At 43.0% G+C, this 288,358-nt stretch overlaps 1 protein-coding gene across 1 annotated transcript; it reads right to left on the bottom strand.

The window, feature by feature from the left end:
* Positions 1-49,582: 49,582 nt before the first annotated feature.
* On the bottom strand, positions 49,583-265,012 carry COL22A1 (collagen type XXII alpha 1 chain). The gene is made up of 63 exons (XM_050892264.1): positions 264,922-265,012; positions 259,484-260,050; positions 219,764-219,838; positions 202,519-202,630; positions 193,895-194,018; positions 191,559-191,834; positions 190,413-190,493; positions 189,691-189,804; positions 189,054-189,098; positions 183,657-183,710; positions 182,827-182,862; positions 161,965-162,018; positions 160,555-160,608; positions 154,975-155,028; positions 152,025-152,069; positions 147,227-147,280; positions 145,358-145,411; positions 143,573-143,608; positions 140,732-140,761; positions 139,786-139,839; positions 138,801-138,854; positions 127,946-127,999; positions 118,829-118,882; positions 118,409-118,462; positions 117,369-117,422; positions 115,835-115,888; positions 115,389-115,424; positions 107,523-107,585; positions 106,227-106,280; positions 105,112-105,153; positions 103,188-103,220; positions 99,767-99,820; positions 99,195-99,248; positions 98,005-98,058; positions 95,926-95,979; positions 94,282-94,335; positions 93,209-93,313; positions 92,616-92,660; positions 90,445-90,522; positions 86,132-86,167; positions 85,146-85,199; positions 76,292-76,336; positions 75,796-75,843; positions 73,748-73,861; positions 73,516-73,569; positions 71,265-71,318; positions 70,381-70,434; positions 68,791-68,844; positions 67,414-67,467; positions 66,540-66,593; positions 65,418-65,471; positions 64,775-64,819; positions 63,764-63,817; positions 62,677-62,730; positions 60,415-60,468; positions 57,799-57,870; positions 55,988-56,023; positions 55,683-55,727; positions 55,201-55,380; positions 52,884-52,950; positions 51,287-51,469; positions 50,842-50,919; positions 49,583-49,887 (listed from the first exon to the last, which is right to left on the bottom strand). Exons 1-63 carry the CDS (start codon positions 265,010-265,012, stop codon positions 49,700-49,702), a joined length of 4,791 nt encoding a protein of 1,596 aa, XP_050748221.1. The 3' UTR covers positions 49,583-49,699.
* Between the last annotated feature and the right edge of the window lie 23,346 nt (positions 265,013-288,358).

Raw genomic sequence — 288,358 nt, 5'->3', positions numbered from 1 at the left:
CTCTGTATTGCAAGTCTTTGAGAGCAGAGAAAGCCTAACACACAAAACATTTTGCAACGAAATGCATTCAAACTCAGCATTTCCAATATCAGCTGGGGATCTTTCGGTACACGGTACTGAATCTGGAATCATCACAGAGAGAAATAATGCTGCTATTCAGGTTTTATCTTAGACAGCGACTAGATGGTTTTTCTCCAGGCTCCAGGCGGTCAGTGCCACATGACAGAGCAAACAGTAAACCAGGTTTCTGGTGATGGCAGCACAGATTTCTTCCTTCACGAAACTGAAGCCTTTCTGCACACTTTTCTCAGCCTGGTCATAAATCCCTCTTCACACTAATTTATTGCACTGTGCCCTGTGAATTCAAGTGAAGACAGCTTCATAAAAGAACATGCAACCACCCTTACGCTCTGCAATGACATAAAAAAGATTTAGTGTAAACAAGAATGAAGACTGAAGGAATAGCACCAGTGGGAAGTCTAGTCCTGTGACTAAATTAATACAATGACAGCCACTCTGAAATTTGTCTTTTCTAGCAAAATGATGAGGTACCCTGAAAGTCTCCATGACAACACAGCCCAGCCTTGTGTTACAAGATGCTTATGCAAGAAAGCATCTAAAAGTACAGTGCCTGGGGAAAGCCTTCTGACAAAAAAAACCCACAGGGTTTCAGCTGCTTCCCCCACCTTATTCAGATTATTTTCCACGTGTTTGTTTTTTTCTTTTCTGAAACTTCAGATAAAAAAGGAATTTTACATAGTCTTCCAATTATGTCACTGCTTGTTATTTTCAATTTAAAAGACATGCACAGAAATGTCAGATAACATGGAATCTGACACATTTTTTTCATTGGTCAAAGTGCTAAAACCTTGTGGCTTAATAGATTTTTATGTTTCCAGAAGAGCTGTGTTGGTTGTTAGTCACCGTAACAGTGGACAGCAGTGCCAAACATCAAAACCACTGTTCTCCACAGTGTATGCTATCTAAAATATAAGCTATCAAATTTAGATAGAATATGCTTTAATACAAGATTCTTCTATGGCAAAAGAGGACATGCTTTTACATCAGACAGGTTCTCACCCTTGGTGGGATTCAGCTGCCCAAATGGAGATGCCTGATGCCCTTGGAGATGCCCCAGGCTTCCCTGCTAGCATCCAGCTGCTACTCCAGAAGAGACTCCTACAGGTGTTGTGTCACATCTCTCAGCTCTGTGTGAGTAACTCAGACACCAGAGCGGTTAACACCCAGGTGAGGAGCCTGAGAGCAACTGGTATGTAGCACTATCAGAGGCAGTAAATAGTCTTCAGATGGCAGGATTTCATCCAATAAATCTTATCCAGTGCATATCCAGAGTAAAAATACTATAATAAAAAAAATAATCAAGTGCTTAGTTTAGACCTCATCTCTAGGAAGAGCCTAGACCTTTCTAATTTTGGGGTCAATTCCACTGATTTCAGTGTCATTGTGAAGTTGCAGAAGGTCCAAAACAAGTGCAAAAATCAGGGCCTCGAAGCAGCCCCCTTGCCTACAGGCTGGCCGAGTTTCCCAGCAAAGCTTTCCACTAAGATCACAGAAACACAGGTGGAGCAGAATATTAAAAGACGTCTTATTAAGTTAACATGGCTGGAGAATTAGCCTGCAAATAAATAAGCCAGGCAGGGATTATATAAGCTTTAATACAATCTTTTATCAGAGCTGAGGAGTCCCTAATTAAACTATGGAAAATAGTACTTAATGAATCTGTAAGTAAATATCAACAGGAGAGATGGTAGAGTTAAATAATACGTACCAGGGAAGGTCTGATCTCCAGAGGCGAGTTAAAAGGACCAAAGCAAGATTGGAACTGCTAGAGCCCCCCAGCCCACCTCATTAATGGACATTCCAAAGGGGAAAAGCACAAACACCCAAGAGAACACCCACAACCTTCTACCTTCCCTCACTAGCTCTTACCATGCACCTTCATCTCTGGCAATTTCAGTAGAGTGTAACATCACTAAACATTCAAAACATTCATCATTTCAAATGTCCTTTGAAGTCTTTCCTTTCACACACTACATTTCACTGTGTTTAAACCACTGCTAACACTCCAGCAAGTTCAACCTGGCATTGCCTTTGATTAGAAGGGTCTGTGCAATATCTTGCCAACTCTAGGAAACCACAGTGAACCACATCTGTGGAAAAAGTTACCTGAGTTCATGACAGAAAGGAGGTCACCCAGAATGAGTGAGCCACTAAACTCCAGTCGAGCCAGATAAATGGCATGCAAAAGCTCCACGGAAGCCAAGACTTCAGGTGAGTCAAACAGGATATAAAGTTTAGTCATTCTGCTCCAGGGGAGGGTAGGCAGCTGCTTTTCCTGGGAGCATGGTTGGTCGTCTTACTCTTGTGGAACACTCCTCCACAATAAAAACACAGTATTTTAATGGTCTGTTATGGATGCCACCCATCCCTCTGCCCGCATCCTGTTATTTTGTGAGCATTGCTGAGACAACCAGCCTGTACAACAATCAAAGTGGCTGTTCACAACTTCTGTTCCTTCTGAAAATGCTTCTGCCTTTCTTCCAGGACAATGTGCCACATGGTTCTCCCAGCATCACTCCAGGAAATTCAAATAAGCCACAAAAAAAACAACCACAAAAACAAACAACCCACACTTCCACAGACACCCATGCCTGTATGTTTAGTCCTCCTTTAAGTCTTCAGTAGTTCTCCTCAGCATGTTGACAACTAGTACGCTGCTTGGAGGACTTCCCCTCCTTCAGCCCTCCTTGGTGGTGTTCAACGAACAAATAGTTGGTGAACAGCTAATTTCAGTCCATTTGAGCTGGTCCGCAATGCTGTTCCACAAAACTTTCTGCAGTAGGACCATACATCGTAGTTGCACCCTGCAGGAACCACTTAAAAGTACAATGTCCCCTATCACTTACAGCTTTCTGAATAGACTCCTTCACTGCTGACCATCCTTTCCCAAAAGGTTGGAGCTCAACAGTAATTTTATCTTAGATGTTTTATTTCCAGCTTGCTCTCAGTTGGTTTTTTTTTTTCTCTTTTTTTAAAAGAAAACCACGTTGCTGAATTTTCTCATCCCTAACAATGAAACTCACCTGAGCAGCTGAACCTATTAATTGATCCGAACCAGTCAATCCGAAGTGAAGACTGCATCATGTCTTAAGATCAGTATTACTACAACAATCTACCACTACAGCAATTCTCCTTTCTTCTCAGCTACTCTCTGGAATAGCTTCTACTGCTCTAGAAGCAGCAGACATATAGATATTTTACCCAGGAAGAAAAAAGAAAGAAGTCAGAAGAGTCTCATATTAGAAAGCCTAATTTCATTTCTATGATTAGCCTAATACAACTGTGTACAAGTCCATAACTTACAGGAGAACTTTACACAAGCCACTGAGCCGGAAAGTCAAGCTGGGGATCAGCAAATAAATAAACAGATTACTCTTTTCATTTTGTTTGAATAATTTGTTTCAACAAGGTTTTTATTACATCATGCTTCATTATGGATACTAATATACCAAGATCCTCGAGGAAAGCTCGGAGACTAGCATCCCAATTTCCACATGCAGCACAGAAGAAATAGTTTTTTGGAAGCTCCATACAACAAGCATTTCCCTTATTTTATCAGTACATATCTTAAACTGTTACCTTTGCCTCAACCAGATAACTAAAACAGCATGATGGTGAGAACAGAATGCCATCATCATGAGGAAGACAATATCATTAATGAAGTTACAGATTATACGGTATTTCACCTCCTTTACAGTCAGTTTTTGACAGCTGATCTTGACACCTCATTCAAACAGGAGTCTTCAATGCATTTCAATTACAGGAAGAAAATAACGAAAATTTTGCACAACAATGAACTAACTTCAAGACTGACAGAAAGCTAGGAGATTTGAAATGTCTCCTTGCACAGAGAACAATATCGATCTGCAACATCTATTTCCAACCCTTACTTTACCCCTTTGTCATATTCCAATGCAAAATAACTTTTTCTTTCTTTCTAAATCTGCTTTTCTCTATCTTCTGTCTTTCTTAGTTCAAATAACTTACCAGTTGCAGCGAGCTTGCTGTTCTGGGTAGTGTCTTTTAAAAATGAAGATACATGCCTTAGAAGGCAGAGTGTTTATAGGAGAAGCTCCACCACAATCTAGATTATGCTAAGTGGTGGGAAGGACTAAGATCCCAAACATGTGCATACATATTCATCTACACCCACAGCAGCACTGGCAGCATTAGGTGAGCTTGTCTTGCTGCAAGTGGTGGCTCGTGTCAAAGTATGTAGTTCATATGTATAACCTTGAAGCTTGGTTTTGTTTTGTTTCTTCTTCTGAAAGCAAGCATGTTGGCATAAGGAGCAGCAATCCCTTTAGAGACATAGGCATTTAATAGGCTAGTGTTTGCAAAAGCAGAACAATGGAGATAGCAGATGAATAAAATTTTACTTGAGTGATGCAGATAACTACATTTTGTGATAATGAGATTCTGCTATAACATATAGCTGACCATGATGATTGTCAGCCTGAGTTAGACCTGGAAAAATGGCATTCAAGTGGCTTTTTTTTTTCCTCTTTTGTCTGGAACAGAACTATTTTGTTTTCAGTTTATATTTCAGGCCTGATGTTTGACAAACTGAGAGTCTAACAACTGAAGTTGGAGTTAGAAGTGATTAATTCCTCTGGGGAAAAAAAAAAAACAAACCAACAACAAACAACACAGCAGGATTTTTGTGTCTTTTACAGTATTTTGTGCATTTTCACTTGCACCGTGCAGCTGTACTGGGGAATGAAACAAGCATAAGGCTTGCTTGTTGCACCTGAATACAGAGAGCTGCTGTGAGTCCTTCCTAAAATCAAAGGAATGTGCTACTTTTTGCCAGCTGAAGTCCTTTCCAACTCAGAAATCTTCTGTTTATGGATAAAAATAGCAGCGTGGTGACAGGGCTGTGTCCAGCCCTTCTCTCCAGCCCTGAAACAAGACAGCACCTGGCAAGAACCTGCTGGTGTTAATGAGGTGACGTGCAAACATTGATGGTATCAGCTGCTCTGCTCCTGTGCAATGTGACTTCTCCTGATGCACCCTCTTGCCCTCTATGCATATAACCACGCAACCGCCACATGTAAGGACTTGTCATTTGTTGTGTTTCTCCTGCATTTTTCCATCTCAGGTGATGAGTTTTTCCTTTCTGCTCCCTGCTGTGAGGGCAGGTCATATTTCCAAAGAATCACATTTCAAATTTTTTTTTTTTTTTAACCTTTAGCTCTTCTTTCTATTTTTACTCCCGAAACAATTTCCAAGTGTTCCTGTCCCTTCCCCATTATCCCTGTCCTAGCTTTTCAAGTTTAAGTCACATAGAAGCAGATTGGGTTTGCTTTAATTTTTTCAGGACAGACATCCAAGAGGAACCCATTAATTTTTATCTCCCTGCAGCATTTAATTTCTTCCTTAATATCCTCTTCTGGGTCATTTCAGAGGGGTTTACCTATGTGGACTTTCACTGGTTAAAAAAAAAAATAAAAAACCTTCTAACCTCCAACATTTATTTACTAAAGTCTATTATTATTTAGCTTAAATACCTCTGTTCCCTCTGTGGTGCTACCTTTCTTTTCTTCCAGTATATTTATAGGCAGTTATCTCTACCTTAATTTCATTAAGCAAGGTCTCAGACTCCCAATTATCTTAGCGTATCTGTGCATCCTGTCCTTCATATCTACATAACTGAGCGCTGAAGCATGGCTCTTTGGCTTACGTAAGATGCAGAAAGAGCATGGAAAAGCTCTCCTTGTTTTAGGGAGAGCAACCATGCACGTCTCCATCTCATGTTTTTGATCCCTCAGCAGGCATAGCCCAGACACACAACGTCTGCTTTCAAAGGAAAGCACATCACTAATGCTCTGTATCCCATAGCTGCAGGACTGCGGTAATTCCACTGCCCAACAGTCCCAAATTAGCTGGTGACAGCTCACCACTCCAGCAAAGAGCAGTATCTTTTTATTGGGAATACACCTACATAGTTTCAAACTTTCACCTACATAATAGAAGAGTTCGAATGAGGTGATGGATCTTACACTTGCTTTAAAAGTAATTCCTGGGTCATGGGGTTTAGTTAAGGGTTTTCCAGTCATATGGGAGCAGAGTCAGGAAGGAGGGAAACAGTTAAATCATTTGACCTGGTAACTTTTTTTTTGGTTGGTTTTGGGGTTGGTGGGGCACTGCTATGGAACGGAGGTCTGTGTCAGAGATCACCACACACATAAACAAATAACCAGGACACTCACATTTCTGCACTTTAAGAAGTCTGAGGTATAACAAATTGTAGTGAACAGATTAGGCAAGATGAATCGGGCAACGAGAGCCAACATCTAAATTGGGAGAGAATCTCAGCCTCAGTGTTGCTACAAGTCAGCATGCCTATATCGCTTTCAATTAAATGGCCCAGATGAGTGAGAAACATGAAGGTAATAAAGTAAAGTACCATTCAAATAGGTGTAGTAGCTCACTGTTGAATGTAGCAAATCAGGAGTTGCTATTCATGGGAAAATGTTTCCAAGTGCGAGTGATCCATTTTTCAAAGGACATTGTAGACTACTCTAAATTCTAACCTCAGAAAGGCTGTAATTATGTATTTGAGAAAGCAGATGGCTAGGACGGAATGTGGTAAAAGAATATAAGATAATGAATGCTCTGGAGAAGATTCTTTCTTTCTCATGAGTCCAGATAGATGTTCAAAGAAATTAAGAGGTGAGGAACGAAAGGCAGATCAAAGGAATGTCATTTCTAACTCACCATGTGATTAAACTGTAATTAATTGCTATAGGATGGGGATAAGGCCAAAAAATAACAGAATTCTAAATGGGATAGAACATCTACATAGATATCAGGAGTACCCACAGTTATTTTTATTGATGATTAAAATTTTTAATTAAAATAAGTCTCCCTATCAAAATATTAAGAAAGGATGTTAATTCTCATGCTGTAGGGCTTAAGGGAATCTCCAAATATTAAGGGCTCTGGATGAGTCCCAGCTCGCAGAGCTGATTATTCACATTTTCCAATCATTAGTTCTGACATTTCAATCCTACCCTATGGTTTCAAATGGATGGGGTTGGGCCTCTGCTTCTCTCAGGCTAATTGGAATTTCTCAGCCCTGGACCGTACTGTCCTTGTGCCCAGAGTATCCGAGAACTGCAGGTGCTGAAGGACACATTGCTACTCATTACTTCAAAACATATCTCCATGAGCAATTGTATATGACTATTTATCAGCCCAAAATACAGAGTAGAAGATGATAAATTATATCCAATTATCTCCTGTTGTCCTCTCTGATATAATAATTTCTAGCTTCTCTTTAAAACTTATCACCTTCCTGGTTTTCCATTAGCTTGCTACTGACTTGGTAAAAACAAAATAAATTTCAGAGTGGCTTACCATGGAGACACGACTGTATATAGAAATAGAGTATGATGTGTGGGAACCAAGGACTTAAAGCAGAGATATTATCTTTTATTAGATGATTTCATGGGGACTCCAGAAATGGTTTCCATCTCACATGCGTCTTTGACCTGGTGATGCTAACTTAAATGTACTTCTTCATACCCTCAGTTAAATGCTGAGGCTAATGACTTTAACATTCCGATCAATAATCCCTTGAAACAAATTGAAGTGAATTTAGGGCAGGGCAAACGGTAATATACTGAATCCCTGGGGACCCACCTTGTATCTCTTCAAAACAGTTACAGCACAGGCATTGTAAAGCCTACCTTGATCGTGCTGCTCTGCCAGCATGGTCCCATCTTATTCTGGAGAAACTGCTTCCAGGGATGACAGAATAAGCCTCCTCCCTCTTTAATTTGAATGCTTAGGGTGCCAATTAGCACAGGTTGATAGGAACTCCAGTATGATGAGAAATCAATTGCATGCCCAAAGGTAGAGCTAAAAACTCATTTCCTGTTAGGAGGAAAAAAATTCATGCAGCTAGGTTATTGCAAAAATTAGAAACTCAAGTGAAACGCACAAATTTAAACACAGCTAACTTTAGTTCTTAAACTTGAAGCGGATTCCTTTTCTAGCTCCTATTAGATTAAACTTTATAAAGAACAAACTTTATTTTAAAGTTGCATGTTTCATTGGTAGGTCTAGTTGGTTAGCTTTGTCACATTTCAGTCAATTCTCCTGCATATCTAGTGGGTTTGAGCTTACAGCAGAAGCGAGTAAAAGAGAGCTAAAAGCATATATATCACTGATATTGCAGCGTAGGGGAGTGCAGCATGTTACGCTACAGCAATAGAAATGGGAGGCTTGTTCCCCACTCCTGAATGACTTTCAGACCACGCATGGCTTCCTTTTGTTTACTTTTTTCTTTTTTCTTTTTTAAAATGTCCCCTACAGTTGATTCACCCACCATAAGTTAGATAGGATCCATCTTGGCATCTGCTTTGCAGGGTGGGGCTCAGATGTCTTTTGACTTTCTTTTCAGAGGAAAGAAATGCTTCAAATCTACAGTAGGCCAGCATGCCTTCATGTATCCTGCAGTTTTGGTCTATGACCCTCAGAGAAGAGCAGACCCTTCACAGGTATTGACGGCTTTGTGGATCTGGGCTAGAGACCTCAATGGCTGTAGATCAGAGATGCTGATCTGTGATCATCTTTTTGATGGCTAAGGTATGCCTAACCAGACCCATAATTAACTAGAAGCTGTTGTTAGGCTCATCCAGTTGTATTTTCCAATAACTAATTCCCTCCTACGGGAACTCAAGATAACAAAAACATCCCTGATCACTTTCTTTTGCACACAAAGCCTTCAATAGTGCCAAGATACAAGGCACTAGTACCTTTGTTTTGCAGATGCAACCATATGTATTTACACACACATGTATCAGAGCAACTACATATATGCAACAAACCTTCTGTAGGCTTATCTAAAGGCAACATTGATTTGATCTTTCCTGGTGTTCACAGAGTGCTGGGTTGCACTGAATGGCCCAGATGTTTCCTTCCAACTAACTACACATTCCTCTATGTTGTTGGATGTAAGATACATTTAATTCCCATCAGTATGCACAGTGCTTGCCTATGCTCTACTGTGAGTCAACAGGATTTCAGGATAAGAGCCCTCAAAATTAGGAGCTGCAAAATCCTTCTTTAGCTCCTGTTTTATCCATGATGTGCCAGAAATAACAGTAGTCGCTCCAGGCACTTAACTTGCTGCATATAATGTATCCAGTGTACATATTTTTGCTTTGAGAGGTCAGAGTAGCTGAGGGTCTTGATCATATCTAACCCAGGGAGGACCCATAAGATAGTAACTCCTCTTCCAGTATTACCAAAGAGATTTGCATGGCGAAAGCATAAGGGAAACATAAGCACTCCATAACTGTATTTTCTGTACACAGGCTCCTTACAAAACACAGCTAGAGCAGCCACAGCTATGTTTTTCATCCAAAAATTCAATGAATAAACTATTCACAGTCACATGGTAGATTCTCAAGGTCAGTTCCCTTGCCCTGCTTGTGTTGATCTTAATCCACATCTCCTCTCCTCAATCTGCACAAAGGGTTTTGTTCTGTGAAATATTAAAAGCAGTTTTGGAACTAGTGCACCTCATGTTGAAGTTGGACTATTTGGGGATTGAGAGTCTAAAAAAGATTATGTGAACCCAGTGACTACACAGAACTTCCCCCACCTGCCCCCAGCATTTCATTAATTTACATTTCCTCCCTTAGGTGCTCAGTGAAGCAAAGACTGAAAAAGTTTTCCCTTTTTTGTCCCAAGGGGAGATTTACCATTAAGCAAAACAATCACACTTGCTCGCTCTCTCTCTCCTAGCCTAAAGAATATATCACTATTTAAATTAAAGTGAAACCACTTCAGTAAACTAGAGGAGGAGAGCTACTCCCTAGTGCTTTTTTTTCCCCTACTTTGGCTGTGCAGACAGATAAAACCCTCTCCTCTGTTCACCTCCTTTCTGCTCTTTGGCTACCACAGCTTTCCTTTTGCTCATTCATCTGGCTGCAGCTAAGCTGGACACATCGCTCTCAGTGAGCTCCCATTGATCATTTCATCTTCCTTTACACATCAGAAACAAGCTCCTTTAAGCAGTTTTATAATTTATCCCCCATGCCATTTAGCTGACTCATTAGTACCTCAAAACAAAACCAATTTCTGCTGTCCTTCCACCAGCCTTAACACTAAGGGATTAAATGAAACACAGTATTGCTCCCAGCCTTCCATCAAGTGATGACATCCACCTCTTGCTCTGACATGAAGTCAGGATGCTGCCAGAGCAGGGACCCAGCTCTACAAGGTGCTTACTGGGAACACACTGGGACTGTGCTGCTCCTCACTGGTGCTATGCCCAGGTGCCCTCACATTCCTCTGCGACGTCCCATTCAAAATCACCCCACATGCCACTGGTTCTTGACCCGTACAGACATCTGCAGAGTTGTAATAACACAGGGGTTCATCATCATTTCTTGTCTAACAACTCACCTGTTATTACCATGCATCAAGCCCAACAGAGAAAGCAAAAAGTTTTATTTGAAAGATAGCCAATCTCATTACCAAAATTACTGTTTTTTTTCCTTTAGAAGTTGCTCCAGTGGCTCTGTCTGCATTAGGAAACACATGATTTTAAGAATCTGACAATATGTATGCGTCTTATTTGAGCTGCCTGTATACCAAGGCTTGAAATGAACAAACTTCACCTTCTTTATCAGATGCATATTTTCAGTTCACAGCAGATAGCCTTATATCTGGGATTATGATGTGAACTCTGAAAAGCCAATATCCAGAGTAACATTGAGGACCAGAATCAATCTGTCAAGTAGAAAAACGTTTATCCATCCTCTCTCTAAGGAGCCTGTGTGGCCAACGAGGAGAGCCAGAGTCCTCCAGACAGGAACTCAGACCTCAGGATGGATAAATTACTCTGAAGAAGGCTCTCTCTATAGAAGAAATATTTGCCAAACAGACACATGCAGTGGCTTCAGTTACGTATCTGAAATCTAGCAGTATGACTGGACTTTTAAGCAAGTCATTAATTTTTACAGTTGGCAATGAATTTTAAGCATATAAACTTCTGTAAATTCATGAATCCATAACAAAATTCTTTTTTTGTGCATACAACCACTTCTGATTGTTTCTTTTTCTCCACAGCAGTAAGCTTTTACATTGGAATGCCTGCATAACCTTTTTCCTTCCACTCTTTCTTCATTTGTGCATTTCTGTTTCAGGTATCATGAGCAAACTTTGAATTAATTCATTCTTCCAGAGTTTTACTTTAAAATCTGTTTGCTATGTAGTGCACATCCTTTAAAATACACTTCAGGGATAACTTCTTGCTTTTTTGTTATGCCTTTACAATGTTGTATAAATCAATAAGAATTTCCTTGGTTGTTTTTAATGTTAAAATCCCTGCATGATCACAACTAAAAGGGAAAGAAATGCTTCCAGAGCAAGTAATGTGCTATGGCCCCACAAGACTCAGATTTACAGCTGGGGTTTCTTTCTAGGTCTCGTAATTTTTGTTTGTAGGCTGATACTTTTCATGGAAAAAGATGACAGATATAAACAAGTGATGGGAAAAAAAGCACACGGATCATTTTCCTCACTCCAGTGCATCCTACTGAGATAGAAGTTAATGAATGAGTGAGGTCGTGGTTTAAATATGGTTCAGATTAGTCATGAACTAAATCTGTTTCTAATAAAAACTTCCCAGTGGCCTGTGTAAAAGATGTGTGATGCTCACCCACACCTCCTAAATAGGCCTAATTATCTCCTTTCTTGTTTTTTCATAAATGATAGGTAGTGAAAAGGACTCCTGCTCTTCAGCATAAATTCCCTCTGTCGTTACAGCTGACATGCTGTAACTGCCCTATAGCAGAGCAGCACTGGATCTAGGGCTTGTCATCACTTCTCAGGAACATGAACTCATTACAAAATTTAATGCGAAAGACCAACAAATATAGTTGTTAGCTTGGACTAAAACTGAAATAACACCATTTTTCATTGTAGACCCTCTTGAAATATTTTAGTCAGGGTTACCCTCCTAGCTGTGCTGGTTTTGGCTGAGATAGATAGAGTTAATTTTCTTCATGGTAGCTAGTATGGGGCTATGTTTTGGATTTGTGCTGGGAACAGTGTTGATAACACAGGGATGTTTTCATTACTGCTGAGCAGCGCTTACACAGAGTCAAGGCCTTTTCTGTTTCTCACCCCACCCCACCAGCAAGGAGGCTGGGGGTGCACAAGAAGTTGGGAGGGGACACAGCTGGGACAGCTGACCCCAACTGACCAAAGGGATATTCCATACCATAGGACGTCATGCTCAGCATAGAAAGCTGGGGGAAGAAGGAGGAAGGGGGGGACATTCGGAGCGATGGCGTTTGTCTTCCCAAGTAACTGTTACGTGTGATGGAGCCCTGCTTTCCTGGAGATGGCTGAGCACCTGCCTGCCGATGGGAAGTGGTGAATGAATTCCTTGTTTTGTTTTGCTTGTGTGTGCGGCTTTTGCTTTGCTTATTAAACTGTCTTTATCCCAACCTGTGAGTTTTCTCACTTTTAATCTTCTGATTCCCTCCCCTATCCTGCTGGGGGGGAGTGAGCGAGGAGCTGTGTGGTGCTTATTTGCCGGCTGGGATTAAACCACAACACTGGCCAAAGCAAAAATCGTTACTTCCTTGGATTGTTATTTTCTCTTTTCTGCTTCTTCTTCCTTATCAACCTCCTTGATCTGTGTGCAGCTTTTGACAGGAGGGTTGGAGCCAGGGAGAGAATAAATGGACATCCATTTTCTCAGGTCCACTCTCTTTCTTTGATACTGCCTTATTCATTGGGCTAGGTAATGTCCTCCACTGAGTCCTACATACTCCAGCATTCTGGTCTTCCATGTTACAGAAAAATTCAAAGCAGAAGAAGTGAAGGCAGTGCAGCTACTCTGATTAGAAGGGTGAGAAAGCCTGCCCTACAAGAGCCAAGCACAGAGGAGGGTAAGCAGAGAGAAGATGGCAGGATTGGGAAAGAGCTCCTTCAACCAAACGACAATCTCAGCTCATAACTTAGTATAAGCAAGCTCTATACAGGGAAAAAAAGTTGAAAATTAGAAGAGGGCTTCCTATTGACAGAGTGGTGAAGTACTAAATCATCCTTTTAATCAAGCAATAGGGGAAACATTTACCATACGGATGCCAACAGCACCGGTTGGATTCTGACACTTAAAAGGTCCTTTCCAGTCCCCTATCTCAGCTTCTTTCTCCAGGAGGTAAGTATATATATGCCACTGCATCAGTAACAACTCTCACTGCCTGAGCAGACCAGGTAGGCTAATGTAGGCTAGGCCCCACCACAATATCTTAAATTGTAGGTAGTGTTAAAAATAAAAAAAGCTAATCCAGAAAGTTGGCTCTAAAATCCAAACTCATGGTGGGTACAGTAAAACTCAGCCAAAAGAAACATGTGTCCCAGAGAATCAGTCTTCCAAACCATCTTAGACTCCTGTGTTACCATGGGATGTTTTATCCCCTGGAGCTACCTCTCTCTCCATGAACTACTGACAGAGTTTAGAAACTAACTTAGACTAGATTCCTAAATTTTAGATGGCTACAGATAAGGGAGTTGAATCTGAGCATGACATACATGCCAGTTTTGAATATGTGCCACATCATTGGCTAATTCTTCTTCCTGTGGTAAGCTAAAGGGACCTTATCTGTGATACCACTTCGCAAGAGCAGCAGAAGACATAGAAGCAAAAAGACCATAAAAAGAAACATGAGTGACACTACACAGGCTGTCATCTCATCAGATCTCATCTTCTAATGGCTGAGTGTGGTCAGCCCTGGAGTAAGTGGCCTCCATGCAATAGTGAAGCATCACAAACTAATTCTAGGAGAACTGTGCTTCCTGGGTACAGCACATATAAGGGGCACATGGAGAGAGTGTGATTGATTGTATTTTAATTTGGTACTATTACTGTGTCTTTTAAAGTCTGTAACAGCCTTAGTGGCAATACCAACGTTCATATTTCAGTAAGTCATCTGGATGCAAGTGGCTGTATTATGGATGTGACTCCTACCACAGCTACTCTGGTTTCAGCTTTGAGATGACAACCAGGCAATCAGGCCCAGTCAGCATGGGTTTATGAAAGGCAGGACCTGCTTGACTAACCTGATCTTCTATGACAAGGTGACCCATTTAGTGGATGAGGGAAAGGCTGCGGATGTTGTCTACCTAGACTTTAGTAAAGCCTTTGACACTGTTTCCCACAGCATTCTCCTGGAGAAACTGGCTGCTCATGGCTTGGATGGGCATATGCTTTGCTGGGTAAAGAACTGGCTGGATGGCTGGGCCCACAGAGTGGTGGTGAATGGAGTTAAATCCAGTTGGTGGCCGGTCACAAGTGGTGTTCCCCAGGGCTCAGTATTGGGGCCAGTTCTGTTTAATAGTTTTGTCAATGATCTGGATGAGGGGATTGAGTGCACCCTCAGTAAGTTTGCAGATGACACCAAGTTGGGCGGGAGTGTTGATCTGCTTGAGGGCAGGAAGGCTCTACAGAGGGATCTGGACAGGCTCGATCAATGGGCTGAGGACAATTGCATGAGATTCAACAAGGCTAAGTGTCAGGTCCTGCACTTGGGTCACAACAACCCCGTGCAATGCTACAGGCTTGGGGAAGAGCGGCTGGAAAGCTGCCTGGCAGAAAAGAACCTGGGGGTCTTGGTCGACAGCCGGCTGAAGATGAGCTGGCAGCGTGCCCAAGTGGCCAAGAAGGCCAATGGCATCCTGGCTTGTATCAGAAAGAGTGTGGCCAGCAGGACTAGGGGAGTGACTGTCCCCCTGTACTTGGTACTGGTGAGGCCGCACCTCAAATACTGTGTGCAGTTTTGGGCCCTCACTACAAGGAAGACATGGAGGTGCTGGAGTGTGTCCAAAGAAGGGCAATGAAGCTGGTGAAGGGTCTAGAGAACGAGCCTTATGAGGAGTGGCTGAGGGAACTGGGGTTGTTTAGTCTGGAGAAAAGGAGGCTGAGGGGAGACCTTATTGCTCTCTACAACTACCTGAAAGGAGGTTGTAGTGAGGTGGGTGTTGGTCTCTTCTCCCAAGTAGCAAGCAATAAAACAAGAGGAAATGGCCTCAAGTTGCACCAGGGGAGGTTTAGACTGGATATTAGGAAAAATTTCTTGACTGAAAGGGTTATCAAGCACCGGAACAGGCTGCCCAGGGAAGTGGTTGAGTCACCATCCCTGGAGGTATTTAAAAGTCGTGTAGATGTGGTGCTTAGGGACATGGTTTAGTGGTGGACTTGGCAGTGCCAGGTTAATGGTTGGACTTGATGATCTTAAAGGTCCTTTCCAACCTAAATGATTCTATGATTCTATGTACATTAGATTCAGTGGAGCTACTCCAGATGGACACAGAGGTTTTAATCAGGTTGCCACTCCGTGTCCTATTCAGTACAGGTTCCCATTTATAGCCAGCTATACACCTGAACTGTTCCGCTGCTGCTGAGAGCTGATGTTTGAGCATGGTCCATCTTCATCTTAATTCTGCTCACAGCTGTCATTAGCATCTCCAGGTTTACCCACAGCATACTTATAGTCCCAGACTCTACTTGTGAAACTAATGATATGCTAATCAATACTGTTCTGTGCAGCTTCATTGTTTAGCATGCCTGGCAGGGCTATATATTTGAAAAAGCAACATGTTAGAGAAAGAAAACCATCTTATATAACTTCCTCTTACGATGTTCAAGTGGTACCTATTTTGAAGAATGTAGGGAACTGAACATTTCTGTCTACAACATCCCCTTATGAAAGGATAGTTTTGATCTAATCTTGCTAATAATGTCCATCATGCCAGTATTTTGCTCAGTCTTATAGAAATTGAAGTCGTGAAGTTTTACAATAGCCTGAAACAAAGCAGCATAGCACAGGTGGTAAAAGGCCTGCAAGGGGTGAAACAGGAAAGAAGCATAAAAAGACTTAGCTTAGCCAGTTTAAATGAAGGGAAGATGAGGTGAAGGGAAAATGAAAACCTGTGACTATTTTTCAAATGAAAATTAGATAAGGGCAAGAACAATCTATTCCAGGCTGCCCTGAAATATATTCCAAAAATCTTTTGCCTTATATTTGAGATTAGGAAAAACTTCGATAGAAAGGATGATTTTCCACTGAAGGCCATTTAATCCTTAAAAAGGCATCCAATGAAATATTGCCGAGCTACTCTTGGTGCTGAGTGAGCTGCTCTTATTGCTGAGTATTCAAAGGGATTTTAGCAAATGTCATCAACAGAATTGTGTAGGATCAAAAATACCCTCAAGGAATTGAGTGCTTATAGTGTGAACGAAAACACAGGGTGATTCTCACTCTCTTAGCCAATACCAGGGATTTCTCTGGTCTTCCACAGCTGGAAGTATGGAAACCTTATCAGCTTGAAGATTAAGGTTTTGGACTACTAATAAACCCATGTCCTCCATTACAAAGACCAAAGCAATACATAAAACATACAAGGAGTCATTTTCAGGCATGATGACCCACATGAGAAGGAGAGCAGGGTGAAAAACCACCTTCAGAGAAGGAAAATGAAGTAGTTTTAGGAGGTTATACTTGGTGAGATGGAAGAGGTACTCTGGTTTTAGCTGCTAACACTGTTGATTGGGATTTCCCTTGGAAACTTATTTACTCACATTTACAGGAAACAGTGAGCTGAAATGGTTTAACAAGGCCTAAAGCTGGCACAGGCAGAAAACTTGCTGCCTCTTGCCCGTTGAGACACATCAAAGGGAAAGGCTCAGCACCTGGCAATAGGAGTGGCTGAGAGATGCCAATCTCCTGTTCTCAGATTTCTTATGTTTCTGTTCTCCCAAAACATGATTGTCTGTGCAGCAGAGGCCTAAGTCTCTCCTAAATAATTAGTCAGAAATAGGAAAGAAATAACGATGTGATGCTTGGCTCCTGCATTGATGGATGCAGCTGAGCCATAGCATGGGGAGGAGAGATCTCCGTGTTCCCAGGGAGTGAACAGTACATGCTTCCTCTGTAAATTGTTCTAATTATGCCCTAATTATTGTACCTGGAGGAAATCCTTCAGATGCTCTGCGCTGAAGTCTCACCTTTAAATTTTGACGAACAGCTGCAAATTGCTGTCAAAGTCATTAAACTACTGGTGAGAAGGTCACCAGCTAGCTTGGTACCATAGGATAAGGGGTAGCGGCTTTAAACTGAAAGAGGGTAGATTTAGATTAGATGTAAGGGAGAAGTTCTGCATTGTGAGGGTGGTGAGGCACTGGAACAGGTTGCCCAGAGAAGTGGATGCCCCCTCCCTGGAAGTGTTCAAGGCCAGGTTGGATGGGGCTTTGAGCAACCTGTTCTAGTGGAAGGTGTCCCTGCCCATGGCAGGGGGGTTGGAACTAGATGATCTTTAAGGTCCCTTCCAACCCAAATCATTCTATCATTCTATGTTTCTATGATAGCTTTAACACTCCCTCAGTTTCCTTCATTCACTTTTCTTTGTTCTGCAGCTTACATGCAGCCCAGACACAGGATTCTATTACCATCTCCCTCTGAGAGAGGAGGTTGTGGCTGACCAAGGTGCTTCGTACAGTGGTCTTCAAATCAGGCTCAAAACCCCAAGTCACAGTCTTATAGCAACTTAATATGTTACCATCTATAAAGATCATGAACTGGAGCCCTGTCCTGGTTTCGGCTGGGATAGAGTTAATTTTCTTCCTAGTAGCTGGTACAGCGCTGTGTTTTGGATTTAGTGTGAGAATGATGTTGATAACACTCTGATGTTTTAGTTGTTGCTAACTAGTGTTTATACTAAGTCAAGGATTTTTCAGCTTCTCATGCCCAGCCAGCAAGAAGGCTGGAGGGGCACAAGATGTTGGGAGGGGACACAGCCAGGACAGCTGACCCAAACTGGCCAAAGGGATATTCCATACCATATGACATCATGCCCAGTATATAAACTGGGGGGAGTTGGCCAGGGGGTGCAGATCGCTGCTCAGGAACTAATTGGGCATTGGTCAGCGAGTGGTGAGCAATTGCATTGTGCCTCACTTGTTTTGTATATTCTAATTCTTTTAGTGTTATCATTTTATTATCATTACCATTATTTTCCTTCCTTTCTGTCCTATTAAACTGTCTTTATCTCAGCCCACGAGGGTTTTTTTTTTCAATTCTCTCCCCCATTCCACTGGGTGGGAGGTATGAGCGAGAGGCTGCGTGGTGCTTAGTTGCCTGCTGGGGTTAAACCACGACAAGCCCTCAGGTGTCATAGTTCATAGATTGGAGAATAAACTTAAGTGGATGACAGCTTAATTTAGTGAGCGCGGCTAGGACGTTGCCTGCTCTGTCACCTTTTCCACAGAGGTGGTCATTTGGGTTAAGATGCAGAGCAGACAAGTAGAAACTGTAAAGTTAAAGTGTCCAGCATGAATCCTGAGTCCTCTGGTCCTCTGCCATGCAAGCTTTGTTGTTCCATTTTTACTCTCATTAACGCAGCTACAAGATACTGCATATGCGAAGCACACTTCTGTTCTAGGTAGGACATCCTCTTGAGAAGTCTTAATGATTGATGACAAAACCAAAATCAGGCAGTTCCTCACCCGTTTTGCTGCCATGCATACAAAAGACATGAAGTCACAGCAGGTCTTATTGCATCAGTGCACTATATGATATACTGCTTTTATCTAGGAAAAGGAGGAGCTAAAATGAAGACATATCCTTGAGGTCATGCCGTAGTGCTGATGATACTTAGTACCAGTTCTAAAACAAGCCTCCAATCCTTTATCTAACCACTGGATATTATTTGAGAAAATCATTTGGCTGTGAAAAAAATTATAATACGTTTTCAGAAGTGTCAAATGCTAGTTCTCATGCTGCTGTGAGATCTGTGTCTGGTGTGAGCCCTCGGTTTGCTATTTGTATGGCAAAGAGACATAGCACATGTGTAGGTGGAATATTCATGCATGTTCTGGTTTTTCAGGAAGATATTTGTGCTGTTTTTTCTGGAGGACCTGGTGTGGCTCATGTTAAAACACAGGGATTCATCAATGCTAAAACACTCTGTTCAGCTGTACCTAGGAAGCTATAGATCGTTGCGTTGGAGAGCTGGAGGAGTAACCTCCTTGGTCTTCCCAGATAAATGCACCTACAAACATGACTGGATCTATTTGCTGAAGGCCTTAAGACATCAGATCTGTGGAGCACTGGAAAATGCATTAATACACTCTAGTTCAGCTACAGGTTGTGTAACTGAATGCTTATAGAACAGATGCCTTGAAGATATGAAATGAAGATACAGTGGAATACTGGAACTTTTTTGTATAAACTGGTTATGCACAATCCAGTGCAAAAATCTTCATCCATCCAGTAAAAGCAAAGCACACTCCTGGGGTCCTTATTGTTCTTTTATTTGTAAAAGAAACAGGGCCCCAGTACATTCAGTGGAAGTTACCATACAAGGCAGATATTTTTTCAAGCTTCAGAACACTTCTGCCAACTTTGGTTTTGTTCAGATATTAGTATTTAAACCAGCTATAAATGTTACATAAAAGATCATACATCAAATAATTCAGCCACCACATGATTTTCTGCATTTCCATCTTAGGACACAGGGAAATTATCCCAGCGACATCTGATCATAGTCTTAAGACAAGTTTATATTCATTAGAATTCCTCTTTTGCCAAACTATTTAGCAAAGCCAAGAATCTGACCATATTAAAGAGAAAAAAAATAACCCTGTTCATTAAACTTAGTAGATCTGGTTGGATCTGACATTCTGTGTATCTTAAAAACAAAAAACAACATCAACAACACTCTATAATGGAGCGCAGTTATTGCACAGTGGGTAAAGGATGCAATAGGTGGAAAAACAGGAGTCATACAAGACCAACAACAAAGGTGAAAACTAATATTTTTATTGATTTACTGCCTGACTTTTGTACATTATTCTCTGAAAGGTAGGGCAGGCAATGACTACACATGAAGGAAAAGGAAAAGGAAAAGGAAAAGGAAAAGGAGGAGAAGGAGAAGGAGAAGGGGAAGGGGAAGGGGAGGGGAGGGGAGGGGAGGAGAGGAGAGGAGAGGAGAGGAGAGGAGAGGAGAGGAGAGGAGAGGAGAGGAGAGGAGAGGAGAGGAGAGGAGAGGAGAGGAGAGGAGAGGAGAGGAGAGGAGAGGAGAGGAGAGGAGAGGAGAGGAGAGGAGAGGAGAGGAGAGGAGAGGAGAGGAGAGGAGAGGAGAGGAGAGGAGAGGAGGGAAGGGAGCTGCAATAGCTGTCTGCAATTTCTCTGGAGGTCTCTGAGCACAGCATGGTATGTCAAGAGAAACAGAAATGTGATATTCACAGTAGTAACAGAATAAATATATTGCCAAGGTATGGGGGGCAGGGAGAAAAGCCTGTCCCATTTGGGTCTGAGACAACAAAACTCTATCACATTCTTATAAAATCACATATGAAATCAGAAAGACCTGGGAAGTCAGAGAAGACCACAAAGCAGAAAAAGAACATTAATAATTGGTTTAATCCACCCAAGGAACAGGCTGCCAGTCGGCACTGCTGGCATTTAGTGTATTAACTGTCAGCGCCTGACGGATTAAGCGGCAGAGCTCAGTGATATGTTTCTGCTGTAGGAGGCAATGCTACACTGGTGAAGGGCATTTAGTTTGAAGGAAAAAACCTTGCTCTGTACTCTGCTCTCGGTTTATGTTGAAATAACAACAAAGTGGCTTTAGATGTACACCAGGGTAGCTGACAACAGAATTTGACCTGACTTCAACAAAACTACATTCTATTAGAGGGGAAGGGATGCTATCCACAAAGATGGAGGGCTCATTGTGTCTGTGTTTGTACAGCTGCTAATGCAAGAGGGTTCTTGATCCATGACCAGGGCTCCTGGGCATTACGAAATAGTAATTATAAAATCCATCTATGTGACAACACAAGTCTAAAAACACAAGCTGAAGCACTTCTCAGTGACTTTCTTACATTTAGGATGAAACATAGACAGTCTGAAACACTGAAAAGTAAAGATCCTGCAAAGCTATCAAAAGTTAAAGTTTGGGTAAGGGCTACAGGGCTTCCAGAAATGCTAGATGAGATTTGCTGTAATTCAGCAAAATATTTGCTTATACCTTGCAGTGTTGGAACAGTTAGCTAGTAATCTGACTACTAGCTAATCAAATTAATTGGTTTCTTTTCAAAAGATTTAGAAAGAAATGTAGGATTTACTACATTTACTAATTACAAAGATTTACTCTGGGTATAAACATGATGGAGAGATAGGTGGATGAGTTGCTCAGTGCTGTGTCTTTTCCCAGCCTCTGACCCAAACTTCAGCCATAGATGTGAGCAAGCACAGGTTCAGTAAAATGACCCCTGCACAAGATCATTGCCAGCTGGGAGCACCATGTGTTGGGTGACTATGGAGAGTGTGCAACGGGTTTTGTCAAGATATTTTAATGTTTTGTTGTTGTTGTTGATGGTGGGTTTTTGTTTTGTTTTTAATGAAAACCACAACAATTCTAAAAGTTATTTTCTTCCCCATCTGTCCCTCATTTTCTGAAGAAATGAGGTTATGACATAGATATTCTCTAGCCTAGGAGTTTGATTATGCTGCATGTTATACAAGGGCACACTTTGAGCCTTATTTTGCTTTTCTTGTGGAACAAAGCTGCTCACATCCTCCTATCCAGGAAATAGTTTCCTGCAATCAAGCAAAATCCTCTCCTACTGGCTCTATTTTAATCTGCTTTGTCCCCTGTCCACTCTAGCTGACTTTCCACCCCTCTTTCCCCAGGTCGTTGTACCTAGTCCAGTCTCATATCTCCTTGTATCTGGGCTCCTTGGACTTTGCTCTCAGGTTTGTTGGCTTGCAACCCCTCACTGTGGGCTTTAGCCAGAATCTCTTCTCCTCCATCATGGTGCCTGCGCAAGAAACAATTGTGAACACAAATGATAGGCTTCCTGCTGTCAACACTCATTCTCTGTCAACACCCTCTGCTGTCAACACCCTTTATCTCCAGTTTGCCAGAGGTGGGAGGGATGGGATTCAACTCCAAATTCATGTACCTACATATAGATGTCTACATGTAGGTGTCCAAGCTCCCATTAAGTCAACAGAGATTTGGTCAATCCGACAATAAATCCTAGAGAACAGTTCATCTCTCCTCACTGTTGGATAGCTCTACTCTCCTCTAGGTTTCTCTAGAGCCTATTGTGCATGTTAACAATTATATGACCATTCACATAACTAACGTGCATGTTGACACTTGGAAAGACCTTAGGTCTTCTGATAATCTAGAGTCAATGAAGAGAAGGTCCTGCCCAATCTATGGAAGGTGCAGGTGTTACCACTGCTTATGGGGATGCTGTGAGGTGCTGGAGCATGCGCAAGAGCGCCCATATCTTGAGAGCTTTTTGCTTCTACCATATTTTCCAGAAGATTTACAGACTTGGATATCTGTGAGCCAGCAGCAAAAGACACATCTCTAACATTAAGTTTATCAACAGCTGGACTTTGAGCTACTCTGTGCACTAGAGCCTCTTGAGGAAAAAAAAAAAAAAGGCCAGTGTCTTTTCTTTTACGTGGAAAAAAGATTTCTTTCTTCAGTTCTCAGTCTTCGGAATGACTGAAATAGTGCAACACACAGAGACACATACACACCCTTCAGTCTTAGGCACACACCCAGCAAGAAAAAATTCAGCCAGGATAATTAAAGTTTGGCAAAGTTGCAAGTAACAGAAATGAGGGCAAGTCTTGCATAATCTTAACCCTATCTGTCTCTGCTAGCTCAGCTTACGATAATAAAACCTTTTCTTCAACCAACACCACACAGATCTTTCTCCTCCTCTCTGTTTTCACTGACTTCTCGAGGAGAGAGAGTCCTATTCTCTGTTATTATCTCTTATTGGTAAAAGCACAAAAATTGTTTTTCTTGCCTAAATAAATGAAAATTCAGTCTTCTCTCAGGTCTACCAGTGTACTTCCACTCATTTCATCTGACCTCCTCTCAGGTTACCCTTGTGTGATCTAAATGACTGCTTCTCAAATCCTTGCCTCTTTCAGAGATTTCCATGTGATCTGCATTGTCTTCTTTTCCCCTTGTACTTCCCCATCACCTGTACACACCTAGATTTTTTTCATGCTCTACACTGATAGTATCTTTTTAGGTCAGACACCACTGTTCTGTGTTTTCACAGCTTTCCAAGGCAAACCTGGCACAAGACTCATCTTCTTAATACTAGTGCACAGACACAAATAAAAGACATGAAAGACATGTACAGCTAATGGCTACAAGCAGATGTTAGTAAATGTTTCAGCTAAGACCTTCCACTCAACAAAAATGTGTTGTTTTCCTTATTAATCGCTAGGTCAAAACACAGTTTTCTAACCTTTTCAATTAAAATGCAGCAAGACTTGATAATGAATCACTGAATCTCTCTACAGAAACTAATCACCTCTCACAGTGCATCTCTTCTTATTGACATTCCCCTTGGCTCAGGAGTGACTCACCAGCTGCTGAGCTATGAACTTTGAAATGTTTACTTTCACACTATACAGTTTGGCCTCCATTGCTAATGAAAAGTGAGGACAAGGCAGGGAGACCAACCACTCCGTGCCAGAAATGTCTCACCCTCAATCATCACAACAATCTGATAGTTAAACAAATTCTGAAGTTTTTACACAATACATTGAAAACCATTATTAATTAATTATTTTCAAGACTCCCATAGATGGAAATAACAAACGAAAGAGATGCTACGGTGCCCTGCCTACAGCAGCTTATAGTCAAAGTCCAAATCAGCAAAGATTTCTGCTTTTGTCCTGGTTCTCTGCCCTCCAAGTGTGTGTGCAACAGGACCTCCTCTGGGCTCAACCTCCCAGCAACGAATGCGTTATGGATGGTCAGAGACCTCAGCTCTGCAGCTGAAAACACAGCTGCGTTGGGCAAAACAGTAGCTGTCATAATTTGTCTCTCCAACAACTAAAATGAGAAAAAGGGAGAAAAAGATGCTAGAGATGAGAAGAGTAAGGGCTGTTTGCTTTTGAATGATCTCTGATGGGCTTATGAAAGTATCAATTTAAGCAGTTTTCAGGATGAAAGGAGAGAAGTGGGGGCACTTCATTATGAAGCCATAGACAGAAATTTCAAAAATAGCGTCACCTGACTCTAGTGATGCTTTCTGGAGACAACTACTTAGGACTGCTTAAAGATCCTGAATGACAACACTTCTCATCTAGTGATCCATACATTTTTTTCAGATTATAAACCTGTCGTAGGCAAAAAACCAGCTTAAATTTCAAAAGCCAACAGACGGCAGATAATTGGGTGCATGTGTGTTTGTAGGAAATGTCTGAAATTGAACTTCTGAACTCTCAAGCAGAAGCCTGCTACTTGCTAGCTGCAACTGGTAGAGGCTGGCTGTAAATGTTGATAACTTCTGGCCTAAACAGAAATGACACATCCTGAATCCTCCTATCAGTAAAGAGACATGAAAAAGGCCCACCAGCTAAGAGGCTGATCACTTACTGTGCTTCTGTACCTAGACCATTCAGACTGGGAAAACCACGGGCTCTCAGTCTGGAAAGAAGAGGACATATACTTGAAAAGAAGAAGTGATTTTGAGAAGAAACAGGGGGCCTGGAAAGAAGAAGGTGAAGATCCTGGCTGGAGAAAAGATTCTGAAAGTGAGGGGAGGTCCTGGAGATGGGGCAGATGCATGGAGACAAGTCCAGGGGGACATCCAGGGACCTCACCAGTAATGCCCAAGAGTTGTAACTGTGAGTAGCAGCACAGTGCAGACTGACACGACTTTTTTCCCAAATGTCCCAGGCCATCAGCGACCTCCCTGCAGGGAAGGGAAGATGAATCCTGATGAATGCTAACACTGTGTGGCAAAGCACGTGAGCGAGTCTGAGATAATCAAGGAGGGTAAAAACTACTGTCTCCTTGGTTCTTAAATAAACCCCAGTATCCAGATACACTACAGGTTGTCGTACGCTTTGTCTTGCCCTTGGCAAACTCCCACAACCTTTACATATCTGCCACTAAAAAAGTTTCCTCCAGTTATTGATGTGCCTCTATATTTTGGTTTTATTTCAACATGAATAAATAGCCCCATGTTTCCCAAAGAAGTGGGCATGTTAGAGTGCAAGGCATGTGCAAGACATACAGTTCAAATACTGCCATGATTCTCCTTATTTTCCCTTATCATCTCTGCTTGGAAAGGATCTTGTAATCCATCTCAGACAGACACAGACTCCCATGGGATGTCAGTGACACTCTCTGTAGTCGATTGTTCAAATTCCCTCCTGCATGTACTGAACACTCCCAGCGTGTTCTTGCCTGGGGTACAAGGGATAAGTCTGCAGGGAACATGTCCAAGACCTAACCTGACAGTTCACATGTAGTAAATGATGGACTGATCTCAATGACAGAAGATGCTGGGGCAGCTTAACCTCTTTGGGGAAAGAAGAGCAGATATTCACTGCACTATTAAGGATAGCATGCTGTTACGACCCAGACCGGACAGACCAGAGGGTCGTAGAGGTTCTGGGATCCCCCCGGGCTAAATTAAGGTGAAACGACACCAAACGATCACTTTGAATGCTTTATTTGAACAACCCAAACTGTGGAAGGAGTAAGGGTGGGCAGCGTGGGTTGCAGCAAAACGTTCACAAGAAGAGAGAAAAGAGAGGAAGAAGAAAAAAAAGAAAGAGGGGGAAAAGAAAAGAGATAGTCACCGCCCTTGGGTCCCGCGGCATCGGCGACAAGCGCGGCAATCCTCCGGTGATGGGCGCATGCAACGTGGCTCTTTGCAGTTGTGTCTTCTATAGTCTAAATCTCCGTCCACAGTCACGCCTCTTGAAGACTTATATGGGTTCATTCTAGACAGTTCTCAACATATATGGTAGTGTTCCAGAGGGTTCTTCACCTACTGAGCATGTGCGGCTTATTGGGGTGGTGGTCTTAGGGACTTGCCAAGGAGCTACAGCCCCCTCCTCAGATAAGCTTTGTGTGGCCTCTGGCCATATGGGGTGGGTTCCCAGGCTGGGTCTGCCACAACAGGGGACTGCACACCCTCCGGCACCCCCCCTGTGTCCATGCCAGCCAGCTTCTTGCTAATGGCCCTCCCTCTTTGTTATGCAGACCATACCTTGGTTGCTACAATGTTTGAGACATTGACAGACATTAACTCTTTCAGTCCCTCACACATGCAAACCCCTGCAATTCTGAGTGACAGATCTTGAAAGCTCACATTCTTGTTCTTGTCCGGGCTTTGAAAAAGATCTCTTCCACATTGCCTAAGTTTTAGGGGTCACTCCCCCCCCCCCCCCCCCCCCCCCCCGAAATGTTTGACTGGCACACAAGTGTAGCATTGCTTTGCATCCAAGGAAGAACACAATGTTGTAGTGTCATTGTTCTCCAGATCTGTTCAACAATATTTTGGTACTCTGAGTAAGGCATCCCACAGGACAGAGCACAAAGATAGCTGCATCTTCAGCAGTGATTATAGTCAGCAAGTACACACAGTTTGAGATGCAGACTGTTGACTTTCTGCTTGGGATCTGTTTCCTCATCATTATCATTGAATATATTGAAGCAAAGGGACTCGCAGCTTTTGGGTACCTTACCTCTCTATTTTTTTTTATTCATTGAAAAACCAAATTATTAAGCTTGGCTTTTTAAGGCATTACACATTTTTTTCTTCATTTCTTCATTATTGCACCTTGTGGCTGGCAGCTCTGTTCTTGAGATGAATGTAACTGCTGCATCCTCTATTGCTTTTCCCAGTAAAAAGCGTCACGTACAACCTGCTGCATGGCTATAACTAGCTTAAGCTTGAGTCACGACACCAAAGCCTACAGAGTGCTCATAAACCTGCACTGTGGAAATATTTGCCGACTATAAATAGAAGACTGTCAACCAGATAAAAGCAATCTTTTCTGAAAACACTTTGTGGTGCTCCTGGACAACTTCCACAGCTGTTATATAAAAAATGGATAGAAACTACTGCTGCTAACCCTAAGGATTTAAGGTTCTTCAATAACTTGCACACAATCTTATTGACTTTGCTCTTTTTTTGGTTGTTCTAGAGATCTTGATAAAAATAGTCAGCAGCTAGAAAAATCTATATACAATGAGATGCTACTGTGGGCCAGCGTACAGAATCTAGTCTAGCCTGAGATACCTTTGATAGGTGAGTGAGCAGCGGCTAAATCAAGCAGCCTATGTAATATCAGCCTTGTCTTCCTCTGTATCTAATTCAGGACGTCACTCCTCTCCCTTAGTAAAGACAAGCATCCTGTGACACTTGCTGTGCCGGACTTGTTCTTCACCACATTACCCGATGACTTTTCAAGCCTTGGTCCAGTAAGCAGAGACTTAATAGCAATCCCACCTGTACAACTTGACGTCTTTTCTCGACTTACTGTTTTCTCAAATCCCTTAGCATTAGCCCAGGCAGACAAGTGTGAACATGAATGCTCATTGACCATAGTCTTGTACTAAGCTGATTTTAATTTCTGGAGGCAAGGGTGTGCTTATCTCTTCAGCTATTGAAGCAGATACGTAATGGCCCAGAATACTTACCGTTGTGATAATTCTAGCTTGGTTCTTAACAACTTCAGCATAAAGGCAGCAAAAAGCACTTTGGTAGGCAATTTGTTTTCCACATGTGAATGAATGAATGAAGTCTGGACCAAAGGAGTTTATCAGTCACTATACTCTATGTCTTCCTTCTGTTCTGTTAACATGGCATGGAGAAAGCATGTGACTGAAGTAATTACGCTTACTGAGCCCTTAGACAGCTCTGAAAGCTGAGGAGGCCATAATGTATTCATGCTTTGCATTTTCATGGCAGTTTTTTCATTTATAGAATTTCTCCACACAAAAATACCGTAGCTCTTGATCCCTGCTGCTGTCTCTAGCACTGTTATCTGTAGCGAGTTTATGCATCAACAATATACTATGTACTGAACGCTGCATAAAATTCACTTGCATCATGAAAAAAAAAAACCAGCAATACAGAGGCACAAGGATGCCTGCTCTTATGAAATCTCATTTTCATTTTGGACACCATTTTGGAAAAGTTATTCATGTACAAAAGTTAGCATGCTTCAACAGATGCTACAAAATTCAGTCTGAAACTCTGCTGCCTAGGTTAGTATTGGTTTCACTTTGCCTCATGGACCAGCTTAGTAGGAAAGTAGGCAAGGAATGAAAGACAAGACCCAAAGTAATCATGAAAAAAAAAAAAAGCACTTGTGATTTACTCAGTAAATATCACTCAACAGCAAGTGAGTGGGAGGATTAAAGAGAAAGCCTGTGTTCTTCATTAATAATGAGAGATGTTATTCTGTAGGAAAGATCAGTACTGGATGCTAGCCTTGAGATGCTCCTTCCTGAAAACTGGTCCTTTTCCCCCAGTGTTCATCATCATACCCTAGTTCTGAAACATTGCCTAAGACGTTGTATGTGCAGCTCAGCAGCACTCTCTTAGTGCAGTTTCCAGCATGGGTGCTTCATCTGATGGTTTATGGATAGATATTGTGTAGATATTTTATAGTACTTTAATATAGTGATGGTCCTGCAAAGCTCAGGGCTTAAAGGTCTCAGAAATGCAATTCCCATTCTGTCTTTAAAAAAGGCAGAAATAATGCTGGAAGGCTGTATGCAGATATCTGGGTATGCATATTGAAATTCTAGAGTAAAATTAACATGGCAAGAATCAAATTAATGTTCTTCTTATCCATTATTGAAAGAATTCTGGGTTCCAGAATTACCAGTAGAAACTACTCTATAGCCAGCACCACTCGCCAGTGAACACTGCAGAAAAGATCCATTTCTCTGCTGCAGACTATGTAGTGCATTTATGATGGGACTTTTGTAGAGGTAATTTCATGTGAAATGAAATTAGAGCTGATTCCCAAGTCATACAAAGTGCTGGAGGAAACAAAGCCAGAATGCTAACCTCCAGGATAGGCAGATTTCCACCTGTTTTAACAAGCTTCATAGATTTTTCCCTAAAAAATAGATTTGTGCTGATTCTCAGTATAATTCTTGAAGAATGTTAAGGAAGAATTTGAAAACAGGAGTGTATGGGCTTGTGATGTCAAGATGTAGTGTGTTCGATGGCAGGCGCTCTCTTCCTAAGAGATAGTTGAGCAAGAAATCAACATCTCTGAATTCCGACTGTGTATCAAAAATTATTCAGGGAACAATCTGGAAAAGAAGGCAGTATTACTTATCTGCCTCGTAGGTTTCTTGCAAATAGGGTAGAATATCAAACGTTTCCTTTCTAAATCTCATGCTAAAGGTCAAGTGCAGTAAATTGCTGCAGTTGTACAGAAGTGAGTGGAACTAAAGCAGCCTTTACTATAGATCTAGCTTGCACTTTCATACTAGATGACTCTGCATCTTTTCTTTTTAGTATTACTGGAATGTCCTTTATCCCACAGAGACCTTGTAATTCAGCCCCAAACATGTTTAGTTTTAATTAACATATTTGCTCAAAAACGGTCCTTGTTCTATTTTAATTGAAAAAGAAGTGCCATTTTTTGAGCAAAGAAAAACTGCTGGAGTGGAGGGGGCTGGAAAAAAAAAAGAAGAGATTCCTTAAACCGCAATAAAAAACTCAGTGAGACCAGTCATATGTGTTTCACACGTTGTTTGTGTGTTTTCCTTTCAAAGGCTGTGGTTGAGCAGTAAGAAGGCAGGCCATCTGTTTTCCTTTTACTGGTGATGCAACAACCTGGCCAGGTAAAAGCATCAAGAAGGGAGAAGCTTGTGCCTTCCTTGGAATAACTAAACATGCCCAGAAGAGAAAAGCTTTCAAGATGATATATGGAATGGGCAGAGAAGAAACATGTCCAGGAGGGATGTTGCAGCATGGGCAGGAGGTAGAGGGTGTCTGTATTTCACAAGCAGCAAAAAGAGGGTGGATGGGGACTGACTGTTCACAGTACCGTGAAGTGAGGCCAGTGGAGACCTCAAAAGGAGGTGATTCTTAATGAAATGGACTGTAGACCTAGGAAGCTGCTTGCCAAAGATGGTGTGGATGCAAGAAGTTTGTGTGGGCTCAAAGCAGACTGGACTGGTACTTGGAAGAGAGATCCTGGGATTATCTGTTAAGCAGACAAGCTACATCACGTTAAGGTCTCTCCTGAACCGTAAATACTCAGAAACTGGCAAAGCATTGGAGGGTAGGTTTAGATGTTTTTTCCTTGTTCTTATTTTTCCTTAGGCTACTTTTTATGGCCCTAATTAGAGAGCGAATATTGCACAGATGGTCCAAGATAACCCTTGATCTGAACCAGCACGGCTCTTCTTCCGGAGACAGGCAGCCAGGACTAACAAGGGATGAAAAGAAACTACTCCAGAGGGTACCATGTGCAGTATGTTGCGACCCAGAAGCTACTGAAAGATTACTGGAGAGACAACAAACCTCTAATAAAGGACTGCATTGCCAGTACAGAGCTGTGTTTATAAACCAATTTTCATTTGTTCTCTCCCACTCTGAGCTTTCTTGGGTTTAAAATTATTAGCACCATAGTTCCTGTTGTAATACAACCCAGCTTTTGAGGCTCTAAGCTCTGTTGGGAATTTTGGGGGTGAGGGAGTCTCACTTTCAGGAAAACGTATAGGCAAATCCATCTGTAAGCTCCGACCTTCATGCTCAGGGTGCATACAACAGACTAGTGCTACAAGAATGGTGCTTCCAGGCACCATTTCCAGCAGGTTAAACCCTCTGGATCTTTTTCCAGGTGTGTAGCCAGGAGACACCAACTAGTTCAGCCGTATTCACTGACCAGAGGATCACAGGCATAGACTATCATATACCGAAATGGCCAGTGAGCACCCCAGTGTGCAATTAATACCGCCATATCACCTCCAAAACTTTGTTTGGCCTCAATGTTTGAAGACTTGTTTTAGACCTCTCCGGCTGCAGATTCAAGTGAAGGGCAGGGATCCATAGCTGAGATGGTTGATTTCTCTGTGGTAGATATTAAATTTGAGAGTTTACTGCAGCTTATGGCTGTAACAGTTCCCCAGCTGTGGGGTCAAGCCAGGACCCATTTGTTAGGGGGTCCCATTTGTTAGGAGATGCCTGCAGAAGACTGCTGACAAGTGTTTTCAGAAAATATATAAGCAACCCTACCCAGGGAGCAGTTTGTACCTTAGAGCATCCTATTCAAGGAAACACTCGTCAGCTCTAGAAAGCTGGGCCTGCAGGGAATCCCTCTGGAGAAGAGCTTTGCTCTAGGGTCCCTCTGGTCCTCGTTTCTTCTCCAAGAAGCACCAACAAGGCTGGCAATATGGAGGTGTCCTCAGTGGGAATCAGTTGGAGATTGTTTGCTTAAGGAGCTCTTTGCAATCAGTGCCAGAGACTAATGACTGCAATCCATCCTGGAGATAAGAGAGAATCAGTCTTTGCAGAATCCTGAATGATCCTGCAGCTCAACAGCTCCAGCTCTGAAAACATCAACTTAACTTTATGCCTCTAGCCACCCTCTTTTTATCCAGGGGATTAGATTAAAAAATCTTCAAGTTTTTCTCCAACAACATCTATATTTTGCCAACATATGATGCATGCAGTGCTCACAGAAAGAAAAAGAATATAAGATGCACATTTGTTACTATTGTCTGCAGTAAGAAAAGTTAAAGGCAAACTTACAATAATTCTGAAATAAAACACTGTTCGTATTTAATTTTTGGGAGGAGGCAGGGGAGGACTTGTGCAACTAAAAAGCACATTTCATTTTGAAAAATAATTGTAAAATATCCTATGTGCCATTCTCTAGAGAGGAGGAAGATCATTTTGGCTTAGGCTCTTTCTACCAGTCTGAAATGCAAGCTGTTTCCAGTGACAATCTACCTAGTTCAAATAAAGCAAGTGCTACTTTTCCTGTATAATGTCAGTCCATTATTATCCTTTCTTTCTGAAGAAACATCTGAAGGTCTGGCATGAACACAATGACATCCAGAATAGTCTGTAAAGTGCTTTGAATATTAAAACAGGGCGAGGAACTGGGATCCGTACAGGGCATTGCCTAATGGCTCTGCAAAATGAGGATGCAGAATCCACATGCACTCATACCCATGGCATCATATAACTTCTTTCATTTTCATTTCTAGTTTCATTCAGTCAGATCGTCAAAAGTTTTCTAGGAAACAAAAAAATATCCCATTCTATGTGACTGTGCAGAATGTGTCAGAACTGTGCAGAACTGGTGTCAGCCTGTACAGTACAAACAACAGTACAAAAAGCTAAAGAAATATCACCTTAACATTTCAAACAGAAACAGTCTAGATATACATAGCATCAGTTTCGCATGTTCCCAACAAGCAACACTGCCTAATAAGCAAAGAGACAACTGAGAGCACAAAACTGGAAGGAACAAGCCGGGTCATCAAGTCTAACTTCTTGGAAGGGCAGGTAGCCTTTTGATAGACATTAGCTCAAAAGGGGTCTACAGAGAAGCTCTGCCTCTCAGTCCCATATACCATAGGCCATGCAACTCTTCCCAGTTGTGCAAACCCTGACACCACTAAACACTAGAAAAGGGAATTGAGGGCATGACCAAAGTGCTTGAACCTCACAGTTGCAAAAAAAATTAGGAATAAGGGATACGTTAGGTTTATTAGTGCTCTAGGAACAAATCACAGTCATTCAGTGTGGGTAAGGCCTGCTTTACATCTGAAAAGGAAACTTTGCAAACAGTAACCAGACACAGAACCATGCTTTTATTGCTGTGTGGATGTTTAGAAATAGCTGAAGTGCAACAGTATTTTATGTGTGAAAACTATGCAGAAGCAATCAGTCTGGCAGATATTTAGCCTATGTGAGCTAACTTTTTTTTCCTATTCTTTCTGTGAATGTACAGACCCAACGCAAAAGGCCGACCTCCTAACAGTCAGCGGTAGTGTTGAGAACAAAGAGGAATCCTCCTTTCATCTAGATCAAAAGATGATGTCTGGGCTGATCTGAAACACCCTTTTTACAAGTCGAAGGGTGCAGATATCCTCTAGTTGACATAGCTGCCCAGGGAACACACACAGACGCACACTATGAGCTACTGAAGCTAGTTATTGCAGGATCAAAACTGTCAGATTCCTGCTGCCTTCTTAGAAATTGCATGCTGCTCAGGCTCATTCTGAGTCTAAGAAATAGGATTAACGACATCTATTCGAAAATAGGACACAGAAAGAAAAGCCAAGGAGAGCTCCCATCTGACAAGACAGGACCAAAATGGGTTAGGTACCTCGAGACTTGTGTCATTTCCCCTCCCAGTGACTGCCTTTTCCCTGAACCGTGACAAAGCTGAAGTCCTCTGCACAGCAACCAAGTTGGTGTTCCAAACACCAACGCTTCCAAATGGAAGTTAATGTTTTCCCACAGGTTTCCGAGCTGCATTTCCCAAACTGCAAGAGGAACTGTAGCCTTCCACTACCACCATGGGGCCACCCAGAGCACATCAGGACTGGCCATGACATGGTACAGACCCTACCAAATCCTTCCAGCCTGGATGTGCTTGTGCTCTAATGAGCTCTGCTGGAGTCCTGGTCCCTGACCAGCCCTGAATCTTTCTCCTGAGGCTGAAGCAGCAAGTGGCTGTTGCATTAAAGATAGCTGTTTCACACAGCACCAGGTCTGCGCAAGGCCAAAAAGTCATGGTAGTTATAAGGAATATATATAGTTTAAGCTAAAAGGGGTTTTTTGTTTGTTTGTTTTTGTTTTTGTTTTTGTTTTTGTTGGGGGAGAGGGATGGGGAACGATCCTCACCTGCCTTCAAGCCTTGCAAAAATTCTGGAACAAATGCACATTTCATAAGCACCTGGAAGATAACAAGTCACAGCAGCAGCTGCTTCATGTAGCAGCAAGGACAAGTAGCCTGTGTGGATTTGTCAAGAATAAATTGTGTTGAACTGATCTAATCTCCACTTTTAGCAATGTAACAGGCTTTAAGAATAAAGGAAAAGTAGCTGTCACAAATCTTACCATTACTAAGGTTTTCAAAATGGTTGCATGTGACATTCTCATAAGCAAGCCACAGCAGCATGGTCTAGATGAGACAATGATCGATTGGGTGCAAAGCTGGTTTGATAACGTATCAGAAAGGTTATCGGTGGTGCTTTGTCAGAGTGGAAGGATATAGAAAGTGGAGTTGAGCCAGGTCTGTTCTGGATCCAATCCTGGCATGTGTTTTCATTAATGAATTAGACGATAGAAAAGAGAGTATGGTTATTAAATTTTCAGATGGCATAAAGCTCGGAGGCATTGTAAACACAGGAGGACAGGATTTGAATTCAGAATGATTTTGAAGAATTGTATAACCTGTCTGGGATGAGAGAGGGAAAGCTGAAATTCAGCAGGGACAAGTGCAAGGTTACAAACTTCAGCTTGTACAAATACACCAATACCAAAATTTGCCAATAGCAGCTCTGTAGCAAAGTGTGGTATCACAGTAGATGACAAGCTGAAATGCCTGTGAAAAAAGAGAAATCACCACCATACAAGAGTGAACAAGCAGGGTTATAACTTTCAAGATGTGCAGTAGTCCTTCCTTTGGCACTAGAAAGACTTCAGGTGCCATATTGTATTCAGTTTTGAATGTGACTGCTCAGTACAGATGTGTAGCAATAGTCCAGAGGAGAAGAGCACTACCAGAGATGTGGAAAACGTGGCCAGAGCAGAAAGTCTGACAGGCTCGGTGCTTGTTTAACTTTAATAAGTCTCATAAGAATCTCTTCAACAAGCTTCATGTATGTAAAAGGCTTGTTGCAAACAGGAATATAATAATCTTTCTAAGTCTCCGGGGAACGGAACAAAAAAAAAAAGCTTTCATTACAGGAAGAAGTTTCAGTTTGAACTTTTCAACAGTGAGACTTGCAAAGTACTGGAAAGATTTCTTTTTAGACATAACTTTATGTTAATGGCCTGACCCCAGCTGAACCAATACCTTTGATGTGAGAGTCACTGCATTCTACTGAATGCAAGTCCTCATAAAGTTCATGCACCAAATGACTGGATGTGGGATCACTTTGGGAGTCTTGGCAGCAACGAGCTTCAGGCTGGCTCTGTCAGACACTTAAGCCTGGCAAAACCCAGTAAGTTTCAGTACAAAGACCCATGCGGGCTATTCCGTCTGGGCTTTGCTTGTGGCATCAGTATCTCCCTCTCTTGCTATTTTCTTGCTGCCTGAACGGTTCAAGGAAAGTTTTTTTGCATGGCAGTGAGAATGGCAACACATTTTATAGTTTCCCTAAGGTGGCAGAAAAATAAAAAGCTTCTTAACGACTACTGAGATCTTTAACAAACATAAAAAATCCATGGCTTGAATGTAGTATTTATTTAAGTACCATTTACTACCTGTCTCGGTTCATGGGCAGAACACTCTGGGGAGTTAAAAACCTTTCTTTGTATGGCTTAGAGTGATCTTCATTAGATATGCTACTTAGGCTTTCATTGCAATTTGATGTGCTGAACGATATCGCATTTGCTCATGATAGATTGCTTTTTTTCTCCTATGGTACCATTGCCCAAGTGTAGGGAAGCATGTTCCATTGAATCTGGTGCCTCTGACAGTGACTGATCATATGCAATCAATGATAATTAAACCTATTGATCCCATGGATTCATGTCATACCTGAGCCTCTTGCACTGACTCAGTGTTGCATCATCAGAAAATTGTCATTTCTGAAGTCGGACTGTCAAGTTCTGAGATGAGGCCACAGAGTGCAGAGGAAGACAGAAAGGCAGGTGGCATTGGGGTCCATTCAGCTAGCAGGAACAGTGGCCTCTCTCAGTGATGATGGCCTTTTGGATGTGCACCCTCCTGGACTATGGAACCCATAGAAAACCTCTGGGGACAGATCCCCAACAACTGCACGTTCACAAGCTAGCACTTTCCTTTCAGATATCAAATATGTTTGTATCATATGTAGGACACGACCTGCAGTGTCTTTTGTTTTCTGGGGGTCTGCAAAGTTGTGTTTCCTTTGATGTCTGCTAATATGCAATATATTTGATTGATCAACCACAAGACTTTTCAAAGACTTGGAAAACTGGTTGGTGCTAAACTCCACTCAAAGTGAATTCAGGACGAGTCTTCTGTTTGTGAGCCTGGAAATCTGCTACTGACTCCAAAAGGCATGAGGAGAACAGCAACTGCCACTTCATTTTTGTTTTGCCAACTCAGAGACACCACCACTGAACACAAGAGCACTCTGATCAGCGCTCCTGGTTTGGTGACCTTCAATTCCTTAACCATTGCTCGTAGCCATTGAAAACTAAAAAGCTGAAGTTCATGCAGAGGCAAGTTGAGGGAGAAGTAAGTAAATTCTGGGATCTAATCTTTTAGATTTATGGTAGCCATAGACTGTAGCCATATACTTTAAAGACAGAAGGATCCTTTGTAACTTTCACTTTGCATAAAAGAAGGTGGAGTGTTACAGTCATACCTTCAGGTGAGCTAAACCGTGGGTTTTACAGACTTCAGGTGGCGGAGAGTCTGCTATATCCTCAGGTGAACTCTCCAACATTAAAAATATGCAGCTTATCTGTAGTCAGAACTTGTCTGGCTTGAGCTACCAGTCTGTGAAGTGTTATGCATTTGTAAGTTAAATTAAAGAACCCTCTGCCCTTATATATATTATTCTCCTGAATTTCTACTTGGAGCTTTTTTCACTCACTGCTTTTACATTTCATTACTGTTCTGCTGCAAGAGTTCAAAGTTTTCAAATGAAAGTCCTATGCAATTCCAGGGGACAATGCTGTTCTCCTACACCAGTCTGTTTGCAGTACAGTACAGAGTGAAGGGAAAGGTATGCACAACTCCCATCAATGCTGAATGTCGGCTTTAACAATTCCCCCCTCTCCCTCCACACCCTCACCCCCCGAGTATGGATTATATCTAGGTCTTTTCACCAGAGGCCTATATCCTAGCAGTTTGCCATTCTCTGATATTAATGCTTGAAGTTTTAATGACCACAGGGAAAGGAGGGTGCTTAGCAACAATACAGATAGTACAATAAATACAAGATAAGCAGTTTGAGATTAGATTTTAATGCCATCTTAATGACAACACCAAGATCTAGTTATTGCTCTGCATAACTATGCCACTAACACAGATGCCAGAACACTGAAGCACATATGCACTATTGGGGTTTCCACTTTGGGAAGTGGGATTTTGGAAGCAACAAGGACAAAAGGAGAGGAAGAGGTGACACACAGCATGCTGTTAGGACAGAATTTCTTCCAGCTGAATAACATATTCAGTCTGCTCAAGCAGCTTGATGGTATGGTCAAAGTGCCTTCACTTGCATTAATTTCTCAGAATTTCTCTTGATCCCAACAGACCGGAGAATTACAGCAAAGGTATCGACACTATTTATTAAAGATTACATTTTCTTGCAGGCTTTAACCCCCTTTTTAGCTCCATTCATTCCCAGGAATGACAGGTGTATTATTAACAGATACAATCAGGCTTCAGAAATTATGTCTGTGGTTTTTTGAAAGAGGACTAGTTAAACTAAGCATGTGAAACCTGATCGGCCAAAACCAAAAGTGAAAACTGTGAGATGCTATAAATTCCCCAAACAAGCTAAAGTCAGCTTACCTTTTGGGAATCACTGGCCAAGAAGCAAAAGGGAAAGGTAACCAAAATTGGAAATGGATCCTCAAGCCCAAACCCTGTGCAACGTAGAAGAAAAACAGCGAAATAGGATCTGAAGAGTTTGACATGGGACATGAGAAATTGTCCCTCTTACCACTTCTCTAAGATGATGCCCTGGAAGGATTCGGTGTGTTAGACACAAGCCTCTAAAAAAGACCACAGTTACTAGAATTTCATTGCCACATGTGTCCCAAAACAGGGGAATAACCTTGTCTTTACTTGTGCCCCACTGCTAGTACTGCCTTTATACTTACGTCCTATACTACACAAGCTTTAGAAAGGCAGGATGGCTGCACATATTGAATGGGGTGGGAGGAATGGGGAAATAAGACAGCAGACCTGTTTGAGTCCAGAGAATGGATCAATGGCAGAAACAGGAACAAACCCCGAGTCCTTCAACGTCTTTAATGTTGCCACCTTGATACCCCCTCTGTCTGACCTAGCACTAGCTTCAGGAGCTACTTCACACACAGTCCCTTATCATGCCGCAAATCTCCTCTGAAAAACAACCAAGTGCAAAGGACGTGCAGTTCATTGTCCTGCTCCTTCATCTCTGATTCTCCATGCTGCCACAGAAAGAGCCAAGTGAGCAAGGCACCACGGTCCCTTTACTCCTTTCTTTCCTATGTCACACATCTTAGAAATAATGAGCTGCAGGGAAACCGAACAAACTGGTGTGACGTTATTGCACGCCCATTATTGCCATGCATTGATTTATCACCGTGTGATACACTACTTCTGTACTGAATCTGGTTACTGTACCACCAAAAAGTGACAGCTGGCTTGAAAGCTTCACAGAGATCGGGGCAAACTCAGGGGCAGAGCAGTGTAAAAATCAGTTCATGCTAAGACTATCTGGAGCTGTGCTTTTGTCACCCAGTAAAATTTCAGCATTGATTCAGATCTCTCATTCTCTTTGCGCTGATCTTTGCTACGAGGAGAAGAAAATGACAGAACAAGAGACTTAATGGTCCGTGTATCAATGTCTCAAGCCTTTTCTCTCTCCTTTTCCCTGTGAACCCTGGAAGAACATGTTCAGCTCCCAGCAGGCCTGACTCAGCCCTTGCTCTTTCCAGAAAAGACACAAAGTTGCAGCTTTCTGTATGTTGGCCAAAGGAGAAATAGGAAACAAAGGAGACAGAAGGCGAAGAAAAGCATTTATAAGGAAATGAGAGGCTTTTGATGAGAAAATAATGAAACACAAAGATAATGTCAGAGGGAGTAGCCACAGAGAAAACACCCACAAAAATCAAAGCTAAGGAGAGGTGGGAGGAAAATGCTGATGAAAGGCTAAGGGGAAGAGAGAGCAAAATGAAACAGAAAGGAGTCTCAACAAATTTCCATAATGTAACACTGATGAAACCTTTTATGATTATAGACAGGGATTCTCATAAATGTTCCCTTGCATGAAGTTTACGTACTCATATTTTAATATCTCTGAACACTTTCCCAGTCTCGGTAGAATTGGAAACTTTTTTTGCTAGTGCTGCATGCTCTAAATCTGGGCTACCCCATGCATCACCAAGCTCCATGGAGGAATATCACCGAGGTCTGCTCTGAACAGATTGGCACATCATCAACTCCAGGTCCACGCTGCCTCCAGAGAGTGTGACAGCCCTGCACTGAAACTGCTCTTCAGAAGAAGCTGGATAAGAAATACGCTATGGAGACATTGCTTGCATGATACCTTGTGGGACCTGGACACAGGTTGGTTCTTATCCAGAGCCAGACAGAAGCCTGAGATGATTCAACCTGTGTGTTGGATGTAAAATACCATGGAAAGTAATGAGATTCTGGGCTACCTGAAGCAAAGTCAAACCCACAAGTCAGTATGCCCTTAAACGCTTCCAGAAATCTCAGCTTGTACTTACTTCAAGTTCAGACTCAAGCACCGACCCAGCGTGCAAACAAACAGTACGGATTATTGCTCTTTACATACCACCAGTTGTTTACCTGACTCTATCCTCTCAGACTAGCTGTTGTTCATTTTCTCAGACTGGATGTTTGGCTGCAACATTTCCTGAGATAGGTCTACGCAACTATAAATAACAAAAAGATTATAGTTGTCCCTGAATTAATTTTTTGAAAGGTAGACACCACCGTTCAATACCAGTGTCAAAAAAAAGACTGCCAGAGAAATCACCTTACAGCAGAAAGGTGATTTGAGCTCCACAGAACGATTTCACCAGACTTTTCTGTCTGAAACACATTTTGCTTGTGCAGTTGATTTGCACAGAATAAATCCATCTCAGTCACTTCAAGAGGACTGACACCAGTTGTCTAGTCTCTCTGAGTCCTATGAAATGACAAGAAATAGTCTCTGATCTCTTCAGGGCCTCTGCTGCAGACTTCAGGGGGAGGACTTTCCAATGGATTCCCCTCAAAATTGCATGAACAGTAGTTGTATCCCCAGTCCAGGTTCACCAGCTCCCCAAAGGTTGCTGGAAGGGACCGTAGGTGGTTGTTTCCCAACCAAAGCGTGCGCAGATTCCTTAGAAGACAGACCTCCTCAGGCAGACTCTCCAGAGAGTTGAAGAGCAATAGTAACGTTTCCAGTTTCTCCAGATGCCGAATGCTGGAGGGGATTGTGCCTATTTTGTTGTCACTCACATCCAGAAAGGTGAGGCTCCTCAGCTGGCAGAGGGGTGCAGGCAGCTCGGTGAGGCTGTTGTTGGCCAGGTGGAGGCTGTGCAGCTTTTGAAGTGCCCCCATTTCTGGGGGCAGCGAGCTCAGGCTGTTGTTGCTCAGAGTGAGCCTCTCCAAGTGACTCAAAGTGCCAATTTGGGCAGGGATTTTCTTCAAGTTGTTGGAGTCCACGTAGAGGCAGGTTAGGTTCCTCAGGCGGCTGATCTCTTGGGGGAGCAGCTGCATCCGATACCTCAGGCAACTCTCTCGTTCTGGGCTCATCTCCAGGACCTGCAGCTGGTCCAAGCCGAAGACCTGCGCAGGAACCGATGCCAGCTCTCTGCCTGAGATCTTGAGTTTCTTCTTCCCTTCATACTTTGGATCGTGCTCTGTAAGGTACCTCCAGAGTGGATCAGGGCCTGTAGAGGCACATCTGAAAGAGGTGGCTGCATCCATTGTCCCACCAGAACCGTGGCTGGTTGAACCGAGACGGTCTCTGACGATTTGTTGCATGCTCCACAGGCAACCTCTGAGGTTTTTGGTGGACCAACCTCCGTCAGCTTTCCTCTCTGCCAGGCACGTTACCAACACACATGCAGAGTGTTTGGGTTGCTCAGATACATCCCACTAAGTAAACACTTGGCATTCTCACTTGACCAGGTGTTTTCCTTCCCGCTCTGCAGCGTACACAAAACCCAGCTCCCGGGCTACAATGTTGCCTCTCTTGGTTGCAGCCAGTGAGCTGGTGGCAAATATCTGTCAGTGTTCAGAAAGTAAAACAGCAGCGCTGTGCCTCTGCTTTCCAGCAGATTGGTTCAAATCTTTGTGTGTAGCTCTCTCCTCCTGGGAGCAGCAAGGGTGCCGTTGTCTGAGGAATTCACATTGCTCAGCCCCAAGGGATTGCAATGGAAGCAGCAAGGCTGGGTGGATAAAGCACATGGTGAATGGGACAAGATAAACCACATGGCAAACGGGGCAAGAAGAAGACAGACTCATAGCTGGTGGTTTGGGAGCTGGGAACCATGAACGCATCCTGTCCTCAGGTCAGTTTGTGCCTTTAATATTCACCAAACACAATAAAGAATCTGTTTTGAAATCTGGAAGTCCTTCTCTCTCCTGCTGAGTGTATGAACCCCTGCGTCACAGAGATATCATCTTTCTTGTGCTGCACTTACTGTGGCATATTTAAAAGCAAATTTTTATTCCTTGCTGGCATAGCTTTTGTAGGAGACATGTAAAATGCCAGGTTTATCCCAAGCCACTCAGCACAGCATGCAATGTAGAGAGCAAGGCATTTTCCTGGAAGGAGCAAATTGTGGGTTTGAAGCCTCAGGCTGAGAAAGCCCGCCTCTTTTACTTCATCCTCTAATCCTTAAGGCTTTCAGCTAAAAAGTGCTTAGGACAACCATTTCAAATGCTTTTCCAGGAGAGAGGTCTCCACAGCATCTCACAGGCTATTAAAGGTAGAAGACAATGTGTTAGGGGTATGGTCTAAGCATGTCTACTAGTTCAGGTCTTGTGAAGGTGGAGCATGTCAGCTTTGCTTTCCCACCCTGCTGAGTTCCCATCTCCTCAGCCCAGGATGGTCCTGAGTTTGCTGGAGCCTGTGTCCCAGCACCAGGGGAGTGCGTGGCCACATAGATGGGTGGTCAGTGCTGGGAGCTCTCTATCCAGACAATGCTGACAAGATTTTGGGATCATTATTCAACCCTCTGAACTTCCACTTTAGGCTCTGCTGTTTTTTAATTGGGTTTCACCCTGAAATACAGATTTTCAGGGCTGTTACATACTGACTGTTACCCTTGACTGGGATTCAGAGTGCAAATATCATAACCTGATTGAAATCAAGCCCTGATTTCCTCCAGATTCATTTTCAGCATCTGTAAGAGAAAACTGTATCACTTGCCTAGTATCCAGCAGCGTTGTGAGGCTGCTTTGGCATTGTAAGCTCCTGGGATGCCGGTGGCTGGAGACAGGCCTGCTGAGTTTTCCTATAGGGACTGCGCAAGCTATTGAGCTGGGGCTGTCGCAGCTGAGTATGTAATGGCATGAGCAGATCCTGGGGGCACTGAAAGTGGTTACTCCTGTTCTTTAGGGTCATCGTTAATGTCAACGGGGTCTGAAGGCTGTGCTAGCTTCATCAAGAAAGGGTGGACATTTGTTGTAGTTTAAGCCCAGCCGGCCACAAAGCACCACGAAGCCGCTCGCTCACTCCTCCCCCCCGGCAGCATGGGGAAGAGAAAATACAGCAAAAAAGCTCGTGGGTCGAGACAAGGACAGGGAGGGATCACTCGCCACTTATGGTCACAGGCAAAACAGACTCAATTTGGGGGAAAAATAAACCAATTCAATTTGGTAACAACCAAATCGGAGTAGGTTGATGAGAAATAGAACCTTATCTTAGAAACACACCTTCCCCCCACCCCTCCTTGTCTTCCCGGGCTCAGCTTTGCTCCCGATACCTCTACCTCCTCCCCTCCAGCGGCACAGGGGACAGGGAATGGGGGTTTGGGTCAGTTCATCCCACATTGTCTCTGCCGCTCCTTCCATAGGGGGAGGGCTCCTCACACTCTTCCCCTGCTCCAGCGTGGGGTCCCTCTCACAGGGGTCAGCCCTCCATGATTTTCTCCAACTCAAGTCCTTTCCACGCACTGCAGTCCACTGCAAACTGCTCCAGCGTGGGCTCTCCCACAGAGTCACGGCCTTCTCCGGGCCCAGCCACCTGATCTGGCATGGGGTCCTCCACAGGCTGCAGGGGAACCTCTGCTCCACCGTTAACCTCCATGGGCTGCAGAGGGACTGCCTGCCATCTCACCACAGGCTGCAGGGGAATCTCTGCTCCGGTGCCTGGAGCACCTCCTCCCTCTCCTTCACCTACCTCTGTGTCTGCATAGTTGTTTCTCTCACATCCCACTCCTCTCGTCACTGGAGCTCCTCTTCTTCTGCCATCTTCTTCTTCCTCTCCTGCTTTCTTTACTGTAGCTGCTGCTGCTGCTTCTCCTCCTCCTCTTCTTCTTCTTCTTCCTCCTCCATCTTACTCTCACACCACCTCTGGAGTCTTTTTTTTTTTTTTTCCCCCTTCTTAAATATGCTATCACAGAGGCGCTACCGCCATTGCTGATGGGCTCGGCCTTGGCCAGAGGCGGGTCCAGGTTGGAGCCAGAGAAGCTTCTAGTAGCTTCTCACAGGAGCCACCCCTGTAGCCTCTCCCTCACTACACAAACCCAGCACAACATTTTACACGAAAAAGATTCAGCAGAACTCAAGAAAGTCTAATAGTTGTTTATAAGTAAGAATGGGTACAATAACTTGGAAATAAATGTACATCAGAGATGAATACAGCAGCCAAGGAAAAGTGAGATTTTCAATTGCAGGGGAAAGTTGCTTACCAGAAATGACAGTCTTCACAATTAACCATAAAAGTAAGACTCAAATTTAAACTCAACTCTCATGAAGGAAGTGTTGAAGAAGTTGTTGCAATGACAGTTATTTCAGACTTGAATGAAAACCATCCCCCACATTACTAAGGGGAAAAATGTGTTTCCAAGAAAACATTGTCAAATACGTCCGTCCTGTGAAATAAGCGGAATTGCTGTGTGTGCTGCCTTCTGCTTAAACATGCTTATCTCTTGAAATCAAAACCTGAGTCTTTCAGACAGCATGCCATGCAGAGCCAAAGCTGTGGTCAGAGAGAGGTTTTTGTGATGTTGGGCACTGTTCTCCTGTTGCACTTTTTCGCAACCAGTGTTTGACCCTGGGTTTTCCTTTACCAAGGTGGCAGGTTCTTTTCTTCTCCATCTTGCAGGACATCCTTCTTCCTGGTGCTGATCGCCGGCTCATCAGGAATGTCAGAGTATGATTAATGTCCCTCTGTCAAATTGCTCCCTTGTGCTTTCTACATAAGGTTCATGATCCAAAATGTAAAAGACCAAGAAAGAGCCCATATTTTCAACACATGATCCCCCTAGAGACCCAGCAGGTATTCTCATTCTCAGTTCAGACAAACTCCGACAAGAATATTGCCAGCATCAATATTCTTGAGTCAAGCTACACAAGGTATTCCGAAGTTAGCCCTTACAGCGAAAATCTGCTTTGTAAAGCAACTCTGAAAACCAGTCTCCTGTTCATCATGTCTTCATGCTTTTCTAATCAGTTGTTTCCATTTCACAAGTCAGAAGACAAAAATCTATGTCTGTGACTTCCAGTTTTAAACCAAATCGATGAAGCTAAGCAGGCTGTCTTTTCTTAATTCAACACCACCATTTATAAAGGTGTTGAAAGAAAAGTCCAGACTCCGATGGACCCTTATTACCCTAAGGACCTCAGGTGCCAAAATTGGGACGTAGGAGGCAATTGGGTGGCTGATGCAGAGTCTCTTCCCCCAAGCAGCAGTGGCTCTGCGGAGACAGCAGCAAGGAGGACTCCTCGTGGTCTCTGCTGGATGCTCACCCCTGTACAGGGCTGCAGACTGGGGCAGGAGCCTGCCTTCACCCCCAGACTGGCTCTGTCCCTGTGCAGCTCTTCCTCCCCATGCCATGGAGCAGCAACCTTAACCCTCATCAGCGCTGGACTCCAGCTCACAGAGGCTGAAAGAGGTGGTAGTGGATTTTTTTCAGTCTATGTTGTTACTGTTGAGTTACTGCAGTCATTTTAAGAAAATGTTCTTGTTATTCCCTGGCACAAGGACAGTACAGGTTCATGCCGTAACCTTGTCCCTCTGAGCTGCGTGGCTGCTCATCACGTAGCACCCAACATCTCACCACCTGTAACACATATATCCCCACACCAACTCAGTGGGAACGTGAGTCAGTAATGGTGGAAGATAAAGACAGCTACCAGAAGATCTTTTTTCCATGAAGACCTAGTTAATGTAGGCAACACAGCCCAGAGCGCGTCAGCTGAGTACCTTAGGATGAGCTGACTCGCTCTCCAGGCTCCACAGCTCACATCATTGGAGCCACCAAAATGAAGGTGCCATGGTTTGACTCTGAATCCTACTGTGAGAGACTGAGCATGGGATTCAAGTACCTAGACATGAGCATCCTACATCATTTGATGTGATACATAATCTCCCCTAGGGTCACCCACTGCAGATCTGGAACTACATCGTATCTGCCAGTCCCCTGTCGGTGTCTCTGGCACCCAAGACATTGTCGGATGGTGATACCCAGCCATGCCTAGGCATCAAGCATAGCAGGGCAGAGCTTGGCCAGTTTCCACATTAAAAGACTGAGCCATCAGTAAACTATTTTCTTTTTTTTTTTTTAATAATTTTAATTATTTTTTTTTTTTTAAATTGCCCAGAATGTAAAAAGTGTGCTCATCTCCTAGCCAGTTTTGTGGTCAGAGCACAGAGCTTGGGCTTAGCTGCTACAGCATTTTTATTGTCTCTCTGGAAAAAACCACACACATTTGGTTTAGTCCTGAACAGGGTAGTCTTGCTTTGATTACACATCTCCAAATAAACATGTAGAACAGAGTTCAGCCTTACACAGTTTAATTATCCCATATTAACAACAAGAGGTGGGAAAAGGACAGCTCAGGAAAACAGCATCACAAGGCTGTACTGAGAAGAGCCACTCACAAGTGACAGAGAAGGGAAACAATCCATTCCCTGCTACAGCGTCCAAGAAGCAGCTAATTCAAACCTGTTTAGAAAACAAGTATAAATTGTTAAATAATTTAACACACAAAAATATTTTCCCCAAATGATGCTGTTGTTTTGGATTGGCTTGGTTTGATTTTTAATTTATTTATTTGACAGGCAAAAATTTTAATGGAATAATGGTCTGTTTGCTATAATTGCAATAATTTACACACTTGATTTAAAAACAAAACAAAAAACAACCCACAGTGATGCCTTGAAACCCATGTGTCATTAGCACCTTTTTAATATGTAAATAATACATTGTCTGGCTCTCTAATGCAATTTTAATAGTATAACCTTTCTTACCACAGGATCAGCCAAAAAAAAAAAAAAATCCAACAAAAATATCAGTATATTCCTGGGTTTAAACCTCAGACTCAGTGAACAGACTTTATGGTGATACACCAACCGCTTTGTTGCAGAGACAGGAACATTGAGACGCAAAAGCCGCAGCCCTTCCGTATTCAAGAGCGGTCAGAGGAGAGGCCATCAGCACTGTCCCTGCCCTATCTGCCACCTCCTGCCTGCATGGTCACCTTGCAAGGTGCTGGACAGACAATACACGTCTGCTTGTCACCTTCCAGTCACCTGCTCAGGCACAAAGGCATCTGCATTTTCTGGAGGGCAGCTTCTGACCATGCCCAGGGCTGTACTTGTAGGTTGACCATCTGCCCAGATGGCAGATCTGATTTGGAAAGTAATCTCAGGCCACCTTTCCAAAGACTGGAAATACTCATGAGCAGACTGAGGCAAAAAATGTTGCAGCTTTTGGTGTTTGAGCTTGCAGAGCAGAAATCCTGCCAATACACCCTCCTTTCTTACCTTTTATTGCAGGTGACTTTTTAGGTACATGCACATAGGGCTTGCTTCCGTAAGAGGTGGCAGCTATAGAAGCCTCCCTTTGATGACTATACCTATAGAAACTGGGTGGCTATAAACATAGGTCTTGATCTGGGTCTGCAGCATGTGTCTCGTACTCCTCTCACTAGAGACAAATTATGCTTGGTAAATGCCATTTAACTGGCTGGAGAGAAAATGAGATTTAAGAACAGGCAGGGAAATGGCACCCATTGAATTCAGGGCACAGAGACAGTCTGGGGTGTCTCCAGGAACAGACTGAACAGACAACCATATGCTAAGGAATATGCTGGAGCAAAGGGAATTAGGCTGCATCCCCTTTTCCGGGTGGAGAAGTTGCAGAGCCGTAGTCTGTGCCTAACCCATGCAGATCTTTTAATTGCTATTAAAGATACAGGTGTGTCCCTCATGTTCCTAACACAGACTCTTGGCAATGGCTCCAACAGACATTCAAATGAAAAGGGTTATCCAAAAAAACCCCTACACCTCCTTCAACTGGATACCACTGCACCATCTCACCCATTGGGGGCTGGACTAGATGAGCTTTAAAAGTCCCTTCCAATCCAAACTATTCTATGATTCTATGATCTCACAGGGGCGAAAGACCCTGAAATTTGTTTAACAGAACATTGTTATGTATCTACCCTTCGCATGGTGCACTAGAGTGTATTAAAGTCTATGCCATGCATGGCATATGCAGACACGCATGATGAGAGATAATCTACAGAGGCTGAGGAGTCACCGTCATGACAGGAATTAAATGTCACAATAACATGGCCCAGTTAACATGTTTGGCCTCCATAAAACCTGCTCGTTGCCATCACATTTATTCAAAACAATGTCTCATGCCATGTTGGGAGGTATCTATCTCTTGCGTAGAAAACCTGTTCTGCCTCACCACTGAAGGGATGAAATCTCACTCAGCCTGGACTAGGAAAAATGGTGCTGTTAAATACAGTGTGATCAACATGTTTGCTTAATACTAAAATATAGCAAGCTGACCTAAGATGCAGTACAGTAACAGATATACCATTGAGAGTTACTTAAAAGTGCTAAGCTTTTCGTTTCACGATATTTTCACTTTGATTCATCTTTCCATAGCAAGAAACACAGTAAAATCAAATCAAAGAGTTTATTTGCATAGGAAATAGCAAAAACAGCACACTGAGAGCTACACAGTAAAGACTTTGTTTAACCCTGGCATGTGAACATGTTATTTAATTTAATTTTTCAGTAAAGCAGAGGCAAATTTTATCTGCTACTCAGTGAGAAAAAGACTCCAAGGCTGGCAAATGGTTATCCCTGGACTTTAGCAGTGGGGTCTGATTCTAGGGTGGTTATAGACAGCTGTGGCTTATGCTCAGCTTAGCCAGCTTGGAAGCACCATGCCATATGGTAAATGTGCCAGCAGGGCAGGGTGCATCTTTTCTGTCTCCTGAAGACCTGATGAGATTTCCAAACACGTTCAGCACTTAGTGCCTGTGTCAGGTTCATTACTCCGATCTCTCAATACAAACTGCTTTGTGCAGAAGAGTTTTGAAAATGCAGCTGCTTTGCTGGCTGGCACAGATATCCGAGGCCTGATCACCTCTCAGATCCACACCTTTGTGGTTGGGATTGTCTTGATCAGAGGGTTAAACTCACAAATGGCCTATTGTGAAGGTCTTCTCAGATTCCATCCCCTCTTTACATTCTCAAGTTGATTTTGGCAATTAGCTGATAGAGGAAAAGGGACAGTGTCTGACTTTTTGCTTTCATCCTCAAACAAAATTTCCTCTGGGTTTCTGAAGACCCCTTTGTTCTGACCCTTTCATCAGAGATCAACCTTCTCCTAGACCAGCCTGCGACTTCTCACCTACCCTCTAAAACACGACCCTGCCAAGTTATAATCACAGCGGATCATCCAAAATGGTGAAGTTGGGTCACACTTGGCTTCCTGAGATTCTAATGCCAGGTGGTTTTCTATGCTGCTCTGGCTGATTTTTGGGTGAAGCAGTGGTAGGGAGCTGTGTCTGTGCTGACAATGAAAAGGGGATTTGGCATCCCTGAGCTGATGGAGGACAGCATCGTGGCTTTTTGCAGAGGCGTCTCCCTGACAGAAGGAAGCTAAGCTCCATCCGGTAGGACCAAACCCTCCGAGTACTGAAGTTCTTGGACAGGGAGCAGCAAGGAAGTTTAGATCATCTCTGCAGTCTCTTCTAGGCCTTACTGTGAGATCCCACATGGTCCCATAAAAAGTAGCACCTACAGGATACAGATTCACTTATGGGCAGAAGAAGATTAAATTTAATAGGGAATTTCTGGGAAACACACATTGGCTGTTCATAACTGTCTGTCCATTGTGAGCTGAATGTACTGGAGACCTCTTCCCCAGCTTTGGCATGGCTTTGCCTTCCTCCCCTCCATGTGGATGGCAGATAGCACCAACAATCCTGCGATCAGCCTGTGTGTCTCAGTTAATGCCCTGGGCTGCACAGTGCAGGATTTTATTTCAGTTTCAAGGATGAGGGGTAAAGCTTTGGAAAGAATTAACCAGATAGATAACAGACAAAAATTTTGGCATCAGAATGGTTTTGCATAAAGAGCTACACAATGCATTGATACTGTATGCTCTTCAAAAGAGGAAAAAACCACTTATTTTTAATGTTGTAATATGCCCTGATGTTAGAGAAAACAAAAACAAATTCACATATCACATCAAAGATAATAATAATAATAATAATTATTATAATTCATAAAAATAATCTGACCGACCGGCAGCATTTGTTGGCTTTAGAAGGCCTCCCACGAAAGAAGCACAGTTGAAGACATCTGAGAGCTCTTGGCAGGCATGATGATTTCAAGTTTTAAAAACAAGTCCGGGGATACTCCCTGCATGCTAGGGCCCTTTGACGTTGGCAGGTCTGGCAGCCAGGCTTGCATAGTAAGCGCACTGAGTGGGGTCACACTGTCCGTTGGCTCCCGGAGGTCCCTGTGGACCCATGAGACCAGGCACACCAGCTTTGCCTGGAGGGCCGGGTGGTCCTGGCATCCCATCTTTGGCATAGCCAGGCTCCCCTGGGAGGCCTAAAATAAAAACAAAATGCCCTTGGTGAATGACACCCCCAGGGTGCAGTACTCAACGGCGTAACATCACAGCAGATGGCTTTGCTGCCAAACTGGGATGCAGACATCAGCTTCCACAGATTTGGGTCTGGCTAGCATGAATCTACAAGGATGTGACAAGTGTGTCTCCTCTGAAAGAAAGATTTCCACTCTCTATGGCATCCTTGGGCTGCACAACTCTGCTATGGCTGCTCTTCCTCTATCACCACATTGAAGCTGTGCAGCTGCACAAGCCAACTAATGACATATAGTCCTCATAGAGAGGAGGTGAGGATGGGAAAGCTTGAGGGAAGAGCCAACTTTGGGAGATAACTCATTTGTATGAAGCATAGTGGGTCCATCGTTATTTTACGGCAATGCAGGGCCAGTATGCCAAATGCAGACCATGGAGTTATGAAGGCTTCCCATAGTTTCCTCCCCCAACAAGGCAGGGTGAAGGCAAAACTGATCAATGGCTCTTAATTTCAAATTAGAAACAAAATATATTTGCTGCTTCTTTGTCAGCAAAGGTAAAGCACGAGCTGTATGCCTGAGGCACAGGTGTTGGATACGACCTTTTATAACATCTGAAGCTGCCTGGATCTCTGGGTTCAGCTTGGTCACAAGATTCTGGCAAGGGCAGATAGGACATTTCACAGTGTATCTAGTAATTAAAGCTTCACTTTGGATTTGTCCCAAAGGTCAGTTAACTTAGCTGTTACTGAGATGGATCATTATACCTGTCAATCAGGCTGAGGAAACAAAGGTGGCCAGATATGATGCTAGTCATCTATTTCTTCCCTTTGGGCCACTTTCTACAGAAATTGTGTGTGCCATATTTATGTTATCCTGATCGTCTGTCTAATATGGCAGACACCTGTGTCCTTGTAGCAGTTCTGAGTGACATGTTTTGTGGGATGTTCTGAATAAACACACCTGGAATTCCTGGAGGACCTATTTCCCCTCGTTGGCCAATGCCAGTGTCTCCTTTCTCACCCTTTGCTCCTCTTTCTCCTGTAGAGAGGGAAAGAAAATTAATTAACTTATGAGCATGATCTACGGAACTAAAGAATACTACCATAGGTCTTCCATCCACACTGAAGCCAATATATTTGCTAAAAATAATTCCTAATTGTGGCCAGTCCTCTGAGATGGGATGTTAAGTGGGAATGAAGACTCGCCCCGCTCCAATTCTGGCCAGAGGTGGAACATACCAGCAATTGCTGGTCACATTTACCACCTCTGGCTCAACAGACTGATGCTGCTTCTAACACATGCATTTTGAGGACCACTTAGATGCTACTAGCAGGAGAGGTGAATGCCAAAGTGTGGTGGACACATCCCTTTATCGGACTGCCCAAACACACCAAGTTTCACTCACCTTTGGGACCGATCGGTCCAGGTGGCCCTTCAGACCCAGTCTGTCCAGGCCGGCCAGGCTCTCCTGGAGGGCCAGATCTTCCTGGGAGTCCTTCCTTCCCAGGGGGACCAGGAGGTCCTGGTCTGCCATGGGATGCTTTTACATGTGCAGGTGGTATCTGAGCCAGGAGATAAGCTAACTTTGCTGTGAAGAGAGGGAAATGGGTTTGTTAGACTAGAAGGTCAGTGCTCCAAATGATGGAGAACCAGAACCAGTGGCCCAGTAAAGTCCAAGTATTGTCACAGATCAATTTTTCAGGGCCACCCATTTGTTGTCCCCACACAATCCTTCCCCATAAGCCATGATGGTGCATCCCTGACCCTCTCTAAATTATTTAAACCTCATTTCTCAGTAGCTTTAAACTTCTCCTAAATTTCATACTTAATCCTAAACACTTCTCTCATCCCCTGCTCCTTGTCCACCAAGGATCTGAAAAGTCCCTTCCTTTAGCTGTGCAGCTGGTGGATTTCTGTCAAACTGGAATCATTGCTGCTCTGAAAAGAAGAGCCTATTTCCACTGCTTCTGCTACACAGAGCAAGATGCTACATGGCTGCTCTGTAGGGAGAAAGCTTACTTTTCTTGTTCTGGGCTGTTACACATGTGGAGTTAAAGCTAGTGTACCCATCTCTGGCTGTGAGGTCAGAAACTGTAACTAAGGTAGGTGCCTGCATCAGCATATTCTCCGATTTCCAAGCAGGCACATTGCTTGCCACTTCCATATTAAGACCCTGAACAGCCTAGAGAGCTCATAAGACCTACTCAGCATTACAAAAACATCCTACAGAATGGAGGGAGAAGGCTTTTCTGTCTTCTCTTCATTGATCCAAAAGCTTGAATGCTTTTAGATTGGCATGGAATTTGAAGTCTGAGAGTGTGTAAATAAAATCCTTCAAACAAATCACTCCATTGAACCATGATCGTTAGCACAGAGGAAGACGCCTGCAGCTATGTCTCAGCTGCTCCAAAAGCTGTGTGAGAAGAAGCACTACAGCTCTGCATCTCCCTGTAGTGGGACTGGGTCAGTAGTGGTCTGCAATTCATGTACTTTGAGAGAAGCAGCAGCCCGCATCCACTCCACTCCCTCTTCTCATACTGATGAGTATCAAACATCACAGTCAGTAATCAGGAACATTTCTCCTCCAGCTGGGACCTCAAAAGCAAGTTTATGTCCCACTCTGACTACTTTCTCTTCCAGGGCCCCAAATTAATCTGTTTTAATTTGTATCTTCTCTTGTCCTACCATCTTAGCCCAGGCATCTGCAGGAACGAATCTGCAGCAAAACTGTTTTGGTAGCAAAAAGCCATGAGGTGCTTACCACAGGCCCTGGCCTTGGGTTGAAGAAGGGAGAAAGCCTCTGCGCTATTGCTGGGAACACCAAGCTTGGGGAACGGTAAAGCTTGCTAAGCACATTTCATTTTACACATTCCTCCTTCCAGGCAGGCTTGTTGCAACATTGCCTTCCATAAGCAGGAGAGGTTCAGGTGTCACCACAGCTATGGGAAGTATCTTTCATACTCTCAGATACATCTTTGGGCTTCCCAGAGCTGATTACTTACCATCTAGCTGCTTGGCTAACTCCTCTTGGATGAGCCTTCTCAAAGTCTCTAGAGATGGGGGTTCCCCCTAGAGAATAATAATCACAGCAATAACAAGACATAATAATCACAGCAATAACAAGACATAATAATCACAGCCAGGGGACGTGCAAATTGAACCCTCCACAAAGGGTTTAGTGGGTTGCATTTCATCACCCACAGCATACACAGGGCTGCAGGGACTGCCTGAAAGAAGAATGTAAAGGGACTCAAACCATCCACAATTCCCAACCTGCTGGCAAGCCATGGGCTCAAAGGTGTAAGCAGGGAGCCTGGTCAGAAGGCACAGTTGGGACACTGTCCCCATCTCCTCCCTAGAGAAAATCTCCCTCCTATACACTCATAGGAGAAGTAGTAGAAATCAAATCAGGAGACATCCTCTGCCCTACTAGATCATAGATCATAGCCTGCCTCCTTTTTCAGCGTTGCACGTTTCCTTGCAGAGAGAAGCATGCGTGCCCCCAGGGTAGTTAAAGTGGGTATCTAGACTTGCTATAAACACTCATACTGGATGCATCGCCTGCCAACAGGCCTTATCTCGGGGAACAGAAGCCAGTTTACGCATATGATTGATACCCATTCTTCCAAACGAGTACAAGGTTCTGTCTGATTTCCAGCTGTTGAAGGGAGACAGGGGATGTGGCTGCCTGGCCTTGGTCCCCTACCCAGCCTCCAAGGGACAGTATCTTTCCTCTCCTCTCTCACCTCTTTTGTGCGATGTTGCTGTTGAACAGCTGTAATAGCTGTCAAAACTCAAAGCTACGTGAACAGCATCTCTGGATGATGCAACTAAAAAAATGATGAAAGCATTTTTGGTAGGTGGAAGGAGAATTTTTAGGTTGTGGCTTTCCAAGAAAATAAAAAAAGTGGGTTTAGGGTAACCAGACTCTTGTCTTTGCATAAACTCAAAAGAAAAAATGTAGCTATATGTAAAAAATAAACCGTTTTGAACCAGCAAGATCAAATGTTTTCCTTTGTAAATCATGAAGTGAGATGTTTCACTTGAAATACACTTTCCATTTTTTAGGTAAAATTATTGTTTGAATTTCTGCCAGTTTTGAAAAGACTTCTGGTCAACCTAAAGACTGCATTCTTTTGTGTATGAGCTATTTGCATGAAAGTGTTCCTTTTCCCTCACACCTATGCTTTTAACATACAAGGATGCAGCCTGTGTCCTCTATGTTTATAAAAACCTTGTGAGGTCTTCTGAATCAGAAGTTACTCTTCATTAAGAAATGGAGATTTTATTAAATAGCTAAGACACATTTCAATTTTAGCCAATAACATTGCTGGTAAGTACAGAGTTGGTCTATTTGCTGCCTTCTTCCCAACACAATTTTGCATGAGAAAAAGATGTGTTTGTTGGTGACAAAAGAAACAATTTTGTCATTAAGTACTAACCATTTGTGATGGCTCTTAGTGAATATCCCAGTAAGCAAACATGATTGTGGAACATACTTTGAAGGCTTAAAAATTATCTTGTCAAGTTTTAACCCTATTAGTTGCAGTAGGTCTCCATAATCATCACTGGATTTCATCAAATCTCTGTGTTGTTGAGACACACAAAGAAATGCTGTGTCTAAAATTTACCCAGCTTTTACATCAGAGATTATTTCACTGTTTATTCCCCTCTGAGGTAATCTCAAATTCATTCTCAGAATGGGCATAGCGGCTTCACTACTGTTGGTAGTTTTTCTCATTCTTCTACATACATTACCCTCAGGCACTCTCAGTAAGTAGCAAGATCGTTTCCCGTTAGGGAAAAAAAAAAAAAAGAGAGAATATTAAACAAAAATAGGATTTCATGAATTCTGATGAGCTGACTCCAGGATTTCCAGGAATAGAGCAGTGACCTTTCCACGGCTCAGCATTTTTTCTCTCATAACAACCAGCAGCAGAGGAAGGCATAAGACCTCCGGATTAAATGCTACACATTAATACCCTTATAGAAAGAAGCTTTTTCAGACTCCAGACCCATGGCCATAGTCACGTGACCTCATTTAGGCTTTTAGGGGTATAAGGTGTCAGGGACTGGCTGCCCTGGCTATAGGTCTGGACTGCTCAGCTCTCCTGAAGTTCAATCCAACACCCCCACAACACTTCCCTGAGATATGCTGTAGCTCTCCTTTTTATGCATCAAGAGATAAAAACGCTGCCCCCCCATTATAACACACACTTGCTCCGGTTTCTATCAGCCTTACTGTAATCTTAGGTACTTTTCTGATCACACACTGTGGCAGTAAAACTACTGTACAAAGCCCTTCTCTGGCAATCTTACCCTAGGTCCTGGAAATCCTGGCTGTCCTGGAGGACCGGGAGGTCCAACTTGCCCAGTGTCTCCTGGGGGTCCGTGGGGACCCATCAGTCCTGGATGGCCTTTATGACCAGGTATCCCAGGATCACCTGGAGGGCCCTTTTGTCCTTGAGGGCCTTTTTCACCTTTGATGCCAGGCTCTCCCTAAGTGAAAAAAACGACATTACCACCACAAAATAAGAGGCAAACTTCTGATTTCCAAGCACAGCAAAACACGAACAGCTGAGCTGGCAAAGTTACTGAACACAACATCTGGTGCATTACAGATGATCCACAAAATATTACTGACGGAGAATGATTAAAGAGAGGGCTTGGAGGGTGGGAAGCACGGCAGATCTCTACAAGCCACACTTCACTCTTGAATGACCCCTTCCCCCAGCCCCTAACTCAAAATAGCTCTTTTTATTTCAACATAATGAAATAACTAATAATATTCTCTAACCTACCCTCTCTCCTTTGGAGCCAATTTCACCCGGTTTCCCTGGTGCACCCTGCAACAAAATAAGGGTGAGCATTAAAGAGCTATCCATAATAACAGTAAATAATAAAACACATGCCTTTGCAATGATTCTTGTGACCTGGGGAAAATTTATTTCCCTGTTAGTCCCACAGATTCCTGAGAGCTCCCTGTTTGCTCTCAAATATCAACAATTCAAGAAAAAAATCAATTTGTGGCAACCGAGGTAGCTTCCTTGATGTTTTTTCCCCAAGACACCAGTCCTACTTTGAAACAACTGGGAATTTAACTTACCTCTTTTCCGGGAGGACCTTTCTCTCCTGGTTCTCCCTGAGAGATACAGAGAGTGAATTTAGCACCACACTGCAAGGAGTTGGAAGAAAGACGCTACCTAATAACCACAAGTCTTGCTTTCTGTTTAGAGCCCAAGTTTTCTGCTACACAGCAGCAGGTTTGGATGATTTATCCTTATCCTACTGCTGTAGGTCATTCCTGGAAAGACACATCCTACTATTTAGAAAGCATTTTTTAGTGAAGCTGCATACCACGTAAATGTAAAGAACAGAAAGTCATTTCTAACAAACCAGCTGAGAGCAGGACAGATGTTTCATTGAAAGTGTGTTCCTGCTTTCAATACGTTTTATTCCTTTTTCTTACAGACATTTCACAAAGCTTCATACACTTTACTTGGGCTGGTTTAGCTTAAGCAGCGTCAATGTTATACCCATAACAGCCTAAAGATGTAAGGGAAGTAAATTTTTTAAGTAGAGGTACCATCTTGTATTACACCAGCTGAGATAATGGATACAGAGCCAGTGATAAAGCGAGTTTGAGCCTGAAAGTTTGCCTGTATTTCAGAACTATATTAAATAATCTCAATTTGAACAAGCACCCTATTAGGATTTTTTTCTATACTCTGCATTTACAATGTGATAATTAGGCAATACAATTTTGCATTTTAGCATTTCAGTTAAAAAAATGTCACTGCAGTCCTGAAGTGCACTAATAAAGCAAAACAAACATTAAACTAGTTATTGCTAAAATTCTGCCCGCTTTCCCATATCAAGAATGGAAACATTCATCTTTAGAGTCCATTTACAATCCACACACATGATCATATCTATAATGTGTGCATGCAGGTGGTATTTTTCCCATAACCTGGAAACATAGATAACATCTTCAACAGTGCTAGCATCTATACATGTATGCATGAGTAATGTAACTAATCACGGATGTGTGATCACATCAGCTCCAAATTAGGCAGCATCAGACTCCCTTGAGCATTCCTTAGGGCCACTTCAGTTTTAAATGGCCACCACATTTGCTGCTTGAATTTAATTTCCCAGAGAAATATTTCTTTCTCCTCTTTTCATCATTAAACTCCCTTTCCAACCATAAAAAAAAAAAAAAGAAGAAAAAAAGAATTCTTCTGTGGAAGATTCAGCTCTGCTAGATCCACATGAAAACCTTTTAAATCTCATTTTAAGCCACAACAGAGCTAGAAACAAAAATATTTACCTAACATTCACCTTTTCCATCCTTCCAGTGGAATGTAACATATTTTACTTGTCTTGGAAGGGCTAAAGATAATGGATTTCAAGGCTATGATATTTTCACGTGTATAGGTATTATTTTAGATCACTTTGGGAGATATATGAATGCTTTAATTGCAATGTACCTCTGTTGCTGGTAACAAAGGAATTTTCCTTGGAAGAGCAAATATCAGAAATACCTATATTATTACCAGCACTTAAAATTTCCCTATTTAGCCCTTCAGGGGTTCATGCAGAGATATAGTCTGAGAACTTAAATACCCCATACCCATATTAAGAAGACTATTGAACCAGTCCGATTAATGCACACATTATCAGGGCTGACTGACAGGTACCAGCTCAGTAAATGAGATTATGGATGTCCGTCCATATGAAAAATGCTACTTTTGGGGTCCAATTTCCTTTGGAAGTAAAAGCATATGGCTTCTGGATCTGTCAGATCTCCTGCTTATGTTTTTTTACCTAATTAAAGATGATCGTGTCCCATTTTCATCAGTCCAACATTTAAAAGCAGGTAATTAGTGGGTCTAATCCATCCCCAGACATACTTACAGGTGGTCCCCGGGGTCCTATGAAGCCAGGGAGTCCTGGGCTGCCGTTTTCTCCTTTATTTCCTTTAGGACCCTTAGGACACAAATGAGACAGACACTAGCAGCCCTTTCTCCAACATCTCTTTTCCAGAGCATGCATTTACAGATACATTGGAACTGGGAAATTTCACTGTAGCAGCAGGGCTCCCAAAACTGACAAGGAAAGGAAGAACAAAGTCATTTAGAAAAGCAGATTGCAAACATCATGCTTGCATTGTTAATAAACTATGTGGGGTCCCTGTGAAAAGATGAAAAGGGAGTGACAATTACAGCAGTGACAGGAGGTATGTTCAGCGGCTATTCTGGCGCTGCATGGGTTATAAGGGGTGTTGCAGAGCAGAAATGCTGTGATGGGCGACAACAGGGAAACAGTGCAGGTGGTCATGCTGCTCAAATCTGAGAACACAATCAACAGACAGCGACTGAGTTGCTCATTTGCCTTTATTTCCAGGTTCAATTTAAGAAATGTCTGCCTTTTACTTATCTCTTGTGATATTCTGCCAAACTATCCCTTTTTCTTACAGATCAGGGCAGCTTAAATGACAGTTCATGATACAGAGCCATTTCAGGTATACTTCTGGTATTTTTTTTTTACTCTTATTTTAACCTTTTCTTTCACGACTTTGTCCCCTACCTTCTAACTCAGAACATATCCCTTTTTCTTCTTAGAGTAAAACTTGTCTTCATTTTAAGCCCATCTTGTGTAAAGTGAGCACCAAGGAACCTGACAGGCACAAAGCACGTGGCTTTCGGGTATGCAGTCCGCCCTGGAGATTTGAGGGGCCGGGCTGCATTGCTGTGTGCAGGCTTAAGCATGAGCCCTGTGAATTGGGATGGACACTGTCAAACAGCAGATGCAAAAGGAGAAGGCTCCTGGCAGGTTTTACCTTGTGATTACAAGTCAGCAATGGTGAAGGTGGAAAAGAAACCCTTATTGCCATCTTTCTCGCTTCTCCTTTTTTTCAAAATAGAAATATAATATATTGGCTTGTCACACTACATTGTGAAGGAAATTAGTGCAATTTCCAGACAAGGCTGGAAATAAGTGGATTTGTGTACAGCACAAGGAAATACTTCCCGTAATAACCTTTATGAAAGGGAGAGGATTCTTTTTAATGACGGAGAAGGGTACTGATGAGATGACTGTCTGTTCTGCTGACCAACACTGTCTCACTGTTTCCCCTTTCTCATCCATCTGACTTTTTATCCTTTTTCAATCTCTTATGTTATTTTTGGACTCTAAATCCTCTGGAGCAGAGACTGCTGTAGTTCTGTGTGCAGGAAGCTGCCTGGTGAGTCCCCAGGTCACTAGCTGACTGTCTAGGTAATGTGATAACAAAATGATGATTAAAAAATAACCCTCATTTGACACTCACAGGGCATCCCAAAGACACATCCCTGATCTGGTGAAAAAAAGAAAAGCCAGAAAAAGAAAAAAGAAAGCCAAAAAGCAGTAATAGGAATTGGGAACAGGGGTGGGCATGATGAGAAGAAGAAATGAAGGTTGAAAAGGCGACAGCGGGAATCCCCAGGGTGAGAAGCAATGGCAGTATTCCCAGGAAGGTAAGAAGAAGTTATGTCAAGGAGAAAAAAGCTGTAGCACTTATTCTTGGCTGCAGAAAGGCTGCGAGACTGCACCACCCTTGCCCCACCTGTAATCTGTGAGTTATCACCTCCCCATGCAGAAAGGTGTTGCTTGCTTCTCTGCGACCACTTAGGAGAAGACATCCCTGCAGCAAAGCGACACATGCTCAGGGCACCAGTCTGTGGCGAGGCTGAGGTTGCTTTATGGCATTGCAAGGGCCACAAAGAAGAGTGAAGTCCTGCTGCAATTTGTCAGATTTCTCCTGCTATGCCTTTGTTTCTACCTGAATCTAACAGCCCAGCAAGCTGTAGTGTCTGGGTGGACAAAGAGAGGGAAGAGCCCTGCATTGCAATAGATGCTACTGGACACAAAGGTGCATCTGCATGGATTTGCTGAAACCTGAACAATTTTCAGCAGCAGAACAGAGAAAAAAACCCCAACTCCTCACTGTCCTCCTTACAGCTCTTCATTACCGTGCTGTTCTTCCACACAGGATGGCCCCAGAGGGGTTTCATTCTGCTTCATGATCTTGGTTTACTGCCCACTGTCTGCTCTTTCCCCCAGTGCCTGGGGAGGATTTTTTTGCTGCTGCTATTCCTCAGTGGCAGTCTGCCAACTCCCCGAGGCCCCCTCCTTCCTTGTGACAACTCTCTGCTGGCTGCACAGTCTCTGCTTGGCAAAATTAAATCTACTGGTGAAGATGAGGCATGCCAATCTTTTTTCCATACCAGGTAATCAATCTTTTCCTTTTTCTGTGAACACTTAACTTTTGCTGGGAAAAAATGATGAGCCAGCTAGCAGCTCAATTCCAGGAACGTAGCCAAACCCTCTCTGATGTTGTGGCCAGCCAGTGATTTTCAGATCACCGATCTTCAGACATGGCAGCTTCAGGGGTGGTAAGCAGCTACACATAATTCACTCCATCTATACTTCATCAGTGACCTCTCCTTGACATAACTGCTTGCTGCATGAGTTTCCCTTTGTGGTACTTACTGGGTTACCTGCTGGGCCAGGTTCTCCTGCAGATCCAGGCGATCCATTCTTTCCCTATGTCAAAAGGATAAAAGGTTAGTGAAGTAACGTATAATACAATTAAAAATATCCACCTACTGCTACACCAGCAGGGATTTCTCTAGCATTGTCCAACCTCCTTTCTTGGCAGACTGTAGAGTAAGGATGTCTGATTTCCAATTGGCCCCACAACTTCTGCATCCCTGATTGCACAGCTGACCCCATCTCAGGACAAAAATTGAGAGATGTGGACCCAAATCCCTTTTAGTCTGAAGAGGACCAAACCAGCACTCCTTCTCCTCCTCCTTTTCTTCACCCTTATCCCTATTATATGCAGCATTCTCCTGGACGGGTGGAGCCACCTACTATGGCTGCTCCAAGTCACCGGTGTTCAGACAAGCCCCTTTAGTCCATGTTTGAAGCACCTCTTGGCAACTCACTGATCAATGTTAAAGTGCTCTGCACTAGCTGACAGATATCTCCAGATCCTCCCACACCTGCCTGTGTTAGAAAACTTCCTCTCTCCAATGACTGAGGTAGGTCCTGCAAATTACTTCCTACCATCCTCTTCTCAGGGCTATCATCTAAATCAGGGTCCAGAGGCCAGGCATCTATTTTTTAATCATCTCAGGCTTCCCATTTTTTGGGGAATGGAAAGAAACACTTGTTCTAGAGCCTTGAGGCATTTGATACTTGCCTGACACCAGACAACTCAGAATGAGCCAAATCATCCCTTAAAAGGACCTGTTTCTCACCGTTCCTTATCAAAGTAGCTGAGCTGACCATCCACACTGGCTATAGGTTGGTGAGATGAAATTCTACACCCTGCTCCTCTTTCCTCACCGTGCAGAGATGTTTTTCCCTGCATTGGAGTTGACCATAAAGACCAACTCTTTTACTGGCAATATTGAAAATCATGCCTCCTGCTCCTTGTTAGAGAAGAAACAAAGCAGAGGAAGAACAAGAGAAACTGATACTTTGCTCTCCAACATACAAAACCCCAAGTATCTCTTCTCCAAAGAAGAATATGGCCTGGAGTTATAATAATTTCTGTCTCCTCAAATCTTTTTATTCATTGCTAGTGTTGTGCAGGGGCATGACACATCAGTGAGTGATGCCAGCAGTACAGGAATAATGAGATAAATTACAAGGTAGACACAGGAGCTCTCCATATGTTCCTGCAGTCTAATTTAAACCCCTACCCTCCCAGCTCAGAGGGCCCTGCCGCTCCAGCTCCTGGCATTACTGGCTGAATCAGCATTTTGCCCTGATTATGGAATATGTAGAATCTGTTTCACTAGCAGGTCTCCCGAGAAGGAAAAGAAATCACTCATTGCAACATATTAAAGATGTGCCTAGGTTCAGCATCAGAGACCTGCATTCAAATTTGGAAAGGGTTGATTTTTAAGAGAGAATTGAAAAGCCCATGAAATTAATAAAAGTAATTTCTCAGCCATGCCAAATGACACTTTCTGAAATGTCAACTAAATTGCCATTTCTCCACTGAAGTTGTAATAAAACTCTACAGGTGTTCAATTAAACAAACCTTTTCCTAAAATTATGCACTTTTTTTGCAGAAAAAATTACAGAGACCATGACAAAAATGAATAGTATCACAACTGGACCCCATATATCTCAAACTGGGCACCTGTGATTAGTGTCTACCTTTGAAAATACAACAAAAAAAAAGAAAAAGAAAAGACACATGATGCACAATGCAATTGCTCACCACCCGCTCACTGATGCCAGAGCCACGATCCGCGCCTCCTGGCCAACTCCCCCCTGTTTATATACTGGGCATGATGTTCTATGGTATGGAATACCCCTTTGGCTAGTTCAGGTCAGCTGCCCCGGCTCTGCTCCCTCCCAGCTTCTTGCACACCTGCTTGCTGGCAGAGCATGGGAAACTGAAAAGTCCTTGGCTTAAGATAAGCGCTACTTAGCAACAACTAAAACATCAGAGTGTTATCAACATCATTCTCACACTAAATCCAAAACCCGGCACTGTACCAGCTACTAAGAAGAGAGTTAACTCTGTCCCAGCCGAAACCAGGAGATAAGTCTTCATCAGTTTCTAGCAATATCATTCTGATTTGTCTTTCTCAAAGTAGGCAAAGTGTTTTCATCAAACATCACCTGAATCTTGCTTAGGGCTTTTCTTTCAAACCAAAGTTCTGGACTGCAGGACATTCCCACTATACACAATGTACCTCCAGAAATGGCTTGTCAGGAGAGAAAACTCACCGGCTGCCCTCTAAGTCCTCGAGGGCCCTGTGGTCCTATGGGACCAGTATCACCCTGAAATTAAGAAAAGTATTGTGGTGAGTAAGATCTGACATGGAGGCAAGCAAACAAGCATTTAAAAATGTTCCTACTAAATTACACTGTTCACATATTAGGGGGAAATAGCATTAAAGAAGTCTTACTACTCCCTTTCAATTATGTATGAGGAAGACCAGCCTTTTGAATTTTAAACATCTATCACTAAATGCAGTCTGATTACAGGCAGAAACCATTATTATCAGGTTATCTTAAAGCTGGATTTCTCAGGGACAGAGATTCTCTAGTATTTCTCAAGAATTCACTGCTCTGTTCTCTCTTGAGGGAGGCTTAAGACCTGCTTCTATCTTCTCTGAGGGGTTCCCTTAGGTCTGTCTTCCCTTTTACTTTGTAGGGTACCATTTACAGCACAACAGTTTTCCAGTGATACAAGGGGGTGCAAATGAGAAACCACTTCCCAAAGTCCCATGCCAATGGCACATCAGCTGCTTGGTACATTGCTCAGCAGCCGCTGCAGGATCCCACGTCAGCTGCATTCTTCCAGGACTTTGTTATGTGACTGCATTTGACACTAATAATGTCAGAGGATCCGTTTGTACCATCTCTCTTTCCTCTGAGCCGCATCATCTTATTCCACAGGTATTTCACAGATTTCAGTGGAGCTAGGCACTCAGTAAGGTACAGCTTTTGCAGAGGAAGCGTGACAGAACCTGGCCCAGTGGGACCTGCAGAATGAAGCACTGCTCAGAGAGGGGTGGCAGAAAGCGGGTCCATGGCTATGCAGCACAGCCTGGGATTCAAACAATGCAGCTTTCTCTGCTTTTCCAAAGATATAGCTGACATTTAAGTGTCAGCAGCTTAGCAGTGACAAAGGTCCTCAAATTCTTTGTTACCCTAAAAATCTTTGCACAAATCATTCCCTGTGCACTACTGCAGTAATTCACCCCTTATTGCAGTTTCTGCAGCTGTTTTAGGTCAAGGTCGCTGTGAATTAAAATCTTCATTTGTCAGGGAGAAGGAGATTAGTTTCTGCCCAAAACGGTACACTTACATCCTTCCCTGGTGGCCCCTCACGACCAGCAGGACCTGTCGCACCTGGCTCCCCCTGCAATTCAGCAAAAATGAGAGAGAGATCAGCTCAAGGTCAAAGACAGACCAGTAACACCACTATAAGTGGTACGGGGTTTCTGCAGTATTGGACTGAGCTCAGTGAAAACTTCTTTAAAGCCAACAAGAGCCTCATTCATCATATGTGACACGCAGCTTACAAAAATAACTCAGAAGCATCTTCTGTAAGTGATGCACAAGGCAGTGCGCTGCTTTCCAGCAGAATATTTGCTACTGCTAGTGCAGTCACTGAAAACCACCAACCTATTCATGATACAGAAACCACCGTAATGAGGAACTCCAGCACTGGATTTTTCAGCTAAGCTCCTGCAAGCAGAGCATTTTACTTCCCCCTAAAAAGCCAGAATTAGGCAGAAGGACATGCAGTTTTGTATTCCACTTTCTACACCAAGGACCTTTTTGTACTGTATTGCTCGGAACAGAGAGGAGACCAACTTTTCATGCAGAACTTGAGTTTTGGGTTTTATGATCCATAGGCAACTAAGTCAAAGGGCTAGAGACGTTTCTATTCTATTCTATTCTCATTTCTGTAAGTTTTGTTCCTGCTTTGCACTTCTTAGGCATTTTTGGAGGAGAGCTGATACTTGTCCAACAAGTGCAGTAGGTTTCCTCACCTTGTATGCCAGTATTTGTACCAGAGGGATGTGGTATGGAGGCATCCTTGAAACTTCCTCACAAAGGGCTATCTCAAAGGGAGCATCAGAGGACTCAGCTCTACCAGCTGCCTCACCTTACCTAGAATCAGAACTTCAGCAGAGGGAATGAAGACAGCTGTTGTGATTTTATACCATGGGTGGGGACCATGGAATTGTAGTTGAAAACAGCCATGTTAAACACAGACCTGTCATCATTTTTACCTATCACCTCAGAAAGGTCAATCTCAGTTCACACAATCTTTTTCCAAAGGATCATACATGAGGTACATGTTACTTACCCGGGGACCTGGGGGACCTGTATCTCCTCTCTGTCCTTTGAAACCCTATAAAAGAGAATGAAATCAATAATTATCCGTTACCTTGGTGCATGAAACATTAAGAAAACTCTAGCTTGAATGTTTACTTAATAATCTTCCCAATTTTGCCTAAGATTACTGGGGAGTGGTCAGCATGGAGCTGCCGTGTCCCAGGGAGTGATTAGGAAGGGCCACGTCACAGGAAGAGCTTTCCATAGCTCCCTGGGCTGCAAGACCAAGACCGTAGTGTTCATATTCCTGGTGTGACCAGCCAATAGATTGTTTAACCTTAAATTTCATTGTCCCCATCCTTTCAGAGGACATGTAACAGAACACAAGGGCTACAGCTGTGACTATGCCTTCTGGTAGAAGGGGTGTCATGAGGTTATATGTGCTTTAACTTCTACGTAAGGGACCTACTCTTCTCCAAGTTTGAAGGATTTGGAAATGCCTGTGTTCAATTTTTGTTGATTATTTATTTAGTCACAATGCCATGACCATTCTCAGCCAGGCCAGCTCTTTGGTTATATGTTTGCATCAGTAAAGGACCTCATCTGCCCAACAAGAGCTTCCCAGCTACAGTACAGAAGAGTGACTGGATTGAACCCTTCAGAGCAGCACCTACCGGTAAGCCTCTGGCACCCTCCTGGCCTGGGAGCCCTGGTTCTCCAGGCTTTCCCTATGGGAAACAATCATGTTCATGTTAGTGAGAGTCTCAGGTCCATCTCTCTGCTGTTGAAAACTTCCCACTACTCTCCCTTAGATGTAACAGCACTGAGAACTGTGATTGCCCAGGGTTTCTCCAGCAACGCTGGAGTCTGAGCATGCAGGGAGGACAGTAGTGACCGACATTCCCATACATACGCCCACCTGCACTGTCATGAACGCAGCCTTTGAGGTTCAAAGGCAGCTTACGCCTTTGGACTGGTGCACCTTTACAGTGTTTTAATGTCGGAGGGGTAATGCACAGAACTGCTCCAATAGCTAGTCAGCACGTACAAAATCAGCATCTGCACGTAGAAACCGGGTGTTTTGATGCGAGCCCACAACTGTCTGCAGCTGCTGTGACAAGCACTGCTCCACATACCAGTTGTCCTAATGACTGGGAACTTGGCTCTTCCCAGAACCACTAAGTCCCGTTTGACAAGTCACAGAAAGAGACTGGCAATGCCAGATACTGGAAGCACATTCTTCATATAACACAGTTGCAAGGAATAACATTTGCTGCCCAATTTATTAACTTTTCCTTTTGGCTGACAACTTCATGGCTCACCTTTCTTCCCTCAGTAAATGCAAGTATAGACTAAGTAGAGAAAATCAAATATAAAACCTCTAATCCTGGACAACAGAACTGTCACAGAGCAATCCACAAAAGGCTTCTTTAAAGACACCTCCTCTAAACTTTTTATGTCCCATAATCTTCTACCTAAAAAACGGATCACTAGGTTTAATGTTACAAAGCAACCTTCTTTCTCGGTAATAATTACGGTAGCTGTAAAAGTGGAATCACTAAGTTTTAGTGTATTTATGGTAGCTGTAAAAGTAAAAGAACCCAGTTTCTTTTCAAGATTGCTAGTGTGTGACTCTTATAAATTGCTCAAGACAATATAGTCCTTCTGGTGTTAAAAAAAGACGTGCAAACAGGCTCCCTGCCCCCGCTAAGGAGTCCATAGATAGGCTGCTCCAAAAAACAATAACTGGATGCAGGCTTTGATTGCCCGAGCGAAACAGTTTTAAATTACATTACCGGTTCCCCAAGAGATCCTGGCTTGCCATCTTTGCCGTCATTTCCAGCAATGCCCTGTAAATGAAATGCAAAACAGGGTATAAGGAAGGAGTCCATAGGGAAGATTCATGTGGTTTTTGTCAGTGTGAGTTTCACACTGACAGCTCTGCTTCATCACAGCATACTTAAGTTTGCCTAACCCTCCAAAACCTACCCTATTTCTATAGCTCAACCGTAAACCTCTCCTTGCCACACCACTGTAACAGCATAAACTGTTTCCCTTTCCAATATGGCAAGTCTAAGGGGTTTCCTCCTTTTCAGCAAGGCGAGCACTCCGACAATCTTAAAACAGGATTCTAAAAATAGCTGTTATAAATCATTATAATGCCTTGATCCTCATTCAGCTAGGCTATTTTACACTAGAAATAGCTCTGGCCCTATCCCTATGACAGATTAAAAAAATCCAAGATGTTGTAGTAATACATTTTCCAGGAGAGAAGAGTCTATGCCCAAGATGCATTTGAACTTGAGTCAGTGCAAAGGAATTATTTCAACTGTAGGTTCAGATAAAGACAGTATTCCAGTCTACAAATTTTTGTGCCCTTACACTGGAGCTATTTGATTTTTGTGCTCTGCATAAGAGCATTTCTTCCAATGAGGAGGCAGATAAGGAACAGACCTGATTCACGCTGGTAATTAACACTTAGCTTTAATGTGATCAAACACAGCATTCACACTGTCCTGAACCAAGGACATAGCACCAACATGACAGATACCATTACAGATCATGCATAGCTTTCAAAGAACCTCAAAAATGTCACCTCTTTGTTTTACACCTCTATGTGTTTATGAACAGTTTAATGTATTGAATTAGAAGGAGCTCAGTTCTACTCACTGGAAGTCCAGGCAACCCTGGTGGGCCCTGTGGACCTGGAGGGCCATCTTTACCCTGGAAAGAAAGCAGAAACACTGTGGGTCAGACAAGCTCCTCAGATGCTTCTATATCAGATGAAGATTTATCAAATGTAGAGTTTGACAAGAGACAACTGTGAGAAGCTGGTCTTCTAGCCCATGTCACATAGTGTATGAGGTTTCCTTGAATTCCTTCTAGTTTAAACTGGAGGGCTTTCTTTTCACATAAAACATCTGGTATTAGTTATAAGTTGTTACAGATGGAGAAACCACTGAAATCACTGGTAATTTTTTCCTGAAGTTTAATTATATTTAATATTTAGTCCTTAGCTTCCTGCATGAGGTGTCCAGCCAGGGAGTAGATCTATATTTTATACCTATCAAATGAGTAGTTATGAGAAATGCCTTGCTGACAGTCCCAAGAGATCCCCTTACTCTACAGGACAGGACAATAGCATCCCAGGTCTTTCACAGTGTCTCAGCCTTGATCATCCATTTGAAAGGGAATTTCAGCCAGCCTGTCCTTGTAGTCTCTGGCCTCTCTGCTGAGAGTGCTCACTGATTTCATAACAGCCATCAGAAGGACCATCACTGTTCACTTATGATGAAGTTCAGGTTGAAATGGATCTGCAAAAGGCACCTTGCTCATTAGGAAACCCTGCTTTAAAAATTAATCACAGAATTACACAGCCTTAAACTGTTCCAGCTCAACAGCATGCATTACTCAGGGAAGGTTCATTTTTTCCTTTTCAACCTGAAGTTAGCATCAATCAGATTACCTGTCTCTCCCAGGGTTTTCTGATGCATTACCATAAAGTAGCATCTGAACATCCTTCAAATGAAACAGCAGTAGCAAAATTCTTCATGGACTTCTCTAAGTTTACATCTGTACTAGTATTTTCAGTGGTGCCAGGGAATGGTCTCAGGTCCTGGCATCAGAGCAGTCTGTGCTGTGACATCCTTCAACAGGTTGCTGGTTTCATTTTGACAATCCCCACGCACAGTTCAGGTGTTAGCCTGGGTCATGAAGCATCCTAACAGATTTAGTCATCCTGTTCTAGAGGCTATGAGATGTTAATAGCAAGGACAGACAGACAAGAGGTACAAAAACCTCCTTAGAGGTCCCATGGACTGGATTATGCTCTGGCTAATTTTGAGTTTCATTTGGTGAGCAGACAAAACTGCAAGAACAGAGTAATCTGTGGTTATTTGTAGAGGTCCTACTTGCAGGTGTAGAGTTGATTCAGGCTGAATATTTTGGGGAGCTTTCAAAGAACATTACATGGGTTCCAGCTCAGCTTTACTTCACAGAGCTAAATATAGGTGAAGCTGGAAGTAAAACACACAGCTTAGAGCTTACTACGTCTCCGGGGTTTCCTGCTGGTCCTATTGGTCCCGGTGCCCCATCTGGTCCCTAAACAAAATAAAGCAGAAACAACGTGAGTGATTAACGCATTTTGTACATTTGTCAACACACTCCCTACCACAGCTGGCAACGCTGAAGTTTTCTTCACTCAGTTCAGCATTCATTCCATCATTTCTTCATTCATGACACAAAAGCAGTGCCAACCTCTGCATTCAATCAGCCTCCAAAGCCAGATATAGTCAGATATTTGAGTTTGGTCCTGGCCCTTCCTTCTGAAAATAGAGGACAAATAGGAAAAAGCCAATCTTGTGGCAAAAATAACCCTGAAGAACAGAAATTATGGGAGCAGTTTGAAGCACACTCTGTGGCAGGCAAAATCCTGGAGCCACAAGTCAATGCAGACAGAGGAAGAAGTCAGCAAAAGTTGAAGAAAAATAATGTCTAGGGGAACATCACATTTTGCTCTGCTTTGACAGGCTCAGTTTTACTTTGCACATTTCCTTTGACTGAGAGTCTATTCAGAGGGTCTCATAGGACAATTTTAAGAGTTTTAATCCTACTGGAATAATCCTATAGCTGTGGCAGTATGAGGTTAATACAGACACAGTAAATGTGTCTGTGTTATTAGCTTCTCCTAAAATAATGTTCACGTGAGCGCAAATAACCCGTAAAACAGGTCCACATGTTGTCCCAGTGGCAAAGGATTCAGCATCCTTTAGGCACTGCTACCATCTGAAAACAGAATTTTAATCTAATCTTCTTTTCTGGTACCTCCTGTCATTTAGTCAGTGCAATGCAAATTCAGCTTTGAAGAGACTGTGCTGATCCCCAGAACGGACGAAGGCTGCACACCCTCAGCATGGCAGAGCCAAACTGCACTGTAAGCAGCAATATGAGTAGTGATGACTGTGGGCAAAGAAAGGAGGTTTGGAAAGAAAAGTCCTTCACTCAGGAAAAGTCCCAACTCTTGGAGGGTGTAAGCGGTGATATCACAAGCAGGAGAGCCAAGTTATTTCAGCCCTGCTCCTGCACTGTTACCCCTTTTTAAATACAAAGAAGCATAATTGTATTCGCGGAGAGAGTAGAGCTAAGAATGAGAAGGACTGTGATGGAGACGGACACGTGTAAAAGGCCTTTAAATTCAAAAATAACCCACAGGATATGAAAATTGGAGAAAATCCAGTCTCATAGCACTGTGTAAAATTGAGAACTAAAATACTCTTAGATCTGCTGGTTCTAGACTGACAATGTATTCCACATATAAGAACACACCTATACACATATTACTGAGTAGTCTCTGCGGAAGAGTTTTCATCATCATTGTCTTGTATAAAGAGAGCAACTGAAGCTTAGCATCAATTTACAGAGTGAGTTGAAGCAATCAGTGAAAAGTGGCCAATGTATTAAATAGCAATTATCATGAGTGGGGAACTCTATGACACTCAGGGGACCATTAGGAACCCGCTGGAAAATGCAAATGCAACACACAGACAGATGGGAATGGTTCTTTCTTCCCCATGGAGCTTGCAACAACCTTTATTAGTAAGGAAAACACAGGACCATCTTTGCAACAGAGGAACTTACAGGCGGACCAGGGTTTCCAGGAGCCCCTGAGAAGCCGGGCATTCCAGGGTGGCCCTGCAGAATGAAAAGAGAGACTTTCTTTACACATTATTCACATCTCTAGTTGTATAAAAGTTAACTGGTGATTGAACATTGTGAGGTAACATAAAAATGAGACAATACACAGAGAGCTGGTTATAAGGAAATAAAGAACGATGGCTTTTTAAAGCAAAACCTTGGTTTTCAAAGCATGCACTTCAGAAATAAACATAGTTAAATTTAAGCTGTACTTTTTGTAACATGTACTTCAGTCTATGCTAATGGAAGATGAGAACAGATATTGTGGAATTGTACAAGGCAGGAGATCAGGCAGGAAACCAAACCTGTTTAAAATATCCTACAGATCTCATTGAAAAGGTGCTGATTTACACCTTAAACTATTGACTCAGCCCTTGGCAAAATTAACTATGAAAGTTTGCTCTAATTTAGACCATTCTCCTCTTTCCTGTGGCATCTCAGTCCCTCCTAAAAGAGGTCATCCTTACATTCATCTTCTAGGACAAATAGAAACAACCCAAAGACACCTGACCTCCCAGATCTCATCTAGGCATTATCTGGGGAAATGACTAAAGGTCAGGTAATGTAGAGAATTGAATGCATCCAATCTAGAGGTGAGGAAACAGATCATATGGGAACGTTTTTATTGGAGAAGGGGGTGGAAGCCTGTGGAGGACTGCTACAGTTCCACTTTTCAGCATAGCCCATTTGAGGTTTATCAGTGATAAAGAGCTCCCATCTTTCTCCTCTGCCTCTGAGAATGGTATTCCTCTACAGACTTCATAGGAGTTATTGATGAAGGAACAATCACAGTGATGGCACTGTTGGAAAGCACACTCTGTTTTTACCTGTTCACCTTTTTCTCCTGCATCCCCAGTCATACCACGGTCTCCTTTAGCACCCTGATAATGAAAAAAAAGCCATTGAAAGTCACTTAGATTCAGTATTGTATCAGCTTTTTGACCTATTTCATAAAGCACTTGGACATTTGAGCATAAAACTCATAAATTAGGACTGAGTCCTGATTGCCCTCATCTTTTAAATTCTTCCCTAGACTTTCACTACCAATGTTGGAGCCAGGAATATATGTGAAGAACGGCCTTTGAGCAGACCCAGCATAGCCCTTTTTTTATGTTGTAGTCTCATGGACATGAAGAGGACTTACACATCCTTAGAAAGTAGACAGGTTGTTAGGAACTTCACTAAATCAAATCTTGGTAAGGAATCATCTGGCCCAACAAAGGCATCCACGGTATGAGCTAGTAATCTCATCTCCCTTCAGGGACAGCAGCAATAAAAATGGTATTTCTAAGGTGCAGTCAGAAACTTCACACCCATAAAATGCCCCCCTCTTTCTCTCTCTTTCCAGCCTAGTGACAACAGAACAGAGGCAGCTCACTCAATGTAGATGTCTGTATTATCAACGCTTAACGTAAGGCAAGACGAGTCTCACACAGTGAAAAATACTGAGATGATGCTGAACACATTATGAACAACGCACAGAACACTAATGAATTGCTGGCCATGGAAATAATACTCTGGTTTACTACATGAGAGCTAGGAGACAAGTTGGGGAGGGAGGGCTGCTATTTATTAATTAAGAGAGGCCTAATTCATATTGCCAGAAGGCAGGAAGCTGCTCATGAGCAAAGATCTGCAGTTCTACTGCTCTGTTTCAGAATGGGACCTAGTACTAGTTTGGATGGTGTTGGTAAGGACAATATCCTACATCTTCAAAAGTGCAGAGCTCTTTGGGTCTTTCACTGCGAGGATCCTCCTAATGCATTTAGAAAGGAGTCACAAAGACTGTCTTTGTGTTTACACCTTCTTAGGGGTCTTACAATATTTTCTTTTAACATTTGCAAACTCTGTGAATCTGCCTTTTTACTGAATAAAAGTTAGACTATTTATCAATTACTGGATTTTGTTTTATGCACATTTACAGTTTAAAATTGGTCCTGTTACTTCACCTAAACATTCAATCTTGCTGTCCAAATCTCTGCTTTCTCATAGCATATAAGAAAGCAGCAGATGTGATATGTCTCAGACTGCTTGGTGTTTCTGCCAGTTATTGTCTTTATGGGTTACTAATTCTTTTGCAAATTTTATCCTGGAACGACTTTCATTTTGATCAAGCCTATATTTACTTTTGAGACACTACTCCTCTCCTCACGACACTTTTAATTGCAAGATATAAAATTAATTCATGAATCTCCATTAGCTTGTCCTACACTCTAATAAGTGGAAATACAAAGATGTTAAAATAGCAGAAGCTGTTTTAGACAGTAGGTCAGTAATGCAAAGAAGTCTGGAGGAAACTGTGATCCATCACGAAATCACCTTATCTCTCCCTCCATTGATTTGTTTTGATTTATTTCACATTAGGCAGTTGTAAAGGTTTTGATTGTGATCAGGCACTGGCATTGTGAGCAGACTGATGATAGACCTCTTCATGGGAAATGCTTGAAATGAGACATTATTGGATCCTTCACACACTGGAAGTTTTATGTTACCCTATGTCCCTAGACTGTTAGGCAGAAGCATATAGCTGAAACAAGGAGTTCTTCCTATAGCGTGTTTCAGGAAACATTCAGAGTCTGTGGATAAAACCACCATGGCAGATAGCGTATATGGAGCCCAGCAGCCCATTATATCACCCTTAATTTAAGTGATTCAAGCATGCAGGATTCAAGGAGGAGAGGAACAGGCAGGGTGGCTACTGCTGAGGCTTTAATTACTTCCTCACCCGATTTGGATTGAAACTTATTCTCAAGTCCTTATCTGTCATCAAAACACCAAGGTAATGAAATTCAACATCGAGAATCAGGCCCTTCACTTGTGTGTGTGTCTGTGTCTGTGTCTGCGTCTGTGTGTGGACAAAGGGATGGCAGAAGACACTATTTAAGTGAAACAGCGTTCATGTGGGGAGCCATGCAGTTCTGCCTGCATGTGGCGCTCCAGTGAATTGCCAGTACCAGGTCCACCCAACAGGTCAGTCCTACCTATTCACACAGAGATGGATGCCACCAAGATCCTGCTTCAGCTAGTGTGCTAACTAGTCACAAATAAGTTGTAGACAACTGAAGAAAACCAACCAACCTTTGGGCCATCCAGCCCAGGAGGGCCTGCAGGACCTCTGGGACCAGCATTCCCCTGCAATGCAGAAGAGGTAGAGGTAAACACAAGTTTAGTCCATTGACTCCACAGACATCTAAAAAAGATTGAGTAGGTTGTTGATGGAAAAAAAATAAAAATCAACTATCTAAAAATATTATAAGAAAAACAAGGTTACACCACGGCCAAGGCATGGTCACTTCCCCAGTTCTCTTACCATTTTCCCATCCTGGCCATCTCTACCTGGTGGTCCTTGGAGACCTTTATCACCTTTGAAACCTGGGATGCCTGGCAGTCCTGGTGGGCCAGGAGGGCATTCACTGCACACGTCCTAGGAGAGAACATGGAGAAATAAATTAGCAATAGACTGAAGGCACTTAGAAGACCCTACAGACACTCCTTATGAATGCAGAAGTGTGGTACTAGTGTAATATGTATTGCAGTTTGACCACACTGGGTAGGATCTGGGTTACTTTGCCTCACAAAACTGAAATGAGGGCAGTGTGGAGCAGAGCGAGGGTCAGCAGCTGAGCTCACACATGCTTCCGTGGGGAGTTTCCTATCAGTTCTAGTTGGACAGGTCTTAACTGATCATCCAGGATCAAGAAACCAAGGAAAAGCTCTTCCTAATGGGGAGGTCAGAAAGCCGCAAAGCAAGACTATCAAAAACAACCTTGTTTTGAAGCTACAAGACTACAAGAAAACTGTGTCTACACCAGTCTGAAAGAGCTGGGTTACTGCTCAGAGGGCAGATTGTTAGGGAAAACCCAGGTGTAGCACAATGTCAGAAAGAGTGTTCTGCAAGGGAAACTGTATTCAGCGGCTAGCATGGCCAAAGAGAACTCATCCGATGGAGTTCGTGAAGACCAAGTCAATGTCACAGTGTCCTGGCCAAATTCTGTCATGGAGTATTACTACCTCCCTCCTTCCAAAACTCTCTGAAGCATCATCTCAGTAGTCTTTACATTCCTACTATCCTCAGGAAATGAAATACCATGGGTATGACATTTCCATTTCAAAGGCAGGCTCCGTTCAGCAAAAGGGGAGTGAATCCTGCCTGTAAGAGACAGCGTAGCGCAACAGACAGATCGTCAGGCCGAGAGTTAGGAGACCTTGCTCCAACACCCAACTCTGTCAATGATCCATTGCAAAATTGTGGGGTAAACTGTCTTTCTAAGTCTCAGTCCCTACATGCATATTTATCTACTTACAATATAAGTGCTTGAGAATCGCCTAGAACAACAGAGCCCTAATTTCATCTGGGATTTCAAGGTGCTGCTTTATACAGATCTGTACCAAGTGTGGAGTGAAAAAATACCAAGCAGAAAGACCATGCAAGGCATATGAGTGTGTTTAACCATAACATAATCAAAGGAAGAAAACAAAGGAACATCAAAATGACATCCCATACCCAAGAATCTGTCTCTTGCTATCGTCCTGATCAGAAATCCCAAACAATACCATACAGTGAAATCTCCAGAAAAATACTTGGCTCCATAAGAAAGACAGCTCTTCAATGAAGGCATTTCACAGTAGCAATCTCAAAAGGGTCCTTTTGTTAATGGGGTTGGTAAAAAAAGGTAATTTTTTAGTTTCTTTTAATCAATAAGAAAGGATTTCTTGCCATGTCCCAAGACTGCTTAAAAATCTCCCAACTCAGCCCACGTATATCTGTAAAGATTTTGCAGTCAACACCTATCAAATACTGACTTATTTCCCAGACAACTCTCTACAGGGAGAGTAAAAGCAGAGAGACAGATCATCACTTTTGAAACATGGGTGCATCTGGGGTTAATTACCTGCATCCTTTTAGATGCACTATGCAAACTGACTTTGCACCCACAGTTCAAAACTACTCCAGTCACTGTTGAAGGTATACGTGAAAAATCAGATGTTTTATTAAAATGTTTTCCATTGTCTGGTTTAGGTAATACAACTTGACAATGATTATTTCTACTTGGGAATGCATGCCTCAGAAAGAGCTGAAAAAGTCTCAGAGCTTTTGTAACATACATCATGTTATAAAGATCTTTGTAGGTCATTTCACTGCTGGGGATGGTCAAAAGGCATTGGATTTTGATCTCCAGCATGTGCTCTAGTGTCCCAATACCAGTGCAAGTAGGAGACCTGCAAGTTTCAAGCTTTGACAGAGTGTTTAAAGGCACCTTTTGCACTTGTAGCTCAGACACTTTCCCATCACAGAGTGTTAGTCAGGTCTGAATCAGACATACAGATAAACTCCCACCATCATCAAAGGCTGATTACCTTTACTAAGAGATTTATGTCCTCTGGAGAGAGCAGGGGTGAGGAACCCTGTGGAATGAGAAATTCATTATCTCAGGCAATTTTAAAAGGCATCAAAGTATAAGAAATTTTCCTGAACAAGCCTATGAACTCTCACTGGTTTCCCTTGCCCTGCCTAGGACTCACTGGGCCAAACACGTACTTCTTGCCCTACATTATCAATGCACTTCATCACACCCGAGATGAGTTCTTGTTGAGGGTGCTGCATAGTGGTGCTAAGAAAGTACCTTTAAAATTTTGGCTTTTATTTACATGCAGCATATCCAGTTATTTTCATACTGTTCCAAAGCCATCACAAATATTTCTATCATAACCCCTTAGTGGTTCTTAGTGGTTTTCCAGTTGCTCTGCTGGGAAGAGCAGCAGTGGAAATGCACTGAAGTGCGCTTCTGAGGTGAGGTGTACAGGTGGAAACTGAGTTAAAAGGAAGACGTAATATAGAAGTGAAGCTACATACTGGTTTTCCAGGAGGTCCTCTTTCCCCTGGATTTCCAGGTAGACCCTACAGATCAAGAGAAAGAACAAATTGTGAAATTATCATCCAGTAACCCCCTGGTTGCTCCCACTCTCTGCTGACTGCTCTGGACTAGCACACATTTTACTTTCTGCCACTGAGCACCACTGCTCCTTGCCTGTGACAAACAGTAAACTCCTTTAAATATCTGCAACTTTAGCATTCTCCGAACCCCTCCTAAATCTCACTTATCTACCGTGTGACCTTGTTAAATTCATTTGAGTCGCACAAAGACTGAAATTGCTTTAGCTTATCTTCTGGTCACAGGAAACACTATGAACTGCAATAGTGTGAAGGATGAAGCTTTAAATCCCTGGTGATACCTGTAACATCCAAAATCAAGACCTTGATTTTCACAACCCTTGCAAACAGATCCCTTGCACCTGAAATAGCAATGAGCCTTTTTGTTGGTTTGTTTGTTTGTGGGGTTGTGTTGTTTTGGGGGTGTATCAATTTTCATGAGATGAAGGCATAGAAATGACCAGCATCCTTAGAATTTAAGGTCCAGGAAGTCATGGTTTGGAAAAGGGATTTCCCCCCCCAATAGGCATCTCTTGCCTGTCATTAGCAAGTCATTAGTTTGTTAAAAAAAAAACCAACCACCAAAAAAACAACAAACAAACCAAAACTAAAGATTATTTTTGAATCTTTGCATAAAGTAATGCTCACATGGGAAACTGAATCTTTTGAACAGGGCAGTTGGTCACTGTCCAGATGGTGACAGAAATCTGCATTGCAAGGATCCTTGCAGGGGTGTTTTAAGTTGGACTGGGTGAGATTTCCTCAAACCATTCTCTGCTAAATTCCTGTATCCAGCTGGCCCGTCACCCTGTGTCATCACTCAAGCATATGCATGTTCTATCCATATTGAGTACCTTAAAGAACACACAAAATATCTTCTAACTATCTTAACCACATACAAAAGGCTGTCCCACATGACCATTTTTGCATCTGCAGGAACAGTTTCTACCGACCATTTAAAAGCATCTTATCTGTGTTCAGTTTTGTTGATTCTGCAGCAGGGCCCACCTGGAGATGTCTCTGGGATGGTGCCAGATTCCCCACCCAGGATGTTAATCAACCCACTGAAGATACAAGTAGTGGCTTTCAACCGGTCTAGGCTCAGCAGGGGCTACCTAGGGGACTCCCTAAGACTATCCAAAATTTCCACCTGGAAAGCTCCTTTAAAAATTGGTCAAATGCTTTGCCAGGAAGGGGACTAAGCATTCTGTCAATCACCTTGTCTCAGGTTGGTCTGTTGTCTCCAGTCAGTTCATTGTATTATTTATGCCGACAACCAGATGGGGAGGTACTTGGGTACCTGGGGATTAATGACTTAAGTGCACTGTGTGTGCCCACAGGCAAAATCATGATACCCTGCTACACCATAATGACAGCTGTAGAGCAAACTTGGATTTCATCCTTGTATCTCAATTATAGCTTAAATCCTGTACCTCTTGCTAGAGGAGAGAGAAAATGGGAAAATATATTGATTGTTCTTTTTCTACGTCCACATTAAACACTTCTGGGTGAACAACAACCCTTCAGTTACTTTGACTTTCTAAGAGATGAATATTAAACACAAACTGAAGTGGAGCTAAAGTGGAACCGAAGTAGTACTGAAGTCCATGGATGAAAGCTTGTTTCCCGAGGAGCTAAACTTTCTGCAGGCGAGAACCAAGAGAAGATAAGGTGTGAAGGAGATTCTTAGCTCATAATTCCCCACAAATGTCCTTCTGGGGAATTGAGTAAATATAAGGAAACATTATAACCATTTATAGTTTTGCTTCTTCCACAGAGCAGCAATGTGAATGTAGAAGATTGTGGGATGTTCCCAAAGTCCCTTCTCTTTCACAGATGCTAATTGTCAGGTCAGGCTTTTGGCATCCTCTCCACTGTGGTTCTCAACCATTTCTGCAAGTGGGAAGAGGGTTGCCTAAATAACGATTACATAGATCTTGTGTTCCCAGACCTACTTTGTTCAGGAAGACTCACACAGCACTTGCTTTAAGGAGTGCAATGCAAAGCAGATTTGAGCCATGAGAATCATCCTGGATCAGAAAGCAACAGAGAAAAGACAATTCAGAAATGTCTTTCAAGCTGACTATTAACGTAGCTGTAAATAAACTATTTCTACCATAGGGCTTGCTGACAGCCTTTTGCTTAGGGATCTGAAACATGACATGGTACTAGCGGTGGAATTTGAGCATTTAAAGAAGATTTATTTAAAGAAGAATATAGGAAAAGACTTCTTAGTTATCAGAAAAGACACACAAGAAGGGAGTGACTAAAACTGAGATCGTGGGAAAGATTTAAGCATAGCTGTGATATCCACATGGTATCAGATTGCCTTGAGACAAAAAGGGATGGACCTATTTTCTTGAACACTGTATGATGTGGAGCTGGTGATGTCTTTAACAGGGTGCAAATAAACCAGGGTAAGAAATTAAGCTATGTGCCATGGCTGACAAATCTGAAAACCACTGCATCCCCAGGAAAAGTCAAACAGTTGAAAGGCACAAGACTGCAAAAAGAGAGTGTCCTTTGAAGAATGCTTGTCTGAGCTGAAATGAACAAAGCAGATGTAGGCTGATGGCACTTGAGCATGTTGCATTATCAAAGAACAGGCAACTGGAAGCAGAGTCCAAAGTAGAGGAAAGATTGCTGGACTACAGAGGCCTGGTGTTAGAAAAGGCTGACAACAAGAGCCAAGCTACAAACATTGCTCAGAGCAGAATGAAAATGTGAGAAGAAAGGCACGGAGGGTATAACTGCATCTGACAAACTTACTAACAGGGGAGGAAACTGGAAAAGAGAAAGCCAGACAATAAAAAAACAGAACTTAAAAGAGTCTGCTGAAAAAACTAATGTGATGTGGGAACACACACAGACCCAAATAACAACCAATGTTGGAAAGCTCATAAAGTTGAACACTTTCAGGAGTTTGCAGCCAACAGTGGCTAGCACAAAGTAGAATATCCAATAAGTGGTAGAGCATACCAGTGCAGGAAAAAGTTGTCAGCAACAAGGAGGTATGATGCACAGGATCCAGAGTACTCTATCGGTCTGCAAAATCTGACAGGAATGGTCTCTAACTGGGAACTGATGGAGCTGTGCAGATGACATGCTGAAAAACGATGCTCAGGTAAGTGATGTATGTGAAAATAAAAGAAAATGTATAAGGAAACCAGTCACACAGGTTTATGGTAGGGTAGTTCTATTACAAGACTGAAAATTAAACTTGAGATGTAATAGCTTAAATAGGTTATATGTCCTAGGAATAAAAAGTCAATAGGAGGCTTAATAAGTGTACTCTGGTTTGGGGTGTTGTGGCAGGTACACCCGCCCGATAAAAGACCGAAATTCTTCGACCAAAAAAAACCCCCTAGAAGCCGTGGTTTGGGGGTCGAGCTGCCCAGCCCACGTGGTGACTGTGGTGAAGTACACACTTCAGCCGGTGACAACCATCACATACATACTTCGGTCGAGGGATAGGAAAGGCAAGGCCCTTTGGTCGACAGACAAGGCCCTCAGCCAATGAAACACCTCAGTCAAAAGAAACTTCTCGAAAGAAACTTCTCGACCGTTGACCATATATGACCACAGATCAGATCCAACCTAGGGTATAAACGGAGCCCCGCCAGAGGGCAAATTGAGCCAGTCCTCCTCGGAGCAGCAGGTCTGCAGTCGGGGACTCTCCCCTTGGGTTGGGATGCCACCTAAGGAAACTCCTCGAGGTTGAGAGCCCTCATCTTCTAGGTGAGTGATATGCGCATTTTGGGTCATCGTTTCTGAAGCTTAAGAATTCTTAAGTCAGTTGTGCAGTATTAATTTCCCCTTACATCATTGAACCTGTGGCTTACTAATGTTGTCAGAGTTCTAAAAGATTTTGATTAAAGAATAAATTTCCTTGAGTTTAACACCTGTCTAATTTGATTGTGTGAGCCTCCACGATGGGTGTATGTATCCTAAAACAAACACAAAGGCTCCTTGGAACTGTCCTTCTAACTGGATGGGAAAATCAACCCCAGAACAGAAAACTCTGCTTTTCAGATCCGATGGCAGTAATGTATGCATCCACAAAGTTTTTGTAATTATGAAAATAAATGCAGGGGAAGATTAACTTCTCGGTAATACTGGAACTTAGTTATCATAAATAATTAACATAATTAAAAAGTGATTAATTCAATGTTGATGTTAATTAAAATTATCATAATCAACACACAGAAAGAGCCTATTAAATGAGTGCCCTCACTGCTAATAGTAGGACAAGAGACTGTCTCATTCAGATTGTTTTCTAATCTAAGGGAACTAAGTAGGCTTGTTGAACAGAAACATTTTATCTCCCAGCAGACAGACAGAGAGTGGATGCTTCCCAAAAAACGTGTACTGTATTTGGCCAGAGAGCGCCTGCTCCTTTAGGGGTATCTGGTCAAGGACCTTTTTCAATGCAACAAGGGAAAATAAGGAGGAAGCCATAAATAAGAACATACAGGGACACAAGCCTGACTGACAAATAAGGGAGGCGGTGATGGGAACCAAACCTGGACAGTCACACTAATTGATGAAGGCATGTGGGAGTGTGAGAAGGTTTATTCCAGCAAGGTTATCCGATCCAGGACCTTGTCAATTTGGAAACTAAGGGAAAAGGAGGAAATCAGAAACAAAATATACCAAGACACAGACCTAACAAGAAACATACCTTGCCATTCACACTAATTGATGGGTTATCAAGAAACTACAGGCTGCACTTCCAGGAAGATCAACCTGGACTTTGCAAGTGATAAGATTGTAAACCAGGGGGACCCTGAACTAGGAAGGCGCAGGAATTGATAGAGCTGTGGAGATGCATGAGGGGACGTGCAGGGGAAGGGGAAGCAGAGAGGAACAAACAGGAGGGTAGACAGAAAAGGGTATAAAAGGGGCCGGTCATGCGTAAAATGGGGCTGGTCAGTGCACTTGTCTGGCTGAGCCCTGCACCTGATCACCATGGTTTGTCCTGTCATCTTCTATCTTCTTATTAAACCTTTTCTTAACTATCTCTCTGCATAATGTGTATGTGTGCTGCAAGGACTAGGTACCAGCTACTGGTGAGACCTGTATGTGCGTGTGAGTGAAAACTGGTGCCAGCTACTGGAGTCAGACCAGGGGTGTAGGCTCCCTCATCCTGTGTTATCAGCTACTGGAGTGAGTGCAGGGGTCTTTAACCTCCAGCCACTGGGGCGGGAATGGTGTGTGTTCCCAAAACCACCTATTGGGGGGACCAGCATGAGCAAGGTGAGTGAGGGGCTCCATGCCGGTGGCTGGCGTGGGACCACAAGTCACAGCCTGTGTGCCTGGTGCCAAGCAAGGGATGGGGCGAGTGTCTGTATCTTCCCCAGTCCTGGTGTGTGTGTGTAGGGGGGGGTGTATTCATCAGCAAACTTCAAGCTGGACCAGCTGGCAAGCAGGGGGACTTGGGTCCAAGCTGGGGTATCAGGTGGGTGGGGGGTCCATGCTGGTATGCCCATGGGGAACTGTGAGCGTGGAGTGCACAAGGGGTGAGTGTATGAGCGTTGCATGTTTGCAGCGAGCATCAGGCTGGACCAGCAGGCAAGTAGGGGACCCGTGGGGCGGGTAAGGGGGTCTGGTATCTGGGCAGGGGTGCCAGGACAGAGGGGCTGTGCCAATGCTCAAAGGATCTGCAAATATGTGTGTGCTCGTGAACCTAAAGGGTGGGGGGGTGTGCCACCACTAGCGACCTTCTGTCTCTGCCAGCTGAAGAGAAGGAGAGGACTTGGCTGTCTGTGCTTATGTTGTATGTGAGTCCTGTACGTAGGCGCTGTTGAAGGCAGCGCCTTGTCTGTGGCAATCTGTGTGATCAGCCATGTCAGTGTCCTCTGTATCTGTGTGTCCATGTCTGTATCTCTGGGATTCATGCGCAGCTTCGTTACTGGTTGAACCTGCAAACGGGAAAGCAGGAGCCACATCCCTCCATGTGGGCAGAGACCCCGGGTCCTGGGCACCAGAGGCCACGCAGGACGGACCTGGTCTGGAGCAGCTGGAGGAGGTGGCCATGCACGTAACATCGCTTAACATGTAGAAATATTTTTTGTAACTCTCAGAACATGAGATTGGCCAATTTCTCTGAAGGAAGGTGCTTAAGGCTATGCTTTTTTAATACTTGATATATGAATACTGCCAGCTTAAAATGTGATTTGGATTTTTTTTTCCAAAAGCAAGTGCAAATAATATTTGAAGTAATTGAGGGTGTGAAAGTAGGCATGATATGTGGTAGTCCTGTTACGGAGCAAATTAGTCCTACTATAGGGAAAAACAAAGAACACAAAAAGCCTACAGAAAGCACTTTTCAGGCTTTAAGAATTGGAGTTTTAGTTAAGTGGGAAAAAAATGCAAATTTTAAGTCAAGAAAATAATGTACACGGGACAAAGATAACATGTCTCAGCTTTGTCCCAGAAGAGAATCTGTAGGGATTTATGGACATAGTGAACTCTAGACGGCAGTTCATCCAAATAAACACCAAGCCTTTTGCTAAGAGTAACAGAACAAAGCCAAACCAGCATGACTGTACTGTAAAACTGGACAAGGATTTTCAAAACTTAAATTTTAATAAAACAAGACACTGTCCTGAGAACTCTTGATATTTGAGCAAGCTCTCAACAGATGTTTCAAAAGGTGACCTTGGGCAGTGCTGTTGCAAAAAATATGGCACATGCTTTTACGGCACTACAAAGAAGCTAGAATGTAGTCATGTAAAAAAACCCAATATATTCACCTATGGGAGATAATTCTGGCCAAAGCTATTGCAAAAGCGGTATTGACTCTTCTACCTCCGCAACTATAACTGTAAATCTGATTTGGCAATATCAGGGAATACAACAACTTATAGCAGACACACTTCCAAGAGCATCTGATGAGTCTGCAACTGGAAAAAGTAATGCAGAGAATAACCTAATGTACGTAAACGTGATTTAAAAGAATTATTCCGTCTCAGAAAAAACATGGAATATATTTGCAAAGGCCACAGCAAAAGACAAGACATTGAGGCAAGTCATTAATGCTGTTGCCACTGACTGGCTTGGGAATTGCATGGCAAATTCGTATTAGCAATTCAAATTGGAGCTTACCTAACTGATGACATACTGTTTAAACACAACAGAGTACAAAAATGGGCATGCTTCAAAGAATACAGGAATACTACATTGATATAGAAGAGTGCAAAAGCAGAACAAAAAATCCTTTGTACTACTCATAAATGAAAGTGGAGATCAAGAAACTGCAAATGCATGATCTTGTCAAAATAGGTATCCCTGCTGTTATACCAAGAAATGTTGGAATGTGCCCTGTAGTTACATTTACGCTTCCTGAAACACAGGTAGAATTGCTTAATAGGTGATCAGCCAGAATACAGAGACCTCCTAAAAGACATATGGAGTGCAATTAAAACAGCTAGTGTAATAGAGGATGTATTTTATAAGTACCATAAGGAATGGTTCTGTTTGGGTAATTTTCTGTGGGGAAAAGGAAAGATGTAAAGGCTGTAGTATTGCCTCTCCAAGAGCTGACCAGTCAATGCTGATCTGAGTAGAGCCAGAAAGACTCAGAAAAGCTGGCTTTGACACTCTCCTCACACAGTACAGTTGTAATAAACCCATCTATTGTATCTGCTGTTTAAAACCTCTAGGTTAAAAATCTCAAACTGAGATAGGTGAGCAGCTGTAGGGGCAGCTAGCAGGACACAATCGATTCCAAATCTGTGACTGCTCAAGGACGATGGAGGCAAAGGACCATTTCTACTATCATGGCCTGTGGAGGAATACCCTGGCCATAATTATTTGTCTCGTGACAAAGTAGGTGGGAAGAAAACAAGACCACCTTCTCCAAACGCTGCAGGAGGAAAGGAGTTCCATCCCGTAGGAAAGTATGCCCTTTAGGCCAGCTGATGCATATCCGTAAAGCTATACTAGAGATGAAAATCACTTCCCATGGACTTCACGAAAACAGGTACCCATTTCAGACATGACAGCATCATAAAGCAGCGCTGAGGAGGAGAGTTACAGAAGGCCACTGCCCCCTCCCCACAATGTTTCCTCAACAGGCACAAATCCAAAGATCAAGGCTTTCAAAACCTTTGGAGCCCCCTTGCTGGTTTTCCTCCAGCACTGTTTTCCACATCACAGAGCTGGCTGACCAGCAGAGAAAAAAACCTCTCCCCTTTCTGATTCAACACTGCGACAAAGCCGGGCAGTGACGGGCTCAGCTTTCCAGCTGGGAGTCTGCCACGTTTCGCTCTATCCTTCAGCTCTATGACTCACCCACTGAGACAGCAGGAGTGAGGACAGCACACCAAGAGGTTAAAATGTCATCTCTTATGCACAGCAGCAGCAGCAAAATGAACTCACAAAGAGCTTTTTAATAGCTGTGGCCCTGTTTTCATAGAAATATTACAGGTTACTTATCTGAGCGGCTTCTAAGAAGTTCCTAGACAGCTTAACAATCATCCTTTTCCAGCATGGGATTGTTCCCCAGTGTATGCTGCCAAGTCACTTCTCCAGTGTCATTTTAAACTGGTTCAGTGGTGAGGTCCACTGCTTCCCTTGAGACAACCCTCCTTAGCCTAATTGTTTTCCCCTCTGACATCCTAACATGTAAAAGAGCTCCATTTCTGCAAATCATCTCCCTTGGACCATCCTAGTAACACTCAATGACTGTGGTTGAGTATGAGCACAATTTTTAGGCAAATTAGATTCGAGCATTGGCAAATTTCTTGAACACTTACACTTTTATTTTACTTACATCCTGGCCAGGAGGTCCCTGTGGTCCAGGGATACCAGGTACACCACGGGGACCCTGGTAGGGAGAGAACAGACAAACTCACTAACGTGAACAGCACTTACCAGGTGCTTCTTAGCTGAAGAGAAGAAATTCTCAGCCCAACAGTTATTGGGGAAAAAAATTAACTAGCAGATAAACAACTATGAGAGCGTTTAAGAAAAAAAAATAAATCTCACATTGCATTATCACAGTATCTGTCATTTCTGTGCCTCAAGGGACTTTACATGCATCACTAAAGTCAAGCCTCACATACCTTGATTGGAAAGGTAATGATGACTCTTTATAGGGAGGTAAGTTTATCAATAGGGAGAAAATATGAGTGAGCACAGGACTGTAGAGGAGAAAAGAAGGTCCAGCTCCTCAGTGCCAAGCTAGTACACTAGCTAGGACTGCCTGTAGTGCTGGAAATTCATGCCAGCCTAACGCTGAGACCACAGTACACAGTTATTTGTTTCACCCCAATGGATTGCATCCTTGTAAAACTGCATGTTGAGGAACTAGGTGTGTTTGGTGAATACAGGAATGCAGGGGTTTCTGTAAGACTTAAGTGAGAAAAATGCTTAAAGATCATGCATTTTAAACTTTTGAGGCCTTGCTATAAGGCATAGCAGCGTGCCTTGAATTATGTGCCTTGAAATACTTTTTTTGAATGAAGGGTTAAACAAGTGACTGATTCTTTCTTTTGTAGGACTGTACTGACAGGTAAGGAAAAGTTGTCACCATGCCAACAGTCTCAATCAACTCTTTCTCACAACTCAATAAAGCAGACAAGTAGCTGGTAATGCACAAGTGAAGTCCCCTTTGGAGGGTCAGCCACCCTGTGACCCTACCATCCTTGGGCAAAAAGAAACTAATGAAACACGCCTTCATGAAATCACTGGTAGAAACACAATTATGGTTGTCTCCTCCCCATAAAATCTGGGTGTAGTTAGAAAGACATACTGTACCAATGACCCTTTGTCTCCTGGGGGTCCCACAGGGCCCTGCAAACAGAAAAGACACAGCAATCAAAACACGAGCAGAGCTTAAAATTAACACCCCCCTTGGCTGATCAGGGTGGGTCCTGAAGCACCAAGAGAACAAAAATTAGAGAAGAAAGGGTGAGGAAAAGGAGCAAGTTTGACAGGCTGCTCAAACAGACGTGGGAATGTGCAATACAGTAGGATGTTTAGGGGAAGGATCAAAGGCAGAGTAAGGAAGAAATTGAGGTGGATCATGGAGGAAAAAGTGTGAGAAAAAAAATGAGAGAAAAAGGGACTAAAGAGGCCAGCTGTATGCTAACATGTTGCTTGTCTGACTGAGCCCTGCACTTTATCACCACAGTCCACCCTATATTCTCATTAAATCCTATTTGTAACACTCTTCAGCATGGGTGAGCTCATGAATCTGAGCTCGCGTGGTAGTGAGCTTCAAGCTAGATGAGCTGGTGAGTAGGAGAGGTCTGGGTGCCAGCAACTGGGTTGCGAGGCTGTGAACCCAGGGGGCTTGCAGGTCTGGGTGCCAGCAACTGGAAGACACCGGGGTGCAGAGGCCTGGATACTGGGCAGAGTAGGTGTCCAAGACCAGCTGCTGGGAAGACCCATATTTTATGTGTATATTCCAACAGTGGCCTTCAAACCTGATCAGCTGGAGAAGAAGAGCAGGATTGAGACATCCATGCTTATGTTTCTGAGAGTGCTGTTTAGGTTTATACGCGTGTTGATAAAGGCATTATTCTCTGCATTGGTCTGCGTGGCCACACGCATGTGTGTGTATGTGTGTGCATTGCGTATGCATATGCCCATTGGCCATACGTGCTCAGCATCATTAGTGGATGGACTGGGGGACACAGAACCCCAGCACCCTCGCATCTGTTGGGCTGGGACAGGACAATTCCCACCAGGTCCTGAAGATCACTCTATTCAGCTACCTCTAACACAAGGAAAAGCATCCCACGGGACCTGTGTGCTGTTTAAATGAGGTCAAAGCAGGGAGTTCAGTTGGCTTGCATATGCTATTTGTTTGGGGATGCGACTTAAAAAGGTGCAACTGAGTAGAGTGAGCCACTAGAAGGTATCCACTTCTATAGGAACACCACAGAAGTGATGTGGTACCTGTATCCAGCATGGATCAGTCAATATCTGGCATTCCAAACACATCCAAAACAAGGCTTGACCTCACATCTCTGGGGCTGTGTTTGAATAAATTGGCTCACTCTGTGACTCCTCTCCCTTTGGTTTCTATTTCAGGCACATTAATTCACTAATCCTCATACAGTCCTCCATGCAAGATGCCTTAATGCTCTGCTCAAGCGAAGGCTAAATACGTAATTCTGAACCCACAGTAATACGAACAGGGCAAGGCAGAGCAAGACCCTTCTACTTATGCAGCACACACGTCCATTAGGCAACCTCAGCATGAGCATGTGAATTCACCCCATTTCTCCAAGCAGTCCCCTCTTCTGCTTATGGTTCAGTTGAGGAGAACACACTCTGCTAATACTCAGTTTATGGCTCAGTGTTGTGTAAATAGTAAGTCAATACTTCAGCAGACAAAGTAAAAAAAATCCTAATCTGTGTATACCTTTTATGCAGGGAGCAAAGCCCAAGAGAGGTTAAGGCACAGGAGGAAACAGGGTGAGGGCTCCAATTAAAAAGAGTTGCTGTCTCACAGCTCTGAAGCTAAAAGTATTATACACACAATTTTGTCACATTGCTAAGAAGGGTATAGGCTGACACCTTTAATTCAGTGTGTAATATGCACTGAAGCAGCTTTACTGACTTTATTCTATTTTTTTCTGTGGGACTCAGTCTTTGTGAAAGCCTAATGGATTCAAGGTTATACAGTGCTTTTCAAATTCCAGAGTCTTTGCACTGGAGCTGAGGTTATGATGAATCTACAGTGGAGAAAACCATCATAATAGTCACTAAAAAAAATTATTTAGTGAAGCAGATTAAATAACTAAAAACAAGTCTATCAGGAATAGTGTGCTATGTAGGTGGCTACTCATCCTAACAGTGGTTAAACAATGATGACATAGAAAAAAAGTAATCCCCTGGTGTGAGACAAGTGATGGTCTACATTTGGAGTCAAGTTCTTAGTCACTTGTGTTCATGGATATGTGGATGCTAAAGCCTCAAAGAAGAATAACTTTGTCATCTGGTGTATATCAGATGCAGAAGTGAACTCACCTACCCCTGTACTGAATCTAGAAATCAGTAATTAAAAACTAGCCACAGCCTAGTGACTTTCAAACAAGCCAGATGCTCATTCACTAATTTCATTTTAATTTTAATATTAATGACTGAACATGAAGAAATGCAAGAACATCACTGTTCCTTAGATAAACCACAACAAATAACACCCAGCAAACCTTCAATCATCAGTCACCCTGTGAGGACCGTGAAGGCTATGACAGAGTCACAGTGTGAAACGTGACTGACCCAGTCTGCGTTGCCATATATAGTATTCAGCGAGGTAAAAGCAATATTAAGTGGAGATACACCTCAGAAAGCTAGATTTGTCAACTAGTATTACACAGCAATATGACTTATCATTTCAAGGTAATTTCCTGTACTAATTGGGAAACTTCTATCTAGATAACCAGAGCATGAAAAAAATGACTGATTGGTACAGTATCATGGCATGTACAAGGGGTTGTAAAAGAATGTAAGGTCTCAGATGTGAACCTCATGAGGTTCAACAAGGCCAAGTGCAAGGTCCTGCACCTGGGTCAGGGCAACCCCCAGGATCAATACAGGCTGGGGGATGAAGGGATTGAGAGCAGCCCTGAGGAGAAGGACTTGGGGGTTCTGGTGGATGAAAAGCTGGACATGAGCTGGCAATGTGCGCTCGCAGCCCAGAAAGCCAACTGTATCCTGGGCTGCATCAAAAGAAGCGTGGCCAGCAGGTCGAGGGAGGGGATTCTGCCCTTCTACTCCACTCTCATGAGACCCCCCTGGAGTACTGCATCCAGCTCTGGAGTCCTCAGTACAGGAAAGACACGGACCTGTTGGAGAGGGTCCAGAGGAGGGCCACAAAAATGCTCAGAGAGATGGAACACCTCTTCTATGAAGAAAGGCTGAGACAGTTGGGGTTGTTTAGCCTGGAGAAGAGAAGGCTCCAGGGAGACCTTACTGTGTCCTTTCAATACTTAAAAAGGGGGCTCTAAGAAAGATGGGGACAGACTTTTTAGTAGTGCCTGTAGTGATAGGACAGGGATAATGGTTTTAAACTAAAAGAGAGTAGATTTAGATTAGATATAAGGAAGAAATTTTTTATGATGAAGGTGGTGAAACACTGGAACAGGTTGCCCAGAGAGGTGGTAGATGCCCCATCCCTGGAAACATTCAAGGTCAGGTTGGACGGGGCTCTGAGCAACCTGATCTAGTTGAAGATGTCCCTGCTCATTGCAGGGGGGTTGGACTAGATGACCTTTAAAGGTCCCTTCCAACCCAAACCATTCTATGATTCGATGTCCTCTAGCAACTACAGCTAGGAATAAAGTTTGCTTCCTTCTAAACATATTTCTCTTGCATATTCAGTGCATATCTGGAGGACTCTGAGCAGGGCTTCAGTCAGAGCACTCCCAAATCCCCCTCATCTCAAGAGGTGTTGTACATGCTAAATACTGGAATGATCAAACCCCAGAGATATGAAAATCCAAACTTTCCAGAGCAGACTCCCAAATACACCTCGTGGCCTACTGGTAAGGGTATACCTTCAGCACCGACAGCAGGAGTGAGGGAAGAGCTGGATGAGGTGCAACTAAACCTTTGTGGGAAATTATGGGGACGATGGCTCTCTTGGAATGCAGCAATTTAAGTAATCTGGTTTTGTATTTCCCTATCAGAGCGCTGACTGTGTCACTGATGTGGGCATGTGTGTCACGCTCATCCCTTCTAATGGGGTGACAGCAGTGTTTCATGTCCCCAGCAGACCAGTCCTGCTGGCTTAGCACAGATCTCGACTCACATCCACAGCCAGTATGTCAAGATGATGCAGAAGAGTCACGAGTAACAGCCAGTGATATCAATCACTGCTATAGCACTTCTCTGCCTTTCTCTTTCAACTAAAACCAAATTCATCAAGAACTCTCACAACAGACATGTAGACATCTGAGCCACGAATGGCAGCCTCTGGACTAGTTTGCAGTTTGCATCTTCAGAGGGTAAAATGCCCCACAGGCTCTTGGCACAGCTGAGCGCAGGCAACGCGTTCCCCAGATGGCAATGGGTAAGTTTTCGCCTTGTCACAGGTTGCAGCAGGACCTGCTACTTACAGGGGGTCCAGCCAGCCCAATTCCTGGCACGCCTCTGTCTCCTGGCTGTCCAGGGAGGCCAGGAGCTCCCCTCTCACCCTGAAACAAAGGAAGAAGTTAAAGGCTTTGTGCACTGTTGAGAAAATGTGCTGAAATGCAGTCAGGTTTTACAACAGAACATAACGCTGATACATCCTGACCTGATCCTGCCCACAGAGGAATGGTATCGGGTTGTGGCAGCATGGGGATATGGCACAGTTACTGTCACATCATGCCAAGAAAACGGCCCCCTTCCTTCACACGAGCCCCAGCCCACCTCTGTGAGCACTCACACAATGTCAGTGTGTGCCACATCACATAACCAAGCGGGAACACAGCCTCTACAAGCATTTTAATTTATTTTAGTGCACAGCATCCAATTTCTAGCATTTGCAATTGCCTGCAGGGCACTAGGCACTCTCCTTGGCTTGGAACACTAAGCACCATAATGCGCTTTTCTTTCTCTGTGTTTCTATGGTAGATGGCTAACCTGCAAACATTGCTAAATAGAGATTATTTATCTGGAGAAGATCAAATTAGGAATGTTCGGTTACATCTTAATATTCTCCTTTCCTTCATCAACATAGGCCTGCTCACAGAAGTGTACGAATAATTTTTTGTAGAAAAATAATTCAACAGTTCTACCCTCTCTCTAGAGGACTATACTACAAAAGGAGAGACCTCCTTTCTAGAAAACAGAATTTTCAATAGTAAAACCTGCAGAGCACAGACAACTACTTGACACTGTTTAATGGGCATTGTAGACAGAGGATTAAGAAAGAATTCAGCTGCAATACTTAAATTTAACGTCTGTTCTCTTGTTATAGGGAGAAATCAAATAAGATTTTTATGGATTGTATTGCAGTTGTGAGATTCGATCTCATGTTGGCAGCAGACATAACAATGAATCTTATATATGTTATTTACTATTACACTATTTCCAGCTATATAGAAGCATGACAGAAAAATTGTTACCCATGGATTCTGCCCACCCAAAATTCAGTCTGCAATATCTCCTGACTTTTTTCCCGTTCTTTCTTTCTTCTTAAGCTAATCTTATATTACAAAGAAACAATACTGCAAGGACAGTGAGAGAAAATGTATTCTGATTAGTTCAAACACTCTGGCAGATCCCTTATCTGTTATTTTATTCAAGAACATAATTTCAATACAAAAAGTTCAATACTATTTTCCCATGCACAATTAAGATTCTTACCATCTTGTGTTGATATTGAATAGAATATTTCATGAGATTTCTTTTAGTGTTTTTTTCTGACTTTTATATTCATTCTCAGTCTATTATTGTGTGTGTGTTCTGAACTGTCAAAGATATAGACAACAGAGCACAATGCATTTATACAGAATGCAGCAAAACCAAAAGAAAACACTTCCAGGACCTAGATGGATCTAGGTCCTTATATCATTTACAGAATCTGTTTCAACATCCTAGTCTTCTTCCAATCCAGATCGGGACACGGTAATTTCAAAGAGGAGAATTTCTGACATATCTGATGATTGAAGATTCAAGCACAATCCAGATGCTCCCAGAAGCAAACATTTTTGCCATTTTATTCCTTTCTATATTTGTTGTGTACTCATAAGGGTATAAACAATATTTTCAGCTGAAATTAGTGTCATCAACTCAACCAACTAGGTAGTCTTAGCCTTAACTACAAAATAGGAGGGCAAACCAGGACTATCTGGTCCGATTGGAAAGTAATTCATATCCTCCTTGAGAGAGGTGAAGGAAATGAGTGCTACGGAGGAGTGCTCTTTGAGGGGCTGACAGGCGGTCTCAAGACTAGGTCATCCTTTAGCTACGCAATGTCTCTCTGGCTGTATGGATTAAAGGTACCCAGTCACAGTTTCCCTGAAAAAGTGTGTATTTAGTCCTTGGTATGTGTTGAATTCACATAAAGCTGGAAGAAATTTTAAATATGGAAAGTGAACACAGGTAATTCATATCTTAATATTTACATCCACAGACATATCGGAATAATAAAGAAAGGAATCTCCTAAAAGGCTGCAAGTGCATTTTTGAGTGAAAGCTTCACAAACTATTTTCCAGTGAAAAACAGACCATGTTTTCACCGTAACGTTTTCTCCAGTTCCAGTGATGGAGAGAAGCAGTCCACAATAAAGCCCATGCTCACCTTATGTCCAAAGGGTCCTGGCAAGCCTGGTGGGCCTCTTTGCCCCTAAAGTGACAGAGCCAAAACCAGAAAACAGTCACCATGCAGCCAAATAGGAGCCTGGACTTCGAGACAGTCAAGGCAGCAAGCATCCCCACCACCACCCTCCTTAGAATCCTAGACTAGTTTGGGTTGGAAGGGACCTCTAAAGGTCATCTTTTACTGCTAACGTGTAAGCAAATGAAATAATCTGCTAATTTGGCTAGAATTAAATGCTTTTAGGGAACTTCCATCAAGCTAAGCATTTTTGTACTGGTCACAAGGACAACAGTTACTCCTTGTGGAGGTCTCCATTTTCAATGGACACCATGGCACACTGAAGGGGGTTTAATGTTCAGAAATACAGCTTCAGTTCTCTCTGCCTTTTTGGATGCAGCAGTGTGATCTGCAGCATTTTGCGCAACCAGGCCTTTTGTGTCTTCAGGTAGACAGCCTGCGAGCACTTGTGACAATGCAGCCTAGCTCTACCACAAATCCACCATTCTCCTGCAGAAGTCATGCTCGTCTATCTCACATTGAACTACTCAAGCGCAAAGCTTGCCCATAATACTTACCTGTTCTCCATCTTTACCCTTACCAGGCAAACCTGGCTCTCCAGCAGGCCCTGGCTCCCCAGCTGGCCCAGGTAAACCCACTTTTCCTTCTTTTCCAGGATCACCCTGTAGAAGACAATCCAGCAAGACTCTTAGTAGCATACTAAAGACCATTCCTGTCTCAGGTCTTTCAGTGGGACTGAAAGATATGTGTTTTTTCTAGCCTTCTCATCTGAATTTCTCTTGGTATCATAGGAAACCCTCTTTTACGGGAAGCCTTTTCCTTCAGTAATCTCAAGGCATTTGTAATTTTCCTTAAGGAAAGTAAAAGGAGACTTCAAAATGTTTTGGGAACCAGCTATATGAGAGAGCCCTTGGTCCACACATGACCCTGAGGTAGATCTCAGTAATCTGGAAGGTGATTTGACTGAAGGGGCTGGGATTCATCCCCTTTTAAACCCCATATATATGCATATATGGAGCCATGTTTCTGATTAATCATTCCTACTCCAGCAAACAAAGATTGGGACTCCAGCACGCTGGGCATTGTGCAACGTATGAGTAAATTACAAACCCCTGACCTCAGAAAGCTCACTGCCTAGCTATGAGATGGGACATAACAGTTAGGCAAGGCAGGCAAAAGGTAAGCAAGGATGCACTGGAAAGCTGAACTAATGGTCCAGTTACAATAGCTTATCAGGAAAGCAGAAATCTCAGTTTCCTAACCATGAAGGCCAGTTTTCCGTCCAGCTTTGGATTTACAGTGATGAATAGGAGGTACTTAAAACACCAAATCCCCGCTCTTGTCAGCCGATGAGGACAGCAGAAGATCGTCATTGCAAAATGTGCAGCAGTGACTTCACTGTATCCAGTTGTATCTCAGTGGTTTTACTAGGTAAATTATAAAGCTGCAACAGGGTGAAAACCTTATAGCATGCATAATAGAGGAAGTCAGACAAGATGATCTAATGAGCCCATGTGTCTTAACCGTCCACGAACCTATGAAATAATTTCCCAGTTCAGACTGCTTCTGTCCCAGGTTACTTAAAATGGCCAAGAAAAAAAGAAACAAATCCATGAATGATCAAACTCACCTTTTCCCCCTTTTCTCCCTCCTTTCCTGGTAGTCCAGGGTCTCCAGGCACACCCTGGAGAGAAAAGAACTTTAAAGCTTAAAACTCTCTTTTTAGGCAGTGTTTGATCCTAAAGCAAATGGATAGACCTGTGGGTTCAGTACAATCTATCTCAAGGATTAGTATCAGTTTTACATTTCCCAGTACAGACAACTTGTAATCCAGAGAACACCACAGAAGAGCTGTGTACCAAGTGCTTAAAGGAGTTAATTTTTTTTTCAATATAAAAAAGAGCTGAACAGCAAAAGCAGAAATGGAGCTAATCCCAGATTTGTGCATTCTCCTTCTACCAATAACTATTTTTTTCATTCTGTGAAATCCTCAGCAGTTTCTAATCCATTACCCACAAACCCCCAATCATCACCTCTGTATCAGAGAAGCCAAAAGTCTCACAATATTAATTTTTATGTCTATTGCTCTCCAAAGCTATACATTGGAAAACATAGCTATGTTCATTTTACCCTCGATTTCAGTTTTCAATCCTTTTCACATCTTGGCAGATCTCAAAGGATTCCTTGTCAAAACATAGATGATTTAGAGCTCCAAATTAAATACTGTAACTTCCTAACTCACCGTAACACATTATGGAGTGGTCCTCCATTTTAAGATGTGAAATGATGTCTTGGCACCAGTAAGATTAGATTGACCTCCTCACAGGATGGATGCAATAATTATTTTCCTTTCTGCACCAGTAAAAATTATTTCCAACTATATTAGCTTTTATAGGTAATATATTGGTATTACTGGTATAGAAGTTTGCTTAAAGGAATATGAAATTGGAAAAGGTCTTCACTTTTTGTATCATCTTTCAGTTTGAAATTAAATCACTCTATTAACACAATTAAATCAGATGTATCTTAACAATTAGTAGAAAGGCAATTTAAGATTTCTTGGATTGCCCAGGTAATAAACTCTGCCTTAAAGAGCCCTCTGTGCTAAACCACTGTGCTTGAATACATTATAACATGGGGTCTAACTGCTGTTTTTCACTTACTAGGGTGTAAACCCAGAGAATCCCCAGGCACTAGAAAGAAAATTACACTGGTGGAGCAGGGAGTAGAGTTAGTCCGAAGATTTTTTTGCAAACATGAAAAGTTCCATCATGCAAAACTTAACAATGGTGATGAACATCTACCAAAGTAAGGAGGACACCATATTGATTTCAAGGCTCTGATTGTAGGATCAAATACTTACATGCTTTCATAATAAAAATGGGAGTTTACCATGCAATTTTTATATCAAGAAGTCATGTTTTCAAAAGGAAAGGACAAAAGAAAATAAGGCAAAGGAAACAAAACCAGAGACACAATAAACATTGTAATTTTTCTCTTGAAAAGCTGGCAGCAAAAATCGCTTTTGACAATTTGGTGAGGAATGAAGGAGCTCCATGCCTCCCTCTTGCTACAAATGAATGTGAGAATATGTTTCATGGATACACCAATCCCAGGTGCCTCCAGATCTTTCAATTCAACCTTAAAAAAAGTGTAATGAAACACAGCCTTTTGAACCTGATTGATAGTAAACCCTGTGGAAGGGAAAACTAAACATATTAAATAAAGAAATCAGGGTACAGATGGGAAAACAAATACACTGGTGCATACATACCACATTTCCTGGCAAGCCTCTTGGACCTGGGGGCCCTGCTGGTCCAGTCACACCCTGTTTTAAGAAAATGAAGTGTGTGTGCATATGTAATTCACAACTTGTACCACCATAGGAACAAGATGTTCCAAGTGAGACTGGAGTTCATGTCAGGCAAGGTGTTGTACAAGCACAAAGCAAAAAATAGCATTTTTGCAAAACACTTTGTAGTGTAAAGAAGCATGAAACAATACAAAATGGATGAAGACTCTCTTTGGGAGCTTAAAATTACCTTCCAGCAAAATAAATCCTAAATCTAGCTGAGATACAGGAAGAAAAGTCTGGGCCTGAAACATCAAAAGAACAGAGGAAAGTGTGTTGATTTATCATTAAAATAAAAATCTAGGTCAACAAAATATGTTTTGTTGACAATTCTACCTTTCTCTACTCTGGGGAACAAATCCTGCAAACACTCATTTGCACTAAATAGATGAACAGCATAAACCATTTCAGAGTGTTATAGTTCTGAATTGCAGGTCTTTTCTGTCTGCAAGTGAAAGCTTTTTAGGGTGGGAAAGCCCATGTGTGTCCCCAAAAATGCATGGGGGACATGAAAGGACATATATTTGGGGATTTATGTCCCCATACAGATGCATGTTTGGGGTTACCAGGCTATATTTAGACATTTTCCTCTATACTGGACCATATCAGGCTGAGGTTGCTACCTCTGTAGTTGCTCGTCACCTTGCATTGGCCAGGGTTCACCTGTCGTCACAGCTTTGCAAGGAAAAGGTTTTCTATTAGCAAAGCTAATCCTTTTAGGGCTAAACCAGACAGACTATCTAAAACCATCTGCATCAGCAGACTGAAATAATCTGACTTGGAGTAGAGTACAGAGAAACCGCCTCTACTGGAAGGGCTGGGCAGTAATATCTTGCAGAAGGACAATGCAAACAGTTGGGAGACGATGAAAATCTTCCCACAGCACAGCTCATCACAAAGTGAATGTCTATCTGTTGCCTTTGGCTCACTAGAAGAGAATTGAAGGTCTCATTTCTGTGTTATTTGCAGTCACTGGTCTACAAGCCAATAGAAACATTTGGAGTAGTGGCAGTCTGTGAAAGGATGGCCAAAAAAAAAGGTGCCTGCATATACCTGCATTTCCATATCATTAACGTCCTCTGAGCCACCAGGTTATACAAAGAAATAAAACCAATGGATCCATTTGGTGGAAGGGGGACATTTTTTGCCCCTTTTTTTTTTTTCTCCCTAAAAAGATTAAGGAGTCCTTCCACCAAGAGTGAAAGAGAGCTGGGGACAGGCAGTTCAGAGTTTAGGGACAAAGCACTGCTAAAGACAACATCTAAGCACAAGCCCAAGAAGGAAAACCATGAACACAAAGGTGGAAGAAGAAATTTCAGTGCTCTAGGATGCTTAATTTGGATGTCCTATTCCCTCCTTCTCCCAGACACAAACATCCTCTCTCTCAATCATTATTTCAAATAGTTCTTCAGTCTTCCTTCTCTGCTTGCAAAGAAAGTATGTGGCCTTTTATTCAGCCGCAAAGGGCTTATACACTCTCACAATAATAAAACGGGACTTGAATCCTTTGCTGTTCTTTAGCACACAGTCAGACAATAGCAGCACTCCCTACAACATATGCCTCAAGAAGTGGTATGTGATGGTTCCTCTGGTGGTGAGCCTGTATTAAAGAAAGCAGAACTAAGAAGCCTAAAACCAACCGTGATCAAAAACTAACTCAGGTTGCTGATGAGAAGTGAGCTCCCTGCACAAGCTGGCTGCCTGGGCTTGGTTGATATCGCAGTGCAGTAACAAGCTCTGCTGGCACCTCACCCAGAAAAAAGGGCATTTTGTTAGAGAGGGAGAGACTTGGCCAACAAAATATGCACAATTTAGAGCTGGGCTGATTGGGGCATTGATCTGCTTGGTGCAGCTGTGCAAGCAGCAACTCTACCAGCTGAAGCTTAGGATGTGCCTGTGCCCAAGCAGCCTGGGACTGTGAATCTGCAAGGCATTGACTTCAGTGTCCCTTAAGGTGTGTTACTGTCAGGGAAAAATGCTGCAAGGGAAGCGGTTACTCACAGTCTCTCCAGGGGCTCCGGCTTCTCCTCGGGCTCCTTTCTGCCCCTTTGTACCCTGTGCAGAAAGAAGAGAGATATCGGCTGATTAGAGATGGGACGGGACTGCCTGTCAGACAAAAAGACTTCAAGACGCCTGAACGTGCACTAGGCAATGGCTTTTGTTAATCAATTCACAGAGGAGTTTAATGGCTGAGGAAATGTCTCCCAGTTCTCCGTGCAGTGAGAAAATGAAATATAAAAATAAAACCCTGAGACATAAGAAGAATTACTAATGACTGATCAGCTCAGAGGCTGTTTCTCAGCACAGCATGCTGAAACTCGCAAGCATTCATCTGGGTGAAACTCCTTCCTATCCTCAGGCCTACCAGCTACTTCATTTCCATCTCAACTGTGATGGGTTTACCTGCAGTTCTCAAATACAAACAGCAGCCATTTAGAAATGGTCAAAATAGACCACAGCCCAGAGCGTTTGTCCCAGTCTTACACACCACGTAGCCCTTTCTTAAGGATTTTGGCAGGAGACAGGGTCTACTCACTGAACAGTCCCCCGTTTACCAGATGTTAGTTAAAATTTGCATGGTATTACATTTTTTTCATAATGCGAAGACTGCTGTTAACCTGTTTAAGCTATTGATGCCCAAGTAATAGCTAACATATGGCTTGGGCACAGCACAGATGATGGCTGAGTGAACACCCTCCCATGTTGACATGAAAACATACCTCAGTGATGACTGGAAATAATATGCGTGAGCCAAGAAACTTTCAGAAGATAATTGAGACTATAAAACCATTTCACATGAGCCATAGTGCATTCAAGGTCAAATGGGCTGGGGTTGAACCTGAATGCTCTGCAATGTTTTGGCAATGTACTGCAGTAACTTATCTGTGAGACCGGTGGTTCAGTGGCATCAATACAAGATGCCCTCTTGAAGGATCCTGAAGTTGGAAGGAGTCTCTCAGACAATACTGATAATGCTACAGAAATGCCATGTTTCTGCTTTGATTTTCCTCATGTTGTCCTGATGTCCAGCATAAGTAAATACCTCTACAGAAGTCCCTGAACTTACAACAATGAGGAAGGAGAAATGGGCTGTTGGCATATAGGGGAAGAATTATTTATGGTGATATAGACCTTGAAGGTACCCCTCTCTGGTCATGTCAAAGATTTCCTTCAAGGCTAGGCCCTCTTACCTGTACTCCTGCAGGTCCTGGGACACCTTGTTCACCTGGGACCCCAGGTAATCCCTGCAAAAACAGAGGGAGAGGTGAAGAAAATTGCTCCTTTCTTCTGAGCGGAAGGAGATGTTTCTCCTTCCTCCCACTGAGAGAAGAAAGGGTGATTTTTACAGAGGCTGTGACTGCACAGGACTCTGTCTCTCCTGGGTGCTCCATCCAGAACAAGAGCAGTCCAGAATACAAATGGAGTAGCCAAATACACAATTTAGCTGGGCCACATCACTTCAAAAGCCCTTAATAAATCCTGTGCAACCTTACTGTCAGCCAAGCTCTGTCTAGCAAACCCCATAGTCCTCTTTTCAGCTACTAAGGCCCAGAGCTATAAATTAAGTACTTAAATTCATGTAGTCATGTAGCTTCCTCTACAGTCAGTACAAAGCCAAGCACCGCTGTGGCCACTTCTGATGAGAGAAGCATCCCAACTATGGAAGCAGCGTGTCCTGCCCTCTCCCTCCAAACAGGCAGCTCTCATGTCCTGTCCTTACTAAAGCTCAAAACCAACCAAAGAAACACTTGGCTGTGCTTACAGGTTCTCCGCTCGTTCCTTGATCTCCTTTCTCCCCTTTTGGTCCAGGTTCACCCTGATATAAAACAATAAGACAAAGAGAGAAATAAAAGCTATTTCCATGGCTGGAAGTTACACTAGTCCTGTTTGGTAAGAGGGCTCTTTCAATCAGTTATCCATTTCTGACATAGTAGCTTCTTCAAAGGACTTTGAGGTCAATGAATCAAAACTGATATCACACACTAAGACTTGGAGATCATTGTCTAGACTTCTTGGACTGTTACGATAATAATTGCAGAAATGTTCAATTTAAAAAGAGAGCAGTTTTCCCTCACAGAGAACAGTAGTTAAAGAATTTACTATTCCAAAATTTGATCAATTCAGCTTCAATGTATTAAAAGGCCAGAAGATACGACCAACAGCAAAAGCACCAGCGCCACTGCACTACCTCTCTAGAGGACCACAGACCTAATGTCATCCTACAACTGGGGAAATTATCCCACATACAGACAGTTCCCTATTCCACCTGTAAGGCAGAGGTGTTCAGGGTCACCATCTTCCAGAGATGTGCACTATGCAGCTTTTCCTGATGTCTAGTTCTGTTAACATCTCCATACATTCATGCAACTTCCACTCCCTCCCACAATGTCAGTACATTATTTCATGCACCACCATCACTGACTAATAGGATTAATTTATTCCTGTTCTTCCTCCTTACAGTAAATTGAAGATGCTTTCAGACAGAAGTTCATCAGCTTTGTTCTGAGCTCTAGAACAATAATCATTAAGTCCATATTTCTGCTTTTGATAAATTGAAAAGGAACAGCACACATTATGGAACTAGCCAGAATAAACCAGGCACCACATGAATACTCAGATTTGTATATTTATATGAACATATGTATTCAGGCAACAGTAGTCATTACTTATTCATTATTTATCACACAAAGTGTTTCAATTATGCAATCAAGGAAGAGTAAGAACATCAGTGATTTAAGCTACATACACACGCAAGGAATAGTGATCAGTCAAAATGCAGAGCCCCAGACAAATCAGCTTGAATTTTATTCACGTCAGCTATTTGCCAATCATTTCTGCAACACCTGGGAATTCAAAGTCCATTTGCAAATGATTCTCTAACAGACAAAATAAATGTAATGGCATAAATATTACTTATGCCTGTATTTATTATGCATTATGAATAAATATTATCATCTGTGATAAATAATAGGAGGAATTTTACTCTTCAAGTAGCACCCTGGCTGATCAACTTCTAATCAGGCAGTCCCTGATGCCATCTAGTGGCCTTCAGAAAGATAACGGGGACACCTGAAGTAGTTCCAGCAAAGGCTCCTATGCAACAAACCTGTATGGTTGTACCTAGAAGTTGTTTTGTGTAAGGACATTTCAAGCTCTGAAACCCTTTTGAGAGAGCAGAGCAACAAGGCACAGACATACGACAATAAATTTGTAGGCAGAGATGGTGTTACTGAGTGGGAATAAGGGCACATATTACCAGGGAAAGCAAGACTGCAAAGGGAAGAAGTAACTCAACAGGCAAAGGGAGGAAGTTTTTTTAATATTCTCCTCTCTCCCACTTTTTCCTTGATACTTGACTTGCATGGTAATGCAAAATTGGCAAAATTCCAGTCTAATGTCCTTGCACTGCCACAAACATGGGTAGAGGCAGCATTTCTTAACCCAACCTGCCAGCAAACCTGCCTGCGAGTCCTTCCAAATTAGCCGAACCCACGACTATCTGCTGAGACTGTTAACACTGCCCGCTAGTCCTGCACATTGTGGACACCTCTGCCCCTGGCAGCTGGACGTAATCCACCGCCACCCACTTCTTTCCTACAGCTCAGTGAACAGAAATGCTGCGCTGACAGCTAACAACTGCTACCAACCTGGACCAGATCAGTGCTTACAGCTTCCTTGACCTGCTCCGGCAATATCCTCCTCTAGTCTCAATTAATGTGTTAGTCGTTTCTGTGCCACTTAAAGGAGAGCAAATGCAGTGGGGGCTCAGCTGTACCCAGCTGCAGTGGGAGATAGAAGGCAAAGTGAGGAGCCGTCTCCTGTTTTACTGCTTTTGCCTCTTTCCAGCCATCATACCTGACCACCATTGTGGTTCTCACACACCCCAGCTCCAAGAAATATTTAATGATTTTAACTGACTAGCCTAAATAAACATGAAAAAGTTCCCTGCACCCCGTGGAAGAAACCGACCCCCCTTTACTGCCCTGCTGCATCAGCAAGTTTCTGCAGCGCTCACAGCACAGGCTGCACCCACAACACACAACGGAGCTGCGGTGGTGGGTAAATGGGAGCTCAGACTCACTTGGTCAGAGATTTTCTGTTTCTGACAATTACTAAGGTGTGTTTTAAATGAAATTGATTTTAACTAATAATAAGTAAAGAGAGTAATAGTGCTGCTGCCTTTTATCCAGGCTGTGTTTCCTGTCTCCGCCTGTGTTAAGTTGCTCCCCAGTACTATACACCACATACTCAATGGAAAGCAATGGCAAGCATTGTGTTCTGGAGAGTGACAACTTTCAGCACCCTGTTGGTCCTGTGGCCTCTATAACATAACCCATGACACTCTCCCAAGGCTTATCACCACCTTCTGACACCTTAATTTGTTGAGTTGTAAATCAAAGGTAACTATCCTTACCTCCCCTTCTCCTCCCAAAGCTTGCAACGCTGTGTGCAGACCTGTGCTACAGTAAGTATCATCACATTCATCTTGCACATGGAGAAATCCCAGCGACCTGACCTGCTGACACACTTCAAGCCTGTTATTCTTCAGTGTCTTGCAGCTCATTTACAAGAGTAATGTGCTCAAAGCAAAAGAGGTAACTCCTTCTGTGATTGTAGCACTACAAAGACCACATGAGATGTCATTGTTCTGCATATTTCCTTAGTATATATAAATCAGCAAACTACGAGCCAAGGGGAAAAGTGAACCAAAGAAATCTTGTCTCTATTTGCAGTGCTACTTGACATTCCTATTTCCTTCCTCAGCCTCTGAAGAACCTGGCATACGCACTTTCTTTTCTAATGGCACTCTTACAGCCTACCTCTGCCATTAATACATGCCATAAAGCCTTCTGATCCTTAACAACCTTATTCACATACCAGTGGTGTGATCCTATATAATGCCAGACATTTCCCGCTATGTGCTGCAAGCACTCTTCATTTAAGAGGCTGGGACAGCATACAGCTGTGTCCCGGCCACAGCTGGCTTGGATGCTGCTGTTACCAGGAGAGCCATGGGCTTCTCATCATGGCTGGTTACAATGGTGAAGTTGCCCAGAACCAGACTCAAGCTGAGTTCTTTACTGAAAGCATTTAAATAACATGGAAAATACTAAGGTGCTGTGTGTCTATCACATACAAGAGGTAATAAGCCAGAGGCCATGCTTATAAGAGATGTTACTTACGGGAATCCTAGGGTGTGGGGTAAAGAAGGCTGTCTGGAAGAGAAACCGGATTGTTAAAAGAAGTATTGCCTATTTTCCTTGAAATGCAATAACATGTATTCTCCTTGTCATTACAGATTACACATTCCATATATCCATCAGTATGTTTATAAATGCAACTCATTGTAACATCTGGCTGTTTTGAAAAAAGCCCCCAGATCTCAGACATTTCCTAGAGTATTTGAAATATGAACATAAACTCAAAAACATCCTGTATGTCCCACTGCTATGAAAAACCAAACTATCTTTAACCTTGTTAGCAAGTTTACTGTTAGCAATCTCCAGCTCACTTTTCCACTTGGAGCCATCTTCAGTATTATTAAATTTCCTAACTCCATGGCTGAGCTTGGTGTGTTCTCTCTCTGCTTTGTACCATGTACAAGACATATACATCTCAACAAGGTTGTCTTAGGGATTACGTAGTCATCCTGAAGGACTAGCCACAAAAAAAGGATCAAGTTTTGTAGAAAGAAGCAGTATCTTTTATCACAACTGATAAAATTAGGAAGAAAAATTTAGTCCTTGATGAAACGAGGATATGTCAAAATTATCACCTACTTTTACAGCTGAAATAATAGAAATCATTTCTCCCTACAAACACAGGAAGCTTGCACAGTTGGGCATATCTTCTCTATATCTAGTCATGCTGTACTGTGTTTGTAAGCTGCCTTCTCCACTTTGACGAAGACAGATTTATCCTTGGTGTTGTGACTGGATCATTCATCATCAGTGCGGTACGTATAGTCTTCCTACATCATACCATGAAGCACCCTTTGGCACAGATTAAAGAGGCCCAACTAATGGTGGGGAATAAATTATAACACCTCCTCCATTGCTGCATGAAGCTCTGTAGGCACTTGATTTTCACCAACAAACCTTGATTCAAATCCTCTCCATAATGTGACTATGGCAGCTGCAACCAGTGGCAGTGAGCAAAGCTGAAAAGTGGATATCTGCCGTTTTTTGGAGGATCTGTGACTGGGATCAGCCCTCCTGTTGCAATGACAGGCCTGCTCCTAGCGCTTACTCCAAGCTGCTTACTCAGATTTTGCTGGAGGGAACTGTGAGGTTTCTGTATTTACATTCAGTGGATGCTGGTTTAATTGCCTGTAGTGAACTTCATTGTAATTACGCTCATGCTCCCAAAAGTAATTTTGCAGGCTCATTTTTAAAACAATAAATTGATGTTTTCTTGGTCGTCTTTTTTATTAGCAGAAAGGGTACATGCAATCAGGTATGACTGGTTTGTGTGTTGGATCCAGTGCTGAATCCGAAATGAACTCTGGGATGAGAGGGTCTTTCCGGGCTTACAGCACAGCATGGCACTGTATGCGATGGAGGCTCTGGGAGGCTACAGCATTGCTGAAGCTGAATCCTCCACCCCATAAGTTCATGTCAATAAGAAGTGGAACCCTCTGTTCTTCCTGGAAGAAGGTGAATTGTTCCCCAAAAAGATAAGCTGTTGTTCACTCGTATCTGTTCAGAGCCAGTCTTATCCTGAGGTCTCAGTTGGAAAAATCTAGCTCACCCTGGAAAATCTGTATGAACACACTCCCCATTTTCAGCCACGACCTTCTTCAGACAGCTCCCACAGCTGCTAAACAAATCACAAATTCAATTTAAGTGCTACCACAAGGCAAGGGCATATAAAAATGCTGTTTGCAAAGAGGCAGAGGAGGGCACAACCTCCTCCAAAAATAAAAAGACCAAATACACCTTGATATTTCTTCTCTGAAGTGAAGGGAGATAATCTCAGAGTAAATGGATCCTACAGTTTCTTCAGAGAAGTAGGGATCTTGAAAAGCTTTGTTTCTGAGGAATTCGTGTGGAGGAAGTGTGATGATGCCTTAAATATTGTTACAGCACAGAACACAATCTTACTTACTGTTCCAGGTAAGCCTGGTGGTCCAGGGGAACCCGTGTCACCCTAGAGAGACGAGAAAAATATAACTAAGGATATAAAAAGATGCCCAAATAAAACTCAACATTATCAGCTAGAAGATGCAACATTACCAGATGAGATGTAACCCAACGACAACCTGTCAGCTCAGTGGCACTGAAAATCTCATAGCACTTCTCTGATGGGTGGAATTTACCCCATTGCTCTGGCCCGAATTTCTGCTGTCCTTGCTTTGTTGCATACAGGATTCTCATTTTGCTGTCTTTATCACTTTATGACTTTATCATTGATCTGACTTCATAGGTCAATGAATTTCTAATGTTACCCCATCCAGTGTAGGAGTGATATGGAGTTTAATTTGCATTTAAGTTAAAGTTGATCAAAATTCTTGATTGAAAAACATGATTTAGCCAATATTCTTTTGTGGATGGAAAAAAAAATCCTCTGTTTTTCATCAAAAATGTGAGTTTCTAAATCCAGTTCTCGCCCTCCATAGATGGTGAGAGTCACTGGTAAACTGAGGGCTGATGTATCCTAGGAAGAAGAACAAAGTGGTACCCACTTCCTGATGGCTATTGCCACTATAACGAGGGCAAATTTTTCACTATACAACCACAGGCATCTGCAAGGTCAGTGCTTCACTTCACCTTCATGTTCACAGTGGTTGAATGCAAATTTTGGTGGACATCACCTTTGCCTAGTTCTCTCATTTTCACTAAAATTAATAGTATTGTGACGGCAGAAGCCCAGACCATTCCTTAAATTATTGTTCTAGCACATCACAGGCAGGCACAGAAAAGTTCTTCAGAATTTAATTCCAGGCTCATTTCTATCAGGCAATTTTAAAACAAAGAAAAGTTTCCTTGAACTAAAGAAACTGTCCTTAGATTTCATCAACTGCTTACTATTTCTTGCATTACTCAATAAATGGTTGTCTCTGTCCCACACACAGCTTTCTCTGCTGCTTCTCAGTAAGGCTCAGCTAACAGACTTCTGATGTTTCTAATCTTCCTCAGATATTCTCCTCTATCACTTGTCTCTGTGCCCTTGCCTCTTTTCCTCTCTTGTCTAAGGAGGAGCATGCTCATTTCATGACTCACCTTTTCTCCTCTTTCACCTTTCAATCCTGGGAGACCATCTTTTCCTTTTTCTCCCTAAAAGCAGGGAAAAGAAAGCAGGAAATATGCATGTTTTGATTTGATTGATATGGATATAGATTTGATGTCAAAATATTGACAATATTTTACACTTGAATCAACTAGATACTTTGATTCAAGAGTTGATCTTACTTGTCTCCCAAGATGTAGCGCAAGCAATTAAAAACGTAACATTTTGGAGATGGCTTCATAAAATCCACACTATTTTCAAAAGCCAACAAATAGCAATTAAGTTCATGGAAAGGAAAGCACCAATCCTAAATCAACTTGCATGTAGAAGATCCTACTGCCTGATGCAGTTATAAAAACCAGATTTTTTCTAGTTGGACAAGAGAGGCACCAGAACACGAGTTAAGACCCAAAGTGGACATTCATGCTACTAGTTTTGTTTATGTTAAAGATTTCTGAATCATCCATTCACTGGTGCCTACCTCTCTATTTTGCTCAGGTATCCCAGTCATCTGAATGGGAGATGCTTAACAAGGATGATGTGAATACTCCTCAAAGTACATACACAAAATGTATTTATCTTGCATTCAAATAGGAGCTATCTGATCTACATTTCTATGGTTTTATATATAGACAGAATATATTCTATACCCTATGCTCTACAATACATATACTATAGCAAACTGAACAGTAAGACCTCAGCTGATTTTAGATCCTTCTTGCTCACATTCAAGCATGCAGTCAGTTATCATCAGGAGTATGATCATTTACATGGCTAAGTTTACTGTCAGGCCCCTGATCCAACTATTTCCTGTATGTCAATGACCCTGGAGGTCTGGAGCTAGCCAGGGGAACCAGTAGACACCAGGACTTGCATGGAAGTTAGGCCATCAGAAAATGATCCAACCATCTGGAGCCTTCTCCAGGGCTTAGTGACAAGGGAGATTTGTGATTTTTTTGTTGTTATTAATTTCTTTTAATGTTCTTAAATCAGGCAGGTATTTCTGAAAGTAAGGCCTAAAGACCACTGTACCTCTTCTACTGCCTCACGAGTCATAACCTTCTGCATTTAGGATAGATACTGTTCATTAGCACCTCCACTGCAATTAGGCAGTCACCAGGCAGTAAAGTACCTTTTTGGAAGGGGTACTTGCTGACCTTGCTGGATGCCAATCAGCTGCTCACCACAGCAATCACACCAAGAGAGAACATCATCTAGGGACACTCCAGGTAAGGCCTCCTGGCGCCAAATGGCCAAAAAAATTCAAGGTGTGGCTCAAAGTCGCTCACCTGGTCTCCTTTTTCTCCTCTCAGTCCAGGTAAACCCTGAGAACCAGGAAGACCTGCTTCACCCTGAAAGTAAGACAAAAAGAAGTGTGTGAAACCTAGGAAGGGGCATGAAGCATGGCTTCTATTAATAAACCCCATTACTCTCAAATATAATGAAGAATGAAAAGGCAGAATGGTGAGCCACACTCTTCTCTCACTCATGACAGTTAAAAATGCATCAAGTCTGTTCCTCAGGATAGGCTAATCTAGCCACAGTGCCCTTAGGATGGGCAGGATGAAACCTTGATTTAGCTATTTCTTTGCATGTCTGATATTACACTGAGAATTGTTCAGATCTCGTAATGACTGCAGATGGTTTCTTCTTGATACCTAAGTGACACCATGACACATATGGTCTATGCTGTAGGCCAGAACCTGCTTCAGCTTTTTCATGGGATTGATTATAGATGTAGTTTGCTGATAGAGAAGGGATTAGTTTGATTATCAAATAATTTCTTATTCTTGGAAAATCATTACTTAAAACAGCAGCTAAGACCTCCCTTTTTTTGCTGTTATACTGTTAACTGACACCATGGAATTTAGGACATGTTTTCTTCATGCTGCTCTGTAGCAGGACCAAGCAAGCAAATAAAAGCAGATTAAAAAATTAGATCTTTTATTTTCATTTTTAATGATCTGGTGCATTCTGGAAATGCAAAAACTGCACTGTATTAATCTGAACAGTACAGATGTTGCCTCACAAACAGATCTAGAATTTTCTGGCTGCATTATTGCACATTTGGATTTCTTTCTGTTTGAACCTTACCTTTGAGTTTCTGCTTTACAATACTTGCTATTGGAGTAATTATGATCTCTGTGTCATGTGATTTGTTCTAAATAGATCAAGTATTCTCAAATTTAGCTCCAGGCTAACCCAGTTTGCCATCTGAAAATAACCATGTGGTTTCCTATTTATAATTATTCTGCTATATGCATTTGTAGTGCAGTATCACAAAGGATCTCAGTCATGGACAGGACCCAAATGCACTAAAAGTGCTGTACAAATACTGAATGAAGAAAAGGTGATCCCCGCTTTAAAGATATTATCTCTGAAGTATGGGAAGAGTCAAAACGTTATCATGATATAGGTGCAAGGAGTCTGCAGAAGAAATCAGGTGAGGAACAAGATGCTGTGGTGACTATGTGTCATGGTTTAACCCCAACCAGCAACTAAGCACCACGCAGCCGCTTCCCCCTCCTTCCTCCCAGTGGGGTGGGGAGGAGGAAAAAAAAAGTAAAACTCGTGGATTGAGATAAGAACAGTTTAATAACTGAAGTAAAATAAAATACACTACTAACTAAGAATAATAATAATAATATAATAATAATAATTGTAATGAAAAGGAATATAACAAAAAAAGAAATAACACCCAAGAAAAGACAAGTGATGCACAATGCAGTTGCTCACCACCCGCTGACCGATGCCCGAGCCGCGATCCGCGCCTCCTGGCCAGCTCCCCCCTGTTTATATACTGAGCATGATGTTCCATGGTATGGAATACCCCTTTGGCTAGTTCAGGTCAGCTGCCCCGGCTCTGCTCCCTCCCAGCTCCTTGCACACCTGCTTGCTGGCAGAGCATGGGAAACTGAAAAGTCCTTGCTTAGATAAGCGCTACTTAGCAACAACTAAAACCTCAGAGTGTTATCAACATTCATTCTCACACTAAATCCAAAACCCAGCACTGTACCAGCTGCTAGGAAGAAAATTAACTCTATCCCAGCCAAAACCAGGACAGTATGACTAGGAACATCAGGGTGATGTTTGAGGAATTCTGAAGACAGTGACATTTGGTGACAGAGGGAGTGGTGCTTTATGAGAGCCACTGCAGGAACCTGGCTGATGGGGAGATCCCACAGATCACGAGGCCTAACATTAAAGGGAGAAAAAAGGAGAATTCAGAGGAAAAGTAAAAACATGTGGTGTAACTCTGGCCCCTGGAAAGATACTGAAGCAAAATGTCAATGAATTTATATGAGCTCAAGGACAAAAAAGTAATACGAAACAGCCAATATGGATTTGTTAAAAACCAATCATCTCAAACCCATCCAGTTCCCTCCCTTGACAGGATAACTAAGCAGACAAGAAGGAAGCATTTATGTGATGCCTCTTGACAGTAGTAAGACATCTGACACAGGCCAACATGACTTCCTCATTAGCAAACTACAGAAATACTGCATAGAAGAAGGGTGTCTGGAGGATGGTGTACAACTGATTGAAGAAACTACATTCACACACTTGTTATTAGCTCTTTCCTGTCAAACTCAGAGGATATATGAAGTTCTCTAAGGCTCTGCACCATTCAATATTTTAATTTACAACTGAGGTGACAGAGAACAGAACATTTATGAAATGTGTGGAGAACACCACACTGTGGAGAGAGAGGCAAGTGTTTTGGAAGGTGGTATTAGAATTCAAAACATCCCTGTGTGGAGAGATGATCCAGACCAAGTGGCAGTGCTTTGGTCGGGGGTCTGACCATTTGTTGCACTGGGCCGGAGTTAGCCCGGCAACAGCGAGTCCTGAGCTGGCCCAGCAACTGCAAGCCCGGCAGTTTGTTTGCCCAGTGTGCTGGTTTTGGCTGGGGTAGAGTTCATTTTCTTCATAGTAGCTAGTATAGGGCTAAGTTCTGGATTTGTGCTGGAAACAGTGTTGATTGATAACACAGGGATGTTTTTGTTATTGCTGAGCAGTGCTTACACAGAGTCAAGGCCTTTGCTGCTTCTCACACCACCCCACCAGCGAGGAGGCTGGGGGTGCACAAGAAGTTGGGAGGGGACACAGCTGGGACAGCTGACCCCAACTGACCAAAGGGATATTCCATACCATATGACATCATGCTCAGCATATAAAGCTGGGGGAAGAAGAAGGAAGGGGGGGATGTTTGGAGTGATGGCGTTTGTCTTCCCAAGTAACCATTACGTGTGATGGAGCCCTGCTTTCCTGGAGATGGCTGAACACCTGCCTGCCCATGGGAAGTGGTGAATGAATTTTGTTTTGCTTTGCTTGCGTGCGCGGCTTTTGCTTTACCTATTAAACCATCTTTGTCTCAACCCATGAGTTTTCTCACTTTTACCCTTCTCCCCCATCCCACTGGGGGGGAATGAGCAAGTGGCTGTGTGGCGCTTATTTGCCAGCTGGGGTAAAACCATGACACCCGGCAACAGCGAAATGACACTGCTGGGCAGTGACCACAGAAACCACAGAGGAAGGGGAGGAAGGGTATAGAAATGGCTCCCTGAGAGCGAGGCAAACACTCCTGAGGAACAGCTGGCCCGCGCCGTGGTGATCTCCCCTTACTTGGGATGCTAGGTAAGGATACTTTCCTGGGAACTGAGTGATACCTGTTAGGTAGATTATAAGGAATTTTGGAATAGAAGCCAGAATAGTTCCCACTTGCAGGGGGATGTAATTGTTATCCACTTAATAAGTGCCTTATCCCAATAAACCTCACTTTGTACCTTGGACTCAGAACCTTATTCCTTCAAGGAGTAGACAGCAGCAGATGGTCTGACCGTGACACAAAATGGTGCAGCGAGCAGGGTCCAAGGATAACAGGGTAGAGGCTTATTTGGGTAACCATGGGATTCCCCCCCAGGCCCTGGTTTGACGATGCTTGGGTCTGAGACCAGTGGTCTGAGTGGGACCAGGTGAAGAGCCAAACAGACCTGGCATGGGGAAAACTTAAAGATGGAAAAGGTAAAGGCATTATCTGTAAGAAGATGTTGGGTGCATGTTATCATGACGCTTATAATGAAAATAAGCAATGGGAAGACAAAAAGAGAGAACTGCTTGCTCAAACTGAAAGGTTACAAGAGAAGATGCAAAGGCAAGAGATGCAGCTAATGATGCAAGGTCTAACTTTATAGAAACATAGAGAAAATGAGAAGAGATTAGAAGCCAAAGTAGTACAGATGGTCAGTAGTAACTTGGAGAAACAGGGCGGGACTGTGGATGCCCTTAAAGTGCAGGCCCTAATGTGAGATCCTGAGCACTGGGTATGGGACATCTGGAACGACCTTGATGAGGAGCCAGATGACTGGCCAGACAATGGTGATGATACCATGCAACGAGTATTCCCTGTTATCAAACATGAAATAAGTGAGGCGGCAGACAGGAGACCTGCTCGGGATGTAGTTAAGACTACCACCTTTACCCTCCTTGATCTGGCCAAGTTACAAAGGGAGATTGGTAAACGGCCTGATGAACTCAAACAACTTCAGGAGATGGGAGGTGATCAAATAGTTTTCAACCAAGAGGAAGCTCAGGGGGGAGGCTGGGGAGCTGGCGTCTTTCTCAGTGCAGGTCTGGGAGCACTATGTTCCCTGACCGCCCGAGCCACCTATTGGATGGGGGTTATCCCTAAACTGGAGCAAGGAGAACAACCATGTATTCGTGCTCACTCTGCTCAAGAATTGGCTAACGGACTAGTGCCGTTGGCTGTTGAACTGTTTGTTGATCAAAGGGGACGCAATAACAACAGGGAAGCTTCAGACTCACTGTTGTATCTGATCCCAAACCCCGATAAATTAGGACCGCTCACATGAGGGTCGGGACCCAGCCTTAAATTAATCTTAATTAGTGCCGCCGACGCAATGCAAAACAGGCAGAACAATTGGGGATGGTTCATAAACCAACTAACACAAAAGGCTAGAACGTGCGAAGGGTGCGATGAAGATGTCACCCGACCCAAAAGCCCTGAAAGAGGTTGGAACCCTCAAACAAGGTCCTGCGGGACCTTGGCTTAAATTCTAAAGTGGGATGAAAGATGAGAAAGACCTCAGAACCAGGCTGTGGAGGGAAGGTTTAGACCTAGGTTTGTCATGAGAATTAATGCATGAGAAACCCACAGCAGTTTTAGGGGCCATGGTCCGAGCTGCCCATGAAGCCAGCTGGCATGGCAAGGATGCTAGGCAGGTCCTGCTTGACTAATCTGATCTCCTTCTGTGACAAGGTGACCCACTTAGTGGATGAGGGAAAGGCTGTGAATGTTGTCTACCTAGCCTTCAGTAAAGCCTTTGACACTGTTTCCCACAGCATTCTCCTGGAGAAACTGGCTGCTCATGGCTTCGACGGGTGTACTCTTTGCTGGGTAAAAGACTGGCTGGATGGCTGGACCCCAAGAGCAGTGGTGAATGGAGTTACATTCAGATGGCGGCTGGTCACAAGTGGTGTTCCCCAGGGCTCAGTATTGGGGCCAGTTCTGTTTAATATCTTTATCAATGATCTGGATGAGGGGATTGAGTGCACCCTCAGTAAGTTTGCAGAGGACACCAAGTTGGGTGGGAATGTTGATCTGCTTGAGGGCAGGAAGGCTCTACAGAGGGATCTGGACAGGCTCGATCAATGGGCTGAGGACAATTGCATGAGATTCAACAAGGCTAAGTGCCGGGTCCTGCACTTGGGTCACAACAACCCCGTGGAATGCTACAGGCTTGGGGAAGAGTGGCTGGAAAGCTGCCCGGACAAAAAGGACCTGGGGGTGTTGGTCAGCAGCCGGCTGAATATGAGCCGGCAGTGTGCCCAAGTGGCCAAGAAGGCCAATAGCATCCTGGCTTGTATCAGAAAGAGTGTGGCCAGCAGCACTAGGGAAGTGATTGTCCCCCTGTACTCGGCATTGGTGAGGCCGCACCTCAAATACTGTGTGCAGTTTTGGGCCCCTCACTACAAGAAAGACATGGAGGTGCTGGAGTGTGTCCAAAGAAGGGCAATGAAGCTGGGGAAGGGTCTAGAGAACAAGTCTTATGAGGAGTGGCTGAGGGAACTGGGGTTGTTTAGTCTGGAGAAAAGGAGGCTGAGGGGAGACCTTACCGCTCTCTACAACTACCTGAAAGGAGGTTGTAGTGAGGTGGGTGTTGGTCTCTTCTCCCAAGTAGCAAGCGATAGGACAAGAGGAAATGGCCTCAAGTTGCACCAGGGGAGGTTTAGATTGGATATTAGGAAAAATCTCTTTACCGAAAGGGTTGTCAAGCACTGGAACAGGCTGCCCAGGGAAGTGGTTGAGTCACCATCCCTGGAGGTATTTAAAAGATGTGTAGATGTGGCGCTTAGGGACATGGTTTAGTGATGGACTTGGCAGTGTTAGTTTAATGGTTGGACTCAATGTTCTTAAGGGTCTTTTCCAACCTAAATGATTCTATGATTCTATTCTATTCAAGAATCTGAGGCCTTGTGGAATGTACATCACACCAGTTTAATGTCACGACTGTTATCTCATTTGGGACTCAATCTATCTGGATGGTGGGCCTCTCTGATTCAATCTTTATTACATATCTTAGTTGCAGTTATCATAGTTACCTCAATTTTTGGATGTATTATTAGTCGTATTAAGAATGCATTAGGCATTAATGTTGTACAATATCAAACTCTTCCCAAGACAAATCCTCACAATTACGGAGGCATTAATCCTCCTGTGCCAGCCAAAACAACATTCTGAGTTCATATGTGTGGAGGCAAGAGCCGCTCCCACTGGCACTGCACGGACCTTAAGGTCCCCTCTTTGGTAGTCATTTCTGTGGTCAAGGGGTGGATTGTGGGGAGACGATCCAGACCAAGTGGCAGTGTGTTGGTCGGGGGTCTGACCGTTCGTTGCACTGGGCCCGAGTTAGCCCGGCAACAGCGAGTCCTGAGCTTGCCCAGCAACTGCAAGCCCGGCAGTTTGTTTGCCCGGCAACAGTGAAAGGACACTGCTGGGTGGTGACCACAGAAACCACAGAGGAAGGGTATAGAAATGGCTTCCTTAGAGCTGTTATTATCCCAATAAACCTCACTTTGTACCTTGGACTCGGAACCTTATTCCTTCAAGGAGTAGATAGCAGCAGGGGGTCTGACTGCAACACCCTGACAAATAGGAAAAACGGTCAGCAATTCCTAAAATTTAATGGTCATGGAGAGAGTGCCACAGCTTATGGAAAGCTGCTATATGAGACTCCTCATGGACAGCTTCTTCCCTTACTCCCTCTAAGTCCAGTTTGTGGTGCATGTTCTGCTTTATTGCACAAGACAACATGGGAGCAGAGGTCATGACCATTCTCCCATTTCATCTTTATCGCAGAAGATTGGACTGAGACTGGTAGGAGTGAGAGAAGACTGAGGCTCTGAGACTCTTCCATTGCTGGCATATACTCTGTACCCCAAAATCCTAAGATATATGCCAAAGATACAAGATTCTGTCTTATACAGATTTCTCTTGCTACAGATTTTCATACTAGAGTTGAAAAGTTGGCATGCAGATGACAATGATGTTAACATCTATGGTTAGTGGTCCTGACTGGGCTCTAGACAGCTGTGTGCTTTAGGAAATCGCAGGACATTTCCCTGGTTCTTCACTGAGTTCCACAGTTGTCTGCTGAAACCCAAATCCCAATACAAAAAGACCAAGATAACTGTGTAACTTCTAACAGTCATCTGGGGTTATTTCCTAGCAAGCATTTACAACTTAGAAATGACAGCATCACCCCTTGCATCACATAGTTACAAGTGAGTTCCTCATCTTCTAGAACCGGCACCCTGGGTTAATGTGAGGTGTGAAGGAAAACAAGCACTTTTAAGCCACTCTGCTTTCCTTTTCTTCCCTATCCACCAGGAACAACATGATTGAATTTTCCAGGATACAATGAAAAATTGGATTTAGCATATTTTTGCTGTGGAATTTTTGCATTACTCTGTCCAGCCATGAGTCTCATCCACTCATCTGTTGCATCTTCAATCACAGATGCAAATGATTTGCATGGAACTCATTATTGGCAAATGGCTTTGTTATTGCATGTGGTCACTTCATATTGCTCTGACAGGTAGGCCTTGTTGCTAAGACTATTTTTCCTGCTCACCTGCTCACCAGGTTGGCCACGGCTCCCTGGTTCACCCTGGAAAAACAAAGGCAAAACTTTAACATTGCAAGGACCTGACCCTTTTGTAAGAACACTTTCTCATTAATAAAGTTTGTCCCCTATGGTCCTGGCCCATGTTCTTTTACCTGCTTCTCATAAGGCACTGAAATTGCCTTCTTGATGGCTTGGGAACCCAGACCACAGGGAGCCAATGCAAGGGCCAGGTCAGATGTCCCGACACACGTAGACTTGAGAGAGGAGCATCAAACAGCATTTGGTATTTTGAAACATCATGAACTCTGAAAGGCAATGAGCCACATCTGCTCATCCTCTTATGCCTCCAACTTTAGAGGAATCTTACTCTTCTGACTTCAGTATAAGACCTTCCAAAATCACGCCTTGATTGACTCAATGGCTACAGCAAACCATGAAATAAAATTTCTTACCTTAGGGCCAGCTTTTCCAGGAAAGCCTTCTTCACCCTTTTCCCCTTGTTCTCCCTGCAGGGAACACAAGAAGTTATATACAAACTCCTCTGGTAGTGCAGCATGTTTGCAGGCAATGGCGAGGAATATTTTGACTCAGATCCTCAGTATCAGCCTGAGGATGTAAATGGAGCCATGTGAGAATATGTTTCCTGGAATATTTTTCCATTCTAGTGCTGTTTGCAACCACATCTCCAGCATCGATCACCCTACTGGAATATTTCTGGAATAACACAAAATGAACCACTGTTACATTAAAGATGTTCATAGCGAATTACCTGAAAAACAAAACTTCCATTCAGTTTCTTCAAAATATATGTGGTTAGAAAGTCTACATTATTTCTATTAAGCAAAAGAAATAATTGTGGGATTGGGACCTTGGCCACGGGGCCTCTTAGGTAAATACTTTGAAACTGATCTTTCAATGCGGGTGATGTCAGCACGGAGAGCAGAGACTGCAGTGGATTAAGAGCTGAAACATGCTACATAGCTGGTAAGTGCAGTAGGTACTACACAGGGCTGTGGATAAGACCCAAAGATTTATTTGGCCTCAGAAATTTGTTATAGGCTCCAAATTCCTCACCTTTATTCATCATTAAATGGGAGCTGGGGACTCTGCTAGACCTGGGCTCAAGCACTCAGTGCATTCAGTTAAGAGAGGCAAGTATGAATGTAGTGTGTTACTGGAACAAGTAGGGGTCATAGTGCTCAAGTGTAAGAGACAAGACTGTTGCCAATGCAATCCAAGGCAGTAGATGGTTAAGAGCTGTTGTCCTTATTCCAATATAGTGTGATCATCCCCAAAGCCTAGCTTAGCCTTCATAGTCAAAATATGGCACATTTCTTTGACACTTCTTCACATAGTGATGGCAAGTCAACCAGAGTGTCTCCTACCTCTAAATCTCCTCTCCCCCTTCTCCCACTGCAGAGACAGCAGAGGAGACAACTTTTCCCAATCTGTCATTTGCAGAACCTTTCAAATGGGGCATAAGTAGTAGGAAATAATGCAGAACCACCTTTCTGCCACACAGACCTACAGAAGCCTTAGGGGGATGGTATCTCTTCTTTCCAGCCCTTCAGGGAGGAACGAAAGGAATGTCTTTGGAGCCTGCTACACTTCTTCGTTCTTCTTCTTTGTGCCTTGGACACACGCCTTGACTTGCTAGTGTCACTGGCTTTCCTGGGTGACAGTGGAAGCTTCTCTGTTCGCAATGCTCAGCTGTGTTTGCCAAATCGGATGCAGTAGTTGGAGACTGGAAGAGGATCTCTCATCCCTGCTGTATTTACAACCAGCTCCATCTTCGTAACGACTCAGTACAGTGCAATCACACCAGCTGACTTGGCCCTGGAGCTTCACCGGTGGCTCAGTGATGTGGGATTGGTGAGGTGTGTTTCACTCTGGAGATCTGCTCCCCTTCCCGCTTGCACTTGCTAGCTCACGCAGATAAGGTGCCCGGGTAAGTAGCTTAATACCAGTGTATGTGGTGTCACTTACCTTTTGACCGGGAAGCCCAGGAAGCCCATTTAATCCGTCTTTGCCAGGCAACCCCTAAACAAGAGAAAATCATAAGCTCTAAGTGCCTGTTCTGTAAATCATTAACAGCAAGCTCAGCGTAAGCATGCTCAGTTCATCCCTCTTGCCACTGACCTAAGTTTAAGAAAAGAAGAGCCACCTCATGCATTTTGACTTTTTCCCTACTGTGACTCAAAATATACAAAAGTTCTCACAATGCACGTATCTGCTCGGCCCTTTTTCCAGTATCCCAGTTTTGGTGAATGACCACTGGATGTCAGTGTTGTTACAGAGAAACAACAGTATAGCACTTTTATGCACTGTGGATTCTTAAATAACTTTAAAAATTACATTTTTACTTATCATCCTCTATAAGTCTCTATTATCTGTAGCTATAAAGATTTTTTAAAGTCTATTTCTCCTTTTAAATATTGATAATTTCTTATACAATACATAGACGCCTAAAATTAAATTATACAACACATAGTGACAGAATTGTTCAGCAAGATAAGAAATAAAATTACTTCCTATAATGCATTTAAAATGGTAAGAAAAAGGTTTGTCCCCTTTTTGAGTGTCAGTCAATCCCCAAACACTGCAGGCTGTAGGTGGCACTTCTTAATACTAAGTATTTCATAATTCACCTTTCTTGACTTAACAGCCAACAGAAATTGTTATGCTTTGCTAAATCAAGATTTTAATTTCAGTTCTTTGGCCTAATTCAGGAAACCCCAGCTTTGGAAGAACAATATCTTGCCAAATGCAAAATGACTTTTGAAAGGTATCATACAAAGAAAACATCATGGTCCCAGTGAGTAGGAATAGTGGAGCTGCGTCTGGTAAAATTCTTGTTCATAAAAGGTATCGGAGGCTAACATCTGCATTAAAGGCAACAGTGTTGGAGCCCACATCAAAACCTTGTGTGCAGACAAGCTGTAGGAAAGGAGGCAAAGACTTGAGAATTAAAGTATCTGAAGTCATGGAGAGCCTGGAAGCAAAGGAAGCAGTTCCTCAACACTTACAGCTGGTCCCGGTGGTCCAGTTTTACCAGAAACTCCAATCTCTCCTGGCAGTCCCTGAAAAACGAAATCAGAATTAAAAAAAATAAATCAGTATTTCTGTGCTTTGCAGCAACCTCACTGGAGGTTGCTGCTTTCAATTTAAATGCAATTTTCCCTTCCACAGCACTCCGGTCTCTGCCGTGGGGAGTCCTGTAGACATTGACTTATCCCCAGGTAGCACCGACGTGGTTCCAAAGCTCGGCACAGAGAAGCTGTCCTCTAGGACCAGCTGTGGCTTTTCAGTGAGAAAATATAAGAGAAAACACACATTGCCAGAGGCCCTGACTCAGTTCCCACTGAAACCCATGACCTAAAATTCTCCCCAGCTGTTTTTTCTTCTCCTTGATATAAAACAAAAAAAACCCAAGCTTATTTTCTTACTGGTGCTCCAGGTGGTCCAAGGGGTCCAGCAATGCCTGGGGGCCCTGGAGGTCCCTGTAAGAGAGGAAGCAAAACCAGTTTATCAAACTCTCTGATAGTGGCTGAAAGCCTCAGGTCCTTCGCTGTGCAGTCGGGGCCCTATTCAAAACGGGCAAAAGCACTGAGCTTTATTTCATTAACTTCTACCAAAAAAATGCAAGATGCCAAACTGAGCTCCAAGGGAACCATGCTCATGAGCAGAACAGGATCTCCTGCTTAAGCCACTAATTACTATTGCTACAAGGTGAGCTCCATCCTCCATTCCAGTACAAGAGATGGAGGAGTTGAAGGCCATCAATGGTGATGTACAACACAAAGCTTGTCCAGTGGGATCCCTTGTAGCATGCACCCTAATTTAATCTTGATTAATGTTGTTTCAAAGTCAACAATTTACCTTTGCAAAAAGATCTCTGAAGTAACTAATGAATGGAACAGGCTTGTGGTTTAGGCTTTTTTTGGGGGGAGGTGGGGGTAAAAATATGAATCCAAACGTATGGAGAAACAATGTAGTGAATCAAGTGTCTTAAAACAAATGCATCACCATTTTAGTGCCCTACATTAACCTTGTTGATAGTAAAAGGTCCTCACAAACTCATACTTCAATACACACATTCAGTTGGAAATGTCCTAACAGTCTTTCTTATTCATCTCCCTCCAACAGCTGTTTCTCTTAGGGAAAATATTCTCTCAATAGCCATCCGATTTTCAGAGGGATTTATTTTTGTGTATTGAGCAATTTGTTAAATTTGGCTTCCTAGCTGAGAAATTTGTTTCCATACTCGACAGATCTTAACAGGTTGCCTGAGATGCAGAGGTGTTTGTTACTTCCAGCTTCCACTGTAGACAAGATAGGATTTCTCCTGTGCTCAGAATGAAGCATATGTTCATGTATTTTTTGGATCAGGACCTAAGCAAACAACGTGAGGATGGATGTGAGAAGTGGATATATGACTGAGTTGAAATTTTACCCTGGCTGTCTCTTTCTGTCTTTCTAACACGACGATTTCATTCATTTTCAGTTTTCAGCATAGGGGGAGTTCTGGTGTGTTTGTACTTAAAAAAACAACAAACAATCCCCCCCCCCGGCCCAAACCCTATGTAAAGAATTGAACCTGAGCAACTGATATAAGATAGAAAATGGCCAGTCAGCATTTTCCCTGTCACCATTCAATATCACAAAGCACAGCTTTTGTGATTAAGGTATTACGAGTCATGGATCAATATTAGCATTTCACATTTAAGGAAAAATGTAGCTGAAGAGAAGAAAACGGTGTAAAAAAGTGAGGACAAGGAGTTATTTGTGGCATGGTTTGACAGAGAAGGTAGCAGATAAGCCGTCTTTTTAGAATACACTTGTAAAATTCAGCCAGAAGAGAAGACAGCCTCTCACCAATAGATGGGGCAAAGCAACTAAAAAAGGGACCTGCAGATGCACTTGCTGCCATGATCTGCTTTCATTGCAACTCAGAACAGCCGTGGAGTCATCCCACCAACAACATTAGCATTTGTGGAGTGCCTCAAATGTGAGCACAACTAAAAAATCCCCAGAAAGATGTGCCTTGGGATGCACTGATATTGCTGACACAATTCCTAGGGAGCCCTGCATTGGCTTCTGGGGACGTTGGTTCAGCTGCTGTTGCAGGAGGGTCCTGCAGTTAAGGAGCTCTAGTCCCATCAGGAGACATCTGGTCGAGACCACCCATCACTTAAAAAAGGCTTCGCCATTCAAAGAAAAGAATCAACAGTCCAAATTAGCCCAGCACAAGAGACAATACCACACTGTAGACACAACTGGATGGAATGACCTCAGATGGCAGGGACCTGGAAGTTCTGCTTGGCCCTACTCTACCCCTACAGGGATAGTATTGCTGAGAGGCGCTGCAGAAGATACGGGCTCCATGAAGGGGCTTCCATGAAGAGTGGGTGCAGTACTGGGAAAGAAGGCAAAGGTACGTTTAGAAAAATGACAACAAACTGATTCAGCAGCAGACTGGACTATGCATAAGTGCAGAAAAGAAAGTGCAAAATTTACCTTTGCAGACTTTCCTTGCCAATTCCATTGGTTCGTCCCTAATAGCCTGATTTCATTCTCTCTCTCTCTGCCAATAACTGAACCACCTCCCAGCATGAAACACGTATTCTCCATGGCCCTACAACAGGGAGCTTCTATCAAGAGGTGAAAAACCCCAGCCAGGACCCAGCCTCAGCCCAAGCATCCCCAAGTACGATGCAAGTTACCCCACACAGTACAGACAGGGGTCAATCTGACCTAAAAGCAAAGTCTCACTCAAGCATCTGTCAGCAACCAGCGTAATCCCTGAAACATGAGGTGCTACATCCTCCTCATCCCAACTATTTCTCCTAGTAACTCTTGATATTCTCATTATCCAAGACAATTTCTAATTATTCTCTTAAACTTTCTGTATTCTGGACCACGACAACCTTATGCAACCATAAGTCTTGAAATGGAAGCATGCTGATCCTTACCCTGAATTGCAACTTATAATTCCGTTTCATTGCTCTCTATGAGATCAATCATCCAGGACGTCATGACAAGACTGGTTTACTCAGGTAGCTTCACCACATGTTGCACCAACAAATGTTACACCCACTAATGGAAAGCTCTTCTGATAAAAGCCGCTCCGAGATGGACGTAGAAAGAACAGTTTTATGTAATGACCACCAGTATCCCTGGGAGATGCACAGCATGCTGACAGCCTCCTCCAGCTGACTGCGTGCACCAGTAAATCTACTGTCCTACTGGATTTGTTGCTTTCTGCAGCCTGGGCTACAGCAAGTGACTGGGACACAGAGAAATAAAATGGCATGATCACTTGAAAGTTGCAGAAATACATCATACATGTCCTGTATAGAGCCCTCCCTTTTGCTACTGTCCAGAACAAATCAGTTTCACTTGTATATAAATTTCTGTTATTGTAACCCTTCTCCTGACTTCTGAGTATACTTCAGAGCAAGGACTATTCTTTCTAAGTATTCGGAAAGGACCAAACTGACAGCATTTATTTGTGATTAAAAAACCCCATAAAACAGCAGCAGCAGGACAGCTTGTAATGCTTGACCCCAAAATCTTGTGCCATCTGTTTTCTTTGCTTCCCTTTTTTAACTGAATCCAGATTAAAGTACCTGATTGAAATGATCACCTTTTTCAGAGATCATTTGATGAATTATACAGATGAGAGTCCCAGTCCCAAATGCAGTCCCTAGTGTTGTCCCTTTAAAACTCTGATCTGGAAGAAAATAATCATGGAGTGTTTTTTTTCTGGCTGGTAAAGAGTCTGATGTGTGCTTCCTACACACTGAAGCAAAAACTGATATATGAAAACGTCATTCTAAAACAGGGCTACACAAACTCACTTTGGAAAACAAATGCAAAACATGGACCTTTTATCAAAATGTTTAAACCAAAGTATTTTCAAACTGATGTTTTGAAACAAAAAGATTTCAAATGTTCATTAAAATCCAAACAGTGTGTAGAGGTGTGTGTGTGTGATGGGGTGGGACATCTTTAAAAGCGTTGGGGGGGGGGGGTGGATTTTTACAGGCTTGTGTTTCATCCAGCTCCATTCCTTAGACAATGCAATGCAGGGACAGTTCTCAGGAAAGAAACCTGACACTCTCCATATTGGAGGAACAGCTGTGCCTCTCCTCCGGGATCCACTAAAGGATGCTCTCCTCTTCCAGTGTGTACCTTGCTGAAAGACAGGCTGGGAAAGGCAGAGCTATTAAGATTTAGGTTCTGCACTCCCTAAGGAAGCTCTGAAAAGGAACAAAAACCTTTGTCTGTGACTACATCAGGAGGCTGCTTGGCCTAAATCTCTTTTCCATGAAAGAAGGGATGGCTATGTTTTAGAGGGAGGTGAACAAATGCCATTCCATGACGGAAACTGAAGTCTGATGGCTTTTCCAGATATATATCTCTGGAGGCAAAGCTTGCACAGACATATTTTCCATATATTATTCCATGCCGATGACTGGATTCTCTTACACTATGAGAAAGGCTTAGATAAGCCCTTAGCCCATGTCAAAACAGACTGTGGTCTGGGCTTTTTAGGCAGTGTGCCAGCTTTAGGAACAAGAAGAACCTCTGGGACATGCAGGAGCATCCTGTCTGCTGCCACAATGATAGAAAATGCATAACTACAGTGCTGACAGCCTTTTCCCCTCCAGTGTCTGTGCTTGTCTCCACTTCAAAACCAATTACTCCCTATGATTTTACCTCTCAGAAAGTCCCCACAGACCCTTCCTGTTGGCTTTGCGCTGTCTCCCCTTTATTTCCACTTCTCTCCCATCAGAGACGAGGTGCTGCAGCTAGTTTTGTGGAGCAGTCCATGTGTCTCACTATGTCCCTTGCCACTCCAACTCTCCATTTCTCCTCTGCTGCATCTGAGTGGGTTCTGGGATCAGCTCCTCAAATCTGCTCTTCAGTTCTCACCCCAGGCACTACAGTATCCACCAGCACAACTACTGTGAATTATTTTCAGTAATGCTGCGTTAGAGCACCGTATTGCTCTCTCTGCTTAAATCCTGCCTTACAAACCAAGACAAAGATAAGAGGGTATAGAAAAAGGCTGTTGCTGATGACACTGAAAACCAAAAGCCTAAAGAGCCAACAGATCTGAGCGTTTACCTATGATGCATGCTCTAGAGTCAGCTTCAGTGATAGTGCCACACAATTCATAAGCAGACGAGGTCTCCAGTTATTTCACCAGGTGGCATTGTAATTGGAGTACCAGCATTATTTTTAAAAATAAAGTTTTTTCAACAAAAATTCTCTGAACTGTCTTTCTAGCTCTGTAAAAGTACTGAATAAAGTTGACTTTGTACTTAGTAGTCTCTCCAGGAGAATTTTTTGCTTCCAGTGAAAGGCAGTATTTTTTAAATTTCATCACTTAGTGTAAGATATGGACATGATCTCTTCTGTCTGCAGAGGAAGATTTATTTCCCTATGTGTTCGCTTTGAGTTGGTTTGCTGAGTCAGTGCAGCAAATGAGAAAAACAACAAAAAAACCTCCCTTATGGTCTTTCATTTCAGTACTATTAGCGATCTGCACAGGTAAAGACTTTTTTTTCTTGATTTTTGTTAAAGGTACAGATCTTATTAAAGATAGCTCTGAGCAATATCTTCCAATTTCGAGCAGCACTGGCATAGTTTGAATTCAATCTGAGCTTTGCAGCTGGGGCCTGTATCCTTTTCTTACACTTTGCAATATTAACTTGCATTACAAAAAGGACGTTAAGGACATCATGCACTTCATAGATTATAATTTATTTTCTGAATTAAGAAAAGCTGGGCTTGAGCTCACACCCTACGGACAAGTCTATACTAATTGAATCACTGCCAGCTATGACCATAAAAGGTACAGCTTGGACTGGTCTTCCTTGCAGGTCTTAGTTATACCACCAGGTTATCTAGCATAAGGCAAACCTCAATAACAGCCCAGAGATATTGCAAGTGTGAGGTATGGCATTTTTGTCTAAATGTCAGAGTTTTGGCTTGTTTTGCTATCTCACAGGTGGACAGCATGTACCTGCTCAGCTCGGGGAATCTAGAGAGTGGCTCAGTGGAGGTACGTGCTTTAGGAGAGCATCAGGCTCCACTGATGATATTAACTGGATCTTCATCAACAGGAGCTCAGACACCTGCATCCCCATCCTTCATCCAACAAGTGCTTGCATTTGGAGCTGAATCCCACCAGCCCTGGTAATTCAGTGATATAGCTCAGAGTGTCTGAGCCCTCGGTTAGCACTGGAGCATCAGCTTCCCTCTCTGCTGTGCCTGCAAACACAGCCTTCATGGCTCACTTAGTGTACACTGCCTAACTGCAGATCTTGTTCCTGCTCAGGATACCCCTCACGCCTAGAAACGCATTTGCAAAGGTACCTCAGCAACTGCCTTCAGCCTCTTCTGTGAACTCTTCCTATCAACAGATGATGGGATAGAGAAGGTATACTGAGATCTTGGGCAACCATGCAGAAATGCATAGCCTCGTTGTTTCCCGTGCTTGGTACCCATCCATCTATTTCAACTGAAAGCGCTTTACAGAAATGCTCATTTTTCAGTCTGCATTTGAACAACCTACTGCAGTAGAAGTTTGGCCCATGATTAAGGTTCCTGGAAACTAAAATAGTACAAATAAATAATAACAACATAAACACATTATGAGTTCAGATGTCTATGTCCTTGCTGCAGGAAAATCATTCATATCCAGAGGGGAAATAAGGCCCAGAGTGTCTACTCCATGGCTTAATGATGTTGCAGGGTGCACCATTTCTAAAGGTCACTGGAAAATAAATGCTCATTTTTGGGGATGCTGAATGGACAACATGGATCGAATAAGCACATAGACTGGTTGACCACTACAGCTGATTTAGAAGAAAAAAACATTTAAAAATCTTTTTGGATTAAAATTTAGTTTGAATTGGTGTGTGCAAGGAAAGAGGCAAAACTAGGTTACTCTATTGTCACAAAATATCTCCAGGCTAGCTGAGAAGTTGCCTCCTAGCTGCTGCTTCAGCATTTGACACTTAAATTAACTCTCAAATGTGACCATACCCAGTCAATGGTCCTTGAGAGCTGGACTGGCATCTTCTCAACTGCGGTTCATCACTGAATCTGCTGACCCTGCTCCAGAGTAGCCCTCAGGTTGGTTCCCTTGCACAGCTGCCTTATCCTTCTGTGGCTTCTCAGTTGGACTGAGCATGTCAGCAACTATTTTTCTTGACAAAGCCCAACAATAACTTCAGATGGTCTTTCCTATGTCTTTCAGCAACAATGTGCCTTCTACAGCTCCTATATCCACTCCTTCCTTTTACCCATACAGCTATCAATGGGGGGAATCAGGTCAGAAAACAAAAGTATATTTAAATTTAAAATAGCAGAGGAAAGGGAGGTTATTTTAGTGTCCTAATCTAGTTTATCTATGGCCAACTCAAATCAGTTGGCCCTCAACGCCATGGAGATCGCACAGGAACAGGTGACACAGACTTCCATACACGACTTGGAAGAATATCCATGTGACTACAACATAAGGAAACCACTTTTCTTCTTGGGTATTTTTGGGGCATAGTCTGATTAAGGAAAAAAAAAAAAATGCTGATAAAGTGCTTAAAAAACTTAATGTCACAAAAAGTGCTGTTAAGCTGAAAAGTAGTTTTGTCACAAACTGAATGTAAGCACTTTCTCCAAACAGACATATGGAAATCTGCAGTAATATGTCCAGAACAGAGTGCCACTGCAGGAACAGGAACAATATTTTTTCCGTTCTTACAGTTAGCTTGGAGGAACAGTCAATTTAAGTATCCCTCGGTGGGGCTAGCATTATAGGCGGTTTTAATTAACATAAAATTTGCTAACTTTATTTAGGTTGTGTGGAAAGGAAAATTATTTAATGCTATGTCAGCAATTTTCTCAGATACATTTATAAAATCGCTAACATACGCATATTTTTTTTTTTTTTTAAGTTGCAGGGATCTTGAGCTGAGCAAGTGTGACATTGTTTGGATGGATAGTGTCAGATATCTCAGAAATAATGCATGGAGAAAAATCTTCCCCCAAAAGCAAGGAAAATCCTCTCCCAATGGTTCAGAAGGCTTGGGGGGACCTTTTAATGTTATCCAATGGAAAAAACCAAAAACAACAAAACCTTTTACATCCATTAGAAACACTATCTTCATTCCTCTTGAAGGCTGCTGATGAAATACTTGCAAACCAGATACTGTACCAAAGGAAAAAGTCTTAAAAATATGTAAATCAGTATCAAGTGGTGTTTCGCAGGGCAAGGTTCCCAGCTGGAGACAAGGGCCCTCACCTGCAGAGGGTCGCAAGCCCTTGGATTGCCTCTCTGACATCCTCCACAGACATGTGAACAGCTCATTACAAAACGTCTGCCACAGAAACCATTTCTAGATCGTGTTTCCTGGTTACAAGGGCATGGCTTGCCAGAGGAAATAAATGAAAAATCAGCATCTGCTGTCTAGCAATGTGCTGTTTGTTGCAATACATCACCAACAGCTGTAGTAATGGAGGCTCTTCATTCCTGCCCAAAACTTAACCTATTATTGAAACAAAATCCCAAAGCCAAAGACCCGGTTTGTTAATTTATCATTGAAAAGGGAAGGAATGAAATGCTCGGTTTTATCCTGAGTTGTCAGCTTAAAGTGAGGTTGCACCTTTCCTGCTTGAGAACATTCCCACAGGTATTTTTCTTATTGCAGGGGTGACCCTACAATGACTCAGGTCAGCTGAATTTGGCTACAAAGTTAGCAAGAAACCAAGCCAGAGGCAAGTGTCAGTGTTATTGTAATACAGGGCAGAATGGATTGATCCAAGGTGGAGCCAAATCCTCTCTGATGATTCTTAACGTACACAGCACTGTTTCGCCCTTATGATGTTACAGATGGTGCAATTTTGAGCACTAACTTCCAAAAGCTTTAAAAAAAAGGAGCTAAGGGGTCATTAACTTAAGACATACTTCCTCACAGGGAGAATAAACGTTTAGTTTTAAGCCCCTGTCTCTACCTTCCTCAATAAGCCAACACCTATCCCTCTGTAACAAGTAGAAATGTGAGTATCAAAGCCGCAAAAACAGTCTTGTGCTCAAAGTGTGCTTTCTGAATAGCAAATATCTTTTAAACTGCTTCTTCCCTCAAGCTTGCAGCACAGGAGGTATATCTGCAATTGCCAATTCACACAGACAACAATTAGCTGAGACACTGTCCTAAATATTACAAAACACAAATCATTGCTTTCCCTCCAGAATGATACTGCTCTATGCACAAGCAATGGGGAAATCACATACAAAACACCTCCTGATGTCCCTGTTCAAAGATGCTGAAAAACTGTGGAAGGTAAAAGTAATTGCCACCAGACAAGCAGACTTCTCTCAATCACAACAGGATAAATTAGTTTGGCTCTTAAAGGAGAAACACCATCTTCAAAGACGGCGCAGATGAGAAGAGGACAAGGTCACGGCACGCTGCATTGTGGTTCCAAGTCACCTGTTGCCACAAAACATGTTTTTCCACATATTATATGAAAATGAAGAAATCATCACTTACCTGAGGGCCAATCAGACCATTGATTCCTGGGAGTCCTGGTTCTCCCTTTTTACCCTGCATGTGCAACAGAGGAGCAAATATTAGACACCAGGGCAAAGACTGCTATTGACTTTCCAAAGTCTTTCAGCCCCAAACTGCTAAATCACTGTAATGTGGGTACACAAAACAAAAGCTAGAAAAGAAGGCAGCAGACGCCATTTGGATGTGAAACTTCAGTTGTCTCTGACAAGTCTCTATCTCCCAGATTGTGACAATAGCCCCAAAGATGAGGGTTGGTCTCCTGCACGTCATGGCAAGTCCTACACTCTGCAATCCCACCTGGGTGCTCCCCACAGAGAGTCAGAGAAGTCATAGTGCTGAGATGCAGCCAAGGGAGGTACCAAGGGTAGACACATGCTGAGAGGCACCTTCCTTGCTGCAGTCTAGCCCTTCACCCCTCCCCAACAAAGCCAAGCACTGTCCCTTGTGTTCCTTGCACTGTTTCATGCATTAAGAAAGAAAATAATTAAGAACTCTGGTGCATGGATGAGTATAAAAGATTCACAATCTCTAAGCCAGGAAACAGGAATCCATGAGGCATTTCTAACTACGGTTGGCATTTCTAACTAGGGTTGGCATTACCACCAAGGAACAGAGATCACTGACTCCTCTGCAAGCAAAAAAACATTCCTCCAGAGGAACCAGAGAGCTTCGCTGGTGCAAGGGGAGGATAAGCCAGGACCTGGAGTATACCCTTGAGACAAGTTCACCTATATGGATGCTGCGGCACCTGTGTTCCCCATGGGTTTGACCTCAAATAGTTCACAGGGGAAAAGTCCTACATGACAAAAACGAGGAAGAAAGGATGGAGTAAGGATGCATGAAGCACTGGTGTTAAGGCAGAGGCTGGATTTGTTTCTCAACTCAACAGCTGACACTGTGTTACTTTGGGCAAGTCACATATTTTGTGACTCTGCTTTCTTGTAAAAATAATCTATCCTTCCCTGCTGTGTAATAGACACTGAATCATTAATATTTCTGAGGTTGTTAGTAATATACTAGCAGGGTACAAGAGGAGTCATGTAAATATCTGACAGAGAGAAGTGATTTTTCCCCCTCATTTCTACTTCTTACACAAACTGATTTTCTTTTTAGAAGGATATTATAACTAAGCAAGTTTTGTGTCACTGGTGATGTGATTGGTCATACAGAAGTATGAGTCAGATATATAATTTTCCCTTTATTTTTCTTTGTTAAAATATGTCCAGAAAAAAAACCTGTAGAACTTCTGCTGAGTTAAATGAGTGAAAAAACTAAAAACATCACAAACAAACCAAGTTTTCACCATATTTTCCCTGGTTTTGACTGAGTTTTGTTACCTGGTGTGTCAGAATCTGATCTTTCCCTCACTTTTCTCATAACAAAAAAAAGCAGCTGCCATATACAGAAGAATTTAAGAAGAAAATCGAAGGAATGATTATGAGGTCCTTGGGTATCAGAAGCAGTCTGTAGTCATTTCCAGGAAATGACTTCTTTTTGTTTTCCATTTCCCTAATACCAATAAAAATCTGCATTATATACTCAAGTACATGCATTATTCATGAGTGCTCCTTCTACTTTTTCAAAATCCATCACTTCCTTGCTTGTCAAAGCCAAAAAGAGCCTGTTTTTAACCTGAAGGACTCATGTCACCACATGATTCAATGTCTGTTTTCTAGTTCAAGATGTTAATTTTGCCAACTGCCAAGGTGACCATGCAAGGGACACTGTTAAAATACTCATTTAAATAAATAAATAATTAAGCTTATGAATAGAGCGCACAGGGTGTGGTGGGTGGGCTCAGACTTGGGACATGAGTATGACTGCATGCCACCTCCAGCTTCCTATCAACGTGGGAGCCATGCATTAAGGTGGCTGATTCCACAGCTACAACACTGAGGCCAGCATACAACACGCTATAACCGCTTCCTTCATGTCCCACCAACCTCGTTGGTCACTGGGCGTAATTACCACCCATCTTGTACCTCCCCTTGCAATGTTTGTGCATCTCCTTAGACTCTAATTCAGAGACTGCATTAGAGGCAGGAACCTGATATAAATGCTTTTGATGATAACCCTTTGAAGGAGCATAACGGAATTAGCTTCCTAAGTAGTCACCCTTAATCAGATATCGCAAGTTGGAGAGCATGAACATACCCTGTTGTGTACTCTGTACAAAACCACAATGGGTGATACATACTTTAGTGTTCAGGCCAACAAAATCCTGATGAGCCTTGTAACCTTGCAAGTGAAGAGATGCGAGTAGTACACGTAGATCTTATTTTGGAGGTCCACAAGGGTGTGGCTTTAGCAGCTTTACAGCTTAAGGGCATTATCTAGTTATAGCTTGCTGAACTGCTGCTTTTTAGAAACTTGGTCCACCATTACTTGGGGAACCTGAGGAAGGTTGTAGCAGCACCGCTTTCTCCCCAAACCCATCTCAAAAGCCGAGAAGGCAGAGGAAGGACATATATTGCCTCCTATGACAAGTTTACAACCAATTGTTCTGTTTCCATACTGATGGCCGGGCATGCTAATCTGTGGCAGCAACGAGAGATGTGAAAGGAGCCTATCCTTTCCTTGAGTATAATGCCTTGAAACTTTGGTGCTTTTCAAAACACTGAGAAATCCCTTAAAGCAGCATATAATTATACTGACAGAGAGGCTAGGAATGTTATTTGCCATTGTGAAGGGGACATTTTGGCCGCTCAGAGGTTAGCCAAACTCAGACTACAACAGATTTGCTCCATAACATTACAGCCTGTCTGTAAAGTACAGAAATACTTGCTGGAAGAAATTATACCTATGAGAGCAAAGCTCAGCAAAATGTCACACCGTCTAATAATATGACAGAGAAAACCAGCAATTATGCTCTGTTACTTATAGTAAGAATCAGCTAAGTGTGTAAGAATGTGTATCCTTCGACTATATGAAATATATGTTATTTGCCTTCATCAGCAATTTCAACAATAGCACAGTTAAAAATGCGTGTTTTATTGGAAATGGATATATTTACCGCAGTGACAATTACAATTTCACTCTGGATTTAATCTACGCCATCAATCTCTTTTTCCTTCTTTTTGTTCATTTGCTTACATTTCTATTTCTGCACTGCTGAACTTTGCAAGGGCAGGCAATGTCATCTGAACATTTCAAGCATTCACAAATATATATGGATGCAACCATCCATTGGAAAGATCTCTACCGTACAGAAGACAGGAAACCAAGGGAAAATGTTGGCTCCACTCTGCTAGAGGGAAATTTTGACACGTATCATAGCCCAGGGCTCCTTCTTACCTTGCTGTCCGATAGGCGGAATGGCCATATATTTTCATAGCATGGTTTTCACTGAGGTTTGGCCCCAGGAACAGAGGTGGTTTTGGTACCAAGTACATAGGAAGCATCCTTAATTGTGAATGAATATGACTGCTAGCATAAATGCCAACTATTTTCTCTGTAAGCTAGACGGGATGCTAGGATTACCTCTGTTCTTTTATCTCTACATTACTAGAGGAGCCAGAAGAAATCCAGCGGTGTTCATCAATGCCTGAACTCCCTGAAGGTACCTGTCTTTTACAGTCTCCATATATATTAGACAACGACAGTAAATTAAGAAGTGAGAGCATCTCCCTAGCTTGTAGATGCAAATACCATCAGGGTTGGCCAGCTTATGGATGTTGTGACAAAGAAAAATAAGGGCTATAAGGGGTTTTGGACATTGAGAGAAATTGCATCTTGGGATTGGCTCTTTCAAAAAAGCCTGCCTAGTTTGCTGGACAAACTCATTCTCCTCTCTCTCCTGGATTATTTACACATCTTCCCCTGGGGATACCAATCAACTATCTCCTTCCCCTGGACCCTGCGATTGTAAGGTGGTTCAAATCGAGGGGAGTTCACACACGGAGAAGTAAGAGTTCAAACAAACAGTGTTGACTGCCCATTTCAAGTTGTGACTGGCCAGAACAGGAACATCATATGCAACAACCCACTTAGACAGGAGAGAGATGGGTCAAGAAGGGGAAAGCCAAATACATGTATTTCTGCCCTGCCATCAAACGCACCAAGAAGAGCTCAGCAGCCCTCCAGGGATCTGATAAATTTATCTCCCTCCTGGTAGCGAACAGGGATAAACCTTTCATGTATTGGCAAGTGCTCTTAACACATCTCTTCTGGGTGGAGGTTGTGCCCTGAACCCAGCAGTCCCCAGTTTTAACAGGACCCTTTAGGCTCGGTTGTAAAACAAATATGTAGCACTTACTGAGACTCGTAGCCTTGTTAATCTAGTTGTAAAGAGTCAAGAAAGGTCTGTCAATCTTTTTGTGCTGCTCTGACTTTGGGGATAAATATACAGGGGATGTTGACACATGCACATGAAAACCTGCTGAAACATGACAGCTGAATTAAAGATGCAGAAGACATCCCTTTGTAACTCTTTCTTGGAGCTGCATCCATTCCTCTAGCATCCAACCCGACAGACCGCGACATCGAACTTCACAATTATCTTGCAAAAAAAAAGGGTCTTGCAGTAAAATTTTTCTAAGTTATCTCTGTTTCTACAGTCAACTCACTCTCATCCTGTGCTTCGCATAAATTATTTTGTGCATGAAGTAACTAGAAAAAAGGGGAATTATTATTACTTATCTGCCTGACTCATGTACATTGGATTCTTAATCATAGAGAAGGATATTCATTAAAGGTTACTATTTTAAAAAGATATTTTCCATTAATTTTTTTTTTCCCATAAGACTATTCTTACTATCCTATGAGACTCCTGTATTTTTTTGTTTTGTTTTGTTTTGCACTGATTGTTCTTTGAGCATCGGAAAATTTTGACAATGTAAATTTAGAAAACGAGGCTGCAGTACAGCACATCAAACTCAAAATGGGTCTAGGTAGCTGCTATCTCATGCCTATGTGGAAAGTACCGCTATAGGAGAAATAGATGTTTTCACTTGGTTTCCTTCTGAAATTTCAATCACTTGAATGAACTTGCATCGGTTCAATAAGAGGCAAATTCTTGAAATCCAAGTTATTTGGAGCACACTTCAGAAGAACCCTGTGTTTAGGCTGGATTACCCAATGATCTGCATGCTTTCCAGGAGCATGTCATACATCTGCACCTTTTGTGTCTATCAATCAAGCAAAAAAAGTTGGGTTTATTTCCAACAAATATTTCAGTAGATCAGGTGTCAAAAAACTTAAGAGCAGAAACAAAGCGCTTCAGTTCTCTTCAATTTCACAGAAGAAAGAGGAGGACAGGAAGAGGGAAAAAAACCCAACCCAGCACCCTAAAATGAAACCAGACTCTCAAAGTTCTACTTCTTTTGCAGGCAGTTTTAGTAAAATCAGAGAGACAGTACTATCACTCAAAGGTCTTATGGTACAGATGAGAACAGCATAGCTTCTTTCTTCCCACTGTGTGCTCTTGATATGAGAGTATCGTTGTCAAAATATAGATGTCAGGTGCTGTATTGGGTTTGCGTGGCAAGGTTTTGGTAGTGGGGGGGCTACAGGGGTGGCTTCTGTGAGAAGCTGCTAGAAGCTTCCCCTATGTCTGATAGAGCCAATGCCAGCCGGCTCCAAGACAGACCCGCCACTGGCCAAGGCTGAGCCCATCAGCGATGGTGGTAGCGCCTCTGGGATAACACATTTAAGAAAGGGAAAAAGTTACTGCACGGCAGTAATTGCAGCTGGAGGGAGGAGTGAGAATATGTGAGAGGAACAACTCTGCAGACACCAAGGTCAGGGAAGAAGGAGGGGGAGGAGGTGCTCCAGGTGCCGGAGCAGAGATTCCCCTGCAGCCCGTGGTGAAGACCATGGTGAGGCAGGCTGTCCCCCTGCAGCCCATGGAGGTTAATGGTGGAGCAGATATCCACCTGCAGCCTGTGGAGGACCCCACGCTGGAGCAGGTGGATGAGCCAAAGGAGGCTGTGACCCCATGGGAAGCCTGCCTGGAGCAGATTTGCTGGCAGAGGACCACGCTGGGCAGGTGGCGGACCCGTGACCCTGGAGAGGAGCCCACGCTGAAGCAGGTTTGCTGGCAGGACTTGTGACCCCCGGGGGACCCATGCTGGAGCAGTCCGTTCCTGAAGGACTGCACCCCGTGGATGGGACCCATGCTGGAGCAGTTCGTGAAGAACTGTAGCCCGTGGGAAGGACTCATGTTGGAGAAGTTCATGGAGGACTGTCTCCCATGGGAGGGACCCCATGGTGGAGCAGGGGAGGAGTGTGAGGAGTCCTCCCCCTGAGGAGGAAGGAGCAGCAGAAACAATGTGTGATGAACTGACCGCAACCCCCATTCCCTGTCCCCCTGCTCCGCACGGGGGGAGGAGGTAGAGGAATTTGGGAGTTAAGTTAAGCCTGGGAAGAAGGGAGGGGTGGGGGAAGGTGTTTTTAAGATTTGGTTTTATTTCTCATTATCCTGCTCTGATTTGACTGGTAATAAAATTTTTTTTTTTTCCCCAAGTCGAATCTGTTTTGCCTGTGACGGTAATTGCTGAGTGATCTCCCTGTCCTTGTCTTGACCCAGACCCACAAGCCGTTCATCATATGTTTTCTCCCCCTGTCCAGCTGAGGACGGGGAGTGATAGAGCGGCTTGGTGGGCACCTGGCGTCCAGCCACGGTCAACCCACCATAGGTGCCAGACACTTGGAAGCAGCTGGCTAATAAAATGAACATAACCTAGTTGCCTGGTTCAGGTTGGAATTGTTTTCACCTGCCCCCACACAGGATCAAAGGACAGACGTGAATTGTCAGATTAGCAGTTCAGCAGACGTGCCGAGGAGACTGTGAGTATTCTTTCTGTGCCCATAAAACACTTCAAGACCTGCAACTAAAGCAGGCCAACAGAGAAGTGTTATTAAATGCCTGAAAGATGATCTGTCTTCCCAGCTTATGCTCCTCTTAGTGTGTTGCCACTAGTGGACCACTCCCCAAGATGTACGTAACCCTCCGATTAGCTTTCCACATTAAAGAACTATGTCTAGGAGTGTGCTTTGTTACAATTACATTGAAAATGCACTGTACATAGTGGAGCTTCTGAGAATGGGCTGCAGGAGGGAGAGCTTCTGATAAATTTGGCAATCAAATCTCTACAATACCATCAGCTTTTTTTAGAGCACAACGATCCCTTCAATCTCTGCTCCCAAACACATCTGGTTTCATTTTTTCTAAATAAAACATTAAGAAGATGCTCTATCACATTCTTCAGTCAACTCAGGAGCCTTTTTCTAACACCAACTAGGGTCTGGTAGTGTCTTCTTTAGTCTGTCCCCCACTCCCTCAGACCCCATCCTCCTGCAGAGCAGCGAATCCCAGCCTTCAGGCACACTTTCTGCGACTCACTAGTGACCTTTGTGCTTTCAAGAACAGCTGTGAGTACGCTGTGCTCTTGGCCATGACTTCTGGAAAGTTTGTCCAAGAGTAACATGGTGGTGCTCTAAACTGCTTGGAAGTGACCTGCTGGGTATGGCTGGGCTATATCTAAAGTTCTCAATGCTTGCAGATAGCAAGGCTGGTTTGGTAGCAAGCCTTCAAAAGGCAACAGAGACATGATCTTAATCGATCTGTAATACCAAGACCAGAAGAAGCCTTGGGCCATCAGAAGCCCTGATGACAGGGCTTCTTCACCCCGCCTGCTTATTCAGCCATATTTGTACCACACATTAGCAGAAGACTCTGCAACTGCTCCAAGAAATGTGCAGTCTAAGCAAGAGTGATGTAAAAACTTCTATGCAAGCACAATGAATGCATTGAAATGAAAGATTAAGCTTGTAGTAGCCAAAATTAAACTGACACTTTCTTTACTGTAACACAAATGGTGACTCTGTAAAGAATACACCTTGTTTATTGGCAACCGTACTATCCCATGTACTCTTTTATTTCTTCAGCAATAACAGGAACAGCACCTTCAGGCCAAAAGAATATCATACTTCCTCCTTTCCTAGAAATCTTTCCAAAACATATGACCCTACTCCTGTCAGCCAAACTGTCACTAGGGTATTTAGCACAATATGTCATCTTCTATGAAATCTACACACTGTGTAGGTGGCTCCTGCATCGTATTTCCAACACCAGCCAACATTGCCTCTGTCCTTGCACAGCTCAGGATCCTTCACTTCCAGTGGACTGTGTTACGAGACATGAATTCCTCTATGAAATGGTTCCAAACACATCTTTAGTCCATTAGTAGTTTGTGCCAGTTGCATCACAGCTAACTAAAGTACTGCAGGCTTCTAAGAACTCCAACAAATGGTCCTATCTCCACCCTTGTGTCAGGACAGGGGCTCTGTGCATGTGCCAACTTCATTTACATCTTGGTTGAGGACCACAAAGCAAAACTGAGGTTGAATCGTACTGCAAAACAGTAACTGTTTTACATCAGCCCCTTTGCAGCATGCTACTTGAGAGGGTCCTGAAGTCAATCCTGCATTGTAATCTGCCCCTTATATTACAAGATGTTAGTGCAGAATAGTTATAAAGTACCTCAGGAACCAAATTTTCAGGAGATATAAGTTGGTGTAGCACAATGTATGGAAACCCCCCCTGCATAAAACAGCAGAGGGACCAGCCAAGCAGATAGTTAGTGATTTTCATCTGTTCTGCATAGGTCTGCTAACAATACTGAAAAGTAGTCCCAAATCTGCCTCTAGCCATGTCTGACTTTTCTGGGCCAGGGCCAGGGCTCCATGTGCAAAGAGCTCAGGCACTTGTGTTCATGCAGCTAAACTCTCCTGCTCACAAAAGAAGATGGCCTTTGTCATCCAGCCTGCCAGATACAGTCACCCTGCCCCTCCCACATTTGTGGGAGACTACTACTTGGCATGACCCAAAGGTGTGCTGGGGAACATGCTCAGTGATAAACAAACCCATGCTCGCACCGCTGCTCTGGCTGTTTGGTTTGCTCACATGTATAGCCTTACGCTCCTACCCCTATTGACAGAGGACGCAGAGGTGAAGAGATGTTATGAGTGTCTTACAACAAGTCAGGGCTGCAGCTGCAAATGAAACTGAGGCATTGTGATCCTGTCTACGTCCTCAACATTGGGCTATGCTGCTGGAGAGCTTTCTTGTTTGGGCATACACAAGAGGGTTGACCACAGCTCTGAGCTGTGCCTTCAGAGCCTGCCCACACCTCACATCCAGTCATTTAAAACTAGACTCAAACAAATATATGAGGAGATTTCTACTCTTGGCATTTTAACTTCTAAGCCTGTCTAGAGAAACGCTTTCTGCAGCCAAATTTATATAAGATGGCAATCAATGGCTGGACTTATATTTGTGCTTTGTCAAGAACCGTGCTACTGGTGAATCAGTAGCATCTGCTAATCTGTTCTCTCTCCCACATGTAAGTTTTCCATGTAGATCCACCAAGCCCAGGACTTTGATTCATCTCAGGAATTCAGTCATTGAATAATGGTCTTTAATTAAAAAAATACATCTATCCACCTAAGATGCCTGGTGACTAATAAAGACCCTTAGGAGAAGAAATCTAACTAGCTAGACACAACAGAGTCTAGGGAAATATTCAAAGACAGTGTGGATCAAATGATCTAATCAAACAATCATTAGCAGGAGCATTTTGTGTCCTGTTGCAGATCCTGATGGATCACTGTCCTTTCCCCAGCTAATATGCTCTATTAATCTTATTCAAGAAACAATGTTTCACACCAGGCTTTAAAACCAGGACAATTCAGAACTTGTCGACTCATAAGTAAAGCACAGCACAGTTATTTGCTGAAGTGATAAGGTGATATTTTCTGAAAACTGGAAAAGTACAAGAAAGCAAATAAATGACCTTTTCCACTGTGGCATTATCACAAGACTGCATGCCCCATCTTCCGAAGGAGAAGATTCCTAAAAGCCAAGCTTACAGCTCAGTTTAATATCACGCAATTCAATGGAAAGTCTGTAGAAAACCACGTACCAAGGAATATATTTCTTCCCTATATTGTCCTTTGCCCATAACTCTCCCACGCTCACAAGCAGCTCTTTCGCATCCGCTCTTTAACAGCACTGGTGCTGACTCAAGTGCAAAGCATTACAGGCAACCCCCACAATCTCCACTATGGATTAAGCTATGATCAAGTCTCTGTGCCTATCTAAAAAAGCAACCCATCAAACAGCAGTACTGAGACTGAAGTGACTGCCTCCACAAAGGCTGAACAGGTATCTCACTTCCACCCTTATCTGTTGTCTAGTGACATGTTCTTCATATGAATGGGCTGAAGCAAGGAAAGGCAGGTTCAGAGCATTCATGTGATGTGATCAGGCCCACTGTCAAATTTACTTTATATCAGTACTTGAATATTTCAAGACATAACTCTGAGTCAGAGAAAATCCAATATCTTTTTTTAACAAGAGGAAACTACCTAAGCTCCTGGTGGAGAATGGTACACCAGCTCCCATTTTGTGGGAGCTTCTGTTTGAGTACAGACCAAACAGAAGAGAAAGTAATAAGTATTGCAAGTGTCTTTGCATTTATTTGACTTCCAGGACAATAGCATTTCTCTGAACTTTCAACCTCTCCATATTACTAGTGGTTCTACACACTCAGAGTCATATCAAGAATCCTCTTGGCAGCAAGGAGCAGACAAAGACAGGAGAGCAAATGACAAGAAAGAAACTTTCCTAGGGTCCCACAGGGCACTGCATACAATCTGTGGATTCCAAGAGGTACTGAAAGTTGCTGGACCATAAAGAAGGAATAGAGGAAAGGACCAGGGCCTCCAGGATCCTTAAATAAGTAGAAAAGTATATGTAAAGTGGGTCAATCCTTATTGAGCAAAGCTGTCCCCAGCCTCTTGAGACTTACATTAAATAAAAAGAGCAACTCACCCTTTGACCTGGTAAACCAGGGACTCCAGGCTTGCCTTCCAGACCAGCCTCTCCCTTTAAAAGTGAAAAGTTTTAGAAAGTTAACTGAGTAAGAAAAACTAATGAACTATATAACCACTTCCTAGCTGTTTTGTGCTACCGTTACTGCATGGCTACCTAGACAACTCTTACCTGATAATTATGTTGTCCTGTGAGCAGAAGAGAATAAGAAAACAGGATAGAGAAAAGTGACAATGCCCTAATTAAATACAGAGCACACAACTATATTTAAATCACATAATTACAACCAGATTTACCTAAGTGATGCATCTTCACCATGCCATCAATTTTACAAAACCCAATCAACAGTGAAACACAACAAACAATTCAGAAGTGAGAAAATACAGAGTATTTGCAAATGAGGCAGCAGTGACAGTCTGAACTGAGGTATCCTGCAGAGCTGGGTTATAAAATATAACCAGAAGAAGCTACAATTAAGTCAAAAGTAAGAATGCTGACATGTCTAAATTGTTGCAAAAATTGTGTTAAAGCACGCACACACATACGCAACTCTTATTTTTCATCTACAAAATATCTTAGCTAGGACCTTGTGGCATAAAGCCAACCCCTTTTACAGCAACAGTTCTCTGACCTTCATTACATGATAGCTTCCAAGTTATCAGTGAGTGCCTCTCTGAGACGTCCTGAATGCTCATATAGCCCTTCAGGACATTAGAAATAGAAAACCAATCAGGTTCTGCATGAAACAGCTTGAGGCAAAGTCTGCCTCTGTGCGATGACTGCCCACGTCCTAGGTGCCACCTCCATATGTTCAGAGTGGCCATCCACAGCAGGAGACCTTCTCTCAGCAGTGAAGAAAACAGGAGGCTGGGGGCACTGTTTAAGATCTTAGTGCCTGAATAACGTATAAGATTTTGCACGTATGCCTCACACCAGTCTGAGTTTCAGTTTCTGATAACTGCAAGCAGTGAGAGAAACAACTTACTGGAGGTCCAGGAAGTCCAGGTTGGCCTTGTGGTCCTCGTGGCCCAGGCTCTCCCTACAGAAATGTTTTTTTTTTAAAAAAGTGTTAAAATATCTGCATGAAAAATTATATGGACACATTACTCATGTTGGCCATCTGTGCAGGACCTATACCACCCCTTTCCTCACAGGTCCCAAAGAAACAGTGCAGAGACCAGCTGGTTTTCTCCTTAATCCTTTGGCTACTTGAATTATCAGCATTCATTAGACTGCACACAGACTGATCCACCCACGCTCAGCAGGCATTTATCCATAACTGGCTCTTCGTTTTTCAAAGGTAGTAACTCTACTGAAGACACTGGGCTATCCTGGATATTCCAGTAAAACACTGTGGTTGGGGTTCAGTGGTGGAGAAAAGCAATTCTTGCAAAGACAGCTTCCACAGGCATTTCCCCCAAGCCAGCACAGCTGTGAAGGGCTTTAAAGCGTTATTTATATAATGCATATCATCATATTAAATAACAGTTAAATACAAATTATGCACCTACCAACACAAAATTAAAATTTAAATACATTTTATTTATATGTAGGACTAATAGACTGAAGCAACAGATGTCTCTCCCCTATTTGAGTGCCCAGGTTCAGAGACAAACTCGGCATAAATCTCAAATACAGTTTAACTTTCATATTAACACTTCCCTGGACTTAAAGAATTGCATAGCTGACTCTCCAATTTATACTTCTCATTCATGTTAGATTCACTGTGCCTGAAAAGGACACTGCCCTTTTTCCTTTCTTGCTTTATTTTCTCCACTGTAAATAGGAAAACTTGTTTCTTGATGGCCTGACAATGCTTCTATTCACCTTAATTTTCCAGCATAATTTTAAAGCAAAATCTAATCTAACAGGCAACTGAACTACATAAAAGCATCCTTGCAACGGAAGAACAGATACTGAATTTCTCTTACTTGCTCTCCTTTTAGGCCTTCAGTATGCACCTGCAATAAAAATGCAGAGTCATAAAGGAGAAAAAGAGGAAAGACAACACAGGAGGTGCCAGAAGTATGATGGTCCCCCACAGCGTAATTTTCTCCCCTCACCATTCCCTCAAGATGCACGCTAACTGCTACAGCTCCTCAAACCCTGCTGCAGGCTGGCGGACACTTTCTATTTAAACAGCTCAGACTGACACAAGGTTTGCTCGCTCAGTTACCTAGGAAGTGATTTGTGTGGCTGTTTAAACAGTAAGAACTTAATTCGTTATCTCTTCATTATAAATAAGTTAGTAAATTCCCCGGCTCTTGTCTTATTTTAAATTACAAAGTCGTATTGAATGAAGAAGGCATCATATAAATAGCAGGCTGACTTTCGATACGTGCATGATTCAGACATTCCTTTGGCTCTTCGACGCAAGCCACCGTGGCTGTGACTGACAGCCGTCAGTCTTCTCAGCCTGTTTTCCACCCACCTCCTGGAACTTTAAGCTCATTTTCAGGTTTTATACACATCTTTCAAAATCTCTTGGCAACTACTGTCACATCACTAATTTCACATTTAAGCAGGACAGTACAAGGCTCTTACCCAAACAGGTTTTTTCAGAGCTCTCTCTTTCTCCCTCCTTTGCTTTCTACCACATTCTGGGTAAGGAAATTGCCTTCTGCCTTTCTCGTGATGACCAGGGAGCTTCTCATTCTTGTCTTTAGCACCCAGTCCTTCTTTGGCACAGTGCTACAGTTAATGTTGCTGGTCTCACTGGCCCTTTAATGCTTTCCACCAATAGTCCAAGAGTGATGTTTCCTTATTTTAATCCTTTTTTTTTTTTTAAATGTATTGGGTTACTGTGGCAAGGTTTTGGTAGTGGGGGGGCTACAGGGGTGGCTTCTGTAAGAAGCTGCTAGAAGTTTCCCCCATGTCTGATAGAGCCAATGCCAGCTGGCTCCAAGACGGACCCACTGCTGGCCAAGGCTGAGCCCATCAGCGATGGTGGTAGCGCCTCTGGGATAACGTATTTAAGAAGGGGAAAAAAACTGCTGCACAACAGCAGCCAGGAGAGAGGAGTGAGAAGATGTGAGAGGAACAACTCCACAGACACCAAGGTCAGGGAAGAAGGAGGGGGAGGAGGTCCTCCAGGCGCCGGAGCAGAGATTCCCCTGCAGCCCGTGGTGAAGACCATGGTGAGGCAGGTTGTCCCCCTGCAGCCCATGGAGGTCCACGTTGGAGCAGATATCCACCTGCAGCCCGTGGAGGACCCCACGCTGGAGCAGGTGGATGAGCCTGAAGGAGGCTGTGACCCCATGGGAAGCCTGCACTGGAGCAGGCTCCTGGCAGGACCTGTGGACCCATGGAAAGAGGAGCCCACACTGGAGCAGGTTTGCTGGCAGGACTTGTGACCCCATGGGGCACCCATGCTGGAGCAGTCTGTTCCTGAAGGACTGCACCCTGTGGAGAGGACCGACACTGGAGCAGTTCGTGAAGAACTGTAGCCCGTGGGAAGGACTCATGTTGGAGAAGTTCGTGGAGGACTGTCTCCCGTGGGAAGGACCCCATGCAGGAGCAGGGGAGGAGTGTGAGGAGTCCTCCCCCTGAGGAGGAAGGAGCGGCAGAAACAGCGTGTGATGAGCTGACCCAAACCCCCATTCCCTGTCCCCCTGCGCCACTCGGGGGGAGGAAGTAGAGAAATCGGGAGTAAAGTTAAGCCTGGGAAGAAGGGAGGGGTGGGGGAAAGTTGTTTTAAGATTTGGTTTTATTCCTCATTACCCTACTTTGATTGGTAATAAATCAAATTAATTTCCCCCAGTCGAGTCTGTTTTGCCCGTGACGGTAATTGGTGAGTGATCTCCCTGTCCTTATCTCGACCCACGAGCCTTTCGTTTTATGTTTTCTCCCCCTGTCCAGCTGAGGACGGGGAGCGATAGAGCTGCTTGGTGGGCACCTGGTGTCCAGCCAGGGTCAACCCACCACAGAAAGTAAAAGGGATATTCCCCAACTGCTTTGTTACCAGCCCCTGCAAAACTCATTTCTAGACCTCTCCTCTGCATACTTTGTGGTAAATCTTCTTTCTCCGTTCACTTGGACATGACCTCTTCATACCAACAATACTAACCTCTGGACTTCCTTATGTCCCTGTTAGTGACACCTCTGGGGTCACTGAAGGCATTGATGAAGGCAGAGGGATGCACAAAGGCATGTAAATTTAGAGTCACGGGAAAGATCAATCCTCCTCTCCTATTTTCTCGGTTTGCTTTTTTATCACTGCCTTCCTGATTTCAGCACATCAGCTCCTAGTTGTCTCATATTCCACCAGGACATTTTCCAGACATAATACAAGGAAAGATCATTCCCCCTCATCAAAAATTTCCTTTTTCTTCTCCCCTCCCAACTCTCACATCCAGCCCATGACAAAGGCACTCAGTAATTCAACTCACTTCTGAACTTTCATGTGCTTTTATAACTTTCATAGACTCTACTTTCCAAAGGCCAGTAGGCAACAACTCAACAACTGTCCTGGAAACCACACAGTCCTGTCACAGTATTGTTCTCTCTGACACACCGGAGGCAATGCCTTCATTGCCTCTTCAAGTTTTAATCTTCGCATTTCAAAATCTCCCAAAACTGTGGCAGTGCATCTCCTTGTTGGAACCCATCGCTTGCCTTCTTCAAAAATCTTCACTGCCTTAACCTTCAGGGTTTTTTGAAAAAACATTTAAAAACATCTCTCATTTAATAAAGTCCTCCCACCCCCACCTTCCACCATCTCTTCTTATGCAATAATGCCTACGATGTTTGAGAAAGCTAAAAAAAGTTCTTACTGAAGAGCCAGGCAATCCTGGAAGTCCTGGTTCACCCTGCAGGGAAACATGAAAGAAATGAGAAAACATAACATAACACAGAACACAACATAGCACAATACATAACATAACACAAAACAAAAGCAAACCTCTGAGCATGTTTTCCAACTGCTGTTGTACATTCGTATTTTCAATACCATCCCTTAATGAATAGATATGAACATGCAATCCCAATTAACTCTGTTTTCTCTGCCCTGCAGCTGAATACACGCAGGAACTGGTTGTGTTCTGTGTTACTGTGATGTTATACATTGATTTTAATGACATTTAGTAACTAAAAATGAATGATGCACTGGATGCGCCATAACATTAAATTTAAACTTCAAAAATCTTGGTGTACACATACGACACAAATAAACCCGATTGGTGCTCAGATCCCTAACAGAGTCTGCCGGATGGATATTTAGGGGCCAAAATGCTTTTGTTTGTTAATGAGCAAAAAATCTTTGCAAAAAGAAAAAAAGTGAGAAATGGTACCATTTTCCCCAAGTCATTTTATAAAGCAGGATCACACTATAAGTGTTTGCAAGACACTGAGATGCTACACCCTCTTTATGTGATTTATTGCCATCTAGGCTACCAATTTGTTCCAGCCCATTTTTCTCCAGCAGTGTCCACCGTTTATTATGCTTTAAGACTAAGTGTCCAGAAGGTATATCCTTTACTTTAGGTACAGACTAATGCAAAACTTACCATATAGCTTCCTTTCAAACTTTATTTATTCATTACTCATGTAGGTCTCCGAACGACCCAGCATATCTTTCATGCTCTTTCCTCTTAAGACAAGTTTAATCGCTATTTGTTATTTATTCTAAAGAGAGCCCATACTATGCCAGACAGACTGAAGAGTCACACATCGGCTGCACTGAAAGTAACGGAGCAAGGAGCTCAACGTCTTCTGGAAGCACCAAATGAAGCCACTTCAGATATATGGATGAAGTGTTATGAACTCAAGACTGCTCTCTACTGCACACATGCTGGAGCACAAAGGTCTCGTTGCCGCTTATCACCTCAGTGGATGTGTCCTGCTTGTAGGTGCTTCTGAAACCTCACCTACAGCTGTTGAATCTGAGTGGGAAAGTAAATGGAAATAGAGAGATTTGCTTCTGATCTCTACATTCTTGGATAAGGCTCACCACCTTATCTGGAGGAGAAAAGGAGAAAGAAAATCCAGAATTGGGCATGCCTTTCCACTCATGCCTAAGAACTGGGTAGGAAATACCAAAACCGCAACGTCACCTCTAGCAGAGAGGGAAGCATAAGGCTGCCCTGGAAACTCTAACAACTCTGTAAAATAATGAGGTCAAAATTGCTGCTGAGAGCAGTGAATAATTATTTTGCAGGTAAGAGGGTTGGGCTCGTCTGATCAGCACTTTCTGAGTCAATTCTACATCTCCTGGGTCAGAAAACCAGCATCTACACAAACATATTGACATTTCTACCCACATTTCTTAGGTGAGGAAGATTTCCTGAGCCAAACTACTCTCTACTTCCTTCTACTCCCACTATGAGGGTTAAGCTAAGAGCAGAGGAGCTATAACCAGACATGATTTAACACTCACTTGTACCCATTTCAGACTGAAGCAACATCAGAAGAGTGAAACATTTAAATGCATATAAGCTTCACTTATACACAAATGAGATAAATATTAGGCCAACAGCTCTGGTATTTCCAGCACTGGGGGCCCAAGGAGGAACTGACAAATGTGTGTCCAAACCCCTCCCATGCATCCCATCCCAACTCACCTTTTCTCCTTTGGTCCCACTGGCACCTGGAGGGCCCGGGCTGCCAGCAGGGCCCTATAAACAGGTAAAATGGAGAGAAAAATCTTTGTTTTACGTACTGCAGGTCATCAATTGCCATTCCCTTAAAGTACAGGAGAAACGTGAGGCTGCTGGTTTGGGTATCAGCAGCACAAAGAGTTATGTCCCATTGCACTGGCGTAGGAGCTAATATAACACATGAGGCTGCTTTGGCTCTGCTGCGTAGAGAGGAAGGGGAATAAGGATCGAGATGCCAGTGTAGCTACGATAACAGCAATCCAATTTCAGCTGGTTCAGAAGGATTGCAGTTCAGGGAGTACATCAGTGTCAAACACAAAATTTAGGATAAAATTCAGGCATGAAGATTTGCCCACTGCTAGGTGTCTAGACACGAAAAAGGCAAAAAAGCTTCAGAAAAACCCAACTTCTGTAATAGGGTGTCACTTGGAGAAATTGTTCCTTAGAAGTAGTAAACAATCAGCATCCACCTTCACGTCCCTCTGCAATTTCTCACTTCATCTACATTTGCTGCAAGTATAAACCAGTCCTGTAAACAATGTAATGGGCATAGTAAACACAGTTCACTGTGATTCCAGTGCCGCATCTAGCACCGGAAAACATTTCCATCTATAAGGATAGCGATAAACGCTAACTAGACAAATACTTCTCGGTATAGGGTAAACTGTGGCTGAGGAACAGAGCAGAGAGAAAGCGATGTTTAACTGTCAAATCCCCCATGGAGAAGCAAAAGAACATTTAGTGCAAAAATGTCTATCACCTCACAGAGAGGAAGATGTAGATTTAACAAAGATTAAGACTGCTAATGACACTATACCTTGCCATCTCAATAAAAAAGGACGTCTCTGATACGGAAACAAAAATGCTTCCCAACAAAATCAAGTTGAAACTCCGGGTGCTGAAAGAGCGAGAGCAAGCCACTCAGGCAGCACGTGGCTGCCGTGCTTATAAAGCACGTTCAGGTCAGACCCCAGCAGCCGCTTTGTCTGTGTGAGCTGCAGGATCAACCACCTGAAGACGAACTACCCTGAGGATTCGACGCGCAGCTCCTCCACTTCTGCCACTGCAAAAACGTGCCTCCAAATGATCCTTTCCAGAGAGGGAAACAGCAAGGGCTAGTGAATAGGATGCAGACACAGCAGTCTGGAGGCTTCAAGTTCAAGGGTGGCAATGATTAGCTGCATGGCTTTTGGCAAATCACTTTTTAGCCTCTGCTTCTTACTCTGTCCTTTGCTATTTAGACCAGAAGATCCTTGGGAGTGAAGGATGCCTCTCATTAGGCATCATACCCAGAGTAATGAAAACAGTCTTGTGAGATCTACAGATAGCAGTTTTAGACAAAGCATTACCCGTCCAATCGGCAGAAATGTACTGATCTTTTAGATCATTTTCTGGTTTCATCCTGTCTTAAAAATGTAAATTGTTCCAAGCCTTTCTTATTGAAAACAAACCAAATATATTAAATCCAGTTCTCTCCCTTTCATGTTGTGGGAGGGAAAAAAAAGTTTATAAAAACCAGGCTTAAACAACTGAATTTTTATATGTACTTCCTTATGTCTTTAATGAAAACTAAGACAAACATGTAACCTATCATGTTTAAAGGACTGGCATTTCCTTTAAGTGCATATTGCATTACAATTTAATTCTAAAACCAAACAAACAAAAAAAGAAAACTGTGCCAACAAAGATCCTTAGAATAAGGAGTACAAAAACTGCTGATGCAGCGGGGTCCTGCCATGACTCAGCAGCCACCCAGGATAAGTCTCAGTTTCAGAGTCAACTTCCACTCGTTCCAAATAAAAGCCTCCCAGTTGTTGAGTATTTGACACGTACCTGTTTCCCCTCCACACCTGGCTTTCCAGGGAACCCATCTAGGCCTTGCTCTCCCTGGAAAAAGAAGAGAAAGGACCACTATAGCTGAAATCCGTGGTGTTTAGGTCACCATTCTGCAAGAGATGTCCTTGTTATCTGCTCCAAGAATAAGGACTAAGGAGAGAAATTCAAGCCAGCCCAACAGAGAAAATGACTAAAGTCCCCACATCGATACCATGAAAAGTTGCTGCGACCAGAAGCAGTTGTGTGCTAGCTTTCCACATCAGCATCCTTCCTCTGCCTGCTGAGGTGGGTTCATGTAAACTGGACAAAGTGCACCAGGAGAACATGAGCCCGGAATAGCTCTTACAAAAATAATGACTCTACAATCCAGCAATAGCTCATTTTTACCCCGATTCATTTTTCACCTTTGCTTTCTGTAACCTGGAGGAACAACTAATCTATTCTTATACGTCTTCAGAGTTGGACAGTCCACAAAGTCCACAGGCAATCTATTCCACTTTTTTTATTTTTAATACCTGAAGATATGTTTTTTTTCCCCTGTACCTAAACCTGACTTTTTCTTGCTAGTTTCAGACTAGTATGTCTTTCCCTAACCCCCCACAGAGAACAGACTGTTCCCTTCATCTTTACAATGGCCTTTTATGTATTTGGAGACTTAACTGCCTTTTCAAACTTCTCTAGACTGAACAACCTCAATACTTTCAACTTTTCTTCATTGACATGTTTTTCAGACCTCTGATCATTTTTGTTGCTCTCATTTCTGCACTGTCCAATTTTTCCATGTCTTCAGTGTAGCTAGGTGCCCGAAACTGGACACAGCTGAGGCTAACTTTGAGCAGAAAGATTATTTCATGTTTTATAGAGTATTCTTCTGTTTAAATCCCAGGATAATGTTTACTTTACCCCAAACTCCCTCCTGCAGTACAGGTCCTTAATCAGTTGTTCCCAATCCGTAGCAGTGTGCAATTTGTTGTCCTACACGTATGAAGCATCCTGCAGCTGCCCCTTCTCAATGTCATCTTCTGCTTTGGAGCATTATGTTTTCGAGATCATTTTGAATTCTGACCCTGACCTCCAGCGTACTTCCACATCCAGGCTTAACATATTCCATATTTTATAATCCAGGTCCTTAATAGAGATGATGACTAGATCAATGACATATACTCCTGCTGAACTTCACTTCTCTCTTACAGATTGTGGCCCTTGTCCATTCCAGCCTCTTTAGTTTAAAACTCTTTGAAACAGGGGCTTTCTCTTACTCTGTAAAATGCTTAAACCTCAGTAAAATGAAACACTGATTTTTCTTGGCTCCTGCACGCACAGTTGAATATAAATTATCAAATACACACACACAGTGCCACTGTTAACATAAATGGGCATGTAAAAACAAATTCTACAAATACAAGGAGTGACAGCAAAATACTAGTTTTACTCTATTTTTTTTAATGTTTCAGACATTTTAATTCTGATTACTATCCCACAGGATCCCTGTTAGACCTCTGTTATTATCTGCAAACCCACACTTATGGCACTGCATTTAATTAGCTCCTTTTGAAAACTACATTGATTCAGCAAGTCAGAAATGGATTTGCACATCAATTTCCTTCTTTTTTCCCTTCAGAAAGGCAATCGGTCTTGTAACATAAATGTTATTTCAAAATTATGTATCCATGGAATGAAATTAGAGACCTGTACCCTACAGAAAGCAGCTGAAAACCAGCATCAGACATCCAGATCTACTTGCTTTTGGGGCGATGATTGTTTCCACATTAATGGTTTCCTTTGCACTGACTGAGCTACGAGTATCCTGAAGTTGAGACTTTCAGTTAGCAACAGTCTGGCGGATTGCTGACAAAATGTGCAGTGTATTCTCAGGAGAATTTTTAACATCAATACGCTGCAGCAATGAGTACTTCACACATGCTGGTTTAGCTGCCAAAACAGAGAAGTGTCAATGTTCTTACTGCTAGTAATGGGGGCTGGGAAAGGCAAATGTATTATTTATACAAATGCATACAATAAAGCTGCTTGAAAACACTCCAAACAATTGTGCTTTCAGTTGTTTCTTCAGAAAAATCTGCCACTATAAATATTTTTTATTATTTTTTCCATTCTTTAAAAAAGGCTATTTAGAGAAAGTTGTGGTTTTTTTCCAAAAGAAAGCACAAACACAATGAAAGTTTTATTCTCAAATTTTCACTTTAAGACTCCATTTCCTTCTCCTGTGCTCTACTGGTTTTTCTGCTTTTAACCAGTAGAACAAAATGGTGAAGAGTCGTAAGCAACCGGGGCAAATCCCAATTCCACAGAAACTTTAGTGCTGTTTTCTGACCTCTACCATTTAGAAAGTGTAATGATTTGTTGGAAAAATGATTCCCCAAGAGTCTGCAGGGCCCTGGGAAAGACTGAAGGAGAGCAAACCCACTGCACAGAGGGACCTGGCAGCAGCAGACCAGCCCTACTGACTCCTTACATGAGCTCTTCCCCAGTACAACAGACAAGGATTTACAGAATGGACACAGGCTTATGCAGCAAAAGCAATGCCCCATGTCATGTTGAACTGCTGTACGTGCCTAAATTAACACGCCAAGTATCACATACATATATGGCTTATGTTGGCAGGGAAGTGCATCATGCTTATCTCTGCAGAGTATGTCCTGGGGTCTACAGCGAGCCCACTGGATGCCAAAGGACATGAGATATCACTCATATTGTGCGCTGGCTCTCCTAAAGTGCAGGTGTAACCGATACTACTGGATTTGGGAACCTCACCGTAAAACCTCAATATTCACATCTGAGGTCCCAGGATATAAGAATATAGCAGCAAGATGTATTATGGGATATTTAGCCTTTTTTTGATACTAGGGTGCAGATTCGTTAGACCAATACCCAGTGCATGGCCTAGTGCTCTCATCTGATATAATAAACACTTTTCTCCTCAGGCACAAAGAAACACAGGTTGTGTAGGAGTCAGTATTCAAGTTACAGACTGAAGAGCAGACAAGAAAATATTTGGCCTGCCGAATTTACGCCCACTGTTTTCACAGTAGTACTGACTGGTAGAAGTTAAAGCAATGGCAGTGGGTGCTCTGAGACCATTATTAAAGCCTGGAAAAAATCAAAGTACAATTGTTGTAGCAGAGATCTGGCTGCTCCAGGAAAAAAAAGGGGGGGGGGGGGGGAGGTCTAATTGTGCATATCCTTTTAATGAAACAAAACCTAATTCATTTCTTCCCGACTTTAATCTTCCTCTAGCTTAGTCAGCTGCCTGCCCACACACAGCTCCAGCTTCCTCTCCCATCATGGTGATGTCAGAAAGATGGATTTTCTTCCGGGAGCCAAATATTCCAGCAGATGATTAGACAACCTTGCCTCCAGAAAAGCAGCGGAGGCACTGGCTAGACACAACACACTGAGCCAGTCCTGCAAAGGGCTGAGGCAAAAGCATGAAGAAGATAAAGTACAATCCAGCCTTTTGCTCTAGCTGCAGCAGCGAGGATAGATAATACGAAACATGGTCGTGGCTACTTCATCATAAACAACAAAATGGACACTGGGAACGGACACCTTAACACATGGTAAAGCAAAACACAGTATCTCCCACTGAGGGTCTATTGATCATTTTTCCCAGTAGGCAAAAGCTTGGTGTCAAGAAGCTCCGGGTTTCTTCTCCAGAAGGAGATGGAGAGTAAGAAATGGGAACAAGGCCGTGCTAGCAAGCTCATAATTGCCCCCTTTGCACAAACACATATAGCCAGATATCACTAAAGACAGCTTGAACACAGGCAAAGTTGCCAGACTGGCGCTGCGATATTCCTGTCTCAGGACCAGCTTGAGACATAAGCAAGACAGGACGTTGCTCAGGGCTGCAAGCCACTCAGAGCTGGCAAGAAAGGCCCTGCTGCCTGGTTTGCCTGCATGAGAAAAGGCGTGACTTGGGTCCGACTGACAGTCTGGTGATGCCCCATCTCCAGCTGCTTGCTAGGGCACAGGAGCAGACCAGCACCCACTTCTCCTGGAAGGAACAGCAAAATTTTTGATGGCACTTCTGGGGAGCCTCAAGCACCACCTGGCAGATCTGCAGCAGAAGTGTGTGCACATCTGAGGTCTCTCCGAACACAAAGAGCAAAACTGAAATAATAAAGACTTTGTGTCTGCCCAGCTGTCCTTTTAAATGCTTATTCCAGGTATAATAGGCACTTGGTCTCTTTCTTCAACCATAAACATGGTTCAAATCCCAGAGTGTCCTGTGCTTTGTAAAACAGCTATTCCCAGACAGGAGAGAGCAGAGAACTGGGAAGCAGCACCAGTTGGGTGAAGCCTTTAACATAGAAACTACCTGGTACATACTACAACTGAGCTTACGGTGATGGGAGAAGACAGAAACATAGGAAGTTGGATAATCTGAGCAACCGCAGTGAGATGGGAAATGCTGGATGCAGACATGGTCAGCAGCAGTCAGTGGTCATTCACAACTCTCAAGTGGTGCACACAACGTGGACAACCCACTAGAACTCCCCAGTGGTATACCTTCACTTCACTCCTCCTCTCTCTCCTCCATCCCTGGCTACGCACAGACAAGAAGTCCCTAAATGTGTGCTTAGTAGACAGCAGAGATCCGTAAAGCCCTCCGTACTCCCATGGGAGGTCATTCCCAGACAGCACCGGGAGGTGCAGCGCAGTGAGGAAACTCCATCATCAATCACCCTCCAGAGCTGCTGGCCTGGCAGCCCGCTCCACCTAACGGGCAAAGGCAAAGAGCAGCCTGGCTTTTCCTAGCATGCAGCAGGAATACCTTGTCGCCTCGTGTTCCCTTTTCTCCTCTTTCTCCTTGTAGACCCTAAAAATAAAAAGAAAAAGAGATTATAAAGCTCAATCCAAGCAGAGGCATAGTTATCTCCTCTAATTAGTCACCAAATCACTGTGCACGTCTGCACAATCTATTCAAGTGAACCTCAAGGACATTTTCCATGTTGCCAGTCCTCAAAGTTGGCCACAAGCATGGTCTAAGCAGACTTACAGAGTAGGGATGACCAGTGGGCCCAAGAACGTCTGTAATATTATATTGCCTGCAGACACACGACCCTCCTGCCAACAGCAGTGTGGAAGGACAGGCAACACACCACAGCTGCAGATGGTCTGGAAAACAACCAATGCTCTGCATTTTTCATGTTGCTCGTAAACAATGAGGAATTAGGCAGAGGACGATACTGATGGAAAAACCTATCACATAAACAAGCAAGAATGCCCATTCCTGGTGGTTTTGGATGCGCTAGCTAGGCAGACAGCAGGTACCTCTGAGAACTGGCAAATGCTAGATAATCCCTGTCCTGGAGGCCCAAGCACATTTTTGCGCTGCAAATCCAATGCCAGTGTTCATCTGGACTGCATAATTCATCTACTCCCAGGTACACCAGAACCATTTGCTGGGGCTTAGTTAGATGAAAGACAGCAACGCTAACACAGGCAATTGACTCAATGAGCAGGAACGGATTTCACCTTCCCTTGGCATGGCAAGCACCTTGTATTTTACCTTTATTGTAGCAACTGAGCAACCGAGCAACCAACTAATAGCTACAGGCAGACGGATATGCTCAGTCAGTCGTGACCTCTGTAAAACTGCCAAAGCTTAAAATGCTTCTTATTCTAATAATACATTTGTATTTAAACTTCAATTTACTTTACACTATAGTGGAGGCTTACCTCCAAGCTAATGCGAGCTACATGTCTGGGTTTATTTGGCCCTTAGGATGATTTAGATAATTAAGATTTTCAGATGCCAGGCCATGGTTGACTGTGAGCAAACTCTGTACAGCCCTGTCCATCTCTAACAACCCAAACTGAGCCTGCACAGCTTCACACGCTGCGAAGAAATAACCCTACTATTTCCAAAAAGCAAATGGCAGGAGGTTTAAAAATATGATTCCTTTCATGCACTAATAACTATGGGGCCCTCCTGTAGACTGAGTAGGTGATTATTGCCTTGCTCCTCCCCAGCAGCCCAAACCAAATGTCATTCTTATGATAGAAATGGATAGAACCTTCAGTAGCGGTGCACCACATGAGTGCTTTGCTTCTCACACACAAAGGTGATTCAGGGAGCAGGAAGGAAGTGTTCTCATAGCTTTGTCCGTTTATCTCATTAATCTTGCAAGAGATTGTGTCTATCACATGGACAGGTAATGCCACCCCCATATTTGTTTCATCATCTTCAAGCCTAATACAATTCAGCCTTAGACCATACAGGGAAACAGCACGCACCTGGACAAAGACAAAAGTGTTCAAGCTCTTTTGAACACATTGGACCCCTTTCTAGTGAGTTGTAAAGCAAGTCCTCAGCTGGCACAGGGAAATCCTTCAGTGCATGAGCACGTCTGGTACGCCACTAAAGCGCACTGATGTACAGTCGTAGAATCATAGAATAGTTTGGGTTGGAAGGGACCTTTGAAGGTCATCTAGTCCAGCCCCCCCTACCATGAGCAGGGACATCTTCAACTAGATCAGGTTGCTCAGAGCCTCATCCAACCCTCATCCAGCCTGACCTTGAATGTTTCCAGGGATGGGGCATCTACCACCTCTACGGGCAACCTGGTCCAGTGTTTCACCACCCTCATCATAAAAAATTTCTTCCTTATATCTAGTCTGAATCTACCCTCTTTTAGTTTAGAACCATTACTCCTTGTCCTATCACAACAGGCCCTACTAAAAAGTCTGTCCCCATCTTTCTTATAAGCCCCCTTTTTAAGTATTGAAAGGACACAGTAAGGTCTCCCTGGAGCCTTCTCTTCTCCAGGCTTAACAACCCCAACTCTCTCAGCCTTTCTTCATAGAAGAGGTGTTCCATCTCTCTGATCATTTTTGTGGCCCTCCTCTGGACCCACTCCAACAGGTCCATGTCTCTCCTGTGCTGAGGACTCCAGAGCTGGGCGCAGTACTCCAGGTGGGGTCTCACGAGAGTGGAGTAGAGGGGCAGAATCGCCTCCCTCGACCTGCTGGCCATGCTTCTTTTGATGCAGCCCAGGATACAGTTGGCTTTCTGGGCTGCGAGTGCACATTGCCAGCTCATGTCCAGCTTTTCATCCACCAGTACACCCAACTGCTTCTCAGCAGGGCTGCTCTCAATCCCTTCATTCCCCAGCCTGTACTGATACCAGGGGTTGCCCTGACCCAGTCGGGTCCTTAAATCTCAGAAAATCCAGTCAGCCTTTACAACACCAGCTTAAAGGCTGCCTCCATAATTACCAAGGTGAGACCACAAGACAGAGATGCTAACTTGACAGAATCTGATTTATTTCAGTCTTGCTGTCTGTTCATTCAAAGCAGGTTTGTCCCCTGAGCCCAAGGGCTATTCCCTGACAGTTTTGAAAATATGATTGGAAACTTGCTGAGAGGTGGTATTTTTTCTTGGTATTATGATGAAGTTTTTGAGCACCATATAAATGGTGCATCAACACAGACCAAAGCAATTGCATTACAGTGGAAGCATCACAAAATCACCAGCTGTTATCTCAGTAATCACGTTATTTCTACTGAAATCTCTCTACTGGCTACAGGTCTGTTCTCATTTAAAGAAGTCAGAAGAAACTCAATGGAGTTAAGAAAATGTCACTATTTAGACATAGTACAGGTAACTGGTCAAACATACCCTACACTGCTTAATAAAAAAAATATAGCTGGGCAGAACACACTGAAAAAGTAGAGAAAGTTTCTAGAGTGTTAAAAATTCAACAAGAGCCATGACTTACCGGTGCGCCTACATAGCCTTTAATTCCTGGAGGACCTTGTTTTCCCTCGGATCCCTGGCAAGGAATTGAGATACAGTAAAACACCAGAAACTGTTTCATATAAAAGACCAAAAATAAAAACAGTTATTCAGAAATGTAAGTTGCACTCCTGGGCTAACAGGGGGCTGTTGAGGCTTCTCAACCTCAGCGCTAATACAGAGAACAGTGTCTGACTTTCCAGCTACTTACCCAAAGTGACACCCCGATGTTTTCTTCTGTCCCCAGCGCTCAGACATTAGCAAGTTTTATCCTTCTGCTTTCAGTCTTGCCCTACAAAGGCGAACTATCCCATGCAAGTTCCTCTACAGGTTATTTCAGAAGTTTTGGCAATGATGTCAGTCGTTGCCTGCCTGTTGTGTGCCAGGTGATTGAGCTCTGTCTTGGCTCCCACAGTATTGGTGAAACAAAGCACAGGCATACTTTGCTGCAAACACTGCAGCAAAGGCCATATCCCAGCATAAACGAACCACAGACTTCAAAATGTTATATATTTTGAAGAGTAAATTAAAAGAAACAGATCAGAACTATATTCTCCTATGTTTATTTTCAGCATAAGTGGGAGAAATGCAAGAGGATCAGGTACATTTCAGCAGTCCTTCCACTGGTTGCACACTGACTCTCCGCCTGGAGAAGGTAAACTGAAATGGAGAGCACTCCCACTGTGTGCTTTTACGTGTCTTACAATGCCTGCAAATGGTCTGGATCCTCAGCTGAACAGGCTCAGCCCTCAGAGCCATCCTATGGAGACAGCCTGGGCCTGACAAGTTGTCCTGGTTTCAGCTAGGACAGAGTTAATTTTCTTCCTAGTAGCTGGGATAGTGCTGTGTTTTGGATTTAGTAGGAAAATAATGTTGATAATACACTGATGTCTTTAGTTGTAGCTAAGTAGTGTTTATACAAAGTCAAGGATTTTTCAGCTTCTTATGGCCAACCAGCAAGAAGGCTGGAGGGGGCACAAGAAGCTGGGAGGGGACACCGCCAGGACAGCTGACCCAAACTGGCCAAAGAGCTATTCCATACCATATGACATCATGCCTAGTATATAAACTGGGGGAGCTGGCTGGGAGGGGCGGATCGCGACTCGGGAACTAACTGGGCATCAGTCAACGAGTGGTGAGCAATTGCGTTGTGCACCACTTGCTTTGTATAGTTTAATTCTTTTAGTATTACTATTGTCATATTATTATTATCATTATCATTGTTTTCCATTCCTTTCTGTCCTGTTAAACTGTCTTTATCTCAACTCACGAGTTTTTTTTCCTGATTCTCTCCCCCATCCCAGAGGTGGGGGGGGAGTGAGCAAGCGGCTGCGTGGTGCTTAGCTGCCGGCTGGCTTTAAACCACAACACAAGTTGACCGTGAGAACTGGTTTGGCATCTTATATCACCTATTTGACTGATTATTTTCTTACTTATCTCACTTCCCTTTCCCCCCCACCCCCCCATCTGGTTAACTCCTGTATTGGGTGGCTGCAGTGGATAAGGCTTCAAAACAGATCAAGATTTTATTTTTAAATCATTGCTACATTTCATATTAATAGATGCTTCTTATTTAAAAGAAATAAAATTTAAAATGCAAGATGTGTTTGCAATGAATTATTAGCAGAACTGAGGCTTTTTTGTCCCAATGCAAGTGCCCAGGAGGCTGGTCATGTCACACCACTGTTCACACTTGCCTTTTAGCCCAAATGACAATCTCGTTTGGAGCAGTCATTAAGCACAGACCTGGCAGGCTGGCTGGACTGTACTTGGCTAGTGTTTCACCACTGCTTTAAGGAATGCACTGCCAAAAGTGTCCCCTCCCTCCGCCAGAGAGGACTTAACTTGTTAAAGCAGATGAAGCCGTGCCCTGAAGCTTGTGAGCAGTTCACTAGCCCAGCTGTAAAGTGGCTAGACCTGTGTTAAGTATGGAAGCAAACCACATGGCACACTCAGGGGGGAGAGATTCACAAACAGTTAACAAGAGCTGGGTTTAAGCACAAGCAAAGGTGGCTCTGGGATCTCTACAACATCAGGCACCTGAGGACCTCCGTAAGGTCAGCAAGCGGTGCCAGTCCTCTAATGGCAGAGGGAGAGCAGCAGGCATGCACTTAAATCTCTTCCTTCAGCCTACAGAAAAATATTACTATCCAAGTCTAGGCAAAACTCCTACAGAAACAGAGGCCTGCTCCAAGTTGTCCAAATTATCAAAGTCCAACTCAGTACCAGTACATAAAACGTGGTTATAACACTCCGCAAAAAAGTTACAGATAGAGAAACTGGGTCTGTCTGGACAAGAAGACTTGCTGATCCCACTCAAGGCCTGTGCTGAGATCATATCTGGTAAAACAGAGAAGTGCAAGACCTTCAACAGCTGAAGCAAACAAGAAGGAAATCTGTCAAAATGAAACTCTTACCTAATACTTTAAATTTCAAAGGCTTTATTTTTTTTCCCCTCTCCCTCTATTTTTTCTCTCAAGTGCAGATACCTGTCAGTTCAGATGGGAATGCTATAGCTATGTCAGTGCCATAGCAGTGACAGCCATGAAAAATCTCTTTAACCTTTTATTAAAGATACAGGAAAAAAAAGAAGGAAAAGGTTGAATATTTGCTGCAGGATTTTACAGGCTAAAGGGCCTGGTCTCAAAAATTCAAGCTTTGTTTCACTGCTATAATACCATACAGTGAGGGGCCTGAGCTATAACCTTTTTTCTCTGGACCCACTTACTTCATTTAAATTAACCTGCCAGGTCCCACATATTTATGTGGGAGCTTTCTCCACTGACTGGTGGATATTTCTTGCCATCTCAGGCTACCGTGGCATCTTGTATAACCAGAAGCTCCAACACTGATTGGCACAAGGCTGACTTTGAAAGCCCTTCTTTGCTTCCACCAGCTCGTAGCCAGCAAGATCATACATCCTTCTGGGTGAGCAATGGAGTTTGCCCACCAAGTTTGATGAAAAAGAAAAAAAAACATACACCAAAAAACCCACACATTTTTACAGTGAAGACACTGAGCTAGGAACAATCTCCCCTGGAGACTTCACTGAGCAGCAGAAGCAGTAAAACCAGAGATGACATACTGAGGCCATTTCATTCCTGTAACCCATACCTGTACCCCAATGGGCTCATCGTCCATTACGGTACCTCTGTGGATTGAAGTCCTATTACCAGAAGTCTGCAGGACCTTTATCGGTGCTACTGGAAGCTTCACACAATTAATGAGGTCTGTAAAAGCTGCAAGGCACCTCCTTAAAAGAAAGTGCTGGTAATTCCCACTGAGGCAAAAGACTGGCAATCCCTCAGCCAAGCAGATAAACAGGAGGCTGAATTTCCTGGGGTGCACGTACAGCTGCTGAGCGTGCATTGTGCTTGCTTGGCTCGATGCAAATGAAGATGGATTGAGCCAGGAAGGACCACTTCCCAACTGACTAGAGAAACTGCAAGGTAGCTCTCCATGGAGCCTGGGGTGGAGCCCAGAGCCACTGTATTGATGCTGACGATAAAAATAAAAATAAGCGATCTGGCAAAAAAACAATCATTACAACAGTAATTGGAGATGTGACCTCTCCGATTGCCTACTCCGCCCATCTCTCCACACCTTGTTCCACACCGGCGAGGTTGTTGGGTTTTACGTCGAGGAGTAAAGGAGTGTGGATTCATATTTTAGATTTTAAAGCCCTGTCAGCAAAGTCAGGATTGTTTCTTAAAATAGCTCAGGCCAGAATCCAGCTCAAGGACACTGCATATAGCTAGCGCATCCGTTGAGGTAAATAAAAGTCACTGTGAAAGCACATGATCATTTTATATTTAAGCCACTGCAGCTGAGAGGCAGGGGTTAGCTAAGCTCACCTCTTCTCTGGGAGCACTTGGCACTGTCTCGTCAGACGTCTTTAGGTCCAGCCCCACTAGCAGCTATCCTGCCCAGCCCATAGTGCTGAACTTCTATTCAGCATTGCCTCGTTACTTGGCTGAACTATATGTGCCTGATGATCCTGGTGGGAAATACGGAGCATTTTCCAGGACCAAGCTCTTCTGGAGGTACATGTAGATGCCTCAGTTTAGCTTGGTTTGTAAAAGCTTTGCAAAGCAAGAGTGAGGAACTTCATACCACATTGAGCATCCTATAGCCTACTGGTTTGTAATTCCACTATGGGAAACATGCAGGACAGAGAGAAAATATGTGTTTATTTACATGATAGGAGAGATGCAGCTGACAGGCGTTTGTGGGTGATTAACTCAGTTCATTTCATCCGCTCCCAAATCCCACTGAAGGACAAAACAATATCCAGAGTGCCTCCACTCAGCTCAGCCCAGCCCTGCTTTGCAGCTGTCATTTATCCCCTGCTGAACATGCTGCCATGCAGCTTCCACAATCAACCCCTTCGTGTTGCTGAAAGCAATATGGCTCCCGCAGAGAACCGTGGGATGGCTGCCAAGTATTTCCGCTAATCCACAAACACACCATTAGTTCCAATACCCTCCTGATGAGACTTTAGGAAATTATGAACATTTCCCTCTATGAAAAAAAAAAAAAAGACATTTTGGAGAAAGGGCCTCTCCATAGCTGAGGAACTCAGAAGGACCTATATGAATGAACCGCTTCATAGAGTCCTCAGACAGAGCCAAGTGACAATCAGGACTGCATCTGGAAAGGCGTTCAGGTACTTAACTCCTATGTGAGGACAAAGGCATCAGTGAACTCAGTGGGAGGTTTAGATGACTAGATATGGCTCTTCCAGAAATGGCGATACTCAAAGGTCTTTGCTTGTACAGGAACAGAACTGGGTGAACAAAATTTGTGCTGTTGTCCTTGCAGCACCTTTCATAGTCTGAGCTGAACTTGCTGTGTGGGATGACCCTGAAAACACACTTGTCAATCTAGTGCACCATCTTCTTTTTGTGTTATAACAACAAGACTGAAACCACCTGAGGGGTAGTTATCCCCTCAGTAACCAGGGAACAAGGCAAGGAGAGCTAAGACTTTGAAAGGAAGTTAAAAAATTGCTCATGAGAAGGACTTCAACATTTAGGCACATTTCTGACGCTCAGCTATGTCTCACCAGATCTCCATTCAGAAGCACCTTGTTCAAAGGAAACTCAGTGATATAAGCATTGGCTCAAGTTCTGTATCACTTTGCCACTGTCTACTGGTGCAAAACTGAAGCTCCCAAAATAGGCAGAAACATCCAGGCTAGGATCTCTCCATGATTATTTTCTTTTCCAGTCGTAGAGTAGGGATAATAATTCTCACCTGCATTTTTGTGAGAGTTGGGAAGGCTTACTGAAGACACAAAGTAAGGCTTATGTGCTCCAAAACATGTTCTCTTCACCTTCTCCAGCTATGCTGTTGATTGAACAAAAGGTATTTCTTCTTTTTATATACCTTGCCTAATTGCTGATACCTTAGCAGACCCGTGATGAAAATGAGCATTTTGAGTTTCTTCATTCACCAGCGAGAACATCAAAAGTCATAAACAAAAAGTGATTCAAGCAATCCACACATATAAGTCAGTGAAAAAAATATGCCTGCCCATGTAAAGAAGAAGTGGAAAGCTTACCTTTGGACCTGCTGGCCCAGGCAGTCCAAATGCTCCTGGCTGTCCTGGTTCACCCTGCAAGTAACAGCAATATCAGTGGTAAATGCTAATCTTTTATATATAAAGGCTAGGATGGCTCAAAATAGTCATTACATACAGCTTTAGAAATGGAAGCTCTATCCAATATCTGCAGTCTTGAGTGCCATTATCCAGAGATCTGAAAGTTTGCAGTGTGCTTTCTTCGCAAAAATAAAAGCAGAAAGACACAAACCGAAAACTGAAGCAGCTATTTGTCTACTCTTCAAACACAACCTAAGCAGCAAGGAATGAGTTCCCAAGTTGTGAACAGCTTGCACCGACTGCAATCTACAAACATGGATTCCTAGGAGATAACAGAATGCATTTGTTCTTGAACCTTTCACCTTTCAGTGCAATAAACACATCCTATAGGAAATACTGCAAGTCCAAGTATGTCACTGCCCAATTCCAGACCATGCCACATGTGATGTGATGAAGTTGCATCAGTTCTGGAAGCTATATTGAAAAATTATCACAGTTTTTCCGACGTGGGACAAGTGTGGCACACAAAGCAGAAACAGGATGTAAGTAACAGGAAAAAAAGAGCTTTTCTGCTGTGTATCACTATGTTTGTGTATGCCAGCCCTTCCAAAGAGTCCTTTCCCCAAGTTCCTCCGGTCGCCACCAAATGACTGCCACAAAGGGACAGTGAATGAGATGATAAAGGTCCACTGTCGGGCTGAAGATAATTCAAAGGGATGGTGATCAAGCAGGGGAAAGGAGAGAAAGCTCTAAAACACACTTATATAAGATACTGGAAAATGTGTTTGTGGTTTTATGCTTCAACTGTAGCCCTCTTAAAGGCAATGTTTGGTATGCCGCATCCTTCTTTGAGCTAACGCTGCACCTCTTCCTTTGCTCTTAGCTTTTAGCAGTGCACAAGAGGAGTTCAGGTCCTCGCTTCTGTGACCGAGACACCTATTTCTCTAACCCCTGTCCATTGTGGAAGCACAAGATGGTCCCCTGCACCCCCTGCCATCTCCACGAGCCGATGACTTTCTGCCAGACTTAAAACAAATGGCCAGGCTCTGCAGCTGCAGCTATTAACCGACAGAGCCGCAGCAGCGGGTCCCAAACCACAGGCTGCCATGACTGCTCCCTTTCCCGTCCTAATGAAAGGTAACGGAGCTGCCCCGGGAGCCTCTCAGGACAGCTAATCCATACACCACCTGCCATTGCTGCAAACGTGCGACGGAGAGTGCTGGGGCTATTAACCTCCTACCATTTGTTTCTGCCGTTCCTAAAATGGCCGTACAAATCCCCAAGACATGTTCCACTCAATACAGATCGATTTCCCCTCCCTGCCTTGCACTGAAAGGCGAGGATTACATGGCGGGGAACAAAAAGGCTTACGGCTTCTCCTTTTGCTCCATCCTTCCCAGGGGGGCCAGGTGAGCCCAGGGAACCCTGTAACAACAACAGAATTATCATCAGCACAATATTAATGCCCATTGCAAGTGCAAGGACTTGAGTAATGCGTCAAGACAAGAATAAGGAATGAGGAGAATCATTTCAACGCAAACTTTTATTATTTTCAGTCTCTGGAGGAGCTGCTGCTGATATTAACACACTGTGGCCAATTGAGGAGCTGTTAATGAGGAACTAGGCACTCTTGGCCACTTAACTCATTTAAGAATAAATTAATATAAAAACTTTGCAGCTAATTAGACATGTAATCATTGAGTCCTCTTAATATTATCTCCCCTCAGCCTTTCTGTCCACCATTCCATTGTCTCAAAAAACTGCTGTTTTGTAACTAAATACTAGGGGTTTTTTTAATTTTTTTTTTTTACTCCTTGCTTATACAGCATCCATCCCAAAGCTCAGAAGCCTCTAGGCACAGCTATCATGTACATAAGTAATGAGCCTAAAAACAAACAGAAAAGAAGCCTTAAAAAAACTCAAGCAGTCCTCAGGAACTACCCTGGCCACCGGGAAGCGTGTCTCAGAGCTGTGAACGTGCAAAGCCACAGAAAACAAAGAAACAGAAAACCAGACACCACTTTTTAAATCTTCTTATGCTCCAGGACGAATGGAACTAAATATATTGAGGTTGGCAGCACCACAGCTAACGGGGACTGCAGCAAATGCGGGGAAAAGGCAAGTTTTGCTGCGTGCAGCTGGCAATTTAAAGAACAAATGGAGAATGGAAAGACAATAGCCACACAACAGGCAAGCCAACGTACACAGTGAGGAACTGGCTCGGTGTTTTTACTTCTAGGCACTGCAGCACTTTCTTTTTAAGTGTATTGTAAAAAAAGGCTCAAATGAGAAACGGACACGGGCACTGCAAACTGCCACTGAGCTGTGATTATACTGAGCTGGTTTGTTGTGTATTCCTTGGAGGGGGATTTTGCCTTGCAATCCTGAACATTTGCGATTTTACAAGAGGTGGAAAAAGTTTAAATTCCTAAAATCCCTCCTGCAAATGATGTTTAAGGCATTTCTGACAAATGTGTCCAAAGTAAATACTAGTCAACAGAGCAAGCTCGGCACAGGATAATTTTTTTTTTTTTTTTTTTAAGATGATGACACACTAAGCAGCTAAAGGCCATCTCAGTCCAAAAGTTATGTTCAGTGCAAGAAAGGACATGATAATCTTTGGCCTTCCATGTCTCATATTGAAGAAACACTGGTGTTTGTGTATGTGGAGACATTAGCACTGAGCTTCTATTCTGTTTCACTCTTTTGTTTCAGAGTTTTACAAAGTTTAGACAAAATTTGTGCCCTTGAGATCTCCACTTGTTTGTCAAATGTGGCTGAGCATCGTGAATAAGTTTAAAGATTTTAACGTGCGCTTTGCCGAAAAATAGCACAACAGCGTAGTCTCCTTTTCTTAGCACCTTGCTAACACAAAACAAGAAAACACAGAGGTAAAACAAAAGACTTACTTAGAAGAGGGCCTGTTTTCATTAGCCTTTCACAATAGCTTTATAAACTCTTAAACTTTTCATAGTAAAATTAATAAAGACTTGGCCTTACTTTTTCTCCTTTATCCCCTTTCAGTCCAGGAAAGCCAGGGGGCCCTTCTTCACCCTACAATACCAATGAAAAAAATACCTTATATGAAACGCCATACCATTCTATGGTATATTTGTGTATTTTAGACAGCACAGTTATCATCTGTTGAGAGTTGAGGCCAACTTCTCCTCCTCGCTGTAACAATGCTGCTCTGCTCTCAGTCACCTGTAACTTGCCCATATTTGAACAGGTTCAGTTTCAATTTTCCATTCCAGTGTCTTCCTCTGGCTGATCCCTCCCTCCTCTCCTTTTTGTAAATACCATCCAGAACCAGTCTTTTTCCACAAACAAGATTAGAGACTTAACCCAATAAAAGTATTTGAAGCATAGAAACATTTCACTGAGAAACTCTCCTGTTGCCACATTTCAAAGCACGAGGTATTGAAATTTGGCATGGCCAAATTACTGCCACGGCAAATTTCCAATAGCATGGCAATTTTTGGAAAAACCTATATGTGGGAATTTTTTCCCCTTTAGCTGCTCACATTAGGCCAAAATATAACCTTGGAAGCCACTCCTTTTAGACCTTATCAATAGGTACTTCTCATAGTCAACAGATAACTTCACCAAAGATTCAGAGTAGGTTTCAGTCAGAGCTCTGTGAACGGAGCAAGATTATGCCTGCTGTCATGGGGTACTTGGTCGTGATCCAGCAGCCTGCTTATGTCTGTCCTGCATGTTCATGCTCTGACTGATGGCACCCAGGTTCCAGCATTGCTGGATTTTACAAGAGATGTTGGCATGAATGCTTCAATGAACTGTTACCAGTGTCTCTTCTACCTGAAACAGTGGACATCCATATGTGGGATGCAAAGCCACTAGCACTGCTGGCAAATGACAGGCCACAAAGCAGAGCTAAGCGACTGAGAGCTTTTTCCCCACTGCTTTTGTAAAAACCCAATAACACAGAAGAATCCTTTTGAAAGAGCATTAAAGTGGCTAAGAAGTTGATGCATGTATTTCTAAGTTGCCTGTATATACATAAGGACTACCTACACATGCAGATAAAGTCAGGTCAGATTCTGCCACATTCAGTCTTATTTGTGATGTTTTTTTCCTGCATGAGTAGTCCAGCTGACTTGGATGTATTCCTAGGGCAAGGTTCCAGTCAATGTCAGACAGTGACAAAATCCAGCCTTATTTATTTATAGGTACATTTGGCACTTAAAGGTTAGTAAAAGATTTGGAAAGTATCTGTGCTCTATATGTAAATTAAAGTCATTAGATACTTTTATAATCACATTTCTTGCTAACTGAACCTTCATGAAGCACTCTGTCTAGAATTTGCAATGCAGCTAGTGGTAAAAATCAGATCTGCTGTATTTCAATGGCTCCCTAATGAGATAGAAAACCCATCAAATAGCCAATGTGATTTTTAAGGAAATCATTTGCTCTAAGAGGTCAATATAACTTGAAGGAACTGCCGTTCCATGGCAAAGTGTGCAGCATAGGTAGGAGAATGATTTGTGTCTTTTCTATGCAAAGTAAAGGAATACGGTTAATTAGCTTCTTCTCTTGTTTTTTTTTTCTTTTTATCTCTCCATGAAGTAGCAGCTCCTTGGCACAGCTGAACAAATTAATCCTAGCATCAGTCAATAAGTTTGACGCACGGTGCTCATAGAGCCATTCATGCTGGACAGGACCTCGTAAGGTTTCTAGTCCAACCTCCCACTCAAAGCACCATCAACAGTGAATTCAGACCAAGTTGTTCAGGGTTTATCCAATTTGGTGTTGAAAACCTCCAAAAATAAGGTTACTCCTCTTCCCGATGCCAATGGTAACTTACCTCCTAAGTCAAGAGCATCCCAGGAAGAGAAAAAGGCTTTTCCTTTTGCATTTTTTATTTATTAACTAAAGCAGCACGATTGTGTCCTTTTGACTTTTCACAGATCTCAAGCAGCTGGCTACAAAGATGTGAAGCCCAGAGCAGATCTGCTGGCCCTCACCACCAAGAGGCTGCATGGGCATTTGCAGGAAAGCACTGTAGACTCTCTCCCACTTGGTGACCGTACATGCCAGAGGCAGCTGGTCAGCCTGAACTGCCACCCATGGACCAGGGTCACCAAGCAGGGAAGAAAGGCTTCAGGGATGCACCATGCTCAGGGAATATGTGATCCAGCAAAACCCAGCACTTCAAAGAGCTCACTAAAGACATTTTCTTCACTTGTATCTACTGCCACTGCCTCTCTCTTGCTGCATAAACCGAAGCACCGCATGTCACACATCAGACAGCCTGGCACAGAGCTGACCCTTTAGTGGAAATAAAGCTAGAGAGTTTTACCAGCTTGCAGGGGAAATCTTTGAGTATCCACCAGCTTTACCGGTTCCTCCCCAAGGAGAAAACTGCACAGAAGCAACCTAGACTCTAGAGACAGGAAAGGGCTCCTACTTCTGCTCTTTCCACTGACTCCCCATTAACCCTGGCTAGCTGCTTCGTGTCTCTTACTAAGCAGAAAAACCTGTCAGGCTAAGGGTAGGTTCAGCAGATGTTTGAACCTTAATAAAAGCACAAGAAGAGATTGCGTTGCCTACGTCAAAACCCTCACGTTCACAAAGTAAACTGCGTAACCTACAGGAGTGAGCAGTGGGAAGAGAGCAGGAAGCAGCAAAGCATCGGTGCTGCTATGCTTGCATAGTGCCAAAGTAGCTGTGACAGACAGGGATGGGAAAGCAACCAACAGCTTGCACCCTTAACTCACAGCCAGCTGCCAAAACCCCCACTGAGGATGCAGCTAACTGGAACGGAGCCATGTTGCCAGAGCAATTTACTTCACTAAGCAACTCTATTTTTCCCCCCCTTTTTTTTTCCTCCCCCCTTTTTGTTTTTTTTTAAACTAACTAACTTCATGAACTGCACTGCAGAACAATCACCTCTTCTTTTCACTTGTCCACCAAATCTTTTTTATCAGGTAAAATCTCAAGCATTGTGCTCAGCATGCTGCCAAGACCTAGGGAAGTGCTGGTGTACCCAAAAGTTATCTGTTCCCTCTCCCCAACCCCTCCCATTAGGTCAGCTGGGTTAGCAAAAGAGCTCGCCTCTCTCTCCAGCACTTGTGGATCAAGCGGCTCTGCCAGCGCATCTATCCTGGAAACCACTTTCTAAAGCCAGGGAAAGTCGCAGTTAGAGAGTGACAAAATTGGCGGAAGAAGAAATCACAGGGGCCTGAAATAACGTTCAAGAGGAGTTCTTGCTCAGGAGGTTACAGCTTCAGCAATTAGGCTCAAAGGAATGCAGCAGATTTTCCTGAGTACTTTCCCCTTTCCAGGCTCCTGAGCATGCTGTCCTTTTCTTATCCACTGGAAAGCCAGCCGCTTATCTTTGGTTTCATCCTCTGTGCTGCACGGCCAGTGGCCTTTAATCAAACATTTCCAACAAAGTTAGCAAGAGAATAAACACCTTCATTAGCTCACTGTTGACAAAATATTTGTCAAAAGAACCTAGATTTGGCAAGCTGCCATCTGACCTAAAGCAACCAGAGGACTTCTCTTGCAATATGGCTGTGGAGTGCAGTCAGTCACATGGAAGTAGATACTGCCGAGCAAGAGAGGGCAGGCAGGTACTGCAAGCACTGAAGTCATATACCGACACAGACAGTGAGTATACAGAGGTTACATAGCGCACAGGTAGCTACATATTTCTACAAATGCCATTTTTCACTTTTCAGTAGTTACTCTACGATTATTTACTTGAATTACAGCAACGCCTCATTTGTTCCTTGTTTGGGTCGCTCTGCTGGACACTGTATGAATAAATATTAAATGACAGTCAGTATGCTCTAAAGCTCAGTTTAAAATTGCAAGCAATGTGTAAATATAATAAAGAAATAGCAGAGGCAGAGAGCACAGGCCAGTGACATAGCTGCCAAGCGGACATCGTCGGCAAGTGCACTGGGCTGAAGGATCCAGGCACCACAGTGGGAAAACGGGTCGGCTTCAGCAGCAGGCATTGAGCCCTGGGGAAGAAAAGCCCATCACATTCCTTGCACCAAGGCCAAACCTGGCTGTGCCACTGAAAGGGATAAAAATAATACTATATACCCACAGGCTGGCTGCGTTCCCAGTTTCCACACAAGGAGATTCTGGTGGTGACATGTAACCCACACCTATCTGTTTATGCCACACATTTCTACTGCCACCCATCTACTTTATGAATATCTGAACTTCAAAGGCTGTCCCTTTCTGGAGAAACATCTGGACCAGAATAGGAAGGTAACAAGGACCAGGCCCTCCAGGGAACTGGGAAGAAGCAGCAAAGGCAGAAGAGACTATTGTTAAGGAGGGCAATGGAGTATAGTTTCTAAGGCAGCTTCCCTTAGACTTAGCCTATGCTTTCTGGAGTCATTTTATGCTGTAGGTGGGGTGACCTATTGCTTCCTTGGTCAACAGTTTTGTGGACAAAAACTTGAATGTGTAGGTAGTTGTACCAGTGAAGAAGTGCGTTAACAAATACGGCAGCTTGGCTTAGGAAGTTCCTAAAATACTGAACACTGCAAGCTCTGAGGATGTAGCACTAGGCAAATCGCTCTGAGGATGTAGCACTAGCCAAATCACTCTGAAAACTCCATCTTTCATTCCTCAAAGAATTGATACAAATTCTGCAAGCAAATTAGGAAGGTTTTCTGAGCCATGCTAAAACAAAAAGTTTACGCAGAATTCAGTAAAAAGGATAGATTTTTGAATTTGCTTGTATTTACTTTTTAATGGAAGTGTTCAGAGCCACACAAAGGCTACAGAGCAAGGCCTAAGTACTACTTCTGTCCTTCCTGAGGGGTCTCAGGGCAGGGCTTACATGGGCACATGGTGTGTCCAGATCCAACGGACAAAAGGAAATGCCACATCATGAGGAAATTCAGAGCACAGGCAAATCTCAGTTGCTGCAGACAGAGTACTGGGGTGATGAAAAAGAAAGATATTCCCATTGTCCTCAAATGTATCATCCATTAAAAATATAGAGGTGAGCTGGGGAAGTATAGATACACCCAGATAGGTTCCTTTATTACCTTGTGTACATCAGCAGAGTTATCCCATTTCTACATTTGAGCAAGGATGTCTTCCTGGTATACCCGTGTCATATGGATTTACCAGATCACACCAGGCCTAGGTTAGTGATCCCTCCATGGTCATGAAGGTTGTTGCTTTTTTTTTTTTTTTTTTAAATACCTTCCATTACATGTTCACCAGATGCACATATAGCTTAATTTGTTGCATATCATCCAACGATTCACCTCACGGGTTATATTGAGCCTCACTACCCCACAGAATCCCCTGAACATTATAATTTGGTCACAGACCATATACATATCTACATCCCACATAGATTCTCAGATGGCTGAATGGACATAACTATGAAATTACAAAGTAGATAACCTTAATTGCTAGATGATATGTTTCCTCAGAGTGGGAACAACTAATACAGGGATTTTGCCATATCGAGCCTCAGCAGAATTCCTCTGAAAAGAAAGAGACCTAAGATGGAGAAGGAAGGGATCTGCAGGTGCACGGAAAGATACAGAGATAGAACAGCTCAGTATTACCTGATCCTAGAGAGACATCAAAAGCACACAAAGGAATAATCCCTCAGCGATGTTTTTAAGCAATCTGCTCAAGTTTAACTGCTTTTCTTTTCTCCACTTGCAGCTCCTCAAGCAGCTGCCAAGTTTACAAATATTTCTTCCAACTCGAGAACAGCTGTGGCCTATAATCACATATTTTATTTCAAACTCTGGGTTGTGGCCTACGTTAATGGAAATGAGAGCAAACTAAACAAGAAAACAATGGGAAAAATATAAGTCCAAACCACATGTTTAGATTCTCATTTGCCTGTCAAATTCAAGTAAATCACTGGACTTTTCCTTCAGCTTACAGAGCAGATGACAAAAGATGGATCATTCTAAGATCAATTCTATACATTTTCTTTATTTTCTCTTCCAAAGTGGTCTACATCTAACACAAAAGTGCCACTTTTCTAATCCTAAAATGAAATAAAAATTTCTCACCCTGTCACAAAACGTCAATAAAGGTGTCATTGGGAGACCTTCAAAAATCTGCCAAGCAGAACCCCATGAATCACGCGCTCAGCATATTGACAGCTGCGCAAACCGGGGGATCTATATGCAAGGTGGGAGACAAAATAGCAAGAGCTGAAGAGAAACAGAACAAAAGCAGCAAGATGAAATAGAAACAGAAGCAAAATTGAACTGCACAGTGTTACCACTTCACCATTAACACACCCCTGTCTCCTTTGTTAATTAACTTCACAGCATCCCTGTGAAATGAGAAGGAAGTTATAGCAACTGTAATATTGCTTTCATCTCACGAGGGTGACAAGTCAGAGGTACAACTGAGCAGAAGACATATGGAAGGTCACAGAGTCTGGGACAAAGATGGAAACTCACTCCAGGTTTCCTGTGTCCTAGATCAGTGCCCTAACCATAAGTTTACTCTCTCTCTCCTGGCTCTTTGGCCTGCATTTAACTTGGCAACCTGATGTTCACAAAGAATAAACCAGAAGACCATGGGTAAGTGGCCTACTGCTGATCCATGGTTACACACTAAACTGTTTTCACTGTTTGATGAGAAAAGTGAAGGAGGAGGACAGAAGAGATGTTGCAAGTTGAGTGTGGTCTTCAGGTTCAAATGTCTGAGAACACTTCCAAGATACCACATGTGTCTGGAAGGATGTAATATCTTTCTTTTCTAGGTTTTTTCCATTCAGGAGCTACCAACTTGAGGAGGCTGAAGTGAAAGATTTCACAACTTTGTCTCCAGCAGCTATACAAAAAAAAATATTTTCTAGAAAAATATTGTAAATTTTGGGTTTGTCTTTTTTTAGAGTGGCAAGGCAAAGACAAGGGTTTCATTAAAAGCCAGGGATGATCTGCAGATCAATTGAGAGGCAGAGCTCCAGTGGATATATGTCACCCAGCTCCATTTTCAAAAGCTGCTGACCAGACAGGCAGCACAAATGACTGCCATTCTCCAACGCACAGATGCAGGATTCTATTAGCTTAATGATGCTAAAACCCTATTAATATCTTGGCAAATTTGACACCAAAACTGGCATTATCTTCTGCTTCCACAAGAAATAAGATGTTGTTCTCAACTTGGAGTTCACTTTAGTTCATTCTAAGAAAAGAAGAAAATCTTCTCTGCTGGGTCTCTGTACTACATTCTGATTTAATAAACAGAAAGGTCATGTGGACATGATACACAGAGGTCAGCAGAAGTCATAGGTTTGGCTAGTCTATCAGGAAAACCAGCCCAGTATGCAGACAGCTGGTTAAATGATAGTTATGGGCATTTTTTGTACTGCAAACATATCCAAGATTTTATTCAATGCATTGCATAAAAGTCAATTGTCCCCAAAAGGCACTTCCCCAGGAGAAATCCAGGAGACCTTGTCTTTCAAGGGTCTCTGAACCCTTAAACCTTATCGTGAACATCATGCACCCTACCCTGAGACCAGAAGGGTCCTTCTGACCCTTCATCATATGATCCTAGTCATTGAATGTTCCTCTGGGGAGAGAAGGTGTAACATTTTTCAGGGATACCAACAGATACCTTTCTCTGAAGAAATCTGATGCTCCACCTTGGCATCAAAATAGGTAAAACAACAGCTGTGTAGCAGTTAATTTGACACATGGTCGCTCATAAACCTGGCACTGCAGAAGAGAAGATGCATCAGAGCTTACTGATTCAGTAACCAGCTGTACCCTGATCAAGGTCACTGTAGAGTTCAGAATAGCCTGGAAATATTCTAAAGATTTCAAAGCTGTCATTGGTGCCCGAGATCCCGGTCATTAGCTTCATACTAGTTGCATCCCCACCGTGTTATACCTTCACTGACTATATAAGGGATTTCTGAAACACTGGGGTGGTCAGACAACTTTGACAACTGTTCAACTGCTGGTTCACCTATAATCAAGACTGGCCCAAGTGGAGTACTTACTTGAAGAAAGCATCTACGTCTGCAACAGAGCACAGGAAAGAACAGAGGGAAGCTGTTGTGTTTGAAATACTTTTGTTCAACAGCTAGAAGAGTTGCTCAGTCAGTTGCTGAAATCTTCAAATTAAGAAACAGTCAAATTGTTTGCAGACCTATTGATGATTGAACATACTGAATAGGAGGCAGAAGAAAACTGGGATCAGCCGGTACCACAATCCCACTACACAGAGGAATAACCTGAGAAATAAACTGGACTACAATGGGTTGGATTCCCAGAAACAAGACCAGTAGTTCCTGAAATTCTGGTTTTTGTTGTTTGCATGGTTGGGGCAAGAGGGTCCTCAATCAAAAGATACATTTGTCCAACACTTTGAAATGTGAAAAACATAACAGCTCTGCTCTGAAAACTTGTCTCGAAGCACAAGCTGATGCTCCTTCCTGGCATCTGCCACAGCTCAGGACCAGACAAACAGCTTGCCAAGTGCTAGAGGGGAAGTGTTCGTTGAAGAAGAAAAATAACCCAGTCATTTATCATGACATATTGATTAATTTATGTCCTTATGTCTTTAAATAGCACACAGAAAATAGTTCTGGTCTTGTGGATGATTTGCCACGTACTGGTTGATATTTTGCCTTGTGAGAAAAATCTGTTAATTCCTTTTGCTCTGCTTCTGGGAAGTTCCTGATGCTTCAGATCTCCACACACCCCTGTCCTGGTTTCAGCTGGGACAGAGTTAACTCTCTTCTTAGTAGCTGGTACAGTGCTGGGTTTTGGATTTAGTGTGAGAACGACGGTCAGTGGGTCAGCATCGGTCAGCGGGTGGTAAGCAATTGCATTGTGCATCACTGGTTTTTTTCTTCCCCCCCCTTCCTTTTTTTTTTGTTATATTCCTTTTCATTACTATTATTATTATATTTCATTATTAGCATTGTTAGTATTATATTTTACTTTAGTCATTAAACTGTTCTTATCTCAACCCACAAGTTTTACTTTTTTTTCCTTCCTTTCCTCCTCCTCACCCCACTGGGAGGGGGAGGGGGAAACGGCTGCGTGGTGCTTAGTTGCTGACTGGCGTTAAACCACGACAACCCCTCAAAAATTTCAGTAGCTCTGAGAAGAGCGTATTAGGGCAGAAGACTACTGTGTTGAGGTACTCCAAACTCCAGTGCCAATCTGCTCTTAAATATCTGCTGCTATTGATATTCCACATTCAGCCCCTAGAGTCTATTCCAGCACCTCACTGAAATACGTAGAAAGCTTTTCCTCAAGTTTAACCACATCGTCGAGTCCATGATTTCTCCCCTCCTTGCAGAGTCCTTTCAGTCTCTCCCTGGTGGTTAAATTCGCAAAACCACTGATTATTCTTCTCATTGCTCTCTGCAATGAGCAACATCTCTCCACATATCTCTTTAAATGTCATGCCCAAACTGGAGACAGCATCCTGCCTGAAGTCTTATCACCACCTACTTATAACTTGCGGTGATACGCCTCTGCTGACTGCCAAACATACCTGAGGCTGCTCATTCAAGTCTTTCCCAAGATTATAAACCGTTTTGGTCCAACCAGACAAATTTGTTTATAAAGTGATGCTGCCCCTTAGGTCTTTCATCTCAGAGTGTATTACAAAGGTCATGATCGTTCTTCCCATTTTACTTATGGGAGCACTGAGGTACAAGAAGGGGAAGAGCTAAGGCCGAGATCCCCTATGGAGCCAATCATATAGAGCCAGGAATACAAACTGAGTCTCCAGAGACCCAAACCCACTCACAACACCAAATGCATCAGATTCTCTTGAAATAACAACCACTAATGGTCCACTCACTGTTTCACCAGGAAAATAAATATTCACCATGAAAAAAATCCCACATTTTCCTCATCTGGCACTTGCTACAATGTGCATGTTCATTACCCAGCGGAGTCTGACACACAAATACCATCTTTCTGTCAAAGTCAGAGACAACAGGCCTTGTGGACTTGGGAGACATAAAAACTCTAGGTAGTGCTTAAAGACAAAGGGTGAGAGACCCAAAAGGGGAAATTAAAGATGCCTAGGGTTGTACTTGGGCAAGTAAAGAACAGCATGAAACACGGTGTTGCCGTGGTCTCACCAGCCCCTCCACCTGCACCTTCAGAAAGGCCATGAACAAGGCACCTGCACCTTCCCAGCCATGAACAAGGAAACTCAGCCAGGCAACACCTTTGATCCGTGCAAAGGGGAAAATCTGGCTGCTTAACTAGGTAGATGTGAAAACGTGTAGCAGGGAGAGGGGCAGGGAACACTCAAGATGCCTTTGATAGGCCAGTGGTAGCAACTTGCTTGGCGTAATGCTTCAGCTCTCTGTGATTCATTAGGCTACGAGATCCTCTCCAGAGTGTATGCTCCAGACCGCTAGGAAAGCTTTTTTATTTTCCACCTAACAGGCAGCTAATCCATACTTATTCACTGCAACATCACTCTTGGGAGTATCCCGCATTCAAACAACAGTTATCAAAGACAGAATCAAGTTAATCTGCTTGTCCCCCCCCCAGCTCTTCTATCAGAAGAAGCGCAAAGTTTGTAAATCTTTCTCACGTGCTTCCTTTCCACACTGCCAGTGGATCTTGGCAGAGAAATTCGCTAAAGAACCGAGTGCTGGAGACTTTGCAAACTCCTGGTTGCCAGTAGATGTCATTATATACCAGCAATGTACCTACCAGCCAGGGGCCAATGCCGAAAAGAAATAAATGTTTTCCGAGTTTATGTAAGGAAAAAACCCCAAGTTACTAGTATTCTTGCACTGCTGAGAATTAAGCTGTCATGATGCACAATTAGTATGTGATCTGGCTTTGAGTTGTTTATTACCATCTGCAGCTATTATTCTGGGTCACAGAAAACCACAGAATTTATCTAAAACCCTCTATTTATTGTTAAGAAGAAGAACTCCATCAAACCACAGTTATTTAGCTGTGCAGAATGTACTTTAACTACAGTTAAGAGGACTCAAAAATACTCAACATGCAGACTGAAATTGCCCGCACACACAAGAAGATTCAGAACATACTCGGAGTAGTAAGGCAGATGCTAACATTAATACACCTCACCTTTTAATCAGAAGATTCAGGAAGGAACTCACAGATACGAACGACTCCAGTGAGCTGCATGACAGCCTTATAAAGTAGATGAGGTGTTATACAGGTGTTTAAGTGCTGGACTCAGAGGTTAAGTGCTGAGTGACCTTAACCAGATGAAGTCAGTAGCTAAGAATGGTTCCTGAGAGAAATGATTCCAAGCACAAAAAATAATACGAAAAAAACCTGCAGATATTGCACTTTCACTTTTCATTACCAGGTCAGTTTGAGCTATGCTCAGATTATTTTTTATTCTGCAATAAAGTAAGAAGATCTGAGTGCCAAGAACCAAACCCTGAGGAGGCAATGTTTCCACAGCCACTGTCTCCAGGGAACACCAATTACTGGGCAGTTGGGGTTTTGTTTTCAAATTTCAAACTCAATAGTATCTCTAAACTTGGAGATGTTTTCCCGTCTTGTTACCGTCAAGATGTGCTCACTGAAAGAGCACTGCCCGCCAACCTGGATGCTAATGCGCAAAGGCTCCTGCTGCTTCCTTAGGCTCTCAGAGTCACCCTTCAGCTCACCAGCCCTGGGTAAACTGGGTGGCATTCAAGAGTTTTGGGACTTGGCGACAACGTCTGAACACCACAGCAGCCCAAACAAGGCCTGTAACCTTGCTGGAGCACCTTCCCTGCACCAGGCTCAAGGTTTCAGCAGTGAAAAGGACACACGCATCATCTCTTGGAGCGATAATTAGTTTTATTTCGAAGTTGCAGGAATAAAGACTAATTCTTTGTTCGTGCAAACTCAGGCTCCACATCATGTAAGTGCTCAGAGAGCACATCCTGCTTTTAGAGGTTCAGATGGTTGTTCCCCTTCCTTTTATTGAAGCTGTTTTTAAGCTCTCACCTTTGGCCCTTGCTTGAACTACACTGCAGCAGCCTGGCAATGCGCCCTGCTAATCCTGACCCTGACTTGCAGAATCACTTTTCTGGCTTGGACTTAGACTTGCTTCATCAACCACGGACCAGTCTGTTGATCCGAACTCTCGACTGAACCTGACTACCATCACTGACCCATCCTACTCCCTTGGTGGGGTGCTACGGGATAAGCCCTGGCCGGTGAGGTCCCTGCCCTGCCAGTCACGGCATGGCTCCCAGCTCCATCTCCTTTAGGGCACAGCTGGTCTTTGCTGCACCCTGACACTCAGGGACCTGACTCTGAAACATTATTATAGCTCTGTGTGTCTAAAATACCACTTCCAGCCTGAGCCTTACCTGCAACCAAGTCACACACACAGCCCTTCTGGTCCCAAAATGCATCCCTTAAAAATACCCACGCAAAAGCTTTCCTTTGCAATCAAACCAGAATGCAATATTAGACTCCAGCTATGTCTGCGGCACCTTTTGCGGGCAGAACTGCACTCATTTTCTTGTGCCCCAAATTACTGGATGCTAGCCAGCCCGACCCAGAGGCACTGCGCTCGTGCTAATTTGGTAAGCCTTGCTGACAGCACAGCACTGGGGTAAAAAAGTTACATGGCTTTCAGGTCAGACCTTTCTTATATTCAGCTGTCTCGGGGCAAAGACAGAGAGCACAGGGCTCTGTGTGGATAGACTGTCTCTAACAGGGTAGATTTCCACAGCTTTTCCAGAAGCCCTAAAAATGGCAATAACTCCAATTTGGAAGACGAGTGAGGGAAGGGGAAGCAAAGCCTTTGTTTGAAGGATCTAGCAGGCAAGATACACAAAGCCTGGAGGGAAAGAGGTTCTCCAGCTTCATTTTACAGGAACAAAGATTAGCTGCTTTGCCCAAGGTCAGCAAATCTGTTAGAGCCAAGTTTTAAGTCTGGGTCTCCTGTAGCCTAGCCCAGAGCCTTAACTATCTGCCTGCTTTTCTTTCCCATGCTTGGTCTTGCAGTCACTAATAAGTCTCTAATAAGCCAAGCCACTTCAGAGGTTTTGTTCTCGTTAGAAATCCTATAATAATCCTTCTGCATTTTTATCACAGCGAGTCATTACCATGAAAAAGAACATTGTTAGGAGAATATAGACTTAATCTACTAAAGTTGTTTCTCATATTCATTGCTGCACGTGTGATTATTAGCATGAAGGGAAACAGATAAAGCACAAAGGGAAAGCTCAGATACTCTTGGATACATTAGTGAGGCAAGTCCCAGTGTAAACCATAATGAAACTTTCATCCATTACCTCTGCAGAAGGTGGGTGCTCATGGTTAGAGCTGTCTCCTCTGACAGATTGCTTTCCAGTGGAAAATCACAGTAGTGATCACTTGACCCAATTGTTTCATGACACCTTTCTTGTGTTTCCTACTCTTCTTCAACAACTACAGACAATGTTGGCCCAAGCCCTGAGTGGACTATGGAAACTTCTGTCCCCTTCTGGGCAATGAGAGCGTTAGGAATATTCAAGAGTTGTACAAAAGTCTAAGAATAGCTACCAGCAGTCAGGCCAAAAGTCTAGCTACCTCCTACCCGCTCTGCAGCAGTGGCCTTATGGGAGACTTCTCTAGCCCACTGTCCTGCTATCACTGATCACAGTTTGCAGAGACTCGCTGACGTCCTGAAGCACACATAATGTCTTTGTACTGACTAGATGTTTACAGATGTCTCTCTTTAATTAACTCATATGAACTTTTTTAAACACACAGAATTTTAATCTCCAGAGCAGACTGCAAGGACGAGCTCCAATACTTACTGTATGAAAAGCAACTTCATTTTGTTCATTTTAAACTTGCCATCAGCTAGTTTGATTTGCTTCCCCTTAGCTTTTACAACAGAAGAAACAGTGAAAAATAATCGCCTACTGATACCTCCATACCACTCAAAGTTTGACAGATTTTCACCATATTCTCTCCAAAGTCATCGCTTTTCCAAGCACCTTCCCACCTGCAGAGCCTTCCCACTACCATTGGCCTTTAGGATACTGGGAGGGTGGCTCAGCACCATTCCGTAATACGCTGGACTTTGCAAGACAAGGGAGTAAGTTTTTGAAAGCCTCAAAGTTAAACTTTGTATGGAGGCATTAGAAGGGCAGGCTGGCTCACGATGTGGATGGCTGTGCCCCAGGAATGAAGACCTCATACTCTACAGAACCTCCCTTGTCAAACATGATTTCCTTGACTTTCATCAAGAGTCACTGAAACCCCGTCTTGCTTGAATCATCCTCAGAAATGCTCTACAGCTGTTCCTTCTGCCCTCACTCCTCTCCTGCACCTACTCCTCTTAGATCAACACAGGTTTGAAGATTTGAGTTATAACCCTTGCAGGACCAGGCCATCTGGTCTAGCAAATATCCATTTGAATAACCTGCAGAATAAAGCCGGAACATTGCCTTTCATGGTGATCATGTTATAGAATTGGATATTTGCCCAGGTATAATAATCAGTTCAATAACATAAGGGTGTGCAAAACAAGTGAACAAACACACAGTAAAAGGACACAGATTTATGAGCAGAAATATGACAGACATCTAATGCCATAGGGATTAAAAACTCCAAGGGATGAAAGATGACAGTCAACAGTGGAAATTTAAGACCCAATACAGAGCAGTGGCAGCTGAATCACACCTAACCAGGAAATCCACTTGAGAGCAGTTTACATGAGCACCTGTAGATGCATTATGTTGGGTTTGGGGTTTTTTTTTTATATCTATGCACAACTACTTGGTCTGTACATGCATGTTTCTGTACATAAAAAGCATCCTCTACCAAGCTGAGATATTTAGGCCTGGCAGAACATGCTGGGCTCTTGCTTGAGCCATCACAGTGAATTTCCTGGTTTTCAAAGTCACACAAGACCTCACATTGACATGAATTAGGTTTTTAGCCACAGCTGCTATTATCTTTTGGTTTACCACTAATGATGTGCTTGGCGTGATATGTATTCTAATACAAGCATCATTTTGGCTTCAACTTAGTGATATAACTGAGGTAATGGCCTGGAGAAGAAAAGCCAGTATCTCTGCTGTCCTCCTGGAAAAGCACAGGCTTTGCCCTCTAACAAATGCCTCAGACCTCACATAATTGCCCTACACACAATACTTGGCAACAGCATGATCTGGCAGGTGTTTGGCACTAGCACAGCTGGAGAGCAATAAAATCATCCCCTTACTATAGTAATCTTGTAATCTCAGTCTTTTCGAAGGTGAGATAACTTTATTCTACCAACACTTAGGATGTGAGTCTTGTCCTTATAAAGGAGCCCACAGCACATGCACAGCAACGATTGCACAGAGTGCAGCTGTTTGAAGTCCAGCATCTCTGATCCAGTTTCCTAGCACTGGCCCATACCCATAAAAATCAAGGAAACATAAAGCTGTCACAGCCAGAGTGAAAAATAAGAATTCATGCTCATGCAGCCATTGCAGCACAGCAGGCAAACAGAAAGGAGCCATGTGAATCCTCTCCTTCCAGGTGTTCTCCTATCTGGGAAGGGTTTCATTTCATAGGCTCTCCTCTTTTTTTCAGGAGTATAGATGGCAACTAGCGTTGCAGGCACTTGCATCCTGGCTCCCCGTGGTTCTGGCTACTTCCCTCTCATAGGCACTGCTGACGCCAAGACGCAGACACGGTACTCCACCCCTATATGCAATAGCGATCCATCGTATGCACACTGCCTGCGTGGCTGATCCCCGCCACTTACAGTCCTACCCCTTTCTGCTGCTGAAGGCTCACCTTCACACCTGAAGGCTGACCCTGAAGATGATCTTTTGTGTTCAGGAAAAATTATACACACACATTGCTGAGGCGAGCAGCTCCAGTGCCGGCGCGATCGGCAGCGGAGTGCTCTAGTGCGGTGCACGGGGGGGTTCCTCAACCAGGGAAACCTGAGGGGAGCGGAGAGACCCACCAGGAGTCTGCAGCGCTCGCGACAGTGGCTGAGGAGACCTGGGTGGTGCCAGAAGCAACAGCGGCCAAGCCCCCACACCTATAAAAGAAGACCCTGGGGAGCACCGCGACCAGGAGCACTGTGACCAGGGTGGGCAAACAGGCCACGGTCCGGCAGCAAGGTCTTGGGAGTCTGGAGAGGTCCCCGTCAACTGGAAGCTGGCAAATGTTGTCCCAATTTTTAAGAAGGGTAAGAAGGAAGACCCTGGTAATTACAGGCCTGTCAGTCTCACTTCAGTGCCTGGTAAAATTATGGAGAAGGTTATGCTGGGAGTTATTGAAAAACACTTGAGAGACAATCAGTCATTGGTCACAGCCAGTATGGATTCACGGGGGGAAAGTCCTGCTTAAACAACTTAATTTCCTTTTATGACAAGGTCACCCATCTAGTTGACCAAGGGAAGCCAGATGTGTTTGGGTTTGGATTTTAGCAAAGCTTTTGATACTGTCCGTCACAGTATCCTTCTGGACAAAATGTCCAGCACACAGCTAGACAAGTCCATAATATGTTGGGTGAGCAACTGGCTGATGGGTCAGGCTCAAAGAGTTTTAGTAACTGGGGTTACATCAGGCTGGCGGTCAGTCACCAATGGGGTTCCCCAGGGCTCAATTTTAGGGCCAATGCTCTTTAATGTTTTTGTAAATGATCTGGACGCAGGAATCAAATGTACATTAAGTAAATTTGTCAATTAAACGAGGAGGAGCTGTGGAATCCCTCAAGGGTAGAGAGGTCTTACAGAGAGATCTGGATAGACTAGAGAGCTGGGCAATCACCAACCGTATGAAATTTAACAAGACCAAGTGCCAGATTCTCTACCTGGGATGGGGTAATCGTGGTTACACATACAAACTGGGGGATGAGAGGCTGGAGAGCAGCCCGCGGAAAGAGATCTGGGGGTTTGAGTTGGTGGCAAGTTGAATGAGTCAACAGTGTGCCCTGGCAGCCAGAAGGGCCAACTGTGTCCTGGGGTTCATCAAGCACAGCATAGCTAGCCGGTCAAGGGAGGTGATTGTCCCACTGTACACTGCACTGGTGCAGCCCCACATCGAGTACTGTGTGAATATAAGAAGGACATCAAACTATTAGAGTGTGTCCAGAGGAGTGCGACCAAGATGGTGAAAGGCCTCGAGGGCAAGACTTCTGAAGAGTGGCTGAGGTCACTTGGTTTGTTCAGCTTGGAGGAGAGAAGGCGAGGGGTGACCTCATCGCAGTCTACAACTTCCTCAAGGTGGGCAGCGGAGAGGGAGGTGCTGATCTCCTCTCTCTGGTGACCAGTGAAGACATGAGGAAATGGAATGAAGCTGCGTCAGGGGAAGTTCAGATTGGACATTAGGAAAAGATTCTTCACTGAGAGGGTGGTCGGTCACTGGAACAGGCTGCCCAGGGACGTGGTCATTGGCACCAAGCCTGTCAGAGTTCAAGGAGCGTCTGGATGACGCTCTTAGTCATCTGGTTCAGTTTTAGATAGTCCTGCAAGGAGCAGGGATTTGGACTCGATGATCCTTATGGGTGCCTTCCAACTTGAGATTTTCTATGATTCTATATCCCCAGGCTCCGTTTTTAATCAAGCCAGCAACATACAGCTGATATATCTTTGCTGTCCATCAGCAACAGTACTTACACTCAGCCATTGGGCAGACATGGGGCACAAACACACTGGGTACCAAATACACTTCCTCCACAGATGAGGACAAGCTGCCTCGGCTGGCAGGAGTACCAAATAAACAGAACAAGCTGGCCAAAAACTCAGGGATCTCCGTGCCTACACGTTCGTTTGGGCCAGTCAATGTTGTTTGGTTATCCCAGTCAAAGAGGTTCTGCACATACAGTGGGGTCTTTTTATTTTTTCCCCTCCAATCCAGACTTGCAGACCTATTTTTCTAGGCATGACAATAATACAGATGGAGCGATGTTTTCCGATACTTTTCTGCAGAGATCAAAACGTAAGAAAAGAAGAACTTGCTTCAACTGCAGTACAACTCATATTGTAAACATCATGTTTCCCCATCAGACTGCTGACTCTCACCACCTGCCAAACATGAGCTGGTTTCCAAAGGCTGAATCCTGAGTCTCAAAGGCTAAATAGTGGCTGTCAGTGGGAGGACTGCAGGAAGATGGATGCAGAAATGTGTGCTTTATAGCCCCCACGTCTCTAGCCTGGCTCAATAATATTTTCTGCCATGAGCAACCCTCATTTAGATTGTAATTTCACATGATGCATTACCACTATATACAATCAATATATCATAATCATAGAAAGAACAAATGAGAAGACGCAATGGCCATAAATGCCATGTTCTCGCTAGTGTGGCATTCTTCTGTTCAGACCACAATCTAATATTATTTTAAATTCCCTGAGCAATCGGGTAGCCACAGACCCCCTGGAAAACAGCTCCACAGATTCTTAATCTCATTTTCAGTATGAACCATGACTTCTTCCTTAATACATCCATCTATCTCCTAGACCCTCCTATCAATCTTCTTCCACTGTTCCCCACAACTTGAAATTTCATTTTGGTGGTAAGGAAAACACCCACAACCAGGTGTGATATGTAGCTACAGAGAGAAAACGCTACTTCTCCTCTGCAGTCTAGGTCTGCAGCCTCATTTTGTTGTGGGGAATGGGAAGTTTGCAGCCAGAATTGCCTGGAAACCAACAACTTTTTTAATGCAAATTTGTCCAGTCATGCTACTTGTTTCCCATTGTTGATCACCATTGAACATATTTTCCAAGATAGATAACCTAGCAATTTTCAGTGGTTATTCTGTATCCTCAGTTTTAACCTCCAAGTCTTAATACTCTGTCCTGCCTGATATTTGCAGTAAGAAAATACTCCAGCTTTTGTCCTTCAGATTATTAATGAAAATATCCAATGAAAAGAAACAGAGTGACAGTCTCCTCATGACCCATATTTAATCCTGTTGAAAATTCAATAAACTCAAAATTATACATTCCCTTTGTTTTTCATCCTTCCAGCCAGTTGCTTCACTGCATTATCCTCCACTAACTCACTGCTGCTTACACAAAGCAAAGATTATGATTTCAATTTGATAGCATTTTACATGGCCAATGCACAAAGGAAACTCAAAGAACACGAAGGGGAAAAGCAATGAACACTCAAAAGCTTTTCTGTAGAAGGAGGCATAACACAATATAAAAGTTGCCCACAAAGATCCAACTGTGTCACATCTCTTGCATCCTGTGCACTCCTCCGAGCAACCTCCGAGCTACGGAAGGCACAGCAAGCGACTCTTATTTAATTAGACCAATGAAGGATTAGACCTTACCTTTTCTCCTTTTTCTCCTCTGCCATAGGCTCTGCCCTAGAAATGAAAGAAGAGGGGAAAAGGTACATTTGATAGCAAGGATGTCAAACGACACTATAAATATATATTTCATGTTTTCCTTGTTATACATCTGAGATATATCTATCTATCCATATATATCATCTACATATATATAGACATACAAGTCACAGAACAGCTACGATAGGGAAAGTAATTTTCTTTGGGCATAATTCCTTAATAATAATTCAGTGACAAATTAAAATAGAAAACCTATCCCCAATTCTCCTACTGCAGCCAGGAAAACATCTTATTTTCTATTCAGGGCAGAGTCTGATATTACATTTCCAAAATCAAAGATGCCAACAACCCTTATTAGAATGAATTTTACATAGGGTTAAAGATTTTCTCGCCTAAAAACTCAGTCTGGCATTTGCATTAATTGCAGCTGGGGAAAGCTGTATCTTGGTCATCTGAATGTAAAAGAGTTGAGAAGATTTGCATCTTCTTTGTGTTCACTTGCCTCATACTGTCCCCATTAGATGTGCAGCTGTGCTATAATCAAGTACACCCAAGTTACATATTTTAATTAGAAGGCCAATACTAAGTCCGTTATCAGCTGTATTCAGGGATGAACCCATCCACTTCCCCCCCTCCAAGAAATGACAGTGGGTGCCAGAAAGACCATCGTTCCCCTGGGATTAAGGCCCAGCAGAGGGAACATATTCAACAGGGCACATTGACATTGTAAGCAAGTTCTCACCATAAAGGAGAAAAAACCTACTTGCATTTCCATCTCATTACATAAAATCATTCGGGTATTTCTTACTTACTGACTCTCCTTTTTCTCCTCTGAGTCCAGGAAGCCCTTGGCTGCCACTTTCTCCCTTGAAAAAGAAAGGGTGTTAATACCACAGAATTAATTCATTCCCTTCTTGCCAGGCACAGAAATAACAGATGAGATTTCCTCTTACAACTTCCTGTTGGACTCATTTGTGAAGTGTAGCACATTAGTGCTTGTATTTTATGGTCAGCTTTCCGTTGCTTTCATTATTTGGGAAGCAATGCAACAAGGGTTTGACTGAGATTGGGGACGCTTCTGGTCCCACCAGTGTCTATGGACAAGATATCAGCTCCTGCCATAAGGACTGGGTGTACCTCATTGCATTTATACCAACTTGAATGTCTAAGTTCTCAGATTGATTTTATATTCTATTTTTAATATGAAAATACTGCTAGAAGCCTTCAGAGTGCACTGGCAAGGCAGAGAGCTTTCTCTTGTGAGGTACTTCAAAAGTCCTTATTTTCTATTAAGCCAGGAAGGACTTGGAAAGGTCACTTGCATAAGACCTAAAGGGTGCACACCTAAAAATATGGAAAAAATAAACCTGTAAATATTGCCAAGATTTTAGAGCTTTTTTTTTTTAAAATTCAAAACGCGATGTTTTCATTCACACTAAATTTTCATGATCAGCTAACTCCTCCCTTCCCTCACAGAAGTGTGCAACACAGTCGCTCTCCCTGCTTGCTCCAATGGAAGACAGGGAAAGGAACACAGAAAAAAGACAGTTGAAAACATACAAATTATGATGGGTAGAGGAATGAAATCTGGAGAAGCAAATACATAGGGAGGAAAAGAGAAAAACAGTCAATCAAAAACCAAGCAAAACTTTTTCTTCACTTGTCTCCTAAGAAGGGCAGGGGTGAAAGGGATAAAGAATCAAAGATGCATAATTTCATAAATATTAATCAGATACAGAACTAAAAGCGGTGCCAAAAACAGCAAGTGCAGAAAAAATACCTGCAAATCATTTTCACATACTGTTCCGCAGTCACAAAACTGGAAGAAGGACCAGCTGAGGATATACTCATTACTAAGACTAGTTTAAGGCTATGTGCACTGTTGCCACCAGTTCCTTCAATTCCTCTGGCACCAGGAGCTGCTGGAGAGCAGAGGGCTCTGCCCACCACCTCTACCTAGCTCCTGCCTGATTCTCACCCAAAAGGTATATACCAGAAATATGCTGTGCTGAGGTCCCCATCCATCACTAACAAATACAATGTCCTCACCAATTTGTACCTCCTATCGTCTTTTGCTTGTAGGGAGTTTAGGTACTTTGGACTTCAGTGTAGACATGGCATCAAACTGAAAATGTCTCAGACATGGCATCAAACTGAAAATGTCTCAGACCTGGAGCAGGACCCTCCAGTACCACAGCAGCAATAAGTCCAATGACCCCTGCACTCCCCAAATCTCCCCACATGGACCACAGTAGGATTTAATTTTGTGGCTCTATTCAATTTGTCCTGATCTATGCCCCAAAAAGCTGTGCTTAGCCACACCAGACACTGAAACATTTGTCAGGATCACGCTTTCTTTTCCCCAGATGAAGACTTTTGAAAGCACAGGAAATACGAAAGTTTCTTTCTTTAACCTTTATAATTTTTTTGCCAAAAGAAAGAAACTTCACAGACCAAGTAGCATATACGCAAAAATAATGTCACAGTCAGTTCCAGCAGGCTGTGGCAAAATTCATAAAAGTTTTTATGCAACCGTTTCTTTTAAGTCACTTAAAGTACACTAAGACTCCTTTCTAATTTGGAGGAAAAAGTACATTCTGCTAGAGCATGTCTAATACACTGAACTTCACAAACTTCCTGAAGGCAGGTAAGTAATGTCTTTTCTATGATGCGGACAAAAACAGATCTCACAGAGAAGTGATTTTCTCTAAACTTGGATCGATAGCGGTGCTGGAAGAGAGCAGAAGCCTGTTGACCATCAGCCTAGTGCCCCAACCAGCCAGCCTGGCTGCCTGCAAACAACACAGCATGCAGAGCGAGTACAGAAGGAGAATAAATTAGACTGGGCTGTTGTTAGCATCTAAAATTTATCAATAGGACCCAGCTTCAGGCATGTTAGCCAATTCTTCCAAAGCTATTTCCTGCCTCACTCTTGCCTAATACCATCCTTTACTGTATCTCCTTCCAAAACATGTACGCTGTGTCTCCATGCATTATCCTCAGTTTGGCAGCATGGCTGATTGAGGCAGAGGTGTTCATCTCTGAGGGATTTTTCCACTTTTTCTAATAACTGCAAGTGCTCCTGTTTTGCCCTGCCTTTGGAGACTTAAATTAGAGAGGAACAGAAACTCATTATCTTCCCACACTGGTTATACACTTCAAATATTTCCTCTGGTCAGATGGTACCGTAAGAAAAACCTGTCCAAACCTCCTCCCCTAAAAGAAGGAATATGCCATGGGAGCTCAGGATAGCAAAGCCTGAACATCAGTCTCTCCATCTTCAACTCAGATACGACAGTCACATTCGCTTTACTTAACAGACCCTTAAACTGACTTTTTTTAGAAGAAAATGGAAAGAACCATGTAGCCATTATTCCTTCTTTGGATAAAGAGTGAAAAAGCCACCAGCTACTACTGGTCTAGGCAAAACCAAACCAAACCAAACCCCAAAACTGTCTTAGCTTAGAGGAGGAGCCTCACAGTCCTCCTGCTTTTGTCAGCCTCTCCAAAGATCCCTGTTTTGGGGCAAAGGAGGGTGTTTTGGTTTTTTAACACTGACCTCTCTCCCTATTAGTATCCCATGGTGGGACTCATTTCTCAGGGGACTCCCACCAGCTGTGTGCTGTTTTTCTGATACAGCTGAACCAGCTGCTTTGCTGGGTTCTTATATGGCCACATAGTCCTTCACAGGGCATTTCTCACTATCAGCCTGTAAAATATTTTTGGGTAGTGCTCAAGCACCTGCAGCCTACCTAAACAACCCTTGGGCCCCAGTTATTTAGGGGTAGATTTCAGCTTTGCAATTCATCCCAAATAAGAGATGCTCAGTAGTGATGATGTCTATAGAGAAAATGATGAATTTTAACCCAGAGTCCTGATGTCACTCTGTTTCCACCTTTTCCTGATAATTTCTTTCCTTATTCATTTTTTCACCCCACCTCTCTGTTTAGTCAATTAATGCTTGGTCTTATGCTGTACTCACTTGTTAGCCTGTTTTAATCAAACCTGAGTATAGTAGAGATCTTATGATTTTATTTTTTTTCAGTGTTTCTTGAAGCCCCAGATCTTGGATTCAAGTAACAAATGGAAATCACTGATATTTGTTACCTTAAAAAAGCTTTTCAGCTCTCCTCATTACACAACAACAAAGCTTTAAAATACAACCTTTGCACCTTAGAAATGAGGAGCCAAGTTGAATGATCCTAAAACGTATTATGGACACTTACAACCACATATTGCAGAAGCCACTCATATTTTTGTGGGGCCTTAGTCTTTCCTTAATAAAGTACCAGATGGTAATATTGGGGAGTTGTTGCAAATAGCATTGACTTTCTTCCCCGTGGCCAGCATTTTAGCCTGGGTAGCTCGGTAATGTTGCAGAGAGAGAGAGAGGAGGAGGGTGATATTAGTTCCTGCACATAGAGCAGGGACTGTGACAAGCTGGTCCTTGGCAATAGCGATGCAAGAACTGCTGTCAAGGGCGGTATACATTATTTAATCACAACATCTTTGCAAGTCAAGAGCAAAATCTATTGCCTTATTTAGCAGATAGAGAAGCTAAGTCATTTGTCTCAAATCATCACGTTCGTACCAAATTGTTGTCAGAGCCTGGATTTAAATGGCATCATCCCCAGCTCCCTGAGACTGTGACACAGTCTTGCCTCGGCTGTATACAAGTCTCAGACCACTACAGCCAGGGAAAAGTCACACAGATCTGCAGAGCTCTTCAGCAACCCACCTGCAGGAGTGGGACAGCCATTTCAGGATCTGTTACAGAAAACCTGCTGATGCTGTGCTTGGATATACGCTATTTTGTATTCAACGAGTATCTCCTGCACCCCAGCAGCGTACCATGTTACGCAGTACAGACATCCTCACCAGTGCATAGACCTTGTCAAAGCAGTGAAAGACAATGGGATGTTGCTGCAGGGTGCTTTTATTATTATCATCATCGTCCTTCTGCAACCTCCTCTCAACAGTCATGGCTCTGCCATTCTTCAAAGCAGCCCATCATTATTTAAGCTGTCACAGATTAAAATGGAAAGTTGCTATTTATATACACATGGAAGCATAAGGAAACATTTTCTGCAGTTTCAGTCGGGCACATCTGAGCATTAATGTGCCTATGTTCTTTCATGCCAGCAGAAAACATACTCCAAAACACATCTCCTCATCATCCAAAACTTCTCCCTGCAGACAGCAGACCAAGCCTTGCCAAAAAAACCACAACACATTGCTGAAGACGTCTGACCTTCCAACACCCAGAGATTTCTCCTTTCCCCTCCCACAGTGTTTCATAATAACTGAGTAACTTTTGGTGAGGTGCACTTTGTTTATTCACCAAACAGGTATAAATTCAGTGACTGACTTTGCAGAGGTGATTCAGATGGAAACAGTTTTGAATACAATTTGTTCTCAAACATCTTTTTAATCACACAGATGGTGAAACTAGGAGGGAGCCACCAACACCACCAACTTTCACCTCTTCAGCAATGTTGTGAATCTTTGTTTTCTTCCAGTACAAGTGCTCCCTTTAAGTCAATTGTCTCACAGCTCTATTTGTAGCCAAGCACAGAAGGAAAATGTGTATATGCTGACTGCAAGGACGTGCATATCAAAGAAGCTTGCAGAATACGCAGGATAACATAGAGGCTGCACTATGAAACTTGAAGCAGACATCACAACCACTCTCCTACCCTGTTATCTAGGAAGAAGAGTACTGAGGAAAGTGGCCTATATTTAACATCATGACTCAGACAATCTTGCTAAGGGTAGCAGATTGTGGCTAATGCTTTACCCTAGTCTCAGGAAATTTTGTAGAGTGTGACTGGGAGGCTGCTACCTAGCCTATGGATATCTAGTGCTGCTGAGCAAGGCACAGCACAGAAGCAGCACATGGTTTTCCAGGTGACTTATCATCAAAGCTGTGCATGACCTAGTGAACAACACTAACTTGCAAAAATGCCAGTTCAGAAGAAAATACAAGATGACAGAAGCAACAGAGAATCTCAAATGCAAGCCTAGAGCAAAGATACAAGATGGCCAGAGTCTCCTGCAGTCCCAGGCTCATCCAAAACTATCTGAACTCAGTCATATGCCAAATTGACTCTTATTTCTCAAAATCTTCAACTCCTCAACTTACTCTGAAATTGTTTTGTTGTTGTTGTTGTTGTTTTTATTAAACAAATGAACTAGCACGTATTACTGACCTTTTGACCTTTAGGACCTTCGGGGCCAATTGGACCTCTCTCCCCCTAAGACAAAAAAAACCATGATTAGTCAGACTGATCTTCTCATTATATAACAAAGCAAGGGGCCTGATCCTACAACAACTGAGGACAACAAAAATGTTTTCAGGTTTTAGTGGAGAACAGACTAAAACTGACATGGCCTCAAGAGAAATGACAATGACTGGCTTCTCAGAGGTCCCAGTCACAGCCAATATAAGCGAGCACACTGCTTTTAAAAGTTATGAGATTTTTTCAATGTGGCTATATTTACCTCCAGAATCTCTTCCTTTTTATTTGAAGAAGGATGCACATAACTGGGCTGGATAAGAATAACCACTTTTTTTTTCCAGGTTGTTACCAGGACTACCAGCATGATCAAAATCACTGAATTAGGTAAAGAGAAAACACCTGGGAAGACTGCCATTACCTCTACAGACATCCCACCTGGGAATAACACATGCCTGGCTCTTTCTGTGAAGTACTTTCCACCTCCAGGTCTTAAAGTGCTTCACAAACAAATACAGCCCTTCTTATAACTCACTTGTGCGGTGTCATACCCCTATTTCCAAGCCTATCCAGCATGCCTCAAATGAAACACACTCATCTCAACACTCACCTTCTGTCCAGCAGGACAGGAGCAGTTGACAGTCTTGAGGTGGCCAACTTGCTCGTTGCCAACAGTGGGCCTCACTTCCAGGGGAGGTGCTTCCGTCAGGACCGTGACCTGGCACTACACCCAAACACCCAAGGTCATGATGAAGCCTTTGATGCTAGAAAGCTTCCTCTTCCACCCGCTTTAGAGAAACTGCATAGGCATTACTGGATAACGCACAGCTAAATGAGTGCTAGTGAGGAATGAAATCCCACAAAAGCCATTCGTTCAAGCAACAGGGAAAAATGTGTCAAAATGAACAATGAATCTCTTTAACCAAGATCGAGGGGAGAAGAGTGAAAGGAGGGTGGAAGTTTCTAATGAGAGTTGGGCACAGGAAACCAAGCAGCAACTGGCACCGTTTTAGCTCTTCCCAAATAAAACCAGTGGGAAACATGTTGAATATTTCATGCTGCATTTCTGTTGTTCCATCATCACTTCAGGGTTTTGTTTCCCCTGACAGTTTGACAAGGAAAGAGCAACTTGGAAACTTCAAATTCCTCTTACTCATCCCTCTGCAGTGGTTCTCTTCTGGCGCTGCTACATTACCAATTATATAGTTAGGTTTCATTCACCGTCATTAAAAAAATTATAATCCCACACTGCCATATATTCCCTGATTTATGTCATAGATTTCAACGAAGAGTGTTCATGTGAAAATGAATAAATGACAAAAATAAGCTTACTGGTCCAGAGGGAATGTCACAGCAGGTCTCCAGCTCAGCATGCCGAGAATCACAGTAAATAACCATCCGCTGAAGATCGAACTAGACAACAAAGTGAGGCAATAGTCTCAGAGACAGTCAATTGTTAAAGACCACATGTCCTTTTGCTTGGATACAAACAGTGCAGACGAATACAAACAAAAACCAGATGGGGCTAACTTCATAGTGATTCTATGGATCCTGTAGTCAGTATCTATCTATCTCTATCAATAATAGACCAATATCTCAGCGTGCTCCAAGAGTGCTGAGCTAATGAGACCCTGAATATGCCTATTAAAATTCTGGTGCAGGTTTTAATGCAAATAAGGAGGCATACTAATCCCCATGTCCTGGCCAAATTTCTGTCTGAGAAGACATATTCTGACCACCTCTACCCTTCCTAGAATTTCATCTAGGCATAAAGTTTGTTTTTGTCCTGTTGTGCCTTTCATCTTCTGACCATTTACCCCTGTGTGAGAAATGCTGTTAGCACATTTAATATGCATATTCCATCCATTTTGAACAGCTAAGAAAGATTACACAAGTCTCAAAACACCAAATAATCACACATAAGTTATACCAGGTTAACACTGCTACTGGACAATCAGGTCCAACCTGCAGGTCTCAACTTTGGTTCAATTGGAGCAAGAGTCATTTAATATCAGGTATCTTTTCTGAGGAACTGGGAATATATCATGACTCTCCTGAGTTAATAAGCTTTCTTTTTTTCCCCATCTCTTCCTATCACAAGTGGAAACATTCATAATGCCAAGATCAGACAGCAAAAGACCTTTACGTGTGTAGTTCAGTACGCGGTCTGATGGTATTTGTGGATGATTTTGTCTCTGATTTTAACTATAGCACATTCTGGGACTAGACAGAAAGATGAAATGGGTTTCTCATTTTTAATCCCTATTATGGAGATATTGACAGTCTCACATAAAAAGACAGCAAGTCTTGTACATGATGAGATGCCAATCTGTCTTAGCTATGCAACACAGGTAACGTTTCAGTGATGCTGCTTCAGGAAAAGGGTCAATTACAACATAACCCCCAAAACCCCATTCACATGCTGCAAACCCAACGCTGAACATTACCTCAGCTCTAATCGGCACACGCAGTACTTACATCAATGGGGACGCTATCATACAAGCGTTTGCCAATCACAGTCTTTCCTTGAATGTCAATATTTTCCCTGTCTTCAATAGGCAGCATCTGCACCAGTCTGCAGTCTATGTAAAGCGAGACAGCCTTTGACTGAATGCTGAGGGCAATTTTGTGCCAGCTGCGGTCAAAAAGATCACCGACTCGTGCATTTCGGAAGACCACTCTCACGGCATCCTTGGTGAGCCCAATGGCATTGTACTCTACAGCTTTGTTCTCTCCGTCCAGTCGGATCGAGACCTGTAAGCAGACAGAAGTGATTTTGCTAAGAAAATACAAAGCCTTCTCCTTCCTCCTGCCTGCTTTCCATCATGACTGATACCCCAAAGTCAGGGATGGTACAGCATGTGGGGAGAAGCCCAAGCAAAGAGCAGAGGATACAGAGTTTTGTGTGAGATACAGACAGGGAGCCTACACCTGTTCCAGTACATAAGATGTGGCAGGGCACAGGCTTGGGTGCAGACCCATGACCATCTAAAGCCTTCTCTTGTGAGTACAATCCTTGACATGGTTTCAGCACACGCCACCATGATGCCTCCCAGGCAATGCTTGGGTATGGTTGGGTGGTAGCACATGTCAGAGGCATCTCTCCAAAGGCAGACAGGCAAAGATGAACCTGTTTTGGATCCCTCTATCCTGTACACTCCTCCACTACTTCCCAACAGGCTCTGTGCTCTTTAGTCCCATCACACATCCTGAACCGTCCCATGGGGCATGGACAAATGCCTCATTGCCTAGTATGAAACCAGTCTGCTGAGCTGTAGCACCGCCCACGCTTTATTTCAGATGCTTTGAACAGAAAACTACAGCTACACACTTCCACTGTGTTGCAAACTACGGAGCAGGCAGAAATAGGCTTTTGAAGACATTATACTTCTAGTTCATTTACAAATTGATTTCTTCTTTTACCAAAGTCAGGCAGTTCCCAGCAAGCAGCAGGGAATGCAGCAAAGCACAGAGCCAGGGGAACAAATGGTGCGTCTGCAAGCTGCAGAGCTGGAAGCAGTTTGGCTACATTGGCACTGAGCTGTGTCTGATATAAGCAGCCCAGGGTAGGCTGACTCCAGATCTGACCCAACATCTCCATGCAGCTGAGCACCATGCTGGCTGGAAATGCCAGCTCGGATCAGCGTTAGCTCAGAAGTGTCTGCAGTCTGTAAGCTATGCAGGTCTGCAATGCAGTGGCCAAACCACTACTGACTTTACATGAAACAAGGCTCATGAGGCGCTAAGGCACTTCTGGCACCTCAATTTAAGGCACTTTTGAAAATATTACCGAGAATCTTGAGTGCTTTTTTCTCTCCACACCTATGCAGTTCAAGTTTTCAGCTGTCTCCAAGAAACACTGAGTGATATACACATTCTCACTCTGCAGGAGTTACGAATACATGTAGCACAGTAAATCATGTTTCATTTAACAAAGTGCAGCTGATAATAATTTTCAAATAAACCTTTTAACATTGTCTGAAACTCAGTTAGCTAAGTCCTCAAACTGCACCTATCTTCACTGTGAGTTCCCAAAATCCTTTTGAATACCAGTCCCAAAGCAGCAATAGTGCTTTACATCGCTACGTGAGCCCATGCCGACAGCCCAGTTTAGAGTCATGGCTAATGCCATCAGCACCATGATTGAATGAGCAGAAAAACATACAGCCCATCCAAACCACTTCCTCCTCAAGCACACTCGAACCCCTAAACTACAGCTTGCATCTAAGAACATGCTATATAGGAACAGACAGCCCTTTATTACACTCTTATGGTATTTTTCTTCTGAGAATCTGAGAGTATGTGACAAAAATTATTAGGTCAAATTCTGCAGCAGCCAGGACTCAGGGCTGTGGAGCAATCATAGGTGTTACATCCACGTCCTAAGTAGGGAACCCATAATGCCTTTGCATGATATCTAGAAGTCCATGCAAAAACTTGACACAGCTCACTGCTCTGTAGTACATCTGTGTGGCAATCTTTTTCCAAACAGTCAAATACTTTCCTTAAACAGAACTACCTGAACAAAACAACCAAAAATGCAGAGTGGTTTCAAGAGCAAGGATGGTATATTTTTCTCCCCCTTTCCAACTAACGCATCCATGTGCATGCTAACAACAGTCAAGGTCTATGCAAACCTTCCTTCAGGGTTTGAATTAAAGGTAAAGGATTTTCAGCAAAATGAACTGAAAGACAGGTAAAGGGATTTTTACTAGTCCACAAGGAAAAAGGAGTGGGAGCTTAAGGCAAGAAAGCTGGTTCATGCAGCAAAAGAGAAACAAGGCTGTTCTTGCTGGCTGCAAAGGGCCTCGTACCTGTGGTATGCCGTACTTGTCAATAATCTGCCAAATATACCAGTCTTCTTTCCTGGAAGCCTTCCGGAATTTGAAGGTAGTTACGAAGGCATATTCGTCAGGGAGACCTTGTGGAAATACATCCCTGGCATGGGGAGGGGAAAAGAGAGCAATGTATCAGGCTTAGCTTAGCGGTGAAGAGCAGAACTTCTAAAACTCTCTGCATGTCCCAGCAGCGCTTCCCAAAAGTATCATATAGGTCCTACAAAATCTGCTGTATTTGGCCACCTGCACAGAGATGAACATGAGCTGTGCCCTCCAGGTGGTTCTGTCCTTGAGGAGCCCTTTTTCAATCCAATGGTGAAGCTCTCAAATTCAATAAGAAACAGTGAAAATCTGCAGTCTACTATCCATCATGCCAAAACAGTTGTTTTTCACTTGATGCTTCAGTTCATGTAATCTGTAAATGATTCTGTTCTTCTCCAGATGCACTGGAGACCTGTGACATCTGAGAATGGGCAGGCACACCTGAAACCCTCTATAAATGTACCAAGTTACAGCAACAAATATCGTAATATTTGCTCCAAAACCTCATGCCTGTCCAGGAAGATGTTCCTTGGCTGATGGCCTGGGAGAACAGAACCACCTTCTCAAATCAAACATTGCAAACACGTTAGGCAGAAATTTACTCAGTGTGACACCATGATCCATGCAGAAGTCTGAAGTAACCAAAATCAGCACTATTTGTCTCAGCCCCAACATAGAACATACCATAACATGAGCATGCAGGGCTGGACAGAAGGGATAACTAACCCACTATCATTATTTTTTTGTCACTAGCATTATTGGATGCCTAAGAATGAGAACAAACAGAACAAACATATCCCCCCTACCTCCAACTCTTTGAGATCCAGGGGTCAGATTCAGAGACAACTGCAACTTCTATATTAATAACTTTCTATGGATTTGTCTTTTATGGGCTTCTCCAGTCTCCCCTTTAACTCAGGTAAACTTACTACATTCACAACATCCTTTGGCAAGGAATCACACAGCTCTGCTACCCACTGTATAATGAGCCTTCTCTTGTTTGTTTAGGACCTAGCTCAGTTCTTATAAGGGACAACACAATGAACCTATTCTTTTTCTGGTTTTTATGCCATTCATGATTTTGCAAACTTTGCTTATAATGCCTCTAAGCCATCTCTTTTCCCAGCTGAAGAGTCCCAGTTAACTTCATTGTTCCCCATGCCCAAGCCAGCCTGCTCCTCTGATCATTCCTAAATAGCCCCTTCCTAAATATCATGGCTTTGCTTCCGGACATCTGAGCAGTCAGGCATAAGCACCCATTAGAAAACAAAACACAATGGTAGCAATTAATGAAGAGCAAAACAATGAAGACAGATTCTCTTAAGGAATACTTGACATAGTCCATCACTATGCAGAAACTGGCACAGTCAAAGGCACACAAAACTAGAGGCTTTTAACAGTCTTTAAAGCGAAAAATCCTCAAAATTTCCAAAATACTTTGTTTTGCAATTACAGCAAAGGTTGAAAGCCAAGAAATATTCAGTCATCTTTTACTCTGGGCTTTGAATTTCCTATCTTTTTAGCCAAGTTAAAAATTCAGAACACTGTGGTTTCATCCACTACTGTGGCTTTTGCTGTATAAAATGCTCATGCAGACTATGCACCATTATAAGCTGGTCTTCCCACTGGGGACACAGGCACTCTCTGAAGTCTTCCAACACAAGAGAAAACTGAACCGAGCTCCCACTCGCTCCTTTACAAAACCTTCCCTTAGGAGAGCAGACAAGGCTGTCTCACTTCTTGGTACTAGCTATTCACAAACTAGCCCTCCCCAGTCACAGATCCACCTCACACCAGCACCCATCTCTCCCATGGTACACAAAATAGCCAGACGCTCCCTCCCTTCATGACAAAACAAGAAACGTGTCAGTTGTCACTCTTGTGGCAGAGTTGCCGTGGAGAATACAACTGGCATGACCAGGGCACTTAAAGCCACCAAGAAAGTCTACAGGATGTTTGGCAAGAGAGTCACATCAGCCATCCCAACAGGGCACTCCGCCAGGTCTCCTTCACCATTGACATGCCTCAGTGCAAATTTCCTGTTGAAATGGCTTTGTACACCCCTTGTGTCCAAGTTTGTCAAAGAAGAAGTTGCATGCCTCAGCTTTTAACATCACTGGCAGTTTGGGCTGTTTTCCTCCACCCCTTCAAGAAACTTCAGCAAGGTGGCAATGTTGATAGTGGAAAAGGCATTGCTTACCGCTCCATCCTCTTGAACAAAAACCATGGACGGTTTCCACATGAGAGTGCTGCCAGTGGGGGCATTTCCCTGTGGCTCAGCTCCTCAAACTCTGTCATTTCAACATACACGCCTGGTGCATTTACCTTCACTCACTCCTCACCACCTATCTTCACCATCACAACTGGGTTTAATGAGTTCCCTTTCTGTCCTGCCCTTTAAGATTCTGATTCACATTTTGGGCACAGACAGCCCTATTGAACTACTCTCCTAGCTACAGCCCACCACCAATTCCAGCCTCTTACTGAATGAAAAACAAGCAGACAAATGGTTCCTCATTTAATCCAGTGGTGGCACAAGGTAGCACAGTTACAGCTCTGGGGGTGCTTTGCTCTTTTCCTGATCCATAGTACGTTTGCTATCGTCACATCAACAGCAGCAGGACACATGCTTTCAATGCTGCCTTTCCCTAATGGTTTTTCAACTCTGCATATGCAATTGTGCTTCGTTCCAAGTTCAAATTAAAGGCAGTGGCTGTAACTGTGGCATCACCGCTTTGCTGAGCAGGGAGGTATAGGAGCATGCGGTTGAAATTAATTCCCCAAGATACCACGTTGAGCCTTGGGCCTGACAACGTACAACCAAACCTGGAAGAGCCAACTGCTGGCCTCTGTGCTAAGATAGTCTTTCTGGATACCTCTGAGCTGGGAACAGGAATATCACCATGTGAGCTTAAATTCAAAAATGGTTTTCAGATGCTTAATGCCCACAGAAATAACTGGGAGTTAGGTGCCTAAATATCCTTGTGAGTCTGGCCACACCTCATCACACAGAAGCTGACAAATGGCCCATCAGGTAGATTTAAACTGATAGAAAGTTATAATGACCTATTACCTGTCACCCTCAACTGATTTTTAAAGGTGCCAAAGAACTGGCTGCAAGTTCCTGACAGAAAAAAGGCTTTGTGCCAAAAGCAAATCTAAAGACACTCTCGTTGCTCTGAAGAGATGATAAAAGCTGTTTCTGAAGTCCTTGGTCCCTGCATCTTTTACAGTGATGCATTACTGCATAAATAACAAAAACTTTGTTTATGAGTTTTCATTTATTTCCTCACTAAAAAGTGATCTCCATCTAGAAGTTCAGCTTTACTCAGGAATCCAAGGGCACGAATTGCTGTCCCCAGAAATGTTTTATTTCCTTCTTTCACCGAAGGCTGAATTGAACTGATGATCCATATTATGGAGCTTTGCTAGATGCCTGGTACCTACAGGGAGCACTCTGCCAGCTCCTTGGTCTATAATTCTGACAACAGGATAGATTGCAGAAGAGGCCCTTATAAAACTGCAAGACAAGAGAATCCCCCGGTGCTGCAAGTTAGTCTAAGAGTTAGTTAACCCAGCTACAAGTTCAGGTGAATCACAACTTCTACAAACGAAAAATGATAATAACCAGGCAGAAGACTCTTTTAGCCATTGCCCATTTTCAATATATAACCTCCTTCTTATATGCTTTTGTTTGGCATAAGAGCCTACATCTATGACAATCAGCATGAGATCCTACATCTATAACAATAACACAATGGAGAAAAAGAAGAGTATCAGTTCTCGTTTCAGACACTGAATGTAACAACAATTAATAGGCTGTCTGTATTTGGTGAGGAAGAGCATAATTAATGTATTTGGGAAATTTGACCACTTTTACAACAGCTAAAAACTGCTAATATGAAATGTAACTCACTAAGGTCTGCGAAACAAGGTTGGAGAAAGCCAGTTCATTTCCATATGCATCACATCACCAGAGGCTCTTAGAATGGGGGGGGGCGGGGGGAATAAAAGGAAAAAGGAAAAGAAAAGGCTATAGAAGGATTGTCACAACACAGAATCAACCCCGCCCATACATCCTTGGCAGACATTTTTTTGGCCTCTGCTTCAGAAACCTCAGTGATGGAATAGATACAACCTCTCTAGGTAATTTCTTCCTATGTTTCACTATCCTACATGCTGCAAAAAAAGTCTATCCTAAATCTCACTTGCTGTAGTTTAATCTTCCTGAAACAACTTTTTTCCACAAGGAACCATGCGAACGACTTGTTCTCCTCTCTTTGCTGCAGCCTTTTATATGTTTATCAGCTCTCCTCTCAGTCTTTTACTCTCTAGAAGACCAAAAAAAGCCTTCAGTCATTCCACCTCAGTCATGCTTAATCTCCTTTACCCTGTTAGAATTAGGAGTCTCAATGTCTATATCCACACTAGTAAATAATGGTCAGGGTCCATTTGCTAGCTATGAGAGCAGTTCAGCTGAATGCTCCTTTTCCAAAGAGAGTGATCGTATCCAAACTGCCTTTGGGGAGCCGTCTCTAGCACGCTCCATCCTCCATACCAGGCCCAGGCATTGTCTGGGATAACATTGTTTGACATCAGCCAAAACTAACTTGACGTGAGCACGTAAACAGGTGAAGGGCACAAATGATACGGATCTAGTGCTAGGGCCCATGAATTCACCCTGTTTCATTGGCTAATAAAGAGCAGCCTACAAAGAACTCCTCAAGTGTGCTCCTAATAGACATATTCCTACTAACTTCACAGCAGATTTGGACAGACACGTTTATTCTTCTAGATGACAAGCACTCATCTGGCAATAGAAGTCACGAGATCAGATAGGGGCCACAGCAAGATCCTTCAGCTGGGAGTCTGCTCTCACCACTTTCTTAGAGCAAGGACTCGTGTGTCACCCCTGAATTCAGCACAGTATCTTGGTCTTTTTCCAACTCCAGCACCATGAGAAATTTTGGGACAGGTCACAGACCAGGCCTAACAGCTGCCTCTGGTATGGGGGAAGAGAGTGGGAAAGGGAAAGACAGGGCTGGCAGAGAATGGGAGAGGGTGAAGCATTGAATTACAAATCCCAGAATCGTTGAGGGTGGAAGGGACCTCTTGAGATCATCTAGTCTAAAGAAGGTTTTTCTTGTGTTCAGATTGAATTTAATGATTTTAATTTGTTCCCATTTCTTCTTGTCCTGTCAATGGATACCACTAAGATTCTGACTCCATCTTCTTCGCTTCCTCCCCATCATGTATTTACACACATGGATAAGATTCCCCTGCCACGAGCCTTCTCTTCTCCAAGCTGAAAAATCTTAGTTGTCTCTGCTGTTCCTCATATGAAATATATGTTTAAGAAGAAGTCAGGAACAAGGAAGCGTTCAACAGGTTTCATGTTTAGTGTAGGAGGTTTTGGTAGCTTTGTGTAGAATTTCCTGCTGTGTAGAGCAGAACAAATGATGAGATCAGGGCAAGAGCTCACGGAGAAAACCAAGGCAGGTAACTGAAGTCAAAGTTGATGTCAGCAGACAGTCTCCAGACAAACACACCAAGGTATATATGCCCAAAACAACCCAAGACTCAGAAACTGGGGAAGACAACACTGTACCGATATAAAGAGCAAACAGATCATGACTAGAAGCTAGGCCAAGCATCAGGAAGTTCTGTGAGGTGGCAGCTGAGATGAGGACCAAGCCAGGCTGGAACCAGACCAGGCAAGAGAAAATTGAGGGATGGACATGTCCAGGAGGAAGGCTCTGGAGCCAGGACTAGGAGAAATAGATGGAGGACAGAACAAGATAGTGAGCCAAAAGCTTGGCATTAGCCAAGACAACAGGAATGAGAAACAAGCCTGAGTACCCAAAACCAGAAATCTGGGGCAGAGCTTTGGCCAGAAGATCCACTGAGGAGCCATGAGCAAACAGTAGGACAGCAGGACAGCTCCAGTTACCTGAGGAGTGGGGAGAAGCACCAGCCAGATTTATGGACCAGCCCTCAGCCAGCTAGAGAGACCTGTAAGTCCCTCAGTGACCAGGACATTGACTGCAGCCAAGTTCCTGGCTGTTGTGTTTGCTTGCTCACAGAACCATCACAGGATGCCTCACCACAAAGAGGAAGAAAGTTCATAGTTGTAGGCTCCAGATCAGAAGATGAATAGGCACATTTCCAGGCAGCTAAGCTGGCACTTTGTAAAAGTACTAGTGCTTATATAAAAGGATACAAATCCTTTAAGCAGATAATAAAGTGAATTACATATATTACTCAGTTAATGATTTTTATCTAATTATGAGATGTTGCTATCGGTTGCTAAACATTGCTTGAGGTTATCTGTAAAACAGGACAGATGTTTTTGTTTTGTTTATTATTCCAGTTATCCGTTTTGTGCAGCTTTACAAGATTTCATTTTCTGTGAGCAATGCATATGCATTGCACCACTATATGCACCATCTCAGAATCCTGACATCCAACGGCTATAAAATGAACCAAATATGCAGACACCTTCCATGGTGTTATATCCGTTTGGCTTCATTCCCAAACCACAGGAGTATGGAAGTTAAAATACAAAAGGCTGAAAATATAAAAGTTCTTCTTTAATTCCATGTTTCAGTTAATCATTCAAAAGGAAGCTTAGTCATTTCTATCTACTAATTAAGGATGTTTTACTTCTAATTGTCCTGGACAATAAAATATTCTACTTATTTTAAAAACAACAACAACAAATAAATGGGTGCAATCTGAGCAGATGGAAAGTCATCATAGCTGGTTGGTCTGGCTTCATTCCCTCAGTCTTTCTGGGAAAACAACAACAGAAACAACAACAACAACAAAGTACTTCAACCCTTAATTTGAAAAAGGAACACAAATGGACAACTCTCTGTAATCGGTGCTAACTTGTTCCAATGGTTAATTACGTTCATTGTTAACAGTATGCCTTTCCTCCATGCTGGTTTTTGATGTTGTTAGCAGGTAGCCGCTGACTTTCAGTCTACCACCATCCTTAGCACCAAAGACTCTTTACTAAACTTTGATTTCCCAGAGGTTCTTACAGAGAGCGATCACCTCAGTTATTAACTGCTGCTTAATTTTACTCGACTACACTGCACTTCTTGAATTTCTCACTATTAGACTTGCCTCACAGTTCTTTAAACTTTCATTCACTCCATTTCTATCTACTGAATTATGGAAACAAGGACTGGACATAGCATCCCAGCAGTGGTGACTGAGTTGCCTGATATGCAAATAGTCAGCTCATACTTGAGAGTTCCTGCTTATACACCCAAGGATTGCACTAGTCCTATTTGTCATAGTATCACCCAGAGCTCAGATTCAGTAGATCATCATTCCCAGAACTTCTTAAGTGCAAACTGGACTACTTCACTTCAAGGGCTTCTTTCTATGTAGTCTTGGTGGTAATGCTTTACAGTGATAAAGCACACTACCACTAGCTGTTACAAGCTGCAGCAAGCAGAGATTCTACCCAGAGACTGCTGTAAGCCAAACAAAATAGGTTTATTCCCCCCCTCCCACACACCAGTTATGTATATACTACTTATCAAGACCAAGGTGTCTTTAGTTGGCTGGCCTTCTCCCAGATCATGAATTTACTTACCCTGAGACTTGACATCATTTATGGACTTTAGAGCAAACAGTTCTCCTTTCAGTATATCATATTTTTACTTTTTTTTTTTTTTTAAAGACTATATGTTTATATGGAGAAAGTGGGGGAGGGGAGAAAGGCAAATCAATCCTGGCTGACTCCAGGACAAAAAAAATATTGTGAAATCAAGCAAGCGTAAGTCACAGGACAATCTCAAAGATGCAGTGAGCTGAGTAAAAGAGCTAAAACAGAATAAAAAATAACAGCCCTCATCCATAAGAAGGAAAAGAATTACTATCAATTTTTTAAGCTGAAGTTCAAACCAGCACAGAGAAATTTACTGCAAAAATGTTAATGATGACAAGTCAATCTATGGCTCATGGTTACTCAGTGAAATTATGCACTCACTCTTTTCAAGGCTAATGCTAGCAGGACTCAAGTGACAACCCAAAGAGAAACCGTTCTGATAGACTACGACACAACTGGCAGCCTTAGGTCATAAAAGGCTCCAAGGACTGAATCCACGCTGACATAGGATTAAAAATTGCTCATTCTTTTACGAGGCCAAAACCCATATTAGCTAACTGATAACAATATCTACTAGGAACTCGTCTCTTATGATTAGCAAATATATCGCTCAATGGGAGTGCTAGCAAATATTCCTTTTAGAAGCTATTTATTAAGCCCTAAGTTCTTTTGTGAATTTCTTGATACTGCTCCTCACAACCATTGAGACAGATGCACCGAAACCAGCTCATACTCTATGAGGATGGAGCCTGTAGTTGGTGCAGAGGCTCCTGACCATGTTGTATAAATTCTATGCCAGCAGAACTGAAAGAGCTGATCAAAGCAGCAATATATGTGTAGGTACTAGATAACTACTACAAGGTTAACCTAGAGGAATCAAATAATGTAAAGCAGAGGCTCAGATGAAAATAAAGTGAAAAACCAGGGTACTCACTCAGTTTTCTGAACAACAGGGAAGCTTCCAAGTCGTACATAAGCGCTCTGAATTCCATTTTCTTTCATTCCAAAAATCTGTTTCACACTGAATGAATCCATCAGGTCAAATCCTGTCCGTAATGGAAGTGTAAATATGAGACATTGATCAGGCAGTGGGACATGTCTTCAACTGTACTTACGTAGTTATCTTAGCTCACAAACACAGCACTTCAGAGATTAACCTTGTTCTTGTTGGGAAAAGCCACAATAAAATTCTGACATGGTCTAATCAGCTTAGTCCAAAAACTCAAAAACAAGCATAAATTCAAACTGTAACAGGTCCTGGAGAGATTAGAACAGAGTTCTCCAGAAATGAATAGCTATTGTTTGCATTGCCACAAGACCCTGAAAATGCTGTATAATTCATTAATCCCTATGTAGAAAAATGCACAGGTGCAGACTGAAACACTTATTCATAGACTCATAGAACCATAGAATCATAGTATGGTTTGGGTTGGAAGGGACCTTCAAAGATCATCTAGTCCAAACCCCCTGCCATGGGCAGAAACATCTTTCACTAGATAGGTTGCTCAAAGCCCCATCCAACCTGACGTTCAACACTTCCAATGATGGGACATCCACAGCTTCTCTGGGCAACCTGTTCCAGTATCTCACCACCCTCATCGTAAATTTTTTTCCTTATTGCCAATCTAAATCTGCTCTCTTTCAGTTTAAAACTGTTGCCCCTTGTCCTGTTGCTACAGGCCTCGATAAAAAGTCTCTCTCCATCTTTCTTATAAGCCCCTTTTATATATTGAAAGGCCATGATAAGGTCTCCCTAGAGCCTTCTCTTCTCCAGGCTGAACATCCCCAACTCTCTCAGCCTTTCTTCATAGCAGAGGTGTTCCAGCCCTCTGATCATTTTCATGGCCCTCCTCTGGATCTACTCTAACAGGTCCGTGTCTTTATTGAAAACCGCTAGTCCAAGACACTTCACTACACACACTTTTCATATCATTTTAATATGACTTAGTCTTAGTCCAATCAACTCATCATTATAATGAGCTATTAATCTTGACTGCAGACATTTGTGTAAAGCTTCTGATTTTGTTCTGAGAAGGCTTATTAGCTCAATCATAAACCCCACACGTGGGTCTACGCAGCTCCAGTCGATATGGTCCCAGCCACAATGAACCCATGCTTTTGTGACGTGAAGTCCCAGCTGCTAAACCCTGCCAGGGGCAGTAGGGGTACAATTGTGCCATGCTCCTGAATGCATCCAGTTCCTGGAGGTGCAGTACTGTCTGGATGCATCCATACCGCTTTTAGCTTCAAATTGGCTCCACAGGATGCACATCCAAACTAATAGCCACTCCCAGAACCAAACACACTCTGGAGTTAGAGGCAAAGACACTGCAAAAGGCAGGTTGTGAGCGACTGAGGAGAGAATCTGTGTTTTTCTTTTATTTGGGTTATTCCAACCTCTTGTCCCCCTCACACGTGCGCAATTACACATAGGAACTCCTCTGTGTGTAATTCCAGCACACGAACTTGGTGATATCAGAACAGCTTCTTTTGATAAATTGATTTTAAACTATGGCAGTGCTTTTAACTTTGTTCAGTTAGTGAGCTCCTAAAACTTTTCTAGGGTAGGTAAACATTTTTGTGTGGTGAACTTAGGCCCTAGGATTCTTGGGTTTCTTAGTTGCCTTCATGAACCTTTCAAGATGAAAGCCACTGCAGAGCTTGAAAACGGCTGCCACAGGAAAAGGCACCCACCTAACGATATTATTCTTCAAGTTTATATGAAAAAATAGGTGCAAAAAACCTGTGTGGGCCAGTCCCAAGGCAAATCAAGATGTGACAGCAGAGAGCAAATAAAACATAAAGCCTCCATCATGGAGCTTTTCCTGAAGAAATAGCTTTTTCTGAGAAAATATAATCTTAATTGTTTGCAAAGACAGAAATGGTTGCCTGGTGCCAAGTTGAGGCCTTTTGTATTACAGTAACTTTCCTGGCTGTCAAGCTTTTCCCTCCTGCCCACTCTATTTTCAGCTATTACCGGACATTCAGGAGGGCATATAAGGCAGTTAAGATGCTCCAGGGCCTCATGGCTCCACCTCATAATCACCTCTGCAACAACTGTAGTGATACACCCTTCTGACATACTGTAATCAGCCATGATTGCAGCTATAAATCGTAGCAAATAGGCCCTACCAGAACATGAGAGCTCCCTCCTGGCTAGCACATAAAAAACAGTGTGACCTGTCCATATAAGCCCTCCCATAGCTCATTTCACCATGCAGTACGTATCCCTCATCTACACCAACCACAGAAATGTGACGAAAGCAGTTGAGCGTTGCTGGTTGGAAGAGACCAAACTGACTGGGAAGGGAAATTGTTAACCATTCACACGAGCTGAGCTGTGGATGGTGAAGGCTGAAATGCTGCCCAAGTGGTGTTGTAATGAAAAGTCACTAGAGTCCTCAAGCTGTGGAGTATTGCCGTCTCATGGAGCTTGTAAAGCTCCATTGCTCAAAATACACAAGTGCAAGATACAGGGACAAGAACTTCGTGCTAAGTTTTCCCATCATTAGCTCAGGCCCAAACTTGCTCTCATCTTTCTCTGACAACTCAAGCTAACATTCACATCATGAGCAACTGTCAAGGTGTGCACGCTAGCATGCTTCTCCAATGGAAACAAGTTAAGAGTCAGATTTAATGAATCTTTTTTTTTTTTCTGAGATTTCCTAACAACATACAGTTGAGAAAGACTAAATAAGACCGTGAAACATACGCAAGGTTATTAAAACTATTTTGCAAGCAGAACTTGCTGTAATGAAAATAAGTCACGCTCACAACTTAGACTGTCTCATTTGCATTCAGGATTGGACAAAGCACACAGGTAAATCATAATAGGATTTTTCTTATTCAGGCTATGCATCGGCAAATTGCAAATTTCTTGATATATTTTTCATTAAAGAATGAATGAGTGTTGTTCTTTGAAAAATGCCATGTAGGTCCATGGGAAAGTTAAGCTCTAGATGTGTCAGAGTCCACACTCAAAACCAGCAAATGGTTTTGTTTTAATCACACTATTAATTTGTTCTGTGTCAAATGCAGATACTGCCTCCACTTTCCTTATAGGGAGCTATGAAACAAACTAATTCATGTTCACAGAGCACTTCACATGGGATTCATCTGGCTAAATGTCAGCTCTCTAGACAGGGTAATAACAGAGACTCTCATTCAGTTAGGCACAGAGAGTCAAACATAGGCGCTTCTAGGGAAAGATTAACCTTGTACTAAAACAGATGCCAAAAGTGCATGTTTCTCTCCATTGACATAAAGAGAGCTTAGGATGCTCAGGCTGCGTGCTAAATCTCACCTAGCAAAGGTCTATAGCTGGTGAGATAACTTCCACTCTTAGATACTCCATTGCCAACCAAAGCCTATGGAGGTAACGGACACTTTGGTTGCTGAAGGATTTTGATAGCATTACAGAAAATGTGGCATCAGGCCATACACTAAACAATGAAGAAGTCTGCCGAGGATGAGATGCATCTCACCTAATTTTAGCTGTCTGAAAAGGAGCCATGTGATGTATGCAGGTTGCCTCGGTTCCCTTACGGGTCAGCAGAGAAATATAGGAGTCTCTAAGAAGACAACTCATCACATCTGTCTCAGACCTATCTAAAGACAGTCTGAATCGCTATTTATTTGGCAGTGCCTACCTCCTTCCATTCAGCGGAAAGCGAGTCCATACAGACAGTAATTTTCAGACTGCTGAAGTTGGGTGAGATGTATTCTACTCATAGGGAATGCTATCCGTTTTGTGCAGTGAATGAAGCAGAAGTAAAGAGGGAAAAAATGTTAACTAATCACACATAACTTATATTTACATTGTCTCATTCGCCATGAGGATTGAATAAAGGTTGCAAATTTTAAAATTCAGACTAGCAATATCTTAAGTTTGCTATCCTGCCCATTCACTGTAAAAAACTCCTTAAACAGATACCATTCTATTTCTAAGTGGGAGAAGAAACAAACAAACCCAAAATATTGTCATTTGAGCTGAGAAGTTACTCAAGGCAAACTGCCCAGGTGGGACTGGAAAGAAGACACCTAGGGAAACTTCCAAATGAATTTGTGCTTTAAAATAACCTCTAAGATTATTTCAGCTGAAGGACAAGAAAATATATATAGTATATTATTATTATTATTATTATTATTATTATTTTGTTTACTTCATGTAACTGGAAGCACTTTGGATTGAGTATGTTCCCTTGTTGACTTTAGGACTGGAACTGGGATTGTGAGGGAGACAGCATGATGCTTTTAATTCAGTCTTGAACCACAATGTTAATGTAAAAAATAGGCAATGCTGTAATTATTTCTCCAACACTTGAACAGGATTTTTCACCTGGCAGTGTCTGGCTACTAACACTGCAGTGGAAACAGCTCACGTAGATCTTTCCCCAAACATCTCACTGGCCATTTAGTCTGTCGTACAGCATTTCTGGGCTGGAGTGACAGCAGAAATATGGACTGCCCATTGGTTTTTCCACTGCCAAAGAGGGACCACATTGTCAGTGCCGTAGGGAAAATGAGATCCTACACATAGCTTCCCAGTCGTCTCCACAAGTGAAATGGAAAAGAATGTACCTGCCTAAATTAGCAAGGACAAAGCTACTGTTACCTATTGAACCACGCTCAAGCACAGGATGAAAGGGTGGGACTTTCCTGTTCTCAGTTGCTTTGATTTAAAAGGTGTTTTTTTGTGTACCAGGGCAGGTGTGGTTTCCCAATTGGCTTATAAACTATTTAATCAGTAATGCCATAAATATGGCAATTAATAAGATGAATAATGCTCTTTGATCATAAGCCTCCTACTTCATTACAGCTACTAAAACAATATGGGGCCACTGAAACCCTCTAACATGATTACTTCTCCTGAAAAGAAGCACACCCTAGTCCATTAACATTAAAATTAAAATAGTGACCTGAAAGAGAAGCTCAGATTCCTAACAGCATACTTGGCCTGAAAAGCAATTTCTTATACACTGCTCTGCTGATCAAATCGGCCGAATGTCTCTTTACTTGTGAGTAATAACTCCCTTACAGGAAGCAGCCCATTTTTCCAGCATCAGAAAAACACACTCAGATCTGCCTGTTACAGGGAGAAGATGGGCAAAACTTGGCACTGGACAATTTCTACATCATCTAACTGTAATATGCAACCAGATTCTCTTTTACAGGAAAGATGTCCACACTGAACCCAATCATACCATAAAGCATGGCCAAAGGATGATCAAACAGCTCTGTACTTGTCCAGTGGTCCTATGACATTTTGTTTCAAGGAAATTATTTCAAGACCAGACTAAAGGGGCCATGGTTGGTTGCCCTCAGTATGAGCTGGATTTCTGCCTGGCTCCATTAAGGATCTGATAAGGACAGCATGGTGGCAGCTCGTGTGCCTGTTGAGATTTTCCTTTCTGTCCTGTGTTCAGGGGCAAAAATCCCCCAAAATTAAAACAGCACCCAAACCCGGAAAACCAGAGCAACAAAAGGAAGTTTTAATAGCCAGAAAACATAGCAGTGTGCACATTTGGAAAGTCTTCTCAGAGTAGGATAGAGCCATTAACTTCTTTTTTAGCCTGAAGAAACCTTCTGAGAAAAGTGTCCTGCTTTGCATTCCCAAGGAGCTCAAGGTAACACTCACAGTGGGAACCACTGGGCTACTTCTAATTGTGAAAGTTTCTGCTGAGACAACAGCCTGGAGGGGAATGTGGAAAGCAAGTGAGAGAGGAATCAGGAAAGGCACTGGACATCAGAGCCTCAGGTGAGGTGTTTGGAATATATTTGTTATGGAGGACTTCCAGCCACAAGCACTAATATAAAACAAAGCAGCTTTTGCAGGAAATGCTCCATACTCTGGTCTTGCTTAAACTCTCAGCTGAATTATCAGCCTTGTCAACATATTGATGGAGTATCACCAATAGCCAAGGTCAGGGAGGTTGTCATCAGTTGCTGGTTCTCTGAGACTTCTGAAAATAGCAATCTGTATTGCCTGTGATAAAACAGCATATGTTACTTTTACTAGAGGGAGGTCAACGGCAATAAACTTTATGGTAGACTAGAGGAGTATATAAATTCCTAGGAAGAACAGTATCACTTGGGATTCTTTCAGCAAATACAAGATCTTACCAATTTTCTTGCCTAACATTTCTGCAGTCTTAAAAGTTAAGCTTTCATGGATTGCCTGTGCTCACAAGGAAGAGCCCGCATGCTCACTAGATCCTGAACATCCCTTTCAATTCCTCCAGTATGGTCTGCAAGGCTGTCACTACTATAAAGAGCCCTCATTTTTGCTACCTGTCTTAGTAACTTTCTGTGCTAATATATACTTCAAAAATAACAGAAAAAAATGTTATCATGCCCTATTCTAAAGTTAAATAGTGCATTTAACCAGCTGTGTCTGGCAATTAGTTACATGAAGTCAGAGTGTAGATGACGTGTATTTTGCTTCTACTGTATCTAAACCTTTGGCATCCTTATCTTCCACAATGCTCTAGGCTGAAACCAGCTATTTCTGGAGCACCAAGATGTGTCTCAGTTCAGGGCTGGGATAGAAGTAAAAGTGTCCAAACCCTAAAGGGCAGACCTACTACTTCATTCAACATGTGTTGCTGTTATTTTTACAGTATCCATCATCTGCTACAGCATTTTTGCTGTTCCTGACATTCCTTTCTCCACAGGAAAGGAAATCCTGGCAAGAGCTGACAGAGCATCAGATAGTAGGGATATTTTTAAGAGCTCACTGAAGTCTCCATCTCCAAGGCTCTTCCACCATGTTAAAATTACCTACATCCGTATCAGTGTATCACTGCCCCAGCCATAGTTCCACTTGGCAACAAGAAGTAGTATTTAGGAGGAGGTGAGGTGCACACTGATGCTATCATCCCTCAATGTCATAGCCTTTCTGGCGTGCTGGCAGGAGGCAGTCAGAAAGCCCTTTTCCTCTTTCTTGATGACCAGCTGCTTGGGCTGGTGAGAAGTCTATGACAACAACACCGGGGTCAATGTCAAAGCAGTCAGACACTATATCTTCACATTGTCCCAGCATCCCTGTGGGGCACACGGGTATCCCTTGTTTGCTCGTGGTAATCTAGACAACAGGTAAGGTCAGAGTCCTGCAGCTCAGATACTGTTTAGACCTGTCTCATTGTGAATGACTGTAAAAAGGGGTTTGAAAGAAAGTCTTTTGCTGGAGTAATTTTTAACTCTCTCTGGCTGTTGAAAGAACTGATTTCCAAAGACTTACAATGGATAAGGATTCTGTCTTCTTGCACTGTTTTATTCCCCTCTAGTTCACCTCTTCAGCAAAGACAGAAAAAGCAGCAGCTTATTTTTTGCATGGATAATTCACCCCAAATCTAGCACTCTCAGCTCAACAGTTTGATTCAGCATCATCAGCCAGCAGTGGTTATCTGACTTATTCCAAAGCATTACGGACTGCACCTCTGGAGGAACAAACCAGAGAGATTTACTGGCTGCCCAGAAGCCCTGTATGAAGTAGGGTGGTGCATAAAGGGGTTGCACAAGTCATTAAAAAAATTAATTTGCTATGTTTTACAAGCAGCTTGCAAGGGAATTTTGGAACTATAAAATTTTCCAAAGCCTATAGATTAAAGGGCCTCAAGAGTGTTTTAAAGAGGTTCTTGCTATTAACCAATTGCCCTTTCTTTCCACAGATGTTACGGTTGGGATTTAAGCAGCACTTCATGCTGGTCTGAATTCCTTCTCGCCAGATCCACCGGACTTCAGTGAGGAGAGCAGCTAAGAACTTAAGCTAATAATGAGGCTTTGTTGAAGCACATGGAACAGCTCTTACACCAGCATGAAGAAGGTATCTTCCAGCAAGCCTACTGTCTTCTAGGTGACACTCCATAAGGTGGCTTAGAGGACCCTTTAGATGGTCTCAGTTTTATAACAATAATAAACCTGATTTACCCACAGTGCATGGTGCCACCACTCAGGCTGTTGGTGTACTGATCCTGGTTTGCTTCCTCTTCATCACGGCACTTGGGAGACGCAATTTCTACTTTTTCTTGGTGCCTGCAAAGCAGCATCACAGGAGTCCCATGCAGATCACAAAAAGAGCTTGATCTCAGTTTGAGCACCAATCCACATTTGGGATTATCAGAAGCAAGAGCATTGCTTGAGGTATATCACACACTTACACCTCAAAAAGAAACAAGCATCAGGAGGCAGCGATGCAGGTGAGGAGGTGGCCACCGGGTTGAACTACAGGCCACTCTGTTTCAGAAACATCAGCCTAAAGCTTCAGTCAAAAACAGAGGGGACAGATACAGCACTTGGAACCCTTACACAGGAAAGATAACTCTTCAGGAAAGATAAAAGGGATATAAAACCAGTAAGAAAACTAGTCCAAAGAAACAGTATGAGAGAAAGAGAAAGAGAGGTCAAAACCACAAGCAAATAAATGAATACACAGTTATAGCCATCCCACCTGGTGGAAAGGGCTGAACCCAACCCCCAGCCTGTTGTAAAAACAGGAAATAAATACATGTCTACAGCGGCTGTCTCTGAGGCAGCACCTTTCAACACCTGACCTCATGTTAATAACACACCACTTTATTCGATGCATTGTTCTGTTTATTTACATCAGTCCGCTCTTACCCGTTTGCCCGTCAGTTTTCGGACAGTTGCAAGTGGCATATTGAACGACACTGAAAGCTGGTTTTGACACTGAACTCTTTGCCTCATTACTGAAGGTTTTTCTGTGTTGAAGTCATTCTCCATTTTCTCAGTGATGGACATTTGGCTTAGTGCCACAGGCCCTCTTTCAGCTCCTTTCCTGCTCCAGTGATTTACAAGATTAAACAGAGGTTCATTATTCCTTTGATGTCCTTGTACGCCAGATAGGCTTGCACCAGCTGAACTTACCAGGACTATTTGTATTAGGTTCTGATTTTAATTAGTTCCTCTATTTTGAAGTTCTCTTTTGAGTTCCTCGGACCCTAAGGTGCTCTGTGTTCCTCTGGAAAGCCATAAAATGGCATAACTGCAAACTCATCACTTGGGATAGCAGTGGGGAAGGAAGGACTCTACACTTTTTGGGAAGCACCCAAGAGAACTCTATGCATATAGCTGAGAAAAATGACAGCAGATACGTGTTTGTGAGAGCAGAGTGGCAGGACTGATGAATTCAATATAATTAGCAACAATTCTTACTGCTTGCTCATACAAGCGGCTAGTATTATTTTTAGGGTAAGAAAAAGTATTTGAGGAAAAAAACCTTACTAAGACATAACCTGCTAGATTCTCCTTGTAATGCTATCATCTGGGCTATAGGAAAGCCCCATCAAGATGTTATTCATGAAAATAAAAATATTCCTGTTAATTTTAGGTGCTACAAGCAAGGCCTCATATGAAAGCAGATAGGGACTGTTCTCTAAGAGACTGTGGTGGTTGCTTTATGCCAGATGATCACTACAGAACAGATTAGCCCTACAGGAACACCAAAACCTGCCCACAGCTGTCATCAGGGACCATTCACATCAGACAGACTGATTTAACTCCAAGTGTTAGGAGGAGTTTATTAAAATTGTATATGCACCTTCTTCCACCATGTGTGCACAATGGCCATAACGCTTGCACTGATGAGGAATCTATGGCATGGTTTCCCCAGGCCCCTCTTTTGCAGCAATCTCTTTCTGAAGTAGAATTAATCTAAAATATTTGGACCAAGAAATATCTGGAAGTACCTCATGGTTAGCCAAGCTATTAGTCTTTTTATAGCCAAAGGACTGGTTGCTTCTTGGGCTATGAATAGTCAAAAATTTAATTGCTTTCCTTTTCATCAACCTCAAATGCACTGGAATAAGAAAAAATCCTGGCTTGTTTAATTTCTGGGAGAAAGCAAATACTACTAGTTTAAAAAAAAAAAAAAAGCTGTTAGGGATAGATTATTTTTATTTTTTTAATATGCAGGTAGATCTGAATACTTCATGTGCACATTCTTGTGCATGGTTAACCCTTGTTAAGTCTTTTATGTGAATGCAGAGGTCAAAATTTGTCACTGCTGGGATTCAGACCAGGGAAAGTCTTTCAGAGGGACTGCTCAGCTGTTACCAGTTTTCTTCCTGCAGTAGCAGACTCTAAAGTAATTTCAGCATTCGTTCTCCATGTTTCATGCTGTCATTGAGCAGCTCAGCCAGGCTACCTGCTCCAACACAGATCTGACGCCTAGCGCTGGACAGGTCATTCACAGTGCCAGAAGTCCACTGAGATGCAGGATTTTGGGTAATAGCTACATCTCTGACCATATAGGAAAAAGATTAATTTAAAACATGCGGTTTTAATTCAAGGAACTCCTCAACCCAGCTCGGTTGGTGACAGTGTGGTCATGCGTACTCTGCAGGATGCTTGAGTGTTTCCAGGCTCCTAATCCAGATGCACATTTTGGTGGCACCCTACCCCTTGTTGGGGTGACTGTACACTTTCACTTCCCAATCCTTTAGTTTCTGTAGAAAGGAAATTCCTTGGTACATAAGCCCAAAAGAAACCACCACAGGTCCCCATGCTGGATAACTGGGGGATCTGGACACCGCGTTTGCCACGGTGCACATCTAATGCACAGGTTAGAGCTAGCCCGTAGGGCAGCAGTGGCTACACTTAAAAGTCACAGATGACTGCTTGACCTGGTTTTCTTGGAGTTACTGGGTATTAAAGTGTCCTTGAACACAGGTGAATCATTTGGCAACATCTGAAAGACTTCAAAGATCTTTTAAGTGCAATGATCTAGGCTATAATGTTGAGATTAGCTGTTGCACAGTACATAGACTCCTAGAAAGCAAAGCTAAAAGGGACTCGTAAGGTCACCTACACTAAAGATATCCCACCTACCAGCCCAGAGGACAAATCCACCCCACAGCACAAGTCCAACCATTTTCTCCAGCTCACAGGAGACCGAAATGACTCCTGGGACTACAGGTACAGGTCAGCTGCTATTTTCCCTATTTACTTCCCATGGATAGACAGCAGCTATAGCCAGATGTATGTGTCTCAGGAACCCCGTTTCAAATTCAGCTCTCCAGATCCTTAGAGAATGGAGAACATTAGCACTCAAGTCAGTGATAATTACTCTTTATGAAATTTTGTATGGGGGACTTCCTAGGACAAGTGGCGGCGGGAGGAGGAAATAAGAAGCCCTTCGCCCTATCCCCATTGTCATTGCCTAGTGACGATGAGTCACTGAAAAACATGACAGCAAAGTGCCTGTGCCATGTCACAGCAAAGCTTCGTTCTTCTGCCCCATCTCCTGTAAACGTCATAACTGCATCCAGTCCTGCCTACACGGGTTTCACACTGAGGATGAAGAGGAGAGTAGCTGGTGTCCACGAATAACCAGCTTCACCATCACTGCGTATGTGCAGTCTTTGCTGGTGACCACCGTGACTGTGCATCTACTGTCTGAAGACAGCGAGCTGTTACAAATCTCTGCAGCTATTCATGGATTTCCCACTTGCCTCTCAGGGGCTTCCCAAAGAGACTATGAGAGGGACAATACGGACTGCCAAGTGCAAAGGGAGGGCAAAATGCCCATCACAGAGGCACCACAAAAACACTTTTGTCCCTGGGAAGACATCGGTCTAACGTGCTTGTTCTGCAGGTTCAACAGCCTGGACACTCCAATTTCCTCCTGCTACCACGTGTTTTAGTGGGCAAATATAAATAGTCCCAGGGATATTGTAATTAGCTAGTGAGTCACCGGCATCTCTGGAATGCAAACCCTGTGCTGCAAACCGCAGGACACTGGAGACATGCTGACAGTTAAACCCAGCCACTGCAGTCTATAATCATAGGGTACTAGTTTTACAACCAGTGCCTCTATCGTAAAATGCCCAAACATCCTTTACAGAGCTATAGAAAAACACAGAGGTCATAAATATGCTGGCATTTTGCTCATTTGTGCATGGAGGTTTCTGAGATGGGGAAGAAAGTTAGAGGCTGAGGTCAATCTGTGGTACAACCCATAATGCAATTTCTGCTGTTCTTCCTACACATAGCCTTTGTGACTACTTAGGAGTTAGAGTCAGGGCTTTTATGTTCCCTCCTTGCCCCATTAACACCATCCAGTGTGGCTTGTATGGGATGTATAATGTGATGTAGTGGTTGGAAGTATCCTCCCTGGAGTTAATTTCTCTTAGCACTTATGGAAATCATTGCAGGTCTTCCTTTACTTCTGTGGCAGATTCCCTCTGAAAACAGCAGTCAGTATCTGTTGAGGAATATTATCTCCTCTGGTGGATAATGTTGAGGACTAGAGCTCAGCCCGTTTTTAATTCTAGGGATCATCCACATTTCTGCAACCAAATCCCATGTCCTGCAGGTCTAGTTTAAAAAACAAATAATTCAAATGTGAAGTTTTAAAACCTCAAGAAGTGTAATTCATTTTCAATAACTTTCAACTGTGTTGTTTTGATGCAATATAACGGTTCATAAAAATACACAAGGGGCACATCTTCAGGGTGCAAAATGTTATCATTGTGTTTTTCTGCCTGGTCGTGATTAATAGTAGGCCATGATCCTTTGCTAAATGCTGATGGAACCAAAATGACAATTCAGCAATACAAGAGGTATTAAGTATTACAACTGGGGTTTTATTTTGAATACTTCAGGGCAGACGAGTTAAACCCTCTTTTGTCTTCTTTTCTCTACTTGAAAAAAAAAAAACCCGTGGTACCCACAAGGATGCTGTAAGAACTTTGTTTAAAGTATCATTAAGCATTGCTTTAAAATATCAGACTTTCTGGAAGAGAAACAGTGTTTATCCTGGTATTCTAACCAGATTTCTCGCTTTCTTTCAAAATTCCCTCTGTGATTTCTAATGCATGCAGCAACATTTATATTCTAATTTTACGTGTTATGAACTGTTAAGCAGATGCTGCTTCACTTCACTGCCAAAATTTGTATCAGTAGTAGAGTAAAGCTGCCTATGTATCTTACCTCATGCAACCCTATTTCACTGTGGCAGCCCTTACTGAATGCTACAGCTAGTGATTTTTTATTTAAATGCTATGATACCAGAGGGTCATAGAGTACAATCCTCTGCTATGAGAGGACTCATGACTATCCATTGTTGTTTATTTGTCTCCATTACTACTACTTCACCGCTTGTTCCAGTACTTCATATCTCTGACAGTTTGAAACCTTCTTCTAATGTCTCGAATGTATCTCTTAAACAGTTGATACCCATTTCTTACTATACTCTTTGTCCTTTAGCTTGAGTGATTCCCTTATCTCCCTCCCGCTATTCCCCTGATCTATTTGCAGAAAGCAATAGTATCTCCCCTTTCCACCTGCACACTGCAAGATTAACCAAACCTATTTTTTTAATCTCCTGTTTGAAAATAGTCTCTCTGGCTCCTGAACACACTAATAGCTCCTCGAGGCTGAATCCATCTTTCCTGAGCTAAGGAGGTCTGAGCACACTTTTCTAGATAAGCTGTAACCAAAGCCCTGTCCACTCTCATGAATTCTTCCCTATCTCTACAAGACCTACTTTACCTTGTCCAACAAGGACCTTTGCCTTTTTCCCCAGCTGTGCAGCACTGTGACTTACAAACATCTGCTGACTAAGATACCATCAGTTTCCAGAGTATGAGTTTATAGCACAAAGTTCTGTTATTGATCCATACATACCATAACAGGCCTTTTAAACTAATAGACCCAAGTCAGTTAGAAAAACTCCCAGGTTTCTGAGGCCAACCAGTTCTTCCTTCAAGGATATTCCAATTCCAATCTATACAGTGGAAACTCACAGAGAAGGTTAGACCTAAAACTGGACCCTGAGGAGGTCCACCACTGTCTGCCTTCTGGCTTGTTAGACTTTTTCCTAGAAAATTCATCATTATCTCCCTCCTAGCCAGTTTCTGGCTCACTTTACAACATTTATTAATCGCTACCCTTTTTCACTTTAGCAGTGACTTTCAATCCAGTACTCAAACAAATGTTTGCTGAAGTCCAGATAGATGAGATTTACTTAGTTTTGTTTGTCTAAAGAAAAAAACCCACCTGTCTTTTAAAAGGAAAATATCAGTTTAGTCTGTTGGCTCTCCTCCAGCTCATCATGTGTTTTTTGATGCAGTTATTCTTTTAATTATGTATGGAGCCATCCTCCCTACCCTCACCCCTACTCTTAGCCTCTGACTTAACAAAATCCCACACATCTTCCACCTCTCAGTCATACCACTGGTTCCCTTCATCTCCCAAAGTTTGTCCTTTTATAGCTCATTTTATGATTTAGCTTCTCTTTTTACTTCTACTAATCCAGAGTGACTCAATTCACATTCACTTAACTGCAGACACAGACTTAAAGGTAGCAGGTCATGCTATAACGTGTGTGCAAGGTAGGGTATACAAGAAAGGGCTGGCATTGGTGATGTTCTGTGTGAAACAATTGCCTGTGTCGTCTGCTGGTGCATTTCATCCAATAAAAATATAAGAAAAAAAATCCCCAGAAAGACTTTTGTCCCTCTTACTTTCACTTCTGATGTCTTGTCCCTGTCTGAGGGAGCAAAGAGGTGTTTAATCTGAGAAGCCTTTTAATACAGTCTTCCCTGTCCCAAAAATGAGATTGACTGCAACTTCCACTCTATGGGGCTGCACTTTGCATCCATCTAGAAACGTGCAAGATGTAGCTATAAAGTTCTGTGTTAGGAGCTTGCTGGGCAAGGATCAGTTTTGGTTGTCATTGAGTTTCCAAGCGGAGCACAAGACACGGGTGTTAACTTCAAATCCTTGAACATATGAGGACCTGGGTACCAGAGGAACAGCCTCCCCCTCAGTGCTGTCACTGGTGAATCCACAGAAATCCCAGAGCTGAACCTCTCTCCCAAGGGTGAGGGAGAAAGAGGCAGGCTGCTCCTCAAAACTGAAGTGCAGTCCTCTTTGGGACAGAATACAAAAGCCTTTCAGCAACAACTAACAGCACAACACATCCTTTTGGAAGCACACTAAGCCAACAGAAATTTTCCAGTTACTTTAGCTGGGAAAAGGCAATAATTTTCTGTTGGAATTGGACCCAGGGGCCCAGAGTCTTCAGAAAATGCTATAGAGTATGTAAGGAGTACATAAGGAGTGGAACAGCATTTTTGGTCCTATACTGATCCATCTCCAGCAGCACAATGGTCCTTAGCAGACCCAGAATATCCATTCAATTTTTTCCAGAGAAGAGGCATCCATTTTCCTAATCACCAGGAACAGGAAGAGAAAGAAATCTTTGTTGTCTCACCATATAGAGGCAATCAGGAGCCTTCCACAAATCCTCTCATATTGGTGGAGAGGGGCCGGAGACGTCACTTTAATTAAATACCGTAACAATCCTGTTATTAAGTCACTGCATGGCACGGTGAACGTTCACACTTTACAGTGAACAGAGGTTCCCCAGGTCAAATAAACGACAGCCCTATGCTATCAGTCTAACCAGGGGAACAGACATTTTGCAATAAATGAAATTCTGTTTAGATATTAGGGAAAAAAAAATATTCAGTGTGATAGTGACCAAACTGGAACAGTTGCCCAGAGGACCTGTGGAATGTCCATCTTTGGAGATACTCAAAACTCAACTGTACGAGGCCCTGAACCACCTGTTCTAACTTCAAAGTAGACCTAACTTCGAAGTAGGCCCTGCTTTAAGTAGGAGATTCGACCAGATGATTTCCATAGGACCCTTCCAACCTGAACTAGTCTACAGATCTAAGACAGCAAAGTAATCTTTTAAGTTAAAATGCTGAATATTGACCTGCTTTCTAGGAGGAAAGTGGAATTTGAAGAGAAAAGGAAAAATAAGTCAAAAACTTTACAGAAGAGCGTAAGTATATGTATATACGTGCATATATGCATCTACACCTCACTCTACTCAAAACTTTTGCACCAGGCCTGAAGTGGGTTTCTTGTCCTTTACACTGCTCAACAGAAGATATATTTTTGAAGTCAGATGAAAGCACAGAGTCTATTAATTAGCACGTCAATTAAAATTCAGACAAACATGAACTAAACATAGGCAGCCATTTACAACTCCATTCTTCTGGAAAGGATCACACAGAGGATGATCATCTGAGGAGTGACACAATCCTCCTACTCATTTTGAGCAGCAGCTTCCATGGCAAATAGGTACATTCTGAATCCGTAGGGCTATTTGCTGAATAGCTCTACTGTTTGCACAGCCCAGTGACAGGACTTTCAGAACAGGTTAATGCAAAACTTAGCAATAGACAGCAGTTGAAAATGAGTGTTTGGGGATTATGAGTTTGGGTCTAACGACCAGAAAAGATGTTACCACCCGGCATTATCACAGGCTAGATGTAATGAGACCGCAGCCAAAATAAGCTGCCCACAGACAGCACAGTTGGAAGTGACATTTTGTGCAGGCAGTGAAAATCCCCCAATGAAAAAACTCTGAGTGAGTAGCAGAGCTGTCAAACCTTGGCCATTTCTACTCATAATCAAGTCGCAGAAGAGCCTCCGGCCTCCCACTGCAGTGACTTATGTTCTTGGGTCAGTCACAGATATTCCCAGTACATCCTTGATGGGCAGGTTGTCTCTGCCAAAAGCTCGAACAGTCTTGGGGGGCTAGAAAAGAGGCACAGCCCACGCATATATCTGACAGATTAAGTAAGTCCTTCAGCTGGCTGGAAAGATATATCAGAACTCACAGAAAAGCAGAGATATCACCAGACTGGCTTCCCTCGTGATCTTTCACCAGCATTTCAGAAAAGGTGGTTCTTCTTGGGACTTTTTATCTTTTCTTTTTTTTTTTTCTTATATACACATATATAAGCATTTCTTCAGTGGGAATTACCATTGTGCTTGGACATCCCACAACAATCACAGATCAAATAAATGGACATTAAAACTCACCAAACTTGGAGCAGTAAAAAAAAAAAGTCATCTCCAAGACTTATTGCCTTCCTCTATCTATTACACTAAGCTCCATTGGCTTTTTAATTTGCTGTCCTATCAAAAGAAAGTTCACAATTAATTTGCTGTTGAATGTCAACAGATAACTCTTTTCCAGCCCTGCACTTTCTGATATACTTCTCCACCACTGAATATGTGTTGGATTAAGAACATGCCTACTAGGAAAGGTGTAATGAATCAGAACAACACACTAGAAACGTAAAGTTACACTATTTCATTTCCCAGATGTACAGCAGAAAAGTGTGTCTCTTTACCTGGAATCTCATCAGTCCCTCCATTGGTGTGTTTGAATCGATCTCCTTCCACGTGGACATTTGGACACAGGACATCTGAAACACCAAAGAACCAGTACAAAATTATCACAAGTAAACACATCATTTTGGAAGCTATAGAACTAACAAAAGCCGATCTCCTGGGTTTTGTCCAACACTTGCACATGGTCCCACAGCAATAATTCTGTTCCCAGTCTCTGCCTGTCCTAAATACCCTTCCTCTATTCTATCCCCTAACCACATGCTGGGCAAGAGACCCAATACACTACATCTGGTTTTGAGCCACTTTTTGCTGACTGGCCAGCCAAGAAGCCAAACAGAATAGATGACCTGAGCCTTTCCCTCAGGTAGGACATCACTCTGGGTTTTTCTTCTTCGCCGGTCTGTAAATCTGCAGGAGTGTCACAAAAACTTAAGAAAATATAGAATATGATTCCACTCTCAGATTGGTTGGAAGGGAAGGTCTGAAGGCCCAGCTGACATTGGGGTGCTGCCCAAACTTTTCAGAAAGGATATCTCCTACTCAGAAAAACCTCAAACCTAAGGTGCTAAGACAGGAAATGGAATCCAGAGCACAGAACGATGAAGTGCCTTTAGTCACACCAAGGTCCCATCACAGGTCAGCGTCAGAGACAACACTGAAGCCCACTCTCCTATATTTTACTATATTACCTGTGATTCCCCTGTTAACACTCCTCCAGGACCATGCCTATTTATGTCTGCTCCTTGAGTTTGTTCAAGCAGAAAGCCGAGTTAAATATGACTAAAATTTTGAAGAATATTCACCACTACACACAGGTTTCAAAAAAGTAATGAAAATACCCAGCCTTTGTCAGCCATTTCTCGTGCTCCCAATTAGTGTCAACACAATCGCAGGTAAATGCTTTTCTGCAGAGAACTGTCTACCTATCCACCTCTCTCCTGCCATATCTTTGACGTAACATTTATTTATGCTTTGTTTTCCCAGATCAATAGGTAATTGCACGTTTGTAAACAATGGGGACAGATAGCTCAAGGAATCAGTTTAATGAGAATATAAAAATGAACCCCTGACTTTTCACCGCTTGCACAGCCCCATGTTTATGTCCTTCCTCTGATTTAAAGAACAACCAGGTAAGGACAGCCAAGTCCCATTCCTTCATTTGCCCAGTTGCACACATGATAATACACATATGCTCTGCAGTTGCAATACTCATCTTGATGCATATGGTATTTAGCATCATCTCCACCTGGTGTTTAGTACTTTATTCCTTCAGTATCATTAATTGTTGTGCTTGTAGAGGAGCAGCAAGGGCCAACTGCTCCCTAAGGGATGGGGAGCCAGGAGCTGAAGGTGACCCAAGCCCAGGCAATGCCCTTACCAATGGGCACAATCTCACAGGGCTCTCTCAAGACTTTCTACAGCAGGTCTACCTTGACTTGTTTGTGAAGCTACATCCAAAATGATGAGATAAAAATGACTTTTCTGAGGACATTGCCAGCAGGCCCTACATCTCTTCTCCTGCTTCCTGACTCTCAGTAAAAAATCCAATATTCCACAATGTTTGGTTAAGCCTAGCAATGAAATCAGATATTTTTCCTCCTTTATTGTGCTAATGAATTTACGGTCCAGATTATCAGCTGCAGGTGAGGCACTCTCAGCTCAGTGGAAAGAAAGGGGACTGTAAAAGCCATTGCCAGAAGCCCCAACAGCCAACGCAGCAATCAAAGCAGTCAAACACTTTCAGCCACCCCTTTGCTGCAGCAGTGGGGGAGGCCAGAGACTGATTACTCATGCAAGTGTGTGTTACCCAGGGCATTTCAGATTTTCTTTGGACCAGCTTTAGGGCTGCTGCTTCTATAGACACAATTCATAGTCGTCACTTTTTTTTTTCCACCACACCAGGAACCAATACTTATTGATGCACAGGGTCACTTCGTGTAAATTTTAGCCAGAGGTTTCTTTTGCTCCCTGGTGCCTGTTGGTTTGAAGGCCAGGATACTCCACTCAAACCCGCTTATGTCATAACATCAGACATGTGAAACCGTGTCGTAGTTTCCCCTCCATCAGAGGTCTGCACAACTTCCCAACACAATAGGGAAGCTCTCCTCTGCTAGGTGAACTTTAAAAGTTGAAAACATTTTAAACCATTAAGACTTGCAAGAGCCAAAGTTAGGCCACCTCTATTTCCATTCAAAAGTAAGCTGTACTGACAAAAGATTTGCTTAGAAGTGTCAGAAGCCCTGTGCAGATGTTATACTGATCCTTTAAGTTTTGACTTTGCTAACAACAAATGCTTTTTTGGTTACAGGCGCTGAGTCAGTGCAGTAAACAGCACTTCTGAGCCCCAGTCTCAGAACTGGAAGATGTATGGCTGTGCAGAAAATAAGGAACATAAGAAATCAAAATGAGCAAAATTTCCCCAAATAAAGAGTAAACAAATGGAAGGCATGAATAAAATCACAAAAATGTCATTCACCTCTGCTGCCCAGGACTCCTGAGAGATACACAGGGAAGAATAAAACATATCAGACACAGCAGTGTACCTTTTCATGCAACGGGGAGGTAATGTCTGAATTATAGATATATAAATTATCACTCCAATCTTTAATGTCATCACACAACCTCCACCAGGTCCAATTAGAAAGAACCATGGCTTCCTAGCAGGGAAGTATGAGTTAGCGAAATCTGCTGGTTTTAGCTCCTATTTTGGAACCAGGACTATACAGCAAACTGATGCGCTTGGCCTTGGTGCAGAACTGTCTTGCCACAAAAAGTAGAAATGCCAATGTCAATAATATTATTCTCTTCTTCCAGCTCTGCCCTTTAATTCTCTTATTACCTCTTAAGGAACTCTGGCCTCACTTTGGCCTTCATTTTACAAATGTCCTGTGCTCCTTTTGGCCTCTCCCTTCCTGTCTGCATCTACAGCACAAACATGAATAGTCCACAAGGGAAAGAAAATGATTGCAATGCTCACTTTCCAGCTACAGAATAATTCACAGAGGCACAAAAGAGGTTAGTGCTTTACCATCCAAGTTAGCAGCACGGCCACTTGTGTCCAGTGAGCAGTGTGCCAGACTGACAGCGGTCCCAACCAGCGATAAGGTCTCGTTGTTACACCCGGGGTTGCATTGATAGGAAAGGAAACACAAAAGCTGTTTCTCTCCTGTGGAGCCTTTATATGAGATCCCTGATACAGGTGAACGTTGTAACATCAAAGAAGAGTGTTTATGCCTAATCTTTCTGCTACTGCCAGGCCAAACTTTGAGCAAACACTCCTGGTGCTTGGAGGATTTGCAGCAATGAGCATCCACCGCAAATGGCAGAAGGAGTAATAAGATCTACACTGCAGCTACATCTCTACTAATTTGTAAACATTTGCAGATTTGCAAAAGAGAAGATACAACTGACTGACCTGAGCTTTCAGCCACTGGTCCTTGTTACGTCCTCTCTGGCCAGTTCATTCAAATCTATATGAGCTTGTAGTTGCTTTTAAATACATATTGTTTAAACCTACTTCCTTGTCCTCAACTTTATGTAATATTCTGTCAACCCTTTGCTTTATCCACAAATTTTATAGGCAAAGATTTTGCATTTATGTCCATGTGGTCCATGGAAATTTTTAATAGCACCAAAACTGCTATATATCCCTTTTACAGTTGCACTAGAAATGATGCCTTTCCACTGACACCTGCTACATGAGATCAGTCAGCTCTTAATCTACTGTAGAGTGTTACTTTTTAATGCAAATGTCATTCAATACGCAATAACAATGCCTAAGAACAAATGTATTATATCTAGGTAGTTACCATATCAACCAAACTGTAACTCTTCACAGAAAGAAATTAGTTTTGTTAGAGATGACCTCTTTCTCATAAAATTATAATCCTTGAATAGGGATACATAATAATTCCCATTCTGTAATACTTTATTCACTGGCTTTGACGTCAATTATTATTTTTTTGTGAGTGAGATCAGGCAAACTGGTCTATAGCTATACATATGAATAATTTTTCATTTTTTAATAGCGATACATTATCATCATTTCAAAGTCCCATAATTAGTGTTGTACTAGGAAGCTATATGCATATAAGTTTGCAGACGACACCAGGCTGAGTGGTGCAGTTGACACACCTGAGGGACAGGATGCCATCCAGAGGGACCTGGACAAGCTCAAGAAGTGGGCCCATGTGAACCTCATGAGGTTCAACAAGGTCAAGTGCAAGGTTGGGCATCTGGGTTAGGGCAATCCCCGGTATCAATACAGGCTGGGGGATGAAGGGATTGAGAGCAGCCCTGCCGAGAAGGACTTGGGGGTACTGGTGGATGAAAACCTAGACATGAGCTGGCAATGTGCGCTCACAGCCCAGAAAGCCAACTGTATCCTGGGCTGCATCAAAAGAAGCGTGGCCAGCCGGTCAAGGGAGGTGATTCTGCCCCTCTACTCCACTCTCATGAGACCCCCACCTGGAGTACTGCATCCAGCTCTGGAGTCCTCAGCACAGGAGAGACATGGACCTGTTGGAGTGGGTCCAGAGGAGGGCCACAAAAATGATCAGAGGGCTGGAACACCTTGTGGTGGGTCGACCCTGGCTGGATGCCAGGTGTCCACCAAGCTGCTCTATCACTCCCCCTCCTCAACTGGACAGGGGAGAAAAAATAAAATGAAAGGCTCGTGGGTCGAGATAAGGACAGGGAGATCACTCAGCAATTACCATCATGGGCAAAACAGACTCGACTTGGGGAAAAATCAGTTTAATTTATTGCTAGTCAAATCAGAGCAGGATAATGAGAAATAAAACCAAATCTTAAAACACCTTTCCCCCACCCCTCCCTTCTTCCCAGGCTTAACTTGACTCCCGATTTCTCTACCTCCTCCCCCCGAGTGGTGCAGGGGGACGGGGAATGGGGGTTTGGGTCAGTTCATCACACGTTGTCTCTGCCGCTCCTTCCTCCTCAGGGGGAGGACTCCTCACACTCTTCCCCTGCTCCAGCGTGGGGTCCCTTCCCACGGGAGACAGTCCTCCACGAACTTCTCCAACGTGAGTCCTTCCCATGGGCTACAGTTCTTCAAGAACTGCTCCAGCATGGGTCCCATCCACAGGGTGCAGTCCTTCAGGAACAGACTGCTCCAGCGTGGGTCCCCCGTGGGGTCACAAGTCCTGCCAGCAAACCTGCTCCAGCGTGGGCTCCTCTCCCCATGGCCGGTCCACAGTTCCTGCCAGGAGCCTGCTCCAGCGCAGGCTTCCCACAGGGTCACAGCCTCCTTCAGGCATCCACCTGCTCCTGGCGTGGGGTCCTTCACGGGCTGCAGGTGGATATCTGCTCCACCGTGGACCTCCATGGGCTGCAGGGGATAGCCTGCCTCACCATAGTCTTCCCCACGGGCTGCAGGGGAACTCTCTGCTCCGGCGCCTGGACACCTCCTCCCCCTCCTTCTTCCCTGACCTTGGTGTCTGCGGAGTTGTTTCTCTCACATCTTCTCACTCCTCTCTCTCTGGCTGCAACTGCTACTCCCCTGTAACTTCTTTTCCCTTTCTTAAATCTGTTATCCCAGAGGCGCTACCACTGTTACTGATGGGCTTGGCCTTGGCCAGCGGCGGGTCCGTCTTTGAACCTGCTGGCATTAACTTTATCGGACATAGGGGAAGCTTCTAGCAGCTTCTCACAGAAGCCACCCCTGTAGCCCCCCTGCTACTAAAACCTTGCCACGCAAACCCAATATACACGTCTCCTATGAAGAAAGGCTGAGAGAGTTGGGGTTGTTTAGCCTGGAGAAGAGAAGGCTCCAGGGAAACTTATTGCAGCCTTTCAGTACTTAAAGGGGGCTTACAAGAAAGATGAGGACAAACTTTTTAGTAGGGCCTGTTGTGATAGGACAAGGGGTAATGGTTTTGAACTAAAAGAGGGTAGATTTAGCCTAGGTATAAGGAAGAAATTTTTTACAATGAGGGTGATGAAACCCTGGAACAGGTTGCCCAGAGAGGTGGTAGATGCCCCATCCCTGGAAACATTCAAGGTCAGGTTGGATGGGGCTCTGAGCAACCTGATCCAGTTGAAGTTGTCCCTGCTCATTGCAGAGGGGGGGTTGGACTAGATGACCTTTAAATGTCCCTTCCAACCCAAACCATTCTATGATTCTATGATTCCCAGGTATCTTTCCTCTCTTTTACTATTGTTATGCTCTAGTAGTCCAAACTTGCCAAAGGCAACTGTATGTTTTATTAGGATGGCTGGTGAATTTCTCCTACAGTCACTTGCTTCTTACAACCAGAAGGTCCATCCAGGGCTGTCACCTGAAACCTCATTTCCTTCCTCTGTAGACTCCTCAGCAGATGACTTACTCAATGTAAAATAACCATTTGATTCTTGTAGCTTCCTTATTCACTTTTTTTCACAGATCTCCAAATTGGTCAGAACTGTTTGCAGATCCCACATCAGCGAGAAAAGAGAGAATCCAGTTCAACCTCACACAAGTGTTGGTGCTGACTCAAGGACAATACCTGCCCCACTCCTGGGGTGGTCTTTACAGATAACCACAGGCACATAGAACTGACAGGAGATGAGTGTTTTCACATCCAGGACTCTGTTTTTCCACCCTGATCCCTGTCCTCCCTTGGTCCAATCTACAAGGTCCTCTGGAACAGAAGGGCATTTGATAAGATGTCTGCTGTGGGAGCTGCTTAAGTACAAATGAGTAACAACAGAAAACATTGGGAAAAAGTATTGTAGTCGTAGTGACCATTGAATCTCCAAGAGAAATAGATACTGTGTATCTTTCAAAGAGGCATTCAATCTTTTCCAAGCACGGGGGACATTTGCTTATGGAAAATGTATCCTGAATACTTTCAAAAGATGCTCACACATCTTATAGTGACTGTGTGCCTGGTTGAGTATTATTGGTTTTGATGAAAGCAGATACTTAGCACCGGCATTCACAAAGTTTAGCTTTTGCATAGAAAGACTACTCTCCCTAGATTTCCTTTACAGTCAAAAAAGAGAAATAAACTCTTCTGAGTGGTGATTTGGACAAAAACATAGACAGAAGCACTTAAAATTACCCCAAAGGGCTTAGTTTCTCCAGCAAGGATACACTTCAGGAGATGCCCTTAGTCATAGTCAGACTGGGATCTTTGCAATGCTTCATTTCAGAGGGAACACACCAAGAATTGGTGTGATACGTTGGGCACTGAGACACTCTTATCTAATCTGAGCTATCTTAGCATCCTCTACAGCTGTCTTGAACACCAGTTTTAGGATGGGATGCACCACTCTCGCTCTGCACTGAAAATTGACAGAACTTGAGTATCTCTTTTGCAATAGATGCTTTACTTCAAAGCAGGTAAAGTTAAGTGAGGCAATTCCCATCATAAATACGCTTAAGAACCTGAAGGATATGGGCGCTCTGTCCTGCTTCGTATGACCGTGAAATCCTCCTCTGAATCCTGCTCAGCACTGAACAAGCTGACTTGGTTTGTATGAGCTTCTTGTTCAAGGAAGCACAACGTAGTTTTCTGAAAGTGATCTAACTGCAGATAACACCCTTTTCTGTAAGCAAATCATACTGAGATCTGTTTGATGATAATGAGTGATTTAAGCCTCACTTTTAGATATCATCCTTTAGAACATTCCCATGAAAAAATCCTGAAGCTGTCAAATATTTTAAAATTAAAAGAGACAGTACGTCTTACAGAGTATATGCACTGTAAGAGACACGTCAGAAGAGCATGTCAGCTCGGGAACTTTCACTAGCATTAAATTAACATTAATAACGTGTTGTTGTGAAACTGTAATAATAGGGTTACGAGTTTGGAAAAGAACAACGTGAATGATCTGATAGTTTAAGTCTCTCTGCCTCCGAGCCATTTCAAAAGAAAGCCAAGGAAAAGGGATAGAAAAAAGGGAAAAGCAAAAGAGATCGAGAAAAAAGCAGAGAGAAGAGGGGGGGGGGGTGAGAGAGAGAGGGAGGGAGGGAGGGAAGGAAGGAAGGAGGGAAGGAAGGAAGGAGAGGAAGGAGAAGGAAGGAAGGAAAGAAGGAAGGAAGGAAAGGAAGGAAGAAAAGAAAAATTAAAGAGAGAGAGAGGAAACGAAAAAGAGGAAAAGGAAAGGGAAAGGCAAAGGGAAAAGGGCTAGTTTGACACACAAAGATTCATTTAGGGTCTATAAACATACAAACAGAGAAATGATTTTGCACTGTAGTGGGCTATTAAATCTGCCAAACTCTCCCTTGAAACCAAAGCAATACAGATTGAAACCATAAGGCACTTCTTCCTTTCTGATATTTCCTTCTTCCACCTCTGGACTGGCTTATATGAGGAGGACATGAGGCTCTCCCTCCGCTGAGAACCCCAGATCCAGCCTGTGTGTACGTCTGCCTCGGGGCTGAGCAGTAACTCAGCCAGACCCAACGAGCAGGTAACACGTGGGGGAACTGCACAGCCTGCAGTGTTGCAGGAGCTCACACTGACAGACCGTGGTGTTCCCCCCTCACCCCACAAGTTTATGAATCTCCATTTCTATTTGTACTGTACAAAGAGCATAATTATTGGAAGAACTGCCTTCTCCATGAGTCCAATCTGAGTAGCTGTTTCCTAAAACACCATTTTGAAGACAACTCCCTCACTTGGAAAGTTTGGTTAAAGTCATGGCATCGTGTCTGTTATAGCAATCCCTGGCCAGGAACGGTGTCATCCTGCTGCCCCTTAGGGCTTTCTATTGAGAAACCTTCCCTGTGAAGTGCTAAACACAAACCCCAGTTGCCAGCGCTCCATCCTTTTGTCCTTAGGACTCTGCTGAAACAGTTTCTTCATTTTCATTTTTATTCTTTCAAGAATAAGTAAGCCCTCAGCTGCCAAGGGCTCCTCCAGGGACTTGTGTGTAATGAATGCTGAACACGTGTAGCTGTCAAGTTACACAAGAATAAAGTAGAGAGGTGAGAATAGAAACACAAGAAGGTTAAAGCAAACATTATTTATTACCACGTTGGTCTTTTTTTTTCAAACGGAGAATTTCAGGATTCCAGAATATCAGCAGCACCCAGTGCATTGCTAAAGATTCAGCTACTTTCTGCATCTCCATCATTATTCCATTCCCACAATAGAAAGTCTCCACTTTCTATCAAAAAGCATGATATTCCTAATCTAGATATTTGAGTTGTCTCATCCCGTGACAGCAATCTTTAGCCCACCACAAATTCTATCCATGGATAAGGAAATAGTCTGGCAAATGCAGGCCTCATTAAAAGCTGTCTCCCAAAACTTTAGACCAGACTTCAAAATGTTTGCAAGGAATAACTATTCTTTAGCCACTGTCCAAAGATGAACTCTGAATCTTGTGTGCTTTTCAGAGCTAAACAATAATAACCTTGCAAGAAAGAGAGATCTGGGGGATTTGGGGGTGGGGGGGTACCTGCATAGAGCAAGCTTCATTTTTTCTGCAGTTAATATCGGAAATTTTTTCTACATTGAAACAAATTTTCCCATTGAAGCCTACACGTAAAGGGGAAGGGCCTGGTGAGAAAATTTTTCTTAAAGTTAAGCAGACTTCATGAAAGTAGTTTCTCAGAGGAGCTTTCTCAGACCCCATTAGCTCTGCTCTTCAATTACTTAGACAGTTCGCTGTACAGCAGTTCCTCCAGCACACGTAACTCCCTGCAGTCAGTTGATGACGAAAGTGATTCCTATATATAGCACTACCTTTATTTGTACTTTTTTTTCTTTTATAAAACATTGTACATGGACCATTATGAAGCCTCAACATTTAAGGTTTTTTTTTTCCCCACTCTTTTAAAAATACTTCTTCTTTTAAAAGAATACCTCCACGCTCTGCTCATATTCACTAAATACTTTTTGCAAATGTTCATTGTCAGATGTTCTTTCCCAGCAAATGAACCGATCCTTAAAGTGCCACCCACCCTTGGAAACAAATTCATAAGGAAAAAAAAATGGCATATTTTTCAACTACAGTGGCGGCAGTGACAGTGTAATGATACTGCAATTGCTTCTATGCTAACATTACAATTTGTAGCAAGGTGTAGGTAAAACAGAGCATAACAGCAATTATATGATTCCACCTTGCAGTTTAATGCCTTATGCAATTCTCACTTCCCTTCTGAAATCACACTGTATCTTCACACTGTGAAGTTTAAAATCTATCAGTGCCAGGAAAATCACCCATTCATAGCCGCTGCAGCCAAGGTGGATTCCGCCTTTTTGCCTTCAAATAATGCCTACTTTGATTCTGAATGAGGTTTCCGTATTTGCACACCAAGGCACTCTGTCACCACAGTGATGGGCCTCATACATGCTCACAATGAAATGGAAAGGGAGTAACAAACCCTTTCCACAACACAGCTTATAGACTGAGCAAACACAGCTATGGTCCACCCTATTCCTCATAATATCGCAAGGCTGTCACATTTTTCCACTAAAAAGTTATTCTAAAAATGCACCAACACCCAGCTGAATTGCTCTTCAGACTCCCCTGGATGCTGAGTAGGTCCCAAGTGACTGCAGTGGGAGCGTAGGTATCTGCATTTGCAGGGCTCCCTCCCCCTTTATCAGCACAGCAGCCAGAAAATGTGGTTCTTTGAGTAACCACACATTCAGTGCCTGGCGCTGTTCAGTAGATGTTATATTCCAGAGGGCAAGCAAAAATACTACTAGGTATTATACCCCAGAAAGCATTCATGCAACATATGTTTAAGGTCCCAGGCAAGAGGACACTCTTCTTTGGCTCCTTCTACAGGAAAGGAGAAGCAAGGCTCCTTCAGAGGGCAATTCAGAGCAGAAACCCAATTTAGATGCCCTGATTTAGCCCTGAAAAAGCTACTCTCTTCCTATTGGTGACAGAGGGAACCTAAGGATACACGGTTCCTAAGTTAGACATCTATCAAAGGCACCACAGTTACATCCATCCAATTAAAACAAGCATGGTTGGGTGCATTCCTGGGCACTGAGGCCAAGGCATGTTCAAGCCCACGTCTATGCTAGCAAATGGTCTTAGCCTCCAAAACAAGGCAGCTGCTGATCATGAACACTCCCTGGCATGTTATAAGTACCCATCTGGGCCCTAGAAATGTTCCAACAGAGTGTTAGCTTGCCTGGGCCAAAATGTGCCAGACACCGGTGCAGATGAGTGCATTACATTGCCCAGGAATGCTTCTGGCCACATTTATGGTTACTAGTTTAAATACAGCCTGTAAATATCATCCTTTGCTAAGAAAGAGCTCTGTAATAAAGATCAAAAGGAGCCTCTTGGGCAAAAATGCTAAATTCATTTTATGGTCACAGGTGACCAATTTTTAAATGCATTCAGTTCAAACAAGGAAGTGGGAAAGGGGCTGAGTGCACAGCCAAGAAATGTTGTATCCTATTTAAGTAGGGACAGGGGAAATGCAGGGAGTTCTGGCATTTGCAAAACACTTGTAGTCCTTTTGAAGGTGGAAAAAGAAAAAAAATCGTTAAATTATTTTCCTACACTTTGCTTCCAGTCCTGCCTCACACTGGAACTCTTTACATAAATGTGAAAAATATTGTTTTCCCCACAATGTGGCAGGCTGTGCTATGCATCTATGCCACCTTCTCACCCTGGATCCAAGCTTCTCTCTCTTCTCCTTTTGTCACAATCCACTGCCTTTTTTATTTCTCATTTCTGTCTGTCCCGTGCTCTGGATCTTGATTCCAAAAAGGACCATCCTACTACAGGTACTCACACCCCAACATCACACATAAAGTGACAACTACACAACCCCACCAACACTAGGGAATGCTGAACAGCCCAACAGCCCTGTCTCCAGGTTGATCCCATACTCTAACCTGTAACCCATCTTCAGATGTCCTTTAAAATTTCCTAGAGAAGCTCCTGAATCTTGGTGAGGACTCACCTTTCCAAGAGATACCTACACTGCAGGATTCACTGATAGCCTCTCCTTCTCTAACGCACCCACACAAACGCAAGAAACTCGTTGGACAGCTGACAGCAGACATATATTGTCAAGAGGACTGATGTAATTAGCACCATTTAAGTGAGCAGCATACAGAATTAATTTGCACATGCTCCCACAGGGAATAAATGGCACTATGGGAACTATGAATATAGCATCAGGCCTTGGCACTTCCAAGCTAATTTGCTTGTGTCTGCCCCTAAACAAATACACAGACTGTGTGCCAAGGAGCTTGTCGGCAAACAGGACAAGGTTTTGAGGAAAGCAATTAGCAGCTGCAGCGCTTTCCACCCAGGCTGTGAGCTGATTGCTACTCTTGGGGCACGAGTCCACCCCTTTCTCTCTGGTTCTCCCATCTTGGGAAAGAGGTGAAGCTTCACCGTGCAAAGTGTGCTTGATCCCAGTGAACTGCAGGGTTTCTCCTGAGTGGCCGATCATTGCCTTAGTAGATAAATTGCCATGAAAATGTCTTCATGCTGATGACCTATAAAATATTCAACAGAATGACAGTATGGAGTTAAGCTGGAGCACATCCTCCAGGAGCCAGCAGCCACAGCAACAAGTCCTTCCCCAGTGGCTGCTCTATGGGCACAGATGGACCATGTCACTCCTGACCCAGCTACTGGGCCCCTTGGGACAATTTTAGCTGTGTTTGCTGCCTGTACTTCACAGGCTGGAGAGAGCAGGGTGCTGCAAGGCTGAGAAAGTTTCCTGCTTGCCCCTGTGTCCCAGAGGAAGAAGGATTAAAGGTACTACTCACCTGGCTGTGGGGAGACAAAGTTACACCACCTACCAAAGTAAGGATCCCAAAAGAGCAGAAAGAAGAGATCAGCACATAGTGCTTCTATAGGGATATAAATGAGGATGAATAGTCTGTGGATGGCAACAGAAAGCACTCCAGGGAGACTGTCTAATCTGCTGACCATGTCACGGCTGCAGAACTGCCAAGCATCCAAAAATCCCATTGTTCTCTCTCCCCTTCTCACTCATAAAGTTTTATAAAATAAGGCTTTTCTCTTCCTGGATTTTGCACCATTGGGTATGGATCAATTCCAGTATCCATCAATGTAATGAACAAATGAGACTTCTATGGTCCGTAAGAATAGCTGAGCTGAAATATCTAGGCTTTAAAAACTTACAAGGATCAATACTACGCATGCAAGTGTTGATTGTAGAAATAGGAGGAGAAGCATCTCCACTAACAGAAGCGGATCTCTCTTATCTTTTGTCCCTTGCTAATAAACAAGTAATATGGAAGCAAAATTTTGCCAGCAGCAAATTTCACAACAGGGAGATGGTAGCAACAGTAGCAAAAAAATGCTAAATCTCTCATAGCAATGGCTGGTTTTAGAATGGACCCAAATGTTGTAAAATGCTGTTGACACAGGAGAGAAGGTGGTTTTGTTTCATTTGGTTTTTAAAGTAGAAATTCTGTCTTAGTCCTGTAATTGAAACAACTGAGATTAAAAATAAACTCAGTGCGAAGCTTCGGTAGGTTGGCTCTCACTGAATAGGAACATTACAATATTTCTGCTATAAAACCCCATCAATCTCACTTGCACTCGGCATTCATGAAAGGCATATTCCCCAAATGAGCCCAATGGAGCGGTACAGCTACAGATCTGCCGAAGCCATCAGTTCCCACTGCGGGATGGAGGTACAAGCCAGTCTGTCCATTACCCTCTCATGTGCCACAGCACAGTGACAAGAGTTTAGTTTCCTAATCTGTGCGCTGTCAAAATGGTGAGGTGCCAAGTTAGGGTTTATAATTGATTTTAAAAAAAGCAAAACCTGAGAAGACTGAAAATGTTATTTTATTTGTTAAATTGCTGTGAAAACAATGGCTTCACCAGAATAATAATAAGAAATCCAGGTATGGCATTCTGTTACTTCAGAGTAGTTCCAAAAGTGAATTAATTAGAAGCAACTTGGTTCAAAGCTAGTGCCTTTTCAGCTGATCAATAAATATACACTAGTTGTACTCAAATAACTTTCAAGAGAGAAATATAGCTCAAGGACATGTTTAAGAGGGACTCTGACTGGCATTACTGTTCTGGTGTAATTATACAACTGCAAATTGAACAGTATCATCTTCCACGTGGGTATTTTTGGGGGCTACTATAACAGTGGCTTTGGAACTCGAACCAGCAGCAGTATAATTATATCACAAGAGCAAAGCAAGGAAATTTCCATATAAATATAAGGCTTGACTCTGGTTAAGAGTTTGTTTTTGTTTTGTAAAGAATTGTAACATCACCTTTGCAAAATAGAGGGGATTTTAAGATAAATAAGTGACTTTTTAGTTTTCTCTTAGAAAAAGCCAGGACAAACTAACATCCTGGCAGAAGGGCCTGGATGCACCCTAGCAAACTCAGCAGTTTGCCTAGTTGCAGTCCACATCCTTCCACTACCTGAATTCGACCTTTCATGAGCAAGATGCTGAACTGGCCACGCAGAGGCAAAAGGTAGTGGCAGGCACGTGCAAGGCCCCATCACCAACTAGAGAAACCAATATGATGCTTGCTGGGCGGTAGAGCTCTTCAGAGGAGATCCTTTAAGAGCAAACCATCCCCTCTGATAATCTTCACAGGGATAAACCTTGGGGACTGCAATGGAAATAGCGTAGGGATGAAGTGATTGATCATGGGAGAACAAGGGCTTGTCCCAGACTGGGTACCACCACAAGCTGTTGGCTTTCAGAGCTCAGTATGTATACCCTTTGGTTCTGCCTTCCAGTATGCTACAGAGTCCAGCTGGAAAAAAAGCATTATTCAAAATGACTAAAGGATGGCACAATCAAGCCCAGTGCCTGCTTCCTTACATGCAAAGAGTTTAAAAGGGTCATTGACATCGACGTTTGTCATCTTTACAGATTTAAAGACCTTTAAGGGACTATCTGGGTTTTATAGCTCTCAAACACACTTAAAAAAAAGCCAGGCTGAAAGCATTGGGTTCACTTCTGACTTACATTCTGAAAGATAACTTCAGTCCAATATTAATTTTATCCAAAGAGCCTTGTCTACCTGCCAGTTCCCATACATGCCACCAGGCCCATACTTTCTAAGGAGGTTTGCATGAGATCTGGGCACTTCACTCCCATGGGCACTTGCAGGAATTTCTCCTCTGAAGCCTAAAAGCAGCTGAAAGAAAACCAACTAAGTGGGAAGTGCTTTTGAGGGCATCTGCCCCCTCCTCTCTCCGCTACACAAAGGATGTTACAACTGGAGCCTGGAAAGCAAGCATTTGGGGGCTATAAATCAAAGCAGGCACAACCTGAGCTCTGTTCCTCAAGCGGGTACACATAGTTCAAAGGCATTCTTCCTCTTCCTTCCCCCCCTACAGAGTTTTCCCCACTCAAAAATGTCATTCACTCATTTTTAAGGAGAAAAACGAGGTCTGAAATGACGCTTTGGACAAGACATCTCTGCAAGAAGGGGAGAGGGAGAGAATCAACCCAGAGTACAAAAAGGAAACAATTCAAGAGACAGAAAGCACGCGAGTATCAATCAGCAGCTACAGCCCTGCCACTTCTGGACACTGCGGTCTTCATTCCCCACTAAGAGCCTGTCTGTGCCAGAAAAGCTCCCATTTATCAAGCCCTGTGCCATAATACAGGACTGCCACACTGTGCAATACACCTGTGCCGTCTTATTCATGTATTTGGAATCAAATTGTGCTATTCTTCTGTTAGGCTGGCAGCAATACAACCCAAGCCTCCACACAGATATGCCAGGGTGAGTTAATGCTGTAAAAGTTTCAGCTACACAGCCATGAAAGGTACAGCACAGCATGAGAGAATCGGTGCCTCCAGAGGACCTGCGAACTCGGAGCGATTGTACCTGTCCCCATGGTTCCTCTCTAGAGAGCCAAGCATGCTGACTGTCTGAAGGGGAATATGGTTTGCATTGATTTTTTAAAATATATTAAGTAATTGACATTTTGAACTGAAAACAGAACTTCTTCACTTTCCAAAAAAAAGATCAAAATAAGACATTTTAATAACTTCAAAGCTTTTTTCCAAACCCTATCACCAAAAACTTATCTAAATTGGTTTTTCCCAGGAAATTTCAATCTTGATGAATTAGCATTTTCCTTATGACAGGCATTTAATTAAGAGGTCCCAAACCAATTCTGAGAGGTTTCTTTTCCTACACAATATAATGTCCGCAAGCCCATGCACATAGGGGTATATGGTGCAGAAGGTGGATAATTTTATCTGCTGACAGTTAGGAAAGAAAGATTTGAAATTGATGTTTAAATCAGAAATAAAATAAAAATTGCAGGCAGAAGTACAGTATTTCAGCTTGAGAGCCTCTGATGAGTCCTGAAGGACAACTTTCAGCAATTGCTCATCCTGCACGCTCCTCTCCAGTCTGAGAAGGAAAGCGGTTTCAGAAAAGCTCTTGTGGACTCAGGAAAGGACATATTTGCTGTCATCAAATGCCTCGGTAGCAGCTCAGCAGAAGAACTGGTCTGTAGTGAAACCGATCTCCAGAAGGTGTCCTTGCAGAGTCACTGCACATTTTAAAGCACTAATTCCCACAGGTTTAGTGTTGTTTGTTTCTTTTTTTAATTTGCACACCCCTTATTTTTTTTCAAGGACCCCTGGAACCTGCATTTCAAATTTACGCCAAGTAACAATTCCTTTTCTTCCTTTTGGATTTTTTTTTTTTTCCTAAGCGATGCGTCTGCAGAGCATATACTGGGAACTGCTGCATCAGGTGGGGCTATGTAGCTATGAAGTGGGATTTCAGAGTCAGCTCCCCATCCTCAGTCTGCATCACCTGGCACAGAGATCCACTGTGATCCTCTCCAGCACAACCCACCGTGTCTTTCCCCAGGCCAGCTCACCTCCGTTGGCTCCAGCATGGCACTGGGTGGACACAGTCATGCAGCCTCAGAACTCCCACTGGTCTATGCCTTTGTACAGCGCTAAAACAAAGATGTTCTCCTTGCACCAAAGAGCCACACAGGCACTGAGAACTGGGCAGACTCTACTGCTTTAATTTAATTTTTTTTTTCCTATCACATCTATTATCTCAGATATTGCTCCCCCTTTCTGCATTAATATAGAGGCAGATTATTACTAGTATAGCCGATATCTAGAAAAGTAATTCTTGGAGCTCTTTAGTGGTTACTTCCCACACTTTATACAGAGTGCGTTGGGCACAAAGCAAAATAAAAGCAGGGAGGAGCAGGGACAGAGCTTGGATGGGATGTTCATGTGTCTCTGCACACAAAGAGGGCAAAGCTAGAAGGGCTCACAAACACCTGGCAAAGGACAGGGCAATCAGCTTTGGTTTTTATCAGGGAGCACTGCAGAAAAGCATTCCTGCAGAAAGCTCCCTGAGGGTCATTCCCAGTTTTCCATAAGATCCAGAAGCAATGGGGAAGGTGTGTGGGTACATGCTGCAGAGGAGTTGGACAGCTATGCAACTACTGATCAATGCAGAGCTGTTATTTGGCCTGGATCATAGCATGTCCCTCATGGGCTATGGCAAAATAGTATTGCAGCTTTACTTACCAGGGAAGTTGCCTATTCAGTGAGGTTTGGCTTGCAGTTATACATTACCGATGCAGAGGGAGAACTGGAAGAGGAGCTAATGTTATCGTAGGGACTGCAATGCCTGAGGAAGTTACCAGCTACGTTTTGCAGGCTGGATTCCTCCCCTCTTAAAGAGAGATTTGAGCCTTAACTGAACGTGGTGAAGGTTTGTGAGTGTTTACTTGACCTAGCTTGCAGAGGTACAGCCTTGGGGAGTGGATATTTTATGTGCTGACCTGAAGAAGAAATTGTTTCTGGACAAGGATCGCAGGAGAATGACTTTGTGCTTGCAGAAGTGTATCAGGGCACATACTGGGCTGGGACTTCGTATGTGAAGGAAGGAACAGTGGTGAAGTCTGCTACAAGATTATGGCTAGACACATTAAAGCTTTTCATTAGAGCTTTCTGATAAGATTATAAATATTCTGTATAATTACCATTAGCTAGAGTGGCCAAAAGCATGAAGTGGCAAAAAGTACAAGTTCATTATAAAAATTATGCAGAATACACGAGATGGCAATGCAGAGGACAGAAAATAGAGCTAAGGAAGTTAATCCATTTCTTAAAAAAAACTTTTAATAACTCCAAAACACACCCCACAAGTCCCAGTGTGGACCAGTTGGCCCTTTGCCACCTTCTACTTCAGGGCAATAGAAACGGGATCCATCAGCTCAGCAAATACCGCCGGTGAACAAAGGCCCCACTGCCAGGATTTGTTGGCACCGGCACCATTCCCACGCATCACCCCACATCCCCTCCGGAGAGCAGGCCTGCGTACGACATGTTTAGTCCAAGTGTCCCTGCCTGGCACCAGCACCCGGAGCTTTGTCCTCTTCCCTTCCCCGTTTCCCCCTGGGTCTTTCAGAGGCCTGAGCTGTCTGAACCATCCAGGGGGTTCCCTCGCACACCGAGTTGACCTCATTGTGCTCTGCCCCAGTGAGCACCACTAATAACCACAGCTCGCCTCCTTTAATTGAGGCTCTGAATAACCGAGAGCAAGCACCAACCCCTCCAACAAAGGCAAAGCTACCCTTACCGCAGAGCACAGCTGCCACTCACACAGGTCTGCGCTGGTATTTCACAAAAGCTGGTCTATTTGCATGGAAAGCGGCTATCACAGAAAACAGCTACGAGCAAACAGAGGCCAGCATGAATTCCAGGGAAGTCCCCATGGCAGAGAGCATGTCTAGCTTTCCATGCCCCACGCTTGCTGAGTGCCAGCAGCTTGGCTAAATTATTGTGTCCTGCAACAGGATTTTCTAAGCAGCTGTGGAAGCCCAGAGGAATGACACACATGCCGGTGATGAAAATTACTGCAAACCAGAGGGTGTTTTTCAGCTCAGAATACAAAACAGATTGGCTTTTCTGCAGGCGCTGGTAAGAAAAATACTAATTAGTGCTAAGTGTGGTGATAGGCCAACTCTCTTGCTTAGTTACTCATTCATTAAAGTGAAATTAATCTGGATTTAGATCAATGTAAATGAGTGCAGAATGTAGCTGGGTGTTTTGTTTTGTGAACACCCGTCTGCTGCTGTTGCTGATAGCAGAGAAACAAAGCTAAAAGCGCAACATAAGACATCACAAACTAAGCCCTATCCCTAATGACCAAGGCCTGCTATGAAACAGCAATGTGTCCTGTTACGGCTGCTAGCTCCCAAAACTCAATCTGAGGATGTGGAGACATTCAGGTAAATGGAGATTAATCTAGATAAGGCTCACACAGAATTATTGGGGAGCAAAGGAAGGAAGCAGGAAAGGCAGCATGCCTCAAGTTCCCCATGTAGAGAGGTGAAAGATAGCCTTGGCTTGGTAAACAGTGAGAAACCCTTATATATAATACATCACATTCTTGGCTTTGGCCATGAGGTTCCAGAGCTTCTGTATTTCACTGGGCTGCTCATCCCAGCAAAATCTCAGATTACACTTCACAGTTCACTGTACGAAAGCCCAAATCCACATAGAAGACGACACCATGAAGGATGTGATGTGCATAAGGACTACTTACAAACCTGATAGCTGTGCTGCTAAAGGAAAGACGATGACAGCATTCAGGACTGGCTGAGGGAACCCCCACCCATGCCCCAAAATAGTGTAGTATGGCCCAATGCTTCCACACTCAAACATCCTATCTGCTTTAAAGTGCTCCACACTTCTATATTTCTATACAAACCAAACTCGTTCTTTGGCCAGGAGGGCAAGAAGGCAGAGCCAAACTATTCTCCCCGCTCCCATCCACCCAAAAACAGGATGCCACATTCCTGCTGCCTATTAGGGAAAGGTTCCTGGCCTGGGACCGTGTTATTCCCTGAACCATGTCTGGTCATTGTTTAGAAACAGCTCATTAGCACAGAGTGAACCCATCCCACCGAGTGTTCCATGGGCTATGGTGGGACAGTGCCAGGGCCCAGGCCTTGTACTGGCAGTGGTGTAGCTTCCAAGGGCCTGTGTTAACACGGCACATCCGTCTGGGTTGCATTTCTCCTTGCTCCACATGTAGAGTCAGGCTTTGCATCAGTACTCCTCAGCACAGTCATCCACAGAGAAGGATGCCTTATTTAAAGTGGTTGCCTCAATCCCAGAGCTCACCCTGAGCTATCTAGAACCAGCAGGGATGTGATTGAGTTACTCCAGCACTGATTACAATGGAGCACAAAGGACACAAGTACTTAAGTCCTTATGTACCTGTGGTAGCTACTACTGGTAGCTTAAGCTTCACCAGGACGTTGCCTTAAGCTACTAGTGGTAGCTGTCCTGACAGACAAGAGGAGACACAGGCAGAATGCCTTCCAGATGACAGTGACTGCATCCTACAAAGGCCTACACAGGGGCACTTCTTTGGGCACGACATGTTTTTATATGACATACGGTGTTACAGAAAGAGGGAATTTTCATATAAGAAGTCAGACAATGCAGGATTGAGTCCTTTCAAAGTTAGACTTGATCCATCTTGGATCTTTTCTTTCCTAGCCATACACTAGTAATCACATTATTAGCTTCACAGCAGAACTGACTGTCTTTATAATGGTCAGTCCCAAGGCCAGTTCCTCTTGAATTGTTCCGCCACTGCCTCTCTGGGAAGCAGACAAGTCAGGGGGAGCGATATGGACCCAGTGCTCCTGGTGGGAAAGTGAGAGCTTGCTCTCTGCAGTGATCACCAGCATAAGCGTATGCCCTCTTTCCCCGTTAAGTGCTAGATATGTGGCGTTGTTTTCTGTACCCATAACTGACTCAGGATTAGTTACTGAGAAACATCTTGGCAGCCTTCCAGGCCACCACACAAAAAAACCACTCTATTGCCTTATGGACAAACAAAGTCTTCAACTTGTCTCTAATCATCTCCATTAAAGCACAGTTTGCTTTCTGATCAAAGGACATGTTTTCCATTTTTTCTTTCTTCCCATCTTTCACACATGCCAGGGCCAAGATGCTGCAAACAACCCTATACATATAGACACTTACAGTTTTAAATGTCCCTCCCACTAGGGTCTGAAAGCTCAGAGCCTAAGAGAGAGATGCTCTAGTGGCTCTTCTGCTGGGACAAAGCATACGGCAAATATATTGGTGATCTCTCAACAAAGAGCTTTTTTCAGCTTGCTCTGCCAGGTTCACAGATTTTACAGCTACAGAAAACTATGACCAGCATCAAGGCCCCTTGCACAGGACATCAGACATGTCACATCCCACACCAATATCTGCTCATTTGGAAATGAATCTCTCCTTTCTCAGAAGAAAACGCTATTAAAGCCAGCAGTTTGAGGCTGAGATGAACAAGACCACATCTCTTATAAAGGCATCAGCCTGCATTTTAAAGAAACCAGAGGAACACACTTTACCATCACCCTTGGTCATGTTGTTCCAGTGATTAATTATCCTCACAGTTAGAAAAAAATGAATCTCACATGCCCCTTGAGAAGCAAGCTTTAGTTTCCACTTTTGTCTTGCTGAAGGGATTCAGACAGTCAGTGTGCCATACTATTTTTCAAAGTGTTTATAGTCTGGTTTGTAGCGCAGAGATTACGGTCCACTCAACAATTCCCATAAGTGCAACAACTTTTAACATAGCTGATGGGCCCACTATTTTCATGTTTCCGTACTTCTCCAAAGGCATGATGGGCGCTGATGGTCATATCTCCTAATACATTATTCCACAGGTGGTTAGGGAATTTTGATCATTAGCAATACCGGTGTTTAATGTGGCATGAATTTTCTAAGTCAGTGCAAGGTCATTTACAATTCCGAATAAAAGAGTAATTTAAAGGTAAGATTCAGATTCAGCCCAAAGCATAGAGTGATACACTAAACAGACTGGCAGTCTTGTTCTAAGGGAAGTCTATTTTAAACTGTTTCCTTAGACTAGGATAACTAAAAAACCCACAATGTCTGTTCTTTTAATCAGAATATGTTACTGAGATCATGTTTCTCCAAATATAATAAAGGTGAGAAGCTCCGGAGAGACTATACAGTCCTTTCAGTAAACATTGAGAGCATAAAGAGAGAATGGCAGTATTATCTCCGGGCAGTGAAGTTCTTCTGATGTAAGGCCAGATTAATCCCTGGTCAGAAACGTGTCTTGAATCATGAGGCAGATTCACACCTGTTGTAACTACTGAGCAAGAATGAATTTGGACCTATACATAGAAAACAGAGACGCAAGATGAGACTATAGGCCTTCTCTCCTGATTTGAAAGGAGGGCTGGGCAAGCAACAGCTAAGGACAGGACAGTGTTTCAGTGGGTCTCTACTGGAGGCAGTGCCAGTACCATGTCCACAGCTCCATGACTGTCTTGACATCTTGCACAGATACTGAGCGAGCCCAAGTTTTCATCGCAAAGTATCTGCCCAGAAAAACATAAAGCTGCACATGTAGATCCAATCTATTATTTGCATTAACTACTTTATACACGCAGATAAACTGCTAAATGTAATTGCTTTTGAATTAATGTTGCCACGGTGTCCCTTACTAGAATCACTTCCTGAGCTGGCCTATTTTAACTAAGAGAGTATCCACCTCCCACAGTTGGATTTCATCTCTTTATGCTTCACCTTCAGTGAAAAGAGCTGCCATAGCAGAGCGAGTGTATCCAGCAGGGAAGGTTAAATGCTGCTAGGCAGAATCATAGTGGAGTAAGCATTACGTTTTCCTCGGTGAAAGATAACATTAAACACTTCTTCACGCTATCACCCTAGCACAGTTCCTCCTCAGCTACAAATCCAAAAGTGTTGGGAGAATCAAACTTAGCATCCAGCCTGATGTTTCAGACAGAAAGTGACATGAAAAGCTCAGCCTAAGAGCAGGAAAACACCCAGACACTGGTTTCTTTTTACCGACTTCAGCTGCTTTTTCATAGGTCCTATCAACCCTAGAAAAACCATCCACAACATGTCAAAAAAAAAAAAAAAAAACCAACACCAAAAACCCAACAAAAAATTACAGAAATGACTATACAATTATAGATACGTTGCAGATACATGTCTACATTCTCCACTTTCCCATCCAAAATTATATAATTAAACATCTACTGATTTAATGAAAACTCAGTCTGTACTATTCTGAAATTAGGACACTCCGCTCCCCCCATGGGAGCACAGATCCACCCAGCATGAATAGCATGTTTAGCCACCCCTGTGGTTTCCATTCCCTAGATTTTATTTGCATTTACCGAAAGAAAATCACTTGATTCACTTCCAGTTAAATATATATATAAGCATATATACACATTAAAAAAATAGTGGATGCTATAAAAAGAACTGAGTGCAGGAGAGGAGAAAAGAAAGGATGCTGGACAGAGTCTGTACTCCAGAAGAGGCTAATTTCAAGGTAGGATTGTAGAGGATGCTCGAGTCCATGGGAGATGTGGAGTCCCCCATCAGTGACCACCAGGAAGGGCCCATAACCACAATCAGATGACTAGCCAGCATCTTCCACTTAGTGACTTGATCAATACTTCATCTCCTGCTCAGTTTGAAACCATCCAATCACAGGCAGTGGCTCCCTGGGCAAAGCAGATGAAGGGGGGAGTGCCCTTGGTGCCCTCAGTCCCATTGCTTTCTGGTGACAGCAGGTTACTTGGAAGCTTATGCTATAATGAAGTGTGGGTGGGAGGAGAAAAACCACAGACAAAGCAACCTCTGTGACTATGAACGTATTGGCATAAATTTATCTGTTCTTCTTGGCATTTCTCCCTCTCGTTCCACCACAGCAGAGAGTTATGGGTAGAAAACACTTTTCCTGAAAAGCTGTTTTTCTCCTGTACGTTTTGTGGTGAAGGGAAGACAATTGTTGAGAAGAAAAAAGAAAAGAACAGAAGATGAAAGGGCCAGCCTCGCACAATTACAGCCTCAAGTGCTCGTGTATCACTCCTGAACTGCACCAACATAGCATTGTCCTGGCACAGCACTGGCGATGCCTGTCAATCAGCAGTAGAAGAGCCGTGAGCAGAAACACCATCCAGAAACCTACAGAGCCAGGCCAGGTCCATCTTGAGTGCTGGACTGTGCTGAGCACGCTAGGAAGATGTAGGGACATCCCTCCGCTCCCCGTCCCCCCCCCCTTCGTAATACCTCCACATATAGCCAGGAATGAGGAACAATCTCCTAAGAAGAATTTCTACATTTGTTTCACGTATCTTGCCTGCTAGTAGGATAAGAGTTATTTTAGGTCTGAAGAGGTTGGATCTGACACCAGGATCTCTATGCCCCAACGCGCATCCTCTTTATGCTTGGGTGCACCAAACTTCTCACGGAAAATCTTTGGTTTCCCATAAGGAAGGGAACTGCGTGTAAATCAGGTCAACCAAGCTTTTCTTCTGAGGTCTTTTACTGCCCTGCTCTGTGAGCTTAAGAAAACCATTGGATTCACTAGAAATAAATAAGTCAGAATTGATGTAAATAGCTGTACAAAGTTGTGGCAAATCAGAGTCTAATACTTTCTCAGATGTTTGGTTAATTAAACAATTATTATCTTGCTACACTACTAGTTCATGGAAAATAACTAGCAGTGAGATATTACTGAGCATAAACACAGATGAGTGAAACTACTCCATGCTCCAGATGACAGTCCCAAAATAAAACTTACTGCTTTAGTTATAATGTAAACTAAGACCATTAATGTTAAAAGAACTAAAAAAAGGAAACAACCTGCAGTAGGATTTGAACAAGGAAAAACTTTCTTGTCCCTGTGAGACCAAGAGATGGGTTTGGAAATTCCAGCAGGGTGTAACATTCTATGATCAAGGCATGTGCCCATGAAAATCAAAGAAAAAAGCAGAGTCTTTTCTTTATTACAGTCCCTCTGCTCTAAACCAAATAAATATATCCACCTCCAAAGCCAAATTACTTGAGAGATGTAATCAACTCAAAAATAGTTTATAGAGCTGAATGTGGTGGTAGGGTGTAGCAACCCATCCACTAATTCCATTTGTTTAGCAGTCCTATGCTGTATTCTTGTGCTGTCAGCAAGTACCCAGGACAGTATTTTTAACTAAATAATAATATGCAAAAGGATTTACAATGACAAAAAAATCCCAGCCACTGGGATAAACTGCTAATTATAGATGATAAAAATCCTTGATTCTGAACCAGCCGTAAATTAAAGAGATGCCTGTGTACCATCTTACATTGTGTGAAACTGCAGTGTCTCACAGCATATAAAGCTATGAGAATGTAAATATTCAGTTGGTGATAAATACATTATAAATATAATATTAGCCCAAGAACATTAATTCTTCATGATATTACCAAGGCCACTACAGAGTCAAAGAACAATTTATCAGATAGATAAACAAGACAAGCATCAGCTGCTATGCTTGCTAATAGAAATAGAAACAGCTAGTGGAAATGATGTTGAATTTTTGAAAGATGTGTAGCTCTGCAAATTTTACACTAATCTGTTAAAAATCAACATACATGACTCACTATGCCAGCACGGAGCTCTGATAGCTTGGAGGAATAGTTAGCAGCAACCTCCCCAAATTTATTGATTTGTAACTAACACAGTAGATTTTCTAGGACATTTTGCCTTTTTTCATGAGATGTTATATACTCACAGTTCAAGTAAGTCTCATGGCCTACGCCTTACAGCTTAGATAAGGATGACTTCCTTCTGGCTTTATGCTCTGTTACCCATTTCATTAAAGCAGCGAGCTCTGAACTAATAGGGCCACAAGTGTAGAAGGGGGGGTCGTTTCTCTGGAAAGGGAGTCGTGATTGCAGGTTGTCAATATGCTGGACTAGGGCAGGAGCATTACGCCCAGTGTCTGCACTCTAATAAGACTCTTGGGGCTGGGCACTGCCAAAATATACAGGAAATATAGTGTCAGGAATTGAAAAAAATGGATATCCAAGGTTCTTCGTCTAGACAGCTAAGTGACCTTTCCAAAGTGCCGAGCAGACCTCTTTTACCTCTGCTGGAGCTGTGCAGTGTGTTGCACCGGAGAGCATTGAGATTGGGTTTCAGGAATCTGAGAGTCAAAGGCTAGTCTGGATCACCTCAGTCACCTGGGATTGTTAGCCCTGAGCACGTCCCCTCTCTATCATGACGCTTATTATATGTGACATGCTTATATACAAGAGTCAAAATATTCAAAACAAGCCTTGCTGTCTTCCAGCAGAGACTACTGCAGAGCCACCATTCACATGGACACTTCTGCAAACGGCACCCACAGTGAATTCGTCAAAAACTTGAATAAAGATTTAATTACCTAAACCCATACTTAGGAACTCCGCTGGTTCAAAGTCATTTGCCAGCTTTCCAGTCCCGTTCATAGCCCCAAACCCACAGGATGCACCAGCAGTTCTTCCACCAGGTTTTTTCACCAGGTCTTACAAGTGAATTCTTAGCTTGTCTGTGTGGGAGGACAATCGGTATGCACCAGCAACACGGACTTGGTTAACATGAGAGCTGGTCTGAGCTGGCACCCATCCCATTTTGATTCCAGTAGAGTACAGTTTGTTTTGGAGTCTGACTTTGTTACAGTGAGAACTGGAAAGATCATTAAGCAAGAGTGGATTTGCAGGCCTGTCTCAGGATGCAACCTTCATGCTTCAATTAACAAAAAAAAAAAAGGCTATTTGCAGCAAAGGTGTCTTTCAACAACATTCATTAAAAAAGCTGTCTCCTTCTCTGTTACTCTTAATTGTATTTCAGCCATTAGTTGTTTTTTAAAGCATTATCTCCTTGCTATAATGAGTCAACAGACTGCAGCAGGCAGTATCACAATGCACTTTACTTCAAGGGCCAATTTATCACAACATTTAGGAAGACCAAGATAAGGGAGAGGAAACCGTTCTTCTCACAGGAGTAGTCCCTTAGGGAAGAAGCAAATTTAGCAGTACAATGTTTGACCCAAAACATATGGCAATACTTGACAACAGTTCTCTAAACTGGCATTGTCTCCTGCGACTGCACAAATACCGCAGCGTCGGGTAGCTAGATGAGAAATGCAACACATGCACCTGAGCTTGCAACCACACTGGCCTATATATGCATCAGTAATGTAAATCCCAACAGACTGATTTACTGGCATAAGGAACCAAATATTGTATTCCCAGAACATGGCAAGGAATGATTCAACTCTTTTGGTTTTGGCTGTCAAGGTGAGGAATCCGGTACAAGCAAGTTATCTAAGCTCTCTCAAAAGTTAATGAAAAGAGATAGGCACTCAGAAGTTGAATCATGCCACCTGTCTTGGACAGTCTTCTTCAAAAAGGATGAATCACCCTCTCGAGGTGTCTATTCCTTTCCACCGACTATCCAAAGAGTCTAGACAAATAACTTTCAGGCCACTGCAGTTAGATGATACGAATCCCACTGAAGATACTTGAATATAAAGATACAATATTGTTTAATTCAATTTATGGATCTCAGTTCTGATCCAACATCTGTTTTAAACTCAGAAACACCCTCAAGCTATTAGAGTCATTTGCCAGAAAACGTTAGCACTAGCGACTAAAATTCTGCTGCACCATCCTACTTGTGTCATATCAGTATTGCAGCCTCTCACAGAGGTGTTATGTCTTCACTGCCAAAACTGAGAGGTTTTTATAGTAGATAACTAATATATGCTATCCATCTTGCTATAAAACGCTGGAGGAACAAAGCGCAGTGATTTCTACTGCAGTGTAGCTAAACGAAGTCTCGCCCAGAGGTGGTGGATTGGGTTGATCGTGTATAGTTACACTGCAGTAAAAATGTCCTGTATTTCATCTTCACTAGGGCTTTAATGTGTTACGGCTTTTTATCTACCTCACTGTAAAAGAAAGACTGATGCTTCAGGCTGAAAGGACACAGCTTTATTTTCCAGAGTTTATATATATATAAATATATATAGAAATAAATATATGCCTTAAACACACACACACACACACACACATATATATGTATTTTATATATAAATTTCTTAATTTCCTAGAGTACAGATCAAGTTATAGCCAAACTGACACTAAATGTTGACTATTAAGCTGTAAGGAAATGAACGGAGTTTTGAAACCTGACATCACACGAGGCTGCTATTCAACAGTTTATGACAGCAAGTGACAAAAACCACAGTATCCAATTGAGCTACCTTCCCTGAAAGATACGCTCCCTACTTCTGGTCAGCATTAGCAGTAGTACTCACAGTTCCCAAAATGAAGAATACGCCAAAAGGCATTTTATGCAGAACTCGGAACTCTTCTCCATCATTTGTAACTACATTAATATAGCAGAGCTTGTTACAATCTCTTATTTGCATTTTACAGAACCTAATTAGTACTTTATCAAAAAGCAGCTCTCCTAGGTGTTCAAAATGCTCCCACTCCTTTTGTTTCACATTATAAACAAGATTACTAATTTGAAAAGGAATTTGGTATTTGGGTGTAACTTGTAGGGAACTTGATGGGATTGAAACACTAACCCTACAATTTACTAACAAAAATAGCCCACCAGCTAAACCATGCTGCAGCTCTACCACTGGGAAAGAAATATTCTCAGCAGACCGGTACATTACAATTCAATTTTGCCTGTTGGCTCAGTTCATTTGAAAACAAAATGAGAAGCTGAAATTCAGTGGCAGAAAGGGCTGATAACATTTACAAACTTCCACAGAAGAAAGGATGCACCACTTCATATTACCAAAGGATGAAAAAGGAAATGGTTATGTCATTTGAGTTTGAACTCCAGTAATAACATGAAGATCTCTTTTGCAGAGAGTCCACGCAAGGTTTACATGTATCAGAGATCTACCTACATGTTCAAAATAAGCCCTTAGTAATTTAAATGACAAGCTTTGCTTCGGTCCTGAGCACAGGGATAAACAACACGGGCTTCTAAAGACAGCTCAGCAAGACACAGAACTGGAAGCAATGGTTTCATCCCAGATCTTAAAAATAGGTGGTCCTGCCCATTTTGTTTCAGGTGTTAATGTGACAGCTTAGCTAGGTCTGAGCACATTTTTGTTCTTACAGTTCACTTCTGCCTGTGAAATTGTTTCTGAAATCAGTTTAACTTCCAGGTGATGCAAAGACCTTGATTCAAGACTGCGAAAGGTCACAAATCTTCCAGGGAAGCTATTCAATGAGAAAGTAGCCATTTACCCAGGCCAGAGGTTTTGTGCTAAACTTTTGCCCAAGTGTCACAGCCTGTGACCAGCAATGGCTGTGTCCCTCCTGCAAGACCAAGCACCACCCGTGGTACCTCCAAGCTCCCTCATTACCTGGAATTTTAGGCTCTGCAGCTCTCATTGCAGTTATTCATCACAAGACTTTGAGGCTTGAATATATGGGGCCAGGAGCAAAAAAAAAAAAAAAAAACAAAACAGCCCTGAGAGACCAAGCTCGCCGTTGCTATACGGGGTTTACAGAAACATTAATTTCATAAGAAGCTGTGGGGTTCAGGAAACCCACTGGGTTTCAGGGAAAGTATAATATGCTATGATGGGACCTTTAATGCATTGCATGGGGTTTTGCATGCTCTGACAAATATTCACACTTCTTTATCATTTGCAGGAAATTCTACCAGCTCCATCAGCAGAACTGGGACTAAATCTCCATAGCACCTTTCCAGACTTGGCTTTCCCTATCCTAAATAGAAGTACATACCCAAATCGAGGGAGAGTAGAGGAAATCTTTCATTTACAGGTGCACCTAACCAGGGCAGGTGACGGTCTAGCTCCATTTATAGCCTGTGCTGAAAGATACCATTAGATTTTTATGGGAATAGCCACATAAAGCATAAAAAAAAAAAAGAAGACAGGCCTAGAACATTAAGTAAGTGGTGTCCTTTCAGTTTGAGGTCAGTTTAGGGACTGTTAATGAAGGAGGAAGAAAGCCCTGACTGCACAAGAGCTGCTGAGGTTTAAAACATTTTAGCTTTGTGAAGGACACATGGCAAGGGTTTTCTCCTCATCTCTCTGTTTTTCTTGGACAGAAAAGCCTGTAACTAAATCCGAAACCTCAGAGGTTTTTGTGTGCCTTGCTTAGTCTCCTGCTGAGCATCGGCCCAGCTTCAGAGGTTATTCTTTCTACTGAGCATTCCTTATCTGTCCATCAGAAAGCAAACACCAAGATAGACAGTGCTGCCCCAAGGATGAGTCCCCTCTTTTTTTACCCTGTCATTTGGACTCCACCGGAGCAGACAGAAAGCCTCCTGATTGCAGCTGGATAAGTATTGGGCTCCGCAGCCTAATTTTGAAAAGTGCTGAGCACCCACAGCTCCTGCAAAATCAATGAGGGCTGCAGGCGGTGTTGAAAAACAAGCTGCTAATAACTTTCAGCACATGACAATATGTTCCAGCTTTTTGCCTGTTCCTATTTCTGTATTCCTCTTTCATTCCTACACTATTTAGAAATGGCTCCCATAGTCACCATATTTTTCCTCTTTTTGTTCTCTAAACGGCACATTACTTTTTCATAAGATGTAATTTCTCCTACCACTGAGACCCATACTTTTCCTGATTGTCTCAATGTTTCTTTCTAATGTCTGGGACTTACTTTTATTTGTCATGAGTCTAATCTTCTCTCTGCCTTTACAATTAGTTTTACTGTACATCAAACATTGTTCACAGAGATTTCTTGTCTGAAATATAAGAAAAACTATTACAAGCTAGGGGAGATGTTATCATTCAGCTAGATTCTGTGATTTCGGACAAGACGTTGTTGGCAGTCCAGAGATTCATTGCTTTATGTAAAGTGATTGTCCATGTTTTATGATGCTACTATTTGTACGTAACTGTTAATGAAGAAACTAGAGATAAGAAAGGCAAGTGCAAAAGGTTTAATAGATCTCATTTTATTATACTTCTACCTTCAGAGTCCCTTATTAAGGTTCTCAGCGGTCTGTATGAAGGAGAACAGACTCCTTTACTCAGCTGTATCAAAGAAGAGTAGAAGTAACACCATTTTCTGCCACAGACTTATTTCTAAAACTCTGTTGTTTGGATGACTGTTGGATTCATACCTTTGCTCCCTCAGCAAAAAGGAGAAATCGGGCCACAGCTGCTGCAAGGTTGAATTTCCTCCTCACCTGAAGGCAATGTCTAAGACATTGCTTTTTCCAACGTACAAGGAAAGAAAAATAAATCGATAAATCACTTTCCAAAACTATAACAGAGCTAACATCCATTCTAGGGGAGAGAAGCTACCCAGGTGCAGGATCACAGAAATATCAAAGTGCTGCCTGGAGGCACTGACAGATAGCCTGTATCTTAGTGAAGGTGGTTGTCAGCTTGCTCATCCCACCTACCAATGACTCCCAGGAAGATGCTCCCAGCCAGACACAGCGTGTGTCTGAGGAGGGAGAGCTCTGTCATTACAGCTACACCCCTGAACAACCAGAAGCTACGTCAGTAGTAAAGCAGCAATAATTATGCATACTGAAAAGCCTATTTAAGGAAAATGGAACAGAATCATGAAGAGATCCGTCTGCAGTGGGATATTTTTGTTAAACAGGCTGTTTATTCAAGGCAAGCAAGCTGTGCTGAAGCCTAGAAGTGGAGTTTGAATGGGAAGAACCTGCCTAGCAATCCACTTTGTGCACACTTAAACCAGAGGATAGCAGAGCACAGGCTCACATTTACGGTGGGAGCACATGGAGGATTTTCCTCAGCTTTCTGAAGTCTTTAGCTAATGTTCATCAAGCTGATATGAACTAGCACTGTACCAAAGGATGCAATCCAGGTCTTCCTCCTAGTTATTTGTTCTCACCTTGTGCCAATTCCTCCCCTGGGACAGCAAATGGCCATGTGGCTGCACGGTGAACTAAATCTGAGTAAAAACTAATCCGGGAAAGAAAACAAGAACATGCATTGGCTCCCTGCTGTAGTTCATGGTGGGGCCACAGAAATGCCTGTGCTGGCAGATGGGAGAAGGAAGTTAGGAAGAATAAGACTTTCTTTTTTAGCAGTGGGGCTGGCTTCAACTGGTCATGAAACAGCACTGTTGCTAATCTCAGAATAAACCTATTCATTTCAGAGTCCCAAGCAAAATAGGAAGTTATTTAGAATCATAAAATCATAGAATCGTTTAGGTTGGAAAACACTTTTAAGGTTGTCGAGTCCAACCATTAACCTAGCACTGCCAAGTCCACCACTAAACCATGTCCCTAAGCGCCACATCTACACATCTTTTAAATACCTCCAGGGATGGTGACTCAACCACTTCCCTGGGCAGCCTGTTCCAGTGCTTGACAACCCTTTCAGTGAAGAAATTTTTCCTAATATCCAATCGAAACCTTCCCTGGCACAACTTGAGGCCATTTCCTCTTGTCCTATCACTTGTTACTTGGGAGAAAAGACCAACACCCACCTCACTGCAACCTCCTTTCAGGTAGTTGTAGAGAGTGATAAGGTCTCCCCTCAGCCTCCTTTTCTCCAGGCTAAACAACCCCAGTTCCCTCAGCCGCTCGTCATAAGACTTGTTCTCTAGACCCTTCACCAGCTTCGTTGCCCTTCTTTGGATGCGCAAAATTTCAATGATATGGAGATTACACAGTGGCAGAACAGAACTGTAGTCATGTTCTGGGAAAACAGTCACTTCTACATGATCTGTGGAGGAACTGAGGACCAACCAGCAGCCGCTGCGCACTCCCTGAGGTCAAGGATTTCTGCCTGCCAGACACCAGCGCTGGAACCGTCTTGCTCTAAGCTGGTGATGACTGGACCAAGCAGAAAATCAGATCTGAGAGTTTCGTTTGATTTGAAAACAAAAAATGCTGTAAGAGAAAAAGAATATATTTGCTGTGCTTCCTGAAGCCATAATCCAAGATACCAGGCTGTCCTTCAACCCACCCAATGGCAGAAGAAAGTTGCATAATGTCATCATCACTAAGCCCATCAAATATTTTATCTCCTCCCAGCATATCATCCATGAAAAGTCAATTTTTTTCTTCTCTTTCAAGCAAAAGATAAATCAGTTGGAAATCCTGTCACAGACCTTTTATGCCTTCACAGGAAACCGCAGTTAGCCAGCAAACACGGTGATGAAAGGATGTGCGATCCTGTCATCTGTGACACGAGAGATTGCTAGAAGTTGGAGATGTTACACAGTTTGAGAAAGCCACCACTGCAGCTGGGGGAGAAGAGCATCAAGAAGCAACAGGAGATATCAGAGGTGATATCAGCTGGGTCACTGCCTAGCTGCAGCTTTTAAAACAGCAGCAGTTGTCTGCTGAGCTTTTAACAGACTTCCCAAACCATCTGGAAGTGACTAGATTTTCAAGTGAGAATCAAAATGTTAGTAGCTGCACTTAGCCTGGACATACTCATAAGCAGCCAAATGTGGAATATTCCACTAAGAATGCTGCCTGTGGCAGGTGTGATGTATACATGAGCTAGAAACACAAGGGTTAGATTATCTTCATGGGACATACTGTGCTAATCAGACTTCAACCAGTCTGTTAGACATCAGTTATTACTCCAAAACACCTCAGCCTTCTCTGCATTTAACATGGAGGTGGGTGCCACAGATTTTTCCAAGTAAATGTGCAGGTGCACTTGTGGCATGTACCAAGTTCTGCCAGATGACAAGAAGCTATGTTCACATTTGTAAGAGGTCTCTACAAGCCACCACAACAATGAAAAAGAGCTTTTGCAATAAGACCACGCAAGACTTGGAACTACTGCTAAGCTGAACTTCTGAAGAACCCAAATAAAGTAATACTCCAACTATGAAAGTAAAACCAGTCTACAAATTCCCAAGTCCACAAATTCTACTCAACAAACTAAAAGAATTAAAACTACAACAACTGAGTTCATTAAAATACTTTAGGATTCTCACTCCTGCCAGCTTGTTGAGTTCCACTTCCTTTCCTATTCCATGATGTCTAATGCAAAGCTATCTAGAAATGAATGCTTTTACAGTGAAATCTCAGAGCTCAACAGGAAGTATAAAGTGGAGGTCAACAGTTAGGCAAATGCTGTCAGGTGCTGATGTGTTCCAATATTTCAGTACTCATGTGAGATTTGACTGTATTGACAAGTCTCTTAGGAATTGTCAGTCAAGACATGGCAATTCAGATGCCTACCCTTTGTCATGGTCTCTGTGCATGAGATATTTTTAACACTGAAGGTCAAGAAGAAACAGCTTGCTGTTCTTCTGTGAACATACCATGAACCTGAGCAAAGCTAACTTCAAAAAAAGACATCTCTGAAGCTTTTAGACTATTATTTTGAATGGTGTTCAAGGTGTTGCCTTGAAGGTTGAAAGCCCTTTTGCATCAGAAACAGAACAGTGGTAGCATAAGACTTATATTTTATGCACTGCATACACAACCCAAAGTCAACAAAGATATGTACAAATAGAAAAATAAATGTTATGAATCATCTGAACATGTGACTGCTTTTGATATTTTATTACAGGCCTCACTATATCAACTGAAATCAATGACAACCCATTGGTACCAACCAGTCATTGAAACATTTCATCTTCATCTCCTTGTGTTTGCAATGCATTTGAGATTCATATGATGACATAGTCCTTTGGTCTTCCACACACTTGCAGAAGAACTCATCATGGCAAGGAGCTCATCAAGCTCACAGACAACTAAAAACTGGTTGTAGAAATGGCTACATTATACAAGAAAGTCACTACTGGACATAGACCAATGCCGAGCACAATGTTCCTATAATACTTCCTTAGAAAATATATGCTTGTGTTTCTCCTATTACTAGCTGTAGAAAAAAACACCCAAATCTTAGCAGAGACTGTACCTCTAAAGCCAAATTTATTTTCAAGTTGACAGGCTTAGTGATCGCACACACTCTCCATGTACTCCGAGGGTGCCAAGTCACAGGCTTCTGCTTTATGGAGCGAGTAAAGAGTGCGAATGTTTTTGGAGAATTTTTTTTGCTCAGCTTTGCAAACTGTATCTTATCACCTGCCTGGCTTAATGATAACAGAATAAACTCAAATGTTACCGCATCCAAAGCACTGCAATCACTTTTTTTAATAAATGATTACCTCTGAGCAGGTACAGGTGTTTTAGGTCACCATTGCAATGGCTCCCCCATTGAGGCTTAAATGTCAGGTGACAGTGTTAAACACCAGTGCTACCAGTTTCAAGCCAGGTTGAAAACTTTGTACATGCACTAACTTATCAAATCCAGCTTTAAATTAAATCTGGGTTGAAATCAAAGCAATTAGCTCTCTTTGACAAGCACAAACCTACTATTTACCTACCCGAAGCAGATGCTAGTATATTTTTAAATATTCCATAACTGCCTGTTGTTATCTCTACAACATATAAGCAGGAACCCTATTTAGGAAGCATGTAGCTTCTCTGGAATTTTTAGCAGAATGTATCTCTCCTGCTTTCCTGTGAAAGCATCACCCATTTTTGCCTGCTAACTATAGCCCAGAATGTAATGGAGATGTTTGGCAAAAATATCTCCCACTGCCACAATGTCCCACCGAGCAGACATGTTATTTTTCAATTCTGCTGTGCTTACTTCCACAAGATCAAATGAGAACTAAAATGCTATTAATGCACCTAATGACATGTTCTTAGCAATAAATTCAGTCAAATATAGCAAGATGGAATGACTGAGTCTAGGACAGACTGAGACCCGAGACAAGTGATTCTGAACAGCTGCTGGCATGATGAAATCCAGTATTTGCTACACTTCACGACTCTTCACATTTCGGTAGTACAGCAGTACAAGGAGCGGAAGACTCATCACTGGTCAGTACAACAAAAAAACTTTCTGCCATTTCCACTCTTTGATTCATGTGTCTCCCAGGAGCTCACAAAGGATTATGTCTATTAAAACCCTAGCTTGGCCGTGGCAATAGATGCTTTTGTCTTAGAAAGTGCACGAACTAAACAGCAGCTTGGCATAGGCCCTTGTCACTTCCTCCACCCACCCAGTGGTTTGTATGTTCCTGTTCTATGCAGTGCTGTCGTTAAAACCACAGAAAGTTAACTACAACAGCTATTAAAAGTTTTACCTTCTAAATATGTATAAGGCATAGCCCTTACAGTGAACTCCTTTCCTGTTCCTACTGTGTTAACATGAAATTTAAAAGTAGCTCACGCACAAGAAATCACTTGGTCCTGTTCACCACTAGCCCTCTCTCACCCCCGCAAACCAGTTCCACCTCACATATTCAAATAACAAAAAAGTTACCTGATCTCTACGTTAATACTTATGCTGATGGTGCTCACTGTCTCATCCCCTATTTCAGTGGCCAGCTTCAGTGACAGCAAGAATTTCTTATTTGTTTAGATCTGATCTAAACTTCATGCCTATTAAAAACATTTTGCATGCAAAACAATATATTAAATAAATAAGTATGACAAGACTGATTCTGCGAAAGAGCAGTTTCCCTGCTTTAAATCTAGGAAGAAAAGACTTAGGGAAGATATGTAACGGCCTTCCAAGCAGAAAAGACTGATGTACAGAGGAACAGAACAAACTATTTTGATAGCCAGTGAAAACAGGACAAAACTGGGCTCCAATTGCAGCAAGAGGGACTGAGGCCAGACACTGAGAAGATGTCCTCCATCAAGGCTGGAATGAAGGATCTAGGGATGTTAAACCATCTCACCGGAGTCCTTGGATCAGAAGAACACTGCCCAGGAACAGCTATCGCAGACTTAACTTCTATAATTGCTGTGCTGTGGAAATCAGTCCATGGCACCTGTGTTTGCTGCATTAGTTGATAACCCCTCTTTCTACCCTGCATCCACTTCTTCAAATCCACCTGCATGCACTGTGTCCCGTGTACCTGGATATTCAGTTCCCCTTGTCACTGTTAACGTCCTTCCACCTCTGCCTGAGTGACCCTCAATATGTGCACGTTATCCACTCACTGTTCGTTCAGCTAATTCCCTCCTCTCTGCTGCCTTCCTTATTAATGTTCATTGATGGCTGGCTGATTCCCTTTGTCCTTACACTGAAATCAATCCATTTAGCAGCCTTGTATTGGGTTTGCGTGGCAAGGTTTTGGTAGCAGGGAGGGCTACGGGGTGGCTTCTGTAAGAAAATGCCCCCATGTCTGACAGAGCCAATGCCAGCCGGCTCCAAGATGGACCCGCCGCTGGCCAAGGCCAAGCCCATCAGTGACGGTGCTAGCACCTCTGGGATAACAGATTTAAGAAGGGAGGGAAAAACTGCGCAACAGCAGCCAGGAGAGAGGAGGGAGAAGATGTGAAAGAAACAACTCTGCAGACACCAAGGTCAGGGAAGAAGGAGGGGGAGGAGGTGCTCCAGGCGCCGGAGCAGAGATTCCCCTGCAGCCCGTGGGGAAGACCATGGTGAGGCAGGCTGTCCCCCTGCAGCCCATGGAGGTCCACGGGGGAGCAGATATCCACCTGCAGCCCGTGGAGGACCCCACGCTGGAGCAGGTGGATGCCCAAAGGAGGCTGTGACCCTGTGGGAAGCCCTCGCTGGAGCAGGCTCCTGGCAGAACCTGTGGACCCATGGGGAGCGGAGCTCATGCTGGAGCAAGTTTGCTGGCAGGGCTTGTGACTCCGCGGGGGACCCACGCTGGAGTAGTCTTTTCCTGAAGGACTGCACCCTGTGGAAGGGGCATGTAGAAAGGACCCATACTGGAGCAGTTCATGAAGAACCACAGCCTGTGGAAGGACCCCACCCTGGAGCAGGGGAAGAGTGTGAGTCCTCCTCCCCCTGAGGAGGAAGTAGCAGCAGAGACAACGTGATGAACTGACCACAACCCCCATTCCCCATCCCCCTGCACTGCTGGTGGGGAGGAGGTAGAGAAATTGGGAGTGAAGTTAAGCCCAGGAAGAAGGGAGGGGTGGGGTGAAGGTGTTCTAAGGTTTGGTTTTATTTCTCATTATCCTGCTCTGATTTGATTGGTAATAAATTAATTTCCCCCAGTCGAGTTTGTTTTGCCCATGACTGTAGCTGCTGAGTGATCTCCCTGTCCTTATTTCGACCCACGAGTCTTTCATTGTATTTTCTCTCCCCTGTCCAGTTGAGGACGGGGAGTGATAGAGTGGCGTAGTGGGCACCTGGCATCCAGCCAAGGTTAACCTATCACAAGCATGTTTTCCCCTTAAAAGTTCCCTATTTCTCATAAAACTAAACCCTTCCGTTTCACTTACCCTTTCAGAGGCTTTATGTCTTCCCACCGAACTCACTAGTGCAGGTGGAAGCAAACACCTTGGAGAGTGACTGCTATCACACTCAGGATGAATCATGCCCCCAGTGATCCTTTGCAATCTAGTGAGAAGTGGTATGCACACACGGGTAGACATAGTATGGGCTCAGAAAGCCGCAGACAAATGGCATTATACTCTGACAGATGGATAAAAGATTTTTTGAGAAGGTGACAAACACCGACCCAGGTACAAAGTACTGCAAACATTTGTTTTAGAAAAGGAAAGTAATAGAATTTCAAAGGAAAATCACATTTTGGGAGCTCGGCAGCTGCAGTAGGAAGTTGTCTGAGTTGGTTGAGTGTGCCCACCAGAAGGGTTTACCCTTCTTTATTACACTGCAGTTGTGTGTATGATTACATAAGATTTTCAGGGAAAAAGACCGAGCTCCTTCAGTCCGCATAGCTTACGGTCAATATCCACCATGACTTCCACTTGTATTCGGATTACACTCTCCATACCCATTTTTTTTGTGACTGCAAAAAAGCAGTCACACCTTGATATTGCTGGGCAATGTCAACTGCTTTATGCCTGCTTGTGCTAGTCACTCTTTAAGAAGCATACATAAGCCCAGAGCATTATGTTAACACTTTTTTTCTTGCAAATGGAGGTCACAGAGCAATAAAAGAGCTTCACAACACCAGCTACAAGGCCTGCTTTTTTTCAGGCAACTTATTGTCACCTGACAATTACACAACTTGCCAGCTTACAGACCTGCTTATTGTAACGCTGCAGTGTGTTACAGCATCACACAGGGAGTCAACTGTTGTCTTTCAAGTTCCGACATAGGAACCAGAGCAGTGTCTCATGATTTTGATGCAAAGAACTCACAGTAACCACAACACGTGCTGCAAAAAGTAGCAAAACCAGGTAGCTTTTATGTAGTCACTAAGAATGAGAGAGTGATTTATCAGTGGTAGAAGGAGAAAGGGCTATGTGATTGCTGTTCCCATTAAAGTGCTGGGAGATACCAGCCATAATGCCATTACAGTCCTCTTCACCAAGGGGCTGGAAATTCAAAGTTCATTTATTCAGTGTGAATTTCACACACTGTTCTCCATTAAAAGTCATTCAAAACAGCACCAAGGTTCGTGTGGTTGATAGCCAGAGCACTAGTGAACACCAGTTGCCAGTAGAGTTGGGATGCCGAAAGGCAGAAAAGCACAAGTATCCTTTTGCTTCCTAAACAATCATTCTCAGCAGCATCCAGAACACTCTTTTCATAGTACAATACCAGAAAATAAGGGGGAAAAAAACCAGTTCCTATATAAAATAAACCAAAATCTGTGTATAAATAAGATGTCACCCTTCATATTCAGTAGTCCAAAATATCATAAAGTAATTAAACTATATCAGAACCAAAAGGGAATTCACATTTTGCTCTCTAGTTGACCACTAGAAGCTGACCTGTAGTTAATACTGGCTTGGGCAGAAAAATCTAGAAGGGATCACTTCATCACACTCCAGGTAGTAAAATGACTTCTTACGGAGCGAAACAGAGTGGAAGACACTAAAATAAAGAATTATCAGCATTGGATTATAAGCATGAAAGAAAACAGTCACAGCTTTTCATACCTATATGCTAACGGAACCTATTATAATTCTAATTGTGTAGAAGAACCGGGAGCTCTACTTACTTTCACAGAGACGTCTTCTCAGCTTCCCCCGAATTTTATCGATGGCGTTGTAATCGGAGACATGAAACACATGAGCAGACTTGGGTTCTGAAGCAATCTCATCGAGTTCCTCTTTTAAGGCTTCGCCAACACCCACAGCAAAGATCCTAATCCCAGCCTGATGGGCTGCAGTGGCTGGATCCAAGACATAATCCTGGCTCCTTCCATCAGTCAAAAGGATAGCCACTTTTTTAACAGTTCGATCACTAAGTCTCCCACCAGCTTCTTTGGAAAAACTGTAGGTGTTGATATACCTGAGAGCATCTCCAGTGTTCGTATTACCCCCATAATACTTAATTTTTCGTGCAGCCTCTTTGATTTCCTCACGGGTTTTGTACTTCCCCAGGTCAAACTCTGTGGTTGGACGATCACTGTATCGCACCACACCTACACGGGTTTTGTCTGGGCCGATCTCAAAAGTTTCCACCAAATTAGACACCCACTGCCGAACTTTCTCAAAATCTTCTTTTCCAACGCTGGAGGAGGCATCCAAGATGAACACAAGGTCATAGTGAACATTCTTGCAACCTGCAAGAGTGGCAGAAAATATCACTAAGGGAAGATGAAAGAAGAGTACCAGACATACCAAATATTCCCTAGGCATGGCTCCCTAGTGAGCAATTTGGAGGAGGCAGCAAACCCTCTCCCTATCCTGCAGAGAAAGTGCAGATTCTCAGTCTTTCTTCCTTGTGATTCACCTCATCTGTTTCAGGACATCTACAGATCAGCACACACTTCGCTTTGAAATGCAAACCCTTTCTCTTCCTGCACTACCAGCTGCCTCTGCTCAATCTTTCACCTACACCATCTGCATGCATATGAAGCTATTTTTCTCAAACTTCATTGCAGTGCTTTTGCTCAGGCAATGCTCTGAAATGACCTTGGCAGATCAAGAGACCTGCCCTGACCTTGCCTATGCCAATCCTGACCGTGAGCAGTGAAGCTTTCACGGTCCCTCTTGCATTAACATTATGATTTATTTATGCTTAGCTAGAAGCAGTTCTTTTGCTCAGCATGATATGTTGGTGAAGCAAGTTTATAACAAGATTATTTTGATTTTGAGGCTCTCTGCCATTGACTATTGACTAAAGGATGACTCACTTAATACTGGGATGGCTTCCTTGACAACAAAGGGCAGTTGCTTTGTAAGGGAAAAGTTCACTTATCCCCACAACCACCCTTTTGCCTCCAGCCGTGATATTTGTAATCTGAGGCCTGTGTAATCCAAAAGGCAAATGTATTTTAATTGCAGCTGGCTTGCCCTGTGAAGCCAGACTGGTCATATATTTGTCAGCCGCTTGCCAAGAAAGTAGATCTCCCAGGAGATGTTTTCTAGCTGTTTCTGAATATATGCAAGCCAGGAGGCAGTAGATTCATAAATGTCACTCAGATGCCAAAGATTTATCAACATAATGCCCCAACTGGACAAAATGTGTATATATATATACACACGTTTATTTAATTCAATATTATAGACCATAGTCCCTAGCAAATTATGAGTTTCAAGATTGAAAGGTGCTCTACAAAGTCAATTTGTCTATGGCCACAACCACCACCCATTGTTTCTCCGGTAGTTCTTGTCTCACATCATCTCACAAAGTACAACTGCTTGTTTGAACCAATGGTAAAAAGCTAATTTGACCAATCATGTGGAGAACAAAGCACATATGATAAAAGACAGACAGCTGGCCCATACCAGTGCCTGGGCCACTTTATTTCTCTCAGAGTAACAGGGCTTTTCTATGTCCCACTGAACCAGAGATGTTCTATCTGGCCCCTAAACTGTTGGCAATTCCCTTTAAATCCTACTGCTTTACAGGGATCTGAGCTGGTAGCCCACATCTACCCACAGCCACTGAGAGCAGATCTGTTCTGTTGACTCCTATTTCACTGCAGAACCCTGATTCCCCAAACTGTTCCCACCACAACCATGTTAATAACCTCCTCTGGGCTCTGACCTGGACTGACCAATTTACCTCCCTTGGTCAGAAAATCTGAGAGTATTTGTAAGAATACACAACTCCAGGGTATGCCCACCGAGGACAGTTTAGCTCTCCATACATTAAAAAGTGACATTCCCACTGTATGGTTTGCATGTTTTCACTCACATCAGACTAGTTCCAGCCAGGTCCCAGCAACTAAATATCCATCAGTGACTGACGCCCATTATACGTGCATCTGAAGTGCATGTTGGACTTCAGTTTCATCAGAAATCAATCCAGGACTGCTCCATGATACAAACCAAAGCACAGTAAGTGGAGATGCTTGGAAGATTCACTGTTCAAGTTTCAAGATTTCAGGTTGGAAATACTTGTCAGGGCCCTGAGAGTAAACCCCTTCTCCAGGGTTTGGCTGCCATGGCTCCCTGGCCTTGGGTGAGCTCCTCAGAAAGCTCTGCTGGAAGCATTCAAGAAAGACCTGTCTCTTCTTCCCCTGGAAGCTGCTTTTAAGGTGAGGCTCTCACCTTTGTTCCTTGCCTAACCCATGGACTGACTTCGTGGCTTCACCTCAGACCTGCCTCACCTCTGTGGATTTGCCTGGAGAGTGGCTGACCCTGGATGCTTTCTTTGGACCTGATCTGGACCCTGACTTACTGACTCATGTTCCTGACTTGATCTTGGACCTGCTTCTTCACTATGAGCTTGTCTGGAAATCTGGATTATCAGTTGAGCCTGGCTGCCATCCCCCAGCCTTCCCTGCTCCCTGGCTGGGGGTGGTGGGACAGGCTGTGGCTGGTGACACCCTGTCCTGCCAGCCCAAGGAGACCCCCAGCTCCTGGCCACCGTCCCTTAGGAAGTCATCTCTCCTTGCTGCACTCCTGACCAGAGCTAAAGCACTGATGTAAATGCACCCAATGTGGATGTTAGCTGAGGACTAGGATTTTTTTCCCTGGAATAGACCAAAGAGTATGGAGGTACCATACACAGTTCATCCAGTCAAGCACTTGCTTGACAGCCAGCTCAGTGAACAGAAATATGAATCATGCTACCCAAAGGTGGGGGGAATGATGCTGTTGCCATAGTTCCTCACTGAGTTCCAGCATTTGAGCCTACAGGAAGGTCACAAAGTCTTCTCCCACACCCATATTTGACCTTACGGTTCATAAACTAGCTCTGGTGCTTTCGATCATCCTGGGGCTGTGCACCTGCCCTCACGAGGACAGGAATCCCAGAACAGCCCACTGCATTGGAAAGAAGAGCATGGGTAGCTCAGCCACATGAAGAGGATTTGCTTCAGATGAGAGTAAAAGCATTATAGCTAGGCATTATAACACTGTAGGTCAGTGCTCATGGTATTGCATGATGGCCGTAGGAGGGGTTGAATACACACCCGGTGTGTTGCAGGTGACGATGAAAAATGAGCATCATCTGTTGCTGTGTTAACTTCTGTAGCAGAGTACGTCCCAGGTGCTGCTGTTCCTTCAGTGTCTATGGGAACAACCTATGCACATGGGATTGGGATCACATTGGGAACAACCCATCCACATGGGATCACATTGGAACCAACCTGTCCACGTGGGATCGTGTTCTGTGACGGCATTTTGTGAGTGAGGGAATGCTTGTCTCTAACAACAGAGAAAGAAAGGTCTGCCTGGAAAAACTCTCTCAAAGGTAACCAGAGTGTGGAGATGATGGTATATATCATTTTATATTATGGGATGTAAGTTACATTACATCTGTGTATATCGGCTAGACTGTCAAATGTAGTTCTGCTTGATTTTTGCAGAATATAAAGGATAGAATATATAACAGTAAAAGGTAAGCAAGAAATACCCAATTTCCCCCCCAAAAAATTCATTATTATATTAATCTATTCTGTCTGAAAGAATATTAATTAGGTGAGACTAACTAGAGAATATAAAGGTTTGAGTATAAAACCCACAAGGTACAGACCTTCCTGTTGCTTATTTTAATGACTCTCAGCAGGTAAGATGACTGCAATTTAAAAACAAACAGAACAGACAGAATGAATCCTGTCTGTGTTCAAGGGCGATGAGCCTTAAAACAAGGCGGGGTTTAAGGTTTAAAAAGTGATGCCTATTCAGGCAGTATTGCAGAGAAGAAAAAAATGGTCTTTCAGGATCATTTTCTTAGACTCAGTGATTCTTTGCTTACAGACCTGATGGCAGTGAGATGAAATGCTGCAGAAAAGCTTTTAGTAAATATCAATCTGCATTTTTAGCACAGTAATGTCCACTGCTGGACAAAATTGATTGTTTTCCAAGAATGCTATAATAATATTGTTTACTGGCAGAAACAGTTCATGTTAAGGGAACATGGGAGATAATTCATAGAAAGTGAACTTTCAGTTTTGTAATTACAGGAATACTCTCTGGAAGCATAATTCCTGGAGTTGCGTTCATCCACTCAGACACTGAGTCAACTGTTTTGCAATATTGCCATTAAAAATAGTTCACAAACAAGCGATATGCCCAAAATTATTTAAAGTAATCACAGAATGAGCATATAAATGGTACCACCATATTCTTCCTGTGACTGATCCACAGGCAGAAAAAAAGATGAGATTTCATTTTGTTTTGTTGCTAAGTACTTATTCCTGTTAAATTTCATCCAAAAAGCCTTATATAGATCACATAACTAAACTATAAAGCAGCTACTCCTTAGACTGAGAGAAGGTCTAAAAAAGCCTTTTCTTTCTTATAAATTACCCAAGCCCACAGAATAGCATCTTTCCTAGAAAAAGAGACAGAAAGCCTCCATCTCAAAGTACCTTTGGGCTTTTATACCAATAAACTGCGTGTGTCTACAACCATTTTCTGTCCCTGAGGTGTAGCATCATTCACAGCCAGATAACTCAACTCTTCCTACTACCCCCCCAAAAAATGTGTCCTTGTCAAGACTGCCTGTAGGAACAGTCCCTCAAGCTGCACCGTCCTCTAAGGCATTCAGTGGCATTTGGGGGACAGTGCTCATCAGCACAGGCCAAAAGCCATGCCAGGGACCACGCTAGCAACTAGACACCATGAACCTAGAGAGGGTATGAACAGTGACCTGGCCCTGTTTAGCTCGCTAGGAAAGTCCCAGCCAGATAGAAGATTCACCAGGTCTAATCTGACACCCACTGAAGGCAATGGAAGAAGTGATCTCCATGCCAGTGTGGGGTAGATGAAGCATATCCATAGCAAACTGTGTGCTGCTCCCCTTGCTCTGGGTAGCTGAGCTAACCTTTCCAAGCCTGCAGCAGAAAAAGAGACCCTAGGTAAATCATAACCTGGATCCCTGAGCTATCTCCATCCCTAAGGTCTATCTTATGTCTTTTCAGTAGTAAATGTCTTGATTGGGTTTTTTATTGTTTTCCTCCTAGCAACGATAGCTTCTCAGCCACGTAAAAGCCCCAGCAGCTACTTAGCATGAGGCAGTAAGCCGAACAGCGCGTACCTGCTCTTTGTGCCTCAATTCTCTCCCCGCTGAACACAAATGTGAGAAGAACCAGGAGATGGGGCGCACGGCACCTTCCCATAATGGACATATCCATATCTCCTTTCTCACATCAGCTTGTCTTTTCTCCGTGCTGAGAAGCTCGCTAGAAATCCAATCCGTAGCCTAGAAAGGAAAACAAAGGGCAAGTGTTATCTCATAGAAACACAAACAGCAGTAATGATGCAAGTCATGGGAGCAACGTTTTGGAGAGTTGTCTCTTCTGCCTGTCATTTTACTTGACTAGACACAAACTGCTCAGACAAAGAGGCAGGAGTTCACCTACTTTTCAAAAGCTATGGTCTTTCACTGGCTCTATTCAGTGTGCAGCAGCCTGAATGGCAACAGGAGAGAGATTACCAGGTTATTATACTTTAATTGAGCCCGCTGCCAACTACACAATCAACGCACTGGAGTGGAAACCATTCTTGACCTGGCCCTCCCACGCATTCATCGTTAGGAGATACACAACGTAGAGCCGAGATACAAACCACTGCAAATCACACACAACCGGTTGCCACTTCACCCATTGCTGCTTTCAGTTCCGGCGCCTCAGAAATGACAAACACTAAAAATACGTGGCTGTTTTCATATATGTATTTGTTGCCATTGGTCCTTCTCTATAGGAGTAAACTCAGCAGCTTCAAAACACATCTTTCAACTATTTAGTTTTAAGAAGTGCAAAAGCTGAAGTGGGTGATCTTCAGTTTAAGGTCATTGGTTTGAGTTTACCATGACTGAAGCCACTGAAGTCAGCCAGTATTGTAACAAGCCAGGCAAAGTGGCTGGGCTGTTAAAAGTTTGGCTATGTTTTCTAGCACTAGATCAACCCTTTTTTTTTTTTTTTTTTTTTATTATTTACTTATTGCTGCTGTTTTATTATTTTTTATTAGATCATAAAATCATTGCAGTTCTATCTACTCCCACGCAAAGAGCAGAAAACAGTTTCCACTCTGTAGCTCTTACTGCCTAAGGAATCATTTTGGAAAACTTTCTCCCAGCTCCTGAATCCATCTTTTCCTCTTTAATGCACAGATTTCCTTGTCCATTTTCTCAGGGAATTTCTGCTTCCTCTGTCTTTTAACATGCACGTCAGCTTCTCACTGTTGATAGCCGGGTAAAAGAGGCATGAAGGGGACACTGTACGTTGTAGATCATTGCTGCAGGGTCGATTATGCATTCTAGGATATTTCTTTTCAAGGCAATAGGGTTCTGTGGGAATCACAGACAAAAAGAATGGTGGTGTCAGCATTTGTTCAAAACCAGTCTTGATCAGTCAAATGTTGGGCCTATCTCTACCATGTATCTCAGAAATAAAGTGCGTGTCATGCTGGTTTAGGAAATAAAAAAGGGGAAAATCTTATGCAGTTGTCAAGATGTAGCTGCAAATCCTTATTCTCAGGACAAAATACAGGCTCCTGTATTTTCAAAAGTCCATATCACGTGCAGACAAGGAGAAAAGCAATACATCTAATAAACCCTGTACCCTGCAAATAAAATTTGGAAGTATCTGCCAGCAGTGGAACATAAATGCAAGAAAGAATTTAAAAAAAAAAAACAGAAGGAAAAAAGCATACTTATTGAAGTACCGTTCCTAAATCCAAAGGGCACAAGCAGGTGCTGTAGTTTACACCTCAGCCAGACGGTGTCCCTCCGAGACAGTGAGGTGCTCAGGTTTGAGCGAGCTGGAAAAGGTTGCAGGGTAAAAAGGGCATGAAAATATCACCGTGCCCTACAGTAGTTAGAATTTCCTTCTAAATAAGTACATTACTGAAACACCGATCAGGCAGCTGCCTGCAGAGGGATCAGGACAAGCATTACTTAAAATAGCTATGGGAGCCTTCAGCCCAAGGTTTTTCCTCCCGTGTATTTTTTAGGAAACATTGTTTTCTGGCACTGGTGATGGGAGAGCAGGTTAGTGGCGGCAGCGAGAGATGGGAAATCAGATCTGCCATGCGGCGTTCTGCACTTCCAGTGCTGAGAGCTCAAAAATGTCCTTTCGCTGTGTCTGGGCTTGCACCGCTGCGAAGTTTTATAAATACATTATTAAAAACAGTCTTGGCCAGCTGCTAACCCACATGAGGCCAGGATAAAAGGAGCAGAGCACCAGCTGGTGTCAGTCAGCAGAACGGCGGTGGGGTGGACAGACACTGGCTCGACAGGCAGCGGATGCGGCGTGACGGGGAGCTTGGTGGACGTGGCTCACTTGGTACATGCGTGACTTCTGCCCCAGCAGAAGGACTACCTACATGACCAGGTCTGAGAGTCGCGTCTCTAAGGCGTCATTCCTCTCCACTCTTTGCCAAAACACTTCAAAAGCTCATTGCTGCGTTATGAATGCTGAAAGGTGTCTCAGAACAGTCATTTAGGCTAAAAATAGTGAGGAAAAAAACCCAAATCAGATCAGAACATCTGCTTAAAATCTATAATCATAACCTGTGGTGGCTTTAATACACATTTGTGGTTCAATATTATTCTTGCATTCAGGCCAAAATACATAATTTTATCCATTTTTATAGCATGAAGAATTGAACCAAGCCTCTTAACTTGCAACAACTTTATGTATGGATATATCACGGAGAGAAAATTGCCCCATTCACATCAACAGGACTCATATCATGGCAAGGATGTCTTCAGGGGTATTAGATGAAAGGTTGGAGATAAAGCATTTTTAGTGATGGGTTTTCCACACCGGTTTCTTTCCCACCTCAGTCTGTCACTGTGAGACTGAGCCCAGCTCGAGATTACAGCAGCTGATCAACATTTATTTCCCCTTCCAGGAGAAAGGGTCAAAAAGGAGCCAAAAGTGGGACAATTTCGGCTTCAGAGTGATCCAAGAATAAGAAATTCTGTTTAGTTGACCCTATTTCCAAATGGCCAATATGGATTTTTTTATTACTATTATTTTTAGTTCAGCCTATCATGTGGGAATAATTTCCCTCAAAGTGGCCTAAGTTAATGTACATCCTTTAAAAATACTTCCTTTTTCCTTTTTATCCCACAAACATCACTTTGGGATTCCCTTGCGACATATTTAGATGTATTAAGTGATATTGCAAAAAGAACTGACAAATCCTATCAATCACGTTCGAGTTTATTACCAAACTGCGGACTCTGTGTCTGAGGTCCCATTTTTAATAGTTTAATGGGAAAAAAAAGAGGTGAATAATTCTGGCTACATGCAAAAGTGATGTGGGAATGGCATCCAGGCTGAGGAGCGTGCTGGTAAACGTTAAAGTGAGCTCTCTACACTTAAAATACAGGCATAGTACTAAGCTATTCATACCGCCTCACAGCTGAACAAACAATATGCAGAAGATAGACACAAGCTCCATATAACCTTCAGCTTCGGTGTGGCTTTTTCAGGAGAGTTGGTATAGAGTTTTAGGTCAGTGAGCATCCATGGTAAGGCCTCTCTGCTTTTGAAAAATAAGTAAACACTCTTTGGGAAATGTACGCTCATAAAAAGCAGCGTTAAAAAAAAAAGAGCTGAAGGAGAACTGGGTCTTCTCATCTCAAATGGATTTTAATATTTTGCTCACTGTTGGGCTTCCCTTGCACTCCTGCATATTAAGGGATGCTGCTTTGTCTTCTCGAGCTTTATCCCTTGAGGCTGGGAACAGAGCTAGGGCTCTGCTTTCCAAAGAATCACATACATATCCAGAACGGAACTGCATAGCTGGGCTGCATTTTATCGTGGGGTTTATTCCTGATAGAATCAAAGTCAAAGAATATCCTGACATCAGTTTATTTAGAAAATGAAACCCCTGTCCATTGCGAATAAGATGACGGTGTTTTCTAACCTGCTCGCTCTGTCTTTGTCCTGCCAGAGCCTGATCCTGAAAGGACACATAGTGACCTTGCTGCTCAGATAATGCTGTTGCATCATTGTAATTCAGGGGACAAGGAGGAAAAACTTGTATGAAAGAATAGAAGCAAAACTGTTTGTTTAGAAATGGCATAAAAAATAAAGGGAAAAGAAGGGGCAGATACAAAGAATGTGGCAGAGAAGAAAACTTCATGGCATTTCTAGGACAAGCAATTTAAGCACAAGCACTGGATATTCCCTATCTCAGCCTCTCCAGAGATTGCTCTTCTGTCTTCGTTTCAGAGATGTCACCAACAGCAAAACCCACATGAGTTAGAGATGGAAAAAAACAGAATGTGATCTCTTTCATCTTTCAGAGGATTGATTCAGTCACAAATATTAATAAAACAAAACAAAACTGGAGTCAATAGTAAGATGAGCATTTCAGGAGCGTGATTTAATAAAACTGCTTCTACCTCATGAGAGCAGAAGTTCAAAGACCCTACAGGGACAGTACAAAGATCAGTGATTCAAGGCTGAATGTAAAAAGCATGTCCAGTTATGGACTTTAGTCTGCTCGTTAACATATCTGAGCTTTTACTTACATTTTACTAAATTATACCACTGAACTGTTCATCTTACTGTTAAATTCAAGGGGGGCTGATACAATTATTGTGCTTAATTTCATCCATTCGTCTGCTGCCACTGAACATCACCATATGCCATATAAATGTTCTAACTATGCTGGCATTCATAATGTGATTTTAAATGTCTCTGGTATGCTCCTCTGAAGAAGAGGTTAGCCTGGGGTGAAAAAGACAGTGTCCAATTATACAGCTTTTCACACACACAAAAAAAAAGAAAAAAAAAAACCCCAGAACACTAATACATCTGACATCTTAGTAGAGTCAGCTTGTTGATCGTGCCTCTTCCAACTACTGAACTAAGCAATTTAATTATCTAAATTATTGCTGATATGAGCAGGAAGCCAACCATATAAAAGAGAGATGGGACTTTCTTCCCCCCGATCCGCCCATGCGGTCGTATATCTTTGTTCAATGCTTTTTAAAGAAATCATCCAATGGCATTTCTGGAAGATATGCATCTTCCCAGGCCTGATCCAAAGCCAACTGTAGTTCATGAAAAGAGAGCCATTGATTTCAGTGGGCATTATTTCAAAACCTATGTGAATAACAGAGCACAAAATTCTCTGCTAACACCAGAGTTCTTCCTGAGGTACTTCGTTCCACTACAACTGATCCAAAGTCTGCCAAAATCAAGGAGGAGACTGTCAGCAGCTCCACAGTGTGTTGAATGGGGATGTTCATGCACCCTGCTAGCGAACCGCTCTCCAGCGTCTGCTCTAAGTGCCAGCGAGGCTGCAGGGGCTGAGACTTTTCTTCTCTTCTTTTGCAATATCACATCTCAAGAGCAACTTCTACCCCAATCCCTAAAAAACCGATCAGACGCAGAGAGAAGGTTAGCATGAATGCTAGCCAAAGCGATCTATCAGCTTTATAGGAGATGAAACAGGGTGGTGGGAAAGATCAGCAGACCATTCAAACCCATCTATTTGTTTGCCTTAGCTGAACTATATTACTGCCCTGAAGTAGTTGGTGCTGGAACTACCAGGGCCCATGAATGATTAATATTGCTGCAATTGGAAATAAGTTTGATACTGTGCAAGAAATAAAGTCCATAATGAACAAATCAGGAGGGGAAAAATAATAAATAGCTGTTTCCTAAGTGACAGGTATCTGTCCAGGAGACAGAACGAGACAGGAATCGAATGGAAAAAATATCATAGAGAGGACCGTAACCAGGAGTCTTAGAGGGCCATAAGGCATACTCCAAGGGGGACTGGATTAACTCAGCATGGGCATTTCCTAATTTCCGCGTGCGCCACTTTGCAGCCTTAGAAACATTCTTTTAACCTCTGTGGTGTTGCACGTGCACACGCAAGGAAACCTGAGAGAAGGTCAGAATTAGAATTCCGCCACTCCTGACTCCTTAACTTGGATTATAACTTGGACTCCTTACGCTTGGATCATGCATCCCTCAAATTGACCCCTTTGTAAATGCATCTACCACAGAAGCTTTAAAACAAGCTCTTACTGGTTGCCTGCCAAATCACTGCAATTCTAAAATACCCTAAGTGCTAGACGAGGACTTTGCAATGTATTTTTGCCTGCTGCAGCCACGCAGTGTCTGCAGGCTAAAACCTTGATGCAATACCCCCAAGTATAACTTTTCAGTGATTTGGCCAGAGGAAATAACTCCAGATTTAAATTGTACTCTTGTATGTCAAGCTTACAAATCTTTCTACTGATTGGCTAAGAAAACCCAAAACTAACCTCTGATAAAAAGTCTCTATGATAGAATCTCCTAAATCCTACAGTCTGTGGTTAAGGTACTACCAAATCCACACCACCATTCCCAAATTAATTTTGCTACCTCTCCTATAAATAGGCTGCACTCCCTTGGTGGGACCAGTTGCGTGCTGTGTCTACATCCGAGCTCCCTGATGGGACAAGACATAGGTGCGCTCCGTTCTGCAGCGCCCCAGCTGCTGTGCCCGGGAGAACAGATGCCACAAAGTGATGCTCCAAACCTTTTAGATCTGGCCAAATGGCTAAAACAAGTCTTAAGGGCATGCCACAGAGTGCAACTGTCTCTCAGTCTCCCAACATAACTGATCAGGAGCTAAAAACAAGCTACATCCCTTTCTAGTGCGGAAAAAGCACATTCTCAAGCGATGTTTGAGAAAGTTACACCCAGCAGTTCTTTGGCTTTGGCATTATCAACCAGTCTGTAAGGAAAATCCATACTGCACCATATGAACACATGTGTTTATTGACCAGCCAAGTGGTAACCCTGTCTTACTTCAGCTAATAAGGAGTTTGAATTTCAAAAGAAATTCTACATCTCAAATGCTGGCTCTGTATAAAACACTATTCTGCAAGCATCTTAGTTAACCTGACTGAAATAATTATCAAGGAAAAGACTTGCAAGAAGTGTCTCAGAGTGTATGTGGGGTCCAAGGGATTAGGAGAGGTGATAAGGGGAAGCTTTGCCTATCTGATTTGGGAAAACAATGCCTGGAAAGCAGGGTTTGCCCAAGAACGGGCACCAGCACCTGTAGTGCTCGTACTGACAGCTTCTTTCCCCAGGTTTATTTACTAGCTGGCAAAACCAGGAAGAATATCTTGAACTTGAAACTGAAGCATCGGTTCGATACTTCTAGATGTTTCTTTATAGCAAAGTAGCCTGTCAGTGCTGCATTTTGTTTGAATCAATTTTTTCCCCTTTATTTTTACTTGCTTTCCTTTGGAAAGCACTAGCCTGAACCTCTTCAGCATGGACCAAGGAATTAGGAACAGAACAGGAGACTCAGAGGTCAGTTAACTTGTCATAATCTTATTTGGGAGCTATCCTCTCCTACCCGCAAAGTACCCCCAAATATATAATTTGAGTCACGTAGATTGCAAGTCATTTACACAGCACGTTAGTACATATTATGCCTCTGCAGTGGCTCATCCATTGGGGCGCAAATGTATTTGAATTCTGCGGATATTAATACAATGAAATGATTAGGTGATACATAATAATTTATGAATGGTGATGGACTCACTAGGGGGGAACACACACTCCAAACTACATGACTCAATAGCAGCTGCACAGCTCACCCGTCCCAATAATGACTCCATCACACCCTGGCTAAGTTAGAAAACTTTGTCCATACTCCCTTGCCAACTCCTACTTGCCAATTTAACACAACTCTGAATTGTCTCTCATGTTGTCACTGAAGCAGGGTTTGCAACAGACACATCCTAGAACTGGAAAGTCCACCACCTGCCTGTAATACAAGGCACACTGGCTATTTAGGGTAATAGATAACATTATTCACTGGCCTTCATGGGAAGAGGAGCCCAATTCATACATTTGAATTAACAGCCACCGCTGGCTACAGGATATCCAGATTAATGAAGAGTGATGTAAGCAAGACAAAGAACAAAATGATGTCCACAGAGGAAGCAAACCGTTCAAACTGTAGAAATAGTTTGCTGTGGAGTGGAAAATCCTGAGATTTGTCCCCAGGACTACATGCTCAGACTGTCCTTACTGCTGTATGTGCGGAGCATGTTGATTTATTACAGGGTCACAGAACACCAGTCCTTTGGTTTAAGCCCTATAACCTGTATGGGGAAAGTCCCACAAATCCCATTTCCTCTCAAGCAGAGGCAGAGCTGTTCCAGCCCACATGAACTATTAGGAAGAAGCCTTTAACATTGAGCCCCTCGAGGCTATTCAATATGAGAGTGCTCTACTCTTACAGGGCCCATTTCCTGCTTTTTATATCCTCATGGAAGTTCTTCCAGCTCTTGGAATGAAACCTAATATTTTCTTTTTTAGTACAGTAGAGGATTATGTCAGTAAAAAGACCCATATGTCACGGCTTTATATAGTCAGCTAGCAGAGCTGGAGCGAGGAATCGGGATGGGGTAACAGCCTAAATCTGTTTGGAAAATAGGCAACATACTTTCTAACAAAGAGGAGCCTGGTGAACGCGTTTCGCAGAACTCCTACTGGGGCCAACGCAAGGAAGAATTGCTTTGGATTCCTTGCCCTATGCCTTATGATAATGGCCTGGATAAGGATTACCAGAGTCCCTACAAGCTCCAGAAATGAGCTCATACCAATTGTCTGTCACTCTCAGGGTTATTAACAGGGCTATGCTAATTTGAAATGTACCACGCGCTCACCCACCACTTCCCCAACACTTCTGCTGAGCTGTCCAGATGACAGAAAATTTCCCAAATACAGGAACATCAATGCCTCATACTTGCACTGTGTGGATGAATTTCTCCTCCACATGTTCCAACAAGTTGACGGCCATCTAATGTCATGAAAGTTTGTTCAGAAACAACAACTACATTTGATTAAGAGATTTAGTATTGCAAAGCCTTTCCATGGTCTTGGCCTTTGTAATGAAACGCAGAACTCTACTGTGGACACCAACACACCAACAAAAGTGAAAGATCTGTGAAGAAAGGCCATGAAAACAAGAGATACCTGTTGTTACTTGGGGAGGTGCAGGTAGCAGGGTTAAATCCTCAGCCTCACCCCTTTCTGAAGCTTTCCCTCTTTACCCAGCACTTGCAGGAGGCATTGTCCCCTGCGTGGTTTCCACTGCCTGAAATCCACCCAAGCTGAATATCTCCGTGCTCTTGTCTACTGAGAACAAGGATTGCCACTTCTCTTTTAAAACACGACAAAGAAAAAGGACAGCTGAATGGATACAGGTAGCTTGCAAGCAACCCTTTCCCACCAGGTATTCTAGAAAAAGGCCATTCTTTGCCTCCTTGTTGCAGCAGGGCCCTAGGGTAGAAACCAGTTGACATTGCAGCATGGTAGTAAAGCATTTTGGGAACTGAGCTGAAACACAAAGTGGGACTGGAACCCACATAGGATTGCTGCTTTTATTTCTCATAATTGCGTAATTCAAATCGTTTAAGGCAGAGAGGCAATTTTGGGAAGACCCAACGACAGAACTCTAAGGTTAGACACCTTAACCAGTTTAGGTGTCTGCAGAGTGGGGAGGTTGTATGGAGGATTTGAGTCTGAAAATCTTGGAAGCGAGTGCCTCAAGTCTTTTTTGGCTCTAACTTCAAATGCTTCTCTCTCCCATGAAAGGAGCTGGGGCTAGGAGGAGAGAGGAGGACTCATCTTCTCTGACCATAGAGGTCTGCATTGTGGATGTCTTCACCATCATCATAGACTCTAAAATAAGAGAAATAAGAAGCACAGACTTAGTGCAGCACCAGCTTTGAGTAAAGACAAGTTGGATAGCATATCCTTGATGTCTCAGCCATCCCTGCCCTGCACCATGGCCACCATCAACATGGGACTAGCAGGTAAGGGGAACACATAGGCGTCAAGCAGAAACAGAGTTTATCCAGTGTCACAGAGATCTTAAGTCCGAGACTGAGATAAAACACACTTTACTCCTCTCATTTCTGAACGCGACACACAGGAAATCACTGCCTGTGAATCCTCCTGTGATCGTGCCATGATCCTGACAGTGGGAGACCTGCAGCAAAGTTCTGCCTTGTAACTTTTCTTGGCATTGCTGCTTCCAGGGCTGTGAGTAAGATGGAAAACAGGAAGCTGATGAAGAAGACACTTAAAAGAAGTACAGCAAATAAGGGTCTGAAAGCCATAAATTAAACAGGAAAAAAATGTAGCCAGAGAAAGCATGCAAACTACTCCTATTTTCTACCAGGAAGGGCTCTCATCACCACTGTCACTCACATAGAAGGGGTAAGAAACCAAAAGTTGTGCTCTACAGCCCACACACAGCTCTCACGCCAGGCAACTGACAGACGCAGGCGGCCTATCACTTAGTAGCTGATAAGAAATGTCACCACCAGCTACCCCTGCACAACAGCTGGGTCTACCTGTCTGTGCTTAAGGCAAGGGGTGGGACAGTCTCAGGTCAATAATCCTGACATTGGCTGGAAGGGTTTTGAACCATCTCAGCTTGCACCCCGTCCCATCCCCTCCACTCTGCTTCCTTCCTTTTAATTCTTCCCACAAGTCTCGGAAACAGCAGCGGTCACTCTGTTGCTGGAAAGCGAAAACAGAAAGGGAAAGGGCCATGAAAGAAATAAAGGAGTATAAGGAATCACATGGATGAAACATGGAACAACATCAAACTCAGGTCTTCCTAACATTCTCATTTTTTCGTATCTCAAATTTTCGTAACTAACTGTAGGAAGAAGTGTGATACCAAGCTGTCTCGGAAAGACCTGAAACTTAAAAACTTACTTGATTCCCTTTCCTTACCTCTTCATATGTAATATCCCGAATTTGTACCTTAAAAGAAGAGATAGCTATTGGGTAGGCAATAGCAGATATCAAAGATTTTATTTGATAGTTGGAGGGAGGATATTTTCAAATGGATAAGGACTCAAAAATTTTCAAAGTTCCCATTACTTCCAAAACTGGTGACAACCTTGCAGATTGAATTGTTATATCTCAGGAACAGGGTACTGATCTTTAGATGTAGGTCTTTTATGATACTATATCTGTATCCATGTGCTCTGTTCAGGTAGATGGCCAAGGGCTGTGTGATGACATCAGGAAAGCAGTATTTCCTTGAAAACAGAGACAACTGAAAATGAGAGAGCCAGGATCATATGGCAGGACATACAGTATTACCAGGAAAATAATAGCAAATGCAAAATTGGAAACTGTGGTGGAGCAGAAAGGACATGGAAAAATTGTAGAAATGGAAAAGATATCCACTTAGACAGCAGTGCTAGAACTTAAATCAAATTACGTCTGTGCCTTTCTACACTTTAAAGATGAATTTAAGATACTGTCTCACACTAGGCTATTTCCTAAGACATCGCAGAGCTTTGGCCGGGATCTCTCTCATTTAAGTTTAGACTGTAGGTGTCTAATTAACATTGTATGTGGTTTTATAGTTGAGCTCCTCAGGATGGGTCCCCTTTCCAGTTCATGGAGGGAAAAAAAAAAAAAAAAAAAAAAATCCATAGCCAGATTGATTTTATCTCTTTCTAAGGAGGATGAGTGAAATAAATGAACTACTCACAAGAAGTGCTTATTTTCCCCAGACGCAATAAAAGGAGCCTAGACAAACAGCTAAGATTTAGATATTGATATTTCAACAGATATTGATATTTCAACAGATGTCTAGCTGGTTGAGGTGACATAAGAAAGTCAGCCAAAAGCAGCAACGGCTAACAGATGGTAATGGTAACAATAGGAAACTTTAGCAAGTTCAGAGGCAGAGGGTGAAAAGACTTGAGTATAAAGTCTTTGTCTAATGGGGAACAGAAGAAGCACATCTAGATTTCTAAACATACCCGTTCCTGAATGATGAAATTGTCTTACAAAAGCAGGTTTGGGTAGAAGGATCAAAATGGAGTTAGGAAAAGCAATGTATTTTTGAACTTTTACACTAGTTTACACAAAGAGAGCTTAAGAACATCCTGTGCAGGATTTAGTCCAGTTTCTGGGTGAATTATAATGGATATAGGAACTAAAACTATGGGGCATTCATGGAATCCTGGATTGTGTAAAGGGTTAAACTTCAGTCTGAGTTTTCTGTATCCATAAACTACATTGGATGAAGTCAGCCCTGATGTTCAACTGTCCTAAATGCCCGTGGGTAATGCTTTGCTCTCACTGACTCTGCAAGTAGGCTCAGGAACCTAGAGGCCTGAAGACAGTCCTCACCAGTAAAATAAAGGTTACAAAAAGGCACTGAGTACCTTGGCCTTTTCTACATCTTTTTTGTCACTAGATTTCCTGCCCCACTGAGCAGCAAGCAGGTACTCTTCTTTGCTTTCCTTTTGATGCCAAGGAAAATGCGACAGTACTAATACACTGCCATGATGGGCAGAGATGCACATGAATTCACCCCATATACAGACAAGCAAATATTTCAAACACAGTTGTTCTCTGAAGAGTAACTGTTTTAATCTACCTGTTACCAATTAAAAAAAAAAAAAAAAGATGATGGGATTGTGCTTGTTTTGCTGTTTTGTCTCTGTTAGCAAGACTGAGAGCCTATTCTTTGTTAGATAAAAAACAGGTGTTAGAACTCTTGTTTTCCACGGATACATATAAGACCTAATTTAATGTATGAAAGTTTTTCATATTCATCTTGATGTATTCAGGGAACTACTCTTATTTATATATTATTACAGATGAAAGGGACGATTATGTACATTCTGACCTCCTGGCCAACATAAGTCCAAAATTATTCTTAATAATACCAGTATCTCATCTATATCTTGTACAAAAGTTGCAGTACTTTTCCTGCTCTAGAGAGCCATCAGTCTTGATTTATGAGGCAGAATATTCCCCCACCAGAACTAGAAAGTTGTTCAAGTGCTCAGTTACCATCGCCTGATGTACTTGATCTCTAGAATGAATGCATTCATCTTCTGTTTGCAGTGTCAGGTTTTAATCTGAAATCTTTCCCTGGCTTCTAGGGCCCAGAACGAGTTGCTAGGCTGGTGGTTAATAATTAAAGAATTTGAATTTTTTCCCTACTAAGGTAAACATGAAACCCTACAATGCTATTAGCTATTCCTTATCCTAAAAAGAACCCCAAACAGACAAACAAATAAGAAATGAAATAACACACTAGCTCAGCTACATTAGCAATGTTTCACTTGTGCAATAAAGAGAAAAAAACAAGAATTCTCAAAATCAACATAGCACCTCGCCTTTTTCTACTCTTTCCAGAAATTCTAAACACTGCTGCTGCTTACCAGTGGCAGCTTAAATGCTTTAGGAGAGAATCCAAACACAAGGTGATGCTGAATCCTCAGACTAAGAAAAACTATGCATTTTTGTACAACTAAACAGTAAGTACCTCAAGAAGTTCTCCACAAAACCCTGCTGGTAGCTATAGCAACTGCATTCACTGTATTTTTACTAGAAAATATCTTTTAAAGCTACTTAAGAAAGTACATTTCTCAGCCATTATTTACATATCTAACTTTCAGGCCTTTTGATGCAATCCTGCTCTCCATTCAGCTTCCGCCCTTCCGCTTCCACTTGGCATGCACGGCATGTGAGTTGCTGGGGTGACTCCCAAATTCAGGGAAGGAATTTTCTCTTCAAAATTCAGCAGGCTTAAATCTAAACTGCTGAACTGTGGCTTTCATTTCCAGTGAAACGCCGTGCCGGCACAAACACTTACATCTCTCAGGCAAATCGGACATCTGAGGAGAAGTACACTTAAAGCAATAACTGGTGTAAGTCCCAAAACACTGGGGGATGGGAAAAGAAATAATCTTTAAGAACCCTAAATTGTTAGATCTGGAGAAATACTTGCTGTATCACAGTTCTGGTCTTGCTACATTTACTTACTAGTAAGCGCTGTAAAGCAACAAAACTTCAACACTACTTGGGATATGAAAGCTTTGGAGAGCCACTATACTTAGTTCATCTTATATAAATTATGCCTTTCCACGGCACAGTATTCTCTATACAATTGGCATCATACAGTACAATAGCCATGTTTGACATCTATCTGTTGAAAGGGATTTTTCCTCCCCCTTGAAATAGCTATGTGAGACCAGATGAGAGTGCTGCTGGCTTCCTCTATTCGAATCAACCACCTGAGCAGAAGACTGCTGTGGGCTTAACTCTTCTCTCTGGTGCTCCCATCTGCATGAACAATAGCTTTGACTCTCAAGTCTGAGAGAGAAGTACACTAGCGCTTCACATTTGGTCTCCTCTTTGAGAAGACAGAATTTTATTTCCCTTTGAGGTGTACGAAACAGCGAAAAGATTGAAAGCATAATGCAGGTCTTCAGTCTTGACACAGACCTTCCACTTCTGAAGTCTGTGGAAAAATGTTTGTCAGAGCAAATTGCAAAGCGTATCCGCTCTCACGCCCCCCAAGTCTCTTCTCACTGACAATGGACCGCTTCTTGCTTTTCCACACCACTACGTTAGTTTGACGTATTGATTCATTTATTCACATGTAGCAGCTTGTCTAACTTGCCCGTGACTTCACTAATTATGGAGAGTTCACCATGAAAAACAAAACAAAACCCACAAAAAAATCCTTCATAGCATACTGTTAGATTTCTTCTAAAAGCTTTGCTTTGGGACGCTTTTTAGAAAAGCTAGTCCATTACTTTTATAAAGCATTTAGTTATATCCACCGAAATGCCACTGGACAGCCATGAGACCAGTGTTTTCCCTGTTTTTGCGTACTGCGTAGGTGAAGTTCCTGTAAGGTTGAAAGCATTAAAAGACAAAAAAACAATGTTAAAAGCTATAATACAGGTTTCAGCATTAAGACTTTTGATGTCCACCTTAAGCTAGAATAAAGATAGCTCCAATTCAGTGTAACAGAAACGCTAATTCTTCTGTCACACATTGCTGTGATGTTATCACCAATGTTATTCAAGATTCCAATATATTAAAGCATTATGATACCTGGAAAATATTCACAAGTTGTCATCTTGTTCCTAATAACATCCTAGAGGCAAAAAGATTTCTTCCCCACATACCAATGTACAAGAGTGTCAGCTTTATGACTCCTGCCTGTGAATTACACCAGAAGGACTCAGTTTCACTGGCAACGATTCAAGAACAGGAAAGTCAGGACAATGAAATGACTTCAAAGGAACATGAGTTATTGGAAAGATCATGCAAGTGCAGGCTAAGTATTCAACCTTAACACATTTCAGTTTCATCAGATTCCAAATAGCAGGAATCAATTATTTTTTCGTAGCAGCAAATCTCTGGTATCTCAGAGCCTGGCTCCATCCTGATGTGCAGCTGCAACTCTATGGATTAGTGTAAATCAAAAAGAAAAACCGAAAACAAAACCAACAACAAAAAAAACCCAAGCCCCAGTGGAATTACACAAGTGCAAAGTATGAATAAAGCCACACAGACCCTGATGCTGAGGCTGACCCACCTTTCTGCAGAGGACAAGCTCTTAAAGTAAATACTTTACCAAAGCATTTAAATCCATTCAACAGTTACTCTAAGATGACTCTTCTACTTAATGAGAGACTTCTCTTCAACCACAAGTTATAAATAGGAGCATTGCCTTTGCATAGTGTGAATCTGACAGCGAAGGAAACATTTCTAGTGGAAATGCAAAGATTTAATCTAGGACTGGATTATATTATCCCGTTTCTCATTTTAGGAAAAGAATGAGAGGAGGGAAAGGTATTTTTCCCACCACGTGACTCTCAGCCACGTTAAGACCTACCTTATTTCTGAGCTCTGTCCTGCGGCAGAGGAATGCCTTTCTTGCAGGCTACAGCCCTGCAAGTAAACAGGCAGGGACGGGCAGGATGTGGGCAGAACTTGGGATCTACTCTACCCCTCCCAGGGACCGAAGTAGCCTCACAGCCACCACAAATGCAGAAGAGAAGGATGGTAACGAAGGGCTATCCCTGCTGCGGTGCCTCCCACGATTACTGCTTGGCCAACATCTGCCCTCGCCTCCCGCCTGGCCCAGGACAACGCACGGGCACTGCTTAACATCCCTTTCATCTGCAGACAGATACGCCGGTCTCTGTGCTCGTCCCAGAATCAGCTCTCGTGTACTGGGGAATGCACCGGTATTTGCAGATACCTATTTAATTCAGATTGCTGCCTGGCAATCAGAGGTCAGTGGCTTCTAGTCTGTGATTTCAAGCATTTCCTGATGCAATCGCCTAGAAAGGGCATTGCCAGAAATGTTCCAGCTCACCTGCTTTCGCTGTAGAGAGCGGTCTGAGTGCATTAGTTTTTCGTAACTTGTCATATACAAATTATTTAAGTCATAATTTTAAAAATATAGATTTTGACAATTATTGAAAACATTTTAGAAGTTATGTATTTAAACAGTTATGTATTTTTAGTACTTCAGATGTTCCGACTGAACTCATCACATCAGTGGAAGCCAACGCAGACAATTATTTTTTTTTTAAATACCCCACCCTGAATTATGTGATTCAGAAATGACTACAGTCTTTGCTAGCTCTGCTGATTTAGTAACACAACTTGCAAAAAGATCAATGTTCAGACAATCCCACTGGTATCTCAGCATACCTCTTAGCAGATTAAAGCACTCCATAATTTTTTATTGGAATGACAGAATCTGCCCCTAACTAAAGACATCATGGTAGAAGCCTCAATAAATTGAGAGTCATTTTCCACTTAAGTCTGTATAACACCAAACACACTGTTGAAACCTTAAATCACAGATAACTATTGGTAGTGACAGAGCCCTTCTTAGACTTCATGGATTTATTCCCAGAAAGCATTAAACCTAAGGGAAGGATTGCATTAATTTTCCTATCTCTGTTTCCCATTCTGTTCAGACATCGTTTAAACCATACCCCAAAGAATTTATTTTTACTGTCTAAGAAAACATCAGTGTGAACAAGGTCAGAGGCCTTTCCCCGAACTCAGGTGATACAATGAAAGAACCTGGAGAAAAGGACGTCTGTGCCTTAAATAGAGTTGGATACAAAGCGATCCCTGAGTAATCCCTGAGTTCCCACCCATCCAGAAAATCTACTTACATTCATCACCAACTTTTCCCAATAAAAGTTTGGGAGTTGGGATCCCACAGCCTACGGCATACAAGCAGGCACTGAAAGAGAGATGCACGCCACTATTTTTATACATGGTCACCAAAGAAAGCAGCTTGCGTTTTCAAATGCATCTTAAAACTTTCACTTCAGTGGAATCATTGAAGGAAGATTTAAGTGTTCATTCTCCTTCAAGTGTCAAGCTCATTTTTTTATTTAATAAGACTTGGCTACCCTATTTCTCCTTTCTCCCAGAAAATAATAGCACAATCTTTTGAAAATTTGCCCCAGGTCCTAATACCTCACAACCCCCTTTTGAAAATTTTAGCTTTTAATTCCCATTCTTTTCAATTTTTGTGGTACATATCAAAGTGATTCTATACTCCAGGGGGCTGAAATTAATAGTCTTTTGTGATTCAGTTTGACTTCTCCAGAAAGGCCAGAAGCTTGTCTATTGTGATAAACCATGAGCTGAAAAGGATCGTCTCCAGTAAAACACAAGATTGCACAACTCCTAGGACCAAAGGACAGTGCTGCTTCAATGTGCATCCTTTAAAAGGACAAAGCAAGCCCAATAATCATGCAGATGCCTAGGAAGAAGACTCTGCTCTTGGCAGCAGGCAACACACTTGAAACAGCAGCAATGCCAAAAGCATGAACAGGTAATAACTGACTGTCTTTAAAACCCAGTAAGACAACAGGGAGCCATGAGACCTAGTGTAAAGCCTACTAGGTCCTCCTGGTCACTCATCTACTGCTCAGGAGTCTGGGTGGTGCTCTCGGCATTGTCACAGCTCCCAAGCAACATAAGAAGCTACCGAGCAGGAGGTTTTCAGGAAGAAAGGAGAGTTAGTCAATGAATAAACAACACAGGCAGATGGTGGGACAAAGAAGGGTAGGTTGGACAAATCCATTCCCCAAATCTTCTTTTAGCTTGCTTAAGTCTCCTGAAGCATAACTGTGTGTATCCTCACCTCAGATCTTGTTTCAGTGACAGTCTCTGTTACAGCACCTTGGGGAATTTTGGCAGGGGAACAGTTCAAAGTCAGGCTCTGCCCTAAAGAGTTACCCGTGATTTACCCATGGTAGCTCCTCCAAGTTTCCCTATCCTGAGTGAACCATTTGAAGTCCTAAAATAAAATGCTCCCTCATCTGATCTTTGAGATGCCACCATGCCTCAAGTCTTCCATCTGGATACATCTCCCAGCACGCCTCTGTTACGAACTGAATTAGAAACAGGTCTGGAGGGGTTTCCCCGCCAGAACATCCTGGAGGGATGAGAAAAGGGTTATAACCAGGCTCTTCACCTGTCACCTGGTGTTTAAAATGCCAGTTTTTCACACAGGGAGCTTGCACACTGAAGGATTTGTTTTGCATAAGGTTACTGTGACAGAGCAGGAATTAAGCTCACTCCAGCAGTCCGAGTCTTGCACCAAAAGGAAAGCCCTCCTGTCCCATGCTCTCTCTGCTGGGACAGCAGCAAAGGGTGCCCTGTTTAACCAGACATGATCCCTGTGCCAAAAGAGTTTACAATCTAATAGACAGGATTTCACAAATCCTGTGAGTACACAGCCATAAAGGATTCAAAGGGGATTAATAAACTCCTCACCCTTCCCATTCTTAAGGAGAGTATTTAAGGAGAAAAACTCTCCTATCAGCTTTGCTGCTGTCCAACGCAGCGTCATGTCACAGAACAGAGAAGGGATTAGCACTTATCATCTGATCAGGCAAACAAGTTAGCTAAACAAGAAGAGCTGGTAATGAGGCAGAAAAGCTGTATGCACAATGGCATGGATCCTCCCACCTACGCATGGATCAAGAGTATTCATAATACTGTTATTTAATTGCGAGACTTTATAGATAAAGGCCAATTTTTGCAGACAGCGTAGGACTGACAATGGAAAAATCCATGCTCTGTGGAGCCTCTTAATGACAAATCAGAATTAATAAATATTATCCCATTTGTAACAGGAATAAGCGAAATGATCATTTACGTAAGTGTCTGTTTCACAGAAAATTGTCACCATGTCCCAGCAATTATTTTTGCTGGCTGGTTTCAATGCAAAAGAAATACTGTCCTCATGTCAGTATTGTCTTAAATTGGCTACAGGGGGCAACTAAATCAATCCAAAGACTAGTATTCCCCAAAGCCAATGTAATCACTCCTCCTGCATGGGCCCTGGAGGAGAGAGGGAAGAGTTTTTTTGAGATAATGTACAGTCCAACAGCCTAATACTTCCTATATCATCTATACGTGACGGAGCACTTAGCTACATGACACCACTGTCAGACTGCGTATCTCCTGAAAGGACCTAAATCTGATACCTGGGTTAAAATTGTCACATCACCCTGCTACAGCTATTCCAGATCCTCCTGCTCACCTAAACTGCTCCGATTGATAGTTTTAATCAATACAAAACTTTTCTGCAGTGCTAATTTATTGAGAGACAGATGCCACTGCGTGGTGGTCAACAACCGTGGGCCCCCCCAGCCTGCCTGTGGGGAATGCAGTCCTGCTAGTTAACTCTCCTGAGCGATGCTCTGAGGCCTCATTGAAATTACAGGGATTCATCGGACCAAATACAGAGATTGACGGTGTAGTTGCCTATATCTGAGTAAACCACCTACCAGCCCTTTATAATCCATAGAGAGGCACAGACACTTCTAGGGAGCAATACATTTCAAACAGGTCAGATGAATCATCCGGTAAAACCTCCTGTTTTTCTTCACCGGCTCTAAAGGCAGTGAGGGGTGTCTGGCTGAGTGGGAGTCTCCAACAGACATCTCAAACTAGGTGAGGTAACCCATCATGACATCTTGGGCTGAAAGGGCCCATCTCCAGACGTACTGGGCCTCTCTGCTTGAGGCAGACAGACCCAAGAAAGGTTAAACAGCCACTGCCCCGGGGCTATGCCCATCCATGCCATGTGCCATGGTAACTATTCAAGGGAATTCAGCCCATTATACGATGAATCTTCAAGTCATTAATGAGAAGGACAAAGGCATACAGCTAAGGAAAAGAAGCGACACTGGTTAACACAAAATCATTCTTGCTTATTTAGGGGGGGCGGGGGGAGCAGTTTCGTTTTTTACCTCATGAATCCTGCAGACCTACAAAGCTGCCAGCCCTCAGCAATTCCTCCAACAAGGGGGACAGGCTCCCCAAAACTCAGTGTACCTGCAAGCTCCCTCTGTGGTTTCCTCAGCTGGCTGGGACCTGCCTCATGGGTTTTTACCTTCAAAAATACTCTCTGGGAGAGAGACTGGGAGCAAAAACATAGACATGGAAATGAGGAGAAACTGAAGTAAGAGTAAATATTTTTAAGTTGTTTATCATACCAGTGGAATCTGGCATAAGGGTACTTCATGCTTTATCTGTTTTGTTGTGTGCTGCTATCAGCCTTAGCTCAGAAACTGCTGAAGGAAAGGTGATTTCTCTCTATACGCAGCTCGATCGGACGTGTCCTGGAAAGCAGCATTTCTCCAACTTCCCTGTATCACTGCATCTAAAATTAGCAACTTAATTTTATAGCCCACTCATAACTGCCATAGCCTTCCTGGGGTTGTGGGCCGTAGTCTGGGGAGAGCTGCTAAGGGAAGTGAAAAGGGTGCTAAGGGAAGAAAATGTGACAATAGAGATATCTACTCAAAGGGAAAAAAAAGTCTAAGAAGGCAATAAAAAAGACAGAACAGTGAATTAAAAAGAAGAAAGTACTCAGAAATGCACAAATAACTTGAGTGAAAAAAGAACAGAAAATGCACTCAGTAATAAACCCAAGAAATGGCAAAGAAAGAAGCTAAAATAAGCCCACTCGTAAACTGTTTTAATTTCAGGAATCAATCATAAAAGTACTTACCCGTATAATTAAGAAAAGCCTCCAGAAAACATAAAAACCACTCTTAGAAATACTCTAGAGGTGGTACCATAATTAAAGCAAAGCAGGACAGGGGAAAATGCTTTGAAGCAACTCAAGCACAAGGTGGCTTACGAAATGTCAGACTTGAACAAAGGTTGTCAACCCAGCTGTTAGGAATGAGCCATCCACTTCTGCCCCAGCCTCCCAGAGCAGCTGAACAGTTTTATTACCTATGCTAAAGCATCGTCCTTTACAAAAGGAATGGTTGGTGGTTTTTTTTTCCTTCCTGCTGCAGGAATGTGAAGTCACTGGCCATTGTGGAACTACATCATCAGGTCCCGTGTTCAGGCTGAGAGCATCCTGGGGCTGCGATGCAGCAGATCGTATAAATGAGGCAGATTTGAGCTTTGCCAGTGCTCGCACAGGACCAGATGAATTTCAGGTGTTACAGAAGGGCTGTGCCTTGCTGCCTCTTAGCAGGTACTGAATTTCCCAGTCAGGAGTTAAAACCACTGTGCCTGACCACCCTGTCTATATCTAGTCAATGGGGTTTGTTGCAGATTTTCTGGTGTATTTTGCAAAGATCAGCACTGAGCACCCTTCTCTTACCAAGTACTACAATGGACTGAAAACCATGCGTTCCTTTGCATTCCTACCTTATCGTTTCATTAGGGTATTTCACTTACTGTGGAGAAAAACTGTGTCCTACCCCTGAAATGGATAAAGGGTTGCAGGGATGCCCACTACAAGAAGTGCTTTGAAATGGGTGCCAGCTGTTGTTTCATTTCTAAGAACTGCAGTAGTAATCAAGACAGTCCATGCAGATTATTTGTAGCCTTTATCTGCTGATGAAATTGGAATTACTGAAGTTCTGTCGTACAAGTTGTAATTAGTTCTATACTAAATGTGGAGCCAACAGAAATCCCCCTGGTATCTCCAGCTCTAAACTTTCCAGCTCAAAGAAAATCTTTGCAATTGATATGCAGAATAATTCTTCTTATGACAATCAATATAAACCTGGATTCTCTGGAACGAAATACCTGAATGCCGCCAATAGGCACATAATTCAACATGGTTAAGCAAACAGCACTGCAAAAATTGCACTTGGGTAATAAGAAGTCAAACAACAACCAAATGTTGGCTAAGCTTAGATCAAAGAGCATGAGTCCAACAATATTTAAAACTGTCAATGGTTTAAACTTCCCCTTAAATGCGATGTGAAATATGGCAGTTTTGGTATCTCTTATTAAAATCACTTAAGAATCAATATTCAGGACATAACAATAATCAAATCAAGTTGCTTAAACCAAACTCAAGGGATCCTTCTATTTTGCAAAGAATCAAAGATTAATTTCTAAGGAACTGAGACAATGCAAAGTAAATAGATTCTGATAAACCGGGGAAGGATAGCTTACATCTACTGCATAGTAGATAAGCTCTGTGATAGCAGTACTCCCTGAGCAAAGGAAATCTAGACAACTGCATAATCGGGACTGACAGCGCTTGCAAAATATGACCCCTAACTCGATTTCATTCATTCCTAATGAATTGTCAAGGCTAACATAGCTTGGAGAAGCTTTGTGACATGTAACCAGATCAGCTCCAGGTTTTGCACTTTTTGGCCAGCTCTGCAGCCACATCCACCCTGGTGTGGGGTTTGTGACTCTTCGATGGGCTCTCAGGACCGTCTGCTTCGCTATTTCTGTAGCGCAAGAGTTGCAAGCAAGTGCCAGGGCTCACGGGCACCTGCCCTCTTTTTATTGCTAAATTTCCTCCCTACCAGGGAAGAAATGGGAAGTTTTTAAAGAGTATTCATACTGTTTTGCAGGAAGAAGCTTTTAAAGTCAAAATACTTCCAGAAACCTCAGGCTCTTGTTTGTCACTGTACACAAAGATACCAGGTATTTGCCATGAAAACCTCAATATAATAAAGAATGGCAACCCAGCCTGCTTTCATTCTCCCAAGCAAAGAACCGCTTTTTTAGGTTGTTTCCTTCAGCACAAGGCAACAAAACCTATCTCACTACTTGCATCACCTGTGATGTGAAATTAATTTTCCACTAACCAGTAGGAAGCAACATATCTGTTGTATATCAATAATGTTTATTATAGAGGTGGGTTGTTTCTTTTTTTCCCCACTCCAGATTAAATCTCTAATCTATACTACAAGTCCCTGGCAGGTGCTATACCCACCATCTACCCAGCTACTGCCAATTCTGAAACAGTTTTCTCAAGGCAATAATAATGTGTGCGCACTTTTTCCTTGCTAGGTGAAGCATCAGCTATTTAATCTTCATAGACCTTCTAGTGATGCTGAAAAATAAATATTATCAGCCCCCTCCCACCCTCATATTCAGACTAGGAATGAATAAGCAACTTTTCCCTCAACCAGAACTGTCGATCCTGTTTTGCAGATCATATTCACATGATAAAATATTTCAGCCTTGTCAGTGGAGCTGGACATCAGGAGTAGAGTGGGGAGAAGAAATCAGTGCTCACTCCCCACACACACACCCCCGGCCAAGCTCCACTGCTGGGGACGTCAGCCCGGGGTTTGTAATTGCTGGTCACAGCCCCCATCGCAGCCAGCACCAGCAAGCGCAAAGGAGATCGTATAAAGGAAAGGAAAAGTCCTGAGATGG

The sequence above is a fragment of the Gymnogyps californianus genome, chromosome 2, assembly GCF_018139145.2.
Source record: "Gymnogyps californianus isolate 813 chromosome 2, ASM1813914v2, whole genome shotgun sequence".
NCBI classification, from domain to species: domain Eukaryota; kingdom Metazoa; phylum Chordata; class Aves; order Accipitriformes; family Cathartidae; genus Gymnogyps; species Gymnogyps californianus.
The sequence above is the reverse complement of the archived record's forward strand: the minus strand, read 5'-3'. Positions and strand labels throughout refer to the sequence as shown.

Excerpts from the sequence above, each read along its gene's own strand:
- COL22A1 (XM_050892264.1), bottom strand. The coding sequence starts at position 265,012 with ATGTCCATTATGGGAAGGTGCCGTGCGCCCCATCTCCTGGTTCTTCTC. Across the intron at positions 93,314-94,281 it reads AGGGAGAAAAGGGGGAAAAG|GGTGATCCTGGAAAAGAAGG; the intron begins GTGAGTTTGATC and ends TGTCTTCTACAG. Across the intron at positions 49,888-50,841 it reads AGGTCCTCCAGGAATTCCAG|GCCTCCCAGGGGAGCCTGGC; the intron begins GTGTGTTTATTC and ends TTTTTATTTTAG.